Here is a 228,484-nt window from a genome sequence, read left to right on the forward strand (position 1 = left end):
GCATCATTCCCATGGGGATTTTTTTTTAAAGGCACTGTTCACACATTCACAATGAGTACATCCTCTCTGTCACCGTTACTGCTTCTCTGCCAGCTGCAGCTCTCCTGTACGTGGACTTGCTGTGAGAGTGTCTGTTAAAGTGCCTCCACAAAACAACTGAATTTACCTCGTATGTGAATTTATGTCTGCATTTACTGCTTCTTTATGTCACTTAGTATTTTTACAGTGAAGATTTATATATTTTTTCGCTATATTGACTCTTTATATTTAAAAGATCAATTCACCCAAATTACAAAAAGCAATAAACATGTTGGCATCTAAACATGCAGATAGTTTTGGTCTTTAACCTGACAACATGTTGAGATATCCATCACTGAGACCTCTGCCATGACCCCATTATGGTGGACATAAATGGAATTTAATTTTGTTTCATTAGTTCCTATTTTTTTTAAATCAAGTCGCAAGGTCTGTAGACTAATGTCATCTTTAAGTGTTTTGAGCACCACAAACAGAATCTTACAGCTACTGTACTATAGTGGCAGCAGAAGTCATAGAGGCATATAGCTTAAAACCTGAGAAAATGAGAACAACGCTATCTGCAGGTACCACCTGGAGTAAATGGACATTCCAATTCACGTGTGCAGAAATATTGACCCAGAAAGAAGGGAAAAGCACAAGGGTTCCTAAAAACAATTTTTGCATGCACATAACTAAAATATGAGAAAAACACTGTGTACCGTATAACGCCTTCCATCCAGCACGTTTGCAATGTGGAATTTAGACTACATCAATCAAGTATGCAAGAAATTAAGCATTCTGTGCAGGTCAGGAAATTAGCTGTAATGCAGTAAACAATCACAAGTATTTAGGTCTACTGACATCCTTTTCTGTCTCACATTTAGAAACATTGTGCGTGTATCTTCACCCTGTTATCCAGTTTGTGCAGTAATATCTTGCAGTATACTCGGAAATATACTGCAAACGTCTGCAGGATCAAAGGCAAAACTTCACTTGACCTAGAAAATGGAGATAAAGTGCTGTACTCTTTCCTCCTTCCATACAAACATAAAGACACATGCGCCCACATAAGAAGAGCCACATCCACTGAGGTGATTGCATGCCCCATGGAGATCAGACCGGTAGTGTTTTCAACCTTTTGAAGAGATCATTGCTTCTCTTTGAGCGGGAAGAAGAGACCTTTTGTAGCCTTGTGGCCTCTGAAGGCCTCAAAGAAGCTCTGTGAGCCATGAGCTCCGTCTTCCGTCTTGCAACCGGCATTTGATGTCAGTCGAGGAATGTAGACGAACGGCAAGCAGCCTTTTATTTTGCCAGCAAGAGAAGCTGCAGCAGTCTTCTCACACTAAGGCAGATTGATTTCACCCCTTCCTACAAAGATGGTGTGCAGTAAGTAAGTCAATGTTACTTTGCATATCCCTACCAACTTTTTTTATTTGCTTTGGTAAGTCTCAAAGCTCGGGGTGAAGTAAAGAAAATCGAGAGTAGATTTGACCACTGTGAGGCTGCTTTCAAATTTGGCTACTGAGTTAGATGATAGAGAAGGAAAAAAATCTATTTTCCGTTTATCTCATCTGAGCCCAAAGAAGCATAGCATCTAAATAGAATTTAGCCTGCTGTGCTGATGCAGTGCAGGTGTTAATAGGCATTAGCATTCATAGCCTGACTTGTTTTATCTACTCCTGCACTTTGTTTGCACACCTTGCTGTTCAGCACACAATCACTTTAAATGTAATGAAGTCTTTGTAGTTTTCGGAGCCTGTTCACACAAAGTATTAAAGGAGCAAGTTGTTTGGGTCTCCTTGATGTTTTTTGGTTTGTTGGTTTTGTGTTGTGGAAACAGGGATTTTAGGCACCGTAGTTCATGAAATTGTTGTGCTGCTGGTGTGGTTCAAGACAAATCTCCATGGTGACAATTGACCATTCACTAAATCCATCACAAACAGTAATTGTCCAATCAAAGCTGAGCAATCGGAACTAGTCATAGCACGCTTGTCAAGTTTTGGATTTCTCTTAATTTACGTGTCAAAGCAGTGTTCATGGGACTCTAGTAAGAACACACTCTACATTTTGGGTTTGGAGGGTGGTGTCTTGTTGTGAGCCTTTCCTGAAGGCTGCTCTAACGTAAGCTGCATTCATTAGCATGTCCGGCTAACTAGCTTAAAACCTAAAGCATTACCAAGGCCAAGGAGAACATCACAAACTAACCACATTAGTTTGCAGGGTTAAAGGTTATGTTAAAAAATCCAGTTGGTTGGTTTTTGCTTAATCATGTTACTATATTTCCATGTCTATGGCTCATCAACTGGTGAGGATGCTGACTTTTAGCTTGCAACATGTAGTTTCAGTCTTTTGGCATTATATCATGCAGCCATTGAGTGCATATTAAAGACCCCTTTTGCAGGACTCTTGTTTTAGAAAGAGTCAACTGAAACATCAAAAAATCTGCCAAGGACAGTGTTAAAATTAGCTTAACTAGCTCACTAACTACAAGTGATCAAATCTATCAAAATGAAAAGCCTGCTTTTGTGTATACCTTCTGAAATCAAGGACCTTTTGTTTTAAAGATTGCTGTCATTTTCATTGAAAATTGTCATGTGCTTTGTGAACATTAGCTAAGAGTGTGGCTTAGCAAACAGCCAATTAGCAACATGCATGGAAAGACCAATTACAACCCGTATCTTGATAGAAGTGTTATTGTATATGTATTACTATTTCAGAGTTCTAATATAGCCTGTGCAGTTGTTGGTGTGCTATATTGAGGTTGACTTGACCAGACAGGTAGAGACACAACTGGGTCAGTCAGCTACGATGGACATGGAGCATAATACATAACCACAGCTGTCCATGAGCTTTCCTCATGTCACTAAAGGCCACACCTGACAGACACGGCAGAACCAGCAGATCCTCTTCTTCTTGTTGATAACCTGCACTTTACAAACTAGCAGCTACATCAACATGCAGTTTGTCAGATACACTATGTATTTGTATGTCAGTGTGTGTGTGTGTGTGTGTGTGTATGTATGTATGTGTGGCTAGCAGGCAGAAAGCCAGCATGACCCAACTTCAGCTTTTCAGCTTTAGTGCAGTGCTGCAGACAGCTGTGCCACAAACACGCTGCTGTGGATCACCGCGAGGGCCTTTTATTTAGGTCACATTCTGTGCTTCAGCGGCCAACAGAAGGGATCTCTGTCAACTGCAATGAATACCTTTAGTTGGACACAGCCCACTTTTTAAGTGCCCTGCAAGAAGCGGACACTGTGCGTGTCTGTGTGGTATGTAGCGTGTGCTTTGTGTGAGTTCACAATGTGTGAGTAAGTGAATATATTGCAGATGGAGATGGGTTTTGACGACTATATATTTCGTTTCATTTACACTCTTAACAATACAACTGTAATATATTGGCTTAATTCTCTCCCGGAGTGATTTGATCCCCTGGTTTACAAGGGAATTGCATGAATCATTTCCCCAATTTTTCAATTAATCCAGCATCCAGTTGATAGCCACGTAAAAGAAAATAATAGATCTGAGTCACTCTGTAGTCATTATACATCCTACATGAGCCCTACACAGTGTCTTCTAGTTATGTAAAGAACTGACATGATATGTCATTCCCCTGCTCTGACTCCCTTCATTTCTTTTGTTATGTTTCCTTCCTGTTTCCGCTTCCCCTTCCTCCTCCTCCTTTTTTTATTTATTTTGTATTTACCACAGTGACCTTTGATAGAGTATTATAAATTGCAGTAATGAATTCTCCGTGCAGACTCAGCCACACTGCTGTCACAGTGCTACACCGCGGTGTGTGGGCTCTTATTATTGTCTCGTTAGCTTCACCTCCAGTCCATTGGAAACCGTGCGGGTTCAGCGGCTATCCAGCCCCAGATGGGTAAGGAGGGCAGTTTAAGGGCCCTGATGGATGCCATTGTTTTCATGTCACCATGTAAGGGAAAGGTCGTTTATTGCCGCTTGCCTCGACCGGCCCAGAAGCTGTCAGCTGGGTTTTACTGGCCAATTAGTTTGCTCTTAGAGTAGAGCCAGAGGTATAGAGGAAAAGTGTAGGATCAGGCTGTGATCATTTGTTGTGTTTGTGAGCGAGTTGTGCATGCGTGCGCACTGAGCAGGTCTACTGTAAAGCAAAAATAAATGCACTTTTTCAGTACTACCCCATGTTTTAGAGCGGAGGCCTATGTGTCTGCATTCCCATTACCAATTTGTCAGTACCCTCGAACAAAATAGCATACACTTGAGCTAGAAATAGATTTGAACTCTTCTTGATGCCCCTTCTTCCTTTGTTTCTCTCTTTCTCTCTTTTTCCTCGATCTCCTGTCACTTTTTCATTGAAATCTTCCAGAGAGGACAGAGAGGTGGTAGAGGAAGCTTTAAGACAGATTTGTATGGTCCGGGACCACATGCCAAGTGGCTGCTATATTTAGAGATTCTCTGTTTTGAAGTTTTGAAGGACAAAAACAAAAGAATAGGTCCAAGTCTCATCAACATCATCAAGTTTTATCATCTGTGAAGGAGTGCCAAAAAGCATCTTCAAATTAAATCAGAAGAAGACGCTGTGCTTTGAGTGTATGCAAATATGAGATATTTATAATTCTGTTTTCTCTCTCTCTCTCTCTTCTTGTTTGTTTGTCCGTTTCCTCACGGCTGTGTGTTTCTTTCTTTTTTAGAGCTGGTTTTGGGGCCTGTGCAGACTTCCCACGGCAGCAGCTGGATGTGTATGTCGACTCGGCCACGATGACGATGAAAGGCCTGTCCAGCAGCCGTAGTCACCACCACACAGTGACCTGCGACCCCTCTTACGACTCCATGACCCTGGGGCACTCGGACCGTCGGTCCTACTTCCTCAACCCTGGGGAGGCTCATCCTACTGACCACCCCTGCTACACCCAGCGCAACTCCTTCCAGTCTGAGTGCAGTGCGTACCCTGACCTGGCCAGCTGCACCTTCCCTCGCAGACATTACAGCTCTCACCATGAGCTGAAGGAGGAGTGTGGCGCTGTGGTGCCTTATACAGGGCCAACAGGGAACAGTAAGGGAAGTGGTGGAAACAACAACCGCATCCCTTCTAACCTGCTGGAGCAGTTTGAGCGCCAGGCGCCGGTGCGGCGTGAAGGCTACCACACACTGCAGTACAAGCGCACTGCAGTGGAACACCAACGAAGTGACAGCCCTGGTCGAATACGCCACCTTGTGCACTCTGTCCAGAAGCTTTTCACCAAGTCCCACTCCCTGGAGGGGCCCTCGGGGTCTGGTGGTGGAGGGAGTGGGAGGATGAACGGCAGCAAATCCAGTCCTGATGACCCACCCTCTTCTTCTGGCACCCTGAAGCACAGCAAGCGCAGTAAGAGCAAAGACCGCTCCAAATCAGAGCCTAAGATGCGCACCGCCATCTCGGGCTACTGGAGCTCAGACGACATGCTCGACCGAGAGATGTGCCTCTATCACCATCACCACGGGGGAAGCAGTGGAGGCCTGCCTACAGGGGTCATGACCATGGGGCGCCACCCAGAAAAATCTCAGTCGCAGTACTTCATGGAGTCCTACAACACCATCAGCGCCCACTCTCTCAAGACGTCGCGCAGCAACAACGACGTGAAGTGCTCGACGTGCTCTGGGGGCAGCAGCGGAGGTATGCCACTGGTGGGAGCCCTGGACGGACAAGTGCAGCTGAAGAAGAGCTCATGGTCTTCTACTCTGACGGTGAGCAGAGCGAGAGAGGTCTACCAGAAGGCCTCAGTCAACCTAGATAAAGCGCTAGTGAAAGCCGAGCAGGGACGTACCTGCCACTTCCTACAGGTAGGATAGTTACAACAGCCCCACCTCTCGCATGTCATGCTTCATGCTTCATGCATCCTGCGGTGCCAGCTGCTCCTCCATGCTCCTGTATTTCTGCATGTATCTCTTAGTTGTTTGTATGTGTGCCTATAGAGGGGACTACTGGGGAAGCAGTGGCCTCGTCCTTTCATTCCCTGTGACTTCAATAATTATGGGTCTTTAGAAAAAATTGGCAAAATCATCACATGTCATCAGCGCCTCTGTGTTTGTCTCCATGTGCATGGAAATATTCATACGTGGAGCAATGTGGTGCCATTACTTCTGTACTGCACAGGATGTCAAACCAATTGTCTAATAGGCCAGGTTCAGGTACCAGCACCCAGAACCAGCATTTATTTTTCACAGTATACAAGCACAGGAAAGCAGACCAGAAACACCAATCCAATCTGTGTTCAGGCCATAAATGGCAAATTGTAACATGGAACAACATTTTTACAGACTGTACTGGTGGTCGTCACAGCAGTGTGTGTGTGTGAGTGAGTGAGTATATCTTATTCACTGAGCGAGAGTAAGGTGCTACTATAAGATTGGAAAGGGCCAGAGGGGAGGAGACAAAGAAATGGAAGTGACCCATGCGATCCTGCTTCTTTTTTTCTTTTTTTGGAAAAGATCAAGGTGTTTAAAATTGCATACATTCTTCAACTCAGGATGTGTTTCAAATATAAGCCAGAGGAGAGACATGGAGAAACAAGGCAGGGAGGATAGAGGAAAGTGTGTGCTGCATGTGTGTGTGTGTGTGTGTGCGCGCTGTCGGAAAAAGACCGAAAGAGAGTAAGTAAGGGCAACAGAAGGGGGTGTGAATGGGGAATGTAAGAAGCAGAAAGCGAGAACGAGGGAACATAAAAGACTGAGAGAAAGTTCTGTGTGGCCTTGCATTTTAACAGCCCGGAAAACCGAGCGAGCAGATCAAGGAAGGATGTTGTCACTGCAGCACGGCAACAGTTCTCCCAGACTAAAAAGAGCCATCGCTTTTTCTTTTTTTTTTCTTCAAAGAGAGACGGAAGAGAAAAAAACAGGCTTTTAAGGAGAGCAGCCAGGACAAGTTAGTCTGCAGACCTTTTTTTGAATCCTGAAAACAAGATTTGCTTCACCTGCTGGGGTAGAATCCTGTAATCCTTATTTGATGTTCATTCTCACATACACACACTTAAATGAATGCCAAACCTCTTTATGCACTTGTGCAACATTCACACAACATTTAAGAAATGATGCACTGTACTGTGAGGGTAATGTCATTTAAAAGCGTGACTCAGCTTATTTATTTATTTTTTACTTCTTCTCAGAAAGAGTAAATCCTTTTGACGTCATTACAATCCCGGTCTTTCCCAAGGTGTTACCACAGTCTGTAGTTGCCCCAGACATCAAAGTCAGCTCGGTTTCCTAGTTACGCACCAGTCTGTTGAATGATTCTCACTCTGTATCTCATTCCTTTCACTTCAGAGCTGGTGCCCTAACAGCCACTCACATTGGGACTGCAGTGGTTCTGCTGAACAAAACCCCCTTTGTTTTCCCTCTCTCTCCATGTCTGCCGTCTTTGACTCTCTCTCTTTTATATTAGCGATGGCAGATAGCTTTGCCTCCTTTTATTTGTACCTTCATTAGTGTGTTTGAAAAGTCAGGAGAGCAAACCGAGGCCAGGGTGCTGCGACGTTTTGTCAAAACAATTCATTTCTCTGCTTTTGATATGCCGCATTCATCACAGGACAGACAAAAGAAGGCCTCTGGCACTCACAGGCTTATGGTATGATCAAGCCGGACCCTGCATTGATACAGTTGCTATTGAATCTTTTAAGGCATGAAGTGCTCTGTGTGATACAGTTATTTATATCAGGCCAGGGTAGAAAATGTTGCAGCGTTGTGTAAGTGCATCTGTATGAGCTCTTATGTCTGGAAGGGGACCTGTGTTCGCTCCTTCTTTACATTATCTCACCTCATATCTACAGGTGCCTCAGGATGACTGGAGCAGTTTCTCTCCGCTGGGGAAGGACGACGAGATCCCATGCCGGCGGATGCGCAGTGGCAGCTACATCAGGGCCATGGCAGAAGAAGACAGCGGTGATTCGGACTGCAGCCCCAAACCCTCGCCCAAGGTCCAGGCACGACGAGCCAGCTACCTGAAGGCCACACAGCCATCCCTCACAGAGATGACCACACTCAAGTAAGTGTGTGTGTGGGTTTGTGTGTGTTTGTGTGCGTGTGTGTGTCAGGGCTAAAACTGTTCAATTCTCATCATCAATCAATCTGTTAAATATGTTTCGATTAATCAGGATTAAAACACTATTTCCCAGCGCTCAAGGGGATGTCTTCAATTCTCTTGTTTTTTTTTCCCACCAATAGACCAAAAAATATCAAATTTACAATTATATAAAACCGGAATCATTTGCCATTTTTGCTTGAAAAATTACAAACGATGAACCAATTGTTGTCGATGAATGTCATGTCATCTACCTGATCACTTAATTGACTAATCGTTCCAGTATTTATATGTGTTCATGTTTGATGTAACTGTATGCCTGCCTGTATATTATGTTTGAGTGTGTCTACAGTACATGCGTCTGAACATTATGTTCAAGAGTTCACTGTGTTCATACTGTGCCGTTTCAGTGAAACGGATGGGAGGCGTACAGGGAATTAAAGGAAAAGAGAAAAGTCGACAAACCGAAGGAGATGAAGTCAGTCAGTTACAGCCTGGCAGCAGTCTGTATTATGTGTGTGTCCCTGACTTTCGCAGCTTATTTACCTGTTCTGTGTTTACAACTCTGACACATAGCTGGCCTTTGTATCTCTACAATGACACAAACACATTGAACAGACTGAGCCTTAATTGAAAATACAAGATGTCTATTGATGTGGTCCACCTCTTCAAAAATACATTGTGTGTGGAGAACATGCAAGGGGTATTTCATCTTTCTATTTGAAAGATCTGAGGTTAAAAGCCGAGCTTCATCATTTAAAGATTTTAATAGAGTTGTTTCTTGTTGCATAAGGCATTCTCTGATCAGATGACTATTTTTGACAGCGTGAGATCATACATTTTACAGCAATATTACAGTTCATCAAAAACATTTCTGACTAGCACAGTGTTGAAACACATCAAGCTCACAACATTGTCCTCCAATTAAGTCCACATAAGTTATCTTGAGCTAACACAAGGCACTCAGTGGTTAAGTTCTTTTGACTTCATATCTTTTTGAAGGAAGAGACTGTTCAAATTTCAGAATTACAAATTGGTAGGAGGACAAATGTAATTGCATTATTTTGTGCAATGAGGGATTATTATCGACATTACAGGTGTGCTGACTTTTGTTTTTACCTTCAAAAGTGAGAAAAAAAACGTTGTAAAAAAATCAGAAATGTCCTTTAATTTGTCACAATGACATATATCCTTTTACTGTTTTCATTACTGGACATGACTAGCCATGAAAACCTGAAACACTGAAAGTATTGGGAACACAAGTGCTATGTTGCAGCAGTGGGCTGTGACTGATTAGCTGTGTAATATACAGAGATGAGAAGAAGACCAGTGGGTGCTCAGTCATTGTTACTGGTTGCACAAACACAAGCACACACACACACACACACACACACACACACACACACACACACACACACACACACACACACACAACCTTATGTAAGTGCAAGTGGCGCTGCTTGGGGCCCACTAATGACTTGAATTTGGCCCGGGGAATGCCATCATCATCTGATGGAACCCAGTGGAACAAACCAAGCTGCAGTGCTGCACATTGGAGATAGAGAATGAGGAGCAGCTGACGTCTTGTTTTCACACTGTGCTTTTGGGAGCTGGCACATGTCTGTGTTACACTCCGCAATGATTCAATCAGCTTTGTTGTTCCATATGTTTCAAAAGCCTTTCTCTGACCATTGTGTCCTTGATTAGTGAAGAACTGCTCCGGAGAAGTTGTGGGATTTGTTTAAGCTCACCCAATGTTAACCTCATCCTTTATTAAAACATAGCGCACAGATAAAGCATGCATTTAAACGCCTGGGATTATTCCTGGCAGACAAACAAGCTCAGGAGAAAATGACATCCTTTTTTGTCTCCCTCAGTCACTAACAGTCGTCTTTCTTTTTGCCGCAAATTCATTTATTCCTGGCCTAGATTTTATCATCTTTATTTTTATTATATCTTGGCGAGAACAGACATCCTGAATAATGGGTTGCAGTAGTCACATCTCCGTCTTTCTGTCCTCCCGTCCCTCCAACCACAGTCATCACTCTGTAGACTATTATTCAGGCAGTAACTAGGAGGAGGGGGAAAGAGGAGAACGTAAAAAGAATTGGTGGATGGAGAATTTGGACAGAGAAAACTTCTCAAATAACGAAGCAGTAGAAACCGACTGACAGGAAAGACGAGGTGAAGCAATCAAGGGGACAAAGTGGAGAACATCAGACGAGAAAAAAAAAAGAGTACCGGTACGTGAATACTCGGTAATGCAGTGAAAATCAACAGACGGCTTTAGCCGGCCCTGATCCTTGACTAGGAGAGAGGAACATGTGTTCATTAATGTCACTTGTTCGATAGAGGGACACCCAGGGACAGACTGAACTTCCCCCCTAAGGTGGTACTGATTACAGGCTTGGTCTGCCATTCAAGTTGCCACAAAAGACATCATTGGTTCTGCCGATAATCAGCCCCACTGGGAAATCAAGAGAAGATGTGGATAGAGATAATGGTGTGCAGTAGATTCTTCCTTCCATGCACAGTCACAGACTACAGGCAGCTGATATGGAAGATTCATACCAATCTCTGAGGTTTGAGATGTGCAATTTGATTTCTTTTTCTTTGTCTTCGTTTTAAAAAAGAATGAACTGTATTGATAAAATGAGCCTGAGTAACCAAAGCGTTGATACAGTAGCTTTCAGTAGTTTCTGCTCAATATTTAAAAGCCTGGAGGATGGTTTGTACATGGAGATATATTTTAATATTAGTAACTGCTTTTCCAAAATCATCTTTTTTATTCCCATCTCAATAGCTCATCTGTCCTTTTATTACTCTGGCTCTCTCCGCTGTCATCTCGCCTCCATTCTTTCATCCAAGAATGAGTAATCTGGTTTGCTTTACTGTGGGAACCACACTCTATTTTAAGGAGGAAATACATAATTAAAGCAGGCCTGACCTGGAGGCAGAGAGTCATAAGAGTTGTGTTTGTATACACACATGGACAAAATTGTTGGTACCCTTCCGTTAAAGAAAGAAAAACCCACAATGGGCACTGAAATAACTTGAAACTGACAAGAGTAATAATAAATAAAAATGTACTGAAAATCAGACATTGCTTTTGAATTTTGGTTCAATAGAATCATTTTAAAAAACAAACTAATGAAAATGGCCGGGACAAAAATGATGGTACCCTTAACTTAACATTTTGTTGCACAACCTTTTGAGGCAATCACTGCCATCAAGCGATTTCTGTAACTCTCAATGAGACTTCTGCACCTGTCAACAGTTATTTTGGCCCACTCCTCGTGAGCAAACTGCTCCAGCGGTCTCAGGTTTGAAGGGTGCCTTCTCCAGACTGCATGTTTCAGCTCCTTCCTCAGATGTTAAATAGGATTTAGATCAGGGCTCATAGAAGGCCACTTCAGAATAGTCCAATGTTTTGCTCTTGGGTGTTTTTAGCTGTGTTTTGGGTCATTATCCTGTTGGAGGACCCATGACCTGCGTCTGAGTCCAATCTTTCTGACACTGGGCAGCACATTTCGCTCCAGAAGGCCTTGATAGTCTTGAGATGTCATTGTACCCTGCACAGATTCAAGACACCCTGTGCCAGATGCAGCAAAGCAGCCCCAGAACATAACCGAGCCTCCTCCATGTGTCACAGTGTTCTTTTTTTGTATGCTTCATTTTTGCATCTGTGAAAATAGAGCTGATGTGACTTGCCAAAAAGCTCCAGTTTTGTCTCATCTGTCCAAAGGACATTCTCCCAGAAGCTTTGTGGCTTGTCAATATGCATTTTGGCAAATTCCAGTTTCAAAACTGGAGCTTTTTGGCAAGTCACGTCAGCTCTATTTTCACAGACGCAAAAATGAAGCAAACAAAAAAGAACACTGTACCTACTGTGAAACATGGAGGAGGCTCGTTATGTTCTGGGGCTGCTTTGCTGCATCTGGCACAGGGTGTCTTGAATCTGTGCAGGGTACAATGACATCTCAAGACTGCCAAGGCATTCTGGAGCGAAATGTGCTGCCCAGTGTCAGAAAGATTGGACTCAGACGCAGGTCATGTGTCCTCCAACAGGATAATGACCCAAAACACAGCTAAAAACACCCAAGAGCAAAACATTGGACTATTCTGAAGTGGCCTTCTATGAGCCCTGATCTAAATCCCATTTAACATCTGAGGAAGGAGCTGAAACATGCAGTCTGGAGAAGGCACCCTTCAAACCTGAGACCGCTGGAGCAGTTTGCTCACGAGGAGTGGGCCAAAATACCTGTTGACAGGTGCAGAAGTCTCATTGAGAGTTACAGAAATTGCTTGATTGCAGTGATTGCCTCAAAAGGTTGTGCAACAAAATATTTTGTTAAGGGTACCATCATTTTTGTACAGGCCATTTTCATTAGTTAATTTTCAGTACATTTTTATTTATTATTACTTTTGTCAGTTTCAAGTTATTTCAGTGACCATTGTGGGTTTTTCTTTCTTTAACGGAAGGGTACCAACAATTTTGTCCACGTGTGTATGTGTACAGTATCTGTGTGTGTGCGTCCTCTTTATATACACACAAGTTAACATAAGGGACAACGTGTGAAATACAGGGGATATTGGATCTAACTCCTCAGAGTTGATTTGAGATTAGACGTTGCACTTTGTTTTCTGGAAGTTGGTTTACTAGGCCACGATGTTCATCAAGAGGAAAGCAAGTCAGCTATTTAGGTTTCATTTCCCCTGATTAATGAATTGTTTTGCTGGCATCCAACTGCTACATAACCTACACACACACTTGTAATCATGTACACACACACACATGCACATAGGCGTGATGCATGCTGAGCGATCAGATTGGAGGCAGGTGAGAGCTAATGAGACACCTATTCATCTTCCTTGAAGCTGTGTTTGTGTATGTGTGTGTTTTCTGTTGATTATGTGTCTATGATAAATCTGTTTTAATGTGAAGGTCATTAGATTAAGCATACTTCAGACACACACACACACACACAGTTCCTCTCCCGTCTTCTGACATGTGTATGTGAGTGTTCTCACCGCTAAGTGTTTTAGAACGTGCTTACAAGGAGCTTCAAGGACAGACCTAAACTACTGCTAGTGTTTCTCAATGCTACTGCGCTTGTTGATTAGATGAGAGTGTCTCCCGAAGCAATTGTGGATTGATCCGTATCGTTTGCTTTTTACCAAGCTCCTTTTTCTCAGCTTTGACTTTTTCCTCTTTCCTCTCCTTCCTTATTTTGTGGCAGGATTTCCACAGAGCACTCGCCCAAGCTACAGATCCGGAGTCACAGCTACCTGCGGGCGGTGAGTGAGGTTTCCATCAATAGGAGTCTGGACAGCTTGGACCCGGCAGGGCTGCTGGCCTCGCCTAAATTCCGCTCACGAAACGAGAGCTACATGAGAGCCATGAGCACCATCAGCCAGGTTAGTGGCACCCAGGGGCCTGTGCCTCTCTAAAGTCAGCCCTAAACCCCCTTGTACCTCTACTGCTATGTCCAATAAGGTCGTGCAGGGGGGAGGAAATCCCATCCGTAGCTGTCCTAAAGGCCTGAATTAACAATCAGGTCACCATCCGGCAAAACATGAACAGTACGAAAAGCCCCCATCTCCCAATTAGTGTATACGTCTGCGTGCTGTTTTCTGGAGCTCAGATGATTACAGGCGTATTCAGATTGGCTAATTAAACAGGAGGGCAGGCATAAGCCCCCCCCCCCATCCATCCTCTCTTTCACCCTAATATGCTCCTTCTGCCTCGGCATACTTTGTGATGCAAAATGACAGGCTAAAAATGTTCTCTTCAATTTGGCATCTGCTATGTAAGAGATGAAAAACAAGAATTAACATGCAGCCATACGAATTTTATGAATAATTGAAATTGGGATTGGTTCCAAATGATGATGGACATTTGCCTTGATTTGATAGTTATTGAAAAATATTGAAGAATTGGCGAGGAAACACTCAACATTGGAGGTCTGTTATTGTCGTGGCTGCTGCAAAATATGATGTTAGTCATTTTGGATTTTGAGCACGGCTTCACTTTATTGAAGTGACAGGGGAGCGTAGCTCACCTTCTTGCCTGGGGTAATGGGGATATGTACTCCCCTCCAAAGCCCAGGGGCAACACTTTGCCTCATCGGCTGAATGATGGACCCTTGAGACGTCCCTTCAAGTCCTAGCATGGAGCAGGCCCAGAGGAGAGTGACACACTGGACCTGGCATCTACAAAAATGGCACTGAATAAAAGAGGTGCTGGTAGGCTCTCTATCTCACTCACTCACTCTCATATTTGACATGTACTGTAAGCACATAGAGTGTGAACTAACGCACAAAACAGAGGCCAAACCTCAGTGGATTGAATCGAGGTCCACAAACCTTTCTGACTCCAAGCTCTACAGTATACACTCACACTTGTCTGACTGTAACACTCTCTTCACTGACAAACGCCCAAACCAAACACTTTAGTCCCGAGCCACATCCCATTCCTATATTCTGCTCTATGTTTCTGGACACAGCTGAACAAGAGCAACTTCAAGGAATGGAATGGAGCCTAATGTTCCCCTACACAACCCAATCTGTAAAACACACCCATCTCACAAGTCTGTAGCAAGAGTTTCAGGGTAGTGTGCACTAGCTGATGATGCAGGTGTAGTTAGAGTTCGTCGAGTCACATCTCAACTCCCAGTAGCTTTGACACTTCCTAATGCTCACCTGTAATGACGGCACTAGTATTTCACTCTGTTCGACCCTTTGAAGTTGTATCCTACAGTGATACCTCCCCCTCTGCACTCCTTGAATGTCCTTTTATTTTTCTAGAATATGTTCCCTTTTTTTAGGTATACGTAAATTCCTATATATGGTTTAAAGCTTCACAGGGCATTGTGGAGGTAAAGATTTGACCAATTTGAACTAACATACTCTTCTATTTTGATAGCTTTCTCTGATTGGATTTGAGTCCGATGTTTCTCAGGCTCTTGTTTAAAAGAACACTAATACATTGAGTATTTGTTTGTGAGCAGAGAGGTATCAATATTTAACAACCGAATTTATTTTTGGCAAATACGGTGAATCAGCCTGCCTCAAATGATGCCAATTCTGGAACACTGTCTTCTATTGGAGCACCACATTTGTGATTTAAGTGTGTTTCTACATAAAACTTCTGCCTACTGAAGTTTTAATCAGTGAATAGCTCTGTACATTGAATCTTGCAGCAGAGAGATGATTCCCTGCTTTTTGCTTTTGTGATATATTGTCCCTCCTTTGTCTTGCACTATGATGGTGTGCGCCACTGCATCTTTATCTTTCCCTTTTACTTTCCTCTGTGCTCGGGCATGTACGCTCATGTACGTGTGTTTTTCCCATCTGGGTGTTTGCGTGCACGTACTGTATGTCTGCGTGTGTCCCCTCTCTCACAGGTGAGTGAGGTGGAGGTGAACGGGCAGATCGAGGCCGTGTGTGAGTCAGTGTTCAGTGAAATGGAGTCGCAGGCGGTGGATGCCCTGGACCTGCCCATGCCCAACTGCTTCCGCATGCGGAGCCACAGCTACGTGCGTGCCATAGAGAAAGGTTGCTCGCAGGAAGAGGAGGAGGGAGGCGTCACGGTGGGCATCAGGAGGACCAACTCACCCCCGTGTACCACCACCACCACCGTCAGAACCATCCAGAGCAGCACAGGTCGGTGGGAACATGCACTCGACACACAGACTCATGTACTCGTGAACATGTGTGAACATGCATAATCCATAGTGCATTATAAATTGATACGTGTGCATAGAAAGTAATGTATTATAGATGTGCTGTGTGTGCAGCATGTGTTTAGTGTCAACGGCAACAAAAAAGAAATGATTTATTATTGCTGTTAGCGCAAAGAGAGATTTATCCTTGTGTTAAGATTGTACTTTGGATCAAGGGCCATCAAATCAAGTTCTTTCATTTCTTATTCTCTTCTGCTAAAAAAGGTTTTAACTGAGTATTTTTTCATAAAGGAAAGAGTTACCGTTAGCTGACCGGGGAGGAGTTTCACTCGGCAAACGCAGACCCAAACCCTCTGCATTATTATCCATCTGACCCAGTTTTCTTCTCAGATACAATATGATGCATGCAGAACTGTTTTTCCCACATAAGAGCTTATTGGAGCTGTAAAGCTCACTGGCTGCTGGATCTTATTTTAGCCCTCTTGTGTGCCTCATGGTCTGGAGCGCTTGGCTTTCCAGCATTACTGCATGCAGTATTGATGCTGAGTGGTGCTGGCACCCAGCACTGGGTGCTTCTATGTTTCCCACTGCAAATCCAAACGTCATTCCCTTACATTGTGCACGTTGAGTCGCCTGACGCACACTGGCTTTCTTCTCCATTCCTTTTTAATTATGCCAATTACAAGACAGCATTTCCCCAAACCTAGCCGACAATGTTACAGTCAGATAATCAAACACCTTCACTGCAAATTGGAAGAATCGCAAAACTAGTTCAATCAATTCAAAGGGCTTGAAAGAAATTCTGAGAGAACATTTATTTAATGTTGTTTAAGACTTTCTGCTATTGACCTATTCAAAGACAATCATTTATTTATCTAGTTAATAAGATATTCAAAGTATGAAGTTGCATCCCCGTATTTTTATCATTTCACATCTATTGACAATTCAAGATAACAACACGATTAAAGGGAATCAATAGAGGATTCAGTTGATTATTATATTGTGCGGTGGTAGTTATTGATCTAAAAAAGGAGACAGATAAGATCAGGAAAGGGACATTCGGAGCTCCTTCCCCTGAGGAAGCAAGAGATAATGAAGACCATCTATCAGGTGAGGTGTTGTTGAGACTAAACTCTGGTTTTCAAGCCAGACAGCTGCTCTGGGGTGCTGCATACTGCTGTTACACGTGATACAGGAAGCCTCTCTTTCTCTTACTTCCAGCTGTTAAGTGTCTCACACGCTTTTCAGATGGAACTGTCTTGATCTGTAATCATTTAGTGATAGTGTAAAGATATCACCTTTAAACCATTCTCAGGTAACAAGCGACTGAGCAGAGGTGTGTTAATGTAGCGCACACATTTGCAAGAGCAGCCTCACAGCTGTTGGCAATTTGATGAACATCCATTTCTGCCACCTGAGTTTGTCAAATGATGAACGGCCGTTGTGGAAGCACAGAGCAGAGATATTAGTGCTGTGTGGTCATTTATAATCCAACATAATGCTGCTGCTTCCAATTGAGCGCAAACCTCTGTCTGGCTTGCATGGATCTCTGTGATTGGCTGTCGACTTCTTGTGACCCTTCCCTTTTCTTTTTCCTGGCCGACCTTATTGTGTCTCGGAATCAGCTGCAACTGAGGCTCAAACAAACGTGACAGGGAGAGTGGGTTTGTGTGATATATTGGGAGGCAATGTGGGGAGCAGTTGGTAGTGAAGGTAGGGGATTGCCTCAGATTACTGTCATAGTTGTGCGACTGCACAATTTATCACCTCCTTAGATCTTCACCACTGAGTCGTCAGTCACTGTAATTAATTAGCTACCTCTCCCTTTTCTCCTCGTGGGGAAAAGCTGCGATTGACGAGGAGAGGAATGGAGGGAGATTAGAAGGAGAGAAGGAACAAATCTCAGTCTACATTTTGCCCGTCTCACTCTCTTAACACGTGCACTACCGTTCACAAGATGACGTTCGTCTTGTGTGGGAGTTAACGTACTTTCCATTTTCTGACTTTTACGCAGCGTGTGTAAAATACAGGGATCGCAGGTGATCTCGGACCCTTTCATTAACACCACTTAGTATTAATCAACGCTCCTTAAAAATGGGATTTTTTTATGGGCTGGGAAGATGCAAAGACTACATTTATTATTTTATATTTGTCTGTAATGTGTTTTTCGCATTTTGTAATGTTAAGAGGTCAGAAGCAGCGCAGACGATGTAAGTGAGGGTGAACAGGCAGCTAATGCATAATTATTGCAGCAACTGCTATGTGAACATAAAGCCCTCGTAGATTAATGCAAACTATGAATTTAGGCTAATTAATACAGTCCGGCTCTTCTTTTGCATAAGTAAGGCCTTGTTTATAATACAATTTGCATATGGAATAAACATCTCATTATGCAAAATGAAAGTCCCTATTCATCCAAAGGAAATAATATAAACACATGGCATAGAGGATGTCTTTTTTTTCTGTTGTTACATCATGATGCAGGACAAACGCATATATACACACACACATTCATACATTTCACAGGGAACCTCCTGGGAGCCCAAAGTGAGAAGTGAAGACGATGTAGTGGTGAATATTGCATGATGTTTCAGAAGGGTGGTTCAGACTGCAGTTCCAGAGAAACAGCCAACGCTTATAGTCTCTGCTCCCACTTGTCCCTGTGGCAAAGCACCAAGATGTCACACGCATGCACACATACACACACACACAAACACACAAACACAGACAGGTGATAGACCTATCAGCTTTCGCTCATGCTCCTCTCCAGTTTGCCCGCTGCTCTGCTCCAGTCCATTATTATTGATGGCCGTTTTAATCCCGAGGAAGGAGACCGAAGTAAGGCGCTGTCCTTTGATCTCTTCTCTTTGAACGTCAAGCAGCTGCGGCTGCTATTGCCTGCCTCTGTGCGCACACAAACTGGCACATACACACACACACACACACACACACTTGCTAACCCACGCGGTCACTAACTCACACACACATTACGACTGCATCCGACAAAACATGTTGGCCTAGACATCAGCTCCTCGGGATCAGTTTAACAAAATCTGGAGCAGATCCTGTTTTACAGCCTGGGAAAATCCATAGCAATCAGTTAACGTGAGGATTTTACTGCCCCTAAGCCCTGACTCCTTCACCCCGGTTCGCCTCCAGTTAACGTATTCACTCTGCTTTGTCTTGCCCTTCCTTGGCCTCTTACAGTTAGATCCCCTGCCTTTTCACAACAACAGCATTTAGGTTCTGTGGGTAAATCAACCTGTTGTTTCACTAGGAAGACAAATTGACCTTCAACTAGAAAGAGTATACAAGCAGATCTTAAGTCTGGGAAGTGTGCCTGTGTTTCTGTTTCGCTTCTTCTCACCCTCAGTTTCCCTGGCTCCCTGACCTGCTGTCAATTATCCAGCATCTATTTTTCAGAGGTGCTGAGGGATTGGCTGAATAGAGCGTCTTTCCTCCCCTAGCTCCTCTAATAGGCTACGGGACAATGTTTAATTTAATGGCTGTGAATTTCCTTACGGCCCCAAACAGAGGCGTTGCGCTCAATAAAGCATTCCTTAAGTAAGCATTTGAGGCATGCTTGTGGCCCATTTTGCTGATGGTCTTGTCTAACACTCTCTTGGCACACTTTTCTATTTGTTGTGTGGCATGAATAATGACTGGAAAAGCCTTTACACTCTTCCTTTGTCTAATATTTATTTATCATATCATCATATTATTTATCAGTCGAGCCCCAGGCAGGTTCCTGCTTCAAGCAAACAACTTGTTTATCCATCTTATCTATAAATCATGAGGAACAGGAAACAGTGAAGAAGAATCCAACTAAAAAGGTCAAATTCATAACAGCTGCAAGACGTACTAGTCACAGTAAAGTACTACATGCTCAAATAAAGCCTGTACAACACTGCCCCCAGGGGCTCAGTGTAACACAGCACTGCACCTCTGCCCTTTCTTCCTGCAGTAGCTGTGTGAGTGGGTGGATGTAAAACTACTAGACAGCCTGACCCAATTAACAACAATCGCTGCCATCACTGGCACTTTCCCAAGAGTTCTGTTCTCAGAGAGCTTGTGAGAATAAGTATCTTTGGATTTCCCAGTGTGCTAAATATAAGTGGCAGGGAGACAGACTACTAAAGTCTGGTGGAATGAAGATGAGGTCCAGCATTCGTCCAGATCTCCCCTCACACCTCCACCAGCCCACGCAAATTTCCAAGAGCGAGCCTGAAATTTGTTTTTCATATGTCAGGATGACTCATATGTTATAAAAGCAAAGGAAATTGCTGCTCAAGGGTTCCCTCTGTGTTTTGAAAAGGTCCCCTCTCAAAGTGGGTTTGAGGAGGATTCCAGGTGAAGGCCCCTGTGGCAGCATTAGGTCCTGAGAACACTGATCTTTGCTCCATGCTGCTGCAGTGATTTACTGTGGATTTGGCCATCTGCTTGCCTGTTGTGTCCGTTAACAGAGAGTGATGAGTTCAGAGCAAGGTCAGGAAGGCAAACAATCCCCATACCTGTGTGATCAAGTTATTAATTTACGTAGCCATGTGCTTTATCTGCTGATTTGTAGTTCACAAAGTTGAACATAAGATAAAAAAGGATTTGATACATATCTAAATGCACAATGATCTCCACAAGGAGATCATAACCCCATCATTCAGAACACAAAAACATCAATGTTATTCTTAAATATAAGCATTGTATGAAATAACCAGGGGCGACCCTTCACTAAATCTGCCTCCTGGGTGTGACCACGCTTTACTAAACCACAAGGGGGCAGACATTACACTCACGTCTTCTGTCTGGCAGGATAGTTTTGTGTGTATGGGTTTTAGTTAATGTCACAATCCCTCCAGCTGTATTTAATGTACTGAGAATTAGAAAGAAAAAGTATATCAGTGTATCATAGTGTAGTTTAAAACATAATGTATTATTTTTGTTTTAATTAGATTGGTTCACTGGGTGAGTTCCAGAAGTACTTCAACTTGAAAAGGATTATACTGCAGCATCAGCCAAAATGCAAAGAGATACACAAAATATGAAATAAAAGTACTTACAATTTGGAAAAGTGAGATTAATTTATCATTGGCAATACTATATATCAGACAATACCATTTGGGGTACCGAGGTCATGTCCTCTGTAATATTTGAAGAAATCTGGCAGGTTTGATAATATGAAAGAGTTTACAGAAATACGTGTACATGTACATATGTGGGGGTTTTAAATGACCGATGTTTGTCAGACTAAATATCTTAGAATCATACACCTATATAATAATATATAAAATTGATCATTTTGTAACATTTCTTTGGTGCTAATCAAAAATGTGTTCTGCTCATGACCCAAGTAAGCCAAGCTATGGAGGGACATTATAAATTGGTCCTTTTTTTATGGATTAAAAGCATCTCTAAAGTGTTTGCTAAAATGTTATCCTGTATTTCAGTTTTCCTTGAGTATAGTGATGTTATTTGTTGAGCTGGTGCAATACAAATAAGTATACTGGAACAAATAATACAAAGGTAATTCTTATTCAGTTCATACAAAATATTTTTTTTAATGATACATTTTTAAAGGGGTACAATTTAATATCCCATAAAAACACTAAGTCTCTATTGGAATATCAGGTTAAACACGACAAAGCAACACAGACGCTTAAGAAGTCAGTAGAGAAAGTTATGCAGTAAGGTTTTCTAGATGACTCTGTGCGGGACTGTCCCACCCAGTGCAGGGTGAGCTGTAAAGTGTTTGTGTGGGGCGGGGGGTGCGATCAAGGCGCGTCCACATCCTGACATAAGATCCAATATCGTCAGAGTGAAGAAGGAAAAGAGGGAGAGAGGACTCCTCCTGACATCTCATCCCGGCTCAGTGTTGCGGATCTTGCAGCTTTCATGTCGTTACTTCAGTGTCTGTACAGCGCGCTGCTCGGCATGCGTGATTACTGGATCCGCCTTTGTGAGTAAACGCCGCTGCCGTGTTTCTCTGTTGTTTGAGAGCGAGACATGACCGATGGCGAGCTGCGTCAGGCCAGTCGGGGCCAGGAAGTTGGGTTTATGTAGCCTTCGAAATAAAGGGAAGTCAGGGAAGGCGGCAACAGGTAGCGAGTATATACAACAGCAAGATGGCAACATAAAATGCTGCCGGACGCGATGCAAAACACATTGGTATTGTAGCACTTCATGTTAAAATAAATATAAGTTCATTTATAGGCTAGCAACAATGGAAGTTAACTTCCCGACGTCAGGTCAGTAAAAATAAAAGGCTATATGCTACCGATGAAAATGCGTCACTGGCCTTTACTTTGAAAGCAGTAACAGGAAGTCGTGTATTTACGGTCAGTCGCTTGACACTGAAGGTGTCGGCGCCATCCCGTGCTTCTTTCTGCTTATTCATGCTTCACATGAAAATGTTGTTCATATTAAATGAGAATAAAAAAGGGAACAAGCCAATAACAGGACTTCACATTATAATTAACGGCATATTAAAGACTACAAAAAAATTAAGAGTTTGATCATGATTTTTCTAAACTAATTATGAACTGGTCGGATTTTTTAAATTGCTTATTAATCAAACTTAAATTATAAACTACATAAAAATATATTTTCCCTCTGTGGATTTATACACACTCGTCTGGCAAGCTCGTGTCATCTCTATTAAATACACTTTCAGGCCCTCTGCAACTGGTTTTCCCCCCAAATCTGACATAATAATAACCTATGCTGTTTGCTTCCCCCTCCCCTCCTGGTACCCAGGAAATGTTGAACACCCTTCAGCTCCCGGTCTATTTTGGTATCCTGTCTCTGATGGGAGGACGACAGGTGTGGCCTGCATCATACAGAGCAACTCCTGGCACAGCATTACAGCACATGCCTCTGCAGGGTCTAGTTATTTAGGTCGGAAGGGGGGAGGGGTCGGGGGCTAGAGATGCTGAGCCCCACAGGCCTTATGGGAAAAGAGATCACTGGTTCCACTTACCAGTTTGAATGTTGCTAGGGTAGATGGAGAGCCCCTAACACCCTACTGTGTGACAGATGAACAGTCTGTTGCCCCATGTCTCCAACCGACCATCTGCGTTTCAGTGAGTCATGCACACGCTATTCTCGCCCTCTATGCCGCCTGCCCGCTCCCCTACCAGCTTTCCGCTCTCTATTTTCGGACGAGGCCATCCTGAGCACAACATGCCATGGACACACACATGCTGTACACACATGTGTCTGGTGATCCATGTGGCAATGTGGGATCATGTTTGTGTCATGTAAATTAGGGAAAGCTCAGCTGCTGACAAATTCATTCAGGAAGGCCTTATTAGCACTTAATTATGTCAAGCTGTAAATAAAACCAATGCAAGTTACTGTGACTGTAACACTTTCAATCAATAAGGGACTTAAATGTGATATCATTGTTTACACTTTATACAATCGATTGATTTGCTTTTCTTTTTTTATTATTAATATTTTTGGCTCTGGTTTGAGCTCAGACATTTTTCTTTCTCAGCTGAATCACATTGCTGTCTTTGCTGAAGCTATTTCAGCCTGAGGGATCATTAGTTTCCTTCACTTTCATTCACAAATTGGTCCAACCCATGGCTCAAAATTCATCCTGAGAAAAATGTAGTCTCGGGGGCACAGTTGCACAGTCATATTTTGAAGTGTTTAAAAGTATTGGCATTTAAAAATGATAATGATGGAAATGGTTTCAGGAATTACTTTTCCCAGCAGGCAAGGTCGTGTTAAAGAGCGGAGTCGTTGCTTGATTTAAATATTTCAGCACGAAGGGGAATATGTTTAGTAACGTTTTACCTTCAGGCTAGACTTTCTTATGTGGAAAAAGCAGGTGTGCTGCATTTGTGGTTTCTGGACCAAATGGATGTAATCTAAGTTTAAAGGAATAGTTTTACATTTTGGGAAATACGTTTATTCACTTTTTTGCCGAGACATGTATAAGAAGATTAATTCCACTCTCGCATCTGATCGTTCTATATGAAGCTGCAGCCAAGAGAAGGTTAGCTCAGCATAAACGCAGGAAACTGGTGAAAACAGCTACCATAGCTCTGTACAAATGTTAAAAAAGATGTGCCTACCAGCACCTCTAAAGCTCACAAAATGAAGACATTACATCTCTGTTTGTTTAATTTGTACAAAAAGCAAAGTGTAAAAATGACAAATTGTTCATCTAAACAATTAGCTTATAGCCTTAAATGTACTTAATATGTCAACATAACCATGTAAAATGAGTCTGATTGCAGATCTGAATAAATTCCTATTCATTGCTATCATATTGTTCAAGGAGAATTCACAGACCCACCCAACTATTGTTTGACATTTGTATTGGTCAGAGAAGCCAAACAGCCGACTGAACAGGTGCATCACGTCTAAGTATTTCCAGTAATCATATTACGTTGCTCGTGCTCTTTTATGTGGAAGCTGCTAAATATATGTACAAATTACTAATGTATGGTCTGAAACGTTGGATGGATACTTTACAACTTTAACTCAGCATAGAGCTTATAGCTTAGTTTATGAGTTTGGAGTGGTTTAGTGCGGTGGTAAAGTATATCCAGGTGTCTCAGGTTTGTTGTATCCTATGTGACTATAAGGACTAACAGAGTCAGTCACTGCTTGCAATATTTCCCTTCTATCTATTTGTGACATTCCTTCTCTCAGTCTCTTTCTCTCACTTCATTTCAGGGAGCCTTCATTTGAGTGAGACAGTCTCGCTAAAGCCCACTCCCTCGAGTCTCTTCCCCACTTTCTCGATAATGTGCTGTCACTTGTCCTGTCATATTTTCCCAGCAACTCTCCCTGTTAACGGGTGCCCGTTTCTTTCTTTTAAGAAGCAATTATCACGTTAAAGCCAAGCTTAGGGAGTACTTGCCAAGGGAAAGGCAGACACTTATAGTTCAGTCATCCAGTGAAGGTATGAGGTGTCCACATTTACAGTAACTCTGAATGGAGATGTGATGACAGGCAACTCATAAACACAGTCTCCCTGGCTCCGGGGTACTCCAGGTTTCTTCTCACTCACTTGCTTTTTCTTTACTCACTTTTAATCTTTCAACTTCACTCTTTCATCAGCCTCTTAATTCCTCTGTGCTGTGGGCAAAGGTAACTCCAGATTTCTAGTAATCCACATTAAAAAAGTAGAACAGAGTTAGAAGAACAAAGATAAAGAGGTCAGGTGAAAATAAGGTTGTTAATTAAAACTGTTACATGCTAAGCTATGAAGCACTGGAGCCTCAGCAGTTGCTGATCCTGTCCTTACTTACCAACTCCTTACCAACACATTTTTGTCTCCTGGCTCATGAATATTGAATATTGCATTGAATGTTTTTACCTAAGTTGATCATTTTGGAAATGCCTGCGCTTTGCATGAACTAAAACCACAGCTTGTCAATAATTTTAATAAAGTATTTGTAAGAAGCAAAGGGAAGGGCTTTTTTCTTCCAAGTAACTGGTTAACTTAAATGTTTTGTAGAGCTAACTCATGTTCCATATCTTAAACAGTTTAGTGTTTTAACCTTACTGAAATATTACAAGGTGGTTCCCAGTACAAAGAACAATACAAAACAAAATGAAACTCCAGTTTAGTAGTAAAATGCCACTCAATGTTTGACCTTTCTTCAGTATTCTCTTTAATAGTTGCATTAAAATAAGTCATTTTTCAATTTAGGTTTATCCCCACTAGAGGGTGCATCATCCCCAGTTTTAAAATAAACCAAGCATGCCTTCTGATGTCTCGCCACAGCAGTGGGTCTCAGTAAATGGGGCAACTCACAAGTTTCATCTTGTGGTATTGCTGTAAAACGTTATTTTAGACTCTTACTGTGTCTTAAGTTCCAGTGACACTTTCAGAGAAATAGAGGAAAAGAGAGAGGAAATGAGATGTGAATCATGTCTGACGTTCATGCTTTGCTTGATGTATATGTGCCTGAGAGACATGGAGATCAAACGTTGTTCATTGAGGAGGAATGTTTCTTTGAGCTCCATCAATCCCTCCTGCCATGTCTGCTCCTCAGTCCCACACACACACACACACACACACAGATAGGTCTTCGTACTCTGGCGTTAATTACAGGGACAGATAAAGCCCTGCCTGAGCAGCGTATGCTGCTGCATGTGAGAAATGCACCTGTGTGTCAGTGGATCAAAGCTGCCATCCTCTAAGGTGGAATTATTATTCAAAGAGGGGATGTCAATTAAACAGTACTCTGGTGTCATCTGTCTCTCCAATTCTCTCTCTTGTTCCCTCTCACACACACACACCTGCATAATGCTGTCATCCCACATGCTTTGATGGTGCAAGTAGGTGTGTTTGACAGGAAACAAGAGCCGGGTCAAGGCATGTGGTGACACACTAGCACACGCACTGCATACATGTGGAGCAAAAAGGAGGAAGACACCAGTTGTGGCAGGCATCCGTACCTCGATTGCAGCTTCTGAGCGAGTGTGCACGCATGTGACTGTAGAGTGTCAAAGTGTCCGTGTATGGCTTCTCTGTTTGCAGCTGCGGGATCAAGCCCGAACTGGGAAGCTCGATGTGGGTAAACTGTGATTTGGCTATCTCTCTTCCTGGAGGAGATAAATCCCAACCATGCTGGTGTGTCAGCCACTCAGTAATTACTTCATCCTGTCACGGCTGTCTGAGAATGCGAGCCAGTGGGAACTTGCGCTGTTGCTCTTTCATTGACAGAAGGCAAAAACACTCCGCATCTCTTTTATAAGGCTCAATGTCGAGTTTTAGGGTGTTCGTCATCGGATAAACAGATGCAGATGGATTGAATTTAGTTAAGTGTTTACATCTGTGGATTTACTGCCTGTTATTCCAGCGTGTACAGTTGCACTTAAATGTGTCATTTAAGCTGAATTGCTGAATTTAGTCATTTAATACTAGTGCGTCTCACGTCAAATTTATTTTGAGGTAAATATAATTACTGTGATCAAGGTGTAAGCAGGGAAAAGAGAAAATTCTTGACTTGCAGTACAAAATCCTTCACTAGATGTCATCATAACCTCAGCTACTATGTCGCCAGTCAGATTTGTGTAACCTAGAGAAGTGTTGAGTATGGCCCAAATAATGCGTAACATGACGCTCTGGTGCAATGTCATTGTAAGTAACCTGTGCAGATGATTTGCACCTGTAGGAATTTGTTGAATATCTGTGCAGAAAGTGCTTTATTTATATAGTATAAATCATCGTGAAATCCCTGTGCATGTCCAGGACTTGAATCAACAGTGATTTCCTGCCTGGACATGCTCTAAAGCAGAATAGAAGTCAATAGGATGTATCTGCTTAAAGCTTTTGTTGGTGGCTGTTAGGTGTTCATGTTTGCTTACGACTTAATTGGTCCCAGTGTGTTATGGCCCGGAATGCTTTGATTATAGCTATTTAGGGAGGAAGAGTGGCGTTTGGATGTCTTTTGACACAGGAAGAGAATGTCATTCATTCCTCTGCTCCTGCTCTGGGTTTGGAAAAAAAGGCAGAAGAGAGGGGCGCAGGGAGGAACTGACAGGGCTACGACAAATACAAAGAATGTCTGCGGCATTGGACCCCTGCTGTTCGCCACTCTGCAGAAAAGAACACATACACCGGCTTCCTGCTAAACAGAAGGAATCTGTAGTTTTACTTTAAGGATTATCAAGATGTAAACGGCACATTTGGCGTGTCTGATCAGGTGGACAGGGGCTGCTCTGTCAGGTAGGGGCTTTCCCCCTCCTCCCTTTTCGCTCTTCCTGTCTGTGTTTTGGCATCAGAAGGAGCAAAGGAAAAGCAAAGCCCCCGAAAGGATTTCCTCAGTGTTTATTGTGGATGATCCTCATGGCTCCTGCATGCTAAAGCTGGGCAGGGCAGGGCCCGCAAACTCAAAGCACCGGGGTGAATGAGAAACCGAAGAGGGGTTAGGATACAGAGTTAAATATCTTCCAAGGAGACATAAAGACGAAACATGCGTTTTTGCTCTGCTCTCTTGACAGCATGTTGAACATTTTTTTTGGACTTGACAGCTAAATTGTGTGGTTCATGTTGCTTTCACTGTTCAGCAGGTTAGGGAGTATGTTGAAGTAACTCTTAGGAATGGTGCATGGCTGTAAGTGGGTGGTTTGGGCTCTGCAGTGTGGGAGGCCAGGCCCCAGCGCAAATTAAAGACTTCTCTGTGAAAGTCCCAGACTCGGCTACAGTAATGTGAGTGAGTGAGTGTGTGTGTGTCTGAGTGACTGAGCCTGTGTGTAAGCGGCCGGCGGGGAAGAGACCCAACCCTCCCACTTTTTATTTTTTTAACCAGTCATTAAAAATAAGCCACAGCTCACCCCCGGTACACACTGAGAGACAGCGAGAGGGAGAGAAAGAATGCATCTCCTCTTTCTCCTCCCTTTCTTTGAGCTTTGCTGCTTCACTACCCAAGTAAAACGGGGAGGAAAGGGAGGAGGGGGAGGTTGTGTTCAAGGGGTACTGACTCCACTCAGAGGCTTTTAAGACACACTCTCAGACCCCCTCCCCCGTGTAAAGTTTTTTTTTTCTTCTATCCAGGAGGGGAGAGAGAGAAAGAGATGAATGGGGAAAGGAATGCAGGAGACAAACGAGTGCTCTCGGCAGGAGAGTGGGAATGTTGGAGAGACTATTGTTCCTCCCCCATAAGATTCTGCAGGGAGTGGATGTAAACAAGTAGGAAGAGAGGGAAGAGGGGTGTGAAAAATCACACCTGAGAGACAATTAGAGCTCTGTGGCATCTAGTCTGATATTCATATTAACCCTGATACACGTCGTCTCCATTGCTCGCTACTTTGGACACACAGCTGCACACACATGCAGCCAGTGCCTATAGCTGCCATCTCGTCTTTCTCTCCGCCCCCCCTCCACCCCTTCAACAGGATGTATAGGGTCAGAGGGTCAGGACTGGAAACCACAAAAGATAGTATGCGTCAGTGTAGCCTGGTTCTTGTTCCAAATCCCCCCATAGCCCCTCTTGTTCCTCCTACCTTTTCTCGCCCCCCCCTCTTTTTTCTTACATTTTCCTCTTTCTCTCTCTTAACTTTCCATCTCCCTCTCTCCATCCGTCCTCCTCCGCCTGCCCCGTTCCTCCTCTCATATAGGAGACGCAGAATTTGGTTTTGGGCCCAGATGGCTTTAGCATGCCTCTGGCGGTGGATTAAGCCCGCCAGTGTCTCCTTTCCCCTCCATGTGCAAGTGGTCAGGACAAAGAACGTCAAACAGGGCGAATGGAGGAAGGAATGCAAGGGAGGGGAAAAAAAAGCCAGGACTGTGAAACAACACCCGACGCTAATGTTTCACGGCATTCCTGGAAGAGTAAACTCAAACGCTTGTAAAAACCGTCAGCCAGCTTTCCTGTTACTTTTTGTGCCTAGTCATTTTATGAATCAAGTTCTGGCCTTCTTGCTTCTTGGAGTTAATCCCCAGAGTGCTTGTTGCATGCAAACCATGGAAAGAAGAAGTGAACTTTTGACCACATTCTGCTGCATTTGTATGTAAATAGCAGCTGCAGCAAGCAGTGATCCTTCATGTAATGACATGACATCGGCATTGTGTTTCAGCCCTCTCACTTAAGACTGATTCCTGTGTTTGTGTTTGTGTGTGTGTGTGTGTGTGTATGCATATGTGTCAGCCCCTTGTCTTTTTCTCTGTCTGGCTGTGTGTTTGCTATTTCCTCCCTGAGTCCTTTACTCCCCAGTGCTGCGGTTATGCTTTCCTGTACTCGGCCGTAACTTCACTGACTTTCAGTTCTTGTGGACAGTCTGTCATGTTTTATCAGGGAGCTGTGTTTAGCACTTGGAGACAGTGTGGTGGCAACATTGCTGTGTTGTTGTGGGTATTTTTAGTGTGGCAGACACTGGCCTAAGTGGGCTGTATTATCCACTTAGCAACACAAAATGCCACCATTAAGACGGTCCTCTCTTCTTCTTTCACTCCATCTTTATCTCTGTGTTCTTGACATTAACAAGATTCATGTAGACGTAGTCACTGCTCAATCACAAAGCCAGTTTAATGACATTACTAACTGATCTCCCCCAGCTACATGATTCTGTTTATCGGTATGCCGTGGCTTGTTGCAGTTGCCCATGCTGTCATTGCCGGCACATGCGATGTGTCACTCCGCACGGTCTACTCTTAAAGTCTCAGTCAGTCGGTGAGCAATGCTGTGGGAAATGAGTGCAGTGAAAGCATGCGTGAGATGTTTGGGCGTGTTAGCTTTAGCGCTGGAGCTAAGGCTCAGGTTCATGCCCCGCAAAGCAGCTGGAATGCACAGGAACTGAAGGAAACGGCACAGCAAACCTATCTTCTGTCCTATCCCCTTTTCTCTTTGTCATCCTTTTCTCTCGCTCTATTGTTCTTTCTTTATCTCTCACCCTCTCTTCTTACGTTGAGTGACTATGCTCTCTGTTTTAACCCCCTGCAGGCAGATCTTTTGGACAGAAACAAAAGACTAATGTGTCTCTTCACGTGGTTGTGCACTAGTCAGGGTAAAGCCCTTCCCAAGAAGTAAAGGAGAACACTGGAAAAGGCCTGGAGCCGTCACAGAACAGGTCTAATGACAAAACTGCCACCGTGTAAGAAAAGTCTTCAGGAGATTAGCTCATATGCTTCAGGACTGTACATGGAGGAATTCAGGGATTACATATTTAAACAAAATCCAAGATGATTATACCTGACAGTGTAACAAATGTCATCTAGTTGCTATTTACAGTTTTCGCGATTACACTACTGTTAGAGTAATTGCTAGTTATTTGGAGATTTTAGAGGGATATAAAACAATCAGTTAGTGATGTCACTTCCCCCCACATTGTTTAACTTCACAACACTGCATCTTCAAGGCAGTATGGATCTTAAATAAACGTGATCAGTAACAAGTGTGTTTGGAAAGTCAACTTTAGCTTTTTTATTTTCCCGCCCCATTTGTTTGTTTTGTTTATTTTGTTAGCTCTCAGCATGTCTCTCGCTGCCTGTCACTGATTGACATTGCGAGGAGAACGCCGGGCCATAAAAGAGGAATGCAGGTAACCAGGCCCTCTATGAACTCGGAGCTCAGGAAAGTAGGTTAAGTGAAGTGAATCTATTGCCTAACAGTGAATAGCTGCCTGCCAGATTTAGCGTTGGCTGACAGTTGTAAACACACTCTTATCTAGTGATTCAGGAGACTCAAGCCTGCCAGAGCAGTTACCCGCTGTTGACACGGGTTTCTGTCAAAAAGGGCACACTGAGCACACGGCTTTGTTGATAGCACTGTTGGTCTGAGGACACCGGAGGCGTATTTCACAAATGTTTCGTGCTGATAGGCTATGCATGCTTATGTTTAACTCAAGAAAGAAAGAAAAAAAACAATTGAAAAGCTGCAGTAGTGCAGGATGTTTACAACACTGGTACCATTTGCACTGTGAATTCCCTCCCCAACAGCCACTCACACATGCTAAATATACTTCTTTAAAAGGCACTCGTAGACTGCCACCTTCCCCTCATGCACACACATGAACACACAGGCGCACACAGTGAGCTATTGTGTCTGAGAGAGTTCAGGCATCTGGAGAGCAGAAACCCTCTCTGGTGACCTCTGACCTCCGGTGGCTGAGAGGCGTAGACTGACATGCGGGTTTCTGGGAGACTTTCAGGTGACTCAGAGGGCTGTCAGCGGACTTTTTAAGGACCATTGTATACGCTGTGTACAGGCTTTGTTGTGTCTCTGCAGTGTTAGTTGATCAGCAGTGATAAGTGGTGAGCAACAAACCTGCTATCTTAGGTTAGTTGAACACAACACTTTGAAACTCAAGGCTTTTTTGTGTTTTTTACAGTTACTCATAGGAGCCTACCGGAGGCCATGTTGAGCCATTTAGAGTGTGTTCCTTGTGTTTCTGCATTGTTGTTGACAACAGCAGTGTAATGTCAACCTGTGTGAACCTTTCAGTTTATTGTAATCTCATGACACTGCCTTGGAAATCCAGTGACAAGCTTCTTTTTTTTTTTTTGACAACAATCCAAGACAAACTGGTCGGTAGAGTTAAGTACTCGGCTGCACAAAGCTGCTGCTTCTGGTCCAGAAACATTATTGGATATTCATTCGCAACACAGTGGCACCCAGTGGTCCTCTCTATGCTGTTATCCTGGTGTTTATTTGATTTTTAATTTACGCTAGCTGCGACCCATTACTCCTGCTGTGTTTTTCTTGTTGGCTGGCGTCTAGGTGGGTGTCAGTGCAGCTGCAGTGTAGTGTACCCTGTCAAGGTAAACAAATGGCCAACAGAAGCTCCCCTCCGCTTGCTGCTGGTAAAACGCCAAGCCTCCCGGCAAACTTCATGTTGCTGTGTGTCGCTATGGTGACGCCTTCACAAAGGACTCCAGCTGGTTCTCTATGCGTGTGCGACAGAGAGATAGATAGAGAGGGAGACGGACAAATGGACAGAGAGCCAACAGACGGAGCCAGGCAGCAACTCTCTGATTTACTCTCGCTCCTCCTCCTCCTCCTCCTCCTCCTCCTCCTCCTCCTCCTCCTCCTCCTCCTCCTCCTCCTCCTCCTCCTCCTCCTCCTCCTCCTCAGTCTTGTTCGGCTCCTCTTCGCTGTTCGCTACTCTCTGCCATCTCCCCTCTGGCAGACCCTCATCCCAAACACAGTGCAGCTGGGCTCAGCTGTCAATGTTCCCCCATACTGACCGCCCCCTTTCCGGGCCTTTGTATTTGTTTGGATGGTGGTGGATTTGCCCTTGGCCCCCGCGCGGGGGAGCCCGTTCCTGTTAGCTAACCTCCTAAACCAAACCGTCTGCTCTTTGAAGTGGCCTATCACACAGATATACAGATTGGAGATTACAAGGCAGCTGCCTGCCTTCAGTCTGTCCAGTATCATGAGGACGATAATTAAATAAAGGAAACACCTATGCGGACACACAAATGGGACACGGTGATCAGCAGAGCCAAAAGGAGGTGGCTGGCAGATCTGCTTTTGTTCTGAAAGGCAAGCAAAATGAATGCAGCCTTTGCTTTGTCTCAGGGGAGGGAAGAGGCATTCTTTGATATTATGAAGCTCAGAGGTCGGGGAGTGCTCTGCCAAGAAGAACTGCTATTCACACCAACTTGTCGGCATGGGACTTTTGAAGTATTTGTCAAAAGAAGGATTTGGCAGAGAGCCACTAGAGTTTTGTCATTCACAAACTCTTCTCTTTGGGATGACAATGCTCGCAGCAGGCTGCAGCTACCTCTGTGAGGGAACAGATGAAATTCCACAATTCCATTGAGTGAGGAAGTTGTTCTCATTGCACAAGATGCATGAATGATGTCTTTCTTTTTCTGTGATCAAAGCTCCACTAACCTGATATTATGGATTGACAGCAAAACTTTTTTGTGCGCTCGTCGGTGTGTGTTTGCGGTTGCCGTAGAGAGTTTTCCCACATTCCTTCTTGAGGGTCTGGTGGAATCCTGCGTCACATTTCTACTTCACTTTGTCCTTGACTGTCTGTGTGCGTGGGAGGTCCTGGCTGTGTAGCTGTCTAATGCGTTCATGGCTGCAAGAGGATCAAACTATTTACTTATCATTTCTGTGGCAACTGGAAACTTGGCTCCTGTTTTATCAGGTTATCAGCTTTCCCCTCACTATTGACAGACAGGCAGGAATTAAATTCACTTTGTTTCTTTTAAGTATTTCTCACAAAGGACCTCAAATCCATTCATTTTGCAAAATGTTTGATGACACATCTTTACACACACTTACATCCAAGTCACAGGCACGGGCCAAGTCACTGTTGACAACAGCTCCTGATGAATGGAGAGCGTATCAGTGGAAGGAAACCTGTGGTCTCCTTTGATGTGGAGAGGTTGAAACGTTAAACTGGGTTGTGTCAATGTTATTTGTGTGCCTCCGTGCCTACGTGTGCATGTCTGTAGGCCAGTGTGCGCACACACTTGTGTGTGGGCATGTTCCGACTCCCGAGTTTGTTTACTTAACCTGTCTTGGCATTCAAAACCCCCTGTCATTCTCGGCGTGTTTGGCTCTCGCAGTGACAGCTAGGTGGGACTTGGCGTGTCGTCTCCTGTTTCATACGGCGCTTTATTGAGCGGATGAAAACCCTCTGTTCTTTAACCCTTCTGTGGGCCTGATAGGAGCGCACGCGCAAATACGCACACACACACACACACACAAGTGTGACTTTTAGATGACTTCAGGGGATAGAAGCTCTGAAAGGGGCTGACATTCTATCCTTTGAACCTCCACGCCTGATAGGGGCAGGACCTCGCCCCGTCTCCCTCTGTGTGAGTGCATGTGTGTGTTCACTGTGTGTTTTTTTTTGTTCTCTTGTGGGTCTGTACTCTGTGACCTTTCTGAAGCTTAGCCCTGGATGTCGATCATATTCCCTTGGCATCTGTGAAAAGATGAGACAGTGCTGCATATCGCGACATGCTCGGATGATCCCGCCTAAGTATGTCTGTGGCATTCATTCCTGCATATACAGTGTCTCCCAAAACGTATGACGTTTAGCTGTAGAAGGAAATACAGTAAGTCATCTCCTTTTGTCTTTCTTGTGGTTTGCTACCCCACCATCAAAGGCACTCACTTAAGCAACCCTGATCTCATCTCAACGCGGCATTCATCCTGTCTGAGGACTTTCCAGCTTGTAAAAACCTGACAGAACTCTCGTCTGGGATCCTCCAATCACTGCCAGCGAGGCAGGAGGAGGGTGGGTGGAGAGCGGGCGGATGACTCTGACAAACCAAGAGGATGAAGTCAGCCCTCTGTTCACCTCCAATATGTTAGGGCCCCTCTGTAGCTGTCAGTGAGATGGCAAGACGCAAAGCAAACAACATCCCGCTCTAATAGTTTAAGACATGGCTGCTCGTGCTGGGTGTGGTTGGCAACAGTTGTCTGCCGCACACAGAGCAACGATCTCTCCATGGTAGGATGTTTGTCTTTTGTAGGGATTAAAAAGGGATCCAGGAAACCCGGTGTCCTAGTTTCGCTGCAGAGCAGAGAGGGAGAGAGAGAGAGAGAGAGAGAGAGAGAGAGAGAGAGAGAGAGAGAGAGAGGGAGACCTAGTTTTGATGATAACACCCAGCCAGGAAGGAGATTCCAAGGCATAATGTAGTTAGGAGGTGGCTGTTTTTCGTCTTTCTTTAGACTGGCTGTGTTTTTTGTCTGTTGCCATGTTTCTATACCCAGGCTCCTGAGTCAGCGTGTGAGAGGCTCCATTGTCTGTGCAGAACCTTTAGCTGTAACCTGAGAGGGAGAGTGTAACTGAGCAGCACTATGATGCTTTTTAATATCTATTTGCTTGGATCTAATGTAGAGCCTTTGGAGTGCACTAAGCTCTCTAGCTGTCTTCTACAATATAATTTAACTCCTGTGATTTATCAGAAATTAAATTCAACTTCTGTGCAATTATGCGTGCAAACAACAGCAGGGTAAACAAGCACGCAGGGCTATTTTCTGCACCATCAAATTGTTCTGGATGTGGACAGTAACTGCGTAGAGGGCTTAACCATCTAGATCAGTGAGTCAAGTGGCTGACATAGTAATCCCATTACTTGATGAGGCTCTGATTTGTTAAAGTTGCCCCTAATCTACTGTCCATTTTGACTCCAACATGACCTAAGACCTTGTGGTAAACTGTAAGGGTCTTTTTCCTCTCGGGCAGTGATTCATCTAGATTTAATAATTTCTGTAATTACAATATGTTATAACATGGATGCTGTATTTTGATACTTTCATTTACCAATTTCTACTCATAAAGGTCTGCCATGTACAGTAGTTGCTGGTTATTATGTTAAATATCCTTCATATACAAATCTTTCACTCATTACGTATTTAGATTAGGATTTTCTTTATTGTCATTATTTGCTTCTGCACCAATCCGAATCACCAATATGGATCATTAAAGGTGTATTTCAATGATTTAGTAATTGTACTTCCAAAAAGTTGGGGAACTCAAAAGAGACAAATTTAAAAACAAAACAAATGTTTGAAATTGCAGCAGGTAAGATATCCTCACTGTTAGAAAGTTTCAAGTCCAATCTGAGATAACCCTGATGATGTCACAATGACATCATTTGGGTTGTTTTTTTCAGAATGTAGACGCTTCCTCCAGAGCCACAGAAGTAAATATACACTGGCTCTATTCTCCTTCTCTTCCTCTTATACTCCCCTTGATGAGTGAACTGAACTTCCTGTGTCAAATATTATGCAGTTTCAACTTATCTTTTATTTAACAGATTTTTGAGATGTATACTTTTTTTATTCATACTTTTTGTCTTTCTCCGTCTCCTCCCTGCAGTGTCATCATGCATCACCACCTACAAGAAGACGCCTCCCCCGGTCCCACCACGGACCACCCCGTCCAAACCCTTCATATCCATCACAGCACAGAGCAGCACCGAGTCCGCTCAGGACGCCTACATGGACGGGGGCTCCGGCGCGCGGACTGGCATCAGCTCCCAGCCGGGCCTGTCCAACTCCACGGAGAGCATCGACAGCATGAAGGCCCTGACAGCAGCCATAGAGGCGGCTAACGCTCAGGTGCACGGCCCAGCCAGCCAGCACGTGACCAACAGCACAATCACCATCACTGCCACCGCCACCACCTCTGCCGTCGCGCACGTCTCCACAGACAGCAAGGCACAGAGGGAAGCGCTCCGCAAGTGCCTCTCCATAGGGATACAGGTTTGTGGACGAGCCCGTTTAAGTTCTAAAGAAAAGCTCTGTCTTGCAGTTTGACAGTTTCTGCCCTCCTCTTAGGTGGACCCAGAGGAAGAAGGGCCGACGGAGGAGCAGTCTAAATTCCAGTCGATAGGAATTCAGGTGGAGGATGAGCGATGGTGAGTAAAGAGAGAAGGAGAAGGAGGTGGTAAGAGTTAAACCGGATAAGTCTGATGGTAGGGATGAGGAAGAGATAGCATGAGCAGGAAGAGGACCTGTGGAGACAGGGAGAAGTTAGTAGTGTGCTGCAAAGCTTTTGCCCCCCCCTCCCCTGGCTTTCCTGCAGCAGCTGTCCCCAGTTCAGGGGAGGTTGGCGTCAGAGCCCCCTCAGCCAGGGGCCCAAAAGTGACAGCTGGGCCAGAGGATGTGGTGCAGGGAGCTGGGAAGGTGGAGGGGGTGAGTTGACAGCCATCTGTTGCTCCAGTCATTGTGATTCAGGCTACTTTGAGGCTGTGTGTGTGTTTTTGCGCGTGTGTGGGAGGGAGGGAGAGAGAAAAAGGGAGGGAGCTTTATTGGGTTTGTTTAGTTCTGAGAGCACTGAGAGACTGCTGTGCTGTTAGCTACATTCTCTCATTCTGCAACATGTTCCCAGTCTGAGGAGGAGCAGCCTAGTGTGCGTGCTGTTTCATTAGCTCACATTGCACATTAGGCTTATCGAGGCCTCTGGTGGGACACGCAGGCATTTTTGGTTTCTTTGCCCGCTTTCGTTTACGCTGTCAAAACGGTGACCTTCTGTTTGTTGAGGGAAAGTGACAAACTTAGCCACAGTACTGGTTTCCTGCTGGGGCCATGGCATGCTTCTGGAATTCAAAGAGACATCACCTTGATTCAAAGGTCACAGTGAGGGCTGAGTCCAGCACTTTAAAACACACACTTACACAGTGTCAGGGAATGTGAGGGGCTTTCTGAAAGGGGAGGTCTCAGCTGAGTGACCAAGCTCTGAGTTCCCGGAGTAGCCAAGCCAAATATTAACTCACCCAGACACCTTCTAGTCTGCGGAGGCTTGGATGTTATGCAGCACTGCAGCTTGTGCTTTTCGCTGGTTAATGTTTGGAGTAGGTGGAGGGTATTTTTGTTGGTGCATGTTTTGATTGTTTACCTGTTTGCTTGCGTGTGTGTGTGTGTGTGTGTGTGTGCGCGCGTGTGTGTTGGTCCATGCGTGTGTGTACCTGGGAGGTCTGGGCATGCTGCCCCCTACATTAGATTCCCAGACAGTGAGAGTGCCAAACTCCTACAGACTCGCTCCAGTGCTCAAACTGCCTTATTTGTGTCTGTGTGTGTGTGTGTGTGTGTGTGTGTTAGAGAGAGAGAGAGAGAGAGACTTTATATGCAGCAGTCGCAGGTCATAACCTCACCTAGCTGTTTGAACTAGGATTAAGTGAGAGAGAGAGTGGGAGAGAGCTGTTAAAGAGATAAACACAGCATGCTTATCTTTACACTTTTTTTCTGTTGTGAAACATGCAAAAGAAAATACTAATAAACTATGTATATATAATAAAATGTGATGGGTCAATTGACGGATCCCGATTATTTTTTGGGCCTTGCAAGTTCAGGGTCTGGGATTGGTGATCACCAAATGGCTTTGTGGTCACGGGGGAAGTGGGGCTTTAATCATGGTCCTATGACTAAACCATAGACCATTGGCCATCTTGAAAAGTCAATGGAAGGGACAGCTAGACCTCCCTGTCTTTTAATTTTTGTCCTAACTCACTGAAGGTTTGTCTTTACAGGCATAAGACAAACAAAGAAGGAGCCTCTCACATGCAATCCTAAATGTCAAAAATGTGTTTTCTGTCATCCAACATATCTCTCTCAGCTTGTTTCCGGCACTTCTTTATCCAAATAAAACATCAGGCTGTTTTTGTTTATAGAGGCTTTAGTATTTCCTCATGTTTGTGGTATCAACCATGTTCTGTGCAGATGAGAGGGAAATGAAGACACATTTGAAACAAAAACCTCGAGGTTACGAGGCCATCCGAAAGCGGCAGCATGAGGAATGCAAGACTCCACCTATGTTGTGATTTACAACTTTCCGTCATGTTCACCATATGAATGTAATGAGAACATGGACTTTCAAGGTTTTTATGTCCACTTTTATTTCCTCCTACATACCTTCCTGACATTTTACAGTCTTCTCTCTCACTTTGGCTTTTCTCTTTTTAAATGCACTTCCTTGTTCTTTTGCCTCCTGTCTATTGATACGTCTGTCTTTCTGTCTGGGCTGTGTTTGGCCTTGCCCGTCTCGGCCCCTGCAGGAAGTTGTTAGCCGGCTGATAGAAAGCAGGCTGAGGTCATTAGAACTGAACACCTGCTCGGAGGAGTTACTCTTTAACTGCTCTTCACACACACACACACTCACACACATGGGGCTGCTTGCATGTACACACAAAGCACACACATACACACACACGCACACACACTGTTTGATCTAGCCGAAGTCACTCCCTTATTCTTGCTCTCTCTTTTTCTGTTCACGGAAGAAGAGAGATGAATGAGAAAAGGGGAGGTTAGAGATGAATGGGTAGCTTCGAGGAGGAGTGTGCATTTGTGTGTGTCATGCTGCAGGCAGGTCAAGCTGAGGTTCATGTGTGAGAAGAAGTACAGCTAGCAGGCTGGCAAGTCGATCTTTTTTTCTGGCTTGGCAAAGTTGTTACTTCTTACTAATTTCCTGTTTATTGACAGCAAAATAGTAAAAGATGTAAACCTACACATGCGGGTAACAGTCAGATGAGCAATGCTTGGTATACCAGCATTTTAAAGTTAGCGTGACGACATATGTGATGACTTCAAATGTGTACTCTTCCGCTTTTATTCGCTCTTTATTTGTTGTCTTCTAAGCCCCTGACCGTGCGGGCCCTTATGTGTGCTTATTCAAGTGTATCTCTTGTTTGCGCCCTGGCACATTTTTGTATGTGTTCATAAAAGATGTGCTTTGAGTCATGTACCAATTTGAGGTGTCATTTTGGTGTTCCATTCAATACTGGGGTGGCGAGCTGATCTATAGAACATAGCATAATGTCTGGGTGTGTTGATTTTGATCTTTGCACACGTGTGTGTCTGCTGTTGCACGTAGTGTGGAGGGACTTGGCAAAGTCTGTCCGACAGCGGCACAAAGCCTCTGAGCGAAATACGACATGGCACACACAGCTGTAGGGAAGGCTCCCAGGTGTGTGTGTGTGTGTGTGTGTGTGTGTGTGTGTGTGTGTGTGTGTGTGTGTGTGTGTGTGTGTGTGTGTGTGTGTGTGTGTGTGTGTGTGTGTGTGTGTGTGTGTGTGTGTGTGTGTGTGTGTGTGTGTGTGTGTGTGTGTGTGTGTGTGTGTGTGTGTGCGCGCAGAACAGGGCTTGTGGTGCCACGGACGGCTGCATACTCTGTTGCTTCTGAATGAGCCAGGTGTCAAAACACACACACACAAAAGACGTTCCATACTACAAAAGCTATTCATCGCTATCAGTGATGAAATTGCAGTGATAATTTCAAATTTTCATACTGGGATCACCTCCAAGAACTGTGTGTAAATAATGTATCATAATTACTAGCAAAAGGAGACGCTAATGTGGTATTACCAAACGATTTGTGTGCAATCAATCACATAAAATCAAATGTTTAAGTGGGTCTCTGCTTCCTGTCCTAGTTACCGCAGGATGACCCGCTCCAACAGCGTAACCACAGCGGTGCAGGCTGACCTCGACGACCCCACAGACGCCCCGGAGCTGCCACCTCGTCACTGTGCCACCATGCCACGCCAGCTTTCCCGCGATGCCGCCTCCTCCACCGTCAGCATCCAGGGCTCGGGGAACCACTACCACGCTTGTGCCGCTGACGACTTCGGGGATGTGGGGTTCGACCCTTCAATCCTGCCCCCTCCAGACCCATGGATGGACAGCGTGGCAGAGCCAGAGGTGGAGGCTCTGGAGGCTGTCGGCCGGTCGGTGTGCCCCCGTGACGGCCGCTGGTTCCTCAAGTTGCTGCAGGCTGAGATGGAGCGTATGGACGGCTGGTGTCGACAGATGGGGCAGGACGAGATGCAGAATGAGCTGCCTGACGAGAGTGAGTTGTCTCATAAAGCTTAAATGCCAAGATGATGAGACTGATATCAGGTCTATTTCTCATCCTCTCCTCTCCTCTGTTTTGGAGAGTGCTGATATTCATGATATTGGACCACAATAGCTGCTTGTTCCTGTCTCAGGCCCTCTGGCCTCCACAGACATACCGTGCATACTTATCAATAGGCCGCTGCTGGCCCCAGCCACACATCTGTCCTTTAGACACACTGTATAATGAACTCTCCCACAAACACAGTGAAGGGGTTTCTCTCCCCGCTCCTCCAGGCAACTATTATTTGATCTTGATGTAACAAAAATATGCACACTGCACAGCATGTCGGTATACGCACGTCTAAATATCTTTTATGCATATACACTTGCATGCACATACAGGACTGAGCAAACAAGCCTCAGGCAGTAGGCACTGCATTTATACCTGACCGTACTGCACAGCTGATTTCACGTCTTACCGAAAATGTCATTGTTTATGCAGCTAGTGTGCTGTTATGGTTTCAGGCAAGATATTGTCTCACAGACAGGGAGCCTGTCTCAAGGTTATGTTTTCCCAGATCCCACGCTACCATGTACACACACACACACACACACACACGCGTACACACACCCATCCTGAAGGAGTAGAAAACATTGTAGTGCAGATTCATTACTCCCCCTCTCAGTTTCTGATCCCATTTTTCTTCAAGTACACTAATGTATGCACTGACAGTTCCTCTCCACAGGGATATGTGAGTCAATAGGACTGACATCGGTGTCAGGTTATGCAGTACAATCTTGTTTATCTCTTATATCAGTCTGCTAAACAGGCACTGTGAGAGAAATATACTGTAATAATATGTTCTTTTTGGACTATATGCTTGGTTTTTAAGTTTATTTTTGGTACAGGGCATCAACGAAGGCTTTTATTATGTGCTGTAAATATGGCATTTTGAATTGTGTATTCATATGGGATTGCTATTTTTGCATGTGTTCGGATTTGGAATTTCAGTGCATTTCAGTAATTATTTCACTTCCCTAAATGATTTATGTTTCTGAGAGACACAGACAAAACCGGATTCTAGCGTATCCTTTTCTGTTGCATCACAAATGCAGCCTCTCTGCTAGTGCTGCAACATGCCTGCAGTATGCGGTACTGTGAGTAATTGCATTGTGAATTCTTTGTGTGTGTGTGTGTGTGTGTGTGCGCGCATCCATGCATGTGCGTCTGTGTCTTTCTGCAGTCCTGGGGAAGATCCGCAGTGCAGTGGGGAGTGCCCAGCTGCTGATGTCCCAGAAGTTCCAGCAGTTCCGGGAGCTGTGTGAAGAGAATCTGGTATGTGTCACCTCATCCACTGCATGCTTCCCCAGCCCTCCCCCCACAACACTGACATCATCCTGCACAAATCATCCTGACAGGACAGACCAGAGCTCATTTACTATGCAACTAGTGTAGAGCGTGCATCTGCACACCCTTGCTGTTTTTCACATCCAAAAAATGGAATATGTTTATATTTATATTGTGTATGAAGCAGTGGACAACGTTGAATAAAAGATTATAACTTGACGGATAGACTTAAATATTGATGTGTCAAATGACTTGCCCCACAATATGCATTTCAGTCACTTGAAAGCCAAATCTGTGATCTGTGCAATTCTGGTAAAACTGAGTCGTCAGATGGCAACAGCATCTTTCCAAAAATGCGTGATATGCATATGCACATTAGGCGGTTGTTTATGTGTGTGTTCATGCGGACATTTTTGTTTATATTACATCTTTGTGTATCAGAACCCAAATGCACACCCACGGCCCGTCTCCCAGGACCTGGCGGGTTACTGGGACATGCTCCAGCTGTCTATCGAGAACATTAGCCTGAAGTTTGATGAACTCCACCAACTCAAAGCCAACAACTGGAAACCTCTGGCACCACCAGAAATTCAGGTGCATACGCACATTGCCAATATCAAATCCATCTAATCTCAATTTTGTTTTGGAATGCTTTACTAACCCGCATGTTATCTGCTGTCATTGCTGTATACTTAACATTGTAAGTCCGACTGATTGACAGCTAAGCTTTGTTGTAGCATGCAGATATGTGTTGCATATGGTCACGTTGCCTGCCTGTCGTCACCACTTGTATTTTTGTTTGTTCTGTCTTGTTGTCGACAGTGAGCTGCTTTTGAGAAGCTACACTTCCTGCCATGCACCGTTGGGGCCTGTCCGTCTCCAAATGGTCACTTTTACCTCAGACAATGGCCACCGCCGCGCTCTCTTACCCCACGCGAATGGCTGCCACTGTGAACCATAACCTCATTCAAAGTTGCATGCACATTATGCCGACAAAAGCCACACTGCTCTTTCTAACCCTTATGCAAGCTGGCTGCAGTCGTGTTGCTCCTTACTGTGTTTAGCTGCAGCTTGACATGAGGACTCAGTGGTTTATCATTAAGACTTTGTTATTCCTGTCCAGGAGAGAAGGATGCCCCCTCCTGTGCCAAAGAAGCCCCTGAAGGGCCACCACCCTCCCCTGGCTAGGGACCGCTCGCTGGAGAGCTCTGAGCGCCAGCGTCTGGAGGCTCGCAAACGCCTGCTAGCTGCCAAACGTGCCGCGTCTGTTCGGCAGAGCTCTGCTACCGAGAGCGCAGACAGTATCGAGATCTATATCCCAGAGGCTCAGACCAGACTATGAGACACACAGATGCATGTACCCACACACATGCCCGATACACTGTTTCATATACACTAAAGCACTGAATGGTAAGGCTAGGGTGCTAAAATAACATAATCACTTTTTTTGTTTGCGGACTTCCCAGATCACTGTGGAATTAGTCACAATGGAAGAAGAACAAGAAATGTACATTTACAGCGTTTATTTATCTATTTATCAACCCCCTCCTCCTTCATTTCCTTCTCCCAGCTTTGATGTAGCAGTCCCTCCTCACTTACAAAGATGTATCTGATCCCTTTTTGAAGTGGCCTAATATTACAAAGTAAGCCAGGTGTAGCACAGCAGTGATGCTTCACGTTATTATGTTTCAAGTGCTGAAAATCCGAGGTAAACAGGGAAGGAGCATACATGTCCATGTGGACTGTGTGTATGTATATACATGCAAACACATACGAGTGATGTATTTGATCTGCTCAGATCAAATGGATCAAATCAAATGGAAAGACTCATATTTAAGATGTATTATTTATGCTTATTTTGTTTTTGATATTTGTATAAAAAGCCCATGATCTGAGTTTTGATATATTTAATGAGGTGAAAAGACCAGACGAGAAAACTATGGTGTCAGTTAGCGACGCAATTCGCCCTCTGTCTGAAAATGGGTCTTTCCAGCAGCAAGAGGTCGATCCCCTTAAGAAAGGTCAGATTTTGCTCCTCCAGGTGAGGCAAAGTGGCCATTGAGCCAGGAGCAGGTCCTGTGGTTCTGCAAAGACTGTAATTCCCTGAAAGAACCACTGTTTGAAAATGCCACAAAGCTAATCTATGTCTGAGTGAGAGAAAGCGAGAGAGAGTGTGTGTGTGTGTGTGTGTGGTATGATTCAGATGTTCATTTCAAAAGTGCTTCCTATTTTTCTAGGTCTATTGGGTCCTAGTTGTAATTGACGATTAAGGTAGCAGTATCAACAAACTGTAAACAAACCACCCATCTTGTCTCATTCTAAAGTGAGTTTGTATAAAGAACATACAGTATAATGACATGACACGCATGCTGATATTTTTGTCTTTTTTAAAACAGGTTTAATCCTTTCTCATGTTGCGTTCAAACTCTTCGGTGTTACAGGCATTGCTAAAATACTGATATTTGGTACAATACTGGTAGTTGTACTGTATTTTATGACGTCATTTTTAGACAAGAGAGGTTTATTGACAGTATTGAGACTAAAGGACTGAAAAAGGGAATATTTTCTCCTCACTGTGTGTGTGCACTGTCTCTGCCTCCAAATGAAGCAGTTCTTTGAAGGTCATACAAAATAGATCCAATTTATAATATTTTGTATTCATGTTTAATTTATTGATTAGGAGAACAATGACTGTTTATTGACATTGTGATTATTATTATGCACTGACAACAAGGCCCTTATACTGTGTTTATCTTTTATTTATGTTGATTCTTTAGCATGACAGGCACCTTTTTGTCTTTTCTGTTTCAGTGATCAGCCTTAATTTCTAATATGATAGTCGAGCACAACAGCGGTCTCAGGGGAAGAAGTGTGTGTGTGTGTGTGTGTCTGAGAGTGTGACTGACTTCATGTGACTGTATGTGACCCATGGCTTTGTCACTTACTGTATATAAAACCCCAGTCACCAGGATAGGCCATGATGGTAAACAGGGGATTAGTATCCATGCCATCTTTTGAATGATGCTCCTATTGAACGTCTCAGCCCTAATTACTTCAATGTAACAGGGTGTCAGCTGCTTGAATGTGGAGACAATCCTGAGCCAGTTTTACCATCACATACTTGTTTTGATAACAGAATAGCAGGACATTGGGGTGTAGTTTGATTCTCTGACAAAGTGTTGTGCCATTGGATAACTATAGGTATGGATATATTTCTGCTATTTCTCCCATTCTCAAACGGCTACCTGACATTTTCATTTAGAGACGCTTGTGAAGGAACTCAAAGTGATGAAGTAACCGTAAAGTATGATTTGTATTTCCTTTCGTTGGTCAAATATGATGTTAAGGGAGGATGCATACAAATAATAACAGTTCAAACTTATTGCCATTTCATGTAGATGAAGGTTATTTTAGTATTTTTTTACTTTGGAACTTGTATTTGAATTGTCTGTCAAATGATTGACTACTTATTTATGTTTATGATATTAACATATCAATATAATGCTCCTGGTATAGCAGGGAGATAGAAACCAGAATGTTGGATTGTGGTTAATTGCTATAAACTCTAAAGACACTCCAGCAATCCTGGCACTTCTGAAGCTTGTGATGTAGTTATATTCAGAGAAAAACATTCAAATCAACATTTGTACATACATGAATGTTTCCCTATGTAAATGTAAACAACCCCCCCCCCCCCCAATCAAATAACATATTAAGCAAATATACATTTTGTAATTAATGTTATTACACTGTTGATGTTATGGCACGTGTATGAGCTCTTATCAGCATTAAAAAAATATATCATTGCCATCATTTTGTTGTGTTCATTTCTTTTCGCTGTCTCCACATGTGTTTTCAATTGGAATATAATTAAACTGATTACAAGGCCTGCATGGTGTGTTTTTAGGGCATTCCCCTTCCGCAGGGGCGGGTCCCCATAATTAGACAGCATTTTTGGCCTTGGCTTAGCCCTGACGCTCCTGTGCATGCAGCTTCTGGTGATTCGTCATTCATACATCAGTCATGCTGATGGGAGGCATGCTGACCTCAGTGGCCAGAGTTCAGGAGAGGGGAGGGGGGTGACAGAGGGGGTTTGCGGAAATGTGTGTCGTCTTTGTATAGAGCCTGGCCCAGGGTCAGTCTACCTCTCAGAGGGCCCACCACGGTGGGCTACAACTGCCCACTGTGGGCCTGGAGGTCTGTTCCGTATAAGTGGTTACATCCCCAAGTTTGGACCCAACCTCCACCACAAGGACTGTCACGTCGGACAAAAAGTGAAACAAATCTAAATGCATTCTGAAAATGTGCCGTTTGATGAATCTAGCTACTCTAGCCTAATAAATGTTGTTTTTTTTAAATATACTCCTTTGATATTGCCTTTTAGATACAAGCGTATACTATAGCTTCCTGATAAGTAAGGATAGGGTTCTGATTGTTCCTGGGGTCTTAATGAAACCAAAAAAACAACCTCAGCAAACGTTTGTATTGTTTCAAGAGTAATAAAGACAACAAATCCTATTGAGGCCAATCGAGAAGCTTTAGCAGGACCAGGAGGGAACAGCTGTCCTCCTAGCCTGGAACGAGCCAGCGCACTCGGTTGTAAGCTGACTTACATCGACTCTATTGAGATGCAGGCACACATAAAGCCCCTTTGGCAAGAAACTGTTGACGTCTGCCATTTGCTCGTGTTAATTTATGCAGGATTATGCTAATTGGCAAGAGCTGTTGTAAACCTCTCACACACACACAGGAATGTCTCTGAAAGCCTAACGGTAGCCTGTGGAAAGACATGAACACTATACTATTTCTGCTCCTTTTATTTACAGAGCATTCTGACTTAATACGCTCTCCGGATCCTTAAGGGATGAATCAGTAATCTCCACAAAGTTCAGTAGGATTTACAAGAACAAGAAGCCTGTATGAATGTGCGTGATCCGAGTGATCCACAGGGGGGGGGGGAGGGGGGGGGGATACCAAATGATCAAATCTGAGATGTAGAAAAACAAAACTTTATTTGAATCCCATGTGACCCCTATTTGCCACAAACATTGCACAGTATGAAAAGAAATCACATCATTGGGCATCATGTCACATTTACTATACAAATGGTCCTATTATACATGAAAATGCGTTTTTTTGGTGTTTTCAAAATTGCTGTCTTAGTCAAGTTGTAAAACAGCAAATGTAGAAAAGACATCTGTAGTGTTTCATTTTTCAGTCCACTGGCCGTCGTTTTTTCGCTGAGTGATGGGATGAAGGCTCAGACTAAGAACCTGCTACATTGGTCATCTGAAATATCCCTTGGTGGGGGAAAAAAAAAAAAAAAAGCATAGGTCTTTTAAAATAGCTAAAAGTAAATTACAAAATCAAAACTATACTTATACTCATGAAAACACATAATTACTACAGTAGTGAATAAGTTTGTCATAGATGCTGAGAGCAAAGTATGTTTAAGACACTGAGATGACCTTGCTCTGCCTTTAGTGTGCAAACAAACATGGCAGACTAATCATGAGCTGATCTCTGAAATGCAAAAGAGTAAACGTGTGTGGACGTGACCGATCTGTGTGATTGGTCTGTGAAGGAGGGCTGATTCTAGCTCATTCTCCGTTCTCTAAAATGATATACAGTATAATGGAAAGACATAAGACAGGCAGCATTTCTCTGATAACATTTTTGGTCCCTGTGTGCAAACAAGATACACATGTAGTTACATACGTATGTATGTGAAATGAATAAACAACTTACAGCCAAGGCACCTCGATACAGTTTGTTTTTTTTTCAATAAAAAAACGTCCTCGTCAATTTGATTGGTATACCAAAAATAGAAATGATCAGGCTTTCATGTGGATTTGTTCTCTGTTGCGTGCAGACAAGTCACTGAACTCCGACGAGTTCCACAGTCGAGACACAAAGTCAGTCTCTAATCCATCCTCCTCTTCTTCTTCTTCTTCTTCTTCGTCGTCTTCTGTCACTTTTAGGAGACCAGCTGTTTGGCTTGCAGCTCCATCTCTGCGGCCCGTTTGAGGGCCACATCCACCAGGAGCTGGAAGCCGCTGAAGTCTTGCGTGAGGTCTGGAGGGGTGGGGGGAGGGGTGTTGAAGAGCCCGCTGCGGGGGCTCAGGTTGCCCTCCATGCCGGTGCTGCCGAGGATGGTGGTAGTGGTGGGGAGGGGCTTGCCGCCCTGCCCGTCATCCTGGCACCGGAGCAGCGCCTGGACCTGCACGGCCTGCAACAGCTCAGCTGCCCTGTCGCAGTTCATTCCCGGCACGGAGGGGTGGGAGGCTGTCGGGCTTCCCTGCATTGCTGTGGTGACAGTGGTGTGACAGATGACGGAGGGGCGGGTGGGCATGAGCCCCGGAGAGGGGCACAAAGAGGTCGGAGAGGGTGTGGAGGGAGACTCCGCCTTCCTCAGGACACCGGGCACATCGGGTTCGAAGCTGGAGGGATGGAGGACGCGTTTGTCGTAGCTCTCCTCTGCACCGCCTGCAGGGCTGCCGTGTTTCGGGGACTGGGAGCTGTCGGAGAAGCTGTCGCCCGCTTTGCTACCTTTTCTGGATATGGTATACTGGTTCGGATCTTTGCCATCTTTTCTCAGCATCTCCGGAAGGAGCCGCCGCCGCGCGTTAATGAACCAGTTGCACACCTGGAGAAGACGACAACAAAAAGCCATGCTGTGAGAAAGTAGCATTACATGGCTCACTTATGTTCTGCCATGCAACCTAAAAGGAAATCACTTCGGCACACTTCTCCCCATGTGCGGATTGCACCTGTGTTTTCAATAGAGCAATCAAAATAGAGAAATCTAAATGAAACACCGACCCAACCCGTCCTACGCTACTTCACACCAGAGGCTGTGTATTTCACAACATTAGCATTTTCAGCACTGCAGAAATCAAAAAACCAGACCAAAGATTAGCATAACATCTCAAAGTATGAGAAGCTAAACGTTAACGTTCAACAAAAAGGTCCAGCTTGGAATTCTTAATCCTGTATTCAAAAATAGTCTTCAATAAAAAGTAATCTCCTTTGTCACAGCAGTAATCACGGTCATCTCCCTTCTGTTTCCCTCAGTTCTCCAGGCTAGTCGTAACTAGCTCGGGGAGACTTGCAGCTCTAACCATGTAAATGACTCTGCATTGTTCCCAGACAGCTGGGATGGAAAGGGGCTGGAGGGAGGGAAATTCCTGTCCAAGTGCCTCAGCCAAGCCCACAGCACACAGGGAGTGAGTTCACTCACTTTGTCTCAGACTTTCATGTTGCAACATCGAGCTGATTTGGACGACCTTCAATTCACCGTTGATGTGTCATGTTTTGTTTGTCATCTAGACAGGAAATGATTCAACCGAGCTCACACTTGCTTCCTCTCGACTTTTGCTGTGATCTGTTTACGCTCTAAGGGTTCAGCGGTGGCGAAAGCTTAGATAATCCTATCTTCTCGGTCCATACCTGTAGTGTGGAGAGCTGAGTCTGCTTGGACAGGAGGGCTTTCTCCTGCTCCGACGGGTAAGCGTTGTAACGGTGCTCGTACAGCCAGTCCCGTAGGATCTGAACCGACTCCTTGGGCAGATTTCCCCGCCGTTTCCTCTTCCCGCTGCTGCCCGAGCTGGACGACAGGTCCAGGGGGGCGTCCACGCTGTCCTCGTCATCCGTCTCGCTTCCCGACAGCATCATCAAACCTGCGCAAGCGCGGGGGGGGGGGAGACAAGAGAGTGTGTATGAGGAAAAAGAAGACAAAAGAATATGTATCCTCTTATGTCAGCCACCCTGTTGCCAGTCTCCCAGCCGCTCTGCCGCAGCCGTTCACCAAACACAAGCTGTCTGGGAGGCAGCTGATGTGTCAGAAGCAAGCTGTCAAGTTCAGCCATGTGATTCATATAAGGAGCGAGGGAGGGTGTGAGGAGCAGGAGGGAGGGAGGGAGGGAGGGAGGGAGGAAGGAAGGAAGGGGGGGGGGGACGTCACAAAAGGCTGGTCTGATGCTGTGTCAGTTATAAAACCTGCCTCGACAAATACAAGCCAGGTCTATTGCACAGACTGGGAGCACACCTTGCATGCTTGGATAAGTAAAGTACACTGGGCTGACCACAAGAGCGATCCCAGCATAAAAGGGAGATTTTGTGTTTGAAGAATAGCAGCAGCCTTTTTGTGAAGATTACAGAGTTGCTTTTTAATTGAATTTCAGGCATGTCTAATCCAAGTCAATCATGGTCAAGCAGGACTGAATGAGAGGCAAATAAATCTGCTTATGAACTGTTAAAACTTTGATCAGATTTGTAGTGTGTTTCAGTGCAGTTTTTTTTTTAGCATATATTCAATTGTATATAGAAAGTAGGCTCCAATTGACCCAAGTCGTGAATATAAATAAGTACATTTTTTTTTTTTTGCTGGTGGTATCCATAAGCACTATTTACACATGGATACCAGCAGCTCATGATGCAGGCTGCCCAGACCCCATTCAGAAATCGCAGAAATAAGAGTCAGGGTGCATTTAATCCACCACCCTATGCAGTCTGCTCTGGGGCTAACTAGTGCGAAAGCAGTAAGAAAGTTCCCAAGTCTGAGCGGCCAACAGGATGAGGTAATTACGTAGGCTGGAGCGAGGGGAAGGGGGAGGGGAGACCTGTTGCAAATCAGCGTCTCCAGACTAAACAAAAGAATCTCGGGCTGCGTGGTTCTTTGTATGCAATTCAAAAGTTTACACACGCAAAACAGTGAGTTCGCCATAAACTTAACTCCCTCCGAAATGTCACAGTTTACCAGAGTGAGGGGGAAATGCGTTTTAACGGGCATAAAAGGTCCTGGTTTAGTAAGTTGAAGTAACTTGTAAGGGGTTTTCTATTGTGTGTGTGCGCGCTGCACCACGAGGTCCACGAAATGTAACAAGGCAACAGCAACTTCCCACAATGAGGTCAGGATGATTATGAGCCTACGATTGGATTTAGATACTATTAAAAAAAAAAAAAAAGGTGCTGGTGGTGTTCCCGTTCGTGGTAGATGATTAAAAGATGCTCGGTATCGGGTTTTTAAAGCCCGGACGTGGTGTAAAAGCAACACTTCAGACTCTTGAACTCACAATAATAGCCAAACTTTGACTTGTACCGTCACTTCTCCTCAAAACTTCGACACAAATGTGGCGTCTGTGACTTCAAATTAGCGCGTATTCCAAAACCGAAAGCGAGCCGCTTTTTAATTAAGTTTTGACATTTTATGGGGGCTCCGAAGTTAGGCTAATTACACTGCGACCAGGAAAACCACACACATGGCGAAACAGTCGTACGTTATTGTGCCACAACTTGAATTAAACACGTCTTAAGAAGCAAACCTAGCTTGGTCGACTTTTGATATCGCGCCAGCACATGGCAGAAAGAAAAGCCCCCTGTCATGTCTGGAAAGGAAACAATAGACTGCACGGTTTGCATGTGAGGGAAATCGTTCTGCTCGCTGTCTCCGGGCATCTAAACTCGTTTTGACTTTATTTTTCTCATAAGCATCCAACCTACCCTTTTTCGTCTTCATTTCCCCCCGCAAATGTCCACTTTTTCCTCGTCACGCGCAGAAGAAAATTGTCTTTGTGTTAGTGCAGTGTTTTCCTCTTTTCTCCAGATATCCCCAGCGTGTATCCGAATATCCGAAAATCCTTATTCATCAAAACTCGCTTCTTCCCCTTTTAAAAAAAAAATATATATTGTTCTTTCTTCTGGTCGTCCTTGTTTGGAGACGGAAGGGGGTTACCTGAGATCTCTGCGTCCCTTCGGCTCAAAGCCCTTTTTCTCATTGACTGTGTGTTTGATCCTGAAACTGGGTGACAGCTATCTTTGACAGCTGCGTGACTCAACGCACAGAGATCCTCCCACCGCGGAGGGCAGAGGGAAAAATCTCTGACATCAGCGTGGCTTGGTCCACTGACATGGATACAGTGTAGCTAAGCGGTTACCGCTGCAGACCCCCCCCCCCCCCCCCCCCCCCCGCTCACAAAGCCAAAACATACACCGACACCGTGTATATTAAATTATGAACCACAAAAAAAAAAGGCGTTGGTTTAGGCGGGCAGTCCGAATCACAACAACAACAACAACAGCAGCAGCAGCAGCAGCAGGCTGCTGGAGAGCACTGCGGACCTCGTGGTAACACCCCACACAAATAACAACCGCGATGAAATATCACATCATTAATGATAAAGACTTTGGCTTTTTTTGGTAGATTGTGACTTGTGGTGTATCTGCCTTGTATTCGGTATCGATATGATCGCATTTTGTGGTTTTATTTTTCTCCTTTTATGTCACTTTAGCAGCGATTTTGTTGCCCGTAACACATCGTGAAGAAGTAATATGTGGCATTTAATTGCATTATACTCCCTGTGTGTGTGTGTGTGTGAGAACGTAAAATCCACATTAGTGTGCATAACAACAAGTTGACCCATATTATGTTTAGCAATACCAGCACACGCTGTGTTTACTGCACTTTTCCCTCCAATGTCGTCACCGTGGAAGCTCATTCTGTTGTATCCTTGTAGCGACTGAATCACTTATTTTTTTTTTCGGTGGATTTTGGTCATTTCCTTTCAAATGTTCACATTATCTAAAAGTCTGTCGTTCCAATTTCTCGCGGGAATGAGAACATGTGTAAAAACAGTACAGGTCTATGTTATCTGTGGGGGGGGGGGGGGGGGGGTGAGCCATCCCTGTACCAGCTGCAGGTCGGTGCACCAGTTCATGTTACTAAAGACAACACTACCGCGAAGGAAACGACCGAGGCGCTCATTTGTATGCCGCGCACAGCCTTGCGACAGCTGCCGTAGCGTCGCCTCTTTGCGTGCATTTGTTCCAGACAGGCCGGTCGTTTTTCTCCACGTGAAGCTAAATGTCGCCCCCGCGTGTGCATGAGTAGAATTTTACTGGAATGCAAAGTCATTTGAAAAAAGAATAAGATCCTCGGACTCCATCTGGTGGTCGTTGTACTGATGTGCGACTTAACCTGACGTTTGGTAACAAGTAGAGTTGGTTTGAAAACAACAACAACAACAACAACAAAGAAAAAGATAATATTGTGTCCACTTGATAAATAATACATCTTTGGTAAATTGTATAGTTGTCATCACCCAAACGCCCCATGTTGTAATGTTTCTAATTTTTTACAAAGTTATTAGAAATGAAAACGGCCAACCCACCATTGGCAGTCTTAACTTAATCATGTATATTAGTTCGACATTTTAAATTGTAAGGTTACTTTACATCTGTAGTTACAGTAACTAACTCCACTGAGGTAATATCTATATTAAGCACCAAACGTAGTGTGACATCAGCCAGTGTGTTAAAATTAGAGACATGAGCAAGTCAGGCCTGCTGTCGCCACCACCAAGCTTATATCAGCTCCATTATTCAACACTATGTCACACCCTTCAATCTAAATAATAGTTATTATAATAAATATCATAATCACCACTGTAATAATGAAAATGCTAAATCTCAAAAACCTAATTGTAGTGCTTGCTGAAGTACATTTTTTATTTGACAGGCCTCTTAAAATACTGGTAGTAAATGATTTATTTAATTATAAATTTAACTGAAAAACAAAAACTGGAATTCAACAAGTTCACTTAATATTTGTTAGTGATGCTGTGAGCTTTAGTTTGGTTATTTATTTTATTAGTGTTATAGGGAGATACAATGGAGACGAAAAAAGAGTAATATCCCACTTTAAGTTGTTACTGTCATACTTACTATCACCTAGCTAACACTCATCAAATCCTTAACATTTGTCTACACTGACGCACTTCACTTCATTTAGAACCTGACAGCGGACAGCTGCGTCAAGCTGCATACCAACATCATGACCCATGCCGGATATTGGCTAACCTGCCTTCAAAATAAAGTTAGCATTATCACGTAATTCTCGTACCAGTCATCTATGTTGCCTTTGTATTAGTTAGAGCCAGAGTTTGATTTGCTATTTACAAATTATTTTGAAAATATGAAAAGTTATTCACCACAGTAAAGTCTTCTATTTCTTGACATTTTATTGGGATGGAGTTGAATGGAAAGCCAGAGTGGACACAGTTTTACAAAGATCACAGCTGAATTGTTGTGACCTCAAGTTATCAAACTATCACAATCAAGATGTATCACCTCATTGTCATGAGAGGAACATTTTCTCCTGTTAAGCACACTTTACTTTATATTAGGTAATAGCAATAATAACAATGATAATATTGACAAGTGTAGTTATAGAAAACACATTTCAAACAAAATAGGCAATAGGTCCTTCTAGTCAACTGAAACCCACACAGGTTTTGTCCATTTAACTAATTAGCCGTTGTGATTTTTAATCCAATTGGCTGCACCAGTGGTGATCTTGGTGTGCACTGTTAAAGTTTAATAATTTAAGGGAGTGAGTCCAAACATGTATTTTGTATTAGATGAGATCATATTTTGTATTAGATGAGATCATATTTTGTAATCAATTTAGATTTAGCAATCACTTTGTGGAGGTCTTTTTGTCTTGATCAGTGTCAAACCTTCAAAGGGGGCGAATACAGACTTGTATAGGCACTGTAAAATCTAATGAGTTCCATGCAGGGTTTAGGCTCTGCTATGAGTTAGAGCCAAACTTAGGGTATGATAAAACAGACTTCGCCATAGTGCTGCACACAGCTGCTATCAGCTTAAAACAATACATAACCGACAAGACAGTACAGCAGTACACCAAAGATGCAGTAGAACAATATGTAAAACATTGCACATGCACTGAGAAGTGTGTTCTCAACATGTTTCACCCCAGCACAGAGTACACGAAGTATGTAGCTTGTTTTTAAAATTCAAATGTCACTCTATATTACTTTTCAAAACAATTTAACAATGCTCTATTGGTCGATACGAATTTTATTTTTAAAAGCTCTTGAACGGAAGACGTGTCGGTTTCATTCTGTCTGACTTCACATTGTTCAAGCAGAGTGTCTTGTTACATTTTAAAGTCTAAAATTAGGGAGGCACCCCGACAGCAAATGACGCAAGCCGTCTAAAGTGGACCGTCTGCTCGTCTCCGTGTGTCAATGGTATCCGGACTCCGGGCCATGGACACGGCCCCCTACAACTTTGCTGTTTGTTGATGACACGTTGGGTATTTTTAGATGTTGTTGTCATCTCTCCGTAACAGCCCGGCTGCGACGTTCAGTATAAAGGACTCCTTCCAAAATGCAGCTGTACAACAGTGTGCTGACACACTACCCGAGGTCGTCTCGCAAAGTCACAATAACTTTGTCGACCGGATCCGAGCGTCTGAACAGGACAACGCCGAGCTCTGACACTCGCAGACCAGGATTTACCACTTCCACGGCCAACGGGGATCCGGTGAGAGAGACTGCTCCTTCCGCAAACATGCCTGCCTTTTCGTGTTACAAGGCTTCATCTATGAGGCCTGTTTACTTCACATCGACCGCTGAGATATTAATCCGCAGACCCGATGGAGTGGAGAGGACTGTGCCCGTCCATGTCATGAGGGAGTCCATGACCAAACCCCCCTCTCCTGACTCACATCATGGGGACAGGATCCTCTATGAGGACTGTGGCTCTGACGTGATTGTGGACTTGATAGATCGTCTAAGAAATGGCACGGATGAGCTTTTTCCTGACTGCCCCGAGCTGGTTGGAAATCACATCTTCAACAGAAACAACATCTGCGGACCCAGAACAGAAGAAAGCAAGAGGGTGGTTGGAAATTCAAGTGAGGACGATACAGTTTCAGTAACTAATGCCCCCTTCAGAAGCAATGGATTTGACTTATCACATGAAGGGGAACCGGTCCCCTCCAGAGCAGATCGTCCCGAAGACCTCACAAAGGTAGATCTTCGGGATCTGAGCAGTGGCAAAGCTGCTCCAGCATCGGATGAGAGACGGGCCTTCGAGCTCAGCGTTCTGCAGGAATCCCCCCCGCAGAGATGCAAAGAGCGCGAGGAGGTCAACAACAAAGTCACCCGGTACCTGGCGGAAGTGGAGAAGCAAAACAAGTACCTCCAGCAGAGCCACAAATACAGGTACCACATCATTCCAGATGGCAACTGTCTGTACAGAGCTGTGTGCAAAGCCACGTACGGGGACCAGACGAGGCACAGGGAGCTGAGGGAGCAGACGGTGCACCACATCGCCGACCACCTGGAGGAGTTCAACCCCATCATCGAAGGGGACGTAGGGGAGTTCCTGATCAACGCGGCGCAGGACGGTGCCTGGGCCGGCTACCCCGAGCTTCTCGCCATGAGCCAGATGCTGAACGCCAACGTCCACCTGACGACGGGGGGGAGCTCGGAGAGCCCCACCGTCTCCACCATGGTGCACTATCTCGGGGAGGAGGACGCCTCCAAAGCGGCCATGTGGCTGAGCTGGCTGAGCAACGGCCACTACGACGTCCTTCTGGACAAGTGTCTCCCCAACCCGGAGTACGAGGACTGGTGCAGCCACTCGCAGATGCAGAGGAAACGAGACGAGGAACTGGCCAAGTCGATGGCCGCCTCGCTGTCCAAAATGTACATTGAGCAAAATGGATCTGCGTGAAATGAATGAATTAAAGGACGCACACTGATCCAGTAGAAAGTAGAATGCAGGTCCTCTGATTCTGCTTGGTAGTCTACATTATTGAAAATATTATTTTTTATAAGATTTATATCTTCAGAGAGAGGAAGTGCAGTGCACATACTTTGTTTTTTTGTACATGCCAGCGTTGCCAAATTAGTGGCAGTGGTTTCTGGAAGTGTTTGAAAGTGTGTGAGCCTGTTATTTGTGATAGTCTGGGTTATGTTGACATGATTGAACTACTTTAATGCTGATAAGTTACTGTATGAGGAAGTGCTTTTGGGTATTTATTTGCCTTTTTATTGGCAGACCTGTTGTTTTTCTATGTTTGTGCTTTGTAGACCATTGCCATTTACAGAAAACACTTTGATTTGGTATTTGTCACTGTAGCTACTGTCAAATATCTGTAATGCTACTCTCTTTTGCACAAAAGTCCTGTCAGACAAGTCCGGAGAGTTTGAGAGTTTGCGTCTGTGAGAACAATTCAAGGCTTCTTTTTTTCTATTATTCCAGTTCTCTTCAGGCTTTTGACAAAATATTTCAAAATAAAGTTTTGAAGAAACTTGATTCACAGTGATTTCATGTTTAATTGTCATGCTCGGTGCTTCATTATCCTTCTCCTGCGTACATTGCCCCATATTCCTACTCAGTACCACAATGATAATGCTACGTCGTCTTGAGTGAATTGTTCCTATATGTTCCTGTAATGGGATCGCATCTATAACATTGCAGCTAGGTGATGTGTGCAGTACTCATCCCCCTGCTATCCTAAAGTGACGAGTGATGTTTGGAGTTTATTACATGCGGTGACTCAGGAGCCTGCGGCCTCTGATTCAGGTTTTGGCAACTTGAAGGCAGCGGAAACCAGCTGTGAACACAACAATGACATATCACCTTTTTAGTTCATATATGGTGACTTTGTGAGAAAACCGCTGCTTATTTACACAGTTACAGAGCAACATTATCATTCACTTCAGGTCTTGTTTCTGGTGAATGTAAGTCCAATATTCTCTTTCTTTCAGCACCGGTTCAGGCCTCTTGAGGGAGCTGGAGTCTGTCTGCAGTATGATGCTCGACAGGTAGTGGACGGTGTTTCTTTCAGAAGCGAATGAAGTTTTTATCCCTTTATGTTGTAATATTTACAACGGTTTCTTTTCGTAGCATTTATTTTTAAAACCCTTCTCAAAATATTTCATGTAAAACATCAGAAAAACGATCTTATCTTTCATCAAAGTTGCTGTCCGCCAGTAAAGTACATTTTCCCACGACTAAGGAATTGTAATGTGGATAAAACACAGCTCAAAAATTGCTGAAGAGGTTTGTGGGAGAGAAAATAAATAATCTACTCAAACATTTTAGAAGGATAGGCCTATAAGAAGAAAGCTTAACTTGTGTCACAGAGGCTGGATGACCTGTAGGCCTACAGTTTAGTACAATAGCCTATTTTTTAAAGATTTTTGCCAGAGAGGAAGTGATTCATCCCTTTTTGTGACTTTTAAAAACTATGTGTCATTTTTGAATCAGCAGTTTGTACAGTAGCTGTTCCAGACAGCATAACACACAGGATGGCTGCCCGCTGAGAGCGTCGCACGTTTCCTCCACTTGGTGGCGTTGGAGCCCCCCCCAGAAACATTTTGATAAACTAATATTAAAGGAATTTTTTCTTCTCAAAATGATTACAACCTGGGATTGTGGGACCTATTGCATTGGCTTCACAAAGTTTTCGATTTAAAAAACAAAACAAAATGTTGAATGTTGTATTAATAGATAATGAGGGGAATTGTAGATTTTTTTTTTACATTTGAATTAATGATTTGGCCCAATCAATTAAAAACACATAACTTTGTATTGACTCTGTATGAGACAACCGAATAACGTGTTTCCCTCCTGGTCCTACAAGATGCTCTTATATTCATAAAACGTCAGTATTCAACTTCCTACTTAAACTTTATAATGGGTTTTAATGTAGCTTTTCCCATGAACGCTACAGCGATGACGTAACCCTGCAGTCATGTGGACATTAAGGGGTAAAGTTTTTTTAAATCTCTTTTTTTTTTTTTATGCAGAAGAAGATACATCCTGGTGTCTTCCCCTGTTCCAGTGTGTCCCGTACGGTCCGTAGAGTGTCGGGCTACAGAGCAGAGGGCAGGTGAGAGCGGACCGAGCGAGCTGCTTCACCGCAGTACTGGCACACAGTCAGCACACAGACACGCTGGGAGCAGAGGGACAGTCAACGGCAGACGCCCCCCCCCCCCCCCCCCCCCCACACACACACACACACACGCACACAAACACACCACCACCACCACTAGTGTATGTGCAGCGTGTACGTGAATGATTCCCACGCGCCAAACGCACGGGGACGCGGTCGACCTCGACGCAGTTCAGCCCCGCGTGTGCTCGGGGAAGTTATCGGATACTTTGAAACAAACCCGGAGACCAGAGGAACACAGTCGGGCGGTCGCGTGGCTCTGACCTGAGAGGTGGTGTCGGACGATGTCGGGACACCGGGTGCAGTTTGCGGACCTTCCTCCGAGTGAGCACAAAGGAAGTCCCAAATGTCACAGTAAGGAAAACTATTGATCACTCTGCTGACCTTGATTTCACCTATACGATGTATCTGGGTAACTTTTTTGGCTTATTTTAGGGGTTACCTCTTTACTCATTTCATAGTAACTTAATAGTTAGGCCTAGTAGTTGTTTTAGTAAGACAAGATATGAGTTGAGTTGGAATCGGAATATGTGCTTTTCCCCCTTTTTCTTTCATATTTTGCTCATTGTAGCCACAATGTATCCTAATTATATACCACATGTCAGCTGTCTTTAGGGAAACAGTTGTGTTCAATAAACCTTTGACTATTATTATTGTTCTCTAAATGCCAAAAATGATTTGTCATTCAAATACATCCACGGGAAATGATAGCTTTAAAATAATATTTCCAAGCAAAACTTGGGTTATTTGCTCTCATGTCTTTGAGGAAATGTAATCACTGTTTGAGGCATACAACATGTATGTGGCTGGTAATATTGCACATGTTATGTTCCCTGTGCGTGACTGGTTTGTGGGGGTTGTGTGATGACCCCCACCCCCCCCCCCCTCACCTGCATCTCCATCAGTGGGGTGAACCCTTTCAGTCACCACTTGCTACACTTATCTGAAGTGGCAGTTGCCCTTTTACGGGCTGCTGCTAACTTTTAATCCTCGGTGAGTGTAACACTCCTCGTGTTCTGTCTCAGTAAGGTGACGCTCACCTTGAGACGCGTTTAGTGACCACTTCACTGCATCCCACAATCTGTAGAGTATAACAAATGAGCGGGCTGTTGTAACACATTGGGGGCTTTTGTGCTTTTATTGCACAAGTGAGTGTTTTTAAAGATGTGATTGCGTGTGAGGCGCGACGGAGTCAGCTGTGCCCGCCTCTGCTGCTGTGTGCTGCAGTGTATATGCACTACAGCACGAGACACTGAGAAGCTGAGCTCATCTCCATGGTGACAGGTTGAGTGACAGGACACGTGAGCAAGGACGCGATGTAAAATTGCCAGTTTGCTGCAAAGCCCTCCAGAGGTGCATCCACAGAGCACACTTTATTCCTGTATGATGGAAGCTGTTAATGTCAGTTTGATGGTTTTTTTTAGTGTGTATGTGTGTGTGTGTGTGTTTTATCTCACTGTCAGCCACTGACATGCATGTGAGCAGCAGGGTGAAAGGTGCTGATGTTGTGTGCAGGCCAGGCCTAGGTTGTGTGCATGGAGGTACAGAACGGCAGCTTCAGCAGCAAACCACACATTCTCACTCAGCCCTGATGTTCAGATGCAAGTGACAGTTGGGTCAAGTTTCAGTCTCCTCTTTCTCTCTCTCTCTTTCTCTCTCTCTCTCTCTCATGTATAAGCTCACAACCATTCAAGGCTTATTGTCCTCTCAGGGATCAATCGCCAAATTTCATATCTCATATAACAGTGGCTCCTCCGTTCATTGGCAGACTGCTATAACAGCTAATCATGTTGGTGTCACCTTGAATGTACGGCAGATGTGAGTAGTTTGTTGGTCAAAGCAGCTCTGATGGAGTTTAAGCAGTATGCCACAACATCTGTGTGTTTTGACATTTTTGCACAGACAGGGCCATTGTTGTGTCTCCCGTCTCGCACAAATAGAAGTACTGTCCCATCCTTTTCTCAGGGTTATTGATAACGTTAGCTTTTGACACTGTGGTAGGCTTTTCTTTTCGGTAGATTTAGCCATGGTGGCTGTTTCTGCTCATGCTAACTGAGAACTTTTTCTTGCTGTTGCTGCACTTTAATTGCTGTGTGCCAAAGGATGTTTCCCAGGATGTTTGCCTTTACTAGGGAGGCTTTCATGAACAGGTGAATATGTCTAATCTGTTGTGCCAGTTGCAGAACAGCAAAAGGAGGATAAATAGTTATAAGTGTGTTATTACTTCAACATTTCCCCTTTCAGTCAGCAATAAAAGCTGTTTATGTAGAATTACAGAGCGAGGTGTGAGTAGTTTTGTCCGTTTTCTTAGTTGATGCCATGGAAGTTCTAACATGTCTGTGAAAGGATGATCCTTCTTATGGTGAGGTGAATGTAGGCTTCATTGTAGAATGTCTGTCTGTAGAGCTGCACACTTAATGAGTTACAATGATATGTCTTTCAGTGAGCTGCTTTACGTCCCAGACAGCTGCACTCTCATGTTTATCATCTCAGGTTCCCAGTGATATATGAAGAGTATGTCAACAGTCTCCGGTTGGAGAAGGATATGCAGCCTTGATTGGATAGCAGAATGCAGAGATCGACTTTATTTTCCCGTCAGTCTGGTAACAATTCTCATGAAGAAAGGGTGGAGCCCTTCAACATCAGACGAAATGGTTTAAAGCGCTCCTTCGTTTGCTCTCTGCCAAGAAGTTCTGTTTGCTGACGTTGTTGCTGGAGTTCATTCCATCGTTAACTCAAGTCTGTCGTGCCTCTTTGTCCACAAGCCAATTTAATCAGACTTGTTGTGAGTCCAAGTTTTCTGTCATTCTACGACTCCCTTTCAAAAGCCATCTGCTTCTAAACTGTCATGTCACTGTGGGAACATCACTTTGCCTATAACACACATGTGTCTTCTTTGCATGAGATTACTGCCCAAGAGCCCTGAGTGTGGAAATAATTGCAAAATAGAATAAAGGGACACCTGACTTAGAAGTGTGACCACATATCATATTCATACGTATATAGCTAACACTAAAAACCCACACGTTTACTGTGGTATGTATCAAATTCCAAGCATACTGTGTGTGGTATTGAGAAGTGTTGTGGACAGGGAGTGTCGGGTCACACCTGTCCAGTAAACAACTCTTATGCCCTCTTACTTCATCTCCGCAGTGGATTGGATATTTGCACGCGTGTTATGGTGATGACACCATTTTCAGTGCACACCAATAACAAGCGGATCAAACAAGTTGTGTGTGCCTCACTCATAAATGCTCTGCTTCAACTTGAATATGTTAAAAGTTACAGATTGCAGCTTTCGATGAATACAGCCCGGTGATGTTTTGGGTGTATTCAAAAACGAAAGGTGTTTGCATGTTCAAATGCAAATCCATGCCTCTCCTTATTCTAATGAGCAGCTCTGAAATAACTCATTCATTTGTTAGTTGCCTAAGAATTTATCTTACAACATCATACCGTGAGATACAAAAACCAAAAGTCCGTCATAATAACGGGAGACCTCGCAGTGCTGCTGACTCCATTAAACCCATCGCTTTTGTCGAGTTTCCACTTTGCACTTCTCCAGACTACATTGCTGTTATCACTTATCAGTGTCCCTTTGTCAGGACGTCCAGGAGATACAGCGAACATGGCTGCATGCTTTCATACCCGCGGTCCCTGTATGCAATTTCCTGGAAATGGCAAATACTGTGTTGGAATGATAATCACAGAATGTGCTTCTTCACCAGCAGCTCATGGAGTGCAGATAGTGTCTGTGCCGGTGTGTAGGGGGGAGGGGACACATCAAAATCGTTGTGAAGGTGAGGATAATGCATGGCCTTAATTATTAAAAGACATATTTTCTATACATAGCTCACTCACTGCTATTAATGTGATCATTTTAGTGAGCTGCTGCCACCTCGGGTAAGGTGTGAAATGTCGTGTTGGGTCGGCTGTCGGTCCCATTGAAGATGCTGATCTCATTGGATAGGCACTTGAGATGATCCTTCTGGAAATAGTCAGGCCCCTGAGACACTAAACAGCTGTTTTCACAGCGGATTAAAAGCCTGTCCCTTAAGGGCTCTTTAGTTCCCTCAGAGTGTAAAACACAGATTTCAGGGTACGCTGTGGCCTTCTGTGCCCAACAGTAATATACTGTTGTTTTTCTAGCTTTAACTCGGGACGTCGCTCTCTGATAAAAAGGCACAACCTTGAGTTGTTATCCACTTAGTTTTTTTGTTGCTAAAATACTGAACATACTTTCAGACGGGAGACTCTTTGACTCTCAGAGCCTGTCTTCATGAGGTTTGGTTGCTATTTTGCTATGTGTTGCTATTTTAATTGTAATGAGCATACCAATGTTTCTCTCAGCTTTTATATATCTTGCAGCTAGTGTTGATTCATTACTCTGCTGTGATTTCTTTGAGTTCATAAAGACTATTATGCTGAAAAGGTCATTTGTGATAGTGGAACTAGGAATCAAAAGGCTTGCAGACATTTCAGTTGAGCCTATTGTACTTTAGGACCATCTTCTAAAATACATTAGTGTGTATTTAATCTCCAGCACTCTCACATTTCATCCATTTTCTGCTGACCTTTTCATATCTTTACAGGCACTTTATTCACTCTATCCGGCTCTAATGTTAGTTAGTGTTCTGCTTCTCTTTGGCCTATTCTTGAAAAGAATGGATACTATTTTCTGACTCCTGACATTTTGTTCCATCATCAAGCATTTGTGAGAAAGCAGAGTTAACATAAAGGTTGTGCCAAAAGGAGATTTGAAAAGACCAAAAAGGGGGGGAAAAAAGAGGGAACATCAGAGATTTACAATAAGAGCGTAACGTACTGCAGAGTGGATGGTATCTTGTGGCTAGAATTACTCCTGGTTGAGTCATCACCTCTGTCTCACTGAATGGCTATGCATCATGAAACTTTGCATGCCTAATGAATTATCCACCCTCTCCCGACTTCTCATGTCTCTTCAGCAGCGGGATGCCCGAGCTATGTGGAGATGAACCAGATGTTTTCCTCTTCATTTTTTATTCTTTATTCATTTTTTTTCTCTAATTGAGTCCCTCTCCATGAGTTCCTTCCTGAAGAAGATGGGATGAAGTATCTACAGTTTTCTCAAAACTGCAGTAGAACTAAAGTAGCGCATGATGTCAGTGCAAAAAAAACTCCCCACCTTTTTATGTGAAGAACGGGAGATCGCGAAGCTCTCCCGCGCGGCGGCAACAAGTGACACACAGACCTCTCAGCACCAGGCACTTGAAGCTTCTTATTGGCTGCCGCAGCGGAGCTAGAACTCACTCACAGCGCCCGTAGACACCACAGCATTGTCATCCCCCTCCGCTGCTCTTTCTCTCGCCTGTGGAATCAGCTGAGGAGTAAACAACGCTCCATCTTGTTTATAGTCATCTTACATCTGGAAGGATCTAAGCCTTGATAATACACAGATGGGAATCACTGTTAAAAAATGATGACTCCCATAGGGTGCTGCAGCTCTCCGCACAGTTGTCATCCATCCACCCCGAGCAGTGGTCTTGAAATATCTGCGCTGCTTTATTGGTGATTAGAGACAATCTGGCTGTGTTTCTGTGCTGTTGGGGTACGGAGTGTAATAACATTCTCTGCATGCTCTCCTCCAGCACTAATGATGCGTGATGCCAGCCCCGATGACATTATTTTTTATAAAGCAGCGACGGGAACAAAAAATTGACTTGGACACAGATGAGTGAGAAGTTCAAATAGCCTCTCCTTTGATGCTGCAGCGAGGTCATGTTCAAAGGAAAATATCAAATAGATGTGTAGGGGAGAAAATGAGGCGGTGGTTATGTGAGTAAGGTTGTGCGCTGAAGCTTGATATAAAGTGTGTCTCTGTGTGTGTGTGTGTGTGTGTGTGTGTGTGTGGGCACCTGATAATTAGGCTTATTTTAGGCTTATCTTCAAACTCCATGCTGACGACATCGAGTCTTTTATTCTCCAGCTGAGATTTTAATGACTTTGCAAATCAATCAAAACATCTGGGTCACTGCCACAGAGGTCGGCCTAGACACACACACACATGCACGCACGCACACACACACACACGCACACACACATACTCACACACTTAAACAACAGAATTTCTGCCTTCAGTCCTCATTGTCATCATAGTGAAAGACCGAGCATTTTGAACCTCATCTGATGAGATGAGAAGATTGATCGGTTTACTTAACTTAGCATAAAGACAACCATTGCAACATGTGTGTGTGTGTGTGTGTGTGTCATTTTGGGGGAAGTATGTGTTGCTGAGACACATGATCTGTACAAACGACCACACCTAAGACAATTATTTCAACATGACTGATAGAGGTATAGGAGAAACCAAAAACACACATACCTACACATTTTCTCAGTTTGATAAGCACCTCCTGGTTTCAAGTAATTCATGCTCACTCAACAAGCCATCTGACACCACTCATTTAACATTCCAAACATTTTGCTTCAGTATCTAATTTGATAAATAAGCTTGTGGATGGTAAAAGAATCCACTCCCAGTCAATAACCGCAAAGTCGCTCCTGTCACTGTGATGAATGGGAGGTTTAGAGCGAGGATACAAGTGGGTGTTTCTAAAGAGAATCGGGTCGCCACTGATTGGGTGCGGTCACAGCAAGGGGGCTGTGGGAGGAAAGCACACATCTAGAAAATGCTGAGAAGTTCAGTGGTTTCCCCCCCACAGCACATTCTAGCAGCTACGTTTTCATTCGAGGACACCTTCAGCTGCAGTCGCACGGCAATTATCCGCTCCAAACGGTCGCAGCTTCTATTTTTGACGAGAAGAGAGAAAATTGAGTGGCAGAACAAGCTCCGACCTATTGCTTTATCAGCAAAACGTCTTTAAAAAAAAAACATTCTTTATGTGAAAATGAGAAAATTTATATAAACATTGCTGTGTGCAGTCAATTCTTTGGCCCTTCCTGTGAATGTTCAGGTTAAGTTGTGCTAATCCACTCTACTCCCTGGAAAGTCTCTGGAATAACAGCGTGCCAATAAGAGTGGTGCTGGCATCAGCAAATGGCGGTTGCTCCTTTGATCCAAATGGTAATCTGAAGACAAAGGAGTTTTTAATTAGGAGCCCTTTCTATTGTGTTCAGCCACCTACCACATTTAAATCCAGTCATTGTCTGTGGGTCAATCTTCTTGATTTGAAGAATGAATGGGGCTCTTACAAAAACCTGTCTTTTTCAAATCTTTTTTTTGCAGAAATATTACCAGTTAGTACTGAAAAAGAAATATTGAAATCACTTTAGAGTCTATTCCTTATTTTGATTGGATACTGTGCTGATTTTGTCACATTACCTAGTCCGTTGCAGCTCAGCACGCCTTTCACTTCAGCTTATCAGAGCTCTCACAGCTGCTGTGGTCGAGGAGGTGAGACTCAGTGATATTTAACAATCAGCTGTGATGTGCCGCCTCTCTGTTATGTATGTGGAGCCGAATGCTGAGATGATGCAGACTTGGCTGTCGGCCGGCGGCCGCTGCAAAGGCCAGCAGTTGTGTAAGAGGTTTAATGGCCGAGCCTGACAGCCTAAAGAGGTGGCAGCAATCATCGCACCTTTTGGCAGGGTCAGCGAGGTCCTTTACTCTCTGCTTCTCTCGTTCAGTCGCTCTGTTAGTCAGCCGGAGAAAAAAGTTCCCGCTCCCCTGTGGTTTTCTCTGCTTTCTGTAATATTCTTTTTTGATTTATAATGCGCTTATGTTGCGTAATAAATATAACAATGGCTAGATGACATTTTTGACATTTCAGTTTGTTAAGTCGAATGAATTCAAGCGTGGGTTTTTGTCTGCTGCCCTCTGTTACAACCGTAACTTCTAATCATGCATGGAACCCAAAGTTTATAAAATGTTTTTTGCACTTCGCCAACTCTCTTTGGGTTCATGTCCCAGCGCAGCCAGAGGAAAGAGGAGCTGTCGGTGTGTGTTTGATGTCTGCTTCGTCTATGATAGGAACAGCCCCTTCAGGCATCTTCTCGTGCTGTTGTGACCGGAGTCTGCCCAGCTGTACGATTTGGACCACCAGGGTGGAATGTACACTCAGCATTTATAGTCTCTTTAAGACGCTGCCGAGCGGTGTGCACGTCTCACAGTTTCTTAGATATGTCTGTTTGCCCCAAAGACCTCATAATGTCATATTATGTCGGTGTTGTGTTTACAGCTTGTTACGCTGCCCCCAAGTGACTAAAACAATTAATGCTGCTTTAACTTAATATAGGCTATCAATATTTAATTAAGTCAACTGACATTTTCAGGCTTTTTTCAAAGAACGTGCAACCATTGGTTGGTTCACCATATTTCCCAGCATGCATTATTTTAGGGTTAACTGTCTGAGGGCCTCCTTTGATAACTATGATAAAGATTAGTATGCACTTCAGCCCCTATGCACGCGCTGCTTATTTTAACAGTCACTGAGAGTACCCTTAGATGTTCTACCTTTTATATTAGCACTGTTTGAAGTGACTCATGACTTGACTGGAAGAGCTGTGAGGATTATGTGGCATTTGAAGAACTGACCTTGATACAACTTCAAAGCGAGAGAATAAATGTGACCGGAAGGCCAAGCTGACCAGTGACCCTCGCAAGTACGACTAAACAGTGGATTAAACTTAATGTCTTAAGCTTCTGAAACGGATTTTTACTATTTCAGTGAAGTGAAGTAATTTTACATTGCAACAAAGAATGTTTAAACTCAGTAAGTTCAGTTCGCTCCCAAATTCAGGACTTGCATTTTCAACTTTAAATAGTTTTAAATGCTTTACAATGTCTCACAGCTGCTAGTTACAATTATCTACCCACAGCTGCTAGTTATCGTCTTCTCCTTCCAGCAGAAAGCTTATTCAGCAGCAGCCAATCACTGAGGTGAGAAGAAGTTAGCTCAAACTTTCCACTGACCTTCGGGACCTTAATGCTCCCCAAACCCTGAGTCACCCGAGCCCCTGCGCCTACCTCAGAACTTGACACTGAATGGCGCCCAGGAATTTTAATATCATGGGGATTGTGGGTGCTCCTGACTGATAGAGGTTTGGAGTTGGTCTTTGATGTTCTTTGTGCTTCTTAATGAGGATCAGACTCCAGGGTTTTGGGCCAAAGCCCTCCCCCCCTTCCTCTTCCACTCAGAGCAGAGGGCGAGCAGTATTGAAGGACCAGTTGTACCTCAAGAGAGGATTTTTTTTCCCACTCTTTTTCTCTTCCCATTTATCCACGTCTCCTTCCCCCTACTCTCCATCCTCTCCCTCGCCTTCTTTCTTTAATCAGCCTCTTCGGCACCCAGAGCGTCTCCGCGTCTCAGAGTGAGTTCCTCAGTTCATTAAGGAGGCCTCAGCCCACATGAATCGGGCCTCTCAAGTCTTTTCATCAGCACGTTGGGGAAGCGCTATAGGTGCACAGGAAACACCAAAGGGGTCCGGCTCAGTCCCGACTGGACACAAACACTGAAACGTGTGTGCGCAAACCTGCGACCTGGCAGAGGGTCGGGGCAGATGTCAGACAAGGGGCGGGGCAGACAAACCCCCTGACTCAAGTTCTGAAATTGAAGGCCAATCAAAAACACGTGTGGCAGAGCTCTAGTTAAGTTGCCTTTCCTGTTGAAAAGACGTATTTGACGAATTAACTCTGGAAGACAAAGAACCGCTGTTGGGTCACTTTCTGGGTAGCCAGGCACAAAAGAGTTGGTGGATGTGATTGACTTTTGTCAAGCAAGACGTTGTACTCCTGTCAGTCAGTATGTTGTGGAAACTTTGACTACTCAATGACACTTACAGAAACCCTATCTGTTTCCCAAATAGGGCCTGAGATTGAGGATACAAACTGCAGATGTTACGACATGGGAATGCACTCATCTTACAGTAAAATTAGACACAGCACTCTGTTTCCCATAGGCTGGGCTGTCAACATTTTCCTGCAGCTATCTTTTGTGCAATTTATTACAATTAGCATCAAGTCGATGCTATTTCTAGCTGAGGAACTGTTAATAATTACCATAGAGGAAAGCCATAAAGACTGGAGCTCATTACTCCTGTAGGAGCATTTGGGCCATAGTATAATGAAGTGGAGGTGGAGCTAAAGCATCTGTATCTTTTGTCTTTGAGACACGGCATTGTATCTTGCAGACTAGTTCCTCCACCCTTGTCCGTCATCCATTCCTTGCATCTTTCCCTTCATCATTAACAGCCTTTTAGCCCAGATTTATTTTTTACTTTAAGCGTCATATTTAGTGCCCTGATGTGCCCCCCTTTGTGTCTTCATCCCTTGTGTCTCTTTTTGTCAGATTGCTTATCTCTGTCCTGTTTGTCCAGCCCCCCCCGGCCCCGAGCTGTTGGTTCAGCAGATCCCTGCTGCTGACTGAAGCCTTGTGTGTATGTGTGCCTGCCTGCTTGCATTCATGTGTTCAATTGGAGGACTTCCTGTGGTGTTTTGACATGGATGCTGATGTTTGCTGTCACTGCAGTTCACTTGTAGCTGTTGCTCATTCGCTACTGAGGCTTTTGGAGCTGCACACACAGAATTTGGGAATTTCACTTGAGAGACTACCTCTGTTTTTGGTTTTGTCTGCATCGTCCTGAGCACCAGACAGGATGTAGCGATATTTGAATCAAAGTTTGATGACAGTTATGTTATTTCTTTAGCTACTGTCAACTCTCAATGAGTATTACTTCGTTTTTTTTCCCACCAATGTTTATCTTGTCGCATTAGGTCCTGAGTATTTTTAATGATTAGTACATAGAGAAATACTTACTGTTACTAGGAATCCTTTCAAAAATGTTTGTCATATGTTTAAAAAGGGTTAATTGCAGATATGTCCTTATTGGTACCTGAGAGTCCTCTTTTTTTCTGACTTACTCTCTGGTGACCTTTGTATCTTTTCAAACTGTTTCTAGCCCCCCCACTCCAAGCCATTTTCCTCCTACTAGAGCACACGTTATAAACTCAACCCCGCAGCCGTTCTCATGACTTGGAGTTCATTCATATTCATATGTCATCTTGCTTCCAAGCAATTGGCCTTCTGCCTTGCAGTGGAGAAACGCAAGCGATGCTCAACGAGGAATGAAAGATGAAAAATTCCACATTAATGAAGATCTGTAGAGCGTCGCATGGCTGGCTGGCCTAATCTATCTCGCCTTCGCAGACATAGGTTATAAAGATATACAGATTAAAGTGGGGTTTTTAAATGAATTGCTGGTTCTAAAACACAGAACACATTGGGGATGAGGTCATACTTGGAATAAACCTATGTATGGTTTTGTACAGGCTTCTATCCTGTGAGTTATGAGTGACACATTTTTGCCACTGTGAAATGGCTCAACTGTGATCGACAACATCTGATATTATTGTAACGATTAGTGCATTTGTGCTGTTGAGTGGAATGATATTCACAGGTGAAAGTATGCAAATTAATGGCGACGATAATATGTCATTTGAAAGCTGTCAGCTTGATTTAGAGACTCAAGCCATGAAAACCTCCAAAACGAAAATCTACTTTCTTGGCAAGCGTGCGAGCACACAGACATGCACACGCGCAGCTATAGACACAGACACGCAGATTATTCACAATCCCCCCAGAGAGTGCTTAGACAAATGGCATTTTCACATGTTAAAGGTCAAAAATGAAATAGTGGTTGCGAGCACACATTTGGGCACTCGGCTTCTATGGTGGAAAGAGAGCCATCAGTATAAAACATTACTGACTTCAGGTTGAAAAACCTCCAGATTAACTGCTGAGAAATTCATGCTTGAGCACATTAAGGTGCATATCAGACTGTCTTACCCGACAGAGCAAGTATGTTGCAAGTTAAGTGCAAGTGTTGTTGCATTTGTCTGGAAAATTGTCCCTTAAAACCTTAATTGTAGAAGAATCGTTATTTTTTTTGTTTTTGCAGATTTTTGTTATCGTGACCTCAGATGTCCAAGCTGTTGACTATTAGAATAATTGTAAAAGAAAGACAGTGTGGCATTGAGAAAATAAGTTTCATCAAATGTGTATGTGGTCATGTAGCCTACTTCATTTTGTCGTTCATGTCTTAAAGGGCTGCCTCCTTCTGGCTCAAAACGCAGTCCAGTTTTGCTCATTTTTTTAAACATGACTCGTATCACTTACTGACAGATTAACACGCGTTTGGACTTGAATTCTGCACGGGGATATTGGTTCTTTTATTATGTAGGACCTCATGATGTATATTTTGAACATTTACTTTTACCCCTTTTTTTTTAAAGAGCCAAGAGCAGGAGGCAACCGAGTTTGCAGCTGTTCCTGCACAGAACACACGCTCGTTCCTCGTCCATAATATATGAGTCGCTAAAAAGCTCCTTTAGCTCCTCCAGCTGTTAACATGACGCTAACAGCAACATCAGACAGGTGCCCGACTGCATGCTCGCATTTTTGTTTTTAAAATCTACGTCAAATTGAGCTCTCCTGAAGATGAACAGAATGAAAAAAAGAAGAGATATTTCCTTTCATTCCCATGCATGGAAAGACTTCAGCATTTATTTCAATATATTAACCTTTTTCTGTTTCTTGAGCTGATGCTAATATTTCATATATACTGTATATTTGTGCCACAAGCAGCCATTTGAGCTCAGACTTGACTCTGGAAACATCATCTCCTTAATTCCGTCTCTGTAATACTAGAATGTTTTTCACCCAGCATGTGAATACGTTCATTGTGTTCTCCCACCACATCTGACAGGAAGGTTTCAGCCTCTTTTCTTCAGACTTTTGCCGTTCTGGTTACTTAACAGAGTATACAATGTCACAACTAAAATCTTTTCATTACCATAAAAATCCTGACAGTATAATTATCTCACAGTGCTAGTCTTAGCTGTGTTTTTATAGGGGATCTGATTTCACTACGACACACTGTGCTGCTTGTGTTTGTGTGTTAATTGCCATTAACCGATTTTGTTCCCAGAAACATGCTGCTGTTTCAGAAGCCGGTAACCACTTCTCTCCGTTTTTCTTTCTATCTCTCCCTCCCTCTTTTCTCTTTTGCTGTCTGCAGCCAGACATCGAACGAAAAATCAATAAGCCATAAAGAGAATGGAGAAGCCTCTTATTTACATCAGTGTGAATGGAGCGGTGGTTTGTCTCTCCTCTTATCCTCTTTATACGCTTCAGGCAGAAGCATTGGCTTTGCCTCCAATAACACACTTGACAGAATGTCCGGTAAAGATGCTAAACTCTCCCTAAAATGCTGAAGCGTAAAGGATAGGGCGAGGGCTGTGAGCCTAATGCGTAGCCACTGCCTCAGGGGTGAAAATATGAGTTTAGAGATAGACATTTCCAAACTGTTAGTGGGCTTCTGAGCATGTGAATGCTCTCTACCTTCAACACATTGAAGGTGGAGAGCAGGAGTGATTCATAAGGCCACAGGGGGGCCCCAGAGACGGGACGTTAGGAGGAAAAAAATTCATGATGACACAAACGTGCAGATCCCCTTCTCACTGACAGCTGTACAACAACTCAATATCCACTCTTTGGTCATAATGTCTTTTTGCTGTTTTTGTTGCCTTGCGTCATGTGAAACGTACACAACATTTGGAGTCAACATTTTCTGTTCCAGCGTCTGTTACAATAATCCTCTTATGGGGGTTCTACTTATTTCCAGGGACCGGAGCTCACCGAAACGAAATGACATTGTTTCCCAAAACTGTTTTCTAGAGACCTTTTCCTCCATTTAAACATATACAATTCAAGAGGATAATGTGTGTATTGGCCAGTTAACTCTACATGTTGGAAGAGAGAGGAGATGGGAAATGCATCACTATTTATTTTTCATCTTATCGTGCTGCAGTTGCTTTAAAGCATCGTCTTGCAATCTCTCAGTATTGATGTGTAGGAAAATGCTCAAGATATCTAAGAGTCAATTGATGTAAGAACTGAAATTGATGTTTTCTTTTACATAAAACACCCGTCTCGGCTTTTTGCCTATGTTCGTCTATTTGTTATTATAATATCTGAAGAAATTGGAAAATGAGCCACTAGAACAAGCGATCGGTTTTTTGGTGTGGTCTAATTCTTCTAAAAGTATTTGTGAACATTGTGAGATGGTATTGCTTTGCTTTAATTCACGAGCTACTTACTCCAACAAAACAAAATACATTCTGTTATGATCCATCAGCAGATGCAGACTAAACATTTCTAAACATTATCTATTGTTAGAATAGCAACTTCAGATGATCTTTGCAGCCTGACATGCACTTACACGATGCTTCTCAATTTGAATTTTTGATTTAACGAAACATAGTTTGTCAGTGTAATGCTTTCAGGCAGCAGATTATTAGTTCTTGGACTTAAAGTCTTTTAGAAGCTAATTTCCAGAGCAAAAAAATCAAATGAATAAATGTAGGAAATCAAGCGTGAACACTTTAAGTATGTTTTTGCACAATTATTATTATTCTTTTTTAATTCAGTATCGTACTAAAGACTTGGAAATGGAATGGAGCCAACTTTAAAACTTAAAGGCAAGCCACGTTGTTAAGTTTGGTTCCACTACTGGAGGCTCGCCTCCATCAATCTTGTTTGTTGAAGTGACAGTTGATGATAATGGCAGAGACCGAACTCCTCCTGACTGGGCCCGCCGTCTCCTCTGCCTCTGAGTGGCAGCTCCTCCGCCGTGATCAGTGCCACATTTACTGTGACTTAATGCAGCAGATGATGTGGCATGTTGGGTGACGTTCCCCAGAGAGCGGCTGAGTGTTAAGACTAATTGGTCCCAACTGTCAGCAAGTCTCATCGTCTTATCGGCTCCTTTTTCTGCCTTTGAGTCGCTTCACCCAAGAGCCGGGAGAAGTCCATGGCTAGACCTAGAGAGGAGAGTAAAGAAAAAGCAGTTTGTCGTTTTTGACGTTGTTTAAGATACAGAATGTTCCAGATACAAAATTACGATTCAGATGTTCATTTCAAGAGTCTGTGAACTACTAAAAAGTCTCTGATGAAATATTGATTGTTTGCTAGGGTGAGAAATTCGAGTTTATCTGTAGCCTTGGTGCAAATATGACCGAGTTTGCTGCAAGTGATGCGCATTTCTAGAGAAATAAACAAAATCTATTCTAGTAGACTATTTTATGGTATTGCTGTACCGACAAGTAATGCTGCAACCTGGTCTCAAACCTGTGTTTTTTGCACACGGTGGGCTCCCCAACCTCCTGCAGTACTGGTCTCCACACACTCAATGATACTGTTCTGCGCATGTGCACTTCTGCAGAGCTTGTGTGCCTTCAGAAACTGATTCAGCGGCTGATATTGAGTAAATGTTACAGTCAGTAATGACTCATGATATGGGAGGGAGGGAGCTCTGAGATGGAATGTAGGAAAAGAAACAACCAACCCCCGAGGGCTTAGAAAACATACTCAACCTTAATCCTCAGCAGAGAGGTACACAGCTCACCCATCCCCCCAATTGCTTCCCAAATCCCCCTACCTTGTAGTCCACCCCTAACCCTGTGTACATTTGGCCTTTGTGTTTATCCTGCATCAACAGCCAATCAGTGTGTAGTTAAAACGGCTTTAATCAATATTTCTATTTTAACAATTGATCAGATAATCATGCATCTATGAAAGGGGTCACTCATAGTGATGAATACACCGATAATTACCATCCGGGCTTAAGGTCGTTAAGAGTCGTTTCCAGCTGCAGCACGCAGATGTTTCCAGTGGAAAAGCTCTAATAAACACACTGTACACCACCTGCTCATTACCATCGGCACACACACACGGTATGCAATAAGCTGGTGAACACAGTGGAGCATTTAGCTGCTAATGAGACAAATGTTTTTTTCTAAAAAGTTGGTGGTCTAAAGATCTAAAATGGGACTGAATGTTGGACTAGGAATAAGGCTACTTCTTTTAGTGGATTAGTTGACTAATCTGTCGTTTTGTTCTCAGTCAACTTAGATTACAACTAAGACTTATTTCCAAGAAACTTTGAGATGAACACATAAACACAAGAGTGAAAGTGACACTTTTGTGTGATTCTTTGTGGACAAACTCAGTTTTACAAATCTGTCGATTCAATCAACTATTCGGTCGCCAAATAAATCCTATGAGTGTTAGTAGACTAAGAATTTCTTTGGTCGAGGACAGACCTAACTATGACTGTTCGTGGCCAGGAACATGAATCCAAATTCATGCTAATTTTGCTCCAGATGATGACGAGCAACCAATTGCTAACACTATGCTGTATACAGGATATCAGTGTTATGTTTACAGCTAGTTTATGCTGCTTACAAGTGGTCAACATATGGGCCTTTTAAGTTTACTTTGGGAACTTGCAAGTATCTGCTCTTATTTTTAAGCTCTCTTTTTGGTCTCCACCATATCCTGTAGGGAAATACTCGGCTCTGTAGCTAATAAATCCTTCACTGTGTTCACTAGGTAGTCGCAAACTACTGCTGTTTGGTTCCAGGCAGCTACGGTACAGTCGATGTTAGTTTATTCTGGACCCCAGTGGCTCATCCTTCTATGTCAAATAAGTTGGTTGGTTAAGGATTGAACTATAGCACATTTATTGAATGTATTTAATTTCTCCAGACTTGAGTGACTTGTGTACTTCAAAATATGTTTGTTGAAAAATTGTAGGCAGGTTTTGCATAAACAGCACATACAGCGAGTCAAACCTACACTGGCCTCAGCTCAGTTCGTGGAGTCATTTGTAACCTACGACCCCCCCCCCACAGTTTAATAATAACCCTCAGACCGAAAAGTCAGTTAATTAGAGAAATACCAAAGATTCACTCAGACAACTCTTGCTGAGCCCACCATACGTCCAACAGCCCCTCCTCTACACACTTATGGGCCATAAGCAGATATACCAGAGCTTGTCAGATTTTGTTTTTCATCATCAAATTCTCGTAACTGATGATCCCGAACCGCTACTTGGCACTGGGAAGCCTGGTGCTAGCCAGGACTCTCTGCTCAGACAGCTGTGGGTGGCAATTTTGTCATTCAGGTCTTTATTGTCAGAGCCAATATCAACTCCTCAGATAGTCATCTTCAGTTTTTTGAAGTTGAAATACTTGTGGTCGGTTGTTTGAAATGCAAATTGATGCCATGCCCCGGATAGTATGTCGACAGTGGGGTTAGCTATTTGATACTTAGATGTACTTTATGATCTATCATATTGCACAAAATCACAGGCTTAATTAGGAAACTCAAATTATTTCCATCCCTAAATTCTATGTCATTTGAAGCCTTTGAACCACGTTCCCGCCGTTTGCCTACTGTACAGTTATACATGGCTCAAAGTCTGGGAGGCATCCAATCCACACAGAGGGCTTTCATTTACTCCCAGCATGTGCACACACACACACACACACACACACACATACAAATAGCCACTAACCATAGTATGAGAGAGTTGCCGTTCACTCACTCATTGAAGCCTATATGGAGTGTGTTTTAGTTTTTTTCTAGGTTTAACGTAATGCTTAGTACTACGATGCCGTAAACTCAGCAAAACTGGTGACGCACAACCATAATCTGGCACACTTGTAATATTTAATCTTATGGAAATGTCTCTATCTTCTTGACTTTTTTTTTCTCTCTCTCGCAAAAAGCCATCAGACATGCAGCGGTTCCCATGAGGTTGTTAGCCCTCCGATTTTGTCAGTCAACTATTCATTGGTAAAGTATGTAGGTCAATCTGCTTTGCTCTTTATCTGAAGCCATACAGATATGTGGCAATATGATGAATATTTCATATCTATACAATCAGCGATGGCTGTCATCGTGCTCAGAGGGCTTAGTTGAGGGATGCATCATGCCATGCAGGTTCCAAACAGCAGTAGATAAAGCCTGGCGGCGCATATGAAATATTAAATCAGGCTTTTCCATACTGGGACTTTTAACTGGGACGTTTTGTGATATCTGAGTGGCACAGCACCAGGTCGGAGAGAGAAATCGTCCCTGTTTAAATCAAAGCCCGTGGTCCGGTCCATGTGGATAGTTGCTCTTTTATAACGTGTTGCCTGGACACGGTTGATCCTTTTGCTCACTGTAATCCATTTTCTGGTGTTTAGTCAGTAAGCACGGAATGGTGTCCCTGTGCGTTATATCACATGTCCATTTTGCATGCTGCGGTATATTACACAAGTGTCACAGGCTCGGTGCTCGAAATAGGGTGGCCTGTGTGCAGAGTTAATGAATTAGAAGAGTTTATAGGATTGTGGTTTACTTTCCAGAGTCTGTCTGTGTCAGCAAGATGTGCTTTTACAACAAGAAACAGACTGGTTCTCACTTTCTCTAAGATGAATGGCCATAAAATCTTCCTTTAATGGTTGTTGTTTTTGCTCTTTCTGCCCTACCAACAATTATTCATACTTTATTGTTCCTGTCTGGCAATGATCACTGTGTGCTGAGGGAAATTTTCGGTGAGTCAGACGATAGTTCTAAGCACTAAAAGAAGAAAGTGTTTTTGAGGATGAGAAGTGGATTTTTTTTTGTTGTGGACATGAGGAAGAGAAGTGTCTGAAAGCTCTGATCTTCTCCTACTTACTGTTTCCCTCCGAGCCAACTTCTGCTGTCTTTTTGTCTTGTCACAGCGGATGTCTCCGGCGCAGGAGATCAGAACAGCTCCATTATGTGACGCTTGTATACACACACGCACACATGCTGTAAGGCTCCCCTCCTTTGCGCTCTTTAAATCTCTGTAAATTCCACCAGTGAGTGAAGGGCTTGGTGTGTTGTGCATGTGTGCATTCCTGCCTCTGGTAGCCTGAACGGTCTCATCACATGTGAGGAGTACAGACTGGAGTAGAGGGACAAGAGACAGACAGAAAAAAAAGATGAAGAATGAGGGGAAATGGGATGAGGTTAAGCTAGTGATTGTACCAGAGTGGCTCTGAGCGGTCGGCTGATGACGTGAAGCGCTGCACACACATCTGGAACAGCTTGTGCAGCTGCACCTGAAGAGAAGGGCTCCTCCGCAAAGCCTCCGCCAGCACTTTCTCTATCTCCCTCGTGCTCTCTTTTTCTCTTTTCTGTTTTTTTCTCTTGCTGTCTCTAAATCTTTCTGTCTATGGTCTCCGTCTGCGGGAGCGCTGGAATGGTTACCCACTGAGCATCAGCGAAGAAGAGCGAGTGAACCGAAGCGAAAGAGAAGAGAAGAGAAGAGGCAGAAGAGGACAGTAACATGGGAAATGATTATCAGGCATGAGGTAGGAGAGAGAAGTTGACAAGCATAGTATGAGAGCAAGTGAAGGAGAGAGGGAGCGGAAGAAATTTGCAAAAAGAGAGAGGGATGGAGAGGAAGAGAGTGTGAAAGACGGAGAAAGAGAAGCAGAGAGGGGATTAAAAAGCCGGAATGCGCTGACATCGGAGACCTGAGTTTCTGTTTGCATTTGACACAGCATGTCCTGTCACTCCACAGGTTTGTCCACACACACACCAGTTTACCAGCACACACACACACGCGCACACACACACACACACACACTCACGCACTGTTTGCTTTGGAGGACGATCCCAGGAGGCCACTCCAGGAGAAGAGAACACCTTCCAAGGATCTGTTAACCCCCCCCACCCCTCACCCTCTGAGCTTGCCTTCCCAAAAGTGCCCTCCCTCTGGGCCCTCTCAGCCTACCTGCACCAGTCACAACACGCTGGAGCTGGAGAGTCACAGAGTCACACTCACCGAGAGCAGAGATACCCTGGATTGCCCACGGGACGCAGCTGCAGTCACACTGGCTGAGAAAAGACTGAAGAGGCTTTACTGATCCGCCGACCCGTAGGATGTCCAAAGCCTCCAGGCTTGCCCGGCCCCCCTCGATAGGGGCCAGATCCAAGCTGCCCCCCTCCAGGAAGGAATGCCCTGGCACCGCCGGTCGAGCTCGGGTGCTGAGCGTGGGGGAAAAGCTGATGAGGGCCGGTAGCGACGGTATCCTGAGCAGACAGAAGTCTTTAAAGGCCGCCGTGGCACAGGAGAAAGCACAGAGCGAGACCCAGACTGAGACTCAGGCCCCCAGCCAGGGTCCAGGTGAGAAGGGCCAAAATATGGAGACGGTCCCTCCCAAGAGCAGGATCATCCCACCCAAAGTCGCAAGTCAGCAGCAAGGCTCTGTGCACAGTAAGTAATGAACCAAACTTCATAATCTGAATGCCGACTTGGTCTACTTTTCTCACATGATCAGTTCACGAGACAAACTTTGATTTTAAATCCGTGTTATTGCACGTTTAGAGAGCATACCCAGATTTCATTTGTTCAGTTGTGTCCTCTTTCTGCTCGTCTGTCATCTCATTTGTTGGCCAGTTCAGCATGCAGGGGATTAAGCTTTTTCTGCTTGTTGTGCCCTCATGCTAGGTCATTGTGTACTGACAGTATTGATTAGGCATTCCCGGTTTATCTGTGATCTCCTTCCTGCCCCGTGGCAAAGGATGGGATGCTCTTGTCAAACATCCGCAATTAACAGGCATTCGGACCAAAAGTAGCAGTGTTAAAAAAAAACAAAAAAAAACTGGGGTCTGCCGGGGGGGGGGGGGGGGGGGGGGGGGGGGGGTGCAAGTTGCTGCAGATACCAGTGAGAAGTGATCCTGGAAGTCCAGTTTTTCATTTTACAAGGTATTTCATCAGGAATGCAAACCTACACTGATTGACCACAGTTTCTCGCGGACACCCTTGCATTTTTTCGCCGGATGATCCTGCATTTCCCCAGAATCCCGCTGATGCAGTGGTCTCATTGAAATGAACGAGGAAGCCTAATTGTTTGACGCAGTGCTATTGTCGGTGTGAACATGGCCCCAATAGAGGAGAGAGAGGAAGGACTGCTCATGGGATCTCTGTCACTATCCCACTGCCTCGGCCTCTGTTGGGTGCAGATTAAGAAATGGGGGCCAAGAGGTTGAGGAAAGTAGTCTTATCATTCCCTTTTGGCCTTCTCACCAGATTCCCAACTCTGCAGGGCGCCAGCTTTCATGGTTTTGTCAGGGCCACAGTTATCTCACACTCTTAAAGGCAACTTGACCAAGATTGTTCAGGGGATGAATTTGTGCACTCTTACTATACCGTTAGCAGCAGTTTTTTCCCCCCCATTCGTCAAAATGTGTCCTGTATATCACTTTTGAATCACACTTGACTGTTCAGCTTGTACTCAAAAACAGCAATAAGGGGGGGGTTTAAGTGTGGGGGAGATGTAGATGTAGGCAACAGGGGTGAGTCAAGTGAAAGAGTGACAGAAGGAGGTCAGGAATGTGAGCAGGGCATGCTGGGAAATCAACAGGTCTTGAGCTGTGTCTGCTTGTGAATCCCTCCCTCCAGTAAAGACAGGTTGTGGGTTATAAGGGGGCAGGTTTGTACTGGAAACCAGATGTTCTTGGCTGTGTAGCTTCCACTTTCTTCTTTACACAAATAAAGGGTCGTTCTGCAGAGCTGATTCACTTCTCTAAGGTTTAGGGTCAGTTCATTTGGTCCTAAATGTGCATTGAAACCACACGGATGGATTTGTTTAAGGACACGGGAAGTGACACAACCCCTCTTTTTACAGTCTATTATATTTCTACGTCGGTCTTCTTTTGTCTTCTGCTCTCATGTCCTCCCTCGTTCATCGCTTTAGCATGCGTTTCTTTGTCTTTCTTCTCAATGACACACTCTACACTTTTGTTTCTCGTTGCATCTTTCTCCTCTTCGTTCCTTTCCTTCCTGTCATGTTTTGACAGCATTCGAATCGGTTATTGAAAGATGCCGTCGCCGCCCACACACACATATACGCAGACCATCAAAAGGAATAAATGAACTGTGTGTATTCTCTGCCTTTCGCCTCTGTCCCAGTGTGAGTTTTTCAAGTGTTAGTTTTTTTCTTCGCAGACACGAGAACTCTGTGAGCCTATATTTCTTGTTATGGACAGTAACTTTGAAGTCACACACTGAAAAAGCTGTGCTCTCAACAGTCCAGTCTCTCTAGAAAACCAACTATACAGTAGACTGATTCAACAGCCATTTGATATATAAATGCTGTTGGCTACATGGAGCCATATGCTGCTTAAGTATTTGGATTTTAAATAGGCCAGCGCAATTAAATTCCCTTTCACTTCTGCCTAATGGGCAGCTCGTCATATTCCCTATCCACTTATGGCTTGTATACAAACAAAGCTGGTTAATGTGGCGGGTTCAGACCGTGCCAGGTCCTCATCTCTCCAGCTAATGCCAGTTACAGGGCATGACGGCAGCTAAAGCACAGACCCACAGGGTCAGACAGAGCTGATGCACACCGCACAGGCAGACGATAAGTGCGTGTGACAGGTGACATTTCCACTGTGTGAAAGCTTCAGAGCCGACTGCTGCTCGCCAAAGGGTCCAATTTCGGCATTAATGTGCCAGCTTCCACCGAGAAGGAAATCCGTTTGACATCTTCTGTCCAGAGAGGATATAATACGAGCTCCAAGTACAGGTTCAAGTTCTGCTTCCTTTTGATACTGGATGACATTGCGTCAAACCAAGGTTCAGCAACATTTTTGGCTTATTCCTTTAGGCATCTCTCATCCTGGGTGTACATCTATATGTATTCTTGATTTATTGTTCTGTACACTACATGGCAAAACCATGTGGACTTCCAAACATTACACCCATGTGTGAACATCTCATTAAAAAAATCATAACAGCCTCCAACCTTCCACAAGATTAGAAACCTGGCTGAAACGATTTACTCCCATTCAGCAATACGAGTATGAGGTCGGGCACCGACGTTGACTGATAAAGCTTTGCTTGCGATATTCTTTCCAAAGGTGTTGGATGGGGTTGAGGTCAGGGTCATATAGTGTATGTCTTGTTTTTGTCCCGTACACAAAGCAAATCATAGTCCCTTCAAAGGATAATAGTTTAATGGTCAATTAAAAAAGTACTTTCCCCCTGCTCTCTGTTACTTTAGTTGAACACAACCCACAGTTATGAGATAACAGTAAGTACTAAAACATAGTGTAACATAGTATTACATGAGAAGAGTTAGAAGCAAGGGAGCACACTCTGCAATGTCAGGTATACAGCAATTTCTACCTAAATTTAGCTAACAATAGCTAGCATTGTCCAGCTACTGGTCAAGAAAGGTTGTGTTAGCAAAACCCCCTGAGGTTATTGAATGGTGCGTTTTATTGTTAATCATTTCAAGTTTTTTTCATTTGGAAGAGGAAGAATGTTCATAGTTACATAGGCTTGCTTTAATGCTTTTACATTCCATCAATAAAGAGACAGATGTAAACATCAGCACAGGCTGTTGTACAAAACTAACAGGGCAAGGCTAACTATTGATGGAAACATCTGGAACGGTAAAAGTCTGGAAAGACTTTGACTTAACTTCTCTCTGCCTCTCCTATAAATCTTCGCTATCTCCAAGCCTCCCAGACTCTTTTCTCTCTTTGTGTCTGGATCAACTTGAACGTATTTGACCCCTTGTGTAACCACACAGGTCTTTTGATCCCACGCCCCATCGTGCAAGGATTTGTTTTCAAGATGCTCTTGAGATAAAGTCATCGCTCCGATTTTTGGGTGACCTCACCTTTTGTGGCGATTGAGAGGGTGAGTCAATAAAAGGAACAACACGGCGCGATCACAAGCCCCGTCTGCATTTTCTTTACTCGCGCAGCAGCACTTATGATATGTTGCTTCTTGCCTGATATGGTTTTGCAAGACTTGTTACCACACAAGTATGTGCAGAGTTGCTTCAGCTTGTTTACAAGTGATGGACGTTATTAAGACATTTCCGTGTTGCCCCAAGTAACATAAATGTACACGTGTGCTACCACCTGTTGACAACAGCGATAACCGCGTGAATCATTGGCAAGAGAAGTGTTACATGCTTGTACATGCTCACTGCATAGTACACTGTGTCAGTTTTGCTGAAAGTACTTGCTGTTGATAGTCTGAGGAGTGTGTATCCATGACAGACTTTTTTCACAGATGCTGCCTTACTTCCCTTTGAAACAGCTTAGTGTAATGGGAATGAGTTTGAGGATTGGGATGTGATCGCACATTTCTTTGACATTGAAGCCAAGAGTTAGGGATTACTTTAATTGCAGCCTCTCGTGACTCTTTAAACCCCCAGTTGTCTCTCTGGGTTTTCTTTTTCTTTGACAACTATCAGGCAGACACGAGAGTTATTAAGATGGCAACGTATTTCCCCTCCACATCAATTGACTCGCGAAACGGATATGTATTTCTGATTATTCAGAAATAATTACCTTTTTTATGTATGTCTTTTACAGGACTGGATCATTTACAAGTTTCTTACACACTGCGCAGTGGCTCGAAAGTGCTTTTTACCGTGCCAAAAGGGAAGTTGAGGGAGTGAGTTCCTTTGAACTATACAGGCCTTCCATTTTTTGTGATTGAGCTGACAAATTGAAGCCCGTAAGTAGGGGGTTGATTTTAAGCAAACCCCCTACTCTCACCATGAATCGAGCAATCACAAACTTTCACTAAGGATTCATATTATTTACTCACCGTTACGTCATGCTGTTCTTGTTCCTTTGCATATGATTGAGAAGAAGAAGAAAAGAAAACCTTCACACCTGTTCGTCTACGGACTTAGGTCAGTCAGAGGAGTTTAAAAAAGTTTTTAAATACATTTTACTCTAAATGTCACAAGGGAAGACGTGACTATGCCACAACTTTGTCATGCCATGACAATGTTTTCTCAGCTGTGGGAGACAACTCTCTTTTGTCTCTGGCTTGTCAATAAGCACCCAAAGACTGGAGAGAAGTCCCATGACTCATTAAAAGAAAGAAGAGTAGGTGAACCATCATGGACCTGGGATGTGTGTTAAGAAAATGAGTGGATGTGACTCATCCCTCAAACAGAAACAGAGAATAATTGGGCCACTGAGCAAGAAGAAAGAGCTTTGGTTATGTGACTACTCATGAGTGTGTATTGTAAATCCCCTCTGGTGTGTTTTTCTTTTTGGGGTGTAGCTTGGGGCAATGTTGCTTCTTCCTGATTCCTGAGGCTGTGCGGCTCTCAAAGACAAACAGCAGAGGGGACTGGCTTTCTCTCCGTGTCAGATTAAGGATAAAACAAAAGCCTTAATCTCTGTGTTGCCCACCCTGACTTCAGTTCCCAAGGTTTTCACTTGAAATAAAATGTCTACAACTTTTGCATATTTACTTTCAATGTGACCTATTAGTTTGGCATGATTACACAGCCGAGTCTTCAAAGCGAATACTGCAAATGTGGCTTGACATTCCTTCAAACCAGACATCTCACTACTAAATATATATTTTTTCAATTAGATGTAATGTGTGTGTGTGTGTGTGTGTGTGTTCTAGCCCAAAGCATAAATGTGGTTAATTCATCCAACCGAGGGGTGTAAGCGGATGCAAGGCCTCCCTCAGGGTTTCCTCTGAAAGAGTTGACAGAGAAATCAATATGTCTCCACCTCCCCTCTTACACCCTTTTGCCCTTCAGGCAAACGTGATGTGGTATGTGTGTGTGTGTCTGTTGGACAGTCTGCTTTTCTGTCTGTGTGGGCATTGGTGAATGTGCACAAAATGTCTGTGGGCCCTTTTGTACAAACTGCTAAATATTCACTCACTTTTATCTCCACAGTTCAGACGATTCAAATTAAATCTCCCGCTGTGTTTATTTCTTTAACATCGACGTGTTGTTTCAGGGGACTGAATTTTGCATTAACATTACATTAATATTTAGTGTTGCTGGCGGTACCCATCTGTGATCTTTTGCAAGGGGAATATTCGGAGGATGTCATTAAAATAGTTTTGTGTCCATGTAGCCGACTAGGAGAGAGTTTCTACCAGGATTGAACTCGAGGTTAAGTTAAAATGGAAGGAATAGTGTGATTTTTTGGAAAATATACTTTCTTGCAGTGACTTAGACGAGAAGATCAATTCCACGCTTAAGTTTATGCGCTACGTGTGGAGCTGAAGCCAGGCGTAGTAGCAAGCATAGATGGAAGCAGGTGGAAAATAAGGCTGGCAACCTGTTTGTTACATAAACAAACTAAAGGAAACCAGCAAAATGTTAAAGAAGTTATGGTTGTACCAGCTGTAACTATTTTTTTAGTGAACTAGCGGTGCCAACACGATTTCATTGTCTGTAATCAATAAACGATACAATAAAAGCATTAGAGCCAGGCTAGTCCCCTGCTTATAGTCTTTATGCTAATCTAAGATAATTGCCTCCTGGCTTCAGCTCCGTACTTACTTAGCATACAGACATGAGAAACAAAGCCAATAATTGTACGTCCCAAAATATTGAACTGTTCCATGAAAACAGTAGCTGATTAATGGTGGTAACCTACTGTGTGAGTGTGTAGCATTGACTGTATATAAAAAGTGGGCGTAGACATTTTTAGGTAACATAGACTTCTATACAGGCACACTTCATTGGCTTCACTTTTCTGAACTGGAGGGTGCCACCTGCTGTGTAGATGTTGAACACATGATCCACCATGGGGAAGCTACTGCCTACTGTACACACTGGCAGATGACTACAAACTGTGTCGTGGCTGAAGACAGGGGGGGGGGGATGCAGGATAAACACGAAATGCAGTTTGCACAATGATATTACAACAAGCGATTTCTACATTCCAGGTGTCGATATCTGAGCTTCACATTACTGCTATTACTACACTGTTAGTCTGCTTCCCCATTAACTGATTTGTCTGCCTTTTATTGCCACTTTTATAGACACTGTTTATTCATGACCTCAAGCCATGGCAGGACCTACTGACCTTTAGCTGAACTCATTTAAATCATATCTAAGATAACAACGAAACGAGCAATCAATCACCACCCTAAAGATGTGACCAGAGATTTGAGTGAAAGCACATTCTCTCTCTCCGGTTGTTTGGGATATTCCAGTGGGCCTTCAAGGATAGGAAATACAACTTTTTCTTTATTGAAATGCCCCCTTTTTGAGTTCCCCAACAGGGTATACAATGGAGGTTTTAAGGGCATCTCTTGAAAGCATAGTTGTGGTGTATGGTCAGGAAGAGGAACGAAGAGCAACACAAACAAAAGTAATGTTTCTCTTCATTGTTGAGGACAGAAAGGACACTCAGAGTTTACTCCTTGGTTGATCCCTAAACTAAAGGGAAATGGACATGTCATATCCACATTGGAGGAGAATGCCTTCGCTCTCTGCTCAGTAAATGCTGGTTACAAATTCAAAAATAGAACCATCATGCATGTCTGAAGCCCCATGGCTATTTTGGGATTTTCCTCTTGTCTTTACCCTGTTGTCTTTTGTGCCGCTTCACTGCCTCAAAACTTCCAGCGCGAAAAAGTGACAAAAGACTGTGAACGTGTGAAAGTCCCACAGCTCAACAAACGACCAACATAGGAGGAAACTCGAATCTCTCACAATACTGCTTGAAAATGAATCTTCTGCACATTATAGCGAACAAATAACAACGTGTGTCTTATCGTGTGGTCTGTTTCAAACACGATGTTACAAACCCTTATTCTGTCTATCAGAGATGGATCTTTGAGTCAGGATCCTGTGTTTGAATTTCACTTTTCAACCAAAGAAACCTTTTTAATTATTAATGGCCTTTTTTTTTTATGTTGTGATGCAGAAAAAATATGCTCCAAGATGCCTGGGTTGGGAGTTTGTGGTTCCAGCAGGGGCCACACATTATCCGTGTGTTTTAGCCAAGGCAGAGTGGCTCGTAAAGATTATTGATGATGTACACCATGTGATACGAGTGCTGAGCAGGATGAGGCAGCATTAAATCTCGTTGATGTATAGGCCTCTTTCTCTCACTCTCTCTCTCTTACTGTCCTGGGAGAGGAATAGAGAGGGTGACTGTCAGATGAAGAAGAGAAATTAAAGTGGCTGGAGACAGAGCTGGTGCATACTTTGCTTATATGTTTTTCATTTTTATTGATTTTTCTCCTGTTTTTTTTTTCTTCTTCTTGGCTGCATCAGTGGCAGTGACGGTTCATCTGTGTGCTAGTGTGTGTGTGTGTGTTGACTTGCAATTGTAGTGCTGAGAGTTTAATATACACTACAGACAGGTGCATGTATCAACGTGTATTTAATAAAGGTGCTTGTGGAATGAGATATGATAAAAGTGTGCAGTTACCTGTGTGGTTGTTATAGAGGTTTTATCAACCCCTACATTACATTATCGGTTACCCAGCAGCATCTAAGAAGGTACCCTACATTATACCTTTTGCAATGAATGGATAATGAATAATGGCTCAAGTAGCGCTGATGGAGCCTCTCTTTTGGCAAAGGGCTTTAGGTTTGCAAGATGGACACATCAATTGTATTCACTCTAAGCAGACCCCTTTATTTCAAATGTGTGTTTAAATATGAAACTGATAACTCGGGCATTCCCCTGTCGGAGAAGTATTTACTCACCAAAAAAAAAAGCATTTCTTTGCAAAGACTACTCTGAATGTTTATGACCTGTGCTGCTTCAGGCCTTCGATAGTGAGCGTGATGAACAGTATATTCATAATTAAGAAGTCAGACAGAGTTTTCATTGCCAGCTTTAAATATGGTATAGTAGGCCGAATGGGTTTCATTCACCATTTGTTTGCAGTGAGACCCGATCTATGCGTATCTCAGCCCCCAATGAGGGCCTATAAAGCCAAAGTAATCGCGTTCATTAGAAATTAATTGGAAAGATAGAGAGACACGGTGTGTATATCACGATGCTCCGAAGCAGCGGTGCACCGAGTGCTTGTTCCTTATGGGCGCAGTGCTGATATCGGATGCTAAGAACTGCGTGTTCTGCCTAACTGTGGCTTATAATTGAGTCAGTTTTAAATGTACCTTATTTGCCAGCAGAACAGACAGACATTGTGCTATAGTTGTCATGTGCTCAGCAAGGTCTCGGCCCGTCATAGTTAACATAATGACTGGCAGATACAGAGAACACCCTCGTCCTGCTCTGAAGCCATTAAGATCACTGTGACCCACATGCACTGAATAATAATTTCCTGCTTGATGTGTTCCTTCAAATTAAGGCGAAAAATTCACAACACAAATACAGATTCTCTTTTTACACCTGTTCATGAAATCACACTTCCTTTGGCTTTTTGGTAATACTGACAAGCCGTATAGCAACTGAATATAGCTATTCAGGGGGCCTGTTCTTTAGGCCGACATGTCTATGCAATACGTGGACGAGCAGAGCTGTAAAACATTGAGCGCGTGTGCTGTTTAATACAAAAACAGAGGAAGATTTATTCCTGCGGCACTGCTCTTAGTCCTTATTGCAACTAGAAATAAAAACAGACTTCCTGGCCACATATGCAATCTCTCATCTTTAGCTTTAACAGGTTTCCTACCACTTCACATCATCACACCCAACAACACTAAAGTCTTTGACATCAGTGAAAGTGTGGTGAGTTTCTTCCACTCCATGTAGGAGAGTTCAAAAGCTCCTTGCATGTAGCGCCCCCAGCTGTACAGCTAATAGGATTTCAGGTTGAACCTGATTCATTCTAATGCCCAAACTGGAGTTCCAGTTCTCGTGGAGGTTTATGCCTCTTGTACGGTTTTGTCAAAGAGTTTAATTTGACGTTTATTAATTTCATCCCTGCTAGCACAGCTTGTTCATTAGGCTGTGACTGAAAACTTCACTTTTTTCGCAAGTTTCTTTTCCCCTCAATATGAAACACTTAGATGGGTTTGACAGCCGCCCTGTGCCTCTGAGCATCTTTGGTACATTTTTACAGTATTAAACACTAGGAACATTGAATCAGGGATCAAATGTACTCGCCCCCCACACCCCCACTCTCTCTCAAATCTGGGGATTTTTCTAAAGGGGAATAATACAGTTTGGCTTTGTGATGAAGTCATTGGTAAGACATGCATGCTCTCCAGCTAGGCAGCCAAAGCTATCACGAGACTGACGCAGCATTCTAGCCTGAGCTGCAGGGAGAGACTGGAGGGTATTTCTGCTAAACTGATGTCAACAGCTGGAGGTTGAATACAGAAAACTGTGATGCACATGAGAATTTTGTGCCAGCAGTTTCTTCAGATTCTCCCTTTTTTCCACTTTTATCCCCAATCCTACCGCACTTCTTCCAGTGCATCACAAGAACGAAATCAAAAGGGGTGAATATGTTATCAGTTCAGGAGCAGTGGAAGCTGGATAGGAGCACATTTAATAGACCATTCAACCAAGTGACAGGATAAAAAGATTTAAGCCCTCATTACTATACTTTTGATATTGCTCTGAAAAAAAACAGTAGAAATACATTTTAAATCAGATTATTTTAGCTGTGCTAAAGTCAATAGTTCGGCATCCATTATTTGTAGAGTCTGTTTCTCTGATTCAATTGTCTCTTCGAATTATTCTCAGCCAAACAACCATTTGTCATGATCCTTCCCAGCCAATAGTTTTGCACGACGCCCAGCAGAAGGATGCAGATGGGTTGTGATAGGCATCAGAAACTCTTATCTAACATCCCTTGTTATATATATATGTAATATTTGATTTCTTATGACCAGAGAGAATGGATAAAAAGACAATGTAAGGCAGGACTGGCAGAACCCATTCTGGAGTTATACAACCGGCAGTGAAACAAGGATAGAAATCAAACATGATCATTTTGGAAACAGGGCAGTGTGTCTTTTGCATGGAAAGAAAACCCTGTCCTGCTCCAATGTAATATGTTTCATCTGTGTCCCACCGTGGCAACATCACAAGTCCACAAGTATATTAACACATGCACAGGTGTATACTGTACATGGAAGACATGGTGACACTGCGTGGATGTGCATATGTCCCCTCTGCTTGTTGTTTTCAGAGAGCAGATGCTTGGGCTGCTGGGCTTTGGTGATGGCACTGACCTGTGCAGCTCCCTGCAGACTGTCTGTCTAAACCCTGTTCAAACATCATTTAAAGTTTCAGCACCCCATACTAGCCAAGTGTATGCCTCATGGCTACTGCAGCCCCTCCTCTCTTGTCTCTAGCTAAAAGGTTGGCCCACATCCATACTGAAGCGTCTTGTTGCTTCATAAAAAGAAAAGCTACATTGTTTTAACTAAATGTTGCCGGAAATAATGATAGCAATTGATGAAAAAGTGTACATTTATCATGAAACATTCTAATAATTCAATTACAGGGGTGTAAGTGAAATCATAGTGAAGTATAAGCATACTAAAAGCAGTAGTTTTGTGAATTTTTGTCATGTATTGTAGATGTATAGATGGCTTAACACAGAAATGATGTATATGTAATGGGAAAGTAAAGCTAATTCTTCATTTTACTCTCCTCTCTCTGGTTCTCTTTTATGTTCATGGAGACAGAATAAGAATTGTGATCGGGACCAAATGTTCCTCAGCGCTGCATATTTCATAAGACATTTCTTTGTTGTTGTGTGATCCCCTGAAATCCTTTGACAGGCAGGCAGGGAGCGTCTAATATCAATGGCAAGTCAAGAAGGGTATGCTAAGTTGCTGATTGAGACCCACAGTTCACAATGCGACAGCTGGCAGTTAATTTGATGTGCAACCATCAATTATTCATTGTTGAAACATTTTCCAGAGGAAGGAGCAATAAAGCTGCTTTTATCGATCGGCAAATCACTTTTATCTTTAGGGCCGATTTAACTCCAAATTCCTTGCAGACATGTTTTGCATGACAAATATTTTGAAAGGCAGATGCAGCAATGCAGCTATAGCTATAAAACCCTTGCTTATGGGGAAAGCACATTTGTCCATTTTTCTTTTTGACATTACATGAAACCTCTGATAAATATTTTAGTGTCATTGTTGTGCCTGTTTTATTTGGACCAATCCTTTTTATATTGCACCAGAAGGCACTAAAGTGCACTTATGAGCCACACACAATTAGGCTAAATACATTGTATGACTCCATAAACCTGATTAGAAATCACATTTCTATGACAACAAAAAAAACTTGTATTTACCGTTATCGTTTGCTCGGCTGCACTTGCAATGCTTTTAAAGTGTTACATAATCGAGGGGTAATATGAGAGGCAGAGATAGAGATGGAGTGATGGACAGATGCGGAGCCAGGTGGGAGAGGAGAAGAGCCTGACCTGACAGGTTCACCGCCTAAACCAGCTGGTGGCCTGGCATAGTTGCCAACCATTTCGCACACGCTCACTGTCTCTGGGTTATTGACAGTTGCAATTACCCTGGAAAACAATGTCGTCTTCAAACAAAAGTTTGTTACTAAAAGCATGAAACGCTTGAATGCCAAAGTGCATAGAGGGCATGTCTGGTAAGAGTCTTGTGGATAAGAGTTCAGCCTTCTGGTTTTTAATCACCCTCTATTATTACTTTGACCCAACTGGTCTGGTATTATTTTAGATTTAGTCATCCAAATGATCTAAAAATGTATGTAAGATATAAAAGTTGTTTTGTTTTAACAATTTCCTGCAACACTGTGAAATGAGTTTCGTATTATATTGATATTAAAGACATGTTATCATGCTACCAATCAGAATAAGGGAGACGCATTTAATCCAACCGGATATTTTAAACTGTGGCTGTAAAAAAGAAAAGGCGATTCTAGAAAACTGACATTGTGTGTGTTGGTTGTAGGCGATGCAATGTGAAGCCATTTTTGCTGCATTATGAGTCCTTTTGTTCCCTCTGTAATTGCATTCTTGTCGCAACGGACGGCTTTACTCAAGGGCATTCTGACAATAGTTGCTGAGTGACAGAAGCACTTTTCTGACTTACTTTAAGATAGTTTGTAATAAGGTATTTCTGCTCAGTCTGATATTCAGACCTGAGATCTAGGAAGAAGGTGGCTTGTAATCTTCATATTGCCTGCAGCCTGGCTGGCTCCGAAGCTGGCACTTAGCCTCCGCTTTGTTAACCTCTGGACCCTTTTGTTGACCGAGTCTTGGCCGTCATGTTCTATCCTTTACATCTCAGAGATTGTCTGACTGGAGGACTGATTGAAGTCTTCAACGCAGAATGATACACTCACGTTCTCTCAAGGACGTAATCTGTCTGACCACATCTTCATGAATGCTGCCACTTGTATTCAGGCATGTGTAAGTGTGCGCCCACCCAGAGACGGAGAGACCAGCAGCCAGACGGGCAGACAGACAGAAACACAGTCATGTGACCCCTCTGACCCTCTGTGCTATGTTCCCCAGCTGGGTTATGTCTCATTGTTCCTCTCTGTCACTGTTGCAGCGGGCCACAGGACAATCTGACTGGCCTCATAGTGCCACATTCACTTTTCCAGCCCGGGTCTGATGTCACACCTCTCACTTCACATTCTCATTACTTCAGGCTGTTATTAATTTATTTAATCAATAGCTGTTCAACTTCTTCTACGCGGAAATCCATAACGGCAGGCAGATTCACCAAGCTGCTACATCACGTTATGAGCGTGAGTTGTGGTGTCTCTGCAGACTGCCGATGTGTTTGTGACGGGTTAAAATGTGTTGTAATGCAAAGAGTTGGGCTTTTTTTTTCTTCGCATAGCGTGGGCATGGTCATCATCTTCAGACATTTCTCAAATGAGTAAAGTCATGAACTCAGAACTTAAGTAAGATTTCTGTTTGTGCGCGTTTGGAGTGTTTGATGCTGACTCCCGAGATCTAGACCAGTGGCTCCATTGTGGCCATCGGCTAAACTCTCCGGCCTCCCTGTAGAAGATTATGAAACTGGCTTTAAAATAGAGAGCAGCAGCTCACCAGGGCTTTGGATGATTTGAGGCTAAATATATGAAAAGGGCAGCTTGGTCCATGGGCAAGAGTGGGATATGGGTGGATTGCAGCCAAGGCCTTTGGTGCATCTTTTTTTTTTTTGCACTCTGTGTCACTTTGGTAGAAAGATGCCCTGGAAACCTAAACCTGATGTGAGCCAGCAAGACACTGACTCTAAAATTCTGGGTACTGAAATGAAAATGACTCCGCAGCAATACCGTTGACTGTTAAACCTACATTGTGGAGTTAAAAAAAAAGCTTTATAACCCATTAAAGGATTTATTATGTTATTCTGTGATACAGGTAAGGATGTGTCACAGGAGAAGTTATTATTAATAAATGAATACAACTGTCCTTATCTCCGTCTAACATACTCTCAGTAATTGCTAAATGGGGCATTGACGTAAAGCGTTAGAGTAGCTGAGTAAAGCTGTTGGGCGTTAAGGTTATCAAGTGCAACAGTAACATTGCATAAAATATAAAACTGTGTGTGAATGTCAGCAGCATATCCCCATAGACATCCAGCATTAGGGCCTTTTTCAGCATGTCAAGCAACTATGTAACATTTGGATTAAAGTGGCCACATGACAAGCTGTCATGTTGGATAACTCCTCCTGTTCTTTTTTTTTTTATGATATGACTCATCTTTAATGAATTTCACTATTTCATTCCCATCTTTCAACTTTTATTTTTTTAAAGCCGTCTTTGAGACCATGAAGCTACTGAATCTCTTTTGTTCTGCATCTTTTGGCATTTGTGTCACTGAAAGCAAACCTGCCTGTCATTTCACTCTCTTTACTCAAGTCAAATGATACAAGCGCAGTCGAGTCGTTTGGTGTCTTCCGAGGCAAGCAGGTGGCTCATTCACTGGGTTCCTCCATAGCAGACTGGCACAGACTGGCACAGGCTGAGGCTCCAAACTGAATAGCTTCAGGTGTAATCCTCACCTGCTCTCTCACTTGTCAAATCCCAAATGTTTTGATTTATTTTGTCTCCCCTCTCCATTTGTTTGGGTCTCTTTTCAGCAATGGAAGGATTTAGAACTAAGGGATTAGTCAAAGTGGGCCCTGTTTATATTGTTCATGCAGGAAGAAAGTGATGTCAAGGCATTTACACTTTCACGTGGCATCAAGAGCCCAAATAGCATTCAGGAGCACATGCACATACAGTTTCACATTGTCACACAACTGCACAAATATTGCACTGTTTACATTCCCTGCACCTGCCTCCTGTTATCTGCTTCATAAATGACTCTTTGCTCTGAGTCAACATCTCTTTCCTCTTCTTTATTATGTGATTACAGCAGCATAAGAAATGGATGCTGATGAACAAAGCCTCCTCGCTGACACACCTGAGCCACACGGGGAGTGCACATTTTCCTCTTTTGATGTTCGTGCTGTTTTGCAGTGACTGCCGCTTTTGAAGTTTCGTTGTTTTGTGCATCTGAGCCCCTAAACAATGAACCACAGCCGTGAACGTCCAGATCGTGTCTGTCAGTGTAGGGTTTTACTGTGCTTGTGTGCACAAGAGGAGGGGTCTGTGGAGGAGAGCGACCTCCCAGCTCCAACACATGGTGCCCAGACTAAACAAGAAGATGAATGTTTCCTGAGTCCAGCCTGGCACAGAGGCACCCCCAATCTGCCTGTGTGGCTGACTGAATGAATCACATTCAGAGCAGAGGGCAGGTTAGAGGAGAGGAGAGGAGAGGAGAGGAGAGGAGAAGAAGAAATGTGTAGCGAAGGCAGAGGAGAGAGGTTTAGTTTGGTCATTTCAAGTTCGGATTCCATCACAGTAGCATCAGAATAACTCTAGTTTATTACAAAACGGGTCCTATTTTGCTAGTTAGGGCCATCATATGTACGTGTAATAGTAGCATTGTGCTCACTAAGTTGATGGTGAAAAGAAGTCAGACAAGGCAAATTATGTAAGTAGTCAGAGTGTTATCAAGGAGTTAAATGGGCCCTCCACCATGTACATGTCATAATTAGTTTAGTTATCATGTGGAGTGCTACTCAGGCTGTGAACACAGATGTATAATGTCTTCTGTGGCTCAGGAGGGAGCCCTCCAATGTCAATCAAAATAACCTTGAATTGCGCTCGGCCTCCACTGCTTCGATTTTGACCATTCTTTTTTTAATCTGTCACTTTTTGAGTCCCACAACTTTGCCTTAAATGTCCAGATTATTCAAAGTTATTTGGATAAGAAAACGAATGTAGTTCAATGCTAATTTACAGAATTTACAGCGTGCCGTTTTCAGGTGCATTCGGGGATTACTTTCGATATTGTTGTATTAAGTGGTTCAGATATTGCTAAATTGTCTGATTTTCGGACTATTTGTGTATCAAAGTACTGTTGCACTTGGTCGTATCAATGTTAGCATATTCTCAGATCTCAGGAATAACTTTGGTGAGTACAATGTTATCATAACCAAACAATTTAAAAAGGCCCAAGTTGTAATAAACCAGAATTATTCTTTGAAAATATCCTTATCCTATTTACTCCAATGCACACCCATTCATCTCAATTACAAACATATATCTTTTTTGCCTCCAAAAGCTTTATCTTGAAAGTAAAACATGTGTTTCAAGTTATACCACCTAAATGTCTTCAGCTCGGTCTGAACTCTTCCACAACCCAGAAGGTGTTACCGTCATGCGACGATGGAACTGTTAACAACACCAACAAAAGCTCAGTGTGCTGCTGTCAACCTGTCTCCTCCCACGCGTCACCTTTCGACCTTTGCCGCCCCTCACCCCCACATCACACCTCCACCCTTTTTTTCTTCATTTCACCCAAAAGCCCTGGAGAGAGCTGGCCTGGCTGCGCTAGCAGCTTAGTGAACCCGTGAAGTGGAGGCGAAGGCTTTGGGAGAAGGGGTTGAGATATCGTGGTGAAAACTTTTGGCAGACTACGGTGAAAGGCGCCTTGTTTTGGAGACAGAGCTCTGAGGCTCTCTGTGAGGCTGTGATGGGCTGAGCCTCATTGCGGTTTGTAACAACAAGCTGTTGGATTTGGAGAGAAAGTTCCAGACACACCCCCCAACCCTTACTCAACACTGCTACCCCCTTTTCTTCATGCCAGAAAAAGTGTATCTCTCTCAGTAAGACACTCAAGCAGGAAGCCCCTCCATTCAGCCCATCAGCCTCGCTCTCATTCTCCGTCTTCAGCTCGCAGTGTGTTCTTTCCTTACTCCTCTTCTCCTGATTGAAGAGAGCTAGAGCGCTTCGGGTCGTGGCAAAAGGTTCCCTCTTGGTCAAGGGGGAACACACACACACACACACAGACATCTACATGTGACAAGCCCCCCGCTAAACAATGGCTGTTGGCTGAGGGAGAGGAGGGGGCGGAGGGGCAGCGGCAGTTCTTGGATGGCCTGATTGGAGCATAAACAGCAGCCCAGGAAGTGCTGAAGTAAGAGAGAGAGAGAGAGAGAGGGAGGGAGAAAGAGTGGGAGGGAGGGAGGGGGAGCAGGGGGAAGTGTGCAGATCTGCCGGGAGAGAGCAAAAAGTTTGGGACTGCGACGGTGTGTTAGTTAGTTTGTGTCACTTTGGTCGTACCCAAGACTTTGGGCTTTATCTATCAGGACTGAATTGCAGAGAGCCAGAAAAGAAAGGTGAGTAGCCACATCTCACACAAGAACACACTCTCTCACACAGATGTGAGCTTAAATACGCACAGATGCTCAGTCATATAGGCTACATGCGAGTACAAAACAACACCCATTTTCTCCTCTGTGGCCTCCAACTGATGTATTCTAAGGCGAGAATTCTTGCATGACTTGCGAAGTGGCTTGGTGTTATTATTATTATTGCACGCAATGTCATTTTAAATTCCGGAGGATTTTTGAATGGCACACAGCGTAGTGTCCCTAATGTGTGTGTGTGTGTGTGTGTGTGCTGTTTGCTGATGGTTTCCCCTGGCTCTGAAAGCTGCTTGTTTTGCATAGCTGTTTTTGTGGTGCCTTGAACTGCAGCCAGCCATTCAGTGTGTGAAGCGAAAAAAGGGACCATCTAATGTGTGTGTGGCTGTGTCTAATTAAGCTAATGGGGGAGTCGAGTGGTGCGGGTCAGACCACGAGAGGCTGAACTTGAAAACATCACGGTCACTTTCACAAAACACAGTCCTAACACAAACTATCTGTTACATGAATCGTCTTAGGTTCTGTAGAGGGGTTGAACCTTTCTTAATCGTTTTCACTGCGTGTGTATCTCCCTTTTATAGATCACAGAGAGGAGTGACATTTAGATGAAAGCAGCTGATTTTAGATTAGATTTACTGTCGATTTGGCCATGTATGGTGCTGTTTGCTCTCTGGATCAAATGGATTGTTAAGTTTTCCCACCGGGGAAATGCTGCATTCCTCCTCTCAAAGTGAACATCAATGTCAATACGTGTCTTCAAAGAGACTACTCAGATGTCACATAGATTCATAGGCCGAGCAGTAAACTGTTGTAAATAGGGATCTCTGTTTATCTGAGTGCTGTGCCTACCAGTTACTACTATTTCACTAGTTTGTCACCGCGCTGCAAATAAAATAGCATTTTAAGCATTTTACTCTCTTAACAAGCCTATTTTCCTGTCGGGAACTCGCCAATACCGCTGGAACTTTTTCCACTGTTGAGGAGATTTACATCTGGAAAAGAGTGGCCTGCCCAAGCACAAACAAATACAAAAGTCAACGTTTTTTTTACCACTATTAAAACCGTCAAGTATTCAGATAAAAGAAGAGAAGATAATCAGCAAAAGCAACGTCCTATCTGAAAAAAGATCTGATTTCCTTGTTCAATCTGTTCTTTTTTTGGAGCACCTTAGGTGGTTACAGCGCATGTCAGATATAAGCAACGTCCCAGATTCACACCCCTCTTACTCCCCCCCCCCCCTTTCCAGTATGGCTCAACGCTGTCATCTGTCTAATAAAGGCAAAACTATTTTTAAAAAACAAAGTAACACACTTAGGCAGCTCACCAATTAGCTATGTTTTCGCTTCACTGTTTTGTAATTAATCCTGCAGGAATACAGGTATGTAAAGATTCCATAACCCTCCTTTTTACGAGTCAGGTGTTCAGAGATGGGTGTGATTTGTTGTGTCTCTTTCAGCGATGAGTATATCAACTTCAGCTCCTGTGCTGTGGGGGGGGGGGGGGGGGGGGGGGGGTAAACAGGTCGGAGAGGAGTACCTCATCAGAAAGACAAATGAGTTTGCACCCTTGCACCCCACCAGAGCCCCCCGGACTCCATCCTTCATCGCTCGTTCCGACACTTTGACAGCTTTAAGACAGCGTTCTCACAAGTTTTATCTGTGCTTTGCTGATGTAGCAAGTTGTCAATTTCTCACCAGACCAGAGGAAACTGTTATTAACTCTAAGGCACTGCTTTGGCTGCCAGTTTAATTCAGCCAAGCTATTTGTCTAAATGCTCGCATATGAGGCACAGTGATTTTGGCAGTTTTTTTTGTTTTTTTACAAGCAAAGGCACACAGTAGCTCCTGACCATATGCACCCATTTGTCTGATATCATTATTAAGGTTATGTTTGGACCACTTGATTACCTTGCTGGACTGCTCTCTTGCATCGGTATCCAGACTTAACGGAGTGTGTCTGCGTCTGAGCAGGAGATCAAGCACTAACCTGGACCAGATGTATTAGCTGATGCAAATATGTGGCTGTGGAGTTTGATGGCTGCCACGGGACATTGAGCTCGGTGGAAACACACCTCGGCATGTGGCTGGGGGGCGGGGGGGGGGGGGGGGGGGGGGGGGGGGGCCTGACCAGGTGTTTCTCTTGCAAGCTGTCTGCACTGTCATCCCTTATTGGGCCCCGAGCCAACTCGAGCCACATCTCATTGAGCATCAGGTTTTGATCAAACCTCATTACAGAGCTCTCATTTCCGCCACTATCGGTGGCTGAGTTACAGAAATGATAACTGAATGAAGCTCCTTAAAGTGCATTTGTTTGTTTGTGTTTGTAAAAAAAACAATAGATGGAGCAAGAGAGAAACAGACAGGAAGACAGAAAAAGAGAAAAGAATGCCTATTTTGATTTTGAGTTAAAGCATCATTAAAGGATACGTTCACCCAAATTACCCCCCCCCCCCCCTTTTTATAGAGGAAAGTTCCAATAAAACCTTTTCGATCGAGTGTGTGGATCATCCACAGCAACACGGATTCTGACTGGAAAGAGCTGGTGATCTTCTAAATGCCATTCCAGTGATTATGATGGAAATCTCTGAAAATGTTCCAGTAAGTGAGACTAGAATTCTTTGTCAAACAAACATTTTCAAGGTCTTTAATTAACCTTTTTTCACTGCGGTTTTCTTCATTCCCAATCAAGATAAAGCCATTTGTTTAAAGGTTTATATAAACCCTGACTTCCTTCACAGGGTCACTTCATAGCGTTTTAGGACAGTAAAGTGTCCACTGCTGGTATCAGTTTTGTTCAATAAGCTTTACGATTTTTCTTAAAGCGCATTTAGTTCTCAATTAGCTGCAAAAAACTGATCTCGTCCTCTAGGAAGATTTCCTATCGTTTCAGCAGCTAAGTCCTTATGGCCAAAACAACTTGAGTCTAATAGAGGTGGGGATGATTGCAAGGTATAATCGGATGAAATCTCAGTCACATTAATTTACTTCTACTTGTTGTGAACTGACCTAATTTTGAGCTAAATCATATTCATGGGAATAGGCACTCTTTGGAAATCTCTATTTCTGCATTGACATTAAGAAAGTGCAGTCTACGCCTTAAAGTATCTGGCCCCCCCTTAAAATGAGCAAAAGATAAGCCCTTTCCATTATACACAGACTTTTTGCGTTCCTCTTGGATTAAAGTGAAATTACTTTCAGCCAGCCGCTAATGCCAACTTTTTCATGCCTTGTACAGAGAAATGTGACAGACCTGCAGAGACTGAGACTTAATAAGGCAGTAATTTAGAGTTCAAATAATAATGATTCATTACTGTCAGATACTCATTACCTGTGCCCTTTTCTTTTTGGGATATTCACAATTGATCTGAATGGAAAGGAATTTGTTTTTTTACCACTGTTAGAAAATCTAAAGCAGAAAAGAATTCAGCTCCAAATAAATATATTGGGATGCAAACACAAAAACTGTCCTGCACAGTTCTAAAGCAGGCAGTGATATTGCAAATGTGTTTCCCTGGTGTTGTCTTCTATTGTTGTGCTGTTGGGCAATAGTAGAGGCTTATATTAGACCTCAGCATTTGCTGCAGTGGATGCTGTCGGCTTTGCTGTGACAAGGATAATCCACAGAGGAAAATCATGCTTCCTGTCGTGACGTTCGATGCTGCTGGAGCTAATGGAAATTTTGCCAAGACATGAAATTAGATTTTTTTTTTGTAGGCCTCTCTGCTAAGAGCATGTTGGAACATGTCACTTTCAGTTAACCTACAAATGGGTGGACCCACAGAAACACAACTGTAAAACATCTGTTTATTTTCTGCGAAAGATTATTTTTTTGGATTTACTCTTCATTCTTGTAAAAATGCCCTACTTAGATGACAAAGCACTGTCTTTTTCCTCACTCTTTACTCCCTCTTGACACTCGTAAGTTTCATATACTTCAGTGACTCCACCTATTGAGTGAAGTCATTTGTTTGACCATCTCTTCTGGCAGTGATGAGAAGGGGGGGGGGGTAAGACAAATGTTCCCCACCCATCGGCTCAGACGGAGGCGGGAGAGGCTCAGGCGGACAATGTTCTGACACTCTTCAGTCGCTATTAACCCCTCCGGGTCTTTTCACCCAGTGTAAACATCCCTCCGCCTCCCCCGTCCGTCCACTCCTTTAGGCATTTGGTTTGACGCGGTGCCTCCCACAACACACAAGAACGTATACCAGGGCTGTTTTTGTCCAGTGACAGACACGCTTTGTGTACACATGAACATGAACAGGAGTGGTACGTTTTTTCGTCCATCTGTCTACAACCGTCTCTGCCCTCTGAGCAAATTGATCATGAGGCAAAATGAAAGAGTGGTGACAAAGAACAATCCAAGGAGGCCAAGCTGATATTAGAGGGAAGATGAAATGCAGTAAAAGTGCACTGATGAAATATATAATCTACAAATGTCCTTATGTCACATGCCTGTAAAACTGTATTTGCATACGTCATTCTCCCTCTTTGAAAGTACTCGAGGTCTTCTGTCCCCATAAAGCATTGGTAATTAAGAAAAGTCCGAATTTGAGTCTTAAAGCTGCCTAATCCCAATTAATATGGATGAGACTTCTGTCCTGAACCCTATTTAACAACCTGCAGTGTCTTGCCCTTTTTCCTTAGATGTTAGCTCTTTTATGTTCTCTATCGACCAAATTGACCGCTTACTAATGAGTCACTATCGTGGCATGATTTCATAATTACCCCTCTGCCTGACAAACTCAACACACTCTCATTTAGCCACAGTTGAGATTATAAAAGTCCTAAAATATTCTGTAAAGCCTGTGACACACAGGATGTTTTCATTAAGCCGGGCTATTCTAGGAACGGCAGCTACCTGAGCTCTGGAGTTGGAAGTTTTGAGGAAACCTGCATTGTAATTCGACATGGTCTGTTTTGGTCTGTTTGGAGAGCTCCTTCCTGCTCGGGCTGATAAATAGACTAGACCATGTAAATACTGGAAAGAGGCCCAGAAGAGCAGTTTAATGAGTATTTAAAAAAATAATTGTCAGGGTAAAGGTAATGACAGACATACAGGAGTGGCTGTATTTGCAACCATGTCTGGAATCTGTTTATTCTCAGGATTTTATTTAAGGAGTAGTGGATTATACAAGCGTGACACCTCTTAACTTCAAATCCGTTCTGCAGTTGAAAAAAGATTTCGTCACACGAGATAGACGCAGCATTTGGTGGAAGTGAAGTTTTCAGGCTGCAATACTAGATTCCCACTTCTCAAACAGGACTAAATAGTGTTTGTTGTGGACAATTTTCAGTCGTGGAGTTGGTGTGCTTGCTTGTATTCAAGGCACCAGGTATGTTGGATCAACTCAAAACAAACTGCAGTTCCCATGTTCATCATAATGAAGGAAGATGTGCAACGGTGTAGCTCATGTGTTCTAGAATAGTTTTTCTTTTTAAAACAAGAGGAATAAGATGGACTTTGGCCACATAGGCAATACCTGTTGATACGATCAATTTACTGTTTGTTCTGTCATTGGTTTTGGTCTTCTTATTTATACCACAGACAATTGAAAAATAACCTTTTCAGTTCATAAAAAGTTTTTTTCTTTTAGTTTTTTGCAGCATTTTTACCTGTAGATCTTACGCTCCAGACTGCACTCCTGTGCCTATGAGCTATTCCACCCCAGGCTCCCCTCAGAGTAATGAAAGCCATCTTGTAAAACCTGACATTTTCAATGTTGCAGTAAGTCTTTTACCATTCTGCTTCACCTCAGTACCCTAAATGAGTTTCTATGGTAGTGCCAGTGTTAATAAAAGTGAAATACGTCCCCAGTGTGAAAATATTTGAGTAATATTTTAGCAGTCTTTTTAGCTGAAAATCATAATAGGCCTTTAACGGTATTTTCCATTTCAGCCTGCCCAGTAGTGACGGAGTTCTCGTCTGACTTTTTAGCTCATAAGCTCCTTCACAGCATTCGTTTTTAAAGCTCGTCTTTTCAGATAATATCTATATTATGGGGTCTATCATTACATTCCCATAAAAGGGGGAAAACTATGGCTAGTAATTGGTTTAGCTTAGAGTTTCCATTCCCCCAAGATCCCACTCGGCTTCTACCTTAAAATGCAAGGCCACAGAGTATTCCATGAAGTTCTGAACATTTCCATTCATTTTTATAATGGCAGGAAGAGGGGAAACGGACCCTCAACACACACATTCACACACACACACACCAACACACAGTTCAGTCCCTTGTGCTCTTTATCACCTTTTCTTAGCACTTTGTTTCGAGGTTTCCTTCCCGTCAGGTTTTCCTTTCACAAGAGTATGTATCCTCCCCGGCAGCAACACAACAATGCCCTGCTTCATTTCAGCTCTTTAAGACCTGAGACCGCTGGAGCCAATGGGCTGCCAGGCACATGCTAAAGCCATTAGTTGGTGGATGACGGTGGTTAGCCACAGAGGCATCGCAAAATAACCATCTCACTATGTACATAATGAAGCTGAGGGAAGGGACGGGGCACTGTATCGGCTATCTGCACGTGTGCGCACAAGCAGCCGTGTTGAAATCTGACCAATGGACTGCCAATCCTACAACAAGCTAATCATAAGGAGGAATGTGCTTTACGTGGTGTGTTCACATATTAAGATATCAATTCATATTACCCTGTGTTAAAGCTTCCTGTGAGTTTAGCCAAAAGCTCCTCAGTGTCTGCTCAGGCAGACAGATCCCAGCCATGGTTGAGGAGGCCTTTTATTATTAGACTGAGACACATCCCATTTGGTCTCTCAGTCAAGCTCAGACAGTTTGATGGAGTGCTCTAGAGAATGACTTAATTACAGTCACTGTCTCAATCTGAATTTACTGGGGCTGCATCCATAATGCATGTCTTACTTTGTATCAGCGGGCCCCAATTGGAGTCGACCAATAACGTGACAGAGCTCTAAGGCTTCTCAAGAGTTTCTTTGCAGATGTGCAGCAAGGCATATGTGCAACAATGGGAAGCAGGCTTCTTACTAAGGGCTGTTTTTGATCTACAATCTATGTCTTCTTTTTTACATTGTTCTAATGCTTGTATAGACTTATGTTAGAAGTTATGTCAAACGCCCATCACAATTTAGTTGGCCACTTGGGGGCAGCATAACAAGGTGTAAACACAACATTGACATTGATTTAGTGAAGGTTTTAGCAGACTGTTGTCCGCTTACACATCCAGAAGATGCAGTTTGAGTGGCATTTAAGCCATCTGACAAATCCAATATTTATTTTCTGTTAGCTTTTGTCTCCACCAACTCCTGCGGGAAATATCCGCCTCTTTAGCTGCTAAATTCTCCACTATGTCCACCAGCTAGTCGCTACCTTTGCCTGTCTGCCATTTGGTGCCGGGTAAGTTGTGCACAGTAGGTTTGTCAGAGCTTTTCTTACTGGAAAAAAACCCCAGCTTCCTGTTGCCATTGGAGACAGGGTTGATGAGAGCAGTGTGACTGAACCCAAACGTTGAAGCTCAGGGGAACTGGAGAGTCAAGTGATTACTTTTACATTGCTCATATCATTTCATTAAGTGTTCACACAAAATAGCTACGAAGAGGTCGAGGTGTGCCCTCAAATGGCTTAGCTCCAACATTCATAAATCATATTAAATTCAGACGTAAATATTTTTTATGAATTTTGGCGGTAGTTGCCATACCTGCCACAGACCTCTTGGACACAAATGATCTGCTCTGTGTTTCTCCAGAAAACAACCAGTACACTCTCTTTGGACTATTAACCAGTACAGTTTCTATGGAGCAGCTGCATACTTCACACTTGATGACAGCACTTAGTTTGAGTGTCAGTTCTCTGATTTCCAGCTTCGCTAGAGAGTTTTTCCTCAGACCAAAATGTGTCTACAACGATAAGAAAGACATACAAGAAATGTTCCCTTTTAAGGGTCTACGGTGCATTGCAGTTGGAGGTCTACAGCATGAGTTTGCAGCATCTACAGTATCATTTCCATGGGGGTTATGCGTTACACAGTATGTCCCAGTAAGCTGGATTCTGTGCTGCTTTGATCAGGGTAGAGTCCCCTCGCTAATCCGCTTGAGCTCTGGATGTTTGCCCAGGACACACACACACACTCATTCACTCGCAAATTGTGATTAAAAAACAGATGTGAGGGCCTAGCCAAAAGATGAAATGGTCTGTATAAATCAAAGAGGAACAAACTGACATAACACTCAGATGTTGGACTACACATTATGTAGTATGTCTCTGCCATTTCATGTGAGTCCGATTTTTTACCCAAAGTGAAATAAAACCCGTTACACTCTGTCTTGTAGTTGCAAATATCTAAGTCTACAGAATCCGTATCCAGAGCAACTATCTTAATGACGTCATGCCCACCTGGATTTCCATGTCTTTAGTCACACCTCTGATCTCTGATCCATATTTTAATTACAGCTGCAGGACACAGGCAGGATTAAGAAATGTAAATGCTCTCCCCCTGTCAATCCTCCTTGTCTTTTTATGGGCCATTTAAGAGCTCTTAATTGCTCCGGGCTTAACTGTAAACCTCTGTGCCCCGTGTCGAAGCGCTAATAAACAGGTGGGAAGGGATTTTCATCTGGGTGCAGCTGACGAGCGGAAAGGGCGTAATGAAAAGATGAAGATGGAGAGAGGAATGGGAAAGAAGAAACAGGATGAGAGAGGAGAGGAAGGAAGGGGAAGAAAGAAGGGGTGCTACTTGAGTACCTCCCTGCATTACATCACTGAGATGCTTCAGCACTGATGACATCGTCGGGCGGGGGGGGGGGGACTAGCCCTGGGGATGATGTCATTATTAACCAATGAGAGAACTCGAGGCCGATATAGTCTGGCCAGCTCCTTAGGCTGAAATAGTAGGATCTCTGGAAATGTCTTTTCCTCCTCTCAAATCGCAGAGCCTTTGTGTCTTGTGCGCTTTGTCCTGCAGTTATTTTTAGACTTGTGTGTTAAAACAAATACATTTCCGACCTGTTCCTTCCTCTGCCACAGAGCAAAGGGTAAGCAGAGTTGGCTCTCCCAAAGAGGACAGAGCCATGTAAATATAGCCCTATGGGAATTAGCATTTAACTAACTTAACAACACTTGAAGGAACTTGCTTTGTGCCTGTCCACATGAATGGACCAGTTTTTACTTTACCGTGTTTGTTACGGACCAAACAGTGCTGAGCATCACTTTCAAGCCAGGAAGGTCATGCCACTGGGACATTTTAAATTTGCTGTGACTGTTGTCTTTAAGGGATGTAACAGTGGCCTTTTTCATCACTTTGCACAGCTAAAGTCAGTGCTGTACACTGATACTTATAATGTACTTGTGACCTCGATACTAAGAAGACTTTTGGACAACCACCAGTTTTAACATTCAGGTGTTGTTTTAACATTTTTAACATATATATGCTGCTTCCTGACTTAGTGAATCATTTCCTTAGAGAAACGACAAACACATTGTCCTGTCCATATCATTTTCTTATATTGCTTATTTACATCCAACAAACAAAGAGCAACATTTGCGTTTATTTGAGGGCATTACGATGTAAGTTCAATTTCAACTCTCCTTTTAGCTCTGTTTTGGTCTCCACCAACTCCTGTGGTAAATATTTGTCTCTTTAGCGGATAAATGTAAGCTAGTCGCTATTTTTAGGTCAAAACAATAAAGACTAAAATGATCCTAAGAACTGAGGGGAACTGGGGAGTCAGGTGCCAATTCTCTGAGGTTTTGTCACTTCGAGTGACTCCTTTAACATTACATGTGGTGGTATGATCCATTGTTAGAAAGGAATTGATTAGAGCAGCTTTAAAGTTGTGACTTTAGTGTCCCCGTCATAAAGACTCCCAATGCCTACCTTTCCTGTTGCATCCTCTCTTCAATTTTTAAAGTTAAATTAGCCTGCTGTGCCGCAGGGAGGAGGAATTGATTACAGTACGGAGGCCAATAACACCAAGAGGCAATATGATGCTACATAACTATTTCATGTACACAGAGTAAAATCAATCTCTAGCATTGCAGTTAGAATTGTGCCCACACACTCCTCTGCCATCCATACACCCGTGACCTGGCTGTGCATTACGGCCCCACTGTGGTGAAACTATTAAACTTAGCGGGCACTCACTTTTTCTCCTCCTCTCCCATGGGAAAGTTGCTACATTTCCGTTGCTGCAACCACACTATAATAAAGCTTGTGTTGTTTCCTTTCTTTCCATCAAGTTGATCCCTTGCATTCTTGTGATTCAACTAAGTAAAATCCTCTTGAAAAATATATGCACACCATATTTTTTTGTTTTCTTAAACATTCCCATTTTGGTTTGAGGGGGGGGAAAAAATGCACTTAACCTACACCATTACAGTTTATGCATGCGTTTTCTCCCTCCCTCTGAATAGGTCTGGCCACATTCAAAAACCTTCCAGCCCCTTCTGCTCCACAGAGCCTTAGGCTTGGATGCAGTCCACCCACTGACCCACACAAACACACACATCCATACCGGGACACACAGCCGTAGACACACGGACAGCACACAGCAGGTTTCACAGATAAAGACTGGGACAGAGGCACTAGTGTTCCCAGGATTCTCAGAGTGGTTCCCCCTGAAAAGGGCCTATTTCACATCCCTCCACCACCTGCATCACTTATCAGCTCCAGCAGCACTCACCGCTCCAAAGCAGGACCTTATGGAGCCACTCCGTTTCATCAGCTCTCTTGTGCACACAGTTGTAGACACTTGGAGAATATAGCATAAGTGGAGCAGTGTAGTTTTTAGGTATTTGAACTGTACATTTCGATATGATACACCTTTATCCTCAAGCCTAATGTCATACAGCAAATTTACAAAAGCAGATTTTTTTCATCAATTGATTTATTAACACATTCCTGAGCTGTTAGGTAGTAATACGCTTTAAGTTTGTGTTAGTTATGCTCCGCTAGCATGCAGAGGAAACAGGAGAGGATGAAAATGCAGTGCATGGGGGGAAAGTGAGAAACACATGATTGACTGGCAGGCAAAGTCCAGCACCTAAGCTGCTTATCACTATGAAGAGTGCAATTGCAGCGCAATCACTTTTTAATGAACTTGTGAGAGAGCAGGCATATTGAAAGGCATGTGCAGGCTGAACGCATAGTTAACTCGCTGCAGCAAAAGGGACTAAAGTTGCTTAAATTTGCTTGGGACTGTGCTGTGAAATCTCTGGTGCGTCTTTATAGACATCTGTCTTAAAATGTGTCTCACGTCATCTAATTATCACCAGATAAGAAGAGCAGGTGCCTCCCTCAGTATTTTAAGCTTGTCTGTGCAAAATAAGCCGCAACTTTAATTTACTGTGGGCATACTGTATGTGCCTGTGTTTATGTGCCTGTGTATGTATTTGCCTGTGTATGTATTTGCATGTGTGTTGATAGCGCAAGTGCATTTCCGCTGTGTGCACTTGTTTTGATTTTGTTGACAGAGAAAACTTGCCAAAACAGATCGGAGATATCTTATCAACAAGCACACAGTTTGAGAGAGGCCTGAAAATGTGACTTTTTCTCACTTCATGCAGTTTCCTGTTGCAAAATACCGACTTTCTGCTGGCTAATGTACAGTCTGTACTACGAGTCCGTAGGCAGATCTGATGGTCCACCGTGAAACTACCATCACATGGCCAGAGTCCCATGCAGCTACAGGCTTAAAGGATTAGTCCTCCCCAAAAATAAAGAGGAAAGATATTTTGTTATTCACCTAGCCATTAGTCTGCATGCAGAAAACAGCCCTGCCTGAAGGATAGAAAGTTCAGTTTTTATGTTATGGTGTTTATTCAGCTTTATAGCCAAACTGGAGGCTGTATTTTGTAGTGGTGTCAAATTTATAGTGTGTTGCTGACTGGCAATTCTAATATACATTTTTTCATTTTCATATTTCCATCCGGTGCGATGTAACAACTGCAGTGCCAGTCTCTCGCCTGGCAAGAAATATGTTGGTATTGAAACTCGAACACAGACTCGGCACTAGTATGAAAAAATGTAAATGTTACCCAGCCGGAGTCACACTTGGTATGCCTGTTAAACAGATGAGTCACTCACATTGGGGATTTGGTGTTATTAAATTAACTGCGATGAAATAGTTTCTAGCCCAGTGCTCTCTTTATCTTTTATTCGGGGAAGAGAGTTCAGGGCGGATCTCCTCAGGAGATTCTGGTCCTCGGGAGGTTGCAGCGCGTGACCCGGAGTGAATCAGATTACAAGGAAAAAGTTGTTCTTAGTCAAGGGGGGGGGGGGGAAGAGGTAGCACGATGTCCTCTTCTCAGCTGCAACTGGTGCTTCCCCCTCAGGACGCCACCGGCCTCGCTGTTGGCCCAGAGACGGTTGTCAAGGGAGACCCGTAGACATATGAGCCGGTGGCTCGGTTGACTTACACCTACTCTGGCCACGAGTTAATGAAGTGTGCACACTGCTGGGGTTTACTGGCAAACACATGTGCACACACACACACACACATGATTGCACACGTCGACACACTAACAAACACACTGGCTCATTTAGCAGCACTTAGTGTCTGAGTTAATAAACGACAAAGGAAATATGCTGGAGCTTACTTCCTTGTGCAAGGTTGAGGAGGCACCCAAACACCCTTTCCTCTCATATGCTCTTTCTCACACATATACACGGCGCACACTCATACACACAAATCCTCCCTGATGATTCCACATCGTGCCTGGTGCATTTTCAACAGCACCCCCTGGTGAGATGAAAATGCAGTGCATCTCAACGACACAGCAGCAACTTGTTTAGAACAGAGAAGGCAATAAGCCGGCGAGTTGATTCGGATCGATCCGGGCCTGATGTGCATCAGAGAGGGGTAGCAGAAAGACACAGCGTATGTGCTGATGAGTGGAGCTGGCCAATAAACAAAGCAGTTTGTTTGAGTTGTCCTCTGACTGTCTTGGAAGCAAGGATCAGAACTAACAGGCCCGCCCTGCCGATGGCTCCGCTCTCAGCTCCCCTCAGGTTGTTTAGCTTGTTTACAATAGCTGGAGGAAAGCGCAGGGGAAGGAGGGATGAGGGAGACAGAGCACAATGATTGATTTGCAGACTTATGAATCGTGATTTCACCCAGTCCAAGGACTGAGTCAAACGTCATCGAAGTTGTAGTCTAGTCAGTGGGAAGGGTGTTAGCTTTTCACTTTAGTTAAAGATCTACAAGTCTGAGGATAAGTAATTCCCCCTCAGAGGCAAAGCACAGCAAAATCAATTTGCCATGCTTCGTTGAGCCCAGCTACACTAAAAAGCCTCACGCTGGGATTCCCCTGTGTGATACATATGTATTTAACCTTTATTTTGCAATGTTGGGTTGACACATTCTCTGCAGTTCCATAGCTGTTTTGATATCACATCTGCTCACCCCACTGCTACTATTCCCATTGCTGACACCCACACTTCGCACACCAGACCACATGTCTGTAACTCATATCTTTTGGCGGACTGCCTGTCAGGTTGGCGGCCCTGTCTGTTTATAAGGCTTCACCAGAGCGGAAAGTCTGTACAGGCCTGTGTATCTGACTACACACATACACACATACACACATTCTTCCTGTATGTATCCACACATACGCACATGTGTCCTAATTGAAAGGTGCATCGCAATCAGTGTATGTACCACAGAGCTGTGGGTGTCCACAAGTCTGAGCTGAGACAGATGTTGCGGTGGTCTAAGCTAACAGGGCGGGGTTCATTTACAGTTGCAAGGCAGCCGGAGAAAGAGGGGGATAAAAGGTGGGAAAGACAGACAGGCAGAAGGATAGTAAAGGTGAAGACGAAGAAGAGATTCAAAAATAAGAGTAGAGGAGGACGATCCAGTCATGTGCTGAGCATACAAAAGAGGTACAGAACTTCAGAATTTTTACTTTTTAAGCCACTAATGAGATTTTATTTGTCAGCTTCATATGTATAATTCATATGTGGTGCTTTATTTTATGTTTTTTTGTTATTCATATGAGTGGACAGTTGTGTGTTTTAATGGGGAGGACAGCCAGTGAGGGAACAGTTGAGAAACGATGCTATCTGTTGACTGTGCTGTATAGTTCACGGGATGACATAAGGGTGAATGCTCTCATAGTTACACATGCGCATTGTAGACTTTACTTTTAAATCAACAGGTCAAGGAAACACAGAGAGAGGAGACAGATGTGGTTCAATCACGAAGAAATGTGTAGGAGTGGGCGTTTTTTCAACAAAAAAAATTTTGAGAGCAAGAATTTCTGAATTATTTAAAAAACAGATTGAATTTATTAAGGCCAGGTCTGTGCTAATACAGCATAAAGAAGAAGACAAAATAGCAGCCTGCTCTCCTCCATGAATCGTGACATTGTGACCTGAAAGTCATATAATCAACCTCCCAAAATCAAAACAAAGCAGCTCTGATCCAGGAGGGAAGGACTTGGGGGTAAAGGTCACCTCATTCACAATGGCCTCTCTGATTGGTGGATTTCATATGTAGACAACTTTCCTTGGCAGCGAGCTTTAGGCAAAACTAGAAATGAAATCCCTTCCGCCTAAAGGTTCCTTGTTCACCTTTCCCTTTGTAGAGAATCACTTTCACACATGTGGTATGTTTTTCCCATTGTGTGCAACATTCTCAAGTGTTGACATCGCTGACAATTGTAGTTTTTATGACTTGAACATGCAGTGAAACAGATACCCAGATCGGAAGTGAGATATTTCCTGCATGTGAGTGTTAGTGCATGAATGACTGTGTTTGTGTGTGTGTGTGTGTGTGTGTGTGTGTGTGGGTGTGTGTGGGTGTGTGTGTGTGTGTGTATTTGATGTGAAAAATGTGGCCAGTCTGCATTGCGGGGGCATTTTGGAACTCTGGTGTCAGTTACCTGCACAGAAAGAGCTTTATCTGTCAGATCAGCAATCAGTGACAGGTTGGTGTAGAAATCAGCGTCTTTTTTTCGTTGGGCTTTGAGCGGGTCACCTCCACAGACTCCCACACATTACTCCTTCTCCTGTATAGCTTGGCAGGGTCAGCGTGCAGCGCTGACTGTGGGCGGAAGAGAGGGACGAGATAAGCGAAGGGCACGGAATCAGGTGGTCTCGGTCTGACAGGAAGGGCAACCGATGGGGAAAACAAAGGATCTCCAGGCACAAGAGGCAGAGGAGTGGGAAAATATGTCTGCAGTTTAACAAGCCATCATTCTTGTTTTGGCTCTTAAAATGTAACTTCAATTTATAACAAATGAATGAAATTAGATTATTTCACTTTGCTAAGGACGTTTACATTATACAACAATAGTCTACAGCCAAAAAGGAGTGCTTTGAGCTAAATGCTATTATTTACATGCGGTTATTTAAATTCGAAAAAAGCTTACATAATTACATAACCAGTGACTATACATATTTTAACTGAACTGAACGAAAAGATTAAAATCAGCTCGTGCTTTGAAATTCCCACCACTACAATACATCCCATAGTTCATACATTTCATTCAAAACCACAAAATCAACCTCATGGTGACGCAAAAGGGAAAAGGTCGGGGGATATTTGTGAAGGTATTTCAGTCTGGACCAAAGTGATGGACCGACCGGCCGACCAGTATGGGTAGAAATCTTTTAATGTTTCATTATTATTTCAGCCCACTGGCAGCGTTTTTCAAACAAGATTTAAAGTCTCAGTACAAATGACTCGCTAAACTGGACATTATTACCGTGTAATGAATTGTATGGAGCTCAATGCATTCTTATCACATTTAAATAAGATCCTTTTTGTACACAAGGCTCAGTTCCACATGAACGGATCATGTGATATCCCGATAACGTCTACATAATAAAAATACTGTCAGATACTCAGCAGTGGACCAGCGCTCTTATGTGTACCACTATTCATGGCTTCAGGGTATCGCTATGTGAGCCCAGCTTTTATTGCACACAACAGGGCTTTGTATCTAACCGCATAGTTATGGGACAGTAATAGTAGGGGAGAGTGGGAGAGCGCACAGGGATACATTCCTCCATAAATAAGTGACAACCAGAAAGTAACTGCAAACAGCAGGAGGCCCCGCTCCTCTTAAGACCTGGGTGCTCATGGGCAAGTGTTTATGTTGTCTTTCAACTAAGGGGACCATCATTTACTCAGCACTGTGCAGCTGTGAAAGAGAGAGAGAGCGACATTCTTAAGCTGTTGGACCGAGACACAATTCCCTTGCAGATCCCTTGTCACATTCTGCAAGGAGGTCATTTTTGGGCCTGAAATGCTGACGGTAAAAGTGCATCGAGGGACAGGTTGTTGAGACCGCAGGGTGTAATTGTTGGTTTGGAAGAGCTGCTTTAATTATGCCTGAGGATCGGCTGAAGGCTGACCTCTCGGTTGGTTGTGATGATATGCGTGTCATTGTCAGGACAGAAGGATTTTGACAGGGAAACACTGACACTAACTGCTATGGCGATGATGAAAACTAAAGACTTTGGATTATATATTGTCAAATGTTTCATGTAAATGTTCAAGCAAAAGCAAAAACTATCGGATAGTTGTTGAAAAGCTAATTTTAAGTTTGCCAAATGACTGGGCACAACAATTTAACAATATAACGTTGTTAGTGGAGGCTTGGGGCTCATTTTGTTGTTGCATGTTAGTCAATACATACTATATAGGTATTTTCAAAGAACCTTCAATGTGTTGTAAAGTTGTATAGCATAAAGATCCAGCCAAAGTTGTAGGTTTAATAACTTTCTGGATTCTATTTTGCTGCTTTGAGCAAGAAATCTATAAGAAAAGGATGCAATACCATTTTTACTACGCTATAGCTGCTGCTCTAACCATCTGCTCACATAGCCACTGCTGAACAAGTTCAAGCCTGTTCTCTGGGCGTTGTTGCATATAATTCTGGGAAGCGTAGGAAATTACGAATACATGCAGAATAGATGAGGTAGTTTGAGGTGAAGCTTGTGCAACACAAAGGAAATTACATTTCCTCACAAACAACTGAATGAGCATTACAGATAACTACGTGAAGAGTGTTAGCATAGCGTGATGCTAGCTCAGTAACACAGTGTAATGACGTGATCCCTGTCTGTTGGCCTGTTAACTGTCTGCCCATTGTGGCTGAGAGCCTGAGCACGTGAGCGGGGTGGAAGCAGACTTGTCTCCATATGTTAGACATCATCGGTCAGCTGCCGCATTGTGTTTGTTCATGCGCTCACCCCACCACTTTCAATTACATGGCCCACAAACTAGGCCATTGATCCCCTCACGTTTTCCTGTTAAGGTATGCCAATTTGCACCTTCTTCTTGCACATTTAGATCAGATCAGGTCACTTACATCAGCAGCTGCAAAGAACTGATCTCATGCAGAGATGCAGCACATCCCCCCCCCCCCCCCCCCCCCCCCCCCCCCCCCCCCGCCCCCCGCCGTCCTCTTTTACATAAACATATATATAACGGTTCCAGACGTTTATGTGCTGACATGTTTGCACAATATATGAAGCCGGCGAGCATGTTTGCTGACTGTCAGGCAAATAGGACAGTGTTGCTTTTAATAAACCGTTGACAAGCAAGAAGCACAAAGACTGGTGTCTCCTGTGAGGTTCCTAATTGGAAACAACACTGCCTGCAGGACAGTCCCTCGTCTAAGGCAGTCATGTTGATCAGATAACTCCATCTCGTATTAGCTGGCTGCCATGCGCTGAGAGCAGTTTGGATGTGGCTCAGAAGTAGGTTATGACACATTTGGATGCATGCTAGCGTCTGGTGGGCCCCTATGTGGGGATCGAGAGTTAAACAAGAGACAGCTTGCAAACAATGACCTGATAAAGAACAGACTGTGTATATGTGTGTGTGTGTGTGTGTATATGTCTGTGTGTGTCAGACAGTTTGACTGACACCTGTTAGTCTCAGAGTCTAGTTTTAAGACAAGATAATGCGTTTGTTGCCCGTATCTCCTTTTGCAATGCTCTACATATACTCTCTGTCGCTCTCTCAGACACATTTACATTCAGCCTATGACCCACTCCATGGTAGCAGAAGAGCTTTTAGCCTGAGGGCAAAAGGGCTAGTCGCTCTGGGTCCTGGAATGCAGTTGACTTTCTAAATCCCCACCAGTCTATCCTGGGGCCGTGGGGCAGGGCCTATCTCAAGCCCCCTTTTTTTTTCCAGCTACGTCTGGAATCTCTAAGCAAGCAGTTAGCTGATTCTCCTGGTCTCACTCCTTCACCGTCGCTGTGTGTGTTGATCCCACAGTGCAATGGAAGAGGAAATAGCAGATGAAGACAAAGATTGTTCACTTGGGGAAGGTAATGAGCTTTCTGACATGCCCACCCGCAAATTGATTCTGATCCTTTGGAGGTTTCAGTCTATTCTGTCTGCTGAGTGTAATTTGGTTAGCAGTGGGGAAACTGTTTGGGAGTTTAAAAATAGGCTTGGAAGTACATGAGACTACTGCGGCTCTGAACCTGAGCGGTGTGGGGGTTTGGGCTGACGGTGTTGGTGACGGAGCTTAATTGTGACGCACCTCCCCTTTGAGTATTTCTCAAAAATGACGCCTGATTTTGTGTTGTCTGTGAAAAAGATTTTTTTTTTCTACATAAGATCTGCAGGTGAAAACTGTAGGCTGAAAGACAAAAAGGACACATTACCTCCCGCTCACTCCCAACATGTCTTTGAGAAGTAAACAAGACATCTGTGGCCCATAGCATGCTTTCAAGCTTTCAAAATAGAAAAGAAAAGCCATATTAAACAACCCACAATAGTGGAAAATCACTTGAAATATCCATCTTCAACTGTTGAGGAGCTGAACTCAATAAGAGGTCCTTTATTTTCCGTAATTACTCTCTGAAAGATACACATCACAGCTCTACATGTCTGTCTAACACAAGGCAGGAGATCTCTCTTTCTTTGCTTCCATTCATATTATCTCTCTCTTTTCTCTTTTCTTCTCTTCTCTTTTCCTCTCCTCTCTTCTCCTCTTGCAGAATCTCACAGGGAAGACCCCAGATTGATGGATTATTTATTTATTCCCCGGGCACTGATTGATTTAGGACAAAATAATAGAGTGCAAAGATGTTTTTGTGCCTAAAGAGGTTGTTTTTATTCTGCCCTAAAATCCAATATCCATCTACAACACCTCTTTTATTAAAGAAAGTGTTTGTGTGTGTGTGCGATAAAAGGGAACAACTTGCCAACTGCAGTTTACGTGTGGCTCAGGTCCTCTGACAAAGTAACATCATATTTTTTAATTCAAATGTCAACCTTCAATTAAAGTTATTGCATCAAGCAGTTTTTGCTCATTTTCTAAATGTTGCAAGGCTCTGGATGCATAAACAGTTGCTCTGGATATCGTTTCAGAGTTTCTCCATTTATTTTCTTACATTAACGGATATCGTTGGCTTCTTTATTATGGGAGGAAGCCTGAACATCTGCTTCAATTCAGTATTTTCATCACCAATATTCTGTCTGTCAGATTAAATTGCGACTTTATTGCAGATTAAAACATATGAATGAATATATAATCAACTGGGTCAGCGGCATATGTTTCTTTCTCGAATGGAGTGTGATATAGTAAAAGAGAAGAGCTCACAGTCTGAATTATTTACATTTTGACAACGTTTTAGGCCTCAGATGGTTGAATTTGCCCTGACATGCCCTCTTCGTGACCTATGGACTAACAACGTACACGCACGTACTTGCTGTCAAAACATCAGCACAGCACATTTGTTTTGACCCCTTGCCTCTCTGTCCCCTCTGTCCCCTCAGAACAAACCAAAAGCAACCTGAAGGTAACCTCCCCAGAGGACGCCCAGCACGTGAGCCGCAGACAGGCCTCCCCAAATGGGACGGCCCCTTCCAAAGGGGACGCCAAAGGCAGCCGCACTGTCCCTCGTAGGCACACATTAGGGGGAGCCCGCGGCTCTCGAGAGATCCTGGCTATGCAGCCGCCAGACATGGACAAGAAGAGGGAGGCCTTCCTGGAGCATCTGAAGCATAAATACCCCCATCACGCCTCAGCGATCATGGGCCACCAGGAAAGGCTGCGAGAGCAGGTCAGTGGGTTGAGAGCGGCTCGGGTCTGCGATGTTGTTGTTTGTCTTGGCTTAAATTGTGAGGATGATCTGAATTATAATGCTGTTGTCTTGTTTCTTCCATATAAGGGATTACAGTTTATATGATACACATATATCTCTAAATGAATAGACATTTTGGGAAATACTTCTGTACTGTTTTGCAGAGATTTAGAAGATTAAATAGCACTCTCAAGTTTGTACGCTACATATGTAGCTGGTGCCAGCAGCTGGTTAGCTTAGCTTCAAACAAAGACTGGAATCAGCCATGTATCCCCCCGTACAATGGCACATCGTTGTTTATACAATGCAGTTTGTACCCAGATTAGACTAACAATGTACAACATGTTAATTGATTCGTGAGCTTTTGAGGAGCTGGTATGTATTGTGTTACCCTAATGTACAAAGCCTATATGCTGCTGGCTCCAGCTACATACAGGACTGTCTCAGAAAATTAGAATATTGTGATAAAGTTCTTTATTTTGTGTAATGCAATTAAAAAAACAAAAATGTCATGCATTCTGGATTCATTACAAATCAACTGAAATATTGCAAGCCTTTTATTCTTTTAATATTGCTGATTATGGCTTACAGCTTAAGAAAACTCAAATATCCTATCTCTAAATATTAGAATATCATGAAAAAGTATACTAGTAGGGTATTCAACTAATCACTTGAATCGTCTAATTAAACGAAACACCTGCAAGGGTTTCCTGAGCCTTGAAAAACACTCAGCTTGGTTCAGTAAACTAAATCACACGTATGGGGATTATCACAATATTCTAATTTTCTGAGACAGTCCTGTATTTACTATTCACATATGACATTCATTTTCTCATCAAACTCTGGGCAGAAAGCATCACACAAATTTTCTCAGAATTGGTGAACTAATTATTTGGCACGCCATCAAAGATAGAAGATGGATGACGGTACAAATTAAAAGATAAATAGTGCTGTTTATGTACTGACATACTCGCATGTGAACATCTAAGTGCTCTTATATGGTCACATTGAGGCATTGTTATTTTCCTCTGCAGACTGAGGTAACATTGCAGCAAAACTATTTCCTCCTCTCCGTTTTTGCCGCAGGTTAAATGTGAAGTCTATCCTATAAATCTGCCTGTCACGTTTCCCTCCCACAGCTGCTGCAAAACAGTAATGTGGTGTTTTTGTGAAGGAGTGGACATTACGTGAAGAGTTTGAATTGTCCATACATTCTAAAGCCTATTTTGCCATAGTTGGACTTGCCTATAGCTTCAGACTGTTTTTTTGTTTATTCTAGACGACACTATGGTGTCCTAATGTTGTTTTGGTGCATTTACTGATAATACGGTCTTGTCATGCTTTTTCAAGTCAAGTAAAGTTGATGGGGGGAGGGCGACACAGAGGGAGTCACGACTAGGACATTTGGCTCACCTGGCCATTGTCTGTTTGTTTGCTCTGGGTCAGAGGAGACAAAAGGGAGGGGCGAGCTGGCTTTGTAGCCAAAACAATTGAGGTAATGATGAGATTGGCACCGAGCAACAGGGGAGCTCCAGGCAGTGGTACGAGGCATTGTGCAAGAGGAATTTTGGTGTGCTGCTCTCTCAGACCAGCCCACGCAGACCTGCACACATGCAAAGTGAACCCTTTTCAAGAGGAAATGATCGTGAACTCTTTGAATTTGCATCGGTAATGTCAGTCAGCAGGGGTGCTGTGTTATGTTATTCCAAACCTATCAACTCAACTGTGTTGCTTTTGTGTGTGTGTGTGTGTGTGTGTGTGTGTGTGTGTGTGTGTGTGTGTGTGTGTGTGTGTGTGTGTGTGTGTGTGTGTGTGTGTTTATGTATGAGAGATAGAGAGAGAGAGAGAGATTTGGGGTTACTACTATGTAAATGCATTATTTTACCATCAAGTCATCACGTATTTATGGAAAATCTGTGTGCATATGCAGTTGTTATCGTGAGCGCGCAGGGAAATGGAGGAAAGGAGTTTGTTGTGAGACTGAGGTAGTCTGACAGGTAAATTCAGCTCCGAGCTGGGGTGGAGTCAGAGTTGCCATAGTGACTCATGATGTCACCGCTGGAGGGGCTCAGTTTACGTGTAGGTGCCTGCTGGAGCGAGCTGGCTGGCTGCGAGAGAGCTGTGCAGCCTTATGTGTGAGTGCGGGGACGCTGCTCTGCAGAACAGGCGACGGATCTGAAGAATGTCTTGAGGCATGGCTCCGCAGAGGAATAGAAATAAAGTTTCCATACAGACGGAATAAACTTGTCTACTACCGACTCCTTCAGCCCGGGCAGAGGCGATAAAGGTAGGCGAGCCGACGATCGGAAAACTTTGCCGTTCTTTTAGGCGGTCCAGACATCGCGTGCCATTGCGTGCCATTGTGAGCCATTGTGAGTAGTACTACGACGCTAATGCACGGATTATTGCGCTTTTAAGGCAAAGTGTGGTACGCCTGGGAGCGTTCGGTGCTGCAGCAGAGTGCACAAACAGCGCGTGTCAGGTGCTGCACAACTTCCAAGAAGCAAATGCAAAACTTGGCGCACGAGTTTTACTGGGAAAGAAAAAAAAACGGACGAAAAAGTCTTTAACCGCAACGGATCCCTCCACTTCACCGGTGTTTAGTTAGATGGACGCCGCGAGGTGGTCGGCAGTATTTCACCCGTAAAGTACATTTACCTTCCTCTGCTGCGGCTCCCCATGCTCTTAACGAGATGGCACCAACGTCAAGCAATAATTGCAAAGCAAATGATCGACTGTTAAGGGTTAACAACGTGCTATATCGTGCAATATATTAATTATGGAGACAATATAAGTAGGATTTGTTTTTACGCGGTTAGTCACTATTACGAATACATGTTTTGTAATGATTTTTTTTTTAACCAAATGTCTGAGATTTAGCAATTGCATATTTCTTTAAATGTGTGTTAGTGTCAATTGAGTTTTTTAAAAAGATCCATACTTGCTTTTATCATCTAAATGGAACCGGTAGTGGAGACTGCCATGGTTTCACTTCAATATATCTTAATGGCACTTATTGAATTTTCACAGTCTTATTCTTGGCATGGATTGAATGTGTTATTTTATTGACAGATTGCAATGGAGTTTGGAGCTTTGCTTTTTTCTTCTGATAATTGGATTCCGATATATTACCTTTGATGTGTCCGGGGTCGGTGGATTTGTTCAGCACATGCAATAAGAAGCAGCAACAGGAGGACTATTTTCTTTTGCTTATGTATGAGCTTTGTATGGAAAATTATGTTTGGGGTTATTCCTGGGTCATAGTTAATTTAGTTTGGAACATACTGTCCTTATTAGCAAAGGGTTAACTCATCTGACAGTGCTTTCATATTGGTTAAGCTACTGTAAAAAAAAAAAAGAAAGTGGGTTATTTTAAAACGTTTTAAGTTCCTCCATTAGCTGCTGAATCACAGACATGACACTTTTAAATAGATTTTGGGATGAAACTCCTCATATGTCATTCAGATGTTGGGAGTGAGATTTGAGTGATGATGGCTCTTGAATGTATTATGTCATGGAAGAAAATACAAGATGCTGTCAGAAAGCAGACTGGTTTGAACATGAATGTCTGGCAAATGAACTTGGCAGTGATGAATGAAAAAAAAGATGATCAAAGACCGTATTTGGCATAATCTAATTCAGGATGTCAATATAAATGCAATCAATCATTCACTGCTAATGTAAACAGAGAACGTAATCAAACAAAACAAAAACAACACGTTTATTGAAGCGTTTTCTCATTTAGTGTCCCGGGGAGGTGTGATTAATTATTCTGCTTTGAGAAAAACAGAAAGAAAACAAGTCAAGTGGCTGAGAGATAGCTCAGGACGAAGGTTCTCACGCAGACCTAAAAGTGCCGACCATACAGGAAAGACAACATCAGTGGCAACAATGCACGCTTCAGGGGTGAGAAAGAATTGTCTCCGGAGGTTTGAGTTACAAAGGCGGGGATTTATCAAGGTCAAGCGGAGGTTGGGAAGATGATATCGCTTCAGTCTGAAACGTGGATGACCCCGCTCCACCCGGCGTGACTAGATACACACTGACTGACTCAGCCTTTATATAAGGTACCCCCTCAATTCTTCCCTCGCATCCTTCCGTGATCCTTAAACCCACTACAAAAGCGAGTGGTTTAATTTCCTCCTCTACTCATCAGGCCTGCAAAGACCTGGATCCCACCCAAGGGAGATGAGATAATATCCCACTGGCCTGACCGCCACCCATCCTGTCGCCCCTCTCTCTCTCTCCCTCTCTGTGCTCAGGGGCTTTGACGAACACAAACTGAACTGCTTGACCGATCACAGACACACACACACACAAATTCCCTTCTTCCGCCTGTGTGTCAGTGTATGTGTGTGATGAGCTGTGACTTGCGAGGCCCCTGGTTTCTATACAGAGTGGAGTGGTCATGTACAGCTGTCTGCAGCTGTGGGCATCGGACAGACAGACAGACGGACAGACGGACAGACAGGTCTGTCATCCCCAAACTGTGGTAATCCATTGGCTGATGAGAGCACATATACAGTAGTAGTGTGAGTCACAATAGATTGACTGTTTTCCAGTGCAATCTTTGCTCACGGTGTAGTTACAGTATTTGATTCAGTGTGTAGGTGAGCTGTGTTGAAGAAAGGCGATGTCAGGTATTTCTATGCACCAATCAGAACTGAACATTACGAGAATCAGAACACTTTACTTCTGGTGACAGTACATTTGTTTTTGATTTTCAAAAATGAATTTACAACTAAAGATAATTTTATTTCTGGCTTAGGGTGAGACCATTTTTAAATTGATCACAATACAGTCTCTTGTGAGATAAATTGCCCAGCAGTATCACTTTGTGTTCTGTACTTAGCCAGAGGCGTTTTCTTGTACTTGTAATTTGGTCTTTATCTGTTTATTAACTTTCTTTTACCAGTTTTCGGTTGTTTGTTATTGAAATGATGGCACACATGTTGAAGATGCTGCTGTTTGTGGGTACTAAAAAGCCAAGATGCTGCACAACCCTCGAAATTGAAAACACATCATGTTTTATTCAATTACAAAATAGATATCTTTAGAAATATAGCATTTTTGGAAGTAGGCATTTTAGAGGTATTGTTTTCCTCTTCATTCACACATGTTGGTTATTGTTGGCAACGTAGTATGGCAGTACTGTATCATGTTAACTTATGATTTCTTTGTCCATCAAAATCAAAGCATGCTGCATTTAGTAACAACCCCAGTAAGATGACAGGGTGCACAAGATCTGCACCTTCCCACCAACTCATGTTAAAAAACGCCACATAAATACTGCTCATTTGTCATTGTACACAGTTAATGTACTGTAAAATCTCCCTCAGAGTCTTTCTGAGGCATTGTAACATTTGGCTAGACTCCCACGTACTTCTCTCTGAGGGCTCCTGGCCCTGCTACACTCTTGCTCCTCAGAAACCAAGGTCAACTAGATAACACTGGCTCCGAGCATGCATTACCTCCCTGCAAGAGATCTGATCAAAGAAGAAGGAGGGAGTTTTGGGAGGAGTGTTTTTAACTAAACTACACAAAGGGAAATAATCATTCATTGTCTTCCACTCTTGGCACAGTATTCATGCAGTATCACAAGAGTTGACAGAGATGATCTGGTAAGCACACATGCAGATTATTGCACACTGGAACATTCATACCCATGGGATATTTTCACAAAAGAGCTCTTTGTCATAGCCTTTAGTGCACCTTGTGTCCGAAATCACACAACCAGACACTGTGTGCAGCAGGTCTGCAGGAAAACATCTGCTTTTAATCATCATCAGGCCTCCTCCACTGACCATCAGGAGCAGGAGCTGGACTGTTTTTAATAGCATCTGCCACCTCTGCATGAAGTGACACGTTGAGCGCTACTGCGAGTAACACAAACAAGAACCACGAGGTTAATGACGGGCATGCGTTGACCTGCCAGTTAATAGGGGTTATGTGGCGGGGGGGTTGGGTTTTGGGGGTGCAGCACCCCAACCGAGAGGACAAGTGGTCCGTGGAGCGGCGCCAAGGCTGTGTCTAATCCTGAGTGTCGTGAGGAGGTAAGGGGGGGGGGGGGGGGGGAGTTAAGCCGCTGTGACAGAAGGCCCTGATGGACCTGCCTCTGATCACTGCTGATAATGAGTCGAGCCAGACAGAATTTTACACACAAACGCAACGCCAGTGTGTTAATCAGACCAGCTAATCAGGTCTGAGCTCTTTTCAATGTACTGTTCTGCAGCGTTTCTGAACAACAGAAGTCAGAGTTGTCTTTAGATATATTGTTTTAAGAGGCTGGTGATGGTATGGAGGATCCTAAAATGTTTAGGTTTCTTTTTTGACAGATTTGCAGAGAACGTAGGTGAAATGCCTGGGACCTCTTTAACCTTACACCCTTACATTCCTTTGGGTGCAATTAAGGTCCATCGTTAATACAGTAGTTGCAGCCTGAGGAACATTCCTTGACTTCTTTTATCACCTTGGTTGTTGTCACTAATGCACAGCTGTGCAGCATTACACCAGCATAGTATAGTGGCAGAGAAAACACATTTTTATTTTGTAATACATCGGCCAGAAATGATGCACAGCATGTACAACTAATAACATTGGATCCGTTTTATTGTCAGTTACTGAATAGCCTGCAAGCTCTCCACCCTTAAATGTCACATCCTTCCCAGTAGATACCTGTTTGGTTGGTCTTTTATGTTTGTTTGGTGCTTGAATGAGGCGCCAAGCTACAGGCGTGTTGGCATCCTTTCCATCCTTTGTTGGTTCGGCAAGACGGTGCCAGTCATTGGACTAGATTGAGGAACTAATTTACTTTGCTGGTAAGCTAATGGACAAAATGTGTTGTTCCCAGTAAGGATGATGGAACGCACATGCTGTTGAGCTAATGCTTTAGATCTATGCATTTGTGTTGCTGATGTTCTGTCTTCAGAATTTTTTTTCATTTCGATGGATTACCTGTTCATATCTTTCATATATTGACAAAGATATTCCAAGTTTTATGACCCCCAGCGCCAAATGAGGGGGTGGGCAAGCACGAGGGGTGTTTCTCCTTGTTTTCTCTATCTGAACCTTTGCTATGGTTGCATGCAATCTGACATCTGGACTCCACCTTGGGCCAAAGGTATGAGCCTAACTTCAAAAGGCAAATCCGACACAGAGGCACATCGGGATGAGTTCACCACTGAGCATCTGGCTCAAACCTTATTTTGATCTCCTGTGCTTTATTTCCAGTTGGCCCTTCTCAGTGGAGACAAAAGGGGTGGAGTGCGGTTGTGGGGCAGAGAAAAGCATGGCAGCAACTTGGCTCAAAGTCCGACTTGCTTTTCTAAATGTTTAAAACTCATTTTGAACAGATAGAACGAGACGAGAGGTTTTTCTTTAACTAAACAAGATGACATAGACGACCGGGAACACCTGGAATACGAGTAAGTATACAGTGGGAAAGTATATATTTCAGGCATCAGCAGCTAATGGAATCAGTAATAAATTAGATGATGTGACAGAAGTGGAGCATGTGCTGCAGTTAATCATAGCACCTTCTCCTCGGGTTCACACCATAATCTTCCTCAACGATGGCTCATGTTTTACGTATACAGGTATTCACCCTTTGTTATAATTTACTGCTTCACACTTTGCAGATGGTGTTAACGTTGAAGCTAAAAAAAACAAGTCAGCTCAGTGCAGAGAAAGCTTGGTGGTAATATGACACGATAAGCAGCACTGCATTCTGTTGTTTATTGACAGTTGAGTGAGAGTTTCATATCTTATCCAGAGTCATCCAGAGTTGAGAGCTCAGAATTGTGTGTGAGCATTGTTTGTCATTGCGTCTGTCAGAGGTCAGAGACAGGTCATGTTGCTACGAGTCAACGAGAGGAAAAAACAATGGATAGTTCTTAAAAAAAATAAGCATGACAGATAAGCACATACAATATTTGTTGTTTCACTTTCAAGTATAAAATAAACTGTAGCTGATCACTTTTTTTTCAGGAAATGCAGACACATTGGATGCAGTTCTATCAAGCTAAATTAAAACTTCAGTTTACTGCTGATTATCCGACTCTTCCTCTAAACACAGAAACTCTCCCCTGGGAGAGCGGCTATAATAAATCTTACGCTCAGTGGAGGAGCGTATGTGGTCTTCGGTGACTAGTTAATTAGGCATGAATAGCAAAGCCATTATCAGGGCTGGTTTTATGGGACGAAAAAGGATACTTGACACTTGACAAAATACTGTGATTTAAAACCAGCCAAGACTCCCAATACATTGTTATCAAATAAAGGTGCAAAAATGCAGTTTAGCTTCGGCAGCACTCGAATTAAGCCCCTTTGATCACATTAGATTGTAGGTGCGTTTCTGTGTGTGCGACATGATGTAGAGGATGCAGGACTCCGGTTTCTCAAGAGAGAAGAAAGCCCTCTTTGTTTTTGGTGACCACAGACTCGGAGCACACACACATCCACACATTCTCGGATATACTCCCAGAGAGGCTCAAATTAGACCTGGAAGGTGATTTCTTTCAGGAGAGACGCTCTCTGGAGACAGACCAGGGTTCATGTGAGGACGTGTCATGTAAATGGGCCATCCGAAATATGAGCATGGCTTTGTCCACTGTGTATCTATGGATGGGTGCTCTTTGTGTTTCATTATACAGGGATCCTAATGTGTGCGTGTGAAGTTATTCTGGGGTAATCTTAACTGTTCAGAGGTTAAATGTGTTTTGCGCTTGATGAAGGGATTTTAAAGAACAAGTCTTGACAGATCATGGTTGTGCAGCCCCGTTGGCAAATAGTTTGCATGTGTTTATTTGGTAAGAGAGACCGTGCACTCTCATTGGTGGATTCAAATCATTGCATGCAAGACAAGTAAATGATCGGTCTAGGTCTAAGTCTGAACCTGTTTTATGTAAGGCTTTGACTTGAATGCGTGGCTCAAAACTCCAACACAGCAATGCAAAAGTGAATTCCAGCAACACAAATTGCTTTCATTATTGTAATATGTTTATCATTGGTATGCAGCAGATGTGTGAGCATGTGTTCATGCATTCGTTGTGTCAGAGTGTGTGTGTGTGTGTGTGTTCTATAGGTCGAGGGCCTCCGATTTTCTTCTCATAGACTGCTGGCAATAGCCTGCAAGTAAGAAATATTTGAACGTTGTGATTCGCGCAGACGTCCCTCATTTCCCAACTCTCTGTCTCTCAGAAACTTGCACAGTCGTGCTCCGACGCATAACGCAGACAATGACCTCTCCCCGCTGCCCGCCATGTGTGGATTGTGTGTGTTTGTATTGTGCTGTTGGATAGTTCGGGATGTGGGGCGGTGTGTGTATTAGATCGGGGGGGGCATCCGCTGTTAGTTACAGCAGAAAGGGAAGGGAGCAGGACGGGGCAGTTGTACAGAGCAAGCGCTACAAGGGCTGAAATAACAGTGGAGGAAATGATCCTGTTTCAAGTCACTGCTGGAAGGATATCGCCGCTGCTCTAATATGGTAAATACTACATTTATGCTTTTAAGATCATTTAGAACGTGACGTCTTTGGTTCAAATATTTTTGAGTAGGACTCGTACATTTACATTGAAAGGACTTTTAAACCTGCTGTGGCGACTCAAGACGGAGTTTTCTACTCCACAAGCTCCCACCGGCTGATAGATCTGATGGTCACGCAAAGTTGACTTTCGTAACCTCTGTCATTCAGAGGAGTGGGTGATGTCTGCTGGTGATAACCGTGACTAAGTCGTGTATGCGCGAGTGGGTGAAATCAATTGGACGGTGTGGCTTAGTTGTTGGAAATGTCAGTGGAGGAAGAGATAGTCATCTTGCCTCCTCTCTGCTCTGGGTCAGCAGACACAGTATCGTGTCTGTTTTCATTTGCAGTTTGAATGACAGATCTGCTTGATTACATTTCACTTGTCAATGTCATATCTTATTAATAAGATGGTAACAGTTATGGTTACTGTTCTGCCCGAATGTTTCTGACATGGTCTTTTGATTATAAACTTGTAGATTGTGGGTCTTGAACTGCCAATGTCAGCTTTGACTGTGGATACTATAAAATCATCTCCTTTTAACACACTAATTAACAAGCGGGCCCATTTCTGAAAGGTCATCTGGGGATTTGGATGAAGGGATTAGAGGAGGAATGCATCAGAGGAGGGAGGGAGAGAGGGATGTAGTAGCAATGAATGGGAATGGATGACTAGGGGATTTCGGTATAATGTCGTTAAGGCTAGGGGAGACAAAGGATGATGGTCTGTCCACAGACAGCATATGGACTGAGCGCTGACCGGTTGATTGACAGCGGCTTTATGATTCAAAGTTGAGCAGCAATGCAGTGGCTCTGAGGATTAGACGCACGATGGTTTTTAATGAACTCTTGTAGGTTCGTGCCAGATTTTCTAACTTTTATTTCTGTGGAAAAACTGTGACACACTTGGCAACGCTAAAAGGGAGGAGAGGATACAAATTCTAAAAGCATCGCACTCAAATCTGAAGCTTACCACAGTGAGCCAATGCTCTACGTGGAACGGCATGTCAGAATGAGATAAGTTAAGTAAGGGGTTAAATGTCTGCCGTCTTCTGTTTATGTGTTTGCCATACAGATCAGGCCAGGTAATTACAGTTAGCTCTATTTCCGCTTCCCAGAGCTAGGGCCAAATTAGCATCTTAAGTGGAAAGCTGTGCTCACAACACCGTAGTTTGTGTTTAAAGCCACACAAGCTTCCACTTCCACTCTCATGTTTACATTCTTTCACGTCTGGAAAGACAATATAGAATGATTCAATGAAACTTGTTTCTCCGGTTACCTCTGTGTACAGAAGAGATGGTGCCTGAATGCTCGCTATTGTAGTCGGGCCCTGCTTGTGGCTGTAGATAAATACATAAAAGTTATATTGGGCTTCGTGTGTGACTTGTGAAACTTGCAGTTTGTCACAGATTTCCAAAATGATGGAGCCCAAAGGTGAAAAAAGACTTACAGATGTCAGGAGAATCTTTTTTTTAAGGTGCAAGCCATGCTATGTTATGAGTACGCTATTATAACCCCCAATTTTGTTGATTATGTAAGAAAGTAGGCGCCAATCAGTGGGCTTTGTGTAGGCTGGCAGCAGGTGTGGCAAACGATGCTCTGGCAGCTTTCTCCATGAGTGACACAGCAGGCTCCTGGTGGGAGCTGCCATTATTCTTAACAATCGTGATTTACTTTAATCGCCCCGTCTCGGCTGCGCGTGTCAAGCTGTTTGTCAGGAGCTAAGACAGGGGCCGCATGATATAACATAATCTTTTCTGCTCGGTGAAACTGTGCAATATTGTCCCTTCAGTTTCAAGTTGCTCTGTAAAATTCAAGACGGGTACAAATGAAAAGGGTTACTGCTGAAGTGAAATGTCGGCGAGTACAAAGGGATTGTACAACGCATGTAATGGCACCGGACCTTAAGAATTTGAATGTTACATTTATTTTGGGAGTGCAGACAAGCAAACACAGACCTGAGCTTTCTTCATAATGACAGCACACTGTTTGTCAGACCAATGTCGCATAAATGTTTTCAGGATGTACCGGGTTCGGGTCAGATTTTCTGGAACAATGGCCTGACTCACTCATGCACGCTCTGTCTCTCTTTGTATCCCTCTGTTTGAAACACACAACATGGGCGCATTTGAACCGCTTACTTTCTTTGATCTGTTTTTTTTTTTTCTACAAGCATGGTTGTTTTCTTAATCACGGCCTGTCAACCTTACATTACACTTGACATCCATTTGTTATAAAGCTGCTGCAAGCAGTGCATTTAGATGAGGCATCGAGTTTTTCCTAGACCTGCTCGAACATACTCAAATCATGTTGAGTATTTGACAAAGGTGACAACCCACCATCCTTCTAATAGACATTTACTGATTTCTCTGACACTTCCGAGATCTATTTTCTAGACGCGTACCTTCTCAGGGGGCTCTTTTCATGACTCTATAACTTGTCGTATTCCTGTGTATAAGCTAATGTCGGTGTTTCAGTTTCACATTCATCATAGCTGTCAGAGCAAATGTGGCGTTACAGAGGGAGCCGCTGCTGAAAAAGCAGAATCACAGGCTGTATGGTTTTGACTGAAGCGGGGGAAATCACTGGTGTGGAATGTACTGTAGGTGCGAGCGGGTTGAAGCAGGTTTTACGGTGCTAATCAGCGGTTGGCCTGCGGTTTTCACATCTGGACGCTAAAGCCGGGACAGGAAGTGGCTTTTCGGGCAACATCAGAAGTAGCCGTTGTCAGAAAGATGATCCCAAATGTGCATGCATGAGAAAGAGGAAGAAGGGGAGAGAGAGAGAGAGAGGAGTTCATCTGGACTAAACTGTTAACCTTTGGAGGGGACACCTCATTTGTCAGGTGTGGACTGGTGCGGAGTGGTTTAACTTAATTACGTCTTTCCACAGGGAGGCAGAAAGTCTAATTTGCAGTTTCCTGCATTTTTATATGCCACTGCTTCCGCCTTAACAATCTTTTTCTCCTGTGCAATTCTTCTCCAGCTGTCACACAGTGTCTATTTAAACGCATTATTATGATTTGGTTGAAATGGAAAGCAACAGTTTTTAAAAGGCAAAACAAGAAGTTAACAAAAGTTACATCTTACTTTAACTACAATTCGGGTGCACAGGCATTTGAGTCAATGAATACTTTCAATAGATTGATACCGCTCTCCTATCTGTTGGATCAGCGGGAACCAGGAGACAGTTAGCCTAGCTTAGCATAAATACTTGAAACGGGGGAAACGGCTAGCAGGGCTACATATACATGTTTGATGAGGATCGAAATCAAAACTCAGCAGAATCAAATTTTGATGATATTAATATTTCATGTAATTGTTTAAAAAAAATGTTGTTACCCACAGTAATAAATCCAGTCAGTTGAAATATAAAAAATAGTTTTTGTTTTCCAAAAGTATATTGTTTAATATAGTTATATTGATTTTATCCCAGCCCTTTCTGATGGCTATAGTTTTCATTTAGTTCACCAAGTATGTTTTTTTCATGTAATAAACTAATAAAACATGATAGTTAAAGATGAAATGCAGGTTTTTTTCTTCCTCCGCTTTGGTAATTCACAGAATATTGTATTACACTGCCAGACCAGTCTAAAATAATTACTAACTACAGGTGATGGAGGAAGTCAGTATGATTCAGCATTCCCAAGGGTGACACCGTAGCATATGAGAAGATAGAACAGCAGTGTGGGAGGGCTGTTTGGACCCACAACCAATTGAATACGCTCATAAATCATTCAGTGTTCATATTAAATTTCCCAACAAATATCTGGTTTTAGGTGACCCGTCGACTCCATGTGACCCCTCTGTTTTGAGAGGTCACGATCATCATGTATTAACAGCATACGGGCACATTTTTATTCATGTATTTTTAATCTGTGGGTGCTGCAAGCCTAAGCGTATTTTAATGGAATTACAGGAGTTGTTGAGTGATGGCTCAGCAGTTTTGCATGCTGTGTCAGGTCGCTGCATCACGTGCAGTAAATGCTTGCACACTATAACGCAGCGAAAATCACACGGGGATGAGAACAGTGATGATTGGAAATGCTCCAGGGATGATGTATGATATTGATGATGCCAATGAATGCGTTGAATAGAAAGCATTAAATGGTGGGGTTTCAAGGAATTCTGCCGGCACTCATTAAGCTGAAATAAGCTTATAAAATCTCTCTGCTGTAAGATTGTGTTGAAGACACATTTACGAGTAGGTTCTCCTTTGAACCTCTTTCTACTTTTCTGTGGTCTGCTGTTGACATTGATTTGTTTCCATGGTTCCTCTGTTTTGTTTGATGACCATTTCTTTTTCCATCTCGCCCTCCCACTGGCATGTCCTAGCCATTTGCTTTTTACTTTATTCTTCTCTCCTTTTTTTTTCTCCCACCAGTCTTTACAGGGCATGCTCTCCTCCCTTCACTCTGAGCTTGACATTCAGAGGTACTTGATGAAAATCCAGTTGCCCCACAGAGTTAGTCAGCCTTTATATCTTATCTGCATCATGCCATTTTGTGTGTGTGTGTGTGTGTGTGTGTGTGTGTGTGTGTGGCTACGTTGCATGTATGTATCCTCACTAACATCTGCTGCGTGACCATGTTCCCAACCCTTATGCCTCCGTGCCTATTAGCGTCCGACCTGTCTGTGCCTGCCGAGTACACTTGTCTGGCTGCCAGGATAAAGCAGTTCTGGCAAATGAAAGCTTCCCCAAATGTCAACTGCACTTAATATGAAAAGCTTAATATCTTAATTTGTCCGTACGTGTATGAGTGTGAGAGAACCCCCCCCATGTGTCTCCAGCTGCATTAGCTCTCCAGCGCCACACTTCTGCCAGGGAAGAAGAGCTCTTCATAAAGAGCCCAGTGTTCACTGACCCCTCAGTTTTAGTCCCACCTCGTCCCTGTGGCACAGATCACCTTACAGGCTCTGTAGTCACACATTGTCTTATTGGAGCTGTGGCTCGAGGATGCCATGTCATGTAGATCAAATTACAGAGAAGCCAACTGATCTTCAAGTCTCTGATGACACAATTCTTAATCCTTTATCAGTGGTAAAAAAAAGAAAAGAAAAGGAATTCCTTCTTCTTTAGTACCCACACTGCAGGTTTCAGTTTGATCTCTTTCAGTTAGTCACCATGCAGGTTTTGAGCTGTGTGTTAGCTTTAGACCCTGGGCTGGCTCATGCAGGTGCAAATGAAATCTAAAAGCTGAGACTCCTGCAGCATGATCAGAAGCTTCCTCATGCTTGGTGACTTTTAGTTGCTGTGGCGTGCTCGTGTGACAGCAATGAGCGGCGTTAGATGTGTGAGCGTGTATCAGTGACATACGGTATTAACACTTCTCTGCCTTTTGCGTGACTGCAGTCTTTTGGTTTATTTAGTTGTTGTGTTGGAGTCAAGCTCAACATCAAGGGCACTTTATTCCAGCTCGCCAAAGAACCACGACACTTGGCAGATACAGTGTCCCCCAAATGCATCGTATCTTAAAGAGTGTGTTTAACACTAATTGGAAAACGAAAAGGCTTTGTTGTGTCCTTTCATGAATGACAAACTAATGCATGTGCTGTATCATTTTGTGTACCGTGCGTCCCTGGTCTAACCCTTACTGTATCATGTTTCCATGTGCCTCCCCTTCCAGAGCAGAAGCCCAAAGCACGGCCCGCATTCCATCATCGGCGACCAGGTTGACCACCTGTCTCTGGCCTCCCTGGAGTCGTTGGACGCCATGTCTGAGGCCGACTCACCCACAGCCTTCACCCGTGGCAGCCGGATTCGCGCTAGCCTGCCCGTGGTGCGATCGACCAACCAGACAAGGGACCGCTCGCTAGGTATGCTTTGTACGAGGCTTTTGGGTTGACGACCGTTCAGTCAGCTGGTAAAACTTATCTGGATTAGGCTTTGCTTCTTGTTGTTCAACTGTCTTTTCGGTCTGTTTCCCCCAAACTGCCACTGAGAACATTTTACATCTGGTCTATTAAGAACTTATTGAGAATAAAGGCTCAATCTTTGTGAAAAGACTGAGGGTAAATTGAATTGACATTAATTCTTTCTCGATAACCTACTGTTTGCAGCTCTTTTAGCATAACCTTGGCACAACTCTTAAATAACTCCTAACCACACCGTGATCTCACCGTTTCACCTCGTCCAAGTCTTTTCCTCTCGCTCCATCTATCTTCTCCTCTCCTCCCTACTTCCTTTCTCCACATCAGCTCACAGCTCCATTGTAATTAGAATTCATTCCCTCTGTAGTGAAAGATTAGGAAACCCATCCACAATATGCCGTCGTGTTATTGACAGGATTAGAAATGGGTCGTCTTATCAACACAAATAGTGCTTCATTTGCATCCATATGCAGAAACGCTGTGAGTTGTGCAGAATTAGGTTCCTGCATTAGGGTGAGAAAGTGGTGGAAAGAGTTTGAGAAGTTCCCAAATAAAGTGAATAGGCTGTCGTTTTTTTTAGGAGGATAGTCTTCAAAGGTAGCTCACAACTCAGCTAGGCATCTGCTGCTGGATAATAGAAAAGCATCTGAATGGCACGCCTTTCGACCAAAGTGAAAATGAATGAAACTATAGGGTGCCACTTTTCCACGCTTTCTGTGCCTCTTGCTCTGCGTGAGAAGCAGAGATGCAAAACTTGTACAAAAACACTTTGAACAGATAGGCTTTACCACACATGCATGCACATACACAGACACACAAACACACACACACATGCCCCAGCTCCCGCTTTTTCCCCTCTAAAAAACATCAGGACACAGCGTTATGACAGTGGGGGGGTTATGGTGTGATAAAGGGGGAGGAGAGGAAAAAGGGGCACCACTTAGATACAGTGTCCCTCCCACAACCTCTCACGCACACACACACACAGGCACACACTTCGCTGGGTCCCAACGGACATTTGGGGCTTAGTATCCTCAGTTTGTACGGTAGGAGCTGTCGCGTGGGCTTTTCCAGAGCATCATAATACTTAACAGAAAGCAGGAAATCCTTAAAACCCCTAATGTGAGTATCAGATTTCACCCAGAGTGGGGCATCAAATGTATTGTATTTATTGATATGTTTCTGTTGTCGCATTTCAAACTTTGTGATGATATTAACGGGCAGAGAATGATGTTTTCAGGATTTTGTGTCCCCACTGGATAAATTTGGAAAATTATTAAAGCTCAGACAGTCTGCAGTGCTCTGCCCATTTGGTCAGGAAACCCACTGGCCATTTGCTTTCAATCCTGAGTGAAACCAGGCGCTCAGGAATGTAACACGACTCTGTGCTAGAACCGAGCTATTCAACATTGTTGCGGCAATTCAAACTGAAACTTAAAGAATTCAAATCTTCATAATGCGTGCTTAATCAATGGCGCTTTGTCATCAAACTCATTCGCTTTAATTGCCAACATCTGGATGAAAACTAGCCGACTGTTAACATAGCAGCTCTCAGGGGAAGGATGAAGTTATTCTACAAATGGGCACTTTGTTAAGTTATTACTACCCAGAAACCCAGACAGACCAGAAAGAGCAATAATAGACTCAGCAATTTTATTTCCTGGATTTGCCCTCTCTCTGTCTAACCCTGTCTCGTGGAGCATGTAGGGTCTTGTATAATATTTCACCAACATCTGGTAGCTTTTTCTGGCTCCGTCCTTTTATGGGGTTACACCAAGTAAAACCAGTCGTCCTTTCCTTAAAACCAGCTATTTGTAGTGCACAAATGTAAAAGTGCCTTTGAAATAACTGATTCATGTGTATCACAGCAAGTCTTTTGTCTCAGCAGTTCATGAAACGTGACATTCTGGACGACTCTCATGAAATAAGACAAAGATAACTTATTTAACTCCTTTTTTCTTTTCATTAACGTTCTATTGTTGCTACAGATGACTTCACTACAAATCTGTGCCATGCTGTTTAGAGCAATGAATCAGAGAATAGAAATAGAATAGTCTTCTAGTCCCTGGCATTGTTTATACAAATGCAGTAGGGGCGTGTCTATAAATCTGCAAGGGAGACATCTGTTTTTGTAAAGCACAGTACAGAAGCCCCACCCAGAGTTCACATGTTGAGGCTTTGGTGTTTTTGATGCACAACTTGTACTGTTCCACCCTGAGCACACGGCCCCAACTCACTTTTTTAAATATCAAGTCATTTGTCTGGAATATACAGCATGCTGTTAACAAATGTGAGCTGAGTGGCAGGTTTAGAACGATACCACATGTCTTACAAATATGCTACTGAAGATCTATCAGGACATTATACGACACAGAAACGCATTTAAAATGCTTCGATAGTCTTTGGGCAACAATTAAGGGTAAGCATTCATTCTGTGGCCCATTTTATAAGTAAGAAAAAAAAGGAAAGATTTCCTAAACCACGAATGGTGATTATAAAAGACAGTTTACCATCCAGATATTCAGAGGATGAAAGTGTTTTTCTATGTTCGCGACAAGGGTTTGATGGTATCAATGGAACACCAGTGGAAAAATCTGGAAACAGATTTTCACACATTTTAATCTGGCTAAATATCTGCGCTGGTCCAGCCATGACCAGACATTGTGATATGGGCAGGGTGCCAGCTGTGTTTTTACAGGTCAGGAACAGCAAAGGAGAAGGTGCTTGCACTAAGCAATAAGCATGCCTTTGTTTGGCCAGTGCTGTTGTTGCATTTTCTGTTACTTCAATCTGGAAAGGTTGCTGGAAAAGTTCAAAATCTGTATTTTGTTGTTTTTGTTGACTATATTTTTAGCAATCAGTCTCTAATTTCAGTTGCTAAGTCAATATTTAAAGCCAGGGTTGGTAATCTTCTTCAAAAACATTTTAATGTTATGCTTGTTGAAATTCTTTTTACATCCCGACAGCAATCATAAAATCAAATGCTCTGAAAAATAAAAAAATCTGTGACTGTGGCAGGACTGTAATAATCCTGTCCAGGCCACCTGTCTGTTTACAAGCTGCTAGCTTAACAGTTGTGAGTACAACAATAGTCCGACTCATTGTTTACATTCATTTGGATATGTTTATGTTCATTATAATAAATTTGGTGGAGTGGGTTTAGTCGGAGGCCTGAAGGGACAGGTGTGGACAAGTGCTGGCAACTTTCAGGCTAATCGCCCTGCCCCCCTGCTTTCTGTCTGCAGGCGTGCTGTACCTGCAGTACGGGGACGAGACCAAACAGCTCCGCATGCCGAATGAGATCACCAGTATCGACACTATCAGAGCTCTGTTTGTTAGTGCCTTCCCACAGCAGCTCAACATGAAGATGCTGGAGTCGCCCAGCGTTGCCGTCTACGTCAAAGACGACATGAGAAACATGTACTACGAGCTCACTGATGTCAGGTAAAGGCGTACGTTTGTGTGTGATAAACGTAGATACAGAATACGTATGGGGGCAGCATGTGTTGTGTTTTGTCAGTCTAAGTTTAACAGGACATCCAAGGTTCATAATAGTTTCAGTCTTCCTCTGAAGTCCTTTCCTTTTCCCCTCCCAGACAACTTCCTGTCTAAACTCCCCCTGCACAGGAAGTGTCACTGGCCAGGAAAGCTTCTTGCTTCCTCTTTCCAACATGTTAAAACTTAGTAGGAAGAACTTTATTTGGAGATAAAGCCCTTTGGCAAGATGTCTCCGATGTTCTGTTCCCAAACAAACTGAAGAGCACTCTTGAGAAACTTGGATGACTTTCCTGCCTGGAGTCCTTTCTCCTCTGGTAAAAAGATTGACTCTTAAAAGTTTGAACAATTATTTTACACCTTTTTGAGGTCTTTCTGTGCTTTTCAGAATGCAGTTTTCCAAAGTACTGTGTAGTGTGTTTCACTCAGTGCACAAACACGTATACGAGCTCACTGCTTTTTCTTGTTCCTTGTTTCTTCCTGGTTTGGTATTCACCAGCATGTCTTAGCAAGTCGTAGTTGTTTTTTTTTTAAAAAAAATATATTACTCTTTGCCCCTTTCTTTCCAGAGTTCCTGCCCATGTGCAATGTGTACTTTGTGACTAAGTCTCTATCAGGGCTGTAATAAAATGTCTCGTGATACCTTAAGGTTGGTTCATGTGTCCAGGGTGCAACACCACAGTGAGAGGGAGACCAGCGTAAGAACAAGCACACGGCTCTCCGTTTATGTAGTCGAGCCACGTTTCAACTCAGTATTAATAGATGTTTTTATAGACTTGAGAGATTTAGAGGAAATGTCATACAACCGAGGACTGTCAGAGCCTCTGTCAGGGTATGTGCCCTTGGCAGGGTTGAGGCACAGACTGAGATCCAAGCTGAGGGAGGATCGGCCGTTTTCTGATGGTGATTACTGGGCTGCCTATTTACCACGGGACACCTCTTCCCCCTACAGGAACATCACAGATCACTCCTGCCTGAAGGTCTACCACAAAGACCCAGCACAGGCGTTCAGCCACGGTCCAAGACCTGCCAATGGCGATGCCAGGGTGAGTACTTAACTGACACATATGCTAACAATGAAAGCGATTCTCGTTAACAGCAGCAGCTGCAAGGAGACAACCAGACTTGTTGCAGATAGAATAGTAAGCCCAGCCTCCAATTCTTCTCACTCTCACATCCTGTTTGCAGTTAAGGGAAGGAATGTCCCCCTGCCTCTTCTTAATCTGTTTAGAGGGGGTCTCATATTGTTCTCCCAGGGGCTTGCCATTGGGCCTCGTCTGCACGCTCTGGTGCAGCTTGCTTAAGGGGCAATTGAACTCTAATCTCGCGACTATTTTTCTCGTTCATTCTTCCCCCAATATTAGCTCTAATCTCTTTCTCTTGTTCTGATTCCAGCATGTTTTTTTTCCTGCTGATGTAACAAAACTAAAGCCCCAAAGAGCCCTTTCGTCAAATGTTCCTCCTCTAATCCACCTGACCCGTTATCTAGCCCGCTGCTCCTCTCTGCCTACGGCAGATTTCCAGCCGGTGTTGAAGTGCTATTGTGATACTGCAAAAATTATATTAACCTTAGCTATAATCCCATTTCCACATACAGTGTGTGTCACATAAGGGTAAAGTGAAATTGATAACATTTAAATGAATGATGAGGCAAAAAGGATGATGGTTTAAGAGGTCCTAGTTCAGATGGCAAGATGACTTTGAGGTGCTGCAGAAACTCTTTTTATTCTCTGCTGCTGACAGGCAAGTTGCTTCTCTGTGAGGGGGTCCTTCAAGGGGAATTGAACAAAAGACATTTGAGAAAAAAAGATAGAAAAATAGATTTTTTTTTAAAGTGAAATGGGAATTTAATAGTGCAAACAGTTTAAAGAAGGAAACATTGCAAGCTGGCCACACTAGAAAAACAGAACATGAATTGTGTGGAGAAGCCTTTCACATTCTTTAGCGTTCTCTTTTTATTTATTTATTTAGAGAATTGCCTATTTAATAACTATGCCACTTTCTGAATCAGCCGGATTGAAACGTATAACTGAATGAACTGAAGTGCATGAAGCAAAAGAAGCAAGGCGGCTTTACAAGGTCTCTTGTGCAAACATTGTGAAATCGGTGCAGTAGAAGATTGTTGTCATGAATAGTTCTGTCATTGTTTAACCGAGCTGCAATTGACACAGATACAAAACTTGGAAGTGGCTGTGGGGTGTGGAGGCCAGGTTGATGAATGGGACGGGACCTTCGACAGAAATGAGTTAGATGACATTTGTGGCGATAATCAAAAAATATGTAGCCTACAAAACAAACACAGACGTTGTAAGCATTGTCTCTATTCTTGGCTTCTGTAAAGCTTGGACTGAAGATTTTTCATTTGTTTTTTTTTTGCCTTTTTAAAAATGCTTGAAAGAGACAAAAAAACGGTCTTTCCAGAATTTCGCAACACCTTTTAATAATGAAACAGAAACCCTGGCACTCAAAGCAAAAGGTTCAATAATACTACAACAGAATGAGCTGCACACCTATTCAAACACTTTTTTGGCGGGTGGGTATACTTCATATCTGTCAGGCTATTAATTAAGTGCCCTCTTGTCTTGCATGCAGGAATGCCAGGCGTCGGATGAGATTTCAAGTATCATCTGCAGTTACCTCTGTTATTGTTTGAAACCTTCTGGCCAAATAAAGCTCTCCCTGCTTATGAATTCAACCTTCTTGTCTGTCAGTAACTGATTTAAGGTTGACAGATGCAGGCCCACACAGTCACTGATAGTTATATGATACACAGCATAGGCAGCAGGCTGTTAGAATAAAGAGCTATTCTCTTGCATTTGAAGCATCTTTTGTCACCTTTCATCGAATGAAATAGCAGTAAATATTTTTGAAATATTAATCTGTACTCATGTAGGGGATTGTGCCAAAAGCAGTGTATTTGTATTCATAGAATAGTCAATAATGGCTGTCAGAAGCGTTATTATGTACACATAGCTGGAGGAGATATTTTGTAAACAGAGATTGAGTTATTGGCTAACCTCTAATCTGTTCTCCTTAGAGCAAACAACCTCATTTTAGTATTCAGAAATGAAGAAGTTGGAAGCTTGTCATGTTTTTATCATTTTTATTGTCTTAATTAACAGGATGCTCCCATCTTCTTTTCAACACTATTGTGTACACTACAGCATAGTACATGCATTAATAGAACCAGCTATTTAAATGTTGACACACTTACTGCAGGCTCTGCAGTTTGTGAATCATCGCGAACAAGGCAGGAGATCGAGATGACTTTTTGCGCTACCAGACATGCTGCCCTCATTATTGGAAGCTTAAGAGCACGGCGAAAACAGAGAGAGAGAGTTCGTGAGTCAAACTCAAACCAAATGTTACTCAACACGACTTCTCATTTGCCCGACATGGTTCCGTGTGTTTGTTTTTCAAGCCTTTACTCCTCTGTTTTGTCTCAAAGCAAAAATGTACTCATGTTTTGAAGACAAATACAGGCCGCATTGATAAAGTAAATGTATTTTAAGGATGGTTAGTCTCCCAAAGGTGTAACATCTGTTTAGGATTAACATGTTATGCCTTTTTGGCCCAAATTGTTCTTATGCGGCTGTGCTGAAACTGGCAATGCAGTCAGAGATTCTATTTAGGGCTCCAGAGAAATTCCTGCACAAGACGGCAACTTCTCTTGTGTGTGTGTGTGTGTGTGGCACCTTGGATAGTGAAAGTCATTAGGCTTTGATGATAGTCTGCTGGGGCTCTTTGCTTCTTAGGTTTCTTATTATATGTTGTTGTTTTTTTGCTTGGTCACACTTGTTGCTGCCATATTTATGAGCTGTGTGTGCTTTTACTGCCAACAAGTGTCTTTCTTTTTTCCCTTTGTTATCACAGCCAAGCCTCAACCCTTTGTTACGACACACTTTAAGCAGTGGTTGTTTTCCAGTTTGTGCACACACACACATCTATTTCACACACTGTCACACACATACGCTATATTGCAGTATTAATCTGTATTGTCACTGGGGAAAAAATAAATAAAGGCAATGCTGAAAAAGCATATTGTCAAAAACTGTGAGCCTGAAGTTTAAAAAAAACAACTTTGCATTAGGTTTCGACTTGTCGTCTTATGTAATTGTAACCCATGAGTCATAACTTGAAGGAACAATTGCTTGTTTGTTTGACAGTAGGAGAGCGTTAGACAGGAAGGAAGATGGATTAGGATTCAGTCCTGCATGAAATGCTCCCCAGCTCAGTGTTATCATACCCAGAATATCACATCCAAGAGTTATATACTGTTTACACTCTATATTTCAGTTGTGCTCGCTAGCACAAAGACATTTTTACTTTTATAGAAAATTAACTTAGGCTTGGAACAAAGAAACTCTGTCCTTTATGAATGCATACAACCTAGTCTGCACGATACAGTACCTCTCTAAAGTGTACGATAACTAGGGTCGCCAACCATCCCGTAAAATAAGGAATCATCCCGTAGTTGGAAACTAAAAGACTGATCAGGCACCTGACTGGTCTGTGATGAAAGAAAACAAGTCGACGATGGATTTAAAAAAAAGAAAAGATCTTAAAGCACGTCTAGAGTTTTTTCAGTTTGCATGCTGCTGATAAGAGGACAGTTCTGCACGTCAAAGCCAAAACACGGCACAAAATTGCAAGCAGAATGTGTTTGAGTTAAAACTTGTGAATTCATGAAGGAAACAATGGAAATTATACGGTAGCAGCTTGTGGTGTCCTGTGGTGCTTGCGCTGCTGTCAGCCATATCGTAGCAATGCTGTCATTCGTCACTCAAGCAGACAGTGCTTGCTTGTGAGTCACCACCAATGAAACTGGATGGTTTCCTTCTGTCTAATACAAATCACTCCAACCTAATAGTCTAACCTGCAATAGTTCTCTTCCATAGATTTGCATTGAATTGATTCTCAAAAATCAATTCAAAGAAATGCACCTAGCCTGTGATGTATTGGTAACCGCAAGACAATCTAACTTGTTTTGGAACCACGGCCGCTGTGGCCACCTGTAAGACTTTCACCCTTTTGTTTGTAGTTTTATCACCTACAACCTGAGCGCTCATATATATCCTTTAACCCGGAAAGCCACTCTAGTTACGTGAGGTTAGGTTTATTATACATCAGCCTTCAAGGGTCATTTATGGGTGGTCTGGCAAAAGAACAGCGGCCCAGATTAGCTGACTGTTTCAATAGACTAAACTAGACAGATCTTGTTGTAAATTAACCAACTGCCTTCTAGCCCTGGAGGTGCACATGCAACCTCTTATTAGAAAGCCCCAGTCTTATCTCCAAGAGAGCAATCACAGATTTGGTGAAAGAAAAAAGTAAATCACTTCATTTAAAAACTACAAACTTTTTATCCAGGACTTTCAGTGAAATGCTGTACTGTGTACCTGGGGATAGTAGTCTTGCAAGTTACTATTTTCTGTTTCTAGAAAAATTGCTGACGGTCTATTTTCTTTGAAAAGCAACAGTGTAAACTGAGTTAGATGGATGTTTTTGTTTCAAGGGCACTTCAGTCCAGATATACAGGATATATATAGAATAAACAGTAGCGGAAGCTCTCAAGGGGGCAGAACTATGCAGTCTGGTTTATTGACCAATCCTGAAATTGAGGGATTATTATGCATTATTTGAAGTGATACCCAGTTTATATGCTTGTTAGGTTAAGAAGATATTCATATGCTTTTGTACTTTTGCAGATGAACAGCGAAATGATGCATGCCGTTCGTGATGGCCCGCACCCTCTGAGACAGCCCCCCATGGGTCCCCCATCACACCACCCCATGCAGGGAGCACTTCCCCCAACTCCTCACTCCATGCCCCCATCCCCCTCCAGAATCCCATTTGGCCCACGGCAGGGCTCTATACCTGGCAACGCCACTATCCCAAGGGACCGACTGTCTAATGCCAACCCTCCGGCCCGCTCCGTCTCACCCTGTCCCAGTGCCATCCTGGAGAGACGGGATGTCAAGCCAGATGAGGACAGGGTTGGCAAAAGCCACAGTCTATCTAGGGGAAATGAGGGGTTGTATGCCGACCCATACTTGCTCCAAGAGGGAAGAATGAGCATGGCTACTGCCCATGGACCACACCCTGGGCTTGATGGTTCAGATCATGGCATGGGGGGGTTTCACCGTGCCTCCATTCGCTCCACAAGCTCTTACAGCCCCAGCCCCACAGACACTATGGATCACCCCTCGCTGTACAGGCAGAAGTCCAGAAACAGCCAGCTGCCTACTTTGGGCTCCAAGACTCCTCCCCCATCCCCTCACCGGATGGCTGAGGTACGGATGATTGACATCCATGGCGGGCCTCCTCATGGCGGACCTCCACATGGCGGGCCTCCACATGGCGGGCCTCCTCATGGCGGGCCTCCTCATGGCGGACCTCCTCATGGCGGGCCTCCACATGGCGGGCCTCCACATGGCGGGCCTCCTCATGGCGGACCTCCTCATGGCGGGCCTCCACATGGCGGGCCTCCTCATGGCGGGCCTCCTCATGGCGGGCCTCCTCACGGTGTTCCCATGGAGAGAAGCTCACCTGTGCGCCAGTCATTCAGGAAGGAGGAAGTGGCAGGGACCAAGCCCCGAAACAACATGGGATCACCTGTAGTTCCAGACCTCCAGGGTCACCTCCAGGGCCCCATCGCAGTTGGCAATGAGCATCAGACACGGTAAGCACCAGGGGATCAGGCACTACACGCAGTGGGCTGGTGGCATTGTTAAAATTAGGATTAAGACATTGGCATGGGAGCATGGACTAACTCTGCATCCAAGTTTCACCCTAACCATGAGCTGCTGATTTTCAAACCCTTGCTTCTACTGTTCCATCATCCATGACTGACGGCAAGATATATAATATAACCCACCTTGACACCGTCTTCAGGGTCATGAGCTGCACATTAAGAACAGCAGACTAATGCACATGATTCTGCACTTGGTTTGTGTATATAACCAGTTTTGCTTATCTGACTATTGTTTTTACAGACTCTATTCAAACTTTGGAGCTGATGGTGTTGATTATTAAAAGAGTGTGTAGCTACAACCACTGAAACAGTATAGTATCTGGAGACTCCACTAATCCACTGTATATTTTTCTCTTACTCTGTGACTATTGTTCTACAACAAACCCTCTGCGGAGTCTATTCAGTCTGGATAATCCAGCAGACATTTTGGTACCTGGATTAGGTTTATCCACTCTGACTGTGAGCACATAAACATTGAAAAAGGGATGCTAAGCCACTTTGCCAGGCAAACGTGGTTTCACTAAAGGGGAGGTTACAGAGACAATGTGCGTACCTAGGAAAACCAACAAAAACATTGACCAGGTTCAATAAGTATTTTAAATGGCCCAATCATTCAAACAGATCAGACTGGACCACCTGGGCAGTCCAAAACCCCCCATTAGAAATGCCCTGGGAAACAGGGAAAAGAGTGTTGGAATTTGAATGGGAAAGTATGGTGCTTAACTTTCAAAATAAACATAGTCCAGACTCTAAGGGCTCGATAGCTGTCATAGAAGTTATTCATGTGAAATATACTGTATGAACGCTGAGGTTAGGCATTGCTGTGTTCACATAGTCCTTGTGTCTGTCTATTGTCTATAGCACAGCTAAAACCACCCAGTCTCCTGCGTGTCCTCAGCTAGCCCCATATCCTTCCTCAAGATAAATCATGACATCCGAAAACAAAAGTTATTCTCTTTTCCAACCTCTGGGTTTACCAAGCAACCTCAGTGAAAGGTCCGTTATTCACCCCTCTGGGTGTTTGGCTTTCTTATGAGTGTGATTTTCGAATGGTCCTTTCATCCTCTTCTGAGCGGCCACCACTCGGTGACGCACTATTGTTTGCTTTAAAAAACAATATTACTTGAACATCCTCGGTCTGAACTTCAGGGGTCTTTTCTTGTCTTGAGTCATCCATCTTGTTTATTCTATTTGGACCCAAGCGTTTTTCTTTTTGTGAAAATACTGACTCAAGTGGTGTTGCACTGTTGTTATTCAGAAACGATGTATTAGACCAGAGTCAGTATTGACTCAGGACATAATTCCAATTCAATTCCAAAAAGAATGTGTAATTCCACAAAATAAGAAAAAGAATCATGGTCAGGAAATTAAAAACAATTGCTTATCCTGTTACAGCCCTCCCGTTTTCATTCTGAGCTAATATTTGCTCTAGTGGCAGCTGTAATATCCAGTAGGCCTCAGTGTTGAAAGTAGAATTTTCTGATGTTTCTGCAGAGTGCGAATGAAGGCTATGGAGCAACAGATTGCCAGCTTGACTGGTCTTGTTCAGCATGCACTTTTAAAGGAGCCAAACACTAGTGGCACCAAGGAGCTACTAAGGTAAGCAATCACAGTATAGGAAAAAGTGAGGCATCAAGGGAAATGGAGTTTCAAATGAAAAGCCAGCCTATCCAGCCAGAGCGGGAAAGATAAAGTGTCCTCTCTATAAAGGCCATATCAAACACTCTAAATAGCTAAATGGCATCTGGTGAAGAGGAAAATAGGTTTGACTGTGAATCTGACATTGAAGTCATTTGCTCTCTAGATAAATGGCCACTATGTAAGGTTTATCTGGCTGCATTTCAACTCTTTGCATTTCAATCTTCTCCGTGTGTTAATGTTTGCTTGTCAGTTAGTCTAAAAGGTCTGTGACTGCTGTGGATGTTATTGTTTTTATGCTGTGGTGAACTCTGATGAAGCTTGTTAACGTCATTAACATCATTTTAACCTCTCTGGTTTGTCAGTCTTTCCCCCTCATACTTTGTTGTATCGTGTTTGTTCTTACTAATACAAACCTATAAATCTAAAGTTCCCCAAATACTGTCTTTTTTTCCGCAACCAAAATCCTGCTCTTATGATTTTTTTCTCTGGCTGTAGTGAGAGACCACCGAAGACATCATCTCCAGCCCACAGTGCACATAGCTCAGGTTAGTATCATTGTAATTCTTTTCTGTTTCATTAGTTTCTTTAGTACCATAATGTCTTGTGCAGACAAGCCCACACATCAGTGTCAGTCAACAGTCTGCAATGAGCAGTGCTGGAGGGGGGGAAAACAAAGTCAGGCGTCTTTGCTTGTCATCGGTTCGTATTACCTTACAGTCCTTTACTCCGCACGGTACACCCAGTTTAATAGGAGATAAGAGACGAGAGCCGGCAGAGCTAACACAAGCTCCTCAAAGCATTACTTAAAACAAGACGGTATTACTTCTCAAGCCTGCCAAGACGATTCAGCGATTCAGTCTCGGCTCTGTAGTGGTCTGTGGCCAGATCTCGGCTTGATGGAAAGATCTGCAACCTCACCAGTGGCACAGCGAAAAACACAACACGCGTCTTGAGAGCTAATCTCATGTCTCGTGACACATTTCATATGTAGCTTTCGGAGAGATTTACTTGTCATGTTGTGCTTGAGCGATTCTCCAAAGCATCAGAACAGTTACTGTGTGGGCTTTGATCCCGCCAGACTCCCTCTACATCAAACATGAGAAATCCGGTGGCGCTTTTTTTTTTGCCGTTGCTCAAATGCTTCTTCGTTGTCACAACACAGCCTGCACTTCTTTTGATGGACATCATGTCCCGAAGGCCCAAAACACCACCAGCAGTGTACATTGTAACCTGTACTTCAGGTCTAGGCAGCTGTGGGACCGTATGTGAGAAATATGTTGTGAATAGAGTTTTGGGATTAAGAAGACAAAGGTTTTTTTACTGGGTGAGTTTCAGCGTCAAGGGAGCTTAGAGTGCACTCTGAACATTGCCTGACCTGTTGTGTAACTCACAGGTAGGTGCACTACTTTATTTAATGGACCTCATGTTTCTGATGTGAAAGGATTGGCTCTTGCAAAATCAAAAACAAATGTTTTATCATTTACCTTAACTGTTACCTTGCCAAGCACATAGTTTCGGTTTTATTTGCCCACGCTTTGAGATATTACTGATGGAGATTTCAGCCTCGAAGCCAATAAAATGGAGGTGAATGTGATTTCATATGTGGTGCTCTCAGCATTGAAAAATTTAATTTAAACCAGCCTTTAATGTTCAAGCCATCAATTCAACCCACTCCAAGGAAACATGTGTGAGATCTATTTATTAACTGATATTAAATGGACTTAGTTCTCCCTTTGTTTTTAGATGTGCGACCAAAATAATAAAAAAAAGTTCAATTATTATTGTTGTTGGCCATTTAGGGACGCTAACCAAAAATATTACATCCCTTAGTTTCCATGGTTTCAACCTCTTCTCCACCTCTAGCGGTGACTGAAATGTCAAAATCAGCTGACCGACATTTCAGAGGTGCAGCCAATTTTAGTGCCGGTATATGTTTGCTTATTGTGCAGGGTAAAAGACAGCCACAGACAGTTGGGCAATCATTACTGGTCAGACCAGTGTGCTGCCAGGGAAAATGTCTGAAAATGGCCGGTTTAATAGATTTGCTTTTTCAAGTAACAAGCTTTAACTTGTCCTGCCCCCCCCCCACAGGTGGTTCCCCAGTCTTGGCTCCCAAGAGCAGCGCGGCTCCATTAGACAAGGGTCCTGTTCCTCTCAAAGTCAACCTCCTGCAGTTCAGAAAGAATGTTTCTGACCTCAGGATGCAACTCCATCAGATGAGACAGCAGCAGGTGAGACCCTTTTTAATTAATTTCGAGTGTGTTAGTATCCACTACGGCTTTGTATGTTGGTCTGCCAGTTCAGGTTCTCTCATATCTCATTCCCACTGTGCGCATCCCCTCAGGTCCAGAACCAAGAGGCATTACGAGTCCAGCTGAAGCGGGCAGAGCAGGAAATCAGTGTTAAACTTGCAGAGGCCATGCGAGGCCTGGAGGACCCTGTGCAGAGACAGAGAGCGTTGGTAGAAGAGGACAGGCACAAGTACTTGGGTCTGGAGGAGCGTGTCCTCACACAACTCGGGTAAGGCTGCTCAAAATTCCCTGATTCACTTCCATAACAGGTGCTGTGCTTCATGTAGTCTAATATGGACAGATATGGTTGTCTGCATTCATTACTGAATGTTTATTGTTGTACGTATTAGAGATGATTTAGTACACACCCATGCGACTCCAGTCAAGGTGTTTGCATTTATAGAACATCTCTGAAAGGCTTCATTTTGTATCAGCTTACCTGTGCTATTCACTGTTAAACTCTTCGATATGCCAACGCCCTCGTAATTACAGCTCACAGGTTTATACAGGCAAGCCTGACTCTCAGAGACAGCAGGCTAGAACAATGGACCCAACTGTGGAGGAACTACCCTGCTCTTGCTTTGATTCACTTGCTTTATCTTGCCAACAGGGAGCAGTAATTGAACCTTTTTTTATTTGGATGTTTACAGGCAAGGTCAAACAGTGTTTTCTTGCTAGACGGTAGTGAACACACGCTCCAATAAATACAATGGTAGCAGCTCATGGAGACTTGAGAATTGAACAGGCGGAAGTCAGTGGAAGAAGCTCTCTGTTACCCTTGGTATTCAGCCAGTTGTGAGTCAGCAAAACACAGCTGCTGGCTCTTTAAATAAGGTTTGGTAATTAGGGTCGCTTGGATTTAAGACCAGTTAGAGAATGTGGTGTGAAAACCACTGCCCTCTCAAGAGGAGAACTAAATCTATCATGACCTATAAGGGCACATTTTGTAAAATTGTATAGCTCTGTCGCAACAGAAAAGCCCCAGTACTTTAAATAATGAAACTGATACCACTAGTTTGCCAGTAATCCAAGGACAGGAATACTTGAAAAGCAAGGAAACAAATTAGATTTTAAAAAGATGGTTTGTCATTGTAAGATGACAGTATTGATGATGGTGACAGAGCTTCGCAGAGCATTTATCTAAGTAGTGGGTTAGGTCACATGTTTGGATCCCTTACTCACAGTTTCAGTTATAATTTAGAGCATATGAAAGGAACACTTTTTTGAGCAATGTCTTCAGTACTTCATATCTCAAGGATCTTTAAAGGCTGCCTCCTACACTCTGACACACAGAAATGTTGGAGATGGTCTGTATCTGTTTTTGTCTGTGGGAGGCGCGATAAAAAAGTAAAATCTGATTTCTTTTGTCCTAGGCTGGTATATCCCATCATCATTCCTATTACCAGCAGGCCTCGGCATAGCAGGGCATTTAACACACTGTCTCCTTATTACCTTTCCCACCCCCTTTAGGGAAGTTACATAAAAGAGGGTTTCTCAGGGGTACCGGGCCACAATGAAACACCATTTTAGTCCCTCTCATGCAATCCAACACTGCACACAATGTTATCTTTCAGCACATTTCCCTGCAGAGTAGCCCTTTTTTTCTCAAGCACTGGGTTTGTTGGGAAGCAGCGTACTGTGTTTTCTATGTGAGGAAGTGCTCCTATACAAATAAGCCCTCATTCAGTGTGTAAGCATTTGTGGTTGTGGGATGACATCCAATCCAAGCAATCTAATGGAGACAGGATAATGAAGTGCTTAGTGGAAATTATTATTGTCAGTGTTAATTACTGTACATATTTTCCATATGTTCTAGTTCCCTATTTTTTTATGGATCATGTCCCAAAGTCGGCTCTCACCTTTGTCCAATCAGTATCGCTGTAATTATCCTCAAGATAAATGATTGTGTCCTGCCCCCTGGTGTTAGTAAAGAATACATAAAATGTTAATAACAGTGTGAAAAGTATTACTCTTAAAATGTAGATAGATATCAGTATAACAGAAACAAAAAGAGTCCCTGAAGTGGATTTACAAATTTACATAAAAACATTTAATCATTTAATTCATTTGTCATTCCTGCCGTTGAACATGCTGCATGCTTAAAAGATTCATACACTATTTATTGAAACATTGTTGTAGGAAAACAAATAAACTCTACAATTTGTTTTGTATATGCATTTTCTTTCCTCTCTGCAGTGAGCTGGAGCAGTATGTCGGCTGCCTGCAGAACGACTCAGCAGCGACACAGAGAGTAGTGACTCTGAAGGACGTGGAGGAGGGAGCAGTGACTCTGAGAAAGGTGGGAGAATCTCTGGCAGGGCTCAAAGGTAAGACGACAAATAATATTCTCACTAGTAGGTACAATGTTGTATATAGCAATCTGGCCTGACATATAAATAAATATAGAATACAAGCCAATAGCGCTGGGCAATATGATTGAAATAATTGTTTGGGCTATTTTCCAATATCAGTATACATCATGAGATGTCAAATGTGTGCAAAGACACAGTCAAATAGTTAAACTGATGTTCAAAGCATTTAAGTGTGTTCCACTATTATGGATTCCATGAGACCAAAGTATAGATTGCCCTGAATTATTAATTTGGACAATACATTTTATCACAGGTAGATCCTATCCCCACGAATAAATTCTGCTGCACTAATCACTTGTGCTATTATTTGCCCAGCTTTACCAGTCATGTAGTTCACTGCTGATTATTTCATTTTTCAATAAAGGTAGTTTTGAATAACCACCACTGCTCAAATGTAGTCGTGTAAAATCACAATTGGTAACGATGTTTCTCTGTGTGTTTCCTCAGGAGAGTTCCCAGCCCTACAAACAAGAATGCGGTCTGTGCTCAGGGTGGAGGTGGAAGCAGTCAAGTTTTTGAAGGAGGAGCCTCATAAACTGGACAGCATGCTGAAAAGGGTCAAGAGCCTGACTGACACACTCAGCAGTCTGAGAAGGTAGGAGAAGAAAAAAAATGTCAGTGGAGGTGAAGTAGGGATGAGGAGAAGAGTTGCTGGAGTATGAGGGCAGAGAGAGAGAGAGAGAGAGAGAGAGAGAGAGAGAGGGAAGATAAAAACAAAAAGCACTCTGCAGAGCTTCTCACGGGTTTCTATGATGTGCGAGATTGTACTATTTGATTATGCCTTCATCCCATCAAAGAGGTCATTCGGTGTAGACAGTGGAGTGTGGCGTCCAACTTGATACACTTCCATCGCCTTCACTGAACCGATAAGTGAATTAATGTGGCGGGGACGACAGCGCCTCATTTCCATTTTAATATATCACAGATACCGGGTTCACTCTCAACTTTTCTCTCAGTCTCCCTCCATGAATCGCTTGTCATTTACCCAAAACAGTCGCCAAACCATGTTGGCCAGCCACCACATTGCAGCATAGCTTTTGGTGGTGTCATGTCAGAATTAATCAAAACATTTTGTCAACTTTATTATAGGGTTTAATGTGTTTTCAGTCTGGATATGAAATCAAAAAAGGCCGTACATTTTACAATTTAGTTTGCAAATGGGTTTCTAGCAATGTTATGTATTGTTTTGAAAAATATTAATATAATGTATAAGTGAGTAACCCAGTGTTGTAAGAATTTAAGTTTTTGAGCAAGCAAAACATTTGAAGAACAGTGGTTTCTCGATGGTTTATATCGTATACTGTTTCCCTCCTCTGTGCAGATGTGCTACTGATGGCCCTCAGAAAGGACCTGATCCCTCTGCTAATGTCCCAGTGGACAACAGCTCTTCAGCAGCAGCAGAAGCTCCCGCACCATCAGTCCAGCCTGGCTCCACATCAGCCCCGCTGGAACCCCAGAGCTCCACCATCAAATCAGAGGTGATGCCTTCCTCTCCGGTGGTCATCCATCATGTCCAGAGCTCCCCGGTCCACATACAGCAGTCACAGCAGTCTGCAGCCTTGACAACTCAGCCCAGTCCACCGCTCACCCCCAGCCCCTCACACATCCCCAGTCCCACCCCGAGCAAGAGTCAAGGCCGGGACTCTCCCAAGGGGGCAGCCTCCGATCCACCAAGTCCTGCCCATCATAAGAAGACACAAGGGAACCCAGTGAATAATGGAAACGGCACTGCCCCCCAGGGTCTTGTCTTAGACGAGCTCCAGAACAGTCAGGACAAGAGCAAAAACAGAGCTATCTCCATAAAGGTAGATGTAGTCACCTTATAATTGTCATTTGGTCTTGATCTATTTGTATCCAAAGCTGGTATTTTTTCTTTCCTCTCATGAGCATCCTGTAAATGTCAACTCAATTACAGTGAGTGGCATTCATTTGGCTTTTAAAGCACCTGTAATGAATAATTTCCTTCCTCAGATTCAGAGAGCTTTTGAGGAACTCTCTCCCCCTCTTTTCCAATTGTCCCCTTGCAGGCAGCAGAAAAGGAGTGGGAAGAGAGGAGGCAGAACATGGGTCACTATGATGGAAAAGAGTTTGACAAGATCCTCCAGGAAGCCCAGGCCAACATGATGAAGGGCATTCCCAGTCTAGAGGTGGAAGAGAACCCAGCACTGACCCCTGATGCCACTGCAGAACAAGCAGACATCCACAACCCTGTGGAGTCACCGACAGGTGCAAATCTAACAACTTTAAGACACTGAACATGGATTCCACACATTTTACATTTTATTGACTTACGTATGTACTTTAACATGTACTGTATTTTAAGTACTGTATGTCCCCTTATATAATTTTGTCTCTGTTATTTTGTATGACCGAAGAGCCCCAGTCTGAGCCTCAGTCCGATAAACCAGGCAAGAAGGGGCCTGAGAAACTCCCAAAGCCTGTGATGGAGAAACCAGCCAAACCTGCACTGGAGAGACCCTCCAAGACTGCCACCAAGCCAGTCCCCTCCGACAGCTTTACTAAGCAGGGGCCTGAAAAGTCAAGCAAGTCTCCACCACCACCTCCTCCAAGGAAGACTTTCTCCAGCTCGAGCTCAGGCATGACTACCACACGCTCCGGCGAAGTGGTCTACACCAGCAGGAAAGAGTCCGTCTCGGCTCAGGTCAGTCTGATAGGTGGTTGTCTGTTGGTTTTTTTCAGTCTTTGTTTTTTTCACTGTTAGTGCTCTTAGCACCGTTACCCATGAGCCGAGCCATTTAGAGGCAATCGGAATGCTCCCGATCTTGCACCTTTAAACTGTGTGTAACAGTGTAGCTTGTTTAGCCTTTGTACATACTTAATGACAAATGCATTGTATTTTTATTTTTGTGAAAAATACAATGCATTTAATTATTAATGATTACAGTCGAACAGTTTGGGAAGTGTGGTTGTTTGGTTTACTTGCTGAGAGTTAAGTAAGATGAGTCGATTGATACCACATTACCACTAAGTATGGAGCAGGAGTCAAGAGGTGATTAGCTTAGCATGACGACTGGAGGAATTGGGGAAATTAGCCTGGCTGGTTAGACAAGTAATCACTAAATAATTTCCTTACAGGAGGGTGAAGAAGACACTCCACCGCCCAGTCCACAACCCAAGCCAAATAAGGTTCCACCAGAGACCAAGCCGAAGCCCGCCACCCCTCCCCCCGTCACTCCTCCTGTTACCAGAGAAGAGGAGGATGAAGGGGACAAAATCATGGCAGAGCTCCAGGTTAGATGCATATGTACACTCACACACCTACACAATCCCTCAATCCCTCAAACGTGAGCAAAGCAGTCAATAGGTGTAAAGTCCTCTGGATTTGGTTCATTTCTGCACTGCGGGAGTGGGTCTATCATTTCTTCCCATGGTGGCTGTTTTGGTGGCAAAGGATGAGTACTCACAGCTGCCAAAAGAGTGAACTCCTTGATTTTGAATCTAACTTTGTCACGTGTCGGGTTCTACAGCTGTGACAAAGGCGAAGATACTCAAACTTCCTCCCTCCTCAAAATCCTTGTTCCCATTTCCCCTTCACCTTTCTCCACTCTTCAGGTTTTCCAGAAGTGCACGGTTAAGGATGTAGGGGTGAAACATTTGGTAGAACCAACTTCTCGAATTGAACCGCAAATCAGAGAACTAAGACCAGGGCCCTTATTGCCCCTGAAAGAGAAAAAGGTAAATTATACATCGCCTCGCAGCTACCCACCTAACTGCCTGCCTCTGCCTCTGCCTCTGCCTCTGCCCACTGTCTGATACAATCGATGGCTGTGTCTTAACCCTTCTACGACTTCTGCACACTTGCTTTGGCTCGAGAGAAACCTGTAACAACTGCCTCAAAAAAGCTCCTTTTTCCTTTTCGCCTCAGTTTCCTTCCCTCTTTTCATTCAGCTGGATATCTCAGCTTAAATATATTTCAGGATTAAGTCTGCATAAAATGAAGCCTCTGAAAAGATGCTGTGTCTTTTGTGGGCCTGGACCAGACAATGATGTGTTTTGCCACTGATTTAATTATCTCTTGTCAATAAAAAGACCTCGGCACTGTATTCTACAGGCAATTAAATCGTCTTGTGTCTTTCTTTAATTACATGTTTTAGTACAAAATCAACAGAACAAATGTTTCTTAAATGATTGACAATTGAGAGAACAAAGTAGTTAAAACTCACTTTGCGGACACAACCTGTTTTTGCAGACTTGGTTCACTCAAGGTCAGTCTGGCCACTATGCATGCTACTCTCCACCACTTGTACTTTTCTGGGGGATTACTTTTCTGTTTCTCTTTGTCTTTGCACAACTTGACTTCAGTTTGCTTTCCCAGCTTTACACCTATATAACCAGCACAACCCTATAATTTGTCACATCAGGTTAAACAATATGCACATTTGATAAGCTTTTGTCAATTGATGTGGCAAAGAGGACGAATATGTCCAAGCGCAACAAATTGGACTAGTTTACAGCCAAGTTAAAACATTTGATCAAATAAAAGTGTCAGTTTAGAAGTATATGAGTAGATGGTAAGCTACTAGTTACTGTGCATAATAAAACATAAAACGTTAAGTAATGTTGCAAAGATTGTGGCCCAAATGATTTCACTGAAGTGACAGTAGTGTGAGAGGCGCTTTGCATAGTATCAACAGTATACTGTATGAACAAGACAGGAAACAGGATGTATAAAGGTTAGTAGGAAACATATAAAAAAGAAAGCTTAATTTATGTATTATATACAGTAGAAGGGCAAATAAAGAAGACAGGGTTTAGCCATCAAAAGAAGCTGATTTGGCTGTTGGTATTGGCTTGTAGTATTAGCTTTTTAAACTATAATATTGATTCATTTTCCCTGCATGCATTTTGATATACGGCATTTAGTATCAGAACAGCATGTCATACAGTATGAGTATCAGTTTACATGCTGTATATAATTTGCTGTTGCCTTGTAGAAGGTAACTGTCCAATGCAGTGTTGGCACTGTGGATACTACTGCAGTAACGTATGTGAATTCACACTAATCCAACAGCAACCAGACACACCAGTTGCACAGTAATATTATTCCCTCACACACTGTCCTAGCAGAGCTCTGAGCCCACTCGAGATGATAAAGATCCAGACACAGATGAAAATGGGAATACTACTCTCCGACAGAGCCAAGGGGTGTGTATGACTTTATATTTATATATTCACATTATATCAAATATAGTTAATGTATGTTCTAGATTTGAGAGATTTTAAACAGCTACTTCTTCATTTCTCAGGTCATATACTATGTGACTGGTCAGATTCCCAAAGAGCATCCACCCCCGTCAGGAACAGAAGAAACCCCCGAACACCGAGAGCCCACACAGCCTCCATCACAGGTGTCAAATGTCAATGTTAACGACAATTCTCCAAGCCAGCAGCAGCAGCAGCAGCAGCCACAGTCTCCACCACCCAAATCACCCCCACCTATATCACCTAAGCCTGTGGGACTGAAAGGATTCAAACTTCCAAGGACGCAAGTTAAACGCTCTGAATCCTTGAAGACCAGTACAGAAATGGAGAAGGGAAAAATCCTCAACAAAATTAACACTGAAAAGAAAAGTAAAGTCATCCAGCTACGTGTTTCTAGTAAAAATATAATACCCGAGCCTGCGGCTACCACAGCAACCAGTACCATAACAGAGGTGCCTAAAGTTTCTGTTGCTCCACCAAAAAAGGCTCCAAGTGAGGACAGTGATCCACCAGAATCTAAATCTAATCGTGAGGAGTGTAATGAGGAGGCTAGTCTTAGTCCAGACTTGCCTGGAGAAGAGGCACCTCCACCCCCTGACAACATAGCATTTATGATCACTAACACCAAAGTTCAGGCCCTTTCCTCCGGCGAGTACCAGGAACTGGTCAATGCCAAGAAAGGTGTCCAGACTGTTACTGTAGGTAATGCCACTTACCGAGGGGGCACCACAGCAGATCCCAATGCCCAACTGGATAATGGCTTCAACAAGAAGCCTGTCATCATCATTTTTGACGAGCCCATGGATATCCGCTCAGCGTACAAGCGCCTGTCCACCATCTTTGAATCTGAGGACGAACTGGACAGGATGCTCGCAGCAGAGTGCATCGAGGAGGAGAGCGAGGAGTCGGACACCGAGAGGAGCGGTGGGCTGCAGGTTAAAGCGGGAGGGACCGAGGTGGTTGATGGCAAAAACGTCAGCACTTCAGCGGTCACTGCAGACCACATTAGCTTATCATCCTCATCTTCATCCTCAATATCTGAGCTCACGGACAGTGGAGGGAACTTGGAGTCAAATAGTGACGCTAAGCAGGATGTTAAGAAGAAGTTCAAATTTAAGTTCCCTAAGAAACAGCTGGCGGCGCTGACCCAGGCGATTCGCACTGGCACCAAGTCAGGGAAGAAGACTATACAGGTGGTTGTCTATGAAGATGAGGAGGAATCCGACGGTACTATCAAGCAGCACAAAGAAGCAAAGAGATTTGAGGTTACGCGCTCAAAATCCTTTGCAGGTGCTCCCAAGGCAACAGGCTCAGCCGCGCTGAAGAGGCAGAACTCCGACTCCCTCTACAGGACGGACGAGATCCGGAAGAGCACCTACAAGACACTGGACAGCCTGGAGCAGACAATCAAGCAGCTGGAGACCACCATCAGTGAGATGGGACCACACTCCCCTGGGGAGCCAGCCTGCACGGAGGAAGCTAAAGCAGAATATGGGAAAAGCTCAGAAGGAGTGGGGCTGAAGAGGTCTTCCTCTCTCCCTACCTCCAGAGGGCCAGGTCCTAAGATACCCAGCAAAAATCCATTGCTGAAGAAGACTAAACCTCAACTGCTTCCTCGCCCTGTAGTCATCCCTACTACCACAACCACCACCACTGTCCCCAGTGCCCCCACCACCGTACGACAGGTCTCTCTCTAGCTCTTGTTGCTTCGGGAGGCTTTGGGTCCTACTTTTTCAGTTTACAACCTACCTTCACTCCCAACCCTAACCACTGAAATTACAAAATCATTAATCCACTCCACAGGTGCTTCGAAACGTTGGAAATGCCCCCCGTGGCTTTCTCTCTCTGTGAAATCATGGTGACATGATTGGGGGTGGCATTTTGTTGGGTTCCTGGCTACCGTGTTTCTCCTTCAGTTCATTGCGAAACCTCTGAGGTTTTCAGCAAGTGGCAATTCATCATCAAAATCACTCTCATGATGATTAAGCTCTGATATCTTCCTTATTCTTGACTGCATGTACTACTGTGTATTGACTTTAAGGTTTATGGTCCCACTGGGTGCATGATCTCTCACTGGTGTTAATCGTTAAGGTGTTACCTGTTGGTGCCTTGATTTTTCATACTTCCTTTATGGTGTGTGTTTTTTTTTCTTTCTTTTGTTTATTTTCTTGTTTTGTTTTTCGTTTGGATCCCCTTGCAGAACACCAGTGTCGCTTCCCCTACTAGTCGGATGCCCGTCCCTTTGTCTGCGAAGTCCAGGCAGTCGCCGGGTACTACTGACAAAGCAGGAAAACAGCAAAAACTGCAGGACGCTCAGAGGCAGTTCCGACAGGTAGTTTTACTGTAGGGCCTTACCAGAGACTAGAGGAATCAAACGTATAGGAATCAAAAACATGAGGCATGTGTTATTAGAGGAAAAAAAAGACGATCGATGCTGTGAGAGTTCACGTGTTTAAAAAAATAAATAAAGTCACCGTCGTGACGACTGTGGATTTGTTAATGTTTCTCTCGAGTCTGCTCTGACAAGAAGGCATGTTTGACTTTTGACTGTTACCCCATAACATCACTGTACTGTATGCTTTTGCATGTCCACACTGCTCATGGTTTTCACTGTGTTGGTGACAAAAAAAAAAACAAAAAAAAGGAAAAATGGCAAAGAAAAGCGGAATCCTTCCCTGTCATCATCCGAGTTGTCATCGCATCTCCCGTTCCCATCACAGCTGAGTTCCTAAACAGTGTTGCCAAATCCCAGGATGCTTGTGGCTATGTTAAAATACAAACCTAACTGACTTTTCGGCTATGCTCCTCCCTTCTCACAATGCACCTCTGCTCAACCCAACATTACTGCACAGCTTCTTAACCTCACGGTGATATATTTCCTTACCCTCAAGACCAAGCCACAACTCACCATCTTGCACCGTCAGTTTCAGTGGAATACCAGCCCACATCTCCCCCCTGTCTACTCCCACTCTTCAAACTCCTAAGCCTGTTATCAATTTCTCTCCGGCCTTCCTATGCATCTTTGCCTTGTGAATCTCCCCCCACAGCCCCTTTACGAGGCCTAACTCTAACACGAGCAGTCTGTAGAGATGCCCCTCCTGTCTGCCACCGCACGGTCTAACCTTTGCAGTGTTCTGTTTCTTGGTAACATGTCTCTCAGTCCAATGTGTCTCACTCTTCATTTAACCTAGTAAAAACAGACCTGTTTATGTTTTGGTATTCATAGTTGTGTCTCAGTGATATGAATGTTTGTGTAGTCGTAGTGCGTTTCTATGTGTATAACTTGTAGTTTTTTTTTAACATCGTCTTGCCTTTTTATATGTATTATTTGACCAGATTTCTTTTTTGACAACCAGTATCTGTTTTGGCATCTCTGTTTGCAGGCTAACGGAAGTGCTAAAAGAGTGGGAGGGGATCATAAAACTACTTCCCCTACTATACCCACCTCTAAAATCCCTGCTTTTTATCCTAGCTCTACTAAAGGCAGCTCCCAGTCTGTGCAAAACTCAGATGCAACTAATCCCATTAACCCTTCCTCTTCCTCCTCCTCTTCCTCCTCCTCGTCCTCCTCCTCCTCTGTAATAAAATCCAACATCCTGCCCTCTCACGCTCCTCGTTCCGGTTCCCAACCCTCCTCCCACATCCCCTCCCTGTCTAACGGATCCCTTAAACTCCCCACACCCCCACAGCACACAGGTAAAGCTCTCTCGTTCTCCTCGCAGACTCAGAATGGTCGAGTGCACTCCTCCTCCTCCTCTTCATTCTCCTCCTCTTCCTCATCCTCCTCCTCCTCCCCCTCCCCTCTGTCGCCCACTCCTTTGGGCCCAGGTGGAAAGAGCATCCGCACCATACACACGCCCAGCTTCACCAGCTACAGGTCCCACAACGGCAGCAGCGGCAAATCCTGCATCCCAACAGCCACAGCAGCAAAGGACACCACTTAGCCCCATTGCGGCCCCTCTGGCTTTACCGCATAGCAGGTAGAGCTGGTCATGTTTCATTTTGTATTTTTTTTGTTTGCTGTTTCTGTAAAATTATTAAGTGATGCACTCCCCCCACTTCATGTTTTATTTGACACTGGCATTCTCACACCAATGCTTCTATCTCCTTTGAATTGCAATTTCCATTTTTGAAAAAATATTTACTTGGATTCTGATTCTTTCTTGGAGGTGTACCACATGTTCTGTCAAAAATATTTTATAATGGAACTAAAAAAAAGTTTAGTTTTACCACTTTGTAGATGAAAGTGGAAGGCTCTCATGGTGTTGAAAATCTATTTTTCTTGCTCTAGCTATGAATAGGGAATATAGAGTTGATGTACAATCACGAAGTACCATGTAAGAAATGTGTTTTATTTTTCAAACCAGAGATTGAATAACCATAGTATATTTAATCTTCTATATTTCTTATGTTGTCAGACATTCAACACAGCCCTTGTAAATGCCTTTTATGAGTGTATACATAATGTATACAGACACGTTAAAGTTGAACTCATTATTATTTCTTTTCAATTTTCTCATTTTTCACCCATACGAACTGCCAATTTCTTTTACAGATTTGTAAAACTGGTATCATAAGTAATACAAGTTTTCATTTTAGTGTGCCTATTTGCCAAAGTTGTTGTACAATGACTCACTTCAGGCCTAACCCAGTCACAAGATTTAGGGGAATTTACATGCACTCTCTTGATGTTATGGCTGAAGTGTTGACCTCAGTGTTTGTACTGGTGGTCTTGGTTTGTTAAGTTAACATGTATTGTTGTCTAAATGTAAACTGTACTAAAACAAAGTAAATCAGTTCTACCACATGTACATAGATGCTTCTACTAAGAAAATAAGTAGTTTTGTTAACATACCAAAGTTTATTTGTATGCATGCCTTTCAAATACTTTAGGAGAGTGGTGTAAAAAAAGAATTATGTTTGCACAAATAGATTTTGTAAATATCTGGTTTTCTCTCATTTTTGTAAAGCTTTAAATCATACTATTAAGGAGCAATGTGGTAAAGACAAAAACTGTGTTGGAGTAGCAAAAATAAAGACTTGCATGCTTGTAATGCATTGAGCTTTTGAGTTTTGTTTCTGGCTTCCTGTTGAATTCCTGTTAGCTTGAGTCTAATTTGTGTGTGTGTGTGTGTGTGTGTGCGCGAGTATGTGCGCATGCGAGTGTGTGTGTGTGTGTGATACAAATTAAACTAAAACACAACAGAGCATACTCTAGTTCTCACTTCCACTTCACCTGGCTCTTCTCACGGTAGTGCTTTTCCACTGCTAGTCAATATATAGAGGAATTCTGCATTCTTCTGAATCTCTACAATTAAAAGGTAAGAATATGATATCAATAATACTGATAATAATAAGACTGATTCTGATTCTGACTAATTATTATTGACAGTACTCCATGTGAGGGCGTGATGCCCTAAATTTACTTATACAATCTTGCTCTGATTACATATTTAAATAGTAAAGGACAGAGGTGGTGCTTAACTACAAATCATGTTGAAGGGTGTACCCTTTTGTACGTTTTTAGCATTTAAACTACTGAAACATTCATTTGTTTTATTATTTGCCACAGAACACCACATTTAGTTTCTTCTTTTAAATCAAATTTTGAAACAATTAACTAAGGTGCCAATATGTTAATTTACATTGGTATACTTCTTGCACTGGATCATGTATTTTTCAGTTCATCACATCAAGGTAAGTTAAGAGGAAATACAACTACTCGATATTGTTTGCCATAAAAGAAAATAAAGACTTTTAAAGTTGTTTCTCATAATTTTACTTTTATATTTTGTGAGTCTGGAAATGTTTTTAAATCTTAAACTATCTGATAAACACTTTTTTTCTCATCACTTTAAAGTTGTTAATCTGTAACTGCAGTTAGCTGATTAAATAGTTAGTGTGTTCTGCAAAACTGGTTGCACTTTGGTCTTTCGAGGATATAGTTCCTCTTTCTATTAAGCCTCAATTACACATGATTTTGGATGTGGGTTTATATTTTGTCACATGTAAATCATCTTTTTGTCACATGCATTTTGCATTCTTAGTTTTGTTATGATATCACAATGTATGATTTAGTGAATCACTTGAAAAGCCTGTCATCATAACAGGTTATTTGTGTCTATGCTGCAACAGGCTGATCCTCTCCACAACAACGATGAACATCTCAGAGGAGATACAGGGCTTCTATGGCAGTGACTCCCACCAAGAGAACATTCTATTTTCTACATTTTACATCCTGATCTTCATCATCGCCGTCCCTGGGAATGCCTTGGCGCTGTGGGCCTTCTTTCGCCAAGAGAGCACGTCTCCATTTAAGGTCTTCCTGAGGCACCTGTCTGTAGCAGACATCTCTTACGTTCTCATTTTACCCATGCGTATAGTTTACCACCTGTCCAACGGCCACTGGCCTTTCGGACATGTCCTCTGTCAACTAGCAGGCTTCCTCTTTTACCTTAACATGTACTGCAGCCTGTACTTAATGAGTTTCATCAGCCTGGACAGATTTCTGGCTGTGGTTTTACCCATAAAATCACATACAGTAAGAAAGGCTATGTATGCAAAGATTGCTGTTGGCATACTTTGGGTGACAGTTATTGTGTGTATGTGTCCTATACTTTTCTCTAAACAGAATGTGACCAACAACTCAACTGGCATCTGCAACACGCTGTACTTAGAAAAGGCATCTCCCACGGCTTTAGTTTCCACTATTGTGGCATTTGTTATTCCCCTCACCACCATAGTCGTTTGCTACATACTGATTCTGCTGAAACTAAGGACAGTCAAGCAACAGGGAGAACGGCCAGTGAAGGACAAAGCTATAAGAATGATCATCCTCGTTGTGATGAACTTCCTGTTTGCATTTGTGCCCTATCATGTGAACAGGGTAATCTACATTGAATACCACAGTCACGATCATATGACTGCAGCAAGGCACGAGTCACTGGGTATGGCCAATCGGATCACATCTGCACTGACCTGTGTTAGTGGTGTACTGGATCCTGTGATGTATTTCTTCCTGAACCGTTCATACAGAGACAAAATGCTTCAGATGTTCGGTAAAAGATGAAGATGATCAATAAGCAACAAATATTTTGTAGATAATAAATATTTTAAGACAATCTGTGCTCTTTTTGTATCATTTCTAGAGAGGTGTTCAGACATGAATGCATTCAAGCTTGGTTGAATGGTCACTGGTGTTAAACATAGACTGTTTGAAGAGCCTTAGTAGGTGAAAGATCCTCTAGTTGGTCTGTAGGACACTTGACAATTTACCTGCAAAACATTTTTGTGTAATTTGATGTAAGATTTATCTTGATTTGTTATGGTAACCTAAATATTAATGATACAAAACTGAACTGCCACTTTACAGTACTTCTATAAGACATGTGTTACAGTGACACATTTCCGTTGTAATTTTAGATAACTTCATTTTTTGAGGAAGTTAAATATATTATTAGCGACTACATCATCTTGTCAGCAACACGTCCAAGACATATATAGTGGCACAAGTTAAAGTTTAGTCAGCTATTTTTAGTCAAGGTTACCACACTTTATTTTTAAGTAGATAACATATGTTATGCAGTGCAACTTACATCTAAGCCTATAGTTACTTAGTACAGACCTGCGCCCTTACAAATATAGTTCTGCAGGACAATTCATTGCCCATAACACATTTGACTTCAATAAGTATATTTTGACTTTAAAAAGTACATGACTACAATTTGCAATAACTATTGCTATTACTACTATAACATCATAATTTGGCGTAATACAGTCTGCGAGATGGGCTTTGTACAGTAATAGTACTCCAGTTTGACTCCTGCGAGCACCCGTATTATGACTTGTTACCAAGGCAGCCAGGAAGAAGCTGTGAAGGGAGCGGACCGTGAGTGTATTCTTCTGTTTGTTTAACGTAGCTTCATATGTTTTCACCAAGAGTTGGTGTTTCAGTCAATATTCTGTCGAAGCTAAATACGTAGATAAATGATTGTCTTGTTCTATTAGTCTTGAAACAAATGAATGCCGTGACGTGCGCGTTGGACAGATGTTTTGTTAGCTAACTTATAGCTAACTAAAGTTACGTACAACTGTCTTTACAGGCTGCCACAATGGGCACCGCATCCTCTTTGGTCAGTCCAGGAGAGGTAATTGAGGATGGATATGGGGGTGAAGGAGGGGAAGCCTGTGAGATCCCAGTGGAGGTCAAGCCCAAAGCCCGACTCCTGCGCAGTTCCTTTCGCAGAGGACCTCGGGTGATTGGGGCTAGTTTCAAATCCACAGGTTCTGTGGATCTAGAGTATGCTGCGGAGTATGAACGACTCCGTAAAGAGTATGAAATCTTCCGTGTCAGCAAGAATAACGAGATCACCTCCATGCAAAAGAAGGAGGCCAAGCTGGATGAGGAGAACAAGAGGCTGAGAGCTGAGCTACAGGTGAAATGAATTAACAGGAGACTACTAAGTTTCAGAGACTGCTAGTTTGTCTAAGCACAAGCTTAAAGGCTACAACATTTAACGGTTTTAACATTTCTTATGATGATGTTCATGTTCAGGCTCTGCAGAAGACCTACCAGAAGATCCTTAGAGAAAAAGAGAGTGCTCTTGAGGCAAAGTATCAAGCAATGGAGAGAGCTGCCACCTTTGAACATGACAGGGACAAAGTAAAACGACAGTTCAAGGTAATCCAAACCACGTGTTACTGAGGAGCATTCTTACCGGTTATCATGATTGCAACGCTAACCAATTGGCTAAATACATCACCACCAGATTTTCCGGGAGACAAAAGAAAAGGAAATTCAGGATCTCCTGCGGGCCAAGAGGGACTTGGAGGCCAAACTGCAGCAGTTGCAGGCTCAGGGCATCCAGGTCTATGACCCAAATGATTCTGACTCAGATGACAACCAAACCACTGTTACCGGTAAGACCCAGAAATCCACCATGTTGTATTCATGAATCCTTCCCGTATGTAATTCAAGGTCTTGTTTTTTTATGATGAAATCTTCCAACGCCTCGTATTATTTATTCCCTGTATGTCTTCAGCTGCAGGGACACAGTGTGAGTACTGGTCTGGTGGTGTGCTGGGAAGTGAGCCCTCCATGGGGAGCATGATGCAGTTGCAACAGACCTTTCGAGGACCGGAATTTGCCCACAGTTTGATAGATGTGGAGGGACCCTTTGCAAATGTGAGCAGAGGTAAGTCAACTTCAAAAGTCTGTAGAAAGAAGGGAGGCATTGTGACCTGGGTTTTAGGAAACACAGAGGTAATCAAATATCTTTACCCCATGGCCATAGTGGCTACTATGACGCTGGAAAATTAATTCTAACATTTAGAGAAATTGACCCCTACACACATTACTTACTTACTATAACTTTTTAATGGGTGTATAGTTACGTTTACATTCGGATAGCTTTTGAAGTATGCATTCACTTATCTCCTAATGTTTGTATCGCAACTTTTTCGTGTGTGTCAGATGACTGGGACGCTGCAGTGGCCAGTCTGCTTCAGGTCTCACCTCATGTTCCTCAGGCCTTGTGGAGCAACACAGTGCGCTGCTACCTAATCTTTACCCAGGAGACCAAAGCTGAGCTTGATGTCTTTATTAAGGTTGGGCACTGTGGACAAACTATGAATATTGTGTTATGATTATATTGTGGCATTAATAGGGCCGTTTCTTGGACTTGGCTTTAAGTAACACATGAACAGGCTTCAGGAAATTACTTTTGTTGTCTGGTAAATCTTTTCCTTGTGTTTTCATGACAGAAACATTCACCTGTGTTACGCAGAATGTGCGAAGGTCTTGGCCATTTCTACCTGAATGTCTGCTTCCCAGAGGAGAACGCTGCCTCATACGCTGTGGAGCGCAAGCAGGAGATTGAAAGGAGCTCCGTGTGTGTGCTTCTTGTCAAATCTACTGTCACTAGGTAGAGTAAGTCCTCTACCTATCCCCACTAGGATATCCCCCATGTATTTAAGATTGTCCTTGCATTATATGGTCTTCACAATATTCATGCATGTGTGTAGCTCTGTGGTGGAGGATTGTGATGAGGCCTTTGTGAAGAATCCAGATGGCCATCCACTGGTGCTCTACCTCAGGACTGAAGAAGATCACAATTTGACTGGACCCACAAGGGAACTGCTAGAAAGGATCAACGCTGCAGACAAGGCTGCTAAAGTCAAGGTTTGTGTGCGCCATATATTTATTAAATTAAAGCAGAAGTTGTTTGTTTATTGCTTTTTTCTGTGTTTTCCTGGTTGCTAGATGCCACACAGTGCTTGCGCTTACATGTTTTGAACATTAACCCAGGTGGTGGATCATAGTGGTTCTGCAGAGGAGGGGGCTGACCTCATTTATTTGCAACTGGAGAAAGTCATCAAACAGGTACAGACTATCAGCAACATGAGCCTTTACATCGATCCTATTGCAAGTTTGGTGTGCATGGTGGTATAAGTTCAATCCTCCCGTCCGTGTCAGCGTTTGAACTTCCACTTCTACTCTCACTATGTAGGAGTTGCTGGGACTTGAAGGAGCAGATGTTGATTCTACGGACTCTGGGATAGAAGAGGGACGTGAGGAGGACTCGGGAGATGTGCTGTGGGACCTGCATGATGAGCAGGAACAGATTGAGTCCTACCAGCAGGCCCGTAGCAGCAGCACCACCTCTCAGTTAGGCTTCCAGAAGGTAGAACAGATGTTCCCCTCTTTTTAGCTCTCTTAATCTTGTCTTCCAGTCTAATGCTGCCCAGTAATCACTGTAAGTCTGTGTTGTACCTGGTGTTCTTCTCAGTACATAGATCGTTTAAATGACATGATAGCTGCTCCACCTCCCACCCCACCTCTGCTGGTGTCTGGTGGTCCAGGCTCAGGAAAGTCTCTCCTGCTCTCCAAATGGTGAGAACTTATTCATTCAGTTTAGTGTAATATTTTCAAACTAGTGGGTGACCATTGCAGTTTAAAGGTTTTTTTTGTATGCTTTTGAGGTATGTTGAGTAGTTCTCCTAATGTAACACTTTTAGGCCTGTTTTGGTAATTTCCTGTTTTTGTCCGCTCTTTTTAATGGTGTGATGTGTCATCAAGGAACAGGACTTTCTGTATGGTTTGTCTTAATCTTTGTTCTTTAATCCTTTTCAGGATCGAGCAGCAGCAGAAGCAGTCCCCCAACACCTTGTTCCTCTATCATTTTGTTGGCCGCCCACTTTCCACAAGCTCAGAGCCGGTTCTCATTATCAAACGCCTCACAGTCAAAGTAAGGGCTCTCTCTCGGCGGCTCTTCTAAAGACTAAACTTCCAGTGGAGACAGTCTTGCTGAATAACCGTGGGAATGTGTTTTCTGTCTGTTGTCACATAGCTGCTGCAGCACTTCTGGTCCATTTCCGGCTTGTCGATGGAGCCCAGTAAGATCTTAGAGGAGTTTCCCCGCTGGCTTGAAAGACTATCGGCACGCCATCAAGGAAACATTATCATCATCATCGACTCCATTGACCAAATACAGGTACACTCCAGATTAGACGGTCACTGTTTTGTTTCAGTCACCTTGAGAATAATTCTTTTTTTTACAGAATAGCTCTTCTAACATTACTGTTTTTCAACTTTTTTTCAGCAAGCAGAAAAACACATGAAGTGGCTAATTGACCCTCTCCCTGTCAATGTCCGAGTGGTGGTGTCTGTCAAAGTTGAGACTTGTCCTCAAGCTTGGAGGTGAAACCCACAGTTTGGTTTCTAAACAGTGTTGTATTGCTCTTTATTTATTTTCCATGCAGTGGTATACGTTTCTAAATATGCTGCTGTAGTATTGCCATTTGTAATTCACTGACCATGCCTTATTAGGTTATGGCCCACACTCCACTTAGACCCACTGAGTCCCAGGGAGGTCAGGAGCATTGTCAATGCAGAGTGCCAGAGCCTGGATCTCAAACTGACCATAGACCAGGTCAGTTATCACCCCCCCCCCCCCCCCCCCCCCCCTTTTTAAAAACTCTGAAGGGATTTGAAAGTGTGGAGAGACATTTGGAATTGTTAGCAGCGATATGTTTTTTGGGAGAATGCCACGCTTAAATGTTGTATCTTTGTTCCAGGAGAAGAAGCTAGAAAGGCATTGTCGCTCTGCATCAACCTGCAATGCATTGTATGTCACACTACTGGCAAGAATGATCATCAGGTTAGTCGCCTCTGGTTTCACGATTCTAAATGTAGTTACCATCACAGAACAATTCTGATACAAAAATGAGTTAACTTTGTGTTTCATTGCAATGATTGCAAATCTTTATATATAACGGTGGGGTTTTCTCGCTTCAGAGAACTTTGGTTGAGTAAATCCATTCCGTACTGGGCCTTAAACATGCATTATGTGGGTTAGAAATGGTCTTCCCTTTCTGAGTCTGACGTGGCAACATTTCCATGTTTTGTTACTGGCCTAGCAGTATATCAGGTTGGTCACTGGAGAAGAGCCTGGAGCAGTGTCTGCAGTGTCAGGACACCATGTCACTCTACCGTCTGGCACTCAAGATGACTCTGAACTCCCTCAACACAGACCGAGAACGACACATTATGACAGAGGTGACCTGCAAAACTACACTGTCACCATGTTATATTGTGTTTTCATGTTACCGGTCACATAGTTTTCGTCAGTTTTTTCCCCTGTAATTTCTCTCTGGTTTACTCTGGCCTCACAGCGACTCGCATAAACAATCTGGATTTTCTTTCTCTATGTAGCAAAATAATATGTGCTTGTTTATTTGTCTCTCCTTAGATTCTGTGCCTTGTATGTGCCAGCCATAATGGAGTGAGTGAATCAGAGGTGCTTGACCTTTTCCCAGAACTGGAGTTGCCTGTCCTGTCCACTCTGCTTTACCGTCTGAACAGACTCTGCATTGTAACCCTCCGCTGTGGGCTCATCAGGTTTCAACACCTGCAGGTAACTGAATATTTAGCACAAAGTCATTCAAAATACAAAATGCATAAAAAAACTATCATATCCTTTGTGAAGTTTTTGTCTGTAAGTGTGTTTTGTCTTTCAGGCTTGGGAAGCTGTAAGGTTGGAGTTCCTGGGTGGAGGAAGTAGCTCGGCTGCTTACAGAGAGAAACTCATACAGTACTTCAGTCAACAACTCGGGTAGAGTAGTCATCTTCTCCTCATACAACACAACGCACCTTCTTCTGTCAGTACCACTCATGTCATTGTGTGTGTGTGTGTAGCCAGGACCGTGTTACGTGGCGTGTCGCAGATGAGCTGCCCTGGCTGTTCCAGCAACAGGAGGATAGGACTAAATTACAGCTTAGCCTCCTGAACCTGTTTGTTTCCCAAAACCTCTACAAGAGGTAAAAAGCAGGCATACACACAAGCTGGTATAGGACATTTATTTAGGTATGGATCTGGACGGTATGTGTTTTCTTTTTCTTCTAGGGGTCATTTCTCTGAGCTGCTAGCCTATTGGCAATATGTGGGCAAAGACAAAAGCTCCATGGCCACTGAGTACTTTGACTCCCTGAAACACTATGAGAAGAACTGTGAGAGCGAAGACAGCATGACCAAGCTGGCAAACCTGTATGAGACCTTGGGACGGTTCCTCAAAGACCTGGGCCTCCCTAGCCAGGTAGTGTACATGCTTGTAATATTTTAAGGCGCATTAGCTTTGAAATGACAAAAAAACAAACATGTTAATTGTTCACTTAACAATATTTTTCTGCACATTGCATATGTATTTGATTCTTTCTGTTTTTGTAGGCAGTAGCACCTTTACAAAGGTCCCTTGAGATTAGGGAGACAGCCTTGGACCCGGACCATCCCAGCGTAGCTTGCTCCCTGCACCAGCTGGCTGGGGTTTATGTTCAGTGGAAGAAGTATGGCAACGCCGAGCAGCTGTACAAGCAGGCCCTGGAGATAAGTGAGAATGCCTACGGAGCCGAGCATGCCAGCGTAGCACGAGAGCTGGAGTCCCTTGCCATGCTCTATCAGAAACTAAACAAGTAAATGGTTCTCTCTTGCTGTTGACATGCATGGTGTTATTTATCATTTATAATATAATAATAACAGAGGCCCTCGTTTAATGGCTCACACCGGGCATTCTTACAATCAGGTATGAACAAGCAGATAAACTCAGGAAAAGGTCAGTGAAGATCCGTCAGAAGACTGCTCGCCAGAAAGGTCATATGGTAAGCGTCACAGATACCCACATGCTTCTCCATATGCATTCATGCATTCATTCATGGTGTACATGCCTTATTGTCAATTCCTCCTTTCAGTACGGCTTCACTTTGTTGAGACGCAGAGCCCTACAGCTGGAAGAGCTGACGCTGGGAAAGGAAACGGCAGACTCTGCCAAGACACTCAATGAACTAGGTGTCCTGTACTACCTCCAAAACAACATGGAGTAAGGCATACACGTTACAGCTGGAATGCACACAGACAGAGACACTCTGCATTGTGGACATTAATTGTGTAATTGCGTCTCCCTCAAATCGCACCTTCTACCTAATTCTTGTTTAGTTTTTTTTTGTTTCTTTAGTCTGTATTTGTCTGAATAGATATCTGAAACCCCACTCTTTGCCCTCACCAGTGCAGCCAAGATATTCTTGACCCGCTCTCTGGAGATGCGTCAGCGCGTCCTCGGTCCGGATCACCCAGACTGTGCTCAGTCCCTCAACAACCTGGCTGCACTGCACACAGAGAGGAGGGAGTATGAGACGGCTGAGGACATGTACGAGAGGGCGCTGGACATCCGCAAGACGGCCTTGTCCCCAGACCACCCCTCACTGGCATACACACTCAAACACCTGGCCATGCTCTATAAACGCAGAGTGAGACACACGTGCATGTTGACAATGAAACTTTAATATTCTGTCTGCTGAACAGCTCACTCTGTGCTCGTCGTTGGCTGAGAATCTGATTTCTGAGATGTGTGTGTTGTACAGGGGAAGCTGGAAAAGGCGATGCCGCTGTATGAGCTGTCTCTGGAAATCAGGGAAAAAAGTTTTGGGCCCAAACACCCCAGTGTGGCCACAGCGCTGGTCAACCTGGCCGTGATCTACTGCCAACTAGTGAGAATGTCCATTATACTTCATTCAGTCTGTTCCACATATTCCCGAGTTTCTTAAGAGCTATTTGCACATATTTGTTTTTATTTTAATGACTGCAATGAGCATTTGTGGCTTACATTTTTTGTAGAGAGCAAAGCTGACTGTAGATTTTTTTTTTTTTGTCTTTGGCAGAAGAAGCACAGTGAAGCCTTGCCTCTTTATGAGCGAGCACTGAAAGTGTATGAGGATAGTTTGGGGCGCTCACACCCACGGGTCGGAGAGACCCTAAAAAACCTGGCTGTGCTGAGGTACAGTACTTGAGGTTGCATTCAACATTCGGCTAATCAGAAGTTTAATCATGACTGTTGAATGACATTTCTATTTTAACTTTCTTGCCTTTTTATTCCGTTTGTAAATAGCTACGAAGAGGGTGACTTTGAGAAGGCAGCAGAGCTTTACAAACGTGCGATGGAGATAAAGGAGGCAGAGCCGTCGTTGGTGTGTGGTAACGCTCCGTCCCGCCACTCCTCCAGTGGGGACACATTCAGTCTGAGGGGACCGGCTCCCATCCCACATGTCCAGAGGTGACTCTGTTCAGACACTTATTGCCACAGGGGAACCATTCTGGTCATCACACTGTGATTACTGTCTAGATGGAGGTTTTAGGGTTTGGTCAAATAGACTGTACCTGCCAGTATAATTATGAGATCTGTTTAATGAATCTGTGAAACCTGTGTATATACCACATGTATTTTTTTAATATTTTCTACATAATCATGTGTGTAAAGATCTTCCGTTATATATCACTACTTCTTATGGAACTCAAGTTTACATTTATCACTGATTCAGACACTTTGTTCCTATTTACATGACTAACTGTGTATATCAGCAAATTAGCTGCACAGACTAATTTGCTGGCATGGAATGCTATGAGGGTTTGGCAAATCATAACCCATAAAACATCATTAATAACCAGACACATTCTGTGCTTTCCAATGTACAGCAGATAATACCCTATGCACTTTTTAAAAACTTTATTTTTTTTTTGGGTACAGGTATGAAGAAAACAGTTATTCTTGTTTGCTTCTTTTAAGGAGATAAAGTATGAGCTGTCAAATATTTACAACAGTACAACTTATTTTTGCTATTATGTATTACCAAAACTGCTAAGACCTCACACAGATTTGTTGCCAAGTTTACATTCCTGATGTTCTGACTGAAATATTTTAGAGCGCTAATGTCGCTAAAATGAAATGTGCGTATTGTGAAAAATGTGTATATTTATATGTTTAGATACCATTTGTTTACATTACATGTTTACCTACTAGTATAGAGTACATAATCCAAAAAGATCAAATGTAGAACCAAAGATAAGGGTCCAAAAACAAGCCGAGACCATGTCTGAGAAGAGATTACCTCTGGTTAAGATTTCATGCAGAACTAGATATCTGTGTATTTATTCACTAACAAAAAGGATTGTAAGGGATTGGCCAAAACCAAGATAGTGCCATATGTTAAAGTACAATGGAGTAATGATTTGTTGTTTGACGGAATGTATGTGAATCCCAACACATTATTATAACTTAAGTTTTTTAATATATTTGTGTATTAATGTAATGTTATTATATGTAAAAGCTGTACAGGACAACACAAATCACATCCAATATATCAAGAGGATTGTATTCCATCTAATAAATACTTAATTATGACAACTTAAACATGTTTAAATGTTTTAATCTGTTGCAGCAGATGGTTTTTTTTAAAGCTGAGTGAATGACACATACATTAAAAAGGTAGGCAGAAAACGCATTCGCTAATCAAAACCGTAGAAAACACACATTGTGACAATGTTAATGCACTACAGTGATATTATCTTAGGTTTGTATACATTTCATTAGAGACTGTACCAACTCCAAGTGCTAAACACCTTCCTAGTATGTCAGCAAATTATAAATTTGACTGGACTGGTTTTGCAAATGGTGTTGTGTGAAATGTCATCAGAAGCACTTTTCATGCATTTCCGTTCTTTAGCTCAACTCTGTAATTGTTTATTTATTAAGTAGCTTTTTTATGAGGATGCTTGTTATCAAATAAACCAATGGAATAGACGCATGAGAAAAAGCAAGTCTTCTCTGAATAGCATCTTCAGATTGTTGCCTACAACTTTCTCATCTGAGCCATCAAGTCTTCTAGGCTCTGTTCAGTCTCCCCCACGGTCTCCCCACGTTCTGTCTCCTGGTCCAAACAAGACAAAAAAAATATTGTCAGAATTAAGTTGAGGTCATCCGTCACAGTGAATATTTCATTTACTATTGCAATTTTAAACTTTATGCTGCATTCGTCAGAAAAAAAAAGGTCGGCAATAATCTTACATATTTTAGATTAATGAGCTCAAACATGTAAAACTATCAGTTAAGCCTTTCAAAGCTGTTTTGTGTTACCAAATACTAACCTCAACCGGAATGGTGTAAGCCACGGTAATGCCTTCTGGGAGGTCAGGCACAGCGCCTGAAGCAGCCTGTAACTCTGCGTCAGTCACTTCTGATACTAGTTCAATACCTGCACGGTACAATTGTGTGTGTGTTAATACACATAAGACAATATACTGTATTGTACAAAGACAGATCTGACACTGTTGGATGGAATAGTTGTTTGTTGCACGCTCACCCCAATCATTGTCCTCGTGTACGACCTCCTCCTCCTCCTCCTGTACAGCTTCAACCTTTGGGCGCTCCGCTTCTTTCTTCTGAAGTGAAGCATTCATACAGATAGACACGGTTAGCTTTCCCAACTGGTGCGGCACCGTAAACAAAATGGGCTTTTGGCAGATATTGCATTGCAAGCACACACCTTGTACTCTTCCTGTTGTCTCCTGCAGTAGTGGTCGTTACACTGGGGGTTGGGTTTCATGACCATGGTGGGGAAGAAGTCCTGCATGGCGTTGTAGCCTAGATAATAACTGACGGTTCCAAACTTCAACAGAAACCTGAAAGACCACAATATTTACCTTTAACTATACAGGCAGTCCTTCCACCTTTAGGTTTCCCAATGCCCGTAAATAAATATATCTTACTTTAGGACATTTTGCACCAGGAGGCCTGCGACCACGCCCATCGTTGTTGGTAAGCTGGCAGCACACACACCGTCTCTTTTTAGGGTCTTCTCATCTATTTTCGCTGCCACCACCAGAGGAGGAGCACACTATCAAAGGATATGACACTGTAACTATTACAATTGTTTTTCCCAGAGGGCAATGTTGTTCAAGTATTGCAGAGGGTGAACATCTTTTCAGTGTAAAGCAAAGAGGTTTGTGTGTGGACATACAGCGAAGCATGCCGTCTCTCCGGGAATGATGAGCTGGATGTGTCCTGATACAGCGTTCTCACTGACACCAGACTCCATCCAGATCTGACCGAGTTCATTACAGGCCTGTGACAAACAAGACAAGATGAATACAATCTGCAAAGGTAACATGTACAAAGCACAGTGTATAACATGTTGAGACAGTGCTGCACTTACTGTATTGATAGCCATTCTGGCCTCATAGTTGTCCACACAGCTCAGGATCAAATCCACCGGCTTCCCTTCTTCCAGCCCTCCATAACTGAGCAGACACAGAACAATCTGTTGTGAAGGATTGTATCACTAAGGCATAGCAAAACTAGAAACTGGAGAGTAGGAAATGCTCACCTGATGCGCTCCATAAAATGTGTAAAATTGTCCATTGTGGTGATATTGTAGTTGTGGGTTTCGAATGACACATCTGGGTTGATGTTCCTGTTGGGTAAATCGAGTAACATGTAAGCAAAAATGAACTTAATGTCTCTATTTTGCGGGGGAAATTGGATTACTTTAAACAATAGTATACCTGAGTGTGTGTTCTGCAGCTTCCACTTTACTGAGGCCTGCCTGGTGAGGCTGGAAGAACAGTCTGTTCATATTGGCCAGCTCTACTTTATCGTAGTCAAAGAGGAGCAACTGTGATGGCGCAAGCATAGACAAGATTGGGGGAAGCACCGACAGCGAATCTACTGCACAACATGAACAGGTACAAGGCAATGTAGAGGAAATAAGAAAAAGGTTGTATTACCTTACCAATGCCACATCTAGTGAGCATTTCAGCTGTCACACTGCCAACTCCCCCAACACCAACCACAGCAACTGTGAATGTCCGGATTTTCTGTCAGGATATTGCAAGATGATTATTTTATTATTGTAATAGCACAGGTCACATGGTCTTTAAAAACACTTAACCTTAAGGATGCCCATGTGAAAGTTTGTATACATCCACATTTCAACGTACTAAAATGCACATTGGTATTAATATCCACTATGTTTTTGAAATTGATATAGACTTGAAGAACAATGTCTGTTCTTCCACAGTTTTAGTATTACCTTAGTATAATATTGTGATAAATTCAGCAAAATCAAACTGCAGTGAATAAAGAACAATACTTAAATATCATACCTCATAATCTTCCACGATGCCCATTCTCTTTAAAGCCATTAGACGACTGCAATGACAACACAGCTGAGGTTAGCGGTCTATGAAGTACCACCATATGGGATGAGTGAGTCATAAGGCGTAGCCTCTTAGCGCTAAGATCGGCCCGGACAAATTCTGTCAAAAAACAAAATGTATAAAATACAAAGTCACCTGTATGGGTTGGAATCCACAACCTCGGCGCTCATCTTGTCAATCTTCGGTCTGTGTAGTTCCACGGCACACTGCTTCTGCTTACACTTTATCAATTCATTTTCCAACTCTCTCACCCGCAGCTTCAGTTCCTCGACTGTCGCCATCAGGAGAACAAATATCTCTAAACAATGTAAACGAAATATAAGTAATATTGTAAATAACAATAAAGCAAATGGTCAAACTAGACGGCTATATATCGGTACGGTAGGTACACGTCTTCAGAACTCAAATCAACTGTCAGAATGTGTGTTCCCGTAAATAACGTCCGTGTAGAAAACGAGTAACGTTTGCGAATACCTCAAATTGTTTCTACGTTATTAGCTGATTATTTCAACGGTTTACGAGGACATGGACTGGCTGTTAAATTATTTATATCCATTAGGTTTCTTTTAAACTAAAAATATTTGTAAGATACAAATGCTTTTTGAGGATATTACGTCAGTGTGTGCAGACGTAAATGGTCCGACCACCATTATCAACAATGCGAAAGTTAACCCAACAACGCACCTGGAGATGATTAATCCACTCGTTAACTGAGCCATGGAGGAGCTGACAACTTCTGTTCGACAGCAACATCAATTCAGTGTTGGCGGACTGCAAAGATATCTGTCTGTCAAGTCACAGACCGTGTCGAATAATGACACGCTCACTGTCAGACAGTATAGGTAACGTTAGAATAAATAAAGCTGGTTTGTTGAATTTAAAGCTAATAGTGTAAATATCAGGTTGAGCTTACTGTTAACTCGCTAACAGCTTCCTGTCGTCTTTTCAGCGCTGGTCAGTCAAACCCAACCTTCCTAATCCAAACTCCCTCAAACAGTTATGTTCTGAGGAAGAAACCTTCAGGTGAGCTGCTGCCAGGAGCTCACAAGGTAAGAAGAACTAGTCTAGGTCTGACTCATAAATAACTTTGGTCAATAAAATGTTCAGGCAGCGATCAAAGCTGCATGTGTACGTTTTCTGTAACTTTTCTACAGATGGTCATTCCCACAGGATTTTCCTTGAACATCTTAATAGCAATATAAAAAAAGAAAAATGTCATTCCCATATTTATGTGTTGTTATTGTCAGTTCACAAGTTTCACTTTTTTTGCATGTTCAGCTGAGCTGTTGTGCACTGATTGTAACCAACTGAATATTGTCTGCATTTCTATTATAATTAATACAAAAGTACATCCTCCTTTCCCAGAAGCTTCCTATGGATTTGCAGTAACATATCAGTATCTGTGTATGAAATTATTTGGATCGTGTGGGACCTGTGAAAAACCATGTCATTATCTTAAGGCCTACAGTGTGGGGGGTGATCTATTTTTTTTGTTTTTTTTCGTTGTCCTTATTTTCTGTTATTTTGTTCCTATTTATTTGTAAATTCTGTGTATGTACGTGGAGAGCAACGAAAAACCGGAGTCAAATTCCTTGTATGCGTACATGGCCAATAAAGCTGATTCTGATTCTGAATGGTGGACCTTTTGTGACTTTATTTATAGGTGGACAGGGAGTATCGGGTGCAGAAGGCCCTGTTCTCTGCTGGATTCCCTGTACCTCAGCCTCTGTTGCACTGCACTGATGCTGAAATCATTGGAACAGAGTTCTACTTAATGGAGCATGTGAGGGTAGGTTTGTGCTACCAAGACCACATTTCACAGTGCCGCTGCATCTAATATATTTATTGCTGTTTTGCTTAACCTTTGCTCTATATTCTAATGATAAAAGATGAAACTTGGACTCGCCAGCGTTCGCTTGCTGTCACGCTGACTTGACATACCTGATTTGAAGCCCAGGCTTCTAAATACATACTCTACCATCCTATGAAACAATACTCTTGCTTATCCATGCGTATTGAACAGGGACGTATATTCAGGGATCTTCGTCTCCCTGGAGTGAGTGCAGCAGAGAGAGCAGCTCTATATGTGGCTGCAGTGGAAGCGTTGGCAAAGCTACACTCACTGGACCTGGCATCACTGAACCTTGAAGGCTATGGAAAAGGATCAGGTTACTGCAAGAGACAAGTGAGCACAACACCGTGTACTCATCAAATCAAGATAATTCTTCTTTGAGGAAAAAAAAAAAACAGTCAGAGTTGTGATATTCTAAAGTGGCTTTCCATCTCAAAAGGTGTCCACCTGGACAAAGCAGTACACCGCAGCAGCCCACAGAGACATTCCAGCCATGAATGAACTGTCTGACTGGTTGATGAAGAATTTGCCAGCCGCTGATAACGAGGTCACGCTTGTCCACGGGGATTTCCGATTGGACAACTTGATATTCCATCCAAGAGAGGTAAACCTTCTGAAACGATTACGCTTACCTATCTGCTTCAAGTGACTGTAATGCTTTAAAAGTGCATTCGATGTCATTAGGCACGTGTGATGGCAGTACTGGACTGGGAGCTGTCTACCACTGGGCAGCCCTTGGCAGACCTGGCCTACTTCCTCATGCCTCACTTCTGGCCTACAAGCATTAACATCAGCAGCACAATGGGCAGCTTAAAAGGAATAGAAGGTAGCAAACAAATAACAACGACAGAACAACGAAAACAGAACAGTGCTCACATAGATGGACATGCTTTGCTCCAACATCTTTCCATAAAAGTACATGTGCATAGACATAGCATCTGTTCTGCAAATTTATTTTGGCTTCTCTGCCCCCTTGTCTCTCCAACCAATGAGCAGGTATCCCAACTGTGGGAGACCTGATCTCCATTTACTGCCGGGTCCGGGGGATCCCGTCTGCTTTGCCACAGTTGAATTTCTACCTGGCCCTGTCTGTCTTTAAAATGGCAGGAATTGCACAGGTTTGTATCAATTTATATACAAAGTTCAACTCAAATTTTTCCCCATTTACTTTTTCTTTTTCTAATTGTCAACTTAAATTAAATTCTAACTGTACCATTACATTGTTGGGGTTCTTCAAATGTCCCATAATGGATTGGTATTGTCTCCTTAACTAGAGAAGGACCGAGATGGATCTGGTTAGCTTTTAATGTCATATTTATCACTCCCCTTTATTTACCTTTTTCTTTTCCTATCAGGGGATCTATGCACGCCACCTACTGGGTAATGCCAGTGCTCCCAATGCAGCACAGTTCGGCCAGTGTGTGGAGCCCTTGGCTAAGATGGCCTTGCAGCTTGCACAGAGGTATGTTGGCTGCTAGAGTTGTGTAAGACGATGCTTGTGGTTGTTTTTACATGTGTTTCAATGTATCGGTACAGTGACTGAACAATTCCTTTCAAAAGATACTAGATGTTTGTGTTGGATCTGGGCTGTAAACGGATATCTGAGTCATACAGCATTTGCTGGTGTAACTTTATCCGTAAGCTGTCACAGATTCAGACACCCACTGAGTTTGATAGAAGTTGATGAAAGTACCTAGATTTTTTTTAGAAGGCATTCATTTCAGTAATATGCATTAAATAAGCAGTAATAGAGTTTGATATATTCCAAATAAGACAGTCCAAACTCTTTGTTGTCGGCCAGAAAACTGACTGATTCCACCTGCTGACTAAATTTAAATCCACAACGGTTGGAATGTGGCATCCAGCTGCTGCTTCCGATGTTACCTGTGGACTTTTTATTATGTGAGATGTGTTTCTTGCCAGGTCTGACACATGTCCAACAGTAGATGGTCTGTTCCTCCAGACGCCTAAAGGTCAGGCTGTTCTCCAACAGGTCAAAGACTTCATGAGACAAAACGTGCTTCCTGCTCAGGAGGTCAGTGCCGAGAGCTGCCGTGAACATAAGAGAGATTTGTTTGCCCAGATGGACTTTTACTTTCACATGAAAGGCTTTGACGGAGCATACCAGTTCATTCATGCAATCGGGATTCATTAATTCGAGTGAGAAAACAAGGAGTCTATTGATTACATGAATTGAATTGCACGCATAATTATCACCATTGGCTGGGCATCATAGCAATCTTAATGCAGTGCAGCAGTTTTAAGGCTAAGAGAGCAGTGGGCATTTGTTTTTTTTTGTGAAACATAGCCACAGGTTAAATAGATTTGTTTCTTCTGTAGAAATACCTTCAGAAGTTACTACATTAACACAGCTTAAAGTCTCAAAGGTTTCAGAATTCCTTCTTATATGTTACATGTTTCCATTGATGAAGAGAGTGCAGAAGTGACATTAGAGTCCAAAGGAAATGGATTGATTTAGGCAATACTGTGTCAAAACTGTTGTTTTTTTTCCCAGGAAGTTGCAGAGTACTACTCCAAACACGCTCAGTCTCCACAGAGGTGGCACACCCCCCAGATAATACAGGATCTAAAGGTGTGTAGTAAAAACCTTTCCCTTTTTATTTCATTTGGTGGCCACATTTCTTTTTCAACAGAGACTTGTACAAGTTACCACTACAAATACAGACACAAATATCATACATCAGAAAACAATGCAGTTATTACGAACAAAATATAAATCACATGGGTTAGAGAATAACTAACATATCTAACTAGAACAACTCCAAGAGGTGTCTAAACTTTGCACCTCCCTTCTGAGTCATCCCTGCACCGCAGTCCATTAACTGTTTCAATTATATAATGAATACAGTTATTTGTGTCTGTGCTGAGTCACTGCACTTTCTTAAGCCCTGCTTGTCGTCACTTGCAGTTAGCGCATGCATATACACTGTAGTGAAATGCATTGGGATTTAACAGCTAAATGCTGTAGTAGTGTGCTGTGAGCAGAATCTTGCATGATGACTTTCAGCTGAAAATCATTTGCTTGCGTTATTATAATAGAGTGCTTATCATGTGAGGGGGAAAAAGGTTCGGCTGAGAGAAGACAAAGAACAGACACTATTATCTCAACCTTGAACTTGTGTATGCAGCTATCAGTAAAACCCAGAGAAAGGAGAAAGTCTGCTTTCTTTCTCTAGTTTTTGTTATGAGAAAATTGCTGTAGGTAGGGGAGGGTTTGTTACTCAGGATACAGACAGATTGAAATTGTTATGAGGCAGAGATTTTGCAGTGTGACTTTTGTGTAAGGGTTCCTATCTCCGTGTCCTCAAATAGAAACTTGTGTTCACAGTTACGTTGATTTCAGCTTTATTTATTAAGAACATAAAGTTGACAAGATTTTTATGGTAACATGCGTGTGTTTCCAGGTGAAAGCTAGGGCGGCGGGGCTGTGGAACCTATTCCTGCCTGTAGTCAGCGGGCTCAGTCAGCTGGACTATGCCTACATTGCAGAAGAAACCGGGCGCTGCCTCTTTGCCCCTGAAGTCTTCAACTGCCAGGCTCCGGGTAACACATCCTACATGTGGTCAAATGTTTAGATGATATGGAGGCGATTGACAATAATGGACTATAATTACAGTACATAACGAACATGCTCTGTATTTCCTCTAGAATCTCATGTTCTGGATAACATCCTCTGTAGTCAAGTAAAATCCTCTCCAAATGTCAACCTTTCAGTCTTGTTTATATCATGACAACAATGCATTCCTTTAATATATTCACAGGGATTAAAACATAAAAATACCTAAAATTAGCGCCTAAAGGTATTTATTCGTCAGATTATGTTAAATAGATTGTTTTCAGTCCTAAAGAGCCTATTAAAATGTAGCTCATGATATCCTGGAAGACAGTGTGTGGTATGATGTTTCTCCCCAGACACAGGAAACATGGAGGTGCTCCACATGTTTGGCAGTGAGGAGCAGAAGAGTAAATGGCTGGAGCCTCTGCTCAAAGGAGAGATCCGCTCCTGCTTCTGTATGACAGGTATTTCCATGACCATGCCCTCCTGCGTCACTTGACGACTTTCAAATATATGCTTCATGTCACGGGTGACTGTTCTTCACAAAAGGCTGAACAAGGAAAACATACCATATTCTGTAGAGTCAGTGGAGAACATGTAAGGAATGTTATTTTAGAGGTGGGAAATAAACAGTGTAGACTTGAGGCAGCGTCTCAAAACACTGACTGTAAGTCCCCTCCACAAGGTACTGATGAAGTTAAGTTCTCAAAATATGTGTTTTATATGCATTTTGTTTGTCAAACTTTCCAGTAATGGTTCTGGTCTTAAATGAGCCCGGTAGCACGGTTGTTTCCGACTCCGTAGGTTGGAAATTCTACATGCCAATAGCAAACTCAAGCTCACTCATGAGTAATTTCTCCCTGTTTACTCCCTTTGCTTTCCACTCTGCCTGTAAACAGCAGCATGCTGTTGCCCATGGTGATTACAGTGGGTGTGAAACTCCCCATTGTTTTTTCGTAAACACAGATGGTGATAAGTAGTGTTTTGGGGTCAAAAGTTTGGTCGATTTTATTACACTGGATGACAACGAAGAGGAACCTCCATCTTGTGCTGATAAAGAATCTATCTGCTGTTTAAGTGTGAAAATGGTGCGAGTGCACTTGATTTATTTTAACCACTCTGTCTGTGGTTTGAGATGGAATCCAGATTTTTGGAAAAGATGGAACAAAATGCAAAAGCTGTGGATTGGAGATGTTAACACTGTTAGTCTAATTCTCATTAGTTATTATCTTTTATTTGGTGTAAAATGTGCATGTTCTGAGTTGTCCTGTGGTCCCTTCCCCAGAGCCTGATGTGGCCTCCAGTGATGCAACCAACATGGAGTGCACTCTTTGCAGGGATGAAGACAACTTTGTCATAAACGGCAAGAAATGGTGGAGCAGTGGTATGTACATTTCTATTTCCATTGGTTTTATAAGAAAATAACTGTTATTCCACTAAAACAGTTTCATTTAGGACTAAAAACACCATTAGAGAGCTTAAGACTCAATAAAACGACAAGGAGTCATTTTATGTCCGTTCCAAACTGCAAACATGTGGACTACAAAAAAAGGGCAGATGACTTTACTCTATGACAGCAACGTTAGCTGAAGTAAAAGTTAAAAAAATCTTGGATCCAATTTCATTCTGGGAAATGTGTCAGAGCAGCTTTGGGTTGCCAGCCGGTTGGACCAGTAAAGGTCACAGATTCAAATAAAAACACACCTTTAGTGTGTGTACAACAATTCAACATTTGACCTCTAATTGGTCATTGTAAAGAATTCAAGGTGAACAAGATGGCCAAATGCCCTGGAAATAACACATATCTAATGTGTGTGTGTGTGTGTATATATAACATACATACACATTGTACGTATGTGTTGATTCTCTGACTCAGACTAATCAATGACTCATGTGTGAGTCACTGGTTTTCTGGTCTCTTCTGCTCCCGATTTGCTCTTCTAGTGAATTTGGTTTATTATCCTGTTAAAACTACTACATAATTGCATGTAGCGAACTCTGCGAATTAAGTCACTAACATTGTTAAACTAAGCCTTTTAAGTCTTTAGGGTTTAAGTGACGGTTATCACTTAAATATCCCAAATTCTCATTAGTGTAGATGTTTATTGTGCACCTCCTAAATCACTTTGAACTGAAAGATATTCCAGATGTTTCCTCTGACACAGATGTGGTCTTAGGTTTTGATTCCCACTTAAAAGGAAAACGGTGGCCTGTTGTTTTTGATGCTTTTTTTTCGAATCTGCACGGAATTCCCTCTTGTTGTTGAAAACTTAAAGCGCTATGGTTTACCAAGAATGAGCAGAATTTTTCCTTTCAAATTATTGTCTTCATGAAGTCAGTTCACATTTCATGGCAATCATTTGTCTAAAGTTGATCTCTTTTCCTTTCTCTTTTCCTTTCTCTTTTCCTTGGAAGGGATATTTCCATCAGTAGAAAATATCTTGATGGGTTGTAAGAATTTCCTCTACTGGCATGAATACATCTCTCTGTTTGGAAAGTATGGTGATCTGTTGACGGCCAGTTCCTACTTGCTGTGACTTGTGGCTGATTTTGTGGCAAACCATATTATTCAAGACTGGAAATTGGAGGCTTTTGTGCCTCTGCAGTGTACAGACACTCAATCCGATTTTAACTTACAACAAAAGAAGAATTAAACTAGATAAATTGTGAATTGAAATTCCGTTAAAGGATGATGTGCTATGGTCTCTCCTTTTTTCCCCAAGTATCAGATGTGTTCACCACCTCCTCCTCACTGACATTATAGGTGTTTCCCTATACGCTGTCCATGGCCCTTGGCAGCTTTCGCAACATGTTCTCTAAAGGAGGATCTGTGCATTTGTTTATGTTTGTACAGTATCTTTTCCCATAGAGAAACAGAAAGTTAAGACTTCTCACCTTTTGGTTTGTATGCAGTATTTCATTATGATAATTACACGGCAGTTCCCATATTCGGTTTTAGTAGTTTTTTGTATCTCCACTGCAAGTTAAACCTAATGGCCCATATTTACCTATCCACTTATATGAACCCCTAATCCAAATGCATGTAACTTCTTTGCTGTCACTTTTTCTCTAAAGCTGTCTGTGGTTAACTCTGAGCAGCTAGATGGGAGGGTTTATACTGTAGATGTTGCTATGGCAGCTCTTTGGTGTGGAACATATACAAGACTATCCTATTCACACGATAATGTCCTAAAAATGATTCCCAGACCTGCAGTCTTTTATCTTTAAGTAATAGGCGTTTGTATTTGCATACACACTTACACACGCACAGACGCTGTGCACATGTTCAACATGTGTTTTAGTAGTTGCTAGTCGAATGGAATCGTCGTACAAGTAATCACAATTTTGGTTTCCTTCAGGCAAAGTTAAGATTAAGTTAAACTATCATGTGAATTGGTGTTATAGTTAATAAGGTGGAGATGTACATCTGGGTCAGACCACAATTAATTCAAATGAAATGCAGAGTTTTTAGGATGGCTTTGTTCTTTGTTCACCTATTTAGTCATGTGACATACAACTCAATACTTGTAGTGCCTGGGGACCCTGACTCGAGACTACATTTTGGGCCACAGTTTGAATTGTCTCCAAACAAACGCACTAGTTTGTTAAAGTTCAGCTCCCACGTATCCAAGCTGTATGCCATTACAGTGGAAAGAGGATGACTAACAGGTGGAAAGAATGGTAAACAATGAAAACTTTTAACTCTGAAGATCTTAAGGATCTATCTGTTGTGAATCTGGCGGTTTTGCTAAATTAAGCTGGCCCCTCTCTGTCTTCACTGCAGTAAACAGGCTTGAGTAAATCACTGTTGAACTTGGACTGTGTCCATACCGTGATCTGACCCTATATTAGACATGCACTGAATGCATTGGGGTCAGCTTGAGCACAATGTTATATGATTGAGTACTTACAAACGATGGATAGCAATTTATTTGCTCCTTCAAGCTCATATTAAATAGAATAAAGATGAGCAGATAAAAACACCAGTCATACTTAAAGCTTCTCTAAGGAATATGCCGCTTTGTGTTCAGATTGATGACATGCAGGGGTCCTGCTGTTTGCTGTTCTCCTTGTTTGCCAAATGTTTTTTGACTCAATGGGTCACCCACTGTGCAATCAAGCCATCCTCATCCCAACCCAAAGCCACGGGATGTAATACAACAAGATGCAGATGATCTCATGTGAGGCAGCGCAGACTATAGGGTTGAATTTGATTTGTTGTGAGGAACCAGAGAAATACTCGGAGCATCTTGAGGTTCAGCTGTATTTAATTGCAACAGATTTTAGTCCATGCGTGTAACTGAAAATCTTTCTTTTATTTAACAAAATACATAACTTAAACAAAATTCATTAGTGCTTATAAACTGACTGAGTTTATTACTGTAAGAATATTATGGTTATTGATGTCTATCTCTTATGATACTGAACATAAAATATATATACATAGGTGCTTACAGAAAAATGGATACATAATTTGAGGCTTAAATAGTAAAGGTGCTGGTGGCTTGGTCTTCTGAATCAGACTGGGACTGCATTTGAGTGCGCGTCTTGAGTGCAATCTCCACTGCCGGCTCCTCGTTGACATGTCTCGGGTGTCTCCCGAGTCTCTGTCCAAGGTGCTTGGCAGCCTTGAGGACGTGTCCCCTGAAGGACGATCCGATGAAGGCGTAGAGGAGGGGGTTAATGCAGGCGTGGACCAGCGCCAGGCTCTCTGTCACTTGGACAGCTCGATCCAGACCCTTGCTGACCTCACAGTCGGTCACGAGGATGTAGATGATGTCCATCGCTCGGATCAGCTTGACCACGTTGTAGGGCAGCTGGGTGAGCAGGAATACAGCCACCACAGCCAGCAGGACACGCAGGGCTCGCCACTTTCGATTTCGCCGCACCCCAGCTGCCCGGCTCAGTGTCCGCCCTACCAAGCAGTAGCACACCGTCATGACCAAGAAAGGGAGCAAGAATCTAAGGGTCACCTCCATCAGCTCCAGGGCAGCCTTCGCAGGTCGGGCCATGCTGAACGGGTAGATGGATGTACAGGCCATCCTGTGATGGGAGTGCTTCACTGTGCTAAAATAAAGTTCGGGAATGCCAAGAAAGATGGCTACAGCCCACAACAGCCCACACACCAGGATCCACTGTATCCTTACGCAGGGACCTGTTCCAGTCCTGCCTGCAGGGTTGTGGGCTACAGCGCGGTAGCGATCCACACTGATACACGCCAGCAGCAGCATGCCACAGCTGAAGTTGGTACTGTAGAGGAAGGAGGTGAGCTTGCAGGCTATCGAACCCAACTTCCAACCATGAACGGCATCGGCTGCCCAAAAAGGCAGCGTGAAGAGGAGCAGCAGGTCCGAAATGGCGAGGTTCAGGATGCACACATCTGTCAGGGTTCGTAGTCGCAGCCTTGATGTGTAGACCACCACTACCAGGGCGTTCCCAGCCAGGCCCACCACCAGAGCCAAGGCATAGATGATCGGGAGGAAGACGCTGCCAAACGAGCGCACTGCCGCCTTGTCACACACACTGTGTTCGTGACTGTAATCATAGCTGTCATTTAAGCTGGAGTCCTCATCGTCATCATAGAAATCTGCCATTTTTGTCTGTAAAGAACAATTAAGGGAAGCATTTGTTAATTTGTTTTAAATGGGGAAAAGGGGTTTTCACTTTGCCCTTTTTTAATTGGACATGTTGTGATATGTGGTCTATTTGATCAATCCATTGCATACAAGTGTAATTTGTGTTATTTAACACAAGAGCAGATTACATTTTGAAATCAGCTGCTTCTCATTAGGAACAGGAAAAAGGGTTTTCTTTATTCTACATGAATGAAGTCTCTTCTGCATGATTTCCCTAATTTCTTAAGGCATGTCTGTCTGAACTGTGTGTGGGCTTGAAAAATCCCAGTGAACACAAAAAAGGGCAAGAGACTCTCAAAGCAACTAAACACTTTTTGAATTGAGTTTGTCTGTATTCTGTTGGATACTAGGGGATCTACAGACTAGGAAAATGTCAGCATTTACTTTACTACTTTAATCACAACCTCATTTGTTAATTAGTAATAAAGTACATAACAGAGCAAGCGTCATTGCAAACTGATAACATCTCCTAAGCATTATTTCGGACACTCGATTCACAATTGTCTGTTCTCTATTTCAATTATTTATATAGTTTTCCCTGTGGAAGACAGTCAAGCATGACAGGAAATATATGGCGTGAGGGATGAGGATGACACTAGTGCAACTAAGGTCTCTTGCCAGATTCAAATCCAGGATGTTGCTTTTACTGGTATGTGCTGGTTTTGCAGGACATCCCATTGAAGTGAGACTTTCATCCAGTATTATTGTATTGCTAATGTCCCCTCCCTGTTGTTCGCACAGTAAATACAGTATTGTGTGTATGTGGGTGTACATGGTGACTCACTCACTGTTACTCATCTCACATTGTTCACATATATTAATATCATTTCTATTTTATTCAGGGAACTGAAATAAAACTTCAAACGCATTACGTTACTCATGATATAATTCCTTGCTTAAGTATATTATACACATTTTGGCAAATCATACTCGCTGCTAAGATGACAACAGTCGTTTTTATGAAAAGTATCCAGGTTATATAATGAGTCATTATCTCCTGTTTGGGAGGAGCAGGAGTTCGTTGAAACAGATGTTCGTTGGAACATTCTGAAATATGTCGAGTATTCTAGTGCTGTCAACAGCTGCTCTTCATATGTAAGGGGTTGGAACCAGTTTTTTTAGTTTTTAATGTAGTTGTTTGGGTTATTTGGTCTCCACAAGCTATATAGAGCAAAATAATCTCGTTAAAAAGCCAAACAATTTGTAACTGTTAATATAGGCTTGTTTTACTGCTGTTTGTACAAACATTACTGATGTAAACAAACTTTTAACAGCATCAGAAAACTTGAAATTAAGAAGATAAAACTAATTCTTTGGTGTTAATCTACATTTTGAGAAACCTGTCTGTCAGTTCGGGAGTGTTTTTTTTTTCTTTTGTTTTTTTCTTTACTTTAGTGGTGTGGTTCTTTTATATTTACATTTGGATCACACACATTTCATTCATTTTATGTAGACAATCACAGGCAGAAGTTCTTTTTATCCTGAAAACTGTTGTACACACTAACAATAGCACTCATATTATTAATAATAATAATGTTAAACTTTGTTTATGACCAAAGTGTTTTAAAATGAGCAAAATGTAACACTGAGAAGACGAAAACAAACAGGGAAATGGAAGGCAAACACGTACGCTCGGCTTGTTATCATTACCCCACTATGTTTATTATAATACCATAAAATGTCCTGACCAGGACTTTGACTGTTAAGGCCAACACTAAAGTGAACCTCTGACTAACTGGAAAACAAGGCACAATACGTTTCAGTGTATATCATTGTGTAATAAATAAATGTAAAATGTAGCTCGTTTCTTGTCCTCTTCTAGTGATAGTTTGACTTGTTTTGTAGTTAATGATAAATATTGAAAGAAGTGGTGGTTAAAATTGAAAATATGTTCTTACCTTGTTTCTGTTCCTTTTTGGTGGGGTGATAAAAAAAATGGTGAGATCCTTTTTTTTTTTTTTTTTTAAATCACACACAAGGACTTTAGTGTCCTGAGGAGAAACGTTGTATGCAGCACAGGACAGAAGGGACTGATCTCCTTCCCTCAGCCTGCCCCTCCACTGCTGACACTCTGGGAGCACCTCTCCTCACCACGTAGCTCTCCATGTGTGTGCGTGTGTGTCTTTAAGACTGTTTTATGATGCAGGATAAATGGATAAACAAAAAGCCCGTAGTGTCTTTGCTTGCTCTACTGTGCAAGGCGCTAGACAAAGAGAATCTGTTTTACAATCTCGGGTAGATTGTGAATTTAATCTCTTACTCTCGATGTCAGGCAGGGAGTGCCCTGGTGGCTGCCCTTTTGTTTATGTCTGCGAGAAAAGAAATGACAAAAGGAGAATATAGAATAACATCCCGTCCCATTTACAAGGCGTATTTCTTTTGTTGTGGTTTGCTGAAATGCCGTCATTATTGGTTTGTTGTGTGTGTGTGTGTATATCGTTTACCAACCTCACTCACATTAGCAAAGATTCTGTGGACTCTACCATTCTGTTTTAGATTCTTTTAACTTTAAATTATTTAAGCTAGACGTTTTTGGCAAAGAAAAAGGTATGCCTTTTAGAAGTATGTCATACTGACATTTTTTTTTTAATGTTTGGATGTCTCTTTCTCAGGAAAACAGATTACTGGAATGAGGAGGTTTAGTTTCATTCCAGTGGTGACGGGACATGTATGGGCTTGGCTGTTGCATGACAGCAGGGCTCTCCTTATATCATGAACCATCAGACTTATGTAAGGGCTCAGAGGAAAACCCTACCTGCTCCCAAGACAAACATGCCGTCCTAGATTTGGTTTTTGAGTTGTGTCAGGTGTACATTGCTTTTGGGCTTAGTGCAAGCGTAATTATTTAATGTTTGTTTAAATTTCTGCAATCGGAGACTGAGTTTAAAGACTAAACATCTGTCAGATTGTGTTTGTTGAAGTGTTCACATGCACTCATGCTGTGATTCTCATGCTGTGAGATTATTTTCACACAATTGATATCTTGTTTGTTGCTGTCTGGTGTCCATATGTTCTGTCCTTAGGGGACAGTTTTGCCACTTCGGCAGAAATATAAACAGGAAGGCAGACCATCGGTCACCCCGTCTGTGCCCTTGGGACCCACGGCCACATTGGAGACTGTTTTTCTTGAAAGAAACTCCCAGCTAGGGAAATTCCAAAATATTCTGCATTTGGTCATCACTCTGTACACTCAAGCTATCTGGTTTTCAAACATTTATTTGCTTCCATTAAGAAACATTTCATTGAGGTTTTACGGCCTATTTCATTTGTCTCGGGGGTACACAGGAAGTAACATACAATTAAAACAGAATGAGAGAAGGCAGCTGGAACACTTAAGAAGTAACAATGAGTGACCTTTATTAATAAAATAATGATTAACAGAATTAAACCAACTAAAATGGAAGCAGTGACGTCAGTGTCTCTAAGGCCAAGAGAATAAAGAAAACCTCCACACTAACTAGAAAATAAGGAGTTCAACTGGCCTACAGAAACAAACAGAAAAAACAATACTAAGCTCCCTAACTGAGCACAAAACAGGCGAAAACCTAAATGAAGAAGTAAATGGTAGAGAGCCCCTACACAGCTTCATCAAAGTTACAGACTGGTAACCAAACCCAGGAAAGACTCGAGTAAGTTTCTCCCCAACAAACAAGATCTTCTTAATGACAAACTAAATGTCGCTGAAAGTTAAAGAATCCAACTCAGGAAATGTAAATCAACCCGTGGTGGTCTCAGCGGGCCGTTCTTGTGCCATCAATCTGTCACTGGCTCCATTCGTGTTGGGCACTTCCCAGTCAGCGACACATTGTTTCCGCACAGACCCAGGCAACAGAAGGGTTAAGAACAGAGTCGGACTGTGAAACGTTACTTATTCCATAATGGGTTCTTAGGGTTAGACAACTAAACATGAATGCAAATGAGCCCCAGCATTTCTGACTGTTCCCCGCAGGTGCTGGCAATCCCCAATGCAAAGTGGCCATTGTGATGTGCAGGAGCGATTCCCAAGGTGTTAAAACCAGGTCAGTGGAACAGTTATGAGTGGGTCTAGACGGTATTAAACAATACTTCTGATGTCATGTTTTTAACCATAGATTTTTGTGAGCAAAATTCAACTTCTACCAATTACTCTCCTGGTTTTATATTACAATGATTCTGTGCTTGTCAGTGTAGCTTTGCACTTTAGTTTAGAGGCTATTTTTCCCCATTTAAGTTTTGTTCGTTCCTGTAATATAATTGAAGTGGACTTTGGTTATGGGACAGGGTGTACCTCCCAGCATGCACTTGCATTTTAATACGTGTCACTTGCCTCGTCTTTCTGCTCACAGGTTTGGCTCACATGACAGAAAAATATACAAATGTAATCTTGTTGCAGCTTGTCCAGTCATTTGGCTGGCACGTAATTGGTTCTAATATTTAACAGCCATCAGTTGCAAGCATTTAAGATATACATAGAAAGAAAATCTAGAGACAACCACACCCATAACATGTAATACACTTTGTTCTTGTTGTATAACAAGGCACAGACGCCCAACCTTGTTTGCAAAGAGAGGAAAATAAATCAGGGCTGCAGGTTCTCACCAGCAATTGACACTTGGAAATGTATCACATTGAAAATAGAATAGATTTAAAGAAAATGATCTAACTATCATTCCTTTTAAATTATAAACTTGTTTCTAGACATGACCAGCACAGTATGATCCTCGTCCCTATGGACACAGCAGGTGTAAAGCTCGTCAGACCGCTCACTGTGTTTGGACAGGATGGTAGGATAAAGTCTGTCATTACATCTTCATGTTCAATTGATATTTTCCTGCATGCAAACATGACAAATGAACTTTCCTGAGCAACTTAACCAGTTCTTTCCTTTTGTTTCTGGGCTCAGATGCCATCCATGGAGGCCACTTTGAAGTGCACTTTGAAAACGTGCGTGTCCCTACCTGTAACATTATTTTGGGTAAGACACTGTATCGCTTTGTGTTCCTGTTTCCACTTATTTACTCACAATAGGTCTTAAAAGTCAGCACCACCTGCAAAGCCAACAAAATGAATAATTACTGAGCATTCCTTTGTGTTTGGACAATAAAGTGATGCTGGCTTCACTAGGCGAGAGAAATAATTTCCCTCCTGAGCTGATTGCTAGTTTCTGTTGTGCCTCTGGGTTCTGTCCCATTGTGTATTTGTCTCCAGGTGAAGGCCGGGGGTTTGAGATTGCCCAGGGTCGTCTGGGGCCGGGCAGGCTGCACCACTGTATGAGGGCTGTTGGAGCGGCAGAGTTGGCACTGGAGCTGCTCTGCCAGCGGGCTGCCTCCAGGCACACATTTGGAAAGAAATTGTACCAACATGTGAGCGAACATTGACCCGAGAGATTCCTGTAACTTTAATTTCAGACCTTTAGTACTGAAGCATGTATCAAGCTCTTTTCTTGTAGTGCCACCTAGTGGACATATTGTTAGATGCAGCCTGAGTAAATATGCTCTCCTCCTTGTGTTGTTATGTGTGTAGGAAGTTGTTGCTCACTGGATTGCAGAGTGCCGTCTCATGATAGACCAGACTCGACTGCTGACTCTACATGCTGCTCGTGCTCTGGATACACTGGGCAGCCGGGCTGCTCGCAAACAGGTAATACTGTCAATACTCTGTTTTGGAGATAGTAGTGTGCTGGGACCCAATTCCGTACTAAGTATATACAAATTGTCAATAGTATATAGTTGTTTTCACATAATATTGTGACTTTTTTTTCGACATGCTATACTGACTTTTTTCAACATGCACCAACCTCCCGTTGCTGGGTTAGCCTCTAGTCCCATTGTGTCAATCTTATTTTCCTGCGACCCAACGGCCGGGAGCAGACTGGGTGGTGGAATAGCTTTAGGTCCTGGCTCAGTTATTTTAGCTCTAATCTGGACTCTCCTCCTGGGACACTCAGCTTTAATGGTGTTTGTTCTGGCTGGGTGGTCGGAAGATGCTGTGGGCGATGGTCATCTCAGGTTCCACTTCACTTTATCCTATCCCCATGCTTCCTTCTTCGATGTTGATGTGTATGTCTGTCACATGCCATACGTAGTCCAGTGATTAACACGAAAAGTAAAACAAAAACTAAGCAAAGTGCATGAGAGCTCACGACTGTTGTATCTATACCCACATACTACACTGACATTTTCCCAAAAAAATTTCGACATACAATATTTGTTCTTTTGACATAATATACGATTACTTTTATACTATGACCATTTATCACCGTTTTCTCGACATACTATACTCACTTTTTTTGTTTTGACATAGGCCTACTATACTGACATTTTTATAAAATGTTTCATGACTCACTATTCTTTGACATACTATATTCTATGGCTTTTGTATGGCATAATACATAATTAAAACTAATTCCTCCAAAAGGTTCAATCAAAGCAAATATTTAAATACAAATTGAGTCTTTCCTTTTTTTAAATAACCATTCAATTTCAGACCATAAGCCTGGCTATTGATTAATTAACATCAATATTAACGTCATATTGAAAAGTCATAGTATGCAAACAAAGTGATACTAGTATGTCAGAGTCGTCTTTCCTCCCCCGGAAAAGGGAAACCTGAGCCTATCTGGCGGTGAAGGAATCTGAGCTGGTGCAGGAGGTGTGACAGTGAGAGGAAGTCTCTGCCTGTTTGTCCTTAAGCACCGAACAGCAGCTGCAGTGGCTTGCACCCTCCAGGTTGGGAGCGAGTCACTGCCCCAAGCTAGGGAGTTCAAGTATGTCGAGGTCTTGTTCAAAAGGGAGGGTAAAATGGAGCACTGTCAACTGTGATGCAGGCCTTTTACCGTTGACTGTTGAGGTGAGCTGGAAGGCAAAGCTCTCGATTTACCAGTCCATTTACGTTCCGACCCTCACCGATCAACATGAGCTTTAGGTCGTGACCAAAAGAATAAAATTGTGGATCGAAGCTCTCCGCGATAGAACAGTCTTCCAATAACCCCCGTTATTTAATTTTTTTTACTGGTCATCTTCTTAGATTGCTATGATCAAGGTGGCAGCAGCCAGGATGGCGTGTAAGGTGGTGGACTGTGCGATACAGGTCTATGGAGGTGCAGGTGTGTCTGGAGACTTCCCACTAGCACAGATGTAAGTTTACTCCCCCCTACACACACACACATGAGAATAAGCATTCAATTAATTTCACTCCTGACACCAGCATTATATATATTATAAATAAATATATTACATATATTAATATTCTTCCTCAGGTATTCATATGTGCGGACGCTACGCATTGCTGATGGGCCAGATGAGGTGCACCTCTCCTCCATTGCTCATCTGGAACTGAGGGATCAGCTAAAGAACGCACATGCCAAGCTGTAAAGTAATTCACTTCCTGTGGCCACAACAGCTTAATTGGAATTTGTTTTAACAAATTTGCATTGCTTTCCAGTTCTGACCGTCTAATCAGGAGGCTTTTTTGTAAAATGATAAGTAATTTTGCTACTAAAATAATCAAGTAATAATTGGTTGTATATATTTTGTTGCAACTGTCTTTCATTAAAAACATTAGATTCAAAGTTTCTGAATGTCCACTTCATGTTTGATTTAAAAATGACATTTGTTTATTAGGAATCCTTTTTAATGTTAACTACAAAAACAGAAAATGAGCATGAATATGACTATTTTCACAACACTCTGTTCAGGTGTGGTCTACCACATGGATGAATTCCATTGGGAGGTGTTGGGGAATCAGGACACACAAGCACATTTTTTTGTACAATATAAAACAGTAATGGCCCCATCCATTAGAGATACACCCGATGGAAACCCATGCAGCACCCTCCACTCTTCATTGTCTATACATTAACATTTGGGCAGAGATCTTCAGCTACCCAATCATTCAGTCAATCTTTTATACAACACGGCGCAGAAAAGGGAAGGGTGGGGAGGGAGGAGAATAGGAAAAGACGTGTCAGTGTTTGCTCTTCTTTGATTTTTTATGAGACCGGTGAGGTGACCGTGATTTGGAGCGGGACTTCTTAGCTGATTTCTTGGGCGTCTTGGAGCGCGACCTCCTGGATCGCTTGGGCGTGCGAGGTGAGGGAGATCTAGTGGGACAAACAGGACTTTTTTAATTGCATCTAAATGTTTCAACTCTCCTAACCACACTGCAATGAATACAAGAACATCTAGTGTCAGCACTAAAGAACGGTCTGGCTCTTCACAATATCATTCTGGTATAGAGGGAATAAAACAGGCTTCTACCCACAGACTAACCAAAACCTGGCTCTAATGACAACATTAGTGTAAGCACTGGGCAGATAGTCTTACCTCTTTGAGGACTTTTTGATGCTGGTCCGCGGGGAGTCTTTATGGGTGGAGCGGGAAGATGTGTCTTTAGAGTATGAGCGGTCGGAGCGTTCTGATCTTTCTGAACGGGGTGAAGATGACCGGCCCCGTCGGGCGCTACTCCTTGTTGGGCTGGGTGACCCACTGTGACGCCGCTTCCTATCAGCCGGAGAGGAGAAATATATGTAAGACAGGAAATTCAACCAATCCCATGTTTTATAAGTTACACTGACACCTGGTTATCTCACCTCTCTTTCCTGGTTGGCGTGTCGTCCTTTTCTTTTTCCTTCTTCAAATCCTTCAAACGGGCCTCAGCTTTCTCCTTCTCTTTCTTCTCCCTCTCTTTCTCCCGTTCAAGTTTCTCTTTTTCCTTTTCCTACAATAAGGAAACAATAAATTAACCCAATGTTGAATTTCAATTACTGTATTTGATATCATCTATAGGGCCCAACTTCAATACCTTTTGTAGTAATTTGTCCCGGTAGTGCTCCACCTGCTCCTGAATACTCTGCCCAGCCTTCTTCGGCCTTTTCCCAGACTCCAGCTCATCCTGGAACTTCATGACCTTAACCTGGGTGAACAAAGCAACAAAAAGGAAAATGGTCAAAACAATGAATTTTACCTGCATGCACAACACCACAAATATGATATGCTGGTCATGTAGTGTGGGGGTTTCTTATAGTTGTGTACCTCTATTTCTCTGAGCTTTGTGCGTTTCTCTTCATTCATTTCAGACATTTTGGCCTTAATATCGGAGTCCTCTCTGATGGGGTTTGAGTAGCTCTGATTATCATCTGAGCGGGGGCTCCTGTCATCATAATCACTGTCCTCATCCCTTCAGAGTTGGAAACAGAGGATTTAATTAAATAAAAAAAGGTTGAGGGTGCAGCTATGTATTTGCAGAACAGACCTCAAAAGATAGCACACACAAAACTCACTTTTTTGTTTCTTCTGGCTGCTCCAATGCCTCCCATTTTGAAGTCGTCACTGCTAAAGAGCAAACAAAAGAAGGTAAAACTGCAACTAAGAATGCAAACAACCAAATTGGTGACAAAGACAATTTATGTACTTAAGTCAAAGCTTTTCATGTTAAATTTAGTTTGATTCCGCCTCACCTTGAGATTCCAACTCTGACTCTTCCACCGCCTCCCATTTTGAAGGCGCTACCTTGAAGGTTGCATCCTTGGACGGATCCACTATGAAAACCAGGAAAAGAGCAAGAAATTGAGCAACTTTACAAGAGCTGCATACAGTAGAGCCTGTCGGACTGACACCTCATACGATATCCTATGCTGGACTCTGCACAACTCACAAGGTATTCCATCGATGTCTTCTTCCATGGGCTTGATAGGAACACCATCCAGGTCATCCAGGGGGGCTCCGTCAATAGGAGCTCCATCAATGGGCCCTGCGTCAATCGGCACCCCATCCACATCCTCCAGCAGAGACCCATCTACATACTCCCCTATTGGAGCCCCATCAATGTCCTCTGCTGGCTCAGCCTGGACCAAACATGGCACACACACAAAAATCAAGCTAGGACCTAAGTAGCACATGGGATAGGTATAATACAGTATCATTTTTAGAATATTCTAATGGTCAAGTATTGTTACATCATGTACCTCCACAATGACGACAGGGGGTTCCTTCTCTGCAGCGAGATTAACTAGACCCAGGAAGATGTTCTGCAGCTTGATAAGGAAGGGGTCCGGGTACACAGCCCAGTCCTCCCATGCCCGGAAACATGCCATGACTCGTTGCTGCCACAAAGGAGAAAAGCAGAAGGCTGGTTGAGTGACATAATGCTGGTAACAAACTGATAGTGCTCAATTATTAGTGTTTGGTTTACTTAGTGGGATTTGGATGTTTGGTACCTTAAAGTTCTCACTCTGAAGGTGGCCCTGTATCGATTTGTATGTCGCGTTGAGGTCTGCAAAAATCTGGCAAAGCTTCGTCTCAAAACTGTTAAGAAGAGAAGAGAATTCATGTGAATTTGAAACAGAAGTAGGTGAGCTCGGTGTTCCTATCTTGAATTACACTACTCACTATTTTCTGTAGTAAGACGCATTGGACACTTTGGCAGAAGAGTTGTACAGCACATCAGAAACTAGATATAACCGTGCAATCTGAAACATAAAAGAGAACATTATATATATATATTTTTTTTACAAGAATGTCTGCACAGAATTTAATAATCATAGATGCTATTGGTCCTTTTCCGAGCAAAAGATTGCCGCTTCATCTTGCCTTCTTGGGAAGAGGGGTTTTGAGGATGGAGAGAGACTCTGTGACACATTCCACAATCTCCTCAGCTGCTTCGGCATGGCTCAGACAAAACAACATGGCTTCTGCTATGTCTCCCCTCCTGGGAGACATTGCACGCAGCATCTCCTCCAGTTTGTCCCGCTCGCTGCAGAAACGAAGGGCCATAAATATAAATCTACCGAACTGCAGGTTCACCAACAGCGGGGCATTTTAACACATTTCAGGAGTCATGAGAGGATACAGATTGAGACGACATTTTTAACTGGATCAGTGCCAAAAATCATAAAGAAATGGTCTTACTCTTCTTTCAAGCAGCCTTTCTTGCTGCCCTCCTCGTCTTCCTCCTCTTCCTCACCATCGTCATAAGGACCATGGAGGTATGGGTTAAGAGGAGGCGGATGCCACATGGAGCCATTCTTAAACATTCTAAAGTCCTCTGTTTTCCATTTGATTGGTGCTTCGCCCTGAGCAAGCAATTTACAGTTAATATCAAAACCATCATTACATTTTGACACTTTATGCAATTTCATAAGTTAGAAATCAAACCTGTAGTATCGAGTAGATTTTCCACCGGTAGTATACATGTGCTGGGCTTTGGTTCTCAAATAGAAACCTGGAAGAAAGATCATAAACATGAGCATGCAAATACTATTAAGCACTAAAATGTTAAAGGGTGACACATTACTGACGTGCAGTGGCACTGACCTGTACATGGGATTGTTGATTTCTCTGTTCATGATCATGGCTTCAAACATTGGGCCTTCACGCACCACAAACTCGATCATTCGGTGGATGAGAGAGAGCAAATTCCTACAAGAAAAACACAGTTAAAGCAAACGGATTCAGACCGGCCTGACTCTTGACCACTACAAAAGCCTGTCTGTTCAAAGTTTCATTCTGCTTGGTGGTTTGACACTCGGGACAGTTGTCTCTCGACAGACCCGACGGATGATTGACTAAACAAACGTTGTTGGTCGTGACTTGCAGCGGGCCGTCACTGAATAGTGCACTGCCATGGAAGTACTTGTTATAATGTACCTGGCAGACGATGCCACTTAAATGGCTCAGCCAAAATAAAAACAACTATTCATCACTAAGTTACTGTGAAAGATGGGAAAGAAAGTGAGACAACTGTCCAAGAGTGTCACATAACCAGGCTTAAATCAAACATAACCTGAGCCTATGTATAACATCAATACATAAATGCTGCCAAAAAAACAAACTTAAATGACAACGGATGTTACAGTAAACCTGTCTAGGACCCATGTCTATAATGCATGATAAACATACTTATAATGCGTTATAATCTCCTTATATCACTGTGTAATTATAGTTATAAGCACGACATGTATACGATTAATTAACTTTATATGATACTAACTTATAACATTATTATTGCCATAGACTGTAAAATATAAAATATAATCTTGGCAGTGACAATATAAAAATATAATTGTTATGAAACAGGTATATTAGCGATAGAGACAAAACTTCATTTTACTAATTATGGGAATTGTAATACATTTTAAAAAAAAGTCAGCGAGTGACCAGCAATCATGAAGTATTATGATATAATGTGTTATAATTATTGTTACTAAGAATTACGAGTACTTACTTATAGTGCCTATAACTATAATTATACAGTGCTATAAGCCAATTAATACACATACGAATGTTTATAATGCATTATAGACATGGGCATCATAGAAAGCTGTTACCAAACCTTTAAAGTAATTAAGAATAAATTAAAGAAAAACTAACAATTCAGGTAACAGTAGAATTTTGTTTAAGTTTGTGCCTATGTTGTTAAATGATAGTGCAACAAGTCTTAATTACATTGCACTGCATGGACCCTTTCCTTGAAATCTTCCTAGATTCAAATTTTAAAAAAATGGGCAAAAATGATATAAAAAGGCAACGAGTGAAGCTGAAGAACTTGGGAAAGTAGGAGCGAGACATTGACAAGACACTGTATTAACTGAAAAGTCTGTAAATACAGTGCCTATCAACCCCCACTCATGTCCTGACTAATGTGAAGAAGAACCAAAGCAGTACAGGATCGATGGCCTAAATAGGCTAAACATGGTATTTGCTGCTGGAGTTGGTAAAAACTGAATACAATGAGATCACTTAAGTTCTTCTGTGACAATTTTGGGGAGATATATGGTGCAGGCTGCATACAAATAGCCTAAAGTGTCCGACACGACAAAGGATGTCTTTCATTTGACAACACAGAATACATTTACTTGTATTGGAGCCGATCGTACCAATGGCGGGGTAAAATTCAGTATACTTTCCCAATCCATCCCATGATGCTTTTCAGGTCCCTCGCTGCTGCAGACAGTTCAACTTGTGCTGCTCACCAAGGCCAATGTCAAAGGTCATATATAGAATAATAGTGGCAGGTTTGGATTTGTTGGCAGGGGCCAGATTTACTGAGCTCCTGATAGAGTGACAGAGGCCAAGGGGGTCGACGGTCTGAGTGAGCAATGGTCAGAGAGCAGGATCTCACAACTACAGATCTAGAATCAGCAGACTATGCATGTGGCAGAGAAACAATGCCACGAAAGTTGAAAAACAATTAAATGTTGACGTATGGAGTGGAACTGTGATGGACTAGATTCATGATCAAATAAGCACTATAATGGTGTTTTTGCTACGAACAGTAAAGGAAACATGAGTGATGGTGGAGTGTGAAAGAGTACTGTTGGTCAGTATTATTCTATCTACTAATATGATGACATTGTACAACAGCCTCAACCATTGCTCACCCATACTGACCAGCCCCCTGTAGCATGCAGTGATCAATTGATCAAACTTTAGCTTCATTATGGGATGTTTTTTCTAAGTTTGTACACCAATTTAAAAAAAGAAAAACATGTACCTTTCTGTTGGGATAACCACTTTGACTATGGCTTGCGACAGAGTCTGTATATGAAGTCACATCAGATAATAAACATAGAATGTGAGTATTGTTAAAAGGCAACAGTTGAAAAATATAAAAAATGCATTTTAAAGTGCAACTAGATAACAACCATCAGTTTTACTAATGGCCAAACACCCGACACTGGATTCATTAACCATAAAAACCTCTCTAACACACGCTAACATTTCTTTATACCCACACTTTGATATACAGTGCAAAACTAGTTTCATTCAGATAAAAACTATCTCATATTACATGACTGGATTAAAACTTGTACTGACTGCTCATTATAAAGGCTAACATCTCACCATCTGAATTAACAACACACTGCCATATAACCCATGACAAAATCCCAGGCTGACATGCTGAGTTACCTTCTCAAACTCCTCCTTGTTTTTAGGTGGAGGAAGCAAGGGAGCGCTGGGGTTCTTTAACCTCTCCCGGGGCTGCGCATTGAAGGGTAGGCCGGAGGGAGGCGGTGGGAGTGTGTGCTCCATCATGGAAGGAGGGATGTAGATGGGGTGGGGCGGGATGGGCACACCTTTGCCCCATCCTAATTTCATCTCAAAGTTCATTATCATCTTTCCTGTAAGAGTGAAGAAAGCAATTCATTTATATAAATATACACGACTGCTCAAAGGTTTGGGGTCACCCGTTATATTGATGGTTTAAACAGTAGAATTCAGACACCAAATGTAATATTTACATTTCAAATACAGAGAATAATGAAATGATTAGAACTTAGTTTATCTATGGAGGCAAAGTTTTACATGAAAAGATGAGAATACTGTTGTAACCACCCCCCCCCCCCCCCCCCCCCCCCCCAAACCACCCTTTGATTTTGATATGTATATACACATGAACGAATGTCCTTTTTTAATTTAAAATAAAGAAAAGCAGCTTTGTACCATTTAGGTTCTTGAGTGCTCGCTCAGCATCCCTCCTGTTCATGAAAGCCACAAAACCACAGTTCCTCTCCCGAGCCCTCTCCTCGTCTGTTCTCGGCCACATGATCTTCACACTGGCCAGCGGACCGTAACGGCCAAACTCTTGACACAGCATCTCCTCATTCATCTAAAATGGAAAAAACATGCAGGTATATTACTACTTCATGAATCTGCACAACATAACCACTTGAAATTAGGACTATAAGCAACACAGTTAGGTTTGGTATTTAGAGTCGGCTCATAGCAAAGCAAGTAGGGCTGTCAAAGTTGGAATATTCATACTTAAAATAAATTTAGTTGACAGCCCAAAGAGCACAACGCTCAAATCATGCCCTCCTGTTCACAGCAAGGCTTTGTTGGTCAGTGCTTTAGTGTTTCTCTTCTCTACTTCGTATACGTTTGGATAGAAATTCACCTGTGGATTGATGTTTCCGAGATACAAGTTAGTAGTAGATGGGTCTCCAACATCATGGGAACCTGGCGCACAATCATCCAAAACTGCAGAAACAGAACAGAGAAGAATTTCCTTTGGTGTCTGACAGGACAGTGTATTTTCCTTGGCAAGATGAGGATATTCACGGCCACTATAATAAGTCAAAATTACCACTGGACGGACGGTTTCTTCTTGAAGAACCATCCGCTAAAAGAAGCAGAAACGCAGTGTAAATTTTGTTTCAGGGTAAAAGGTGACGGGGGTGGGTGAGTGGAGTAAAGCGTACAGGAAAGCGCCAATTCAGGCCAAGTTAGTACAAGAAACGGTCACTTTAAGACACTTACATGAGCGTCTTCCGTCCGTGCCCGAGAGAGGTTCGAAGCGGCTAACGCGTCCTTTCAGCTTGTGTCTTTCATCCCGTTCCTCCTGTATTCTGTAGGAATCAGGATGCACAACAATTACGTACCACCTATGTTCAAATTACACATTTGTACTTTCGGAACCGCACCATTCCCCACCATAACACCTGGGAACACTCGTTTCCACTACCCTAAACAGTTCAAATGTCCAAGAGGTTATTGTACTGAAACTTACTGTTTAAGTTCTTCTTTGAAGAGCTCCAAGTTGCTCTTCTTCTTCTCCTTTTCAGTAGTTTTCTTCACAGGCTGAAATACACAGGTGGAAACAATATCAAAGCATCATTAACTACAGCAGTTACAATAGAGGCTACTTGTTGAATGTGATAGTACTTACTTGTCTTTTGTCTACTGGTAAAAACTGAGTTGGGGTTTCCAAAGGCAAGAAGCCTTTTGATTGGTTCTCGAAACGTGACTTGGGCTTGTACAATTTCCCTTTCTTCTCATCAGCAGCTGCCTCCTCTGAAAGGTGAAAGAGTATGATTGTTCTGTATTCCACTATTACATTCAAATTTCACTGTTTAAGTCATGGATGGAGCCCGTTGACAACTGTGATTGTGCCCAAACACTTAATGGAGTTAATAGAAATGTACCTTTTGTTGCATTTGCAATACCACCACGGACAAAGGCCTTGACCTTGCCATCCCCTCCTCCTTCAAAAGCAGCAAGAAACTCCTCATAGATCTCCGCTGCTGCCCGCTCATCCTCCTGAACACAGAAACCAGTGTCAAAGTAAATAAACACTGTATCAACTTACAGAGAAGCATCGGTGTACAATGTGTACCCAGTTACCACAGATCATACAGACAATATTCTCCACAAAAAAAAGGAAGCCCATACTTACTTTTTTCTTTATTTCATCTTGTTCCTTCTTGCTTAGGGTCCTCTTTGCCACTGCCATTTTGCCAATGCTGAAAGACTTCAATTTGCTCTCAAGCAACGCCTGTCGATGTAAACAAACAATGGTTGGCTTTCAACATGCATTTCGTAGTCCAACTCTAAATGTTTGTGCATATGGAATATACAGTCACACAGATCAACATTGCTCCAAATAGTATTCATTCATATTCAGATGATTGAGAAAGTGCGACAGCAGTCATGTTGACAGGTAGGTTGCGCGGGATCCATGACCGTAACAACACCCAACTCACTGTAAAGTGGGCTGTGTCCACTTGTAGACTGCAAACCACAGCCCAAACCGTTGATGGTTATTCCGTACGTTGCAATTACTTAATATAATTTAAACTTAGTTGCATCTGGACATCAGGATGTAAATACAACAGAGCTAAATTACCCAGAGGCCTAAACAAGCTGCTGCAGCGCCACCGACTCAATGCATTAATCGGCGGATGACTGAAACAAGGCTCAGATATTGTTAGGCCCGAGTTCCATAATATTACATTTAACTACTACTTCATCACATTATATAACTAAACTTCGTTCTAGTGTCTCGTTTTATCACTATCAGCCTGTGAGCTGGGCTAATAGCGTTTCTTTCTGGGTCAACTGCCCTGACTAGTCCTTCTTGTGTAGCGTTAGCTAACTCGCTTAGCTTAGCTATATTAGCCAGTGTGGATAGCTTTAGCACGCTGGTAGTTAGCTACCACAATTGCGCACATTCGTAACTTTAGCCTCCTGCATGCTTTAAATAGGTAAATAGTCACGGTTGGTCAGGCATTCGAATATGTACATCGTTTCACTACAACAGAAAATACCTAGCTAATGCAAGTACAAACGGTAAATTCACCTTAGCGGTAGCTTTTTGAGAGCCACCAGGCGTTCGGTCCGCCATCTTTTGTGTGACTAAAAAAAAAATCGATCATCGATGACATGATAGCGGCAAACGTGAAACTCCAGGCGAAACAATCGATCATCGAATCAGTGATGGCTAAACTTATTTTCACTGTCGCTCGTTGGTGGTAATATTTACAATAACCCCCCAAAAAAGCTGTTTATGAAAATGTGTAAGATTTTTAGAGATAGCAAGATCTCATTTTACATGATCAATTAAAACAATTTTGTTTTACAATTGTTTTATTGGTATATCACACAGATAGCATATAGGTGCATGATACAAGCTCATAATACGTAGAGTCATTTAATTGATGTATGAAAATAACAATACATTTGAGCAAGACCGTTTAATGGATCTTTTCATAACATACCGCTGTGATTTGAGCTATTAAATATGTGCCTAGTAGCTGCTTATACCATGTTTAGTCCAGCAGGTGGTACTCTCCTCTCTATCTCTCTCATTGTATCTTTATCTAGAAGTATCTCCGTTACCAGTGAATATTATTCTGACAACCCTCAGCCTACTTTTAACATATTTTTTAATAATGCTTTCAAGCTGGTATAAAATGTGCATTCCTGTTAAAAACCAAAAGCAGCTGCCACAGTTATCCTCTGTCACATCTGGCAGCATACTGTATGTTTCGCTCAAAAAATGAAACTAATGCAAGACCTCAAACCCTCCCTGTGCTTCTGTAATTTTTTTTTTCTTCTTTTTTTTTTTTTTTAAAGCAGCAGCCTCCGTCCCTCCATACACGCAGAACAAACGCTATATTCATCTGCTCCGGCTTGCAGTCACTGAAACTCCCTGCAGGAACTCCTGCCTACTTTACACCACCGTTTGAGCATCTGGACACAATGCCATTCATTTCAAGGGGCGAAAACAGGCGAAGAGCCTGCTCCGTTAACCCAACTATGTGGAGAACATGCAGTATTTTTTGCGCATGGAGTCTACTGTTCTTGACAGAGGTTTGCGCGCAGTCTCAGCGGAGGTACACAATTTATATTATTTTACTTATTTGTTTTGAATCGATTTGAAAGCTTTATGAGTGAGCAAGGTGTCAATGATCTCGTGTGTCGGACTGTGGAGAAGCATCGTCAGTGGACTGGAGTTTATTTTGAGGAATTTTCTGCAGTCCGGAGTGCCTCCAGTCAGGACATGTGGCGCATTGAATTAAGTCTGTGTTAAATCCACCGCAGGCTGTCGTTAACGTTGAAACATGTTTAGATAGATCATCACACATCATGAACATTTGATATTTTGAAAATAGAAAACCTTCTCTCCCCCATCTAGACCAATCTTCACATGCGGCGGAAACATTACAGGGGACTCTGGAGTAATCGGGAGCCAGGGGTACCCAGGAGTTTACCCTCCAAATACCAAATGTGTGTGGAGAATCACAGTGAGTCCAACGTCATATTCACGTTTAGCTTTTAAAGTCTAGCATAATGATGATGATACAATTAATAGCTAACTTGTTATTTAAAAGCACACCAAGCACAATATAATGGTATGAATCTCTAACCCCAAACTCCCAATTTCCTTCTAAAAATACTCAACCACAGCCAGCTTAAGGCTGTTTTTGCTGACTGGCTCCCTCCATTACATTACTGTAGATTTAAAAAGTCAAGGTGTTGGCTGAACCAAGTTGCATTTTGCCTTTACATAAGTCAGACCTACTGTCTAATATGTTGTTAGCATCTGCAATCACATGTGGAGAACATAGTTTTACATTATTGAAGTAACAAGCCAACATTCATGCTCTCAGTGATATTGATATACGTGTAACCCTTAATGCCCTCTGTAAATTCACACCCAGGTCCCAGAGGGAAAGGTGGTGGTCCTGTCATTCCGCTTTATTGACTTGGAGAACGACAACCTGTGCCGCTATGACTTTGTGGATGTTTACAGTGGCCATGTCAGTGGGCAGAGACTTGGTCGCTTCTGTGGGACGTTCAAGCCAGGAGCCCTGGTTTCAACGGGCAACAAGATGCTCCTACAGATGGTGTCTGATGCCAACACAGCTGGGAGTGGTTTCCTGACTGTTTTCTCTGCTGCCAATCCACATGAAAGAGGTATAGGCAAGCATGGGAAGAAGAAGCTTTGAGAATAGTGTTGGCGTGCCGGCTCTTATGTTGCTGTCTTATACAAGGTGTAGAGAATACCTTGCCTCTACCCAAGCATGTAATAGCCAGACACGTGGGACTGTGTCTCAGCCATGACTTCCCCCCATAAATAAATCTGATACTGGCCTAGGAGTGTGTCTGTGTTGGCGTAGGGTCAGTCTCTAAAAAGCAAATTAACAAGGATTTATAACACGTTGTTTCAGTGAGGTCATTGCATGGTACCACTATACCCAGAGAGACAGACAGACAGAGAAAAAATGTCCTGAAGCAGAATTCAGTTTCTAGGCATGCAGACATGCAGTAAAACAAAAGGAAGCATATACGTTGTCTTCTGGGTTTCACTTTTCAGAGACAAGGCAATGGGTTTAACATTCCAAAAGGGAGGAATATCTTAAAGGTTATCGCAGTATGATGAGGAATTTCTCACTGACATTTTTTGGAGCACATTAGTAGAAGGCATAGGTCAGAAGTATTATTTAGAGTTGAATGAGCCTCTTCCTCTCTGCAGGGTTGCGAAGTCACGTCTTCTGTTTTTGAGGAATTTTAATGGCTGGTTCTCTGTACGCACGGAGCTGACAGCTGTAATGGATAATGTCTATTAACCAGCCGGTCTGGCTCTACACAATGACTGGTAACAGATACTAAAGACCGTTTTAGTGTTGTCAAAACTGTACAGCACAACATTTCTTCAGGGTCTATTTTTGTCACTGTGCTAAATTGTACTTCTTCATGTTGGAAAGGAAACATCAATCTAAGTGTATGTTAAGATTGAGTCGGAACAACTTGTGTTATTATTAAACTGATGTTTCTCAGATGCTTGACGACATTGGAAACATCCTGTCTTTTTTAAACTGTCCTCTGCGCAGGACTAATGACTGACTTAGTTTTTAGGGTGTACATAATGACAAAGAACGCAACAAGAGCTCCTATTACAGTAGTGGGTCATTACAGGATCATATAATGTACTGTTCCCGGTTAAGAATGATGATAAGATCTGGATCATTCCCCTCAAGGAACAGCGGCAATATTGTGCAGATTATTACTATCCAAGATTACTATATGTCGTTACTCCACAGGGGACCAGTACTGTGGAGGCAGATTGGACAAGCCCTCTGGGTCTTTCAAAACACCCAACTGGCCTGAGAAGGACTATCCAGCTGGAGTCACCTGCTCCTGGCACATAGTTGCACCAAAGAACCAGGTCAGAGTGTTCAAAAATTCATTCATCTATTTTAATAATAATAATGTATGGGCTAAAAAAAAACATATCTCAAGTTCTCCTGCGTTGATTTAGATGTTTTTTTCCCCACTTAAACTGTCCTACATGAGTCCAACATTGTTGTAGGAGTGCAGTGCTAAATCTTTGAGCACTCTTCTAAGACAGCGCAATGTGCAATGGGCGTGGAAGAAGTCTACATCATCCCACAAATGATAGGGTGCCCTTTAGTCAAACAGCCTACCTTGATAGCCCCACTACAAGCTTTTGGTGCATGAAAGAATATTTTCTTTGTGGTTTGTCTCCTGCGGCAGATTATTGAAGTCAAGTTTGAGAAGTTTGATGTGGAAAGGGATAACTACTGCCGCTATGACCACGTCTCCATTTTCAACGGGGCAGAAATCAACGATGCCAAGAGGATTGGCAAATATTGTGGAGACAGCCCCCCAGCGTAGGTGATTCTGATTTTATTTTCACTAAAACATCCATCCTATCAATTCCTCTCAGTTTACGCTCAGTCTGCTTGTCTGCTTTTCTTTGCAGGCCAGTGTTCTCAGATGGGAACCAGCTCCTCATCCAGTTCCTGTCAGATCTCAGTCTAACCGCAGACGGCTTCATTGGACACTACAAGTTCCGACCAAAGAAATTCTCCATCACCACGATGCCACCCACCACTACCACACAGCCAGTCACCACCAGGCCCATACGTAGGTAGCAACTTTTATCCAGTAAAAACCTCTAGAGGTCTTCTAACATCTGTCTTTGTTGAAGTAGCTATGAGACATACTGGCTTTGTACTACTGGACTCAATTGCTAACACGTGGTTTTTATCTTTTCACTTTAACTGCAATCTGCTTCTGATAGCAGATCTGGGCAAGAAGAGAGGAAGTGAAGTGTACTGCTAGAGTCCTCTTAACACGGTTCATGGTGGAGAATTCTAAGTCAGAGCTGCTTTACAGTATATGAGGATAAATAGGCATAATTACGAATACCCTTCTGAAATAAAATGGGTTTAATGGGTCCATTAAACAAAAAAAGGTCAAGCTAAATTGCGGTACTTCACAATTTGATATGTCGATGCATCATTCTCCTCTCTGCAGAGAGTGAATACAAAATACAGCACTGGAGACTGCAGGTCCTATTAAAGATGCAGCCAACAGCAGCACATGTCTTTTGCTCACCCTTTTCTTTGAACATAGCACAAATTCATATATAATGTGGGCATGTGTCGCAGCTCATTTTCATACTCCAACTCACATTCCCACATCGTGTTGTTTTTTCTCTTAGTCAAGCCAGGTTATTTTGGCGTCTCCCTGCCATGATGTCATTATGCGACAGTTGCTTTCTGGTTGGTTTAAAATTCCTGACTTTTCCTTCTCCAGTAAGAATAATATTTGGACGGTCCCCTTGTGTTTTCTTGGTTCGTTCCTTTATGGATTCTGTACTGTATCTCTAACTCTAGAAACAGATGTTCGCTTCACATTATCTTACTATTTTACACACTGCACATTGTCTCTTTAGTCATTTGGACTCTTGTGTTACTGAGAACAATCTGTAAATAAACCACAGTAGAAACAGATGCAACCATAACCTACACGCTTGCATCACTGGCAGGCAAAATTACAGCGATTGAATTTTCTTGTGTATGTGTGTCTCTGCAGCTCTGAAGTACTCTGTAGCCCTCTGCCAGCAGAAATGCAAAAGACGAGGAACACTTGACAGCAATTACTGCTCCAGCAATTTTGGTAAGAACATCACTGCTTATTGCAATTTATTTGAACCACGTAACCTACAGTCGCTGGTATGTCCCAGCCCTGCTAGTGTTATAACTGTACACATTTACTGTTACTATACATACCTATAAAGTAAAAACCTTAACAGTACAAGCCAAATCTCCCCTAACAAGCAGTTTACAGTCCTGATCATGTCACTATCTTTGCTGCTTCGATTTCTCACTGCGCATCTCAAAGACTTCCTTGATAGCCTGTCAGGAAGTGAAGGAGTGCATACAGTAGGACACAGTTACATCCAGTGTAAACACACACACACACACACACACACACACACACACACACACACACACACACACACACACACACTCAGCCTCTGACTGTGGGTAAACTGTTGATAAATGAGTGTGTTGATTCAGGCTCGGCCTCCCTTTGCTACTCTCCTGCTCTCTGATGTTTTTTCCTCTTTGAGATGTTTACCACATGTGTTAGGTTGGCATTTCAAAGAGTTCACTTGGAATTGCGTCAGGAACTGAGGAAAGGCAAGCAACGTGGTGGTGCATGTGGAAAAAGTCACCCGTGTGATGTGGCGGCGCAGTCAACACACATTTTAATGAAGTGGCGAGACGGTAGACTGATAGTTCCTCTAATTAACACTTAACGCCATAACTGTTGCTATTGTTTAATCAAATAATGTGATATACGCGCTTTGAATTGTTAAAAGCCGTTCCCTGGTTTATATAACAACAGCATCAGATATAATAACGTTACTGAAACAGGCAGTCCTCTGGCTATTCTCCTCCCTGTCAGGAAATGAAACAGAAGTGAAGTCCAGACATATTGGTACCATCAATGAGAAGAATCCTGTTCAAAATGAATGAAACGTGCTTCTCTCTCACTCCACTGGCTCCACTGTCACTGCTAAATGTAAGGTCAATACAACAAAACTGTATTTGTTGTACTTTTGAAGACCTGGAGAGACTAAACAGGAAATGACTCACACATTTGTGAGCACAACCGAATATATAAAAAAGAGCTGTGAGATACAGTAGGTAGCAATTCTGTATTCAGACAAATTAACCTATAAGATGCTTTCTTATGGAGTTCAACATTTTTAATCTTCTGTCTTTATTGTTTTGGTTGCCAGTGTCCCAAAACACAAAAATAAATGTGTGCTATCTGTTTTCTCTCTATATTAGATTGTATAGTTTATTATCGAGTTACCTCCACATCTTAGCTGTCTGCTGGACAATTATGATATCACACATTTAACTTGGCGTTGTCACATTGAGAGACTATGCTGTTTATTCACCATGACATCTTCACAGACAAGAACTAGCAGTAGTAGTACGCACACATTGTTCACATCTATCTTAGATTATTGATGACGACAAATAAAAAAGCAGATTCCCTTCACCACAACTAGGTCTCTGTTAAGCTTCCCTCTTTGAATTCCAGGCTCCCCTTTACCTGATGTTGAAACATTTGCCGAGTTCTTCGTGACATTCCCATCAGCCTCAGCAGTACTTTGTGATTATTATCATAGGCCAGCATGCTAACATGCTAAACTAAAAGATAGGGATCATTATGGTAAACAATACACGCATCAGCTTGTTAGCATTTTCATTGTGAGCATGTTACCATGCCAGCATTTAGCTGAAAGCACCAGTGTGCATAAGCACAGCCTCACATGGCTGTAGTCCTGGTACTGTTTTTCTGATACGAGTTAGCGACATCTGCTTTTACTCTTTTGTTTTTTCAAAGTGTCGCTGCAGTCGCTCTGCTTAAAGGTTTGGCTTTTGTTCCAACCACAGCCCAGAAACTTGCCACGGCGGTGACGATTTTGTAGTTCACATCTCGGCTTTATCCTTCTTTATGAGGAAGTGGTTCATGAAAGGCACACATATTCTCTTCAAGTGATACACTATTTTAGTGGATTTTCATGTATAAGTTCATTTGTCATGACCTGTGTGTATGTCTGTGTCTATGACAGTGATAACCGGTACAGTCATCACTGCTGTGATGAGAGAAGGAAGCATGTACGCCACTGTCTCTATCATCAACGTGTATAAAGAAGGCAATCTGGCCATCCAGCAGGCAGGAAAGACCATGAGCACCAAGATCATTATCCTGTGCAAGAAGTGTCCGTTTATCAGGAGAGGTGAGTTCACAGAGTGCTGGTAAAATCAAAATTGGCAAACAAAGTATCCAAATGATGTTAATCAATGTAGAGTTCCTGGCTGACTGTTCTGAATAACTTATGGCTCTGAGTTTGCCTCCTTTGCTGTGCCGTCACGCTCAGTTGATAGAGCTTGCCCTAAAGTGTGAGGTGAGCGGCAGAACTCACTGTCCAAACATTAAATATGTTTATATGTATGCATATAAACATATGGTATACAGACCCGCCGCGTGGGGATTCTGATATTTGGCCTCCCTGAATGTCTCTGCCGTTCCGCCACTGCATTCAGGTTTTTTGTGTGTGACCTCACCAGGCTTGAACTACGTCTTCATGGGCCAGGTGGACGAGGATGGCCGGGGGAAAATCGCCCCTCAGCACTTTGTTATGGCGTTTAAGACAAAGAACCAGAAAGGACTCAATGTTCTGAAGAACAAGCGGTGCTGAGTTCCAGTATGGCCCGAGGATTTCCACTGGACACGTTTGCCTGAGGCTCCGCTGTGGATGGGAACAACTGAGCATAAAATGATCTCCGACTCAACAACACAAACCAACAACAAAACTCAATCTGGATGCAGAGACGCCAGAACAAAACATAAAATCTACATTATTCATTCAATTAAGCGCAACGTAGATTTTTGTATTTATTCATGTTGCTGCAGATCACATGTTTTTTAGAATAAACAGGAAGACATTCAGCACTTCTACTCTGTACTATTAAGAGACCAGTCGGTTAGTCTTATTTGCAACCTCAGAATAATTAGCAACAAAATGAGTTGTTTCCAACGCCCATTCTCACTCTGCCTAGTCACATTCCTGTCATGCCCCTAGCAGGGATTTAAATTGTAGCCAGTAACAGGAGCCCAGAATATCAAGTTTAGCAATTCACAGAGATGTGCTTCACGTCCTGTGATGGTACTATTAACTTAACATTTTTGCATATTCTACTTTTCAGTTGTTTCCCTTTGAGTCTGTGGAGCGCAATGTGAATAAACAGTTGGATTCATTATTTAGTATGCATTAAACAAATATAGCCTTAAATTTCCCAAACCTAGTACCCATGGGGGATTTGTCACAGCTGATTGTTGTATTTTTAATGACGGCGTAAACAGTCAGTTCATTTTTGTAAGTTAAATTTTAATGGGCAGAATTTGGAAGTTTGTACGTGATGATGAAAAGTGCAATATTTAATATGTACGTGATTCTTTTTTTTAAAGATTCGCTTTTATGTGAAACAAATGAGAAACTACCTAGCTAAAGCTCTTTTTCCTTTAGTTTGTTTACAGATGCAAAGCACCGCTATCAGCATACATCATTTACTTGTTTTATGAAGGCAGAGTTATGAAATGAAAATTATTTTCATATGAAAAAGTCTGTGAATATTATTTATATTTTAGTGTTTTCATCTTCCCAAATAAAACTCCTTTAACATGTTCCTTATGTTTTGTCTGTCTTAGTACAAGAACTTGCAGCTGGAAACTGAATAATGCCAAATAACATGTGGATTGTTCTGTTGAGAGAGGTCAAGGCAGCAATGCTAAGCATGAGAATGGATCAGGTGTGTGTAATGTGACTCTCACGTGGACTGGACCGCTGGGCAGTTGGCTGAACAGTTAACAGTTTTCATGGCTTTCTCAACTGAGTGGCCAAAGATCAGTTTTCAAGGAGAGAAATCAAAAAGTGACAGAAAGCAGCATTTGTATTCAGCAAAATCAGTTCTTTATGCCATTAAATTCATGTTTCCATAAATTGTTTAATAGTTTTTTTCTGTTGAAAACAATGGCTTTCTTTATTTACAAAACGGTTGAATAGCTGATTAATACATACGGGGCCTGAGTCGGGAGGTTTTGGTGGAGAATATATGTATATATTTCTAGCTAAGGTCCAGGTTTAAAAGTTGCCTCTGTGACTCAAAGGAGCAGAGTTTTTGCACATGCTCGGATCACACAGCATCCCAGAAAAATGAGAAGCAGAGGTTTTGTCAAAAGGAGAGGGGAAAGGGGAAGTTATATCGAGTCTTTTCTTTTAGCTCCTTGGGTAGAACATGGCATATTTGGAGGTCCGGAAGCCCAGCAGGTCCCTCATTTCGTTGCGAAACTTTGAGAGGTCTTGGCGCAGGTCGTTCAGATTCTCCACCGTGGCCTGGTCCGTGCTCTGCATCTTCTGCCGCGTGGAGGTCAAGTAGCGGTGAACCAGACAGCACATGATCTTCTGATAGTTCTCATCATGCTTCTGCTTCAGGTTCTTCCACTCCTGGATGGAAAAGACAATGAAGGGATTTATAACAATGAAAAGATATTGTACAAAGCACAAATGAACATTTGTTCAAGATTACAGGAAGGGATTGAATTTAACCTTACAGAAAATAATAAAAATCCAATAAAGATGCACTGGCAGCCATCTTCCCACTGATATTCTGACCTGTATGAAACTATTTTCCTTACCCTGAGGCTGTTCTGTCTCTTCACCTTGCCTTTTGAGGTGTGCGAACAGATCCACTTGCTCATGCTGGTCACCAGGTAGCAGACAGTCTTTGGGGAGGGGAGGATATTGAATGGTGGAGGCATGGTGCACTTGTCATCAAAGTAGCTAAGCCACAGTTTGGCCCGAGCAAACTTCCACTCCTTATCCTCGTGATTCTACAGAAGGCCAAAAACCCAAGGAGAACTTTGAGAACACAGAAATGTAAGAATATTCATTCACGCACTGTTCTCCATTTAGAGAGGAATCTCGAAAATGCAACAAAACTATTCTTTTGTGGAAATCCTTGAGGGCAAAGATTTTTCTGGACAATGATGTTTTACTTAGCATAATCAAAATCGGTTGCTCAAAGGAAGAAGAAAATGTGCAGCAGCGTCATGGTTCAAAAGTAAATTAAACATCTGTGCAACATTTCAGGGTTAGAGTTAAAGAAAACTCTAATCTTAACGGCAAATTAAAACAGCTGCAACTTTTGGTTCCAAGTTAAACTCAAATTACCCTTGACAGCACTGAGAAACAAAGTCGTTATGGACCAAACGTTTACACTTACAGCAATTTGTCTGAAGCTTTTATGGAGCATGGCCACCAGCAGCTTGGTCAGCACAATAACCACCACAATGTTGTAGGTGCCTATGATCATGGCACCCACAAAAGAGCGCAGCTCCTCTGTGTAGCTGATGCGGGTGACGAAGAGCGCAACGTGTGCCAGGGAGAAGATGTACCAGAAGAGGGCATAGCAGGTCCCCATAAACCTGTGAAACAGAAGAAGCTGGTAGATGTCAGCGGGCATTTAGGAAACATGTCTGTCAGATGCATTTCTCAAAATAACCCTGAAAATCAACATCTAATTTTATACTTAAATCACGAGTCAGACTAACGCTGTCAGCTGTATTTATACAGCCCTATAATCTCTGACATCTCTCAACAAGCATTCGTGAATTCGTCATCGTCATCACAGTATAAAATGACAGACTGAGGTTGGCCCATACGTGTGGAATGCATCGTTGCTCTGTCGCTGGCAGAATATGCCCTCGCAGTCCTTTGTTTGATTCTTGTCTGGGTCTTGCTGGTCCTTTCCATAAAGCTGGGTGAGTCCAATGGTGAAGGAGAATAGCACCAACAGGAAGAGGCCCAAAAACTTTCCAAACTCCTGTAGCATCTGACCCATGGAGATCTGAGGACACATGGATATTTGTCTTGTTAATCCTGTGCCGCTTGATCTGATGTAGTCAAGAAGACAGAATTCATCTTTTGAAAGCCAGTTTCCTGCCAGCAATCACCTTTCAGTCATGCATTTGGGTGTCTGAGTTATGTGCTCTGCAGGGCTGATGTAATTAGATTTTTCTGTATACTTGCACACGTTTAAGAATTGGCATTAGAAATACTCCGTAAACAAGCTAACGGAGCCCTTTCCCAGCAGACATTTTGACTTGATGTCGGGAAAGCAGAGTTAAAACAAACACCATTAATGATGGAAATATTTCATTTAAGTGTCGCAGTAAACAAAAGTATCAGGGAGCGCCTCGATGGAAGCCAGCATTATTATTTTCTACACCTGTGACGAGTCAGAATGTCTGCTGTCTTTAAAACTTTGGCAAGGTAGCTTTATATGTCTACTTGATTGTGTTGTTTTGGTACAATTCAACACTAATCCTCTGTAAGAAAACTTTCTGACTACTTGTAGCTACTTTCCTTCCCCCCCATGTTCTTGTTTTGCAATGACCCCCTGAGGAGGTGGAAAAAGCAACACATTCTGGCAGCTGTAGTGCTCTCACCCGACCTGAGGGAAGACAGACAAACATGGGAGAAGCCAAAAAGAGGGCTCAAAGACAGAGAAAGTCTGCTCAGACCGTTGGAAACAAACTATTTAAAGACCTGAGTGGCTTATCTGTTTGCTAGGACCTAGTGATGCTCCAACAAGGTCAGAACGCGCTCGCCCTAGCAAAACACAAACACATAGAGTGTCCAATGTGAGGGATGACCACTCTCCCTGCACCTCAAGGGGAATGACGACGGGAGTGTTTGCACTGAAGCCCAGGCAGCTTGTTTGAGGAGAAGAGCTATTTGGGTGATTCATTCTCTTGTCATAATCCCCCCAGTGTATTCCTGGGCCACTTTGTACACATCTGAAATAGGAGTTGAGGGTGTTCTCTGCTTGCCCAGCCTGACAGGTAGCCTAACTTACAGCACAAACAGAGCGAGCATGCAGCAGGTCAGGAGCTCATAACCTTGTACCGGATTGGGGTCTAATGCATTAAAGGCAACTCAAATGCAACTATGTACAGAAACAAACACTTTCTACTTTCTGCTCATATTCATTTCCCACCAAAGCATACAGTACAGTTTGCTGTTTGTATATAAGAAATGGTGAACGTTAGCATATTATTATAACAAGAAATGATACAAAGTTTCATTTATATTATTTAAATACATTTTAAATTTCTCTGTGAAGCACTTTGGATAACATCTGTTGTTGTATAATTGTTCTATAAATAAATTAACTTGACTTCAATTAGAAAAATGGTGGTCCAGGTCTTATTTTTATAACTCTTGTTTACCAAGATGTTCCTGGATCTGTTTCAACACTCTTCCTAATTAGTTTGAAACATTTTCCAGCTGTGAGTCTCTTCGTTTAATGCGTTGTGGGACAACACCATCCACCAACTTAGCAGTCGGTAAGTATTTTAGGCTTTTATCAGTGTGAACGCACAACCATAAATACTTGTATTTAGTATGCAACTGGGGCACAACCTGTGTCTTTTCTCTCAAACACATTCATACATGTCTGCTGGCGTGCCTGTATCAGTTAAGGGAGATTAACACTGTTTGGTGAGGTTAAGTCTGGGCCATGAGTGAGCTCATTGTAAGCACACTGTTGATAGTAGATGACAAACACTTTCAGTCACTCTTTCCAACCTCAGTAGGGGGGCACTACCCGGCAGAAATATGAGCTGGCCTCTTCAGGAAGGACAAAATCAGACATTACTGCAACCCACACAGCACTGCCTCACTGTCTGTGTCTGCTTGTGTGAGAGAAGGAGCTCGTCTGACTGCAAATAATTGCACGCTCACACAACACACAAGTGTGGAAAGGTGTAGGCGCGTGTGCATTAGTGGGGAGGTGTGTCTGTGTGTGCGGCCATGAACACCTATTTCCAAAGCTAATCATTTTTCCATCCTGCCAAGCTAGCCAGATAGTGATGTCACAGAGAGAGTGAGTGAGTGAGTGAGTGAGTGGCAGAGAGGAGAGGGTGGAGAGAAGAGAGAGGGAAGCAGAAAGATGGAGGAGATTGTAGCTGAAAAGTGCTAATTAACTATCTACAGGGCGCCTTTACTGTTTTATAAGTCAAGCACAAACAGCACTTGACTTAATGACAGGAAGGCATCCATACAAATAAACTGACATCACTGAAGACCTGAACACTGCGTTATGTAATAGAGCCACACACGGGGGGAAAATGAAATTCTGCCAGAAAAAGTCAGATGTTGGCTGGCTTTACAATCTTTCTGCCAGCTGGCTGGACGATAAAATCATGATGCGATAAAAAGGGACACCTATGGCACTGAGGCTGTTGAAGAGCCTGAGTAGAAAATATTGAAACCAGATTTTTAGCTTGTCTGGAAAGGTGAAAAAAAAGAAAGATTTAATGGTATGTCAATCAAACTCATGCCGAAGCGATTCGGGAGAAGAGCAAAAACACATTTTCCTTTGATTAAAACCTTCAGTGCCGTTCTTTGCTCCTCTTTCAATGAGGAAACACTCTCCAGTTCTGATTAAACTGAAAAAAAGTGAAGAGAAGATCATATCTGCAAATTCTGCCAGCTCAGATTGAGGGTTAGCCAAGCTGATTAAATACAGGATTTAGAAAAGTTTACTAAAGACTGTTTACTTGGATCTTTTTTTGACAGCCATTTGCCCTTAATATACGGCACTTAGATTGATTGTAATCTAGCCGTTTGTTGTTGAAAATGTCAAATCCCCAAAGTTTCTACTTGCCAGAAAAAGCAATGTCATCAGGAATCAATCTAGGGTCCAATGAAAATGTGTTGGTGGGTGAATGGAGCTTCAAACGCGCAGTCTAAAGTGCAGTTAGCTTGAGAGAACACTTCAGTGCAAACTGAAGGCCCTCATTCATGTAGATGATAGAAATGATGATAGCAGGACGGTGATGCATACGGCAACTAAAGCTGCCAGGCTTGATGGTGTTTGTTATGAGCACATTATTACAGCAGAACACATCCATCTACTGCCTCAGTCCACTGTGCTTATTCTTAATGCTGATGATGCTGGTGATGATACTGCTGAGCACAGCTGGTGTGATGTTTAGTGTGGGCTTGTCCTTGAGTGTTCACACTTCACTGAGAGAGGAAGCGAGTGGGTGGTGTACGTGCGTGCGGTGGGGTTAGAGAGAATGGTAGAAATGGGAAGCAGCATGATAATCTTCACATATCAATTTGATCATTTTGTTCACATCCAAAGTGTTTTTACGAAGTCACGGCTGGACACATGATCTCAAAACTCCGCAGGGATCTTCTTGTTACATGTCTGGCCCCATTGGGAATCAATTATATAACCACGAAAATGTCGAGCTGCTGAGCTCGCAACTATGTTTTTAGTGTGCGTCACCACTGCTTTCCTACCTGTAGCGGTCCCAGTATGGAGCTGGTGGTGTACATGAAGAAGAGTCGCAGGTAACTTAGAACGTTGGCGAAGGCAAACAGGCCCTCAGCCACCAAGATGGGATGGAAGGCATCCCAGTATTTCCTCTCTGTGTCCGCCACATTCTTGAACTGAAGAACAAGCAAACCAATTCAGAAACACATATACTTGTTTTTGTACGGACAAACAAATGAGAGATATGATCGATTAGTGTGTTAATTGATGAGCTTTAGGCCGTATTTGTTTAACCTTAGGACAGAGCCAAGCTAGTTGCTCCCCCCAGTTTCCAGTCTTTCAATCTAGGTTAAGGAAACCATCTGCTAGTTGAAGCATTGTTATCTATCGTCTCATCTAATTATTCAACCCGATATATAGTGACAGGAATTTACTTTCTGAATCCAGTTTCATATGCAGTTATCCATCCTCTAAATATAAAGAGTGTGTGTAATGTGTGTGTACCTTGCTATGAGCAACTATCTTGAGGGCAAAGGTGGCTAGGTAAAGGGAATTCATCACGAAGCTCAGCTGGTTCCTCGACTCTTCCAGAAAGTCTTCCAGCCCCTCGTACCACAGACGTTTCACATCCGACCACACCATCCCTACAGGAGAGCAGGAGTTTCCCATCACCACACACATATACACATGCCACTGGAAAAAAGCCATTTTGCTGTCATCCCCAACATTTTAAAATCGCTTCAACCATAAGTCATCTCACGGTGGGAGCCCGGGGGAAACAGGAATGCATGAGACACAGAAATCGGAGATTAATGAGCTGAAAATGTGTCGTCTGTGAGATTTAAGGAGGTGTGTGGAATTTAATAAAGATGGATGCCTGTGTCTTTCTGCATCCAAGTGGAATTTTAGCAATTCTAAATGTACAGTAGGGATAATAAAATTACGGAAACTCGACTCCAGCTGCCAGTCCAGGAATACAGTAGTGAGACATTCTCTATGCCTTGATTCATAAATGATAACATTACATTGAACCTGATTGATCTGTTATTGGTTTCCATGGGTTCAAAAGAAAGTATGCTGACAGGGTTTGGCATGGAAATCACATTTATTTTTTCTATGGAATGGTTGAATTTGAGTTCGATCAAACTCCTCACACTCGCAGACAGCGAGAGACGCATTGAGACACACATACGCGCAAGTCATAGCAGCCCACAGACACACACAGTCTCAGCATCTGATTTCCCCATTAATGCGAGGCATCTGGCTCAGGGGAACAGCAGGATGGAGAGAGCAGGAGAAAGAAGAGAGGAGGGGATAGCGTGGGAGAAAGAGAGCACAATGAAAAGCAAAATGGATGGAAAGCTGCTGTGTGGCTTGTCAGTGCTGTCTGTAGACAGGAAGCAACTTTAATGGCTCCCTTTCACATTCTTATAACACTCGCATTTGATTTGTAAATCATTTTGAATCTCATTCTTGTTCATTAACTCATCATGAGTGTTTTGTTGATGCTGCAGAGACACTGGAGCATGAAATCTGCTACACCGCATCACATATTTGCAGTACAGCTGTTTTGCAATGAGGCAAAAAAAAAAGTTATTCAAATTGAACTTTGATGTTACTCTTTTGCCGTACTTCAGGAATCTTTGCCCTAAGGCTATCTTGGCCCATGGAAAAAAAACATTAAACATTAAACCAATGACCGAACTGCTGATCTCACTCCTGCAAAATACAGAATAAATTCCAAATTACCCCACAACCATCTTCATAACATTGAATAATAGAAGTGAATTGCTTCTACATCCTTTTATCAGGTGCAGTTACTGGCATGATTTATCAACCCTGCAGCGATAGTGAAACCTAGACCAATGAGGTGTGGTTGCGATGCTTTGTGTCTGGTGGAGAAGGGTAGGATGCTGCAACCATGAGACAAATATCTCTGCTGAGAAGCCAGGGCCATTAAAGCGATTGAATGATCATGCTAATGGTTTCTTGGCAGAATAGGAAGGTACTGTAGAGAGGTCCTTCCCCAGAGAGAGACAGAGTCAATTTCTGACTGTCACTAGCCCGCCCCATCCGAACAGATATGGCTTGTGTACACGTGTTTGTCTTTGTGCAAATACATGTTTGTATGTATGTGTGCTGAGTCCAGTGATACCAGCACTCAGATGGGGCACAGGGGAGATAGAAGAAGCTTTCCTTTCTATAGAGCTCACTTAGAAGCAGAACTGACAGATTTAATCTAGTCAAGCCAGGCATTCTGTCGTTGAGTATAGAAACGGCTGTTTGTCATGTTCTGCCTGATAGTATTACGGTTACAGGATACTAGACTTAGCCGGACCATAACAGGAATCTCTCATTTTCCCTCCACTATGCAACGTTATTCTATTAAATTCTAGTTTATATGATTGAATCATTATTTTATTCTTAGTTTGACTGTGTCCACTGTTAGTGATGAATAATTATAAAATTATAGAAATCTGCCCTCTTAGTACTGAAATATAGCCTATATTATGATTGCAACATACATGATACCCCTCAATACATACAGTACATAAGTATGCTATTTATTGATTGAAAGCCAAGTAAAAAGCTGACCTATGATCCAGAGGATGAGCAGGTAATCTATCATCTCCAGCGCAGGGCCCATGGTGTTTTTCTTGCCATCATTGTAGACCAGAGAGTAGAGGTTTAGCAGCAGCAAGAAGGTGAAGTAGGAGGCGCTGTGGATGATGAACTTGACGAAGGGCGTGTGGATGATCTGGCCCACACGGGAGCGTGGCACCAGAAGGTAGCAGACAGAGAGCAGCGGCCAAAGCATCGCCACGCTCAGCACCGTGGCCATCTTTAGACAGGTGTGCTTGCGCCGATAACTGGCCGTCTCCCCAAACCAGACGGTGTTGAGGAACTGTTGACAGTTGGACTGAGCCACAAACTGTAAAAGGGGCATCAGGAAAGAAATCAACACGAAGAGGTGAAACTGACAGAAATGACAGGTTGAATTCGCAAATTCTGTTTCACTTTCTTGCCCAGAGTTGGGCGAGATGAGAATACTGATGCCTCTCTCATTTCTCTAGGATGAGTGTTAAGCTGCAGCCGGTTAGCTTAGCTTAGCACAAAACACGACAGGAAATGGGGCAAACAGGCCGAAGGAAAAATCTGCCTACGAGCACATTTTCAAGTGAGTTAGCTACAATTATAGCAATGTTCAACAAACCATAAATAAAACTCTAAGTAGTAGTTATCTTATCAGTGTTTTTTCTCCAGCAGGATACAGCGGTATGCCACTATGCTGTGATGTATGGGTCACACTTTTCATACTGAGCCATCCCAGCTGTAAATCATCACTGGGGTTCAAACTTCCAACTTAAGTTTGTCTTTGACTGCTGTTGCCTGGAGGAAGTGCTTTATCTTGCCAAATCATCACTGGGGTTCAAACTTCCAACTTAAGTTTGTCTTTGACTGCTGTTGCCTGGAGGAAGTGCTTTATCTTGCCAAACTCATATTTCCAAAAGACAAGCACGTGGTGTGCTGGAACAGATGTTACGTCCGACATATCGCACGGTACATAAGAGGTAATTGATAACGGAGAGTGTGATTATTTTCTCTGCACTGATCTGTGGACAGTTGTGGAATTAAATGATCAAGTAATATATCAACCCACATCCTCAACCCACTCATATTAAAGATTGGCATGCTGCACGACAATGCCAAAAAACATGAATGTTGCAGACTTTGCCTGTCTAACCTCTTTTTGGTTGTACTTGATGGCGAGCTTGAGTCGACTGAGGTTCATTCGCTCCTCAAGCAAACCCCTCTTGTCAACTTGATCCTCACTGGATGTGTGGTTGAGAATCACTTCTAGCTCTCGAGAGTTCCGAGCCTGAGCCAGCAGGTCCTTGGCAAACATCTTACACTGCTTTGCCAGATCATCATAATCATTCCTGGAACAAGGAAATTAAGATACAACCGGACCACATGAAATATTATAATTCTTATCTGTTACATTCTATAAAGGAAGGGGGTTTACAATCTCACTGTGTGCATGCATGTCTGTGCGTGTGCGACACGTTTCTAATCTTTATGTGCAAAGAAATGAGATAAACATGCACTGACATGACAGACGGACATGCAGCAGTTGATAGGAAGCGTACCTGAACTCCACCTCGACCAGACTGAGCTCCTTGAGGTCTGCACTCAGCTCAAAGGCCCTAAGTATGGGATCTTCTTCAGTCAGCATGATCAGAGAGGGGCTGGCCAGGCAGCGGTAGATATCCAGGCGGAACCTGATCCAAAAATATCATGTGGGATGAGGAGGTGAAAGTGGTGGCCAAAAGAAAGGGAAGATGAAAATGTGAGGGAAGGAACAGGAAAAACCAGAGGTGGTGTGGATGAGCAAAAAAAAGGAACTGTAGAAACAAACATACAGCCATCTAGCTGTTTCATTTGTACCTGCTTTGACCTCGGTGTTGTTTGTCAGCCAAACTGCAGCCTGATTCATTTAGCTTACTGTGTGGGAAGCTACACTGCTCTGCAGAGAGAATAAAAGTGCCCTGCAGAGAAGAATCTCATCTCAAAATCTCATCTGCAAGATGGTATCAGAAAACCAAGAAGCACTGCTTGTCTAAGGAAAGCAACTTCCCTCTAAATTACAGTTTGTAGTGATATTATCTTCTGGTGTAAAACTCCTACTTATATGACCAGTACTGGTAAACAAAACACTACATCTACAATAAGTCAATGCATATGATAGTAAATCATTTCTTTCCAGATGTTTAAGATGGCATTCTCAAGCTGATGCTATCATCAAAACAAGGTGCCGCGATTTTTAACAAGAACCTGAACTTGACAGACCAATTGATTCAGTGCTGCTCTTGAGCCCCTACATACCAGAGAAAGGCCAAAACAATTGCCTAAAATGAAAAATTCCAAGTTACAGTAATTCAGTGCGACACTAGTTTTCTAGTTTAAATCAATGGGAGTTTAATGCAGACATCTGGGGAAAGCAAAAGGCATTCACACCTTTACGTTTTCTGTCTTCTAGGTCACCGTTTGTCTGTACCTGGAGTGTCGTAAGCTGTCCTTTTTGTTTTTAGCGTTGCAGAGCGTGCACTCGCAGCCTACAGCATGGGGCCGGGGAAGCGAGATGTCCTGTTTCAGCAGCATAGTCAGGATCTCATAGTTGTTCCTGTGGGCTGCCAGGATGACTGGAGCCACGTCCATGGTGGTGGAATACTCTGGGTTCTGAATACGCTGCATCAGTTTCTGAAAAAGATAGAAATATACGGATGAAAATCTGTAATACTGTGCAGAAATTATAAAAAAAAAAGATCAGTTTCATCAGCCTGTTCTTTGCATCTGAAGTGTTTTTCTTGCAAAAAGGGATTCATAGCAGTAATAAGAGGTGACAAACTGCAATGGAGGGCTTGGAGGATCTCCTCGGCCTATGGTTGAGGAGGATGTCCACAGCTCCTACCACCTCAGAGTCTATGGCCACCAACAAGGCGTCTGTCGCCTACACAGAAAAAAGACATTTTCGAAGCCATCGGGTAGCAGGATACATGCCAAAACAACTTGGATGACAACAATATTTTAAAAAGCGATGTCTTGTACATGCATTGTTTTTTTTCTGAGTGTGTGTGCGTGTGCCGCTACCTGGCAGCCGTGTTCCAGAAGAAGCTGCAGGATGTCTAGGTTCTCGTTCTCGATGGTGATGGTGACAGCATCCCGGCCCAGCACGTCCACGCAGTTGAGGTTGAGCTCGCCGTGGCGATTCTCCGCGAGCAGTTTCTTCACCATGTAATAGTCGCCTGAGAAGCACGTCAAAGACAAAGCAGCATGAAGGGAATCCACTTCAGGGAATTATTGCAGAGTCAGATCTATAAAAGCACTAAAGTGTTATCCGCGGTTTGAGCCAAACAAACAACTTCAGTCATGAGGCAAACGCTCTTGCAGGCTCAGCTCCAGCAGTCCTCTTAACCTCAGTTGTGTATAACAATAACATCTCCCTCAAAGGACACTTTCTGTTGCCGAGCCATGTTTAGAGATACTGTATATGGTCACACTGGCAGTTGCTGGCTGTTCACCTAAAACAAGCACTGGCTGGTTCTTAACGTATCAATGAAACGTTCTCCTCCCATCTGACGAGATGAGAATGCCCATGCCTCTTTGCTATTTTTATTTAGTGTAGTTTCTCTCCAGTTCGTGTGCATTAACTTTCCTCCTAGGAGCTGTGAAAAGTCAGCAGACCAGAAACTTTTTGAAGAGCAGACGTTCAGCTAATTATATCATAGCCCCTGGGGGCACATTTCCACAGTGGCCAACGTGTAGGCAGCTGTGAGAGGTATTCACTGGGAAATAAATAAGTGCTATGACTGTACAGTTTGCTGCCTGCTGCAATGGCCCTGCTGGAAATCTGTCAAGTTGTTAGTCATGGTGTATTTTATCTACATTGCATGTCAGCCAGCTGATCACACAAAATGCTGAAGTAAAATCTTAACTAATCAGTATTATAAGCCCACAGCAGTCATCTGATTCCAACAATATTGAGTTTCAAAAAACAATGAGTATGGGATTGGGTTTACTTTGGAGGAAACAATAAACAGATAACAACAGACCTTTCTCGCATGCCAGCAAGAAGAGCTTCTCGTCCAGCGTAGTTTCCTCTTTCACCTCTCTCACGTCTTTCAAGGCCAGAAATTTATCCGGAGAGCAGGCGTCCGTGCCCTGGTACAGAGCTGCCATTACGACGGAGAGCGAGTACGGACAAACACTGATGTGCATCCCACTAGAAACCAGCGACCATTACACAAGAAAGCCTGTCATACGTGGTGACATGAGAGGGGTCCTGCTTTTGTTGTCTGTCGCAGCGCAGCAGATGATTTAAAGCGTCGTCATGCAGCTAAACCCGATTTCATCTTGTGTTGTTATTGTCGTTGCATCTCTGCCGCTCCGCTTGCGCGCGTCTGCTGGCTGAAAATAAGAAAATAAATCCTTTTTGTCTTTTCTTTCGCACGAAATGAATTCAAATTTCGGTTTCATATGCAAGTGGCGACTGCAGTCCGACGAAAACACACAGTCATCTCACTCGGCGTGTTTACATGCACCATCTTATCGCATCGCGGGCTCCTGTGGATCCTTTTTGGTCCTGATGCTGCTGACGAGGCTGCTACTGCGCATGTTTCCTCCACCACCTGCTCGTTCGTTTCGCAGGCTCTAAAAGCATGATTATGTAACAAGGCACGTCAGTGCAGCTTTGTAGGCCACTGAACATCTCAGTGTTGTATACATGCAGAGATACAGTGTCTGGTCCAGCATTCTTCATAACAACAAACATCTTTGGATGTGTGTCTGCTATTGCATAAACTCTTAAGCATTGGCTATATGAAATGCATATGGCTCAAGGTAGTCATGCATATGACTATCCGATGTGACAAAAGAAAAACATACTCCTATGGACTGTGCAGGATTGTGTGTGCCTGTAATGTGTACACACAGTAAGGTGTAATGTCCTTAAATTTTATGTTTGAGCATGGAGGACAGCTATGTCTCCCAGTCTACCTACTGGCTCTCTTTCCACATATCCAGTAAACTTTGCTAACTAATGGCAATTATAATAAGGCAAGTGAAGCTATTTGCTGGTTACTGCACAGTTCACAATGTTTTACATTTAAGTAAAAGATGTAATCCCAGTAAAGAAGGTTATTGAGAAAGAAAAGTCAGTGTAAATAATATTGTTTAATATGAACTAAAAATGAATGAAACACCGGGAGGCAAACCATACTGTACCTTACGTAATGGGAGGCAATAAAGCAATATCTTAAAAATGGAAAAAGGAACATTGAAGATGTCATATCAGCTGAGTGCAAAAGGCCTTTTTTCACAGAGGACTTGTACATTTACTAATAACAATGGCTCCGCTCAAGTGTCCCAATTAGCCATGGCAGTGTGACAGTGAGCCAGCTTGTACAATATGAACCCGACACTGAATCCAGCATTAATTGTAATATTTACATCCCTATTTTTCCTACTGGGGCATGTCCAAATGTTTTCTGTGAAAAAAAAATATAGCCTATTTTCACAGCAGCCATTTTAAACACAGGTGTTTATGTTCCCGTTTTTATTTAGTGTGACAGCCATTACAGTGAGCCAGCATGCAGTTTAGAATTGTTTGACAGCCTACTATACAGTGGGATTATGTACTACAAGGGAGCAAGATTTTTGCAATGTAATAGAAACAATCATTTATTTATACTGTTTTATATTATTTGAATTATTTACTCACGGTAAAGCGGTGTCCTCTTACGACTTTTCATCACCATAAAACTTAGCCTTTAGTATTTCAAATTCATAGAGGAGCTTTTATGTTAAATTAATATTTTCCAGTCCACTCTATTTCAAAGCAATTACATACCCAAGTGGGGAAATTATCCAACAATACAGCCTCCGAATGGCTTTAAACAAAAAAGAACATAATATACAATATAGGTGGGATACATACAGACTGCTTTTTGGTGCGATGGAATTGTCACTTTATCAGATTTTCAATAAGCAATCAGAAACTAAGGGAGACAAGAAGAAGGAAACAAACGTGTGCTCTTTCTAAAATGTGACAGAAAGTCTGAACCATTAACGGTTTTTTAAAACGCTTTATATGAAAAAATATATCAATATATCACATATAACATTTGTTACATCAGTTTTTCAATCGGCTTAAATGTTGATACAATTTACATTTACATACATTATGTTTTGGAAATGTAGAAAGTTGCTGTTATGTCATTCATTTTTAGGTCAAAAGAGAGAAATGTCCGTTTCTTTTGTCTCGATTGGAAACAACATGCTCCAGCAGAGGGCAGTCTGCACTAAGGTTTGTCTTCTATGTGTTGGATGAGTAATACAAAATGAGTACATATGGGGTAGAAACGTCATGGTACACTTAACAGAGCATAAAGAGTCATTATTCACTGCATAGTTCCATAATCCAACCTATATCCAAGCTCACACAGCTTCAGTTGTAGCAGATCTCTAGAAAAACAAGTCTATACTGTTTTGTATGACCATATAATTCTATATTTCAGCTAAGAAGATGTTGGTGTTACAAGATATCTAAAAACAAATACACTAAGGTCACAATAACATCACCAAACATTACTATAAAATAATTGAATCCCGATCTGAATATTATAGGGCCGTAGATTGCTCATCAGGGGTCAAAGGGCGTAACCCCGTTCACTCCGTCTTTTGTGCCTCTTAGGAAAGATGATTTTCAATCTGCAGAGCATGTGGTTTCCTCTGCTCAAACACATGGCCTTACAGCTTCCCAGGACTTGCCAGTTCCTCGGGAACAGCTGTCAGATGTCACAACTCAGCTGATTCCTCTCGAGAGGAGTGTCACTCACTGTTGCTGCGAGTATTGCTTTCCAATACACTCATGACACAAAAAAAAACACTGCAATCTTATTTTAGATCGAGTGTTGTAGAGTATTTTAAATTATTTATTTTAACCTTTCATCTCAAACAATATCCCTGTGGTACTCTAATAGGAATATACTTTACTTTGAAGTGTTTATATTGTACTTTTAATTAATCATAGGATTTTCCCTTCAGGGTCTGGAGCTGTTTTCTTTTGTTTCTATAGATCTGGTTTACCCTCTCGAGGCTATAGCGGGGGGAAACAAATGCATTTAATTTGAAATATTGATTCTTCTTTGCACTATAAAGAGAACATACATAAGATGAATGTGAAGACAGGGCTGTTCATAGAATAACAACTTAAAACAGATTCATCTAAACAAAAAAAAGAGGGAATTTTAAAGACAATGGGAGTGAGTGAGGTTGTGACGTTTTAGCCAAGTAACCATCAAACCCCTATTCAGCACTTGCACCTGGTATATATAGTGTGCAGCTGCATGTCTTAAAAAAAAAAGGGTGGAGCATGGTTACAAGGGTGCAGATAGTGAGGTAGGCCTCTCTGAAAACACAACAACAGCATCATCATTTCCCACAGTCTACCATTGCTGCGATCTGTGGGAGCCAGGATCGAGCCTGCAGCGAGACAGACGTGTAAGCAGATCCAATGGCGCGGCTCGCTGGCGCACGACGCCGCCACGCGGGCCAATAGAGCCCCCTCTGTGGGCGGGTCTTTCTCCCTCGTATTCTGATTGAATCGGTCTAGTTTGTATTAGTTGGACGGGCAGAGCAGCGAGAAGAACGAGGGACTCTTGGCACTAAACGCGGTAACCGTGGATACTGGCCGTTCACTGATCCGTTACGGCAGATGCGGGGTGATGCGAGTTCCGAAAAAAAAAAAGGCGCGTCAAATCGTGAGGTTTTTTTTTATTGTCTGCGATGCCTGAATCTTAGCAGGCTGCCTTTATAAGGATGCATCAGACGGTAACTGCGCAGGGATGCCTCCGCTGAACATGGACAAAAAGGGCGTCTGTTACAATGATGAAGGCTTCTTCCTTTTTGTTTTGACCACCCACAGAATCCCCGCCGTGGACCACTTACGCGCTCGTCTCACCCATTCCCACGAAGAACATTGCGCAGTGCAGTGAAAAACGGGATATCGTGTTTTCAAATTGGCGGCGAGTATATAACCTAATGAGCTGCTATTCAACTGGGTATCAAGTCCCAGTGTAGGCTGTGTGCGTCCCGCGGAGTGGTGGTGCACAGTCGATGTAAGGAGCTTCGTCCAGTGGTGAGAGCCACTCTCCGGAGGCACAGATGAGAGGCAAACAATACCATCAACCACTGAAGTTGACAGCGCCTTGGGAGAAGGATGCCTTCTTTGGGAGGAAGCTTAAAACCTACAGGAATCATACCAAGATAATAGCGCAGCCGGGGATCGTGATGAAAGTCCTCCGCAGGAAGAGGATCGTGTTATTTATGGCCTACTTCTTACTGCTGGTCCTCACTATGCTTAACTTGGCGAATTATAAATGGACTAAAGAGCCTCAGCAGTGCAATCATCAGATGAGGAGCACCACATATCAAAGCAGATCTGACATTCGCTTCCTGTACAGGCCCTCTTTGGCGAAAAAGAGACAGCTCATCTATGTGCTGACCACCTGGAGGTCGGGCTCGTCCTTTTTCGGGGAGCTTTTTAACCAAAACCCTGAAGTGTTCTTCTTGTATGAGCCAATGTGGCACATCTGGCAGAAGCTGTACCCGGGCGACGCGGTGTCTTTACAAGGGGCAGCCAGGGACATGCTGAGCTCTTTGTACCGCTGTGATCTGTCTGTTTTCCAACTTTACAACAGCCCCGGGGGCAAGAATTTCACCTCCCTGGGACTATTTGGGGCCACCCTCAATAAAGTGGTGTGCTCCTACCCCCTCTGCTCCGCCTACAGGAAAGAGGTGGTGGGGATGGTGGATGATAAGGTGTGTAAAAAGTGCCCCCCTCAAAGCCTTAGACTGTTGGAGGAGGAGTGCCTCAAATATAGCACCATAGTCATTAAAGGGGTACGCATTTTGGACGTTAACGTGCTGGCCCCGCTCATGGAGGATCCATCCTTGGATTTGAAGGTGATACACCTGGTCAGAGACCCGCGGGCAGTGGCCAACTCCAGGATCAAATCCAGGCACGGCCTGATACGGGAGAATTTACAGGTGGTCCGCAGCAGGGATCCTAAACTTCGCCGGATACCTTTTGTGGATCCTGGTCACAAAGCCAACAAGAAGGATGGCGCAGACTACCACTCCATAGGAGCCATGGAGGTGATCTGTGACCGCACCTCCAGGACTTTGAGGACTGCCTTAAACCCACCCAGCTGGCTGAAGGGGAAGTACATGGCAGTGCGGTACGAGGACCTGGTCGAGAACCCAGTTAAGACCTTGCGGAACATCTACCGCTTTGCCAACCTCACCACCAACCACGACATAGAGTCATTTGCACTGAACATGACCAGTGGCTCCAGCTCCTCCTCTAAGCCATTCATAGTCTCGTCCAGGAACGCCACACAGGCTGCCAGTGCATGGAGGACAGTGCTCAGCATTCAACAGATCAAACAAGTGGAGGACTACTGTCACCATGCCATGTCTGTTCTGGGCTACGAAAGAGTCAGAACAGCCGGGGAGGCCAAGGACTTGAGCAAATCACTACTGACATACTCCAAACTGTGAAAACCTACTCTCCACCAAAGACCTTTTAATTTAATGTTCATTTTGCATCGAGTGCCCGTTTCCTCTTATTGTGGAATTAAAGCTTTACTTTAACTCCCGTGTTCGAGGCGCTCCACGGGCCACATTTGGAATGTATCACGTTTCTCTCTGCTGTGGAATTTGAAAGGACCACTTCTTTTATACTGGAATATTGGATGTGACAATGTCAGGCCCGTGAACAATGACTTAGTGACGCTGCAACAATGAAACTCCAACTGTATAATTCATGTATCTTGTTATGATGACACTTCAAAGTGAATATTTTGAGGTTATTTTTGAATGTTCAAAACCTTACAAAAAAAAAAAGTTTTTTTCAGTCTCCATACTGTCTGTAAAAGTGAAAATAGTTGATGACAGAAAAAGAAAAAAAACAAAGAACTGATTAAAAAAAAAAGCTCATTGCTAATGTTTATTTGTAAGATCTGGTTTAAGTCAGAGACAATCAATACATTGGTTTGTTGATGTGCCATAGGTAGAGGTGTGATGACTAGGCTACATCAGAACAGCAGTAGTGACATTTCTAGTCAAACGAGGATGTTTTGATTTCTGTCACCAAGTCCTCGTAGGATGATATCGTGCACTGTGGACAATGTCATGGCTCTGGAGCTGGAGCGTCTCTCTCAGTGTTGGTTTAAGCAGCCTGTTCTACCATTTCAAATGTTTACAATTGCTTGCTCTTATAAAAACACATGATCTGGGAATATTGCATTGAGTAAAGTTCACAATTAACGAGACAGTTTACGCATCTGTGTTGAACAAACCCCCACTGCTGTACAGTACATGTCGAAGTCCTGATCAAAAACATAAGCACTAGACCAGTGGTTCTCAAAGTCCGGTGCATGAGGCAAAGTAAAACAAAAAACCAACTCGGCGAGCCACTGGCTTTAATCAATATTGTGGTATCAAAAAATGATATGCTGTTAACACGTATCTTTATTACATATAGGGTTTGTAATCATTTTGTTCTTTATATTTATGAGATGTTTCAAGGCATCCCTTAGTTCAGTGCATCATGCATCACTGTGCCTTCCCTCCCCATTTGAGAACCATTGTGCTGGAATAGCATCACACGTTTGTTTGCTATTCGCTGTAACGCAAAGCTGTTTACATTCAGCGTTTCTCACCCACACACACCATGTGTATCCTTGAGGTCTACGTAACGTGTTGAGTGCATTTCATTCCTTATAAAACAATTGCAAAGCAAGTTATGAAACCTGCGTTAAACATCAAGGTTTTACTTCTTCTACTTAGGGATTTAGATCCGT

At 42.9% G+C, this 228,484-nt stretch overlaps 13 protein-coding genes across 30 annotated transcripts; 8 read left to right on the plus strand and 5 right to left on the minus strand.

Annotated features, from left to right (window-relative positions):
• Positions 1-4,758: 4,758 nt before the first annotated feature.
• On the plus strand, positions 4,759-45,554 carry dlgap1b (discs, large homolog-associated protein 1b; the record flags this gene model as incomplete). Of its 2 annotated transcripts, none has more annotated exons than XM_079181298.1 (10): positions 4,759-5,820; positions 7,803-8,017; positions 13,294-13,471; positions 15,460-15,718; positions 35,989-36,374; positions 36,450-36,529; positions 40,043-40,458; positions 41,690-41,781; positions 42,235-42,387; positions 42,917-45,554. In XM_079181298.1, the coding sequence occupies 10 exons, from the start codon at positions 4,759-4,761 to the stop codon at positions 43,133-43,135; spliced, it is 3,060 nt and encodes a 1,019-aa protein (XP_079037424.1). In that variant the 3' UTR covers positions 43,136-45,554. The 2 variants fall into 2 exon arrangements, with proteins under 2 accessions (XP_079037424.1, XP_079037425.1); XM_079181299.1 differs by having other exon boundaries at positions 4,759-5,685.
• Positions 45,555-46,786: 1,232 nt separating this feature from the next.
• tgif1 (TGFB-induced factor homeobox 1) lies at positions 46,787-51,548 on the minus strand. Its single transcript, XM_079181951.1, has 3 exons — positions 51,295-51,548; positions 49,243-49,472; positions 46,787-48,439 (listed from the first exon to the last, which is right to left on the minus strand). The coding sequence occupies exons 1-3, from the start codon at positions 51,308-51,310 to the stop codon at positions 47,771-47,773; spliced, it is 915 nt and encodes a 304-aa protein (XP_079038077.1). The 5' UTR covers positions 51,311-51,548; the 3' UTR covers positions 46,787-47,770.
• A 3,300-nt stretch (positions 51,549-54,848) lies between these two features.
• On the plus strand, positions 54,849-56,890 carry otud1 (OTU deubiquitinase 1). The gene has a single exon (XM_079181196.1). It carries the CDS (start codon positions 54,985-54,987, stop codon positions 56,335-56,337), a length of 1,353 nt encoding a protein of 450 aa, XP_079037322.1. The 5' UTR covers positions 54,849-54,984; the 3' UTR covers positions 56,338-56,890.
• Positions 56,891-78,309: 21,419 nt separating this feature from the next.
• kiaa1217 (KIAA1217 ortholog) lies at positions 78,310-158,068 on the plus strand (the record flags this gene model as incomplete). 15 transcript variants are annotated; one of them, XM_079181546.1, is made up of 23 exons in its annotated part: positions 78,310-78,643; positions 115,537-115,823; positions 129,748-129,828; positions 130,991-131,180; positions 134,480-134,678; positions 135,682-135,775; positions 140,438-141,411; positions 142,978-143,082; positions 143,620-143,669; positions 145,216-145,355; positions 145,469-145,644; positions 147,612-147,742; positions 148,235-148,382; positions 149,109-149,592; positions 149,815-150,013; positions 150,163-150,449; positions 150,884-151,039; positions 151,361-151,483; positions 152,873-152,953; positions 153,055-154,695; positions 155,211-155,342; positions 156,394-156,706; positions 156,839-158,068. In XM_079181546.1, 23 exons carry the CDS (start codon positions 78,310-78,312, stop codon positions 156,952-156,954), a joined length of 6,441 nt encoding a protein of 2,146 aa, XP_079037672.1. In that variant the 3' UTR covers positions 156,955-158,068. The 15 variants fall into 15 exon arrangements, with proteins under 15 accessions (XP_079037672.1, XP_079037659.1, XP_079037667.1 ...); XM_079181533.1 differs by having other exon boundaries at positions 156,394-158,068; XM_079181541.1 differs by having other exon boundaries at positions 153,055-154,686; positions 156,394-158,068.
• Positions 158,069-158,245: 177 nt separating this feature from the next.
• On the plus strand, positions 158,246-160,079 carry LOC306712049 (uracil nucleotide/cysteinyl leukotriene receptor; the record flags this gene model as incomplete). Its single annotated transcript, XM_079181148.1, has 2 exons — positions 158,246-158,331; positions 159,146-160,079. Exon 2 carries the CDS (start codon positions 159,168-159,170, stop codon positions 160,077-160,079), a length of 912 nt encoding a protein of 303 aa, XP_079037274.1. The 5' UTR covers positions 158,246-158,331; positions 159,146-159,167.
• A 1,042-nt stretch (positions 160,080-161,121) lies between these two features.
• Positions 161,122-168,932, plus strand: nphp3 (nephronophthisis 3; the record flags this gene model as incomplete). Its single annotated transcript, XM_079180975.1, has 27 exons — positions 161,122-161,445; positions 161,565-161,690; positions 161,779-161,929; positions 162,052-162,204; positions 162,483-162,616; positions 162,773-162,933; positions 163,034-163,190; positions 163,317-163,391; positions 163,519-163,692; positions 163,798-163,901; positions 164,142-164,256; positions 164,359-164,502; positions 164,611-164,708; positions 164,838-164,940; positions 165,086-165,168; positions 165,428-165,566; positions 165,760-165,924; positions 166,028-166,122; positions 166,206-166,328; positions 166,414-166,603; positions 166,735-166,976; positions 167,087-167,162; positions 167,253-167,380; positions 167,567-167,807; positions 167,922-168,047; positions 168,219-168,334; positions 168,446-168,932. The coding sequence occupies 27 exons, from the start codon at positions 161,122-161,124 to the stop codon at positions 168,612-168,614; spliced, it is 3,912 nt and encodes a 1,303-aa protein (XP_079037101.1). The 3' UTR covers positions 168,615-168,932.
• Positions 168,933-169,743: 811 nt separating this feature from the next.
• uba5 (ubiquitin-like modifier activating enzyme 5) lies at positions 169,744-172,951 on the minus strand. The gene is made up of 12 exons (XM_079180976.1): positions 172,684-172,951; positions 172,495-172,540; positions 172,117-172,206; positions 171,895-172,004; positions 171,717-171,803; positions 171,546-171,630; positions 171,351-171,455; positions 171,100-171,227; positions 170,877-171,012; positions 170,694-170,772; positions 170,479-170,585; positions 169,744-170,261 (listed from the first exon to the last, which is right to left on the minus strand). Exons 1-12 carry the CDS (start codon positions 172,827-172,829, stop codon positions 170,184-170,186), a joined length of 1,197 nt encoding a protein of 398 aa, XP_079037102.1. The 5' UTR covers positions 172,830-172,951; the 3' UTR covers positions 169,744-170,183.
• A 254-nt stretch (positions 172,952-173,205) lies between these two features.
• Positions 173,206-191,166, plus strand: acad11 (acyl-CoA dehydrogenase family, member 11). The gene is made up of 20 exons (XM_079181689.1): positions 173,206-173,390; positions 173,498-173,597; positions 174,212-174,337; positions 174,572-174,733; positions 174,840-175,004; positions 175,085-175,226; positions 175,397-175,518; positions 175,756-175,862; positions 176,324-176,435; positions 176,916-176,993; positions 177,826-177,964; positions 178,334-178,441; positions 179,263-179,361; positions 187,563-187,632; positions 188,291-188,376; positions 188,496-188,567; positions 188,801-188,955; positions 189,116-189,232; positions 190,619-190,728; positions 190,851-191,166. Exons 1-20 carry the CDS (start codon positions 173,266-173,268, stop codon positions 190,963-190,965), a joined length of 2,310 nt encoding a protein of 769 aa, XP_079037815.1. The 5' UTR covers positions 173,206-173,265; the 3' UTR covers positions 190,966-191,166.
• ackr4b (atypical chemokine receptor 4b) lies at positions 182,247-185,889 on the minus strand. The gene is made up of 2 exons (XM_079181690.1): positions 185,512-185,889; positions 182,247-183,577 (listed from the first exon to the last, which is right to left on the minus strand). Exon 2 carries the CDS (start codon positions 183,569-183,571, stop codon positions 182,459-182,461), a length of 1,113 nt encoding a protein of 370 aa, XP_079037816.1. The 5' UTR covers positions 183,572-183,577; positions 185,512-185,889; the 3' UTR covers positions 182,247-182,458.
• Positions 191,167-191,190: 24 nt separating the features above from the next.
• u2surp (U2 snRNP-associated SURP domain containing) lies at positions 191,191-200,717 on the minus strand. Of its 3 annotated transcripts, none has more exons than XM_079181692.1 (26): positions 200,669-200,717; positions 199,766-199,864; positions 199,515-199,629; positions 199,259-199,383; positions 199,100-199,170; positions 198,850-198,938; positions 198,677-198,712; positions 198,488-198,570; positions 198,034-198,199; positions 197,500-197,711; positions 197,084-197,127; positions 194,905-195,009; positions 194,746-194,812; positions 194,500-194,663; positions 194,182-194,344; positions 193,981-194,060; positions 193,809-193,896; positions 193,557-193,694; positions 193,247-193,436; positions 193,050-193,130; positions 192,873-192,921; positions 192,625-192,769; positions 192,395-192,505; positions 192,183-192,310; positions 191,917-192,093; positions 191,191-191,693 (listed from the first exon to the last, which is right to left on the minus strand). In XM_079181692.1, exons 1-26 carry the CDS (start codon positions 200,711-200,713, stop codon positions 191,558-191,560), a joined length of 2,907 nt encoding a protein of 968 aa, XP_079037818.1. In that variant the 5' UTR covers positions 200,714-200,717; the 3' UTR covers positions 191,191-191,557. The 3 variants fall into 3 exon arrangements, with proteins under 3 accessions (XP_079037818.1, XP_079037817.1, XP_079037819.1); XM_079181691.1 differs by having other exon boundaries at positions 192,873-192,924; XM_079181693.1 differs by lacking the exon at positions 198,677-198,712 and having other exon boundaries at positions 192,873-192,924.
• Positions 200,718-201,570: 853 nt separating this feature from the next.
• On the plus strand, positions 201,571-209,704 carry pcolce2b (procollagen C-endopeptidase enhancer 2b; the record flags this gene model as incomplete). Its single annotated transcript, XM_079181211.1, has 9 exons — positions 201,571-201,704; positions 202,007-202,115; positions 202,533-202,788; positions 203,916-204,040; positions 204,370-204,506; positions 204,599-204,762; positions 205,717-205,800; positions 207,779-207,946; positions 208,278-209,704. 9 exons carry the CDS (start codon positions 201,571-201,573, stop codon positions 208,406-208,408), a joined length of 1,308 nt encoding a protein of 435 aa, XP_079037337.1. The 3' UTR covers positions 208,409-209,704.
• A 52-nt stretch (positions 209,705-209,756) lies between these two features.
• On the minus strand, positions 209,757-221,852 carry trpc1 (transient receptor potential cation channel, subfamily C, member 1). The gene is made up of 13 exons (XM_079181038.1): positions 221,672-221,852; positions 220,710-220,864; positions 220,468-220,569; positions 220,117-220,319; positions 219,209-219,340; positions 218,803-218,998; positions 217,653-217,989; positions 215,562-215,701; positions 215,084-215,233; positions 211,432-211,616; positions 210,993-211,194; positions 210,406-210,600; positions 209,757-210,214 (listed from the first exon to the last, which is right to left on the minus strand). Exons 1-13 carry the CDS (start codon positions 221,835-221,837, stop codon positions 209,987-209,989), a joined length of 2,391 nt encoding a protein of 796 aa, XP_079037164.1. The 5' UTR covers positions 221,838-221,852; the 3' UTR covers positions 209,757-209,986.
• A 3,400-nt stretch (positions 221,853-225,252) lies between these two features.
• On the plus strand, positions 225,253-227,629 carry chst2b (carbohydrate (N-acetylglucosamine-6-O) sulfotransferase 2b). Its single transcript, XM_079180994.1, has one exon. It carries the CDS (start codon positions 225,783-225,785, stop codon positions 227,178-227,180), a length of 1,398 nt encoding a protein of 465 aa, XP_079037120.1. The 5' UTR covers positions 225,253-225,782; the 3' UTR covers positions 227,181-227,629.
• The last annotated feature ends 855 nt before the right edge of the window (positions 227,630-228,484 follow it).

Source organism: Pholis gunnellus (assembly GCF_910591455.1).
Source record: "Pholis gunnellus genome assembly, chromosome: 20".
In the NCBI taxonomy this organism is placed as follows: domain Eukaryota; kingdom Metazoa; phylum Chordata; class Actinopteri; order Perciformes; family Pholidae; genus Pholis; species Pholis gunnellus.

What these genes read in the sequence shown, in the direction of transcription:
- tgif1 (XM_079181951.1), bottom strand. An exon ending in CTCAGCTCTCCACACTACAG is followed by an intron (nt 48,440 to 49,242) that starts GTATGGACCGAG and finishes CGTCTTCTCCAG; the next exon opens with GTGTGCAACTGGTTCATTAA.
- otud1 (XM_079181196.1), top strand. Translation starts at nt 54,985, where the DNA reads ATGCAGCTGTACAACAGTGTGCTGACACACTACCCGAGGTCGTCTCGC.
- uba5 (XM_079180976.1), bottom strand. Translation starts at nt 172,829, where the DNA reads ATGGCGACAGTCGAGGAACTGAAGCTGCGGGTGAGAGAGTTGGAAAAT. An exon ending in CATTTTATGGAGCGCATCAG is followed by an intron (nt 171,631 to 171,716) that starts GTGAGCATTTCC and finishes GTGTCTGCTCAG; the next exon opens with TTATGGAGGGCTGGAAGAAG. An exon ending in CTTACACCATTCCGGTTGAG is followed by an intron (nt 170,262 to 170,478) that starts GTTAGTATTTGG and finishes TGTTTGGACCAG; the next exon opens with GAGACAGAACGTGGGGAGAC.
- acad11 (XM_079181689.1), top strand. Translation starts at nt 173,266, where the DNA reads ATGGAGGAGCTGACAACTTCTGTTCGACAGCAACATCAATTCAGTGTT. An exon ending in TGCTGCCAGGAGCTCACAAG is followed by an intron (nt 173,598 to 174,211) that starts GTAAGAAGAACT and finishes CTTTATTTATAG; the next exon opens with GTGGACAGGGAGTATCGGGT. An exon ending in CAGGTTACTGCAAGAGACAA is followed by an intron (nt 174,734 to 174,839) that starts GTGAGCACAACA and finishes CCATCTCAAAAG; the next exon opens with GTGTCCACCTGGACAAAGCA.
- ackr4b (XM_079181690.1), bottom strand. Translation starts at nt 183,571, where the DNA reads ATGGCAGATTTCTATGATGACGATGAGGACTCCAGCTTAAATGACAGC.
- u2surp (XM_079181691.1), bottom strand. Translation starts at nt 200,713, where the DNA reads ATGGCGGACCGAACGCCTGGTGGCTCTCAAAAAGCTACCGCTAAG. An exon ending in CAGCCAGAAGAAACAAAAAA is followed by an intron (nt 192,770 to 192,872) that starts GTGAGTTTTGTG and finishes CCAACTCTGAAG; the next exon opens with GGATGAGGACAGTGATTATG. An exon ending in GGGACAAATTACTACAAAAG is followed by an intron (nt 192,311 to 192,394) that starts GTATTGAAGTTG and finishes TCCTTATTGTAG; the next exon opens with GAAAAGGAAAAAGAGAAACT.
- trpc1 (XM_079181038.1), bottom strand. Translation starts at nt 221,837, where the DNA reads ATGCACATCAGTGTTTGTCCGTACTCGCTCTCCGTCGTAATGGCAGCT. An exon ending in TTCTGGAACACGGCTGCCAG is followed by an intron (nt 220,570 to 220,709) that starts GTAGCGGCACAC and finishes TTTTCTGTGTAG; the next exon opens with GCGACAGACGCCTTGTTGGT. An exon ending in CTGGTCGAGGTGGAGTTCAG is followed by an intron (nt 218,999 to 219,208) that starts GTACGCTTCCTA and finishes TCCTTGTTCCAG; the next exon opens with GAATGATTATGATGATCTGG.
- chst2b (XM_079180994.1), top strand. Translation starts at nt 225,783, where the DNA reads ATGAGAGGCAAACAATACCATCAACCACTGAAGTTGACAGCGCCTTGG.